The following is a 288358-nucleotide window of genomic DNA, read 5'->3' on the forward strand; positions in this document are numbered from 1 at the left end:
AATACACTTCATAGTCTGGCCTCCAGGGGGAGCTAAGGGTGCTATGTATTAGGCCACTCCTCACAATCTGGTAAAACTGGGGGTTGGATAGAAAGTTAGAGAGAAGCTGACTGGGTTGGAACCAGGCAACATCCTGTGGCAGAGGGTGTTGCAGGGGAAGATTCAGGGGGGTCCCTGTCAGGGGTGGGATCCTGACAGAGGCCTAGCGAAAAGGACAGAACGTTAAGGAACCGCGCCTGCACTACACCGCGGCGGTATCTCAAGAAAGGACAAGAAGCGAGGTTTATTGTGGAGAGTGAGAAACGAGATCAAAGCAAAAAGGAGATAACACCAGTAGGAGTCGTGCTGTAAGACCGAGGCAACATCCTACTGAGGCGTGTAGCCGGTGGCCGGAACGCCGAGGAAGTATTGGGCTCCAAGCATTACTTCAAACCAACGGCAGGACAGTTAATTATAGGTTGGCTGTCTCACCTAAATCACCTAAGCAGACATAGGGGGGCAACTGTGGGAGAGGGGAGTCACTAGGGTCCCGGAAGAACTCCAGGCCTACCCGTCATACGGGTGCGTCCTATCCATATCATCTGGGGGACGGAGAAGAACATCAGAACAGACATAAGTTGTGGGAAAGAACATCAGAAACAGACACAACAGTTGTGAGGACTATCCCGTGGTGCTCAGCAGGGAAGTACTACAACACACAGGCGCTAGAAGGTAGGCACAGATTTCCACCTGCAAAGGCAACTCTGGAGGTGCCATCGGACCGGCCGGTCTCAGCCAGCCCTGTTAACCGTACTCTGGATTGAGGATCTTGAAGCCTTCAGTAAAGAGGTAAAGAAACTGCAACCCTGTGTCCTCGTTATTCACCGCGACCTGCACCACGCACCACCACCTACACCTTTCATTGGACGCCCCTTAGCAGGGTCACGGACCGGGTCTAGCCACCGTGACAACCCCAGAACTGAGACAGAGAGGCCCGGTACCAAGTACCCCTCGGCCCTGCGTCTGGGGGTGCTCCATACCCCCTTGCCCTGATGGGGCGCTCCACAATTGCCCTGCTCTTACCCTCATTTTGCTTCCTTTTGAAGCCCCCTATCCCTTACTATGACCATTTTACAGCCATTTTAACGTATCGAACTATGCATCGCCATTGACTTCTATTGGGTTTGGAGTCAATTCGAGGTCAAGTTTTGATGCCTGAACCGAACTTTGAAATAAAGCTCAAACCCTGACATCCACGAGTCGGCTCACCCCCGCAGAGGAGGACAAAGTTCTGCCCAAATCTAAGAAAGAGACCAAAGTCATTGATTCTGAAACTGTGCAAAGATCCATCAGTTCCGGACTCATACCACCAGATATCAATGCTCTGTACAGATGCAAAGTTGTTTGCCAAGGTTTAGGATAACAGATTGAGAAGTGTCATTCTCGATGTAGTGTTTGCAGATCAAACCTGCTTTAGGCTAAGAAAATATTTGGCAATTAATTAACTAATTTTGTAGGCTGATTCAATATGCAAATAAGTCTGGAGACGAAAGGGGTGTATAACTGTCTTTTCACTCAATGCTGCCAAAGCTTTTTATAGTTACCAGTGGAAATTTGAATTAGGGAAAGCAGCATGATGTAGGGGCAGTGGACCATAATTACAACAATGTATCACTTACTGGGCTACTTGCTGCAGTTTTGAAAAGATCGCTGCTTTATCTTCTGCAGATCTAGAAGTTCTCTGAATGCTGACCTCTGTATAATCCCACCCACACCACTGATTGGCAGCTTTCTGCCTATGCATAAGGTATACAGAAAGCTGTGCCAGGGTTTTACAGAGTTCATTAATATGGAGGTTTACATTACAGAAGGTTTACTAGTTCTCCATTAATAATCTCCTACTGATATAAATGTGATTTTAGCAAATCTACATCAAGCAGCCCAGTAAGTGACACATCACTGGAATCACTGTCTCTTTCTCTACATTATGCTGCTCTCAGATTAGGCGGCAAAAACTTTGAGCCAGAGTGCCTTTAAGTATATACAGGTTTTGGGGTTTGGACCATTAGTAAAGTTTCTATATGACTGACCTAGGTCTGTAATCAAAACTAACAGACTGCTGTCCGAGACGTTAGAACTATGGAGGGGGCCAGACTAGGTAGCCCCTGTCCCCATTCCTTTTTTCCCTAGCTGTACAGCCATTGATTCACATGATCAGCTCCTCAAATGCTATTGATGGCTTCAGTTATGGTAGCCTGGAAGAAAGAAAAAAAATCACACTACAGACAACATGTTATTGTTCATCGGCCTTGTCAATAAAGCCATACATCCAATTATACATTGAATCAGTTAGTTCTGGGAAATATTCTGAATTGTTAATATATTGGGATAAATCAATTCTGTTGGCTCTTGATACGCTCCCTAGACTATAGGTGTTGTTTGGGCAGATATAAATTTTCTCCTCATATAGATATCTAGGTATCCAAGCACATGTAAATGATTGTTTCAGGGTTAACTTGGATCCTCTTATGCCACTGTACGTAGTGCAGGTTGCAACTATCAGATGTAGGATAATCCAACCTGGTAAAGTGGTGTTTCTGTGTCCTCCATAATTTCCCCTATTTGGTTCCCTATGTGGGGATAACAATAGGCTAGAAACATTTAGAAACCTTATAAAAAGCTATGGATAGCAGAGTATGAGCTGTGCCTAATCCATGGCTCTATTTCATGGTTGCACCAATCCAAAAGTTTAAGTGGTGGAGTAGTGGAAGACTGGTATGCATTCCAGTGGGGGACAGATCACATTTGCATATTTTAGAGCCGGATGCCCAGTGCATACCACCTGAATTTTTTCCTTCAATTTCTATATTTATAAAATATGGAAATCAAAAAGCAGTAGCTCTATGCCAGGGGTTAAAGAAATCCCACTACATTAATATGGTTAATTAGACTGAAAAAAGAAGTGCAGAGTACAGAAAATCATAATCTGGGGTGGATGGTGGGTGAGCCTGTACACTCCTTGTGCCCCTCTTAGCATAGTCTGGAATTCTTTACTACCAGGGTATTATTGATTTCATCCACATGGACTTTATTACTAATTTTCTCTCCTTGGTTCATTATCAGTTGAATTGACACTTTCTTACTTATATATTTTGTCTGTTATTCTTTAGTGTTACATAGTTATGCAATACACCTTTATATGTACCTCTTGTCTCACCCACCATCTTATCTCCTATGCCTGTGTATTTCTTGGCATCCTTTATCTATTTACATTTTATTATGATTTTCTGTATTCTGAACTTCCATTTTTCGGTTTTTATAAAATATGGTAAAAAATGAAGGAATGACAGGGACTAACTCTTCTGACAAGTCTCACTTCACTATGGCGCAACTATTGATTGGTGAAAATTGCTAAGTTAAAAGGTTTTCAGTCATGGGAAAGACTAGGCGCTAAATCTGTAGCACATGTTCTCACTAGTGGCCAACTCAAAAGCTTTGAATAATTGCAAGTAGAATTTGGAAAACAAAACAGCAAGTTCTATGAGTATTTACAAAAAGGTCTATGTCTATACAATCTAACTACATTACAGACATTATTTCATCAATGGGGCACTAAAGGAGTCTTATGTCAGATTTATAGATGTCTTTAGATGGAATACCATAGTAAATTTCCCTGGGCAATAAAAAGCATATGGGAAACTGACATGGGCCTGGTGACAGATGAGCAGTGGTTGGATATTATGGCTTATAAACTGACATTCTTTCTTTCTGAATCACACAGATTATCAAACTTACTCCTTCTTCACAGAGAATATAAACCCCCATTGTGTCATAATAAAATAAAATAGATCTCAGGTCTGATTATAGCTATCCTGGATGTAATTTAAAGGCGGCTGGTCTTATTCACATGTTCTGGGAGTGCGCTCACTTACTACTGCAATATGGTTCTAGATCTTATTTGTAAAGTTTGTGGTACAACATTTTCTGTCGCTATAGTGGTGAGCCCGTTAGGGTACTTAGAAGATTCTGTTGTGTAGAGATAAATGGATGATCCCTGGAGGATCAAGTTCATGTTGAATTTCCTGAAATTCGCAGGTTCACATAAATTCAAACATTTTGAGATTCGATTTGCAGTTCACAAAAAAAAGGCCTGGCGCCATTTCCCTCACTGCTGCCTATGCACAGTGCATACAAACAGCTGTCCTTCAGTGGCGGCGGGCGAGTTTATACAGATCTCAAGTATTTGGAGGACTACATGACAGCAGTCTCCTGCTGATAAAACTGTGATTTTATCAAATCTGACAACAACCCAGTAAGAAACACATCTGTCATGTGTTTGGGTTTGAACCCTTGAGCCTATGCTTTGTGGTCGGCTTCTTTATCAGCTGATTCACAGTAGATACACCTGTTCTCTGGGTGTTTATGGTCTGTTATCCTGCTTTAGTTTTTTTAGGTAAACAAGTGTTTTCATTTGTCTCCCCAATCACCTCTCAGGTGCGGCTGTATAGATTTTCCCCCTGCTGGTATTTCCTGCTGGTATTTCCTGCTGGCAGTGGCGTATCTAGGGAGGGCAGCCGGGGCATGTGCCCCGGGCGCAGCCGGCAGGGGGGCGCAGTCAGGTCGCATAATGTGGCGGTCTGCAGTATCTCCCCGGTGGCTGCATTCTGCTGCTCCCCGCACTGAGAAGCTGACAGTCGGCACAGAGAAGCTGCAGCGCGCCGGCTCCCAGGGATCAATTGTACTCGCATCTTTCAGACACGAGTACACTTGAAGCTCTGACTGCCGGGTCAGAGCGATGCCAGCAGCATGATCATGTCATGTGATCACGCTGCTGACATCACTCGTGGTGGTAAGTGCTCCACTGGAGCTGAAGACACCGAAGGTGCAGGGGGGGAAGGAGATTTACTGTGAATCGGGATGGGGGGATTTATTGTGGGGGAGATTTAATGTGAGTGGGGATCAGGGGATTTATTGTGGGGGGAGATTTAATGTGAGTGGGGATCGGGGGATTTATTGTGGGGGGGAGATTTAATGTGAGTGGGGATGGGGGGATTTTTACCACACTCTGGGATCTCTTTCTATATCAGCACTCCATTCCTTCTGCAGGTAAATTTCATTCTGCTCCACCATCTGGCTCATTAGGAGGAATGTCAAAAACTTGATGGCCTTTCAGGCAGCATAGGTCCAAGCTACCAATCTACTAATCTTTTAGGGCTATTCCAGCCCACATAGGAACCACTAGAGATTGCAGGGCTGAAATCTCTAGTCTGTACAGGAATTTAGCTGGGTCAGTTGCAGTTTTTTAGTGTTTTACCTATTTTCCCATGCGGGTTGTTACTCAAGCATAACATTGCTGGAATCGGGGACTCTGTCTCTATGTAAGGAGATAGACATACTGCCCAAATTGCTCCTTGAAGAAGAAGATTATTCTTGTATTGTATATTGTGAACTGAGACATACGATAATAGTATGGTATTGTGTTTTGCCAGATGATAGAGAGAGTAAGGGCTCACACTCACTTGTGTGAAATACGGCCGAGTCTCGCAGGTTAAAACCCAGCTCTGCCGCCGGCACTCCAGAGCAGAGCGTGCGGCGGCACAGGAATACATGGAGCTGCACTATCCGCTAACAAGTGCCGGCGGCAGAGCTGGGTGTTACCATGCGAGACTCAGCCGTATTTCACGCAAGTGAGTATGAGCCCTTAGCGTTAAAGTTTAGGACTAGCCCAGAGTTGGAGGGGCTAAGGTAAAGGGATAAAGACAGTTTCCTGTCAGAGTGTCAGATAGGGCCCAGTGTACATCAGAAGCAGACCTAAGGTCTCGACAGTAAGCAGTGCCGCATGACGTGAGTGTCCCGAAGTGAGAGGAGACAGTGGTTAACGTGAACCAGAGTAAAGAGGGAGGAAATTTAACATAAGGACAGAATGGTTACCTGGAGATGGGTCCATGGAGAGGACGCCTAACAGTACAGCCCCGAGTTTATAACTCAGAAAGGTAACGAGCTAGGATGGGACAGAAAACGTGAGACAAAGATTTCCCCAGGTGGGGCTTCCAATGTGTCAGTAACAGAGAAGCTAAGAACTGGCCATATTGGTAAACTAATTCCCTTGAGGGGAAAGAAGACACGGAACTGCAGGTTGAGGATAGGAGTCTCACTAACTGGACTGTCATACTGAGCTGGGTTGTGGTGAAGGAAAGTGAAAGAGAGAAGACAGAACAAGTAAGCTAAGAGAAAGGAACTGAGACTGTGTCTGAAAATGCTCTGTATTGTGAAGGAAACGTTCATTATCTTGTGTACCCGCTATTTCTTGTACATAATCCCCACCTATTGGTTGTTCAGAAAAAAGCTTATTTCTGACTGGCGGTCTCCCTCATTGAAGTCCTCAACATCTGGTCCTAGCCAACCAAAGCCATTGGTAACATGCGGCCTGGAAGGGCGTAGCACCCCCATAGCCAAGTGTACACATCCATCCAGGACTCTGCCACCTTCATGTAACATGTCAGGGTGTAAGAGATGAGAATATCATCCACGGCTACCACTCAATGCCATGTTACATCTACGTGATGTTGCTCCCAGATTTGGTGACAAAAACTCAGTGACAAATTCCATTTAAGTATACAGGCATGGCACAAAATCCGAACATAGCTCTTAAAAAGATAACAGTTTAATACTGTAGTAACCTAGGAGGAGCAGGATAAGGTGTTGGTGGGGGTAATGGTGGGTTTTCATATAGCTTTTAAAGGAGTTTAAAAAATGGGATATCTGTGCACCAGCACCTGGAGGGGTAAAAGACTGGGATGGGGGAGGGGTTGAAGTGAAGTGTTTCAGGTAATCCAAGAAGATCATAGTTTTATAAAAGGTGGATTTGGAGAATGTTTCTTCTGGTCTGAATAGTTGTTGAGTTTTATTCATCGATTCATTAATGGTGGTGGGGTCTGTTTGTAATCAATGGAGCAAAATCAGTAATTTGGCTGCTATTAACTGATGGGTGAGAAGGTTGTGCTTAGAAGGTTTGTAGATCGCAGTGACTATATGGAGATAAGAAAATGGAGGGGACACCAAGTGCAATAGCGTTATAGCCGAGGAAGGAAAATAATAAGTAAAAAGGGAACTGCTCCCCTATTAGTGTTGTATTAACTAACAACAAAGGCTTCGACATGGATCAGCTGCTGCAGCACTCACAGAATGGGATTCCTGTTGTACTGAACTAGTGGTGGGAGAATGAGGGTGGTAGTCCACGCTGCCGATATGGATGCCAAGAAACAACAATATGGATTAATGCGGTTTATTCTCTATTCTCTTTTGATGTTGGACCAAATTCTTCCTCAGGAGAACCACAGTATTTTTTCTATAATCATAGAATTAGATACATGGCTCAGTGGATCATATCAGACATAATAGGTATTCAACTTCAAAACGCGCAGAGAATAAACCGCATGAACTCATATTGTTGTTTCCTTTTTTTGGGGGGCATTCATGTCGACAGCGGACTACCACCCTCATTTTCCCACCACTAGTTTAGAAAGATTATGATGGTGCAGGAGCTCTGGGTTTGTATACCACCTAGACAGAAGCTTGAAAGTTTTCTTGAACCTTTTTACATCAGGAAAATCTATGTGAGTGGGAGAGAAGAAAGTATGTCTCCTTCTCACTTAGGATTCCCAAGTCTTTTTTCCAGGAGGCTAGGTCATAAGTATGTAATTCTCTAGTCATGCTCGATACCTCTTGACGTGAAATTTAGCAGCAAACATGTTGCAGTACTTCGAAATGTGGTTTAGATGGAAGTGGCTCAATTTTTCTACTTGGAAGCAATGAAGGCAGCATTATTTAGTCTGTGAAAATGGCCATTTGTTACTAATTTGGATATAGATATTTCCGTTCGTTCTTTCCAGATCTCCAGGGGATCTTGAAAGTTAGAATTTTTAAATAATATGGGATTGTAGAGATTGACACTATTGGGAGGCGAGATGGAGAAAGATTTAATTGTACACTAACACCAGGTGATGAGAGTAACTTATGTGAGTGTGAAATATTTAGGTGTCCACAAGAGATAGCCTTTATCTATACATAGCATATATAACTCTATATCTCACCATAAAGAAGGTCTAGAGTTACTGCATAAGGCCAGTGTCCCACTTGCAACTGCAATGCGAGAAACTCGAGCGAGTCTCAATACCTGGCACTGCCGCTTACACTTGGGACCGGAGTGTGCAGCTGCATCTATTTCTATCTGAATGCTCGTGTCCCGAGAGCCGGCGGCAGTGCCAGGTATTGAGGTGAGTTTCTCGCACTGCAGTTGCAAGTGGGACACCCCGACCTAAGTCTAGCCATCTGTTCAATAGAGTGAATTCATGTGCAGTGCTTGTATTGTCATAGCATGTTGTATAACCTGCATTGTATATTCCCTCTGTTGTATTGTTAGGGTAGGGATAGAAAGAGTTAATAAAAGGGGCCAGTCTAGCCAGTGTGTAAGGAGCAGGAAGTTCCTGCTTCTAGTTAGCGCCGGGAAGGCTTGCCTGTGGCAGGTCGCTCCCTACAACCAGGAGCAGAAGGTGCCCCAGTCAAGGGGATGAAGCTGCCGCAGACCAGTCTGCTGGGCAGTGTAGACGAACCCCGGGACCGTCATCAGAAAGACTGTTGTGGCTCCTCAGTTCAGGAGGGAGCCACTGATGCTGACTGGCAACAAGTAGCTGCAGGTACAGAGCAGGAAGCATTATTTCATGTACAGTAAAGTTTTCCCTGTTGGGGCAGAACTGTGCCTGTTGTGTTTTTCCTAGATCCTTACCCTCAGTGGCTGCAGTCAGCATGGAAAGAAGGTATCTCACTGTGTTGTAGGATTGGGACCTTACCTGTCTTTTTCATGTGCGAGGGGCCGGGGTGCTTCTGGACTGTTGCTTTAAGAGCGTCAGTCATGACTACTGTTATGATCCGGTGACTTTGGAGCCGCATGAACTTTCTCTGGAGTAGGTGGAAACTGTACTGACCGCAAAACCTGAACTATCACCGCAACTAGAAGTAGCCGTGGGGTGTGCCTAACAAACCCTAGACACCTCGACACAGCCGGAGGACTAAATACCCCTATAGATGGAAATAGGAATACTACCTTGCCTCAGAGCAGAACCCCAAAGGATAGGCAGCCCCCCACGAATATTGACTGTGAGTAGGAGAGGAAAGACACACGCAGGCAGAAAACAGGATTCAGCAAAAGAGGCCACTCTAGCTAAATAGGGAAAGATAGGACAGCATACTAAGCGATCAGTATTAAAACCCTTCCAAAAATATCCACAGCAGATAATACAAAAAGTTCCACAATCTAACTAAAGACATGGAATGTATATCTGCCACTCCAGAGAATCCAACAAGACTGAGAAAATACTGACACAATCTAAGCTGGACAAAAAAACACTGAATAGCACAGAATTATTAAGCACACAGCATGAGTGCCACAGAAACAAAACCAGACACTTATCTTTGCTGATTTGGCAGAAGGCAGAAGGAACCAAACCAGGACCAAAACCTCCTAACAACCATGGACAACTGGCAAAGACTAATGAATCCTGCACGCCTAAATACCCCAGTCAGAACTGCAATCAGCAGATACACCTGACCAGGACTGCAACTCAGGGACAACTGCATTACCACCTACAACCACCGGAGGGAGCCCAAAAGCAGAATTCACAACAGACTACCACCCCGTGCCACCTTGTTACACTTAAAAGGGTTGTCCACTTTTAGGGACAATTTTTTTCTTACTTAAATACATGTAATTAGGGCTAAAAAATAATTTTTGCAATTGGGTTCCATTAGAAGTTTTGCACTGTTTTCCTCCTACAGACGCTGTATTACAAAGTCTATTCCTGACTGCAAAATGAGTTATTCGAGTCACATTATCTTTATTTTATCGGATGTGTTGGGGATATGATTTTGTGTCACTTACCATTATACAGGTACGATAGGCTTCCCTCCTGTTAATGCAGCTTTCCTCACAGACTGCACAGCTCACCAGTCCATTCAATGGCTGCTGGTGCAAGAGCAGTGACCTTACCTGTACATCAGTCTCCTCCAATAGAAAAGTAGTTTTAGCATGAGGTTTTCAATTGGAGAAGATGGCAAAACTCTGTGACAGGAGGGAGTGTACTGATCCTCTGATATTGAATTTTATAATGTACCTCTGTGAGTATAATTCTTTGGTGAAGCAAAGTTGTAGCATGTCACTATTGGAGGACATGTCCTCATTCTTATTATAAGAGTGATTGATCCAGGAAGTGGCAGCGTGTAAGAGAAAGTTGGTGATCTGTGACCATTAAAGGGTTTGTCTGAAATTATTTTTCCTAGGCATGGAGGCATTCTCTTGAGGTCCGCCCCAGCTACAGAAACATTGTCTGATGTTTCCATGATGATGTCCTCTTCTAGTCACCTGATTACTGCAGACAATCATAGGCTTCAGCAGTCCTGTGACATCTGTGTAGACATTGTTTTTGCAGCTGATGTAGACCTCTGGAACAGATTGTGCTGGGGGTGATGGAGGGGGAGCCAGCCTCCATTTGTTATTTTCAAAAAGTCCATACCTTGGAAAAAAAAATGTTGCACAAACCCTTCTGGATCTAGCAATCTGATGGGAGTGTGAAATTGATCAGAATCAAGCCTTAGATATCTAGCACTGGATATAAAGACAAGTCCAAATTTTGTGCGTTATGGAATAGACTAATGCCTTATAAATACAAGGGTATGGACATTGGGGACCTCTGTCTTCTATTTGCAAGTCATTGTATAGTGGTGTCATTTGTACCCGATTTTTATAAAAACAGATCGAGATGCAGCCGAGTTCAGATCAAGTAACAATAAGATTCTAACTTTAACTGCAATGAAGAAAGGTAAGCATGGTATTACTGTAAAAGTCGCTATTTTTCAACCCACTCCATGAGAAGAACTGGAACTTCTGATTAAAATATAATTTCCTTTATTCAAAAATGTATTAAAACATCAGCGTGACAGGATAGCTACAATTTGCTGATGCGTTTCGACCGTTTGGTCTTAATTGTAATCATGTCACAATTTACGATCAGTTGAAACACATGAACAGAGCTCCAGCTTTTCTGCCCATGACTATGCCTTGCCTGGATTAGCCAATAGGTGAGGTGGAAGTGCTGTGGAATATGCGGTGGTGGAGGAGCTGACCCGGTGAGCTGACATTCCTTGTTTCTTGCTATCGTTCAACCAACCACTTTCTCAGTTCTATGTTAAATTTTGCATTACGGTACTAGAATGTGGATGCAAAAATTATAAAAAGCATTCAAAGACAGATCGACAGCTAATTTTTAAAACGCTACACAAGTGAAGCCAAAAGGAAGAAATAAAATCTCATTAACCACACTGTGAACCCCTTTCTTTCATCACGAGGATCCTTGTATTTATTTAGGGTAGTTCTAGGTATCTGATAAAGCACATTCAAACACCATTTGACATAAATGAATGACTTCATAAAAGCCAGCTGAAAAAAATGCTGCACGTGAACGCCAACAAGATTTATAACCTGAGCCTTTGCTTAAATTAACGAGCATCCTTCTGCTATTTTATTAAATGTGTTGAAGGGAGCTTAATGGGCTCTGGCCTGATGCCAGATCTTAAGAGACTCCAGCCTGTAATTCCTGAAAGCTGGGCCTATCTTTTCATCTGATTTGCTCTGCATAAAACATATAGTAGATGATATAAAGCTATTTTACCAACAAATATGACAACGTCAACCATGCATTGCCCTTAAAAAGCATGCTTTATCCAGATTACACTGGCTGATGAAGTCCCCTTCTTAGCTGTACATCTTTCAACCCCTATCTATCTGTGAACTTTTACACTCATCCATTGCTCTTTTTTGCTCCATGTAACAAGCTACACCCAATGACATCTGGATTTCATTGTGGATAATTTAAGGCATAAAACTGGGCTACAATGAGACAATCGTCTAGATAAGGGGTCTTTTACCCGTGGATCAGGAGCCATATGTAGCTCGCAGGGCAATGATAGGTGGCTCAAAGCCGTCTGACAACTGGGTAGATTAGCACCAGGTCTAGCAAACAGCTTTAAAGAGAAAGACACCAAATGGTGACTTTTCTGTGTAGCCCTGCCCAGTAAAGCAGATCTGAATACGCATATACTGGTGGAGAGCAGCAGGAGTATAATATGGCACGATGAAGATTGATACCGCCAGACAGAGAAGGTGCTCGAAGCTAGATTCAATAGTGTGGTCGGAGTGCTTGGTGTGAGAATACTGGGAACCTGAGAAAACTGGGAACCCTTGGATGTAAGTATCCGTCCTTTATATGGGTAGAACACAAGATCTCAGTGAGTTTTCATTGGGGAAGTTTTGGCTGTCATTATACCAATAATGGGGAGCCCTGGATTTCACTACAGGGGTGAGGGGGGGTTGAATGTGAAGTGTGATCATCTCTTAGAGCTGATTGTGGATCTCACGGTAAATAAGGTTGGGGACCGCTGACCTAGATCATAATATTTGTCATGTAATACACACAAAAAAACTCATATAGCAGAACATATAGGGTTAACAATAACAGGAACTTTTTAGCTAGATATATACAAACTTTTTAGAGGTCCTTCATTATAATGTAATGGTGTCAACTATGCTTTCACGAATGGAAGCAACTTTAATTTGCCTAATTGTGCATTCACTTTATGGCCAATCATCGTTTAGGTCAAGAGCATTGATCTGATTGGCATTGCTATGTGGCCACTACTGCTTAGATACAGCACTCTGTGAGCAGACAGCTTCTTTAGCATTGACCTTTTGTGGCTTACCCTAAATGTGGAGTGTGTCAATGACTGCCTTCTGGACATCTGTCAAGTCAGCAGTCTTCCCCATGATTGTGGAGCCTACTGAAACAGACTAAGGGACCTTTTTTAACGCATAGGAAGCCTTTGCAGGTGTTTTTTGTTAATTATTCTAATTTACTGATATAATGACTTGAGTTTTCATTGGTTGTAAACCATAATCATCAACATTAACAGAAATAAACACTTGAAATAGATCACTCTGCTTGTAATGACTCTATATAATATATGAGATTCACTTTTTCTATTGAAGAACTGAAATAAATTAACTTTTTGATGATATGCTAATTTTGTGAGAAGCACCTGTAGCTCAATGTCTCCTCATAAAGAAGGTCTAGAGTTACTGAATAAGTCTAGCCATCTGTTCAACAGAGTGACTTTATTGTAGGCATGAACATCCAAGGAGGACAATCCTATATTAGATATAGGTTGTGTTTCTAGTTTAACCCCTTCACTCCGCAGCCCTTTTTAGTTTTTGTTTGTTTTTTTGCTCCCCTTCATCCCAGAGCCTTACCTTTTTTATTTTTCCATTAATATGGCCATGTGATGGCTTGTTTATTGCAAGATTAGTTGTCATTTTGAACAACACCATTGGTTTTACCATGTCAAGTACTCGAAAATGGGAAAAAAATTCCAACTGCAGTGAAATTGCAAAAAAAGTGCAATTCTCCAACTGTTTTTGAATTTTTTTTACCATGTTCACCAAATGCTAAAACTGACTTGTCACTCTGATTTTCCAGGTCATTACGAGTTCATAGAAACCAAACATGTACAGGTTGTTGTTTATTTAAATGGTGAAAAAATAATCCAAAGTCATTTATTGATACCTGTAGCGTCTCCATTTTTCATGATCTCAGGTTAGGTGAGGGCTTATTTTTTGCGTGCCAAGCTGATGTTTTTAATGATACTATTTTGGTCTGGATGCGATCTTTTGATTGCCCGTCATTGCATCTTAATGCAATGTTGCGTCGACCAAAAAAAGTAATTCTGGCGTTTTGACTTTTTTTTTCGCTATGCCGTTTACCGATTGGATTACTTGTTTTTATAGCTTGATAGATCGGGTGATTCTGAACGCAGCATGTCCAAATATGTGTATATTTTATTTTTTTAAATTGCTTTATCTTAAATGGGGTGAATGGGGGGGTGACTTGAACTTTTATATTTTTTAAATATTTTTAAACACTTCTTTTTTTTACTTTTTACATGCTTCAATAGTCTCCTTGGGAAACTAAAAGCTGTGATAACCCAATCGCCTCTGCTACACACAGGCAATGATCAGATCGCCTGTATATAGCAGAAATGCTCATTTCATATGAGCGCCGGCCACTTGGCCGCGCTCATAGCAATCCAGCAATGACAACCATAGAGGTCTGCTGGAGACCTCTGATTGTCATGCCGACCCATCGGTGACCCATGATCATGTGACCCGTTGAAGCGTCTGATCGACGCGAAACGGCCGTCGTCCACTGCACCTGCTCCCCTGCATCCATGTACTACTTGCATTGAATAAAGAAAGGATTGTTTTACTGCATCACGGAGTGCCACCTATTTTTTCCTTCTATTCTCCCAGGAGCCAATTGCTTGCAATCAATGGGGCAGAGTAGGGAACTGTAATCACCACTCACTATACTGTACTGTGATTGTGCTGTAATCACTCTCCGGCACATTGATTGACAGCCTTGCAGCGTATGTGTGTGCAGCGAATGTGTACACAGCAGGCTGCGAATCAAAGTAAAAAATGTAAAATAATGATTAGTTAATCAGTGGATATTACAATATGTGCAAAAAAGTCAGAGGTGATGTGAAACTCCAGAAGGTTTTTTTTTTACAAGTGATCATTAGAAGAATGTATAGGCCCAGGTATTTTTGGCTTTGATCTGCCATCAAACAGGCAAAACACTCAGGCAGCTGATCACATGTCTTACGAGGCCTAAAAGATACAGTTTGTTGGCAACAAACCTCCCCATGTCCATCCATATCATCACTCCATACAATGTTGGTGCAAGTTGTGCTATGCTAGAATGAAGGGGGTCACTACTGATGCCCATTGTCCGCCCATTAATTGGTTGCAGGGAGCCGATGGGATGTCATTGCAACTGGTGACATAATACTCAGGGCAGTGGATTGCCTGGCGCATCCTTGAGATGGACGTCATGGGCCAGAGGCACACTCAGCTCATGAAGCTACAGGGAAAGATGGACTCAGACTACATGGGGCAGAAGATATTGCAATCTGAATATACTGCTAGAGGTGAGGAAGATTCCCTAGAACTAGGAAAGCCAAACACAGGGACATGCCACCTATACCGAGAACCAGGGCTGAAGTTGTGTACTGTTCCTGTGGGAGAGATGGCAACCCGCTGTGCCTTATCTCCTTTGCACCTGCCTGTAAATACTGTACATACTGCATATACTGTACATACTGCTATTCACAAAGTAAACGTTTGTTTTTTATAAGCCTTGTGTCCAATGGATTAATTGCTGCCCTGGTTCCAGAAGAAGGATTCCTGAAGCTCATCCATGACTACCTCGCTTGGGCACCTTACACCAAAGAGGGAACAGGGGGAAATATAGCGATTCTGCAGGAGTTGTCTGAGAAATAGACAACCACTTTAATAAGCATATCAGAATTTTATTTTCATTTTAGAATTGTATTGTTGTAGGCAGCTCCTAAATTCTTAGAACACCCTGTAAAAACAAACAACCAACCTGAGGTTAGGGGAAAGCTCCATGATGAGTGGGGCGGCAGCCCGTGACTTCCCCCCTGTAAAGGAAGACATACAGTAAAATAACAGGTCATACACTCAACAAGTATGCTCACTGCTATTAGTCTGGTTCCAATAGACCTGTCTTCTGCACTTTTATAGGTCGCTTATTCTCATGCTGTTTCATGTTGGAATTCTCAGACTAATTCCTGAGGATAGACTCAAGCAAGGGTCATAGTTTTTTTAACTTACGTCACGTGTGAAAATTAAGAATCAAAGAGTCTATCTTCTCCTGCCTAGTGCCAAATCATCATAAAATAGCAGTGTGTCTGAGACATGTCAGGGAAGGTAATGAACCCCTCCTCTCGCCCAGACGTGTGCCCTGTATCTGTCAGGTCACTTTTTCATCAGTAGTCTGTAAGCAGATAATCTATCATACAAACCTACATAAAAATATTTCATCGTTCACTATAGTTAATTTATTAGTTAATATAAAGGAACATTCCCATATCAGACATTCATGGCATTTTTATCTCTGCAACCCACAATTATGTTGCAAGAGGGAGCCCCCAAACCTCATTACATCTGATGACCATCTGATGACCACTTATTTAGCTGTTGTGGTAATTTGTAGAGAACAGAATGAAGAGCATCACGTATATGCACATCCACTTCAAAATTTCTTTATCATAAGGTTGAACCCCTTTAATCCATAAATAACCAGGTTTTTATAACCATGAGTAGAAGAAGAAGCATAACGATATTGGGGAAGCATAAAGATAAGTTCAGACATAACAGATTTATCTCGTGTGATTTTGTTTTTTTTGCAGCTTTGTGATGGAGTTTACAGTCAATTTGCGATGGGTTTAACCCTTAATGGGACCAAGACAAACCGCATCAAAATCAACTGATCCATTCTATATTATAATCTGTTTGTCTGTTCCTCAAAATGGAACAGATTTACGGAGCAGATTAATTTCCACAAGATATTCAAACATATTGGAGACCTGATCTAAAATTGCTTCAGTATTTCAATACGTTTTTCCCAATTGTACTCTTATAAAAACATGACTACAAACACACGTGAATGACCAAAAAACAAAATATCTACAAAATACCCATTTCTTTTTCCAATCCCAGTTGCTTATAGAGGACCAACATATATTGCAGCATTGTCCAGAGACTGAATAGTATTTATGAATGTAAAAATATTAGGGTTGGGGGAGGGTCAACTATAAAGCGCTAATAACAGATGAACTCAGAAACCCTGCTATACACCTAAAATCAGAATAAGTGCAGAATACTAGGTCTACTCACCAGCTGAATATGATTGCCTTATGGTTGCATGTGAGGTCAGTCAGTGGCGCTCAGACATGGTACCTAAGCCAACAACTCAGCTTCAGTAGAACCAATGTGCGCTGGCCCCTTAGGGTAGGTTCACATGACTGATATCTTCACATCCATGATTTTATTCTGATTAGACTTTGATCAGAGATTGATCAGAGTGCCAGTTTTTCTCAGTCGTAGATAAAAAAAAAAAGGTTTCTCCATTCTGTCAGTTGATGTCAGCCACAATTTTTGCACGAACCCATAGACTTGTGTTGCCGATTTTGATCAGACACTCGGATCAAAATCGCCCATGTGCACAGCCCCATAAAATATCATAGGTATGAGTGCTATCCATGAAAACCACAGCCCTGATGGCATTTTCCCCCACCCCGCAATTCATTACGGCTCTATCAGGGACTTAATTTAGTGGGAAATGTGAGGGACAGGGGAAAGGTGGATAGGACACTTTGCAATGAATAGAAAGCTGCGAGAAGATGCTTTCAAGGACTTGTAATGAATAAGGAGGTGGCAGAGGATGCCAAGTACCTTCCGTACCGCCAGTTAATTATAAGACCCCGATACCATCGTCTCCCACCCCCAAATTCATTATGACACTATCAGGAACTTATAATGAATTGTGAGGAGAGGACGCAGGACAGAGACTAAGGCCTCTGTCACACGTCAGAGTGAGAATTTCTCACTGTGATCTGCAGTGAATTACTGTAGCACCTGTAAATTAGACGGGCTCTCATCGCTACAGGAATTCCAAACATGTGGACACGCAATGTGATTTAGACATACTGGTGCTCAGAAGAGAGGAGGCATTTGGATTTGGGAGAGCAGAATTCACTAGATTTCTTTTGGGGGACGAGGAGCCTTTGTACTACCAGTAACATGGAAGCTCCCTATATTTCTATTAACAAATGACGAATTTGAGAGAGGACTTGCTTTTCTTGTGGATTGATTTGAAGCTTTTGTTGGAAACATTTTACATAACATTTGGGATCACATTTATCCAGTGTTCTATGCTGAGCACTTACTTTGGGGTTTCTGTCTAAATCTCCGAGTGACGTGACTCAGATGAAACCCCAGAGGGATCCCATCACTATAATGAGGCATCAGTTACTCTGGACTACGTTTGGCCTTTTTCAGCTGTGTCCTTTTCAGAAGTGCACAAAACTGTGGCAGACCGCGCTTTTATGCTCGCCTGAAAAGATGGACACTTCCTGATCACAGGCCAGACGGCATCCACAGTGCCTCCATCTGCCATCTTCTGGGAGTTCCGTCTGAATTATGTATTTCAGATATTTACACAGAAACCTCGGTGTAAGCGCTCAACGTAGAGTGCAGGATAAATATGCACCGCACCTTACTGTGAACTTTGGAAGGCAGAATGAACAAATCAACAGCAGGTGAAGAATTGGTCTTATTTATTTTTTACGCCATTCCTCGTGCAGTATAAATGATTAGGCAAATTTATTCTTAGGGTCGGTGCAATTCCAGTGATACCAGATTTATATAGTTTTTTTTATGTATGGCTAATATCACACACTAAAAACCGCTTTTTATTGCAAAAACTACCGTAGATTTTGCATTGCCATATTTTGAGAGCTTTAATTTTTCCATATTCCGGCCAATAGTCATGTGATGGCTTCTTTTTTGCAAGACGAGTTGACATTTTTATTGGTATAATTTATGGGCAGATGACATTTTGTGATCACTTTCCAATAGTGATGAGCAAGCGTGCTTGGATATCGTGTTATGCGAGCACCCTTGGGTATTACCTGAGTATCTTGGGCATGCTCGAATAATGAATAATATGTATTTGAGTCCTCATGGCTGCATGTATTGCGGTTGTTAGATAGCCGCAACACATGTGGGGATTGCCTGGCAGAATGGCAATCCCTGCAGCTGTTGTGGATGTCTAACAGCCGCAAATTATGCAGCAGTGGAGACTCGAACATATTATTAAAGCATGCCCAAGATACTCAGATAACTTGATAGTCAAATTTTTGGGAGGCAGAATTAACAAAAAACAATAATTCAGGAATTGTTTTTTGGGGAGTTTTTTATGCAATTCCTCGTGTCGTAAACTTGATAAGGCAACTTTATTCTTCGGGTCAGTACGATTACAATGATATCACATTTATCTTTTTTTATGCTTTGGCGCTCTTGCACAATAAAAACTTTTATAGAAAAAAATAATTATTTTTGCATTGTTTTATTCTGATAGCCATAATTTTTTTATTTTTCCATTGATGGAACTGTATGGTGGTTTGTTTTTTGTGGGACAAAGTGATGTTTTCAGTGATAAAATTTTTTTTTACATTAGTCTATTTGATCTCGTTTTATTCCACTTTTTGTTCGCCGGTATGTTGAAATAGCATAATTTTTAGCCCATTTTTTTTTTTTATGGTGTTCACTGAAGGGTTTAACCAGTGTGAGAGATTTATGGGGCAGGTCATTCAGGACATGGCAATATCAAATGTGTACTTTTTTTTTTCTATGTTTTATTTTAATTTAATTTATTTTTTTTCTTACTTTTCCGTATTTTGTCCCACTATGTGGGACTTTCACTTTTACAGCTCTGATCACTAACTTACCTGCAAGAGACTGGTGACAAAAATGTCATCATGACGACATTGGGTCACCATGGTAACCATTGGGCCCCCTCCCTCAGCCTGCCTTATAAATTCTGCAATTGATATCGATCACTGTATTCAGGGGGTTAAACTGCTGGGAGCGGTGTGGGCATCACTCCTGGCAGTGAGTGCAGAGTGTCAGCTGTGATATCACCCAGTGGTCCAAGGTCGGGAAGCACTTCCCAACCATGATGTACTGGGTATGTCCAAGGTCAAGAACCTTTATGGCTACTGGCCCCTTCCCAGAATATTAACACCAGCCTGCAGTGGTCTGCTTTCCCTCAGCTGGTTAGGAAAATTAAGGGGGGCCCACGCCTTTTATTTAATTTATGTATATAATATGCGCTATTCCAAGATGACAGGTGCTTACTCCAACTCTCATCAGCGTGTTAGATATAAAACAAAATGACTGCTGATGGAATGACTGCTGATGGAGCAGCATCTGACCAGAAGACCAGTCCATCACCCTCCTCTATCAGAAAATATGATTTCGTATGTTCCATCAGCAGTCATTTAATTTTATATCTAACAAGAGAGGACGCTATGAACTAAAGACACGAAGCTATAAATAATCCGATATACAGGTCCTTCTCAAAAAATTAGCATATAGTGTTAAATTTCATTATTTACCATAATGTAATGATTACAATTAAACTTTCATATATTATAGATTCATTATCCACCAACTGAAATTTGTCAGGTCTTTTATTGTTTTAATACTGATGATTTTGGCATACAACTCCTGATAACCCAAAAAACCTGTCTCAATAAATTAGCATATCAAGAAAAGGTTCTCTAAACGACCTATTACCCTAATCTTCTGAATCAACTAATTAACTCTAAACACATGCAAAAGATACCTGAGGCTTTTAAAAACTCCCTGCCTGGTTCGTTACTCAAAACCCCCATCATGGGTAAGACTAGCGACCTGACAGATGTCAAGAAGGCCATCATTGACACCCTCAAGCAAGAGGGTAAGACCCAGAAAGAAATTTCTCAACAAATAGGCTGTTCCCAGAGTGCTGTATCAAGGCACCTCAATGGTAAGTCTGTTGGAATGAAACAATGTGGCAGAAAACGCTGTACAACGAGAAGAGGTGACCGGACCCTGAGGAAGATTGTGGAGAAGGACCGATTCCAGACCTTGGGGAACCTGAGGAAGCAGTGGACTGAGTCTGGTGTGGAAACATCCAGAGCCACCGTGCACAGGCGTGTGCAGGAAATGGGCTACAGGTGCCGCATTCCCCAGGTAAAGCCACTTTTGAACCATAAACAGCGGCAGAAGCGCCTGACCTGGGCTACAGAGAAGCAGCACTGGACTGTTGCTAAGTGGTCCCAAGTACTTTTTTCTGATGAAAGCAAATTTTGCATGTCATTCGGAAATCAAGGTGCCAGAGTCTGGAGGAAGACTGGGGAGAAGGAAATGCCAAAATGCCTGAAGTCCAGTGTCAAGTACCCACAGTCAGTGATGGTGTGGGGTGCCATGTCAGCTGCTGGTGTTGGTCCACTGTGTTTCATCAAGGGCAGGGTCAATGCAGCTAGCTATCAGGAGATTTTGGAGCACTTCATGCTTCCATCGGCTGAAATGCTTTATGGAGATGAAGATTTCATTTTTCAGCACGACCTGGCACCTGCTCACAGTGCCAAAACCACTGGTAAATGGTTTACTGACCATGGTATTACTGTGCTCAATTGGCCTGCCAACTCTCCTGACTTGAACCCCATAGAGAATCTGTGGGATATTGTGAAGAGAAAGTTGAGAGACGCAAGACCCAACACTCTGGATGAGCTTAAGGCCGCTATTGAAGCATCCTGGGCCTCCATAACATCTCAGCAGTGTCACAGGCTGATTGCCTCCATGCCACGCCGCATTGAAGCAGTCATTTCTGCCAAAGGATTCCCGACCAAGTATTGAGTACATAACTGAACATTATTATTTGATGGTTTTTTTGTTTGTTATTAAAAAACACTTTTATTTGATTGGACGGTTGAAATATGCTAATTTATTGAGACAGGTTTTTTGGGTTATCAGGAGTTGTAGGCCAAAATCATCAGTATTAAAACAATAAAAGACCTGACAAATTTCAGTTGGTGGATAATGAATCTATAATATATGAAAGTTTAATTGTAATCATTACATTATGGTAAATAATGAAATTTAACACTATATGCTAATTTTTTGAGAAGGACCTGTATAAGGGACGGTGATGTATATAACAAGAGAGGTCATTGTATAATAAGGGGCAACAATAAACATAATAAGGCTAGTTTCACACTAGCGTTAACTGCAATACGTCGCAAATGCGTCGTTTTGCCGAAAATACGCATCCAGCAAAAGTTCTTGCTGGATACATTTTTTCGTCATAGACTAACATTAGCGACGCATTTGCGACGCATTGCCAAACGTCGCGTCCGTTTTGCGACGCTTGGGCGTGTGGTAGCGGACCGTCGGGAGAAAAAAACGTTTTTTGCTCCCGACGGTCCACTTTTTCCGACCGCGCATGCGCGGCCGGAACTCCGCCCCCACCTCCCCGCACTTCCCCGCACCTCACAATGGGGCAGCGGATGCGTGGGAAAAATGCATCCGCTGCCCCCGTTGTGCGGCGGAGACCACCCTAGCGTCGGGAACGTCGGCCCGACGCACAGCGACGGGTTGTTCCCGACGCTAGTGTGAAACTAGCCTAAGAGGTGACTATGTAATATATATTTTATATAAGGAGGGGAGCCCAGACATCTTTCCCTGCACAGGGGCCCCAAGTACGGAGTTTAGAAACTGTGGAATTGCACTTTAGGAATATTTCAAATAGTAGAATATTGTTATATTATAAAAATAGATGATTTTTTTCTATTTTTCAAAATTAAATGATATCTGTACAATAACTTTTACTTTGTGAATTGAGCAGCAGTCCTCTTTTTTTGGTTTATGCCGATATGTTCACTGCACAATGTACAAATATGGAGCTTCACATCCTACAATATTCTATCAATGTCCTTATATTATGACTCCATATGGATATTGTGAACTAAACGTCAAGCCCTACAATAGCCATACTATCCTGTTGTATTAATACTTGAGTTTGTAAAGAATACCTTGTCCTCTCTCCTGTCCAGGAGTCAGCCAAACAATAATGAACGTTTTCAGATTTCCCTGATCTGGTCGCTCTATCCCCTGGCTCCTGGCCATATTTGGCAATAGTAGTCCTGTGTCCATGTCCGCTGATTGAGATATGAGGAAACAGTGCATAACTGCCTTCTATAATTGGTAAAAACATACCATTTCCAAAGAAATCATTCTGTGCTTCCAAATTCTTAAGCTCTTTTCTCAAATGTTCTTTGGCAGCTTCCAGTTTTCTTAAAAAAATAAATTTCTATATTTAGATATTTAGGATATTTAACCAAACGTCTTTAAAGTTGTAGATTGTTTTAGACTTTCTGATGGAAAAGTGATGAAGAAATAAAAGAGACAATTTTAATTAAGCAATTTTTCATGGAGTGCTGTACATTATTATTATTTGCTTCGGAATATTACAGTATATTTCCAGATACCTAATAACTTCATTGTGGTGCTTCTGTCTATGGGCCTGCTCCATGCTTCTTCTGATCAGAACCTTGTCAAGCATCTTCTGCATCGGCGGAGAGCCCGGTGTTGGGTCTTCAAGAAAAGCAAAGAAGAGGAAACAGCATTTACCAAAAAACAGTTCATTAAAATATTGTATGAGACCATATAACACTTATTAATGCAATGATATAACATCTCTTGATATTTAGAGGGAATTAAAGAGAAGGTCCACTCACCTTTGTAAACAATTTTTATTGATCCAATGCAATTGTGATGATGCAATTTTTCAAGTAGTATTAATAATAAATCTCTTAAGGTTTTTATCTACAGCTCCCATGCAGAACTATTGGTCTCCCAGTTACAGACTGCACACAAACACTATGTTGCCTGATCTTACAATCACAATTCCTTGCATACATTGGTCCACTACTGATAACTTTGTGAGGATGGCTCATCTCCCCTGAGAATAAAAAGATCAATGGAATGGGCCACCATATACATTAAATGTTTGGACAATACTTTTTCCTTATCTCAAAGGGGACCTTCATGTGTCTACTGACTTTATTTCGCACCTTTTGAAATATAGGAGTATTGGCTATGGTTGGTGTTTTCCTCCAACACAGAATGACACAGACAACTAAAAAATGAGGTCACACAGAAAAAAAAATTGTTTTGAAAAATGACGCTATAATGTCTGCAATGTACACCATATAAGTGCATCTTAGAAGTGTGAGCTATGAATTAATCCAGAATTGAACCAGAAGGGAACTGAAGGTAACTGGATAGTCACTGTAAACAATGTTTCTGTTTGTTTTCACTCTCACCCTTAGAATCCTTCACTTTCTTCTAACCGCCCTTATCCCTACCTCTAGTAATTAACTGATTATCTCTCCATCCATCTCCATCCTCCCCATCCATCTCACGTCCTCCTCAGAACTGTTCCTTAACATACAATCCTCTGTCTCCAAACACAGAAGCACAGACAGCCCCCTCATGCTCTTTCCTGCTCCCACCTGCTATCACTTTCTTTGCTCCTCCTCACTGCCAGTGATATTTCTCCAAATCCTAGTCCTCTTCACCACATCCCCACAGTCACTTCTAACTCTCATCCATGATCTGTCACAACTTTCTGTCAGGAGGTGAAGCAAAAGAAGAGTCCGGGGGTGGTTACCTTCTCGGCTCTGTTACTGGAACCATTGAGCTGTGCTACAGGTTCCCCAGGGGGCAGACTTAGAGACTGGGACAGGAAGGAAGCCGGGCAGAGAGCGGGAAAGGCACGTGCGCAAGGGACAGAGCAGCGGTCAGAGCAGGGCGCAGCTGCGCCCCGGGAGACAGAGCTCCCGGTCAGAGGACAAATACAGGGAGATTGCCCAGAAAGACTGCATCTTGTGAGTACATGAAAGCAGACTCTGCTGTGACTGGAGGGGGGCGCTTTGAGACCCGTGTAGAGACATTGGCCCGTGTAGAGACTGCGACCCCCTGGTACCCGCGATATCAGTACAGAGACTGTGACCCCTGGTACCCATGGTATCAGTGCAGAGCCCCTGATTCCTGGTGAGAGACTTAATAATAGACTGACCATCGTTTTCCCGGGATAGGCTGTGCTGTAAAAGCTAAAGAGCCTGTGCATATCACATTAACTCCCGAAACCCCAGGCAGTGGGCTCCTAGAGACTACTCAGCCCACGGACAACAGAGGGACGAAAAGTGCCGCTGTTTCTCGGCGCCTACGTTGGAGAAGACGACCCTTCAAGCAAGTCCTCATCAGACTGATAAGTGTTCTTTTCTCAAGAAATCCTGCTTACTTCTGTTACACTGTTTGACTCCCATATTTTTGCACTGTTTTATTGCTAGTTATATTCCATTGCTTCCTCCCTGCGAGGAGAACCTGATTCCTGTTATTAAACCCCTCAACTGTTGGTCTGTCTGTTCCGTGGTGACATACTCAGTATCTGCATACTATTACATTTCTATAACCTCTCTTACCTTATATATACCATTCACCCAGGCCCCACTTCCCTATCTCTACTAACAGGAACTCTGTGGAACGCTCGCCCTGTCTGCAATAAACTTTCCTACATCCATGATCTTTTTTATACTAACAAACTTTCCTTCCTCGCCACCACTGAAACCTGGCTCAACCCCTCTGAGTCAGCCTCTCCAGCTGCACTTTCGTATGGTGGGTTCCACCTTAGACACACACCCCGTCTCATGAGCAAGCATGATGGAGAAGTTGGTTTTCTCCTGTCAGATAACAGTTCCTTCACTCAAATCCCACTGCCACCCTCTGTTACTCTCCCTTCCTTTGAGGTGCACTCAGTGCGCATCTACTTCTCCAACCTCTAACTGGCTGTTGTTTACCGTCCCCCAGGACTGGCACTCAAGATGGTGCACCACCACATTATGGGTGTCAGGTCCGAGCATTCCTACATGAACAGTTTCCTGGAAAGTGGATTGGTCGTCGTGGGCCAGTTGAATGGCCACCTTAGACTTTTATCTTTGGGGTCATCTGAAGGCAATTGTCTATGCTGTGAAGATACAAGATGTGCAGCATCTGAAACAATAATACTGGAAGCCTGTGCTAGCATTTCTTCTGTGGTGTTGCTATCAGTGTGTCAAGAGTGGGAGAAGAGAGTTGCATTGACAATCCAACACAATGGGCAGCACTTTGAACACATTTTATAAGTGGTCATAAACTTGTAAATAATAGTGATGAGCGAGTGTACTCGTTGCTCGGGTTTTCACCAGCACGCTCGGGTGACCTCCGAGTATTTATGACTGCTCAGAGATTTAGTTTTCATTTTCTGAATGATTTACAGCTATTAGCCAGGCTGAGAACATGTGGTGGTTGCCTGGTTGCTAGAAAATCCCCACATGTAATCAAGCAGGCTGGTAGCTGTAAATCATTCGGCTGCCAGGATGAAAACTAAATCTCCGAGCAGTCATAAATACTCGGAGGTCACCCGAGCAACGAGTACACTTGCTCATCACTAGTAGATAACTCATGAAAGAATGAAGTTATGTTAAAACCAAGCACACCATTGTTTTCTTGTGAAATTCTCAATAAGTTTGATGTGTCACATGACCCTCTTCCCAATGAAAAAAAAAGTTGGATCCAAAATGACCGACTTCAAAATGGCCACCATGGTCACCACCCATCTTGAAAACTTTTCCCACTCCCATATACTAATGTGACACAAACAGGAAGTTGATATACCAACCATTCCCATTTTATTTAGGTGTATCCATATAAATGGCCCACCCTGTACTTATAAAGTATAGAAAGTGCTAAAAGCCCTTCCTCCTCCACATCCAGCAGTCATGTGGTAACTGTGCAATGCGAAGGAGCAGGAACTGCCAGATCCTAGCAGACAGGAATTCACCACTGAAGTGCTGACAGAAGCCTGAATTTACCCTGTAACTGGGGCTAATGTGCAAGCACCAGTTAAAGGAGAACTCAGCAATAATAAAAATGTATACAAATGTTGAAATGACGCCCAAAGTTTTTTTTATGACCTTATGGGGAGCACAATGTAAGAAATAACAAAAAAAAAGAAAAAAGAATGTAAGAGGGTGAACTGTAGTCCCACTGAGAGAGCACTAGGACCCTGTGGTTTTTGCCTGCTGCAGCATGGGACAGACACTGCCAGACTCCCGGAGACAATGTGTGCTGGTGGGTGGGGTCTGGTGTCCTGTGTGTAAAGTGTCAGACAAGGAAGGAGGAAGAAAAAGGCGGGAAGAGGAGAAGAAGCTGCAGTGATATAGCAAGAGACTGTGTGGATTTACTGCGAGTGTGTTGGAGAAAAAGCTTTTGAGAGACTTTTTGTTGCTAACGTTTTTCTGGAGAAGAGCTAACCTTTTATTTAACCCTGTGATAGACTTTTGTTGCTAATGTTTTTCTGGAGAAGAGCTAACCTTTTATTTTGGAAGACTGAGACTTCACTGGAAACTCAGTACGTGTTTGAGAGTCTGTGGAGTCCCTGTGCATTGAGTGGAGAAATAAGTTTGGACAGACTGCTGATATAGAGACGGACGGGTTGTTGTGGGAGCATTTCTAGGAGCTACAGAAGCAGAGACAACATCGTGAGGCCACCAAACTAAGTCCCCGGCGTTTGGGCTCGGCATCGGCCGACAAGACAGAGGAGCCTGCTGTAACTTATTGGCGCTGAAGATATGGACTAGCTGCAGCCTGTGCAGATTCCTGCCTGAGACGAGATCTATCTCAGGATACGGTACCATAGTCATAGATACCCAGGTATCCCTGTTCAGAGTGTTTAATCATTAATATTAAATGTGTATAAGTTATACTCAGTGTGCCATTCCAGGGGCTCCCTTGACTGCACTACAATCAATTTACACTTGTTCTTGCATTGAGTTGTTCTGTTACGTAAATTGATAATTAGTCTGTTGGAGCATACACTTCTCAGGAGACCTTGGAGTGGCACAGTGATTTCAGCTGATGCTGAATTGGTGTATCTTTGGGGTGCATCTGCCTTAGTATTCTCCATACTACCTTAGTTATTTTGCCTTTGAGTAAACAACTGTTGGACATTTCTGCCTTAGTCTTGGTTTGTGACTCACTGGATCTTATTTGGACCTCTGGTCATTACATTTTTGGCGTAATCGGCAGGATCCAGTGTTCGTCATGGACGAGGGCGAGGGTAGAAATGACCCCGCTGCATCCGCATCTCCCTCGGGGGTTGGGGTTCCCCTGGCAGCCGCGGCGACTCCGGGAGGGTATGTGCCTGTAGGAGCTTTACTTCAGCACATGCCGAAATACAACGGGCGCAATATGGCGTTGCAAGATTGGGCCGAGAGGATCCGGAGCATTCTGCGCATGTGTAATTTGACCCCCGCGTTACGCGCTGAGCTGGCATTAAATGCACTGGAGGGCGATATTAGGCGTATGGTGATGGTGCGCCCAGAATCAGAGAGGGATACGTTAGAAAAGATTTTTGAACTGTTAGAGGGGAGTTTGGGGGGGCCGAGCGCGTGTGGCCCAGCTTCGGTCTCTATTCTTTAATCGTCCCCAGAGAGAGTGTGAGTCCCTGATGCAGTACTCTAATATCTTGCAAGAGACATTGAATGAGATGCAGCGACTAGACCCGGGGGCCATGGGAGTGTTCCGGGAGGTAGACCGCTTGCTCCGGGATCAATTCATCACCGGTTTAGCCAATAGACTTCTCCGGGACAAACTGTTGGAAATGGCCCGGGTTACACCAGAATTATCTTTCTGGCAGATTTACCGAGCTGCAGTGGAAAGGGAAGAGAAATCTGCCCATGTGCCCGAGGGGTCAGTGAAGAGTGCCCAGCTGGAGGAAGGTGGGTCATCAGGGTCAGGGGGAGAGGGGCTGGTAAGCGTGGTACAAGCTTTGCGTGCTGAGGTGAAGGAGTTGAAGCTAAAATTGTCTCAACTGACAGTTGATCCCGCCTCTACCCCCTCACAGGGGCCTCCTGCCCCACCCCCTGGAACGATGACCCCACAGATGACCAGGTCGTCCTATCAGAATGAGTCAAGCCCTCGTCCACGCGGAACAATCACCTGCTGGAAGTGTGGGCGCCAGGGACATCTCTCGTTACTGCCGGACGCTTGCGGCCCCAGAAACCCCGTCGCCGGCTTTAAACTTCCGGCCGCTGCCATGAGAGGGCAAGCAGCAGTGGCCCCACCCGAACAAAGCCCTCGACGGAATGAGCAAGATTTGTTTGCATGTAGTCCAGTGATAGAAGCAGAGTTTGAAGGGCGGAAGATGAGGTGCTTGGTTGACACGGGATCCGAATGTACTATAATGCCTCTAGAAGTATATGAGAGATACTTCAGTCGACTAGTGATTCCAAAGGATGGCCGAGTGATACGACTGACCGCCGCAAATAATGGCCAACTGTCAGTCAAGGGGATCGTGTGGATGCAACTAAAAATGTTTGGTCAAGAGCTGGGGCAGAAAGGGGTAGTACTGGTGGATCACCCCCCTAGAAGAGGGATGGAGGTGACGCTCGGAATGAACGTGCTGCGAGACTTGAATCACCAGATGTATGCCAGTGAAGGACCCCGATACTGGGCCCGTGCGACAAGACACCAACCTACACAGAGAATTCTACACCGTCTAGTGCTGAGTTGCGACTTGCTGAAAAGTGCGGTCCCAGGTGGCCGGGTGGGCCGGGTTCGAGTGCCATCGTGGGCCCCGATCCTGCTGGGACCCAGACAAGAGGAACTCTTAATGCTGCCGGCGGGAGCTGCACAGAGATTGAATGGGCTGGAAGTGCTACTTGAGCCCGCCCAAGAGAGTTCCTCATTTGCCAAGGTACATGTGGCCCGGTCTTTGGCGATTGTGAAGAATGGACGAGTGCCGGTCCGATGCATCAATGTTTTAGATGAAGCTGTTGCAATTCCCGCTGGAACCATACTGGCTGAACTGTTTGTGCCGCCAGAGAAGGTGCCGGAAAATGCAGGATTCGAACTGCGACCAGACCAACAGTCATCCTGGACATTTGCGGTCGAGGTAGGCCGGACTGAGCCTCCTACGGAGGAATGGAATGGTCATGTGATCATGGAGCAGATGGGAGTGGATCGGGAGAAGCTGACCCCCGTGCAGTTGGAGCAGTTGGAGAGAGTTTTGTGGGAACATCAAGAGACCTTTTCCCGACATGGAGAGGACTTCGGGTGTACCCAGATGATTGAGCATGAGATTCCAACGGGGGATACTCCACCCATTAGAGAAAGATATCGTCAAATTCCTCCGGCGCTCTATCAAGAGGTGAAAGGCATGGTGGCCAGTATGCTGGACAACCAAGTGATCCGAGAGAGCCGGAGTCCCTGGGCGGCCCCTGTAGTCTTAGTCCGCAAGAAGGATGGGACACTTCGATTTTGTGTGGACTATCGGAAATTGAACGCCCACACCGCATGGGACGCATATCCTTTACCCCGTATTGAAGAATCCCTGTCGGCCCTGGGTCGGGCCAAGTATTTCTCAACGTTGGATTTGGCAAGCGGATACTGGCAGGTCCCAATGGCTGAAAAAGATCGGGCCAAGACGGCATTTGTCTTGCCAATGGGGCTCTTTGAGTTCAACCGGATGCCCTTTGGCCTCGCTACCGCCCCGGGAACCTTCCAACGCCTGATGGAACATTGCTTAGGCGATCTAAATTTTGAATCAGTCCTGATATATCTAGACGACATTGTGGTGTTCGGAACCTCATTTGAAGATCATCTGGAGAAGCTGCGTCAAGTTCTCCGGCGGCTCAAGAGCTACGGTCTGAAAATAAAGCCAAAAAAATGTCAACTGTTACGAGACCAGATTGAATATTTGGGGCATCTGGTGACCCCGGACGGGGTACTACCGATAGCCAGTAAGATTAAGGCGGTACAAGAGTGGCCACCTCCTTGTGACCTGCGGGAAGTGCGGGCCTTCCTAGGCCTAGCAAGATACTATTGGCGGTTTGTGCCTAAATTCTCACAAGTGGTGAGTCCCTTGAACGAACTTTTGAGAGGGACAGCGCTGGGTCCTCGAAATCGGCCCATTCCATGGGACCCCTACAGAAAAAGGCATTTGATGAAGTGAAAACCGCCCTAACGAGTGCCCCATTGCTGGCATACGCCCGGTTTGACACCCCTTTTTTGTTGTATACCGATGGTAGTCTCCATGGGTTGGAGGCAGTACTAGCACAGGTGCAGGACGGCCGAGAGCGAGTGATTTCTTATGGCAGCAGGTCTTTAAGAGACTCCGAGCAAAATCCGGCTAACTACAGCTCATTCCGGCTGGAATTGCTGGCCCTGGTGTGGGCAATGACAGAACGCTTCGCCGAGTATCTTACAGGAGCTGAGGTGCTAGTCATGACAGATAACAACCCGCTAGCCCACTTAGAGAATGCAAAACTGGGAGCGTTGGAGCAGCGGTGGGTCGCCAGACTAGCCAAGTTCAATTACCGCATTAAATTTCGCTCGGGTCGAGAAAACGGCAATGCAGATGCATTGTCAAGAGTGCCCCTTGGGTCATCAGGGGAAGATGTTGACGAACAACTTGAGGACACTGAAACTCCAGCTTTGGGGCAGATACCTATCTTCCAAAGTGTGGTACACTCAAGTGGGGTGGCCACCGGGATGCCCTGTGTCCTGGGTAAAACACCCTCAGATTGGACAAAAGTCCAGGACGAGTGTCCGGACGTTGCACTTGTGCGCCGTTGGGTACAAAACAAGGTCTGGCCCCGTGCAGAGGACAAGGCTCAGTTGTCCATGGAAGGAATGAAACTCCTTCGACAATGGGATAAATTGTGTGTGGAACAAGGTCTTTTGTATCGTAAGGTGTACCTGCCATCGGAGCTGCAGCATCGGTACCAACTGATAATTCCTGTGGGAATGGGTCCAGTGGTCGCTCGTGAGGCGCATGAGAAGGGGGCCCATTTCGGAAGTGAAAAGACACTTCAGTGGTTGCAGCGAGTCCTCTACTGCCCTGAGTTGGGAGGGATGGTGGCAGACGCGTGTCAGCAGTGCCGAATTTGTGGGCTCAATAAAAGCCCTGAGCAGCGGGCTCCCACACAGTCTATTAAGACTTCAGCTCCGCTGGAGCTACTCATGATTGACTACGTGTTGATAGGGTACTCTAAGTCGGGGTACTCCTATTGCCTGGTGATGACAGATCACTTTACCAAGTATGCTGTAGCGGTGCCGACAAGAGATCAGACGGCCAAGTCGGCGGCTGAGGCCGTGTGCCGACATTTCTTCCAAGTGTTCGGGTGTCCGCGGAGAGTACATTCAGATCAAGGGGCCTGCTTTCAGGGGACGTTGATGAAGGAGTTGCACCAGCTCTATGGTATCGAGCAGTCGAGAACAACGCCTTACCACCCTCAGGGTAACAGGGCGTGTGAGCGTTTTAATCGGACCTTGTTGCAAATGTTGAGGTCCTTAGAGAGTCAGCAACAGACACGCTGGCCTGAGTATCTTCCCGAATTGATGTGGGCTTACAATAACAGGGTGCACAGTACTACTGGTTACTCGCCGCACATGTTGATGTTTGGTAGACCTGGCCGAGACATTGAGGATTTGAACATGCCAGATCCCTCCTCCGTTCCCCTTCGGACTGCATCCGAGTGGGTACGAGAGCATCGGCGGCGGTTGAGGGTGGTGCATCAGGTGGTGGGCGACCGCCTTCGCCAGGTGGTTCATAGGAACACGCGACCCGTACAAACAGAATTGTTCTCTCCGGGAGACAGAGTGTTGGTGAGGACAAAACGACGGTCAGGGAAGCTGAGTGACCGATGGGAGGCGATACCGTATCTGATAAAAAAACAGGTGAATCCTGAGATTCCAGTGTACGAGGTCGAACCGGTGGGGACAGGGGGGCCAACCAGTAATTTGCACCGTAACATGCTACAACGGTGCTGGTTTGAAGATTCGGCGCCTATCCCCCTAGAGCCAGAGGCCATGTCCCAAGGGGCGGGAAATCTGAATGATCTTGAATTTGATGGTGTGCTTACTCCTGCGCCTGTTTATTTGCCCCCTGTGGCCAATCTGGCCTTGTGTGATGAGAATGTTGGGAATGTGGAGGATGCTGTTGAGGAGAGCGCGTCAGGTCAACTGCTTGGTCCTGACGAGCCGCAGGAGGAGACAACTCCACTTGCGTCCACTAACACGACCACGGAAGAGACTTTAGCTCCCCCTAGGGTTGCACCTGTTGATGTAGGACTCAGGAGAACTACACGATCTACGGCAGGAATACCGCCTCAGCGATATGCTCAGGATGAATTTGAGTGGGAAGGTGTGTCGAGGACGCCAACCTCTAGTGAGGTGGCATGTAAGAGGGTGAACTGTAGTCCCACTGAGAGAGCACTAGGACCCTGTGGTTTTTGCCTGCTGCAGCATGGGACAGACACTGCCAGACTCCCGGAGACAATGTGTGCTGGTGGGTGGGGTCTGGTGTCCTGTGTGTAAAGTGTCAGACAAGGAAGGTGGAAGAAAAAGGCGGGAAGAGGAGAAGAAGCTGCAGTGATATAGCAAGAGACTGTGTGGATTTACTGCGAGTGTGTTGGAGAAAAAGCTTTTGAGAGACTTTTTGTTGCTAACGTTTTTCTGGAGAAGAGCTAACCTTTTATTTAACCCTGTGAGAGACTTTTGTTGCTAACGTTTTTCTGGCGAAGAGCTAACCTTTTATTTTGGAAGACTGAGACTTCACTGGAAACTCAGTACGTGTTTGAGAGTCTGTGGAGTCCCTGTGCATTGAGTGGAGAAATAAATTTGGACAGACTGCTGATATAGAGACGGACGGGTTGTTGTGGGAGCATTTCTAGGAGCTACAGAAGCAGAGACAACATCGTGAGGCCACCAAACTAAGTCCCCGGCGTTTGGGCTCGGCATCGGCCGACAAGACAGAGGAGCCTGCTGTAACTTATTGGCGCTGAAGATATGGACTGGCTGCAGCCTGTGCAGATTCCTGCCTGAGACGAGATCTATCTCAGGATACGGTACCATAGTCATAGATACCCGGGTATCCCTGTTCAGAGTGTTTAATCGTTAATATTAAATGTGTATAAGTTATACTCAGTGTGCCATTCCAGGGGCTCCCTTGACTGCACTACAATCAATTTACACTTGTTCTTGTATTGAGTTGTTCTGTTAGGTAAATTGATAATTAGTCTGTTGGAGCATACACTTCTCAGGAGACCTTGGAGTGGCACAGTGATTTCAGCTGATGCTGAATTGGTGTATCTTTGGGGTGCATCTGCCTTAGTATTCTCCATACTACCTTAGTTATTTTGCCTTTGAGTAAACAACTGTTGGACATTTCTGCCTTAGTCTTGGTTTGTGACTCACTGGATCTTATTCGGACCTCTGGTCATTACAAGAAAAGAAAGCTTCCTTCAGTCTGAATTACCATTTCTAGATCCACACCTATAGAATTTAAAAAAAATAAAAATGTCCACTACATAAAAATAACTGCTGAGGAAAGTGGAACACAACTTTAAATTGTAGTAAAAAACATAAAAGAAAAAAGTGTAAAATAGTCATGCATTTACTTTTTTTCTATATATTTTCCCATAATATCTGGAAAAAAATATGAACGTTTCATAAAAATTAGGCCTTACATATAGTGAAAAAAAGATGTAAATTACATGAATATCCAAACAAGAAAATATATTTGAGCTCTTAAAATTGCATGTACAGAAGAAAAAATAAATCCAATTGTGCCTGATCTTAACAGAGGAAAATAGCCTGGTCTTGTAATAGTTAAGTTTGTTCAACTTCTTATTTTTAACTCTTCACTTTGTGATGCCACAATACGTTCCCACCTTTAGAGTAACTTTCCATCATTGCGTCAAATGCAGATGGTCCACAATGTTTTAGGACCTCTCTCTGGAGCTCACTTCCCTTCATGTGCTGCTGGCCAGACTGAAATATCTTTCTGGGGGTGTCATCTGGTTTTGGAGAGCCGGACTTGTGAAATGTTGGCTGTGGAGAAAGCAGGAAATGTCAGTCATGAACAGTGTCTGCAGTCTGAGCATTTCAAGCTTTATAATTTCCTGGGCTCAGTGTGCTTTGTCTAATAACAAATGTAGTGTTATCTGCTCTAATTACACAGCATTCCTGTCCTTAATCAGGCCCAGGTCGCTGGCTCTCTCTTCCGGAGTTTAGATCACTTGCTAGTAATGTAAAGAATCCCTGCAATGGGCAAGATTGTAGACTTGGCGGCGCACAATGAAACTGCAAATCACAGGCACTATTTGTCCTGGTCCTATAATGTTTATGTAACATCTCTCACTGCTGAAATTAACATTAAACATGTTCCTCTATCGCTCTCTGACTCACTGTTAGGGCTAGCGGAACGCACAGAGTATAGATAGGTAGCTACAAGGTGCGTTCGCAGCCTGGGGTCCACCGTGCAGAGATATCTGCAACGGATAACATCTGAGCTCACACGTGGGTTAGGCTTCACCCCGTGTGAACTGGAAGCGATCTGTGGTGACTCACAGAGTCACGCTGTACACAAAACTATTACCCTAACTAAGGGTTGTGCTTGCTCTGGAACTCTTCTGTGCTAACTACACACATGAAGGAACCAGATGCTAAGCCAAGGCTAATTGCCCCCACTGACACTAGCTGCCTGCCTGAGTGTACAGTCCCAAAGCTACAGCCTCACACCACATATGTATAGAGTGGTATAGTATCCACTGGCATAAGCCAAACACATTTGATACTAGCGCATGGCCGTGCGGCCATGCGAACCTTTTATAGTTGCAGCTCTACAGGACCTTCCTGGTGGACCAATAGGAGCTGCAACAGGGCCTGAGCGTGTGACCCCCGACCTTCAATGAGAGGTCCTCCCGTGGGCATGCTCAGTGCATGAAAAGCAGGACTTAGTCCTGCTGACCAGTGCTGGCTACAAGGGAAGAGCGTGGAAAGGCAACAGTAACCATTTGCACAGTATCAGGCTGAGCCAGACACTGGGACCGATGTCTCTGCTGAGCAGGTTCCACTGCGGCTGGAGGAGAATGGGAGACTGCAGCAGACATGGTTTGAGATTCCCCCTGTGCAGCGGTGGAAACTTGACACCTAACACTCACATATGTGTTTTGCTAGATACAATAGAGTTGTTACTGCTAAGAACACTTTTATCAGAAGATCTACAACTGTGTGGGTACCTGCTTATGTCCATCCATTCTCATTTTGTGTTCCAGGAAATTATAAAAATAACTCAATTTACATTGCTAGCGTTAGCATTATCTGTCAAGTACTAAATCACCAAGAAGATAAAATTTTCTGTATATTTCAAGTGAATTCAGCAAAAAGCCCACCTCTCAACTGTCCTTACACTGTAGCTCACCCTCACTCTTCCATTAGCTTCAGAATGGTCTTTGGTCTGAATCTTCTTCCACTGACTAGACCTCAGTCAGTCATGTTGGGTGCAGCTCACATAGCCTCGTTATAAGGCTGGGGTCACACTTGTGAGTAACTCAAGCGAGTCTCTTGCATCAATTTCCGGCACTGCCGCCGGCACTCTGGACTGGAGCATACGGCTGCATGTATTTCATTGCACTAGCAAGTGTGACCCTGGCCTAAGTAGGCAGCTCAGATTTCTGGACCAAAGACCAAGCTGCAGTTTCAAGAGTATAATCTTACTATTTTTTTTACTTTTTTTCTGGGCCTCCATTTATCAGGCTCTGAGATCTGAAGAATACTCTGTTAAGTGTCAAGTTCCCACCTCTGCACAGGGGGAATCTTGAACCGTCTCTGCTGCAGTCTCCCATTCTTCTCCAGCTGCAGTGGAGTCTGCTCAGCAGAGACGTCAGTCCAGGCATCTTGCTCAGTCTCACTCTGTGCATAGAGTTACTGCTGCTTTTCCAGCTTCTGCCATTAAAGCCAATGCTGGGCAGCGGCGAGCAGACGCTTTTGGGACTAAGTCCTGCTTTTCCCCTTCTGAGCATGCCAAGGTCAAGATCTCCCATTGGAGATCGAAGGTCAAATGCTCAGATACTGCAGCTGATCCAATTGGTCCTCCAGGAAGGTCCTGAAGGTGCTGAACTTCTGTGGCAGCTTTCCATTGGTCCTTTTTGGAAGGTCCTGTACATGCTGCAGCTATATAAGCTTCGCATGACCGCATGGCCATGCGCTAGTGTACATTTGTATACGTGTGTGTGTTGATGACTGCAAGTCGTTCTTTAATATCCCCTCCCTTGTGTATGACTGCTCACGAAAGGTGGATGCTTGCTGTCTAGCGCCTGACTAGCTGTCAACATAAAGACACACGATACAGCGCCTACTGCTGTAGCCGCCAGTGCGGCGCCGTGCGCTTATAGAGCGCTTTCCTATCCCAAGTCTGGGTGGTTAGTGGCGTCCGCCAAAGTGGCACTGCACGCACTCTTGTGCTTTAAGTTTTTCTGTTACTTTGACACCCCAGTTGCGGTGTCGAGCGCAAGTGGTCTGTAAGTACTCTAATCCAGTGTCTTGGGATAGAGTCCTGAGACTCCTTGCTTGCGCTCTTGGTGCGGTACCGCGGCCCTGTGACGCAACAGGGTTTGCTTCCTTCACACAGGGTGAAGTTAACCTGTGTGTGTATCCACATTGTACCGCCATATAGTCCGTCATTACTCAGCAGCAGGTTCTATCTCTGCACAGTGGACCCCGGGCTGCGAACGCACCTTATACCATCTCTCTTATAATTTGGTGTGTTCCGCTAGCCCTAACATTACACTAGCGCCAGGGTCTGGCTAGTAATGACGGACAAACAGCAATCCTTGCTGTACATCCAGCAGCTGGAGGGTAGGTTGGCGGCTCTCGAGCGCACAACCTCAGCTGTGGATGTAACCGCAGTTGCTGTTCAGGCTGTTGCGTGGCTGCAGCAACCTTGTCCACTGCCACCCCTGTTCCGACTCTATCTCGCCTCCCGCTGCCAGAAAAATTTTCTGGTGATAGTAAGTCTTGTAGGGGATTCGTGAGTCAGTGCTCTATACATCTCGAGCTTCTGGCCGCACGTTTCCCCACAGAGCGGGCTAAGGTGGGATTTATTGTGTCTCTCCTGTCGGACAGGGCGTTGGAGTGGGCTACGCCGCTGTGGGAGCGTGGCGATCATGTGGTGCAGAGTGCCTCGTTGTTCCTGAGCACTCTGAAACAGGTCTTTTTAGGACCTCGTGTCACCCATGATACGGCGCTCCAACTGTTGGCATTGACTCAGGGCTCGTCCTTGGTCAGCCATTTTGCCGTCCACTTTCGCACCCTAGCGTCTGAGCTGGAGTGGTCAGATAAAGCCCTTATTCCAATATTTTGGAGGGGGCTGACTGACCATGTGAAGGACGCTCTGGCCACTAGGGAGATTCCCGCTACACTAGAGGAGTTAATAGCAGTGTCCACTCGTATTGACCTCCGTTTTCATGAGCGGAGGTTAGAGCGAGCCCAGTGTAGGCAGAGGTTTCGGCTGGCTCCCACCTTCGCCAAACCTTTGGAATCTCCAGTCCAGGCCTCTGAGTCACATGAAGCCATGGAAGTGTCACGAGCAGGATCTAAGTCCCGGACCGCTCGTGCACTCCAGGTTAGTCATGTTTGCCAGCAGTCAGGACATCTTGCCACCAGATGTTCCCAGCGGTCGAGGAAACGTCAGCGTCTAGTGGTAGTAGGTGGAGGTACACTAGACATGGTGACGTTTGCCTCCAAATTGTCCTTTAAGGGGACAATTACTATAGGTCCATTTTCCCACTCGGTAGAGCTCTGCGTGGATTCTGGGGCGGAGGGCAATTTTATGTCATCTGCCTTCGCCCAACGTCACGCAATTCCCCTGGTAATGTTAACTCAACCACTGACCGTACGAGTGGTAAATGGGTCGACACTGCCCTCACAGATAACACACCAGACCATCCCTTTCACTCTGTCCATGTCGCCATCTCATCAGGAGATTATATCTCTGCTCGTCATTCCTGAGGGAATCGATGAGATCCTGTTAGGGATGCCTTAGCTACGGTACCATTCTCATATTGAGTGGTCCACAGGCAGAATTTTGGGATGGGGTGAATCTTGTGGGGGTAGATGTCAGAGGGAATGTGTTCAGGTTGCTACTACTGTGGTACCCGAAGATCTATCCTCTCTCCCCAAGCAATATTGGCCCTATGCGGACGTGTTCTCCAAAAGAGCTGCAGAGACCCTTCCCCCTCACCGCCCCTATGACTGTCCTATTGACCTCTTGCCTGGTGCTGAGCCTCCCCGGGATCGAGTCTATCCATTATCTCTCCCGGAGACGGAGGCAATGTCACAGTACATCCAGGAAAATCTGGCAAGAGGATTCATTAGGAAGTCAGTGTCACCTGCAGGGGCTGGGTTCTTCTTCATGCAGAAGAAGAATGGAGAACTACGTCCATGCATAGATTACAGGGGTCTTAACGCCATCACCGTTAAGAATAAGTATCCTCTGCCCATGATATCTGAGCTCTTTGATAGGCTTCGGGGAGCAAGGGTATTTACAAAATTAGATCTGCGGGGTGCTTACAACCTGATTCGCATCCGTGAGGGGGACGAATGGAAGACGGCTTTTAATACCAGGGATGGGCACTATGAATATCTGGTGATGCCCTTCGGGCTCTGTAATGCCCCAGCCGTTTTCCAAGACTTTGTGAACGACATCTTCTAGGATATGCTCTCCACCTCAGTCGTAGTCTATCTGGATGATATTCTCATCTACTCTCCAGATATTGACTCCCACCGGAGAGATGTTTGCAGAGTCTTCGACCTCTTGCGGGCAAATTCCCTCTACGCAAAGTTGGAGAAATGTGTGTTTGAGCAGGAATCCTTACCTTTCCTGGGCTACATCATCTCTGCCCAGGGAGTGGCTATGGATCCTGCCAAACTACAGGCTGTGATGGACTGGCAGGAACCCCATTCTCTTAAAGCGGTGCAGCGCTTTATGGGGTTCATTAATTACTATCGCCAGTTCATTCCACACTTCTCAACTATGGTAGCTCCCTTGGTTGCCCTCACCAAGAAGGGAGCAAATCCCAAATTGTGGTCTGAGGAGGTCTCCAAGGCCTTTAACTCCATTAAGTTACACTTCGCTAGCGCTCCCATCCTACATCGCCCCGATGTAGATAAGTCATTTATAATGGAGGTGGATGCCTCATCTGTTGCTGCTGGAGCAGTCCTTTTCCAAAAGGATGCTCAAGGTCGGAAGCATCCTTGCTTCTTCTTTTCTAAGACCTTCTCACCAGCAGAGAGGAATTATTCCATCGGGGACAGGGAGTTGCTAGCCATGAAGTTGGCCTTCTCGGAATGGAGACATCTCTTGGAGGGAGCTCGTTTTCCCTTCCAAGTCTTCACAGATCACAAGAATTTGGTGTACCTGCAGACAGCCCAGCGGTTAAATTCTCGTCAGGCAAGGTGGTCCTTGTTCTTCTCCCGGTTCCATTTCACCCTCCATTTTCTTTCCGGGGAGAAGAACATTCATGCCGACGCTCTCTCTCGCTCCGTTGTATCATCTGAGGAGGAGGAAGAGGAGCCTCGGCTTATTGTCCCCACCGAGAGTCTGAGAACTGTGGCCCCAGTTTCGCTCGAGTCTGTGCCTCCGGGCAAGACTTTTGTACCATCCAATCTGCTTTCGGAGGTTCTCTCTTGGGCTCACTCGTCCAGGGTGGGTGGACATTTTGGGTCCAAAATGACATCTGAGCTACTGGTGAGGACATATTGGTGGCCGCATATGGCTCGCGACGTTGCAGACTATGTTCGGGCGTGTGTCTCTTGCGCCAAAACAAGTCTCCTCGGCAATGGCCAGCTGGGTTGCTTTACCCCCTGCCGGTGGCGGACAGGCCCTGGGAGATGGTCGGGAAGGACTTTGTGGTGGGCTTACCCAAGTCTCGTAACTGCACTATTATATGGGTGATCACCGACCATTTTTCCAAGATGGTGCACTTGGTGCCCCTTCCACGGCTACCTTCGGCACGGGCTCTGGCAGTGTTGTTTATCAAACATATTTTTCGCCTACACGGTATGCCAGACAAAATTGTCAGTGACCGGGGTCCCCAGTTTGCGTCTCGATTCTGGAGAGAGCTTTGTCATCTTCTCAGTATTGAGTTGAATCTTTCCTCGGCTTATCATCCCGAGACGAATGGGTTGGTTGAGAGGGCCAACCAGACCCTGGTCACATATTTATGACATTTTGTTTCTGCCAGGCAGGATGACTGGGCATCCTTGCTACCGTGGGCAGAGTTTGCGCTTAACAACGCTGTAGCCGACTCCACCAGTCAGACTCCATTCCTCCTAAATTACGGCCAGCATCCACGTGTCCCTGTGCCCATGCCTGTGTCTTCCACTGACTCCAGGGTGGCAGACTGGGCTGTGGAGGCACGGGATATTTGGGACCGCACTCAGGATGCCATTCGGGCCTCCAAGGAGAGAATGAGGTCCTCCGCCGATGCTCATCGGCGCCCCGCTCCGACCTTTGCTCCTGGCGACTTGGTGTGGCTCTCCGCCCGTAACATCAGGCTGCGAGTTGAGTCCACTAAGTTTGCACCTCGCTACTTGGGTCCCTTCAAGGTCCTCGAACAGGTTAACCCTGTGGTCTACCATCTGGCCCTTCTTCCACGCCTGGGTATCACCGACACCTTTTATGTGTCCCTCTTGAAACCCGTATACATGTCCCAGTTTTCCGAGTCATCTGCCGGGACATCGGGTTCGTCTACGGACGATTACGAGGTGAACGCTATTTTGGGGTGCAAGGTGGTATGTGGCAAAAAATTCTATTTGGTGGATTGGAAGGGTTATGGCCCAGAGGACAGGTCCTGGGAGCCTGCTGAACACATTCAAGCTCCAGAGCTCATTGCTGCCTTCGAGCGTAGCGAGGTCCAAGGAGGAGGGGGCCCTAGGAGGGGGGATAATGTTAGGTGTCGAGTTCCCACCTCTGCACAGGGGGAATCTCGAACCATCTCTGCTGCGGTCTCCCATTCTTCCAGCCGCAGTGGAGTCTGCTCAGCAGAGACGTCAGTCCAGGCGTCTTGCTCAGTCTCACTCTGTGCATAGAGTTACTGCTGCTTTTCCAGCTTCTGCCATTAAAGCCAATGCTGGGCAGCAGCAAGCAGACGCTTTTGGGACTAAGTCCTGCTTTTCCCCTTCTGAGCATGCCCAGGGCAAGATCTCCCATTGGAGATCGATGGTCACATGCTCAGATACTGCAGCTGATCCAATTGGTCCTCCAGGAAGGTCCTAAAGGTGCTGAACTTCTGTGGCAGCTTTCCATTGGTCCTTTTTGGAAGGTCCTGTACGTGCTTAAGCTATATAAGCTTCGCATGACCGCACGGCCATGCGCTAGTGTACATTTGTATACGTGTGTGTGTTGATGAGTGCAAGTCGTTCTTTAATATCCCCTCCCTTGTGTATGACTGCTCGCGAAAGGTGGATGCTTGCTGTCTAGCGCCCGACTAGCTGTCAACATAAAGACACACGATACAGCGTCTACTGCTGTAGCCGCCAGTGCGGCACCGTGCGCTTATAGAGCGCTTTCCTATCCCAAGTCTGGGTGGTTAGTGGCGTCCGCCAAAGCGGCACAGCACACACTTTTGTGCTTTAAGTTTTTCTGTTACTTTGACACCCCAGTTGCGGTGTCGAGCGCAAGTGGTCTGTAAGTACTCTAATCCAGTGTCTTGGGATAGAGTCCTGAGACTCCTTGCTTGCGCTCTTGGTGCGGTACCTGTTGTGAACTCTGTTTTCAGGCTCCCTCTTGTGGTCACTGGTGACTTTTGCTTTGGGCTCCCCCTGGTGGCTTTGTTTGTTATCCTGCTGGTCTCTGGCTATCAGCTGGTTCATTATCCTCTGGGAGGTTCCTATATAGCTCTGTTTCACTTACACTTGTTGCCGGCTGTCGATGTAATCAGTGCTACTCAGATTCCTTCTGACTACCTTGCTCCCAGTCCATCCAGGACAAGCTAAGTTTTGTTTGCTCATTTTTTGATCAGCAGTGTTTATCATGTTGTCTTGTCCAGCTTGCTAAAATGTGATTCCCTCGCTTGCTGGATGCTCTAGTGGACTGAGTTTCTCCCCACACACCATTAGTTGGTGCATGGGTTCTTGAAATCTCAGGATGGATATTTTGTAAGGGTTTTTTATTGATCGCATAGACCCCTGCTCTATTTTCTGCTTTCTAGTACTAGTGGGCCTCTTTTGCTGAATCTGATTTCATCCCTACGTATGTGCCTTCTTCTTACTTCACCATTAATATTTGTTGGGGGCTTCTATATCTTTGGGGATTATTTCTCTGGAGGCAAGCGAGGTCTCTCTTTCTCTTTAGGGGTAGCTAGTTCCTCAGGCTGGCTCGAGACGTCTAGGAAATTTTTTAGGCACGTTCACCGGCTACCTCTAGTTGTGTTACATAGGTTCAGATTTGCGATCAGTCCAGTTACCATCTCCCTAGAGCTTGTCCTTAGTTTATTCACTTGCTGGTCTATTCGTGATCCTCAGCCACTAAGGATCATAACAGTACAGCCGGCCAGTAAAGTGTTAATTGCATGGCAGAAGCAGGAGAAAAGAAGCCTTGAGAAGTTTTTTGTTTTTTTTTTTGTTGCCGTGTGTCTAGCTGCTGTGGCTAGCTTCTCTCCTCCTCTTAATCTTGGTGTGGCTCTGAGTTCAGCTGCTGACATGGATGTCCAGAGCTTGGCTTCCAGTCTGGATCATCTTGCTGCTAGGGTTCAAAGTATTCAGGATTTTGTTGTTCACAGTCCTATGTCAGAGCCTAGAATACCTATTCCGGAGTTGTTTTCTGGAGATAGATCTAGGTTCCTGAATTTTAAGAACAATTGTAAATTGTTTCTTTCTTTGAAACCTCGTTCCTCTGGTGATTCCGTTCAGCAAGTTAAGATTATTATTTCTTTCTTGCGCGGCGACCCTCAAGATTGGGCCTTCGCATTGGCGCCAGGGGATCCTGCATTGCTTAGTGTAGATGCGTTTTTTCTAGCCCCTGGATTGCTCTATGAGGAACCTAACTTTGAGAACCAGGCTGAAAAAACGTTATTGGCCCTCTCGCAGGGGCAAGATGAAGCAGAGGTGTACTGCCAGAAGTTTCGGAAATGGTCGGTGCTTACTCAGTGGAATGAGTGTGCCCTGGCTGCAAATTTCAGAGAAGGTCTTTCTGAAGCCATTAAGAATGTCATGGTGGGGTTCCCTACGCCTGCAGGTCTGAATGAGTCAATGACTCTGGCCATTCAGATTGATCGGCGTTTGCGGGAGCGCAAACCTGTGCACCATTTGGCGGTGTCTTCTGAACAGACACCTGAATCTATGCAATGTGACAGAATTCTGACCAGAAGTGAACGGCAAAATTATAGACGGCAAAATGGGTTGTGCTTTTACTGTGGTGACTCAGCTCATGTTATCTCAGCATGCTCTAAGCGCAAAAAAAAGGTTGATAAATCTGTCACTATTGGTACTTTACAGCCTAGGTTCATTTTGTCTGTTACCCTGATTTGTTCCCTGTCATCTTACCCGGTTAATGCTTTTGTAGATTCAGGTGCCGCCCTGAGTCTGATGGATTGGTCATTTGCCAGGCGCTGTGGTTTTGATTTGGAGCCTTTAAAATTCCCTATTCCACTAAGGGGAATTGATTCTACACCATTGGCTACGAATAGACCTCAGTACTGGACACAAGTGACCATGTGCATGACTCCTGTTCATCAGGAGGTGATTCGCTTTCTTGTACTGCATAATTTGCATGATGTCGTCGTGTTGGGTCTACCATGGTTGCAGACTCATAATCCAGTTCTGGATTGGAAAGCTATGTCGGTGTCAAGTTGGGGTTGTCAGGGAATTCATGGTGACGCTCCTGTGGTGTCAATTGCTTCGTCCACTCCTTCTGAAGTCCCTACGTTTTTGTCAGACTACCAGGATGTATTTGAGGAGCCCAAACTCAATTCTTTACCTCCTCATAGGGACTGTGATTGTGCTATAAATTTGATTCCTGGTAGTAAGTTTCCTAAGGGACGACTTTTCAATTTATCTGTGCCGGAGCATGCTGCCATGCGGAGTTATATAAAGGAGTCTTTAGAGAAGGGACATATTCGCCCGTCCTCATCCCCTCTTGGTGCAGGATTCTTTTTTGTGGCTAAAAAGGATGGTTCCCTGAGACCCTGTATTGATTATCGCCTTTTGAATAAAATCACGGTCAAATTTCAGTATCCTTTGCCATTGTTAACTGATTTGTTTGCTCGCATTAGGGGTCTAGTTGGTTCACCAAGATAGATCTTCGTGGTGCGTATAACCTTGTGCGTATAAAACAGGGTGATGAATGGAAAACTGCATTTAATACGCCTGAAGGCCATTTTGAGTACTTGGTGATGCCTTTTGGACTTTCTAATGCTCCTTCAGTCTTTCAGTCCTTTATGCATGACATCTTCCGTGAATATCTGGATAAGTTTATGATTGTGTATCTGGATGATATTCTGTTTTTTTCGGATGATTGGGAGTCTCATGTTAAGCAGGTCAGGATGGTCTTTCAGGTCCTGCGTGACAATGCTTTATTTGTGAAGGGCTCAAAATGTCTTTTTGGAGTCCAGAAGATTTCTTTTTTTGGGTTTCATTTTTTCTCCTTCTACTATTGAGATGGACCCAGTCAAGGTTCAGGCTATTCATGACTGGACGCAGCCTACATCTGTTAAGAGTCTTCAGAAGTTCTTGGGTTTTGCTAATTTTTACCGTCGCTTCATAGCTAATTTTTCTGGCGTTGTTAAGCCTTTGACGGATTTGACCAAGAAGGGTTCTGATGTGACTAATTGGTCTTCTGCGGCTGTGGAGGCTTTTCGGGAGCTGAAGCGTCGGTTTTCTTCGGCTCCGGTCTTATGTCAGCCAGATGTCTCACTTCCCTTCCAAGTGGAGGTTGATGCTTCCGAGATTGGAGCAGGGGCTGTTTTGTCGCAGAGAAGCCCCGATGGCTCTGTGATGAAGCCATGTGCTTTCTTTTCAAGAAAGTTTTCGCCTGCCGAGCGGAATTATGATGTCGGTAATCGGGAGCTGTTGGCTATGAAGTGGGCATTTGAGGAGTGGCGACATTGGCTCGAGGGAGCTAAACATCGTGTGGTGGTCTTGACTGATCACAAGAATTTGATTTATCTCGAGTCGGCCAAGCGGCTGAATCCCAGACAGGCTTGTTGGTCATTGTTTTTCTCTCGTTTTGATTTCATGGTCTCGTATCTGCCGGGTTCGAAGAATGTGAAGGCTGATGCTCTTTCTAGGAGTTTTGTGCCTGACTCTCCTGGAGATTCAGAGCCGGCTGGTATCCTTAGAGAAGGGGTGATTTTGTCTGCCATCTCCCCAGATTTGCGACGTGTGCTGCAAGAGTTTCAGGCGGATAGACCTGACCGCTGTCCACCGGAGAGACTGTTTGTCCCGGATAGATGGACCAACAGAGTCATGTCCGAGGTTCATTCTTCGGTGTTGGCGGGCCATCCTGGAATATTTGGTACCAGAGACTTGGTGGCCAGGTCTTTTTGGTGGCCTTCCTTGTCGCGGGATGTGCGTTCCTTTGTGCAGTCTTGTGGAATTTGTGCTCGGGCGAAGCCTTGCTGTTCTCGTGCCAGTGGGTTGCTGTTACCTTTGCCTGTCCCGAAGAGGCCTTGGACGCACATTTCCATGGATTTTATTTCAGATCTCCCTGTCTCTCAGAGAATGTCTGTCATCTGGGTGGTGTGTGATCGTTTTTCTAAGATGGTCCATTTGGTGCCCTTGCCTAAGTTGCCTTCCTCCTCCGAGTTGGTTCCACTGTTTTTTCAAAATGTGGTTCGTTTGCACGGGATTCCTGAGAACATTGTTTCTGACAGAGGATCCCAGTTTGTGTCTAGATTTTGGCGGACCTTTTGTGCTAAGTTGGGCATTGAATTGTCTTTTTCGTCAGCCTTCCATCCTCAGATGAATGGCCAAACCGAGCAAACTAATCAGACCTTGGAGACTTATTTAAGATGTTTTGTTTCTGCTGACCAGGACGACTGGGTTACTTTTTTGCCGTTGGCCGAGTTTGCCCTTAATAATCGGGCTAGTTCTGCTACTTTGGTTTCTCCTTTTTTTTGTAATTCGGGGTTTCATCCTCGTTTTTCCTCGGGTCAGGTGGAGCCTTCTGACTGTCCTGGAGTGGATGTTGTGGTGGATAGGTTGCATCAGATTTGGAATCATGTGGTGGACAATTTAAAGTTGTCACAAGAGAAGGCTCAGCTCTTTGCCAACCGCCGTCGCTGTGTGGGTCCCCGACTTCGCGTTGGGGACTTGGTGTGGTTGTCTTCTCGCTTCGCTCCTATGAAGGTCTCCTCTCCTAAGTTCAAGCCTCGGTTTATCGGTCCTTATAAGATTCTGGAAGTCCTTGGCCCTGTGTCATTCCGTCTGGACCTCCCGGCATCATTTGCTATTCATAATGTGTTCCATCGCTCGTTGTTGCGGAGGTATGTGGTACCTATGGTTCCTCCGGTTGAGCCTCCTGCCCCGGTGCTGATTGAGGGAGAATTGGAATACGTGGTGGAGAAGATCTTGGATTCTCGTGTTTCTAGACGGAGGCTCCAGTATTTGGTCAAGTGGAAGGGCTATGGTCAGGAGGATAATTCTTGGGTTGTCGCCTCTGATGTTCATGCGGCCGATTTGGTTCGTGCCTTCCATGTGGCTCATCCTGATCGCCCTGGGGGTTTTCATGAGGGTTCGGTGACCCCTCCTTAAGGGGGGGTACTGTTGTGAACTCTGTTTTCAGGCTCCCTCTTGTGGTCACTGGTGGTATGGTGTGACTTTTGCTTTGGGCTCCCCCTGGTGGCTTTGTTTGTTATCCTGCTGGTCTCTGGCTATCAGCTGGTTCATTATCCTCTGGGAGGTTCCTATATAGCTCTGTTTCACTTACACTTGTTGCCGGCTGTCGATGTAATCAGTGCTACTCAGATTCCTTCTGACTACCTTGCTCCCAGTCCATCCAGGACAAGCTAAGTTTTGTTTGCTCATTTTTTGATTAGCAGTGTTTATCATGTTGTCTTGTCCAGCTTGCTAAAATGTGATTCCCTCGCTTGCTGGATGTTCTAGTGGACTGAGTTTCTCCCCACACACCATTAGTTGGTGCGTGGGTTCTTGAAATCTCAGGATGGATATTTTGTAAGGGTTTTTTATTGATCGCATAGACCCCTGCTCTATTTTCTGCTTTCTAGTACTAGTGGGCCTCTTTTGCTGAATCTGATTTCATCCCTACGTATGTGCCTTCTTCTTACTTCACCACATATTTGTTGGGGGCTTCTATATCTTTGGGGATTATTTCTCTGGAGGCAAGCGAGGTCTCTCTTTCTCTTTAGGGGTAGCTAGTTCCTCAGGCTGGCTCGAGACGTCTAGGAAATTTTTTAGGCACGTTCACCGGCTACCTCTAGTTGTGTTACATAGGTTCAGATTTGCGACCAGTCCAGTTACCATCTCCCTAGAGCTTGTCCTTAGTTTATTCACTTGCTGGTCTATTCGTGATCCTCAGCCACTAAGGATCATAACAGGTACCGCGGCCCTGTGACGCAACAGGGTTTGCTTCCTTCACACAGGGTGAAGTTAACCCGTGTGTGTATCCACATTGTACCGCCATATAGTCCGTCATTACTCAGCAGCAGGTTCCATCTCTGCACAGTGGACCCCGGGCTCCGAACGCACCTTATACCATCTCTCTTATAATTTGGTGCATTCCGCTAGCCCTAACATACTCGTAGTATAATAAGCGTCTTTTATGTGCAGATTCCATCTATACCAAATTTAATTCTTATCAAGCCAAATCTGATGGCGGATTCGAGTAAATCTACCCAAAATCAATTTCCTGAGATTTGCTAATCATTATTGAGGAGTAGTCAATCAAGCTGGATGGGAAGAGATTGCGTCCAAAGCTTCAAAAAGGTTATGCAGCCATTGTGACGTGCATTTTCAAGGTAAGGATACCAATCTTATTAGGTGTAAAAGATTTATATATTAATATAGACAGTTTATCTTGTGAAGTATACTGCCTCAAATTTAATTTTTCTACATGAGTATACCAGAGGGTGCATCTGTTCCCACTCAAAGAGGAAAGGTCACTATTTTTACCTACTAAATCCACATCATGACAAAGTAGCTGAAGTTCTGAATAAAACATTTTTTATTTTTCATCTTGTTGCAGAGATATTATGTGCTAATTTCCCATTATAATGATGGAGGCATTAGCAGAGATTCCTTTCAGGGGGCATTTACTTATGCTGACCAATCATAAGAATGTAGCATCATGCATGAAAAAAAAAAAAAAAGAAACCAACCCCTGAGAAACTTAGGACTGGCTTTCTCTGTGTCATATGGTAAGACTGATGTATATAGCCAGGTCACACTGATCTCACTGCTGACACCTACATGGATTAAATGTGCAAGGAGGAGAGCAAGTCTGTGTGTCAATATATGCATTGTTCTGCATTTATCCCAAGCATTAACTTCTGATAACTTCCCCTTTCCTATAAAACATGCCACAATTACACCTATCCTGAAGAAGCCATCCCTCGACCTGACCTCTTCATCCAGCTATCGTCCCTTATCACTGCTTCCATTAACCTCCAAACTCCTTGAAAATCACATCCACACTGTACTTTCCTCCTACCTCTCATCTAACTTACTCTTTGTCAACCTTCAATCTGGTTTCCACTCCCACCATTCCTCCGAAACTGCCCTAACCAAAATCATCAATGACTTACTCACTGCTTAAGCTAACAGACGTTTCTCTATATTCCGCCATCTAGATCTGTCCTCTACCTTTGACACAGTTGACCACTCCCTCCTACTACAGATCCTATCTTTCTTTGGAATCACAGACCTTTCCCTCTACTATATCTCCCATTACCTCTCTAACCACACATTTAGAGTCTCCCTCATTACCTCTTCATCACATCCTCTCTCTGCCGAAGTCCCTCTCAGCTCTGTCTTAAGCTCCCCTACTCTTCTCCGTCTACATCTTTGTCCTGGGACTACTCAAAGTCCCATGACTTCAATTACCATCTATATGCTGATGACACTCAGATTTACCTCTCTGACCCAGACATCACCTCTCTGATGGCCAGAATCCCGGAGTGTCTATCAGCCATATCCTTTTTCTCATCTCGCTTCCTAAAGAAAAATGTCGACAAAAGTGAACTCAACATCTTTCCTCCATTTCACCAACCTGATCTATATATCATAGTAAATTATATCACACTTTCCCCTGTACTTGAAGTCGCTGCCTCAGAGTAACCATTGACTCTGCCCTGTCATTCAAACTACACATCCAAGCTCTTACCTCCTCTAGCTCAAAAATGTATTGAGAATCTGTCCTTTCCTCAGCCCTCAATCTACTAAAATAGTAGTGCATGTCCTCATCATCTCCCACCTGGACTACTGCAATATTCTCCTCTGTGGCTTTCCTGCTAACACTCTCACACCTCTCCAGTCTGTCTTTAACTCTGCTGCACAACTAATCCACCTTTTTCCTCATTATTCCTCTGCTTTTCCCATCTGCAAATCCCTTCACTGGCTCCCAATTGCCCAATGTATCCATTTCAAACTTCTAACGCTGACCTACAAAGCCATCCATAATCCGTCTCCCCCATATATCTCTGAACTAATCTGTCGATATCTTCCCACACATAATCTCCTGTCCTCCCAAGACCTACTCCTTTCCTCCACAATCATACGTTCCTCACCCAATCAACTGCAAGACCTCTCCCAAGTATCCCCCATCCTCTGGAACTCTGTGCTCTAACACGTACGATTATCCTCTACATTCGGAACTTTCAAGAGGAACTTGAAAACCCATGTCTTCAGAACAGCTTACAGCCTGCAATGACCCCTCTCCCACCTCACCACTACGAGAGCCTCCACTTCACCAACATTAGAACTGTTGAAACCTGTGATCTTGCTGTAAATTGAAAGTAGGATCCAGCACTAATTAAAAACAGCTGTAGGCTGATTGGAGTTGCTCAGCTACATATGGAGGCAGTGACCACCTACAATACTATAGCATGTGTAATGCCATTCAACTCATATCACCTCCCAATGTGACACAGATCTTACTGTGAAGGAAAAAATGGTGTGCACTCAGGTCATGAAAGAGAGGTGTTGGTGGAAAGGACTATTAAAGTCCCAGAAACAAGAACTATAATTCACCGCATACTCTACTAGATAGTTTGCAAAATTATATAGTAAGTTTATTCAACAAACATATATTCAAAAATAGATGCCACAAAAAATTGGGTTCATGATAAGACAATATGACTGAAATACCCAACGTTTCGACCCTCCCGAGTCTTCGTCATGGGGTTACTTGGTTTCAGACATAAATGTAATGTGAGTCAGAAAGAGGGGATGAGAAACCCCTTTATGAATTCCCCAGATGCTTGGGCATATAGTGGATCCCTATTGTAGGTGGCCGTCTGATTAGTGAAGGACCTGTGATAAGCGGTGAAATGTCCATAATAGACTGGCGCTCCCGCGCCTTGCTGCACGTGCTGTCACAGATCTTACTGTTGACACCTATTGTGATTACAAGTGCAGGTGGAGTAGAGCAGAGTTGTGTATCATTTGTGATGCAGCGGTAGCAACATACACAGTGAAACGTCAGTGACCCAGGCAAGTTCAAACAAAACGTTCCTTTAATGTGTTACTTCGCCCAGCGCATTAGAAATACACAATACACAGCTTTAGTTTGAAGTCCATAAACAGGCCGGACTTCCCTTTGTCCAGTTTCCCTGGGCGACCGCACGCCTGTACCAAGTCTCTGTACTCACGCAGTGCACAGCACGCTTTATCCTCCGGATTGCAGCCGGGTAAAGATAAGACAGCCCAAGACGTAGGGTGTCAGTCTCTCTGGTTCCTCTTGCCCCTGTGTTGCTTCATACAGGGAGTGCTCTACAGACAACTGCTCTGTCTGCTTCCAACAACAACACTGACACACCTCCCCCTCTAGTACAGGGCTTTTAATCAGTCACTGCTTCACTATTCTAATTACAGCTACACCTGTGTCTGCAGTACGCCCTCATGGCCTCACTATGCCTCCATGCGCATTCTGGAGAGCACAAACAGCGCACCCTAGCTGTAATAGGGGTCACTGCCTCACACATTACATTCATGGATCTGTGTTGCCTGGTTAGACAAATCAGTTTTAGCATATTAAACAGTGAAAGCCAGTTGTAAGCCTCCTAGGATGCTTTTCTTTGTTCTCCTGCATGACGCTGCCTGCTTATGGTTGATCAACATCATTGAGGTCAAAAGGTATATACCCCAAGAGATGGGCAGTTAACATATGAAATCTACAAGCTGATATCTCCAGAATGGAGATGAGAAATAAAAAAAAATATCTTTTATTCAGATCTTCAGCCACTTTATCGTGTGGCCAGTTTTGCATTTTTAAAAAAGCCTGAAAGGTCTGATCAAATATTCCAAAATTATCAGCTGGTATGATAGCGTCAAAACTAAATAACAGTATGGTAAAAGAAGGGTTAGGTAAAGAGAGGGAAAAGATGCAAGAAGGCTTAACTTTCTAAGCTACTTTCTAATAAAATATCATAATCTTACTTTTACTAAACTCACTAACTGCCGGCGAAGGGTGTAGCCATGTGGGCTCCTTTCCAAAATGTCATCCCATAATCCCTGCAATTTCAATAATGTAATTTATATAAGAGAGAATTCACCACACAGAAACAATTATAATTACCTTTGACATTTGCAATGATGGAAGTCCAATTGACTGCTGGAGGGCTTGTATCCTATTATTATACCTCGACCAACTCTGAATTAACTTAATTTCATCCATCTATAAAAAATATATTAAACTTAGTACACTTTGTCATACCATGTGAGATAGAATTCAACATTTTCATTTTCTTAATTCTCTTACTTATAAAAAGTATCACTCACCAATTTGTAGGGTTATTATGCAGTATATTCACATGTAATAGAGTAAATGCATCATTCCCTTAAATCCCATATTTTTAATCCCTGTTCATACTCAAGAGTCTCCTGGAAATGTAGTATAAGTACTGATGGCACACTAGGTGCTAAAACATAGAAGAATAGATGATTACACTTGGCTACAAAAAAATAAAAAAAATTTCTGGCATGGACTTTAAGAACAGTTTCAGACTAATTTGAGGGTGCTGAATTCAGATCTGATCTTATAATTTCTCTATCACATCACGTTTTTGTGCTACAGGTATATAGCCAATTTTCAAGAATTCCATGATAAATATAAGTAGTGTATGAAAAGTGCTGGTTTATACGGTTCACTAAGGTAAATTTAGTTTTCATTTAGTCTCCCAATAAATGTGAGAATATCTTTGTTTTCTTTGAACATGCATAATTCCCATTTGTTATGATAACACCCTTTTTTTCTGTGCTACTGGGACAGTAGAGCTACAGCAGAGCATTGGGTGAAAACTGAATGGCCTCAGCGACAGAGTTTGGCATCTGGCAATAAGAATGTCATTCATGATCCTCTAGTGGATAGGAAGGACATTGTCTTTCCTCCCTTACACATAAAACTTGTATTGATGAAGCAGTTCGTCAAAGCTCTCAATCACAGTGGAGAATGCTTTAACTATACATGTTCAACTTTTCCTGGTCTTAGTGAAGAGAAGAAAAAGGCTGGAATATTTGATGGACCTCAAATAAAAACACTTATGAGAGACCCAAATTTTATCACATCAATGAATGAGACAGAAGAAAGAGCTTGGAATGCATTTTGTAATGTGGTGCAGAATTTTCTAGGGAATAAGAAAGCAGAAAACTATGAAGAGATTGTGGAAGAGCTACTAATGAGTCTGCAAAATCTTGGATGTAGAATGAGTATCAAGATTCACTATTTACACAGCCATTTGTACTTTTTTCCAGAGAACCTTGGGGATGTGAGCGAGGAACAAAGGGAGCGTTTTCATCAGGACATTAAAACAATGGAAGAAGGGTATCAAGGCCGGTGGGACTCACATATGATGGCTGACTATTGCTGGAGCTTGATGAGAGACAACTCAGAAGCTGTACATCACAGATCAGCCAAGAAAAGAAAGTTCAAATAATAACTGCCATTTGTCATTCATCTGAGTGCCATATATATGTGTTTTTATATTTTGTAGTTTAATTCTGTAAGTATATTTGATTTGCTGTACATAGACTTTGTAATCTTTGTTATTCCTTGATTAAAAATATACAATGTAGTATCGAAAATCATGTGCTTTTATCATAAAACATTAGATAGGAGTAATTTTCATCAAAAATTGAAAATATCTCGAAATCCTGATGTGATAGCCAAAAACAGAGTTCATATTCGTAATCAGCAGTCAAAATTGACTTAAAATATGTTTTAAAACCTTTTGCCAGAAAAATTGCGTTGACCAGTGTTATAGAACATGTAATGTAAGCGCAGATGTCGAGCTTTTTTCTGCACAGATCTGTCACAAAACCTGAAGGATTTCCTAGTGCTCGCAAAGTGAATGAGAGTCTTGAAGTCTCGCGCAAATGTTGCTTATTTTTTTTCTGTGCAGATTTAAATCTACAGGATGTCAATTCTTTCAGGGTTTTTGCTGCAGATTTCAGAAAATATACAACAAGAATCGCATGTAAAAAACGCAGCAAAAGCTAGCCTTTTGTTTGCACTGCATTTTTCCTGCCAAGAGATGTTCTTGGAAATCTCTGCTGCAAAAACTTAATTAAAAGCGCCCCTTTTTGAATAAGCATAGGCAAAACGGCGGCGCCGGGGTGGTAGTGCTCTGCACACATCTGCAAGGCACCAGTTACTTTGTAAGTACTATCTATATGTGTCTCGTGTTCCAGGAGCCTACTGGCTCTTCATGCTATTTTTCCACTTATTGGATGGTGATTTTACAGAACATGATCTACCATAGAGTTTATTTCGACTGTCTTATCCAGACCCCAACATTTTTTCTCCTGTGGTTCAGGTTTCCACATTTCAACTTTTGCACTTGCACTTTATAAAGTAATTTTGTGGATTCCTCTACTTCTATGTGAATTTTTGTACTTTATTTGTTACATTTGATTACACTGAATATGTTCTGGATAACCTAGTCTCTATAATTTGCTGTGCTTTTTCCATATAATACATGACACTGATTTTAATTATGTGATTGGTGCTAGTTGCTATATAACATTTATTTACTTGGTATGTGTTAAATCATGATTTATAATGGCAGGGCACTTCATTCAATTTTTTAAATATTCGTGAGATCAAACCTCCTCTTTTCCCCAATTTATATACTTGGGGTTGTGACTATATCTATTATTGTGGTAGTGTATTGCCCCAATTCCTTATAGACTGTGTTAATAGGTCCAAAACCGTAATGTATGCACATAAATATAAATATAATATAATATAAAACCACATGTTGAATATTTGTAGAGGTTTTTTACCTCAGTATTTGTAAAGCCAAAACCAGGAGTGGTTGATAAATGCAGAAGTGGTGACGTGTTTCTATTATACTTTTCCTCTAATTGTTCCACTCCTGGTTTTGGCTTACAAATACTGAGGTAAAATACTGACCAAATACTGAACGTGTGAATGTGGCCTAAGGCTAAGTTCCCACGATGAGCTTTTGGTGTGTTTTTGACGCTGCATAGTTTTGCTGCTGCACAAACGCAGTGTCTAACAGTCCCAGCAAAGTGGATGGTATTTATACAAATCTCATGGCCACCGTGCTTCTTTTTAGCGCAGCGTAAACTCACATTCGGTGCGTGTTTCTAGTCTGCAGCCTGTCAATTTCTCTTGTGGGTACGCTGAGTTTTCTGTGCAGAATTTCCCCAATTAAAAACTTACACTTGTTTTAAGGGTGTTTGTTAGGTGGAAAAGCATCAAAAACGTATACAATCTGCACATAAGTATGTCAATAAAATTGCCAAAGCCAAATACCAGGAAGTTTAAAAAATAAAGCAGCTTTATTCAAAATATGACACACCAACAAGAGACTAAAACTGCAGCGTCAAAACAAGATAAAACCACATGTTAAAAAAACGCAATTAACCACAAGTAACCTAATTTAAATAATATGTGCTGAAATTCTTCAACATCAAAAGCTCAACATAGGGAAGAAGCCAAAGACTAAGGGTACTGTCACACAGTGGCACTTTTGTCGCTACGACGGTACGATTCGTGACGTTCCAGCGATGTCCATACGATATCGCTGTGTCTGACACGCAGCAGCGATCAGGGATCCTGCTGAGAATCGTACGTCGTAGCAGATCGTTTGGAACTTTCTTTCGTCGCTGGATCTCCCGCTGTCATCGCTGGATCGTTGTGTGTGACAGCGATCCAGCGATGCGTTCGCTTGTAACCAGGGTAAACATCGGGTTACTAAGCGCAGGGCCGCGCTTAGTAACCCGATGTTTACCGTGGTTACAAGCGTAAAAGTAAAAAAAAAAAAACAGTACATACTCACATTCCGGTGTCTGTCCCCCGGCGTTCTGCTTCTCTGCATTGTGAGCGCCGGCCAGCCGGAAAGCGAGCACAGCGGTAACGCGGTGACGTCACCGCTGTGCTTTCCGGCTGGCGCAGACACAGTGGAGAGAAGCAGAACGCCGGGGGTGCGGCCCTGCGCTTAGTAACCCGATGTTTACCCTGGTTACCCGGGGACCTCGGCATAGTTGGTCGCTGGAGAGCTGACTGTGTGACAGCTCTCCAGCGACCACACAACGACTTACCAACGATCACGGCCAGGTCGTATCGCAGGTCGTGATCGTTGGTAAATCGTATAGTGTGACAGTACCCTTACAGTATGTCAAATACATGGCATTAGTAAATCAGATAATTTCCCTCAGTATGCCACAGACACAGTTATTACTTTTATTTAATCAGATTGAGAGAGCAAAATCTGTTAACATTCTCTTTTCATGTGAAAGTGAGAGGTGAACCAGTTTTATATAGCATCTGAATGGCAATGGGACCCTCATGCGCAAATCTGGCAGGATTTGGCCTGTTACAACAACTCACTAGTGCATAGAATATAATGGAAGCATAGATTTATAGATTTTACCCAATAATCCATTTAGATTATGTCTTAAATAACTACAGCCAACATGAACAAAGCAGCACAGATATTCCGTTTGTTCCCATACTGCACATGCCCAGTCTCTCCCACACAGTGGTATCTCCCAACTCATGAGCAGGAAGTCTCACACAGCAGTCAAATATTAAGGCAGTGGAGAGCCCTGCTTCAGACAACTTGAGGCCATGTTCACACAGCCTTATTTCACCATCTGTGCACAGACCACTTTGCCTGGACTGACAGCATGTTTATTGACCTGGACTTACTGCTTCATATATACATATGAGCACAAACCTATCTGAAACTCGCCTTAGTCTCCTTTTCATATTTTTAGTTTTCCTAATTACTGTATATCTGAGGTTTTGTATTTTGGTCTCCTTTTACCTGGTTAAAGGTACCGTCACATTAAGCGACGCTGCAGCGATATCGACAACGATGCCAATCGCTGCAGCGTCGCTGTGTGGTCTGTTGTGAATTCCGTTCTCGGGCTCCCTCCTGTGGTCGTGAATGGTACTTTGGTGAGTTCTGTCCTTGGACACCCTCTGGTGGCTTTGAGTGGAACTGCTGATCTTTGAGGTTGGCTTTCTCAGCTGTCCTCGTTTATTGCTGCTGCTGGCTTCCCTATTTAACTCTGCCCAGGTCGTTAGTCCATGCCAGCTGTCAATGTCTCAGTACTGGTTCAGATCTCTCTTGGAATTCTCAGATGACCTGACTACTCCAGCAGAAGCTAAGTCCTTGCTAGTCATTTGCTGTTCATTGGTTTTTGAAAATATTTTTCAGTACATGCTATGTTTCAGTCCAGCCTGCTATTATGATATTTTCTTGCTAGCTGGAAGCTCTGGGGGTGCAGAGCTGCACCTCCACACCGTGAGTCGGTGTGGAGGTCTTTTTGCACACTCTGCGTGGTTTTTGTAGTTTTTTATACTGACCGCATAGTTCCCTTTCCTATCCTCTGTCTTTCTAGAGAAGATTCGGCCTCCTTTGCTAAAATCTGTTTCATTCCTGTGTTTGTCACTTCCCTCTTAACTCACAATTAATATTTGTGGGGGCTACCTTTACTTTGGGGAATTTCTCTGAGGCAAGGTAGGCTGCTATTTCTATCTTTAGGGGTAGTTAGCTCTTAGGCTGTGAAGAGGCGTCTAGGGAGAGTTAGGTACGCTCCACGGCTATTTCTAGTGTGTGTGATAGGATTAGGGATTGCGGTCAGTAGAGTTACCACTTCCTCAGAGCTTGTCCCAGGTTTTCTGTTTTAACCATCAGGTCACTTCGGGTGCTCCTAACCACCAGGTCATAACAGTGGTTGCTGGAGAGCTGTCACCCAGACAGCTCTCCAGCGACCAACGATGCCGAAGTCCCCGGGTAACCAGGGTAAACATCGGGTTACTAAGCGCAGGGCCGCGCTTAGTAACCCGATGTTTACCCTGGTTACCATTGTAAATGTAAAAAAAAAACAGTACATACTCACCTTCTGATGTCCGTCAGGTCCCTGGCCGTCTGCTTCCCACACTGACTGTGAGCTCCGGCTGGCCGTAAAGTAAAAGCAGAGCACAGCGGTGACATCACCGCTGTGCTGTGCTTTACGGCAGTCAGTGCGGGAAGCAGACGGCCAGGGACCTGACGGACGTCAGAAGGTGAGTATGTACTGGTTTTTTTTACATTTACAATGGTAACCAGGGTAAATATCTATATATATTTACCCTGGTTACCATTGTAAAACATTGCTGGCATCGTTGCTTTTGCTGTCAAACACGACGATACATGCCGATCTGACGACCAAATAAAGTTCTGGACTTTCAGCAACGACCAGCGATATCACAGCAGGATGCAGATCGCTGCTGCGTGTCAAACACAACGAGATCGCTATCCAGGATGCTGCAACGTCACGGATCGCTATCGTTATCGTTGCAAAGTCGTTTAGTGTGAAGGTACCTTAAGTTTTGTACTAGATGTAGGCCCTTTATACAGTTTCCAAAATGCAACCGTATTTCATTAACCCAGCCTAGCCTAACATATCAAATAAACTTTAACCCCTTCACTCCAAATTGATAAACTTCGTCCACATGCGGAAGAAGTCAGCTATTTACATAGCTTAGACACTGAGGTTAACCATGTAAATACTGTTCTCAATCTTTAACAATGGCGTTTAAATGGATTGTGCATCAGTGCTTGTGTATACTACCCCCACCCTCATAATCTGATCATGGGTTTTCATGGCAGCCTACTGCCATCTTGATACTCCTGTAAAGCTTATCAACAGGGTCAGCTTCATAGGAAACAGAGATGTTTCCAATATACTGAAATACAGGTAGGTTTGCAGTAAATAATATAAGCAATTGTATGATTGCAGGTTCAATATAAACATTCAAATTAACTCTCTTTTCCTGCATTATTGATAAAGTAATTTTTAAGAAAAAACAAAATAAACATATTTGGTATTGCTGCATACGGTCTATTAAAATATAAATTGAATAAAGGAAAAAAACAAACACACTGGCGCTCACCACACTTGAGGGCGAAAGGATGGTGACAGGGAGAATGGGTGGTAGGTTGGACACCCCTAGCTGCTGGGATCACTAAACAGGATCTGTGCCTATCCTGGGAAAAAATAGAAAATTGTCACAAAAGCAGGAGGAGGTGTAGCAGCTGGCGCGATTTGGGTCCTGCAGTGGGACTACAAGCGCATCTACACATAGGGTAAGCACCTTCCTGCAACGCAGTGTTCATGCATATGTACATATATAACACATGTTTTAGACATTCTTCCTAGCATCTATCTACACCTTGTGTTAGGTATATATCTACAGCTACATCCCGGGTAGTAATCAGGACCTGGATACCGGCTACCTGACGTCTATTGTCATGGTTCCCAATGGCAAGGGAACGTCAGAGAACATAAATAACAGAACAGCTCTTGGGTGATGGAATCTCGAGCTGACCGTGAGCTAAACCTACCACACAACTAACAGTGGCCGGGTGGCGTACCTACGTTTTATCCCTAGACGCCTAGCGCCAGCCGGAGGACTAACTAACCCTAATAGAGGAAAAGACAGACCTGGCTTACCTCTAGGGAAATTCCCCCAAAAAGGAGACAGAAGCCCCCCACATATATTGACGGTGAGTTCAGAGGAAAAGACATACGCAGTATGAAGGTAGGTTCAGCAAAGCGAGGTCCGCTTACTAGATAGCAAGAAGATACAATAGGGAACTTCACGGTCAGCTGAAAACCCTATTAAAATACCATCCCGAAATTACTTTAAGACTCATGTGTCAACTCATGACACCGGAGTGGCAATTTCGGCCCACAAGAGCTTCCAGCTACAGAAAAATAACATAACTGTGAACTGGAACAAAAATGCAAAACAAACTTAGGACTAAGAGTCCAACTTAGCTGATAGTAGTCTAGAAGCAGGAACATGCAACAGAAAGGCTCTGGTTACATTGATGGCCGGCACTAGAATAACTGAGCAGCAAGGCTAAATAGGATACTCCCATATCCTGATGGAAACAGGTGAACAGAGAAAGTGAAGCACACAAGTCCAGTACCACCAGTGACCACCGGGGGAGCCCAAAAACCAAATTCACAACAGTACCCCCCCTCAAGGAGGGGGCACCGAACCCTCACAAGAACCACCAGGGCGATCAGGACGAGCCCTATGAAAGGCACGGACCAAATCAGAGGCATGAACATCAGAGGCTGTCACCCAAGAATTATCCTCTTGACCGTAGCCCTTCCACTTGACCAGATACTGAAGTTTCCGTCTGGAAACACGGGAGTCCAAGATCTTCTCCACAACGTACTCCAATTCACCCTCAACCAACACCGGAGCGGGAGGCTCAACGGAAGGCACAACCGGTACCTCATACCTGCGCAATAATGACCGATGGAAGACATTATGGATAGAAAAAGAGGCTGGGAGGTCCAATCGAAAGGACACGGGGTTAAGAATCTCCAAAATCTTATACGGGCCGATGAACCGAGGCTTAAACTTAGGAGAAGAAACCCTCATAGGGACAAAACGAGAAGACAACCACACCAAGTCCCCAACACGAAGACGAGGACCAACACGACGACGGCGGTTAGCAAAATGCCGAGTCTTCTCCTGGGACAACTCCAAATTGTCCACCACCTGTCCCCAAATCCGATGCAACCTATCCACCACAGTATCCACTCCAGGACAATCCGAAGACTCCACCTGACCGGAAGAAAAACGAGGATGAAACCCCGAATTGCAAAAGAAAGGAGAAACCAAAGTGGCAGAACTAGCCCGATTATTGAGGGCAAACTCCGCCAACGGCAAAAAGGCAACCCAGTCGTCCTGATCCGCAGACACAAAACACCTCAAATAAGTCTCCAAGGTCTGATTAGTTCGCTCAGTCTGGCCATTAGTCTGAGGATGGAACGCAGACGAAAAAGACAAATCAATGCCCATCCTAGCACAGAACGCCCGCCAAAATCTAGACACGAACTGGGTCCCCCTGTCAGAAACGATATTCTCCGGAATACCATGCAAGCGAACCACATTTTGAAAAAACAGAGGAACCAACTCGGATGAGGAAGGCAACTTAGGCAAGGGCACCAAATGAACCATCTTTGAAAAACGGTCACACACCACCCAGATGACAGACATTTTCTGAGAAACAGGGAGATCAGAAATAAAATCCATAGAGATGTGAGTCCAAGGCCTCTTCGGAATAGGCAAAGATAACAACAATCCGCTAGCCCGAGAACAACAAGGTTTGGCCCGAGCACAAACATCACAAGACTGCACAAAAACTCGTACATCTCGAGACAGGGAAGGCCACCAGAAGGACCTAGCCACCAAATCCCTGGTACCAAAGATCCCGGGATGACCTGCCAACACAGAAGAATGAACCTCCGAGATGACTCTACTGGTCCAATCATCAGGAACAAACAGTCTACCAGGCGGGCAACGATCAGGTCTATCCGCCTGAAACTCCTGCAAAGCCCGTCGCAGGTCTGGGGAAACAGCAGATAATATCACCCCATCCTTAAGGATACCTGTAGGTTCAGAATCACCAGGGGAATCAGGCTCAAAACTCCTAGAAAGGGCATCCGCCTTCACATTTTTAGAACCTGGTAAGTATGAGACCACAAAATTAAACCGAGAGAAAAACAACGACCAGCGCGCCTGTCTAGGATTCAGGCGCCTGGCAGACTCAAGATAAATCAAATTCTTGTGATCGGTCAATACCACCACCTGATGTCTAGCCCCCTCAAGCCAATGACGCCATTCCTCAAAAGCCCACTTCATAGCCAAAAGCTCCCGATTACCAATATCATAATTTCGCTCGGCGGGCGAAAATTTTCGAGAAAAGAACGCACAAGGTCTCATCACGGAGCAGTCGGAACTTTTCTGCGACAAGACCGCCCCAGCTCCGATCTCGGAAGCATCGACCTCAACCTGAAAAGGAAGAGCAACATCAGGCTGACGCAACACAGGGGCGGAAGAAAAGCGGCGCTTAAGCTCCCGAAAGGCCTCCACAGCAGCAGGGGACCAATCAGCAACATCAGCACCCTTTTTGGTCAAATCAGTCAAAGGTTTAGCAACATCAGAAAAACCAGTTATAAATCGACGATAAAAATTAGCAAAGCCCAAAAATTTCTGAAGGCTCTTAAGAGAAGAAGATTGCGTCCAATCACAAATAGCCCGAACCTTGACAGGATCCATCTCAATGGAAGAGGGGGAAAAAATGTACCCCAAAAAAGAAATCTTTTGAACCCCAAAAATACACTTAGAACCCTTCACACACAAGGAATTAGCCCGCAAAACCTGAAAAACCCTCCTGACCTGTTGGACATGAGAATCCCAGTCATCCGAAAAAATCAAAATATCATCCAGATACACGATCATAAATTTATCCAAATATTCACGGGAAATGTCATGCATAAAGGACTGAAAGACTGAAGGGGCATTTGAAAGACCAAAAGGCATTACTAAATACTCAAAATGGCCCTCAGGCGTATTAAATGCGGTTTTCCACTCATCCCCCTGCTTAATTCGCACCAAATTATACGCCCCACGGAGATCAATCTTAGAGAACCACTTAGCCCCTTTTATTCGAGCAAACAAATCAGTCAGCAGTGGCAGAGGATACTGATATTTGACTGTAATTTTATTCAAGAGTCGATAATCAATACACGGCCTCAAAGAGCCATCTTTTTTAGATACAAAGAAAAAACCGGCTCCTAAGGGAGATGAAGAAGGACGAATATGTCCCTTTTCCAGGGACTCCTTAATATATTCTCGCATAGCAGCAAGGTTCAGGTACAGATAGATTAAATAAACGACCCTTTGGAAACTTACTGCCCGGAATCAGATCTATGGTACAATCGCAATCTCTGTGAGGAGGTAGTGAACCAAGCTTAGGCTCCTCAAAAACATCACGATAATCAGATAAAAATTCCGGAATCTCAGAGGGAATAGATGACGAAATGGAAACCAAAGGTACGTCCCCATGAGTCCCCTGACATCCCCAGCTTAACACAGACATTGCTTTCCAGTCAAGGACTGGGTTATGAGATTGTAACCATGGTAATCCGAGCACCAAAACGTCATGTAGATTGTACAACACAAGGAAGCGAATCATCTCCTGATGGTCTGGATTCATACGCATAGTCACTTGTGTCCAGTATTGTGGTTTATTACTAGCCAATGGTGTAGAGTCAATACCCTTCAGAGGTATAGGAACTTCCAGAGGCTCTAGATCAAACCCACAGCGCCTGGCAAAGGACCAATCCATTAGACTCAAAGCGGCGCCAGAGTCGACATAGGCATCCGCGGTAATTGACGATAATGAACAAATCAAGGTCACAGACAGAATAAACTTAGACTGTAAAGTGCCAATTGAAATAGACTTATCAACCTTTTTTGTACGTTTAGAGCATGCTGATATAACATGAGTTGAATCACCACAATAGAAGCACAACCCATTTTTTCGCCTAAAATTCTGCCGTTCGCTTCTGGACAGAATTCTATCACATTGCATATTTTCTGGAGCCTTCTCAGAAGACACCGCCAAATGGTGCACAGGTTTGCACTCCCGCAAACGCCGATCAATCTGAATAGCCATTGTCATGGACTCATTCAGACCTGTAGGTGCAGGGAACCTGTTATGGTTTCCAATGGCAAGGAAACATCAGAAGCATAGAATAAACGGACAAGCTCTCGGGTGATGGAAACTAGAGCTGACCGCGATGCTAAACCTACACACCACACTAGAAGTAGCCAGGGGGCATTCCTGCGTTGTCTCTAGATGCCGTGCGCCAGCCGGAGAACTAACTACCCCTGGTAGAAGAAAACACAGTCCTGGCTTGCCTCCAGAGAATGTCCCCACAGGAGATAGCAGCCCCCCACATATAATAACGGTGAGAGCAGATGAAAAGACACACGTAGTATGAAAGCAGATTTAGCACAGAGAGGCCCGCTAACTAAATAGCAGAAAGATACAACAGAGGACTTCGCGGTCAGCTGCAAAACCCTTCAAAACACCATCCTGAAATTACCTTAACTCATGTGACAACTCATGACACCGGAGTGGTAATTTCAGCCCAACAAGAGCTTCCAGCTGCAGAGATTCACATAAGTGCAAACTGGACAAAACATACAAAAATAGACTTAAGGACTAAAGTGTCCAACTTAGCTGAGCAGAAAACTGGGAGCAGGAACATGCAACAGAATCACTCTGGATACATTGATGGCCAGCATTAGAATGACTGAGGAGCAAGGTTAAATAGGATACTCCCACATCCTGATAGGAACAGGTGAACTGAGAAGGCAAAGCTTGCAGGACACCAGTACCACAAGAGACCACCGGGGGAGCCCACGAACCGAATCACAACAGGAACCCCACCATAACATCTTTAATGGCATCAGAGAGACCCTCTCTGAAATTCGCCGCCAGGGCGCACTCATTCCACTGAGTAAGCACAGACCATTTACGAAATTTTTGGCAGTATATTTCAGCTTCATCTTGCCCTTGAGATAGGGCCATCAAGGCTTTTTCAGCCTGAATCTCTAAATTAGGTTCCTCATAAAGCAACCCCAAAGCCAGAAAAAACGCATCCACATTGAGCAACGCAGGATCCCCGGGTGCCAATGCAAATGCCCAGTCTTGAGGGTCACCCCGCAGCAAGGAAATTACTATCCTAACCTGCTGTGCGGGATCTCCAGCGGAGCGAGATCTCAGGGAAAGAAATAATTTACAATTATTTTTGAAATTCAGGAAACGAGATCTATCCCCGGAGAAAAATTCTGGTATAGGAATTCTAGGTTCAGATATAGGAGCATGAATAACAAAATCCTGTAAATTTTGAACCTTCGTAGCAAGATTATTTAAACTCTGAGGATCCATTTTAATCAGGTGAGATCAGAGCCATTCAAGGATTAGAAGGAGAGAGAGAGACAAAGGCTGCAATTAGAGCAGAAATGCAACTAAGTCAACTATAGAGCAAGCTCAGAGGAAAAAAAAAAATAAAAAAAATCTGCAGACTTCTTTTTCTCTCCTTTCTTCTGCCAACGGTTTTAACACTGGTCCGGCCATACTGTCATGGTTCCCAATGGCAAGGGAACGTCAGAGAACATAAATAACAGAACAGCTCTTGGGTGATGGAATCTCGAGCTGACCGTGAGCTAAACCTACCACACAACTAACAGTGGCCGGGTGGCGTACCTACGTTTTATCCCTAGACGCCTAGCGCCAGCCGGAGGACTAACTAACCCTAATAGAGGAAAAGACAGACCTGGCTTACCTCTAGGGAAATTCCCCCAAAAAGGAGACAGAAGCCCCCCACATATATTGACGGTGAGTTCAGAGGAAAAGACATACGCAGTATGAAGGTAGGTTCAGCAAAGCGAGGTCCGCTTACTAGATAGCAAGAAGATACAATAGGGTACTTCACGGTCAGCTGAAAACCCTATTAAAATACCATCCCGAAATTACTTTAAGACTCATGTGTCAACTCATGACACCGGAGTGGCAATTTCGGCCCACGAGAGCTTCCAGCTACAGAAAAATAACATAACTGTGAACTGGAACAAAAATGCAAAACAAACTTAGGACTAAGAGTCCAACTTAGCTGATAGTAGTCTAGAAGCAGGAACATGCAACAGAAAGGCTCTGGTTACATTGATGGCCGGCACTAGAATAACTGAGCAGCAAGGCTAAATAGGATACTCCCATATCCTGATGGAAACAGGTGAACAGAGAAAGTGAAGCACACAAGTCCAGTACCACCAGTGACCACCGGGGGAGCCCAAAAACCAAATTCACAACAGTCTATCATTACACAGCATTCAACCCCTGAGCGCGGCATCACCCTGTCTTTTTGTGAAAATATAAATTGAATTAACGAGAAAAAATATCAAAATTACAAATTTGTGTTTTTTCAGTCACCATTCCTCGTCACCCCGATAAATGCAATAAAAACCTTTCAAAACATCATGTCTACCCTAAATTTCTACAATAAAACTGTCAAATGACCTGAAGAATTATGTTTCTCAGTAATTCTGACCATACAATGAGCGCTATAAAAAACAAGACCCAAAAATCCATAATGCAATTGCATTTTTTTTTCACAATTTCACCGCACATGGATTTTTTTCCCGTCTTCCAGTACATTTAAGACTACGTTCCCATGATGAGCTTTTTGGTAGTTTTTTGATGTTACAGATTTTCTGCACCCATTAAGTAAAATAGGTTATTCATTTTTTTAAAAAACTCACCGAAAACTCATCATGGGAAATTAGCCTAATGCCATGTGCACACGTTGAGTATTTGATGAGTTTTTTACCTCAGTGTTTGTAAGCCAAACCAAGAAGTGGGTAAAAAATACAGAAGTGATGACGTGTTTCTATCATACTTTTCTTCTAACTGTTCTACTAAGGTAAAAAAAAACTCACTAAATTGTCGTGGCTTTTAGTGTTAAAATGAATGGTGTTATTCAAAACTGTAACTCAGCCTGCAAAAAAGCAAGCACTTGAATGGCTATGTTGAAAGAAAAATAAAAAAGTTATGGCTTTTGGAAAAAGGGGATGGAAAAAAGCAAATGTAAAAACAAAACATTTCAAAATAATTTGTACACAATATCCATTTTAGGCCAGGGTCGCACTTGCAAGAAACTCGCACGTGTCTCACGTCTCAATACCCGGCACTCGGGACTGGAGTGTGCGGCTGCATGTATTTCTATGCAGCTGAGCGCTTCGGTCTGAGTGCCGGGTATTGAGATGCGAGACTCGTGCTAGTTTCTCGCAAATGTGACCCCGGCCTTATATGATGGATTAGAGTAAGGGAAGAGTCAGATGGCTGTTTTACTAGAACGAGGATCGCAACGCAATGTTTGGACGGGCTCTCTGGACCTGAGAGTGACAGCACGTGTTAAAAATAAGATCGACCAAACAAGGTAAGTCTTCATTGTTCAACCACCACAACCCCTTTGTATGCCAGGCCAATGCCCAAACCCCATAACCTCCCTCTCCAAGATCACTGAAGGGGGGCTTAATTGTCTCCTCTCCAAATCGCACCTCACCACCTGTGCGCTTGACCCCATCCCATCCCACCTCCTCCCCAACCTCACCACCACACTTATTCCATCCCTAACCCACCTCTTCAACCTATCACTAACTTCTGGCACCTTCCCTTCTGCTTTCAAACATGCCACAATCACGCCTATCCTTAAAAAGCCAACCCTCGACCCAACAGCTATGTCCAGCTATCGCTCAATATCGCTGCTCCCATTCACTTCCAAACTCCTGGAGCAGCACGTCCACGCTGAACTTTCCTCCCACCTCTCATTTAACTTGCTCTTTGACAATCTACAATCTGGTTTCCGCCCTATCACTCAACTGAGACAACCCTGACCAAAATCAGTAATGACCTACTTACAGCCAAAGCTAACGGACAATACTCTGTACTCCTCCTTCTAGACCTGTCCTCTGCTTTTGACACAGTTGACCACTGCCTCCTACTACAGATCCTCTCTTCCTTTGGCATCAAAGACCTCGCCCTATCCTGGATCTCCTCATACCTTTCCAACCGCACATTCAGCATCTCCACACTACCTCCTCATCCCACCCTCTCTCTGTTGGAGTCCCCCAAGGCTCTGTTCTAGGACCCCTACTCTTCTCAATCTACACACTTGGCCTGGGACAACTCATAAAGTCCCATGGATTCCAGTACCACCTTTATGCTGATGACACTCAGATCTACATTTCTGGCCCAGACGTCACCTCTCTGCTGTCCAGAATCCCGGAGTGTCTATCAGCCATATCCTCCTTCTTCTCCTCTCGCTTCTTCAAACTCAATGTGGACAAATCGGTACTCATCATCTTTCCTCCATCCCATAGATCTTCCATACCTGACCTATCTATCGCATTTAACGACATCACGCTTTCCCCCATACCGGAAGTCCGCTGCCTCAGAGTAACCCTTGACTCTGCACTGTCCTTCAAACCGTTCATCCAAGCTCTTTCCATCTCCTGTCGCCTCCAGCTCAAAAGTATCTCCAGAATCCATCCTTTCCTCGACCGTCAATCTACTAAAATGCTTGTGCATGCCCTCATCATCTCCCGTCTTGACTACTGCAACATCCTTTTCTGTGGCTTCCCTGCTAACACCCTTGCACCTCTCCAGTCCATCCTTAACTCTGCTGCCCGACTAATTCATCTCTTTCCTCGCTACTCCTCGACTTCCCCTCTCTGCAAATCTCTTCACTGGCTCCCATTCCCTCAGCGTATCCAGTTCAAATTACTTATACTGACCTACAAAGCCATCCATAACCTGTCTCCTCCATATATCTCTGAACTAATCTCCCGATATCTTCCCTCACGTAATCTCTGGTCCTCCCAAGACCTCCTTCTCTCCTCCACACTTATCCACTCCTCACCCAACTGCCTCCAAGACTTCTCCAGAATATCCCCCATCCTCTGCAATTCTTTGCTCCAACACATCCGACTATCAACCACATTCGGATCCTTCAGACGGAACCTGAAAACCCACCTCTTCAGGAAAGCCTACAGCCTGTGCTGACCCCGCTGCCTCCTCACCACTACTGAAGCTACCACCTCAACAACACCGGAGCTCCTACAACCCTCAACCTATTGTCTCCATCCCCACTATCCTGTAGAATGTAAGCCTGCAAAGGCAGGGTCCTCGTCCCTCTGTATCAGTCTGTAATTGTTAGTTTGCTTACTGTAAGTGATATCTGAAATTTGAATGTAACCCCTTCTCATGTACAGCACCATGGAATCTATGGTGCTATATAAATAAATAATAATAATAATAATAATATGCTGCTGTCCTGTTCAAGCATTGCGCTGCGATCCCCGTCCAAGTTATGACCGTCTGACTCTTCTCTTATTAAGAGTTACCATGGGATTGTCATGATCCAGACCAGGTTTTGAGTCTTGTCTCTCCTTTCCTGGTCTGGTCATGTCAGGGGTTAACTTTCTCTGCCTCGTTCCGGTATCGGGTCTGCTATTTCTCTGCACCGCATCCTGAGAGCAGTGCCAGTTATTTCCTGCATACGCCGTGTGTAGCTGGCTCTAGTGAAACCCTGATTTGTCCTGCAGTGTTTAGCTGTCTTTGCCTGTGTCTGCTCATTTCTCTCTTCCCGCCCCGACTCTGTGTGGCCCTGTGTTTTTGGATTACCCAGTACTCGACTCTGCTTTGGCTCTGACCTGATTTTGTCTCGTCCTTCTAGTACTTCTGCTACAGACCAGTACTGACCTTTTAGCCCTCCTCTGACTCTGTGTTTGGGATTCCCCTTGGTACCACTCTTCTCTCTGATATTGACTCGCCTTGTCTGACTATTCTGCTGCCACCTGGTGGTAGCCTCGCTGCAGTTCTGCTGGTCTGCTCTGTGCAGGATTTCAGCCCTCTCTCTACTTTGCTGCCATCTGGTGGAGTTTGCATTTACCTGCCGTGTTGAGGCATGACAAGGATCACTGCTAGTCTCTCACTTTTTTGGCTGCTGTTCATGATGCATTTTTGCAGTGATTTTTGATTTGCATTGTTTTTTGTCTGCAGGAAAGAAGCTGCGTTTATAGTACCATCAAAAGCTATGAGATTTCAGAAATCTCATGTACACGCCTATTTTTTTTCTGACTGAATTTGAGAACTGCTGCGTTTTTAAAATCTGCAGTGTATCAATTGTTCCAGCACACAGGTTTTTACAGCATTTTCTTTTTTTGGTGCATTTTTTGGCAAATAAAACAAACTTTATTTAACATGTACTGTGGACAAATCACACGTAATCCGCATCCAAAAACAACGCAATAAAAGCAAACAAAAAATGAGAGAAAAACACAACAATACCTGTGTTATGAATGTAACATTTCTACTAAGAAGAAATCTTCTAAGAAGAGAGCAAGTTTTGGCTGCAGAAAAAAATTGTATCAGAAACGCTATGTGTGAACATAACCTACATGATGCTTTGTCAGACTTTTTTGCAGTTTTTAATATGTTCTGTGTATAATATGTAGAATTTGGATGGTAGTAATACAGTTTTAAAACTATAGCATAAATGGATATGAGATATACCAAAGTAAAGCATACTAATTAATAAAGTCTACATGACAGCACTGCAAAATTAAAACCGCTATACAGTATCCATAAAGTGTTCTACTTCTCTAAAGACCTATAATGACCACTATTATTGGCTCAGCTGAGGCTTTAATTAAAGATGTGTCTGCTATTTTCACCACTTCCTGAATTCCATTCACGTATGACATGCTAACCTGGGTTCAGACTCTGAAGAATGTTTATAGGGTGTGTTTTAACAAATGACATTATTATTGACAGGGCTATCCACAAAATGGCCCATTAACAGCCCTTTTGGGCTAATTGCAGAATTGGATGGATTTACTTGTACATATATCATTGTGTCCCTATAGTAAAAATGTGCTTTTATTATTATTATAATACTTATAAATGACTGTAATGTGTACTTCTATTGTTTGGTTTAGTAATCTTAAAGGGAATATATTGCCTTTTTCACTTATTAAAATTTATACTGTAAAGTGTAATTTTACTAGCCTTACGTTATTTTTTTTTCTTTGTAGAATAAAAATACAATTCAACAATAAGTAAAAGAGACAAAGTCCCATAGAGATGTCCATCATTTGAACATATATGAAGAACAAGAAATAAATTCTACATGTACTGTTAACAATAAGTAAATGCCAATAGAAGAAAGATAATATTAAGGCAGTGTTCCCACAATAAGCTTTTGGTGAGTTTTTGATGTTGCAAATTTTCTGCACCATTTCAGCACTATTAAAGTAGGTTAATTGTGTTATTTCAATGCATTTGTTAGTGCTTTTTTAAAAAAATGCATTTATATCATGATTTTTATGCTGCACTTTTTTGCGTGTCATGTCTTAACCCTCTCCCCCCCAAGCCTGGTTTCTCCTTCCTGATCATGCCAATTTTTCCATGTCTGACCACTGTCACTTTATGAGTTCATAACTCTGGAACGCTTCAATGGATCCCACTGATTCTGAGAATGTTTTTTTTCCGTGACATATTGAACTTCATGATAGTGGTAACATTCCTTTGATGTGACTTACGTTTATTTAAACGTATAAAAATTTGGCGAAAATTTGGCAATTTTCAAACTTTTAATTTGTATGCCCATAAATCAAAGAGTTATGTCACACAAAATAGTTAATAAATAAAAATTCCCACATGTCTCCTTAACATCAGCACAAATTTTTAAACAAAATATTTGTTGTGTTAGTAAGTTATAAGGGTTAAAAGTTAACCAGCGATTTCTCTTTTTACAACAAAATTTACAAAACCATTTTCTTTAGGGACCACCTTACATTTGAAGTGACCTTGAGGGGCCTATATGACAGAAAATACCTCAAAATGACACCATTCTAAAAACTGCACCCTCATAGTGCTGAAAACCACATTCAACAAGTTTATTAACCCTTCCAGGGCCTCCCATGAAGTAATTGAATTTGAAAGGAAAAATAAACATTTAACTTTTTTTAAAAAATTTCCTTTAGACCCATTTGTTTTACTTTCACAAGGGTAACAGGAGAAAATGGACCATACAATTTGTGTAATTTCTCCTGAGTACGCCAACACCCAAAATGTGGAGTAAAACTACTGTTTGGGTTTACGGCAGGGCTTGGAAGGGAAGGAGAGCCATTTGACTTTAGAATGCAAAATTTGCTGGAATAATTAGTGGTTGCCATGTTGCGTTTGGAGAGCCCCTGATGTGCCTAAACAGTGGAAACCCCTCACTAGTGACACCATTTTGGAAATTAGACCCCTCAGGGAACTTATCTAGATGTGTATGAGGCACCTGGACCCCACATGTGCTTCACAGAAGTTTATAACGTTGAGCCGTGAAAATAAAAAAAAAATCACATTTTTTTTAATAATATTTTTTAATTTTTTTATGTTCTTTATTTATTTTTTTTGCAGTTTTTAATAATTTTTTTTTGTTACTTTTTTACATTGTCCCAATATGGGACATCAACCTTATACTGACAGATCGCTAATCTGATACTCAGCAATGCTTCTGCACTGCAGGGCATCAGAGCAGCATCTGACAGGCAGGGGTGGAGATGTATCAGCTCCTGCTCTTAGCAGGCACTCACAAGCCACCATCCCTGAAGGACCTCAGCCAGGAATCACCATGGAGACCATCAGCACAATGCGATCACATTGCATTGTGCTGATGGAAGCAGACAGGGAGCTCACTCCCTGTGCGATACTCCTTGATGTCATTGTCACTATTGACAGCGTCATCAGAGAGTTTAATGTCCACAATCAGCTGACATTAGAGCTGACACCTGCATCAGATCGCCGCAGTGCTCAGTATGAGGATGCCGTCATACTAGCAGTATTTGGTCAGTATTTTACATCAGTATTTGTAAGCCAAAACTAGGAGTGGGTGATAAATGCAGAAGTGGTACATATGTTTCTATTATACTTTTCCTCTATTTGTTCCACTTCTGGTTTTGGCTTACAAATACTGATGTAAAATACTGACCAAATACTGTTAGTGTGACGGCAGCCTGAGACTGCGCAATCGCGGTGCTGTATATATACTGCGATTTGCGGGAACTAAGCTCCCAAAGCACCGTATATGTACGAAGCATGTCAGGTAGGGGTTAAACAAAGCTTCTTTGTTTTTGTTCCTTCCTGGTATTTGGCTTTGACTAAGCTTTATTGACATACTTAGTTGCAGATTACATGCATTTTTTGTGTGTTTCGGCCTGGGCTGTGGAGTTTGAGTCAGAGTTGTGGAATCGGTGCCTGTTGTGTTGCTGATGATGTCTGTGTAAAGCAAACCAAGACTGACTCCTAAAATACGGCAGATGGCAGAGGAAGTATGATGCTCTGGGCGTTTTTCTAATCTAAAATCGTCTATTCTGCCATTTATGTTAATGTCACTTTGATCTACAATAATGAATCCATTCATGGCGATAGCATCCTGATGTGAGTGGATTCGTCACTATTATGCATCCTGCTACACTACAAAAACATTCTTTGCAAACAGGAAATCTCATTCTATTATCACAATGGTCAGAGAAAATGGTAAAATTTTGATATTTGTCAATATAGATAATTAGGGATGGCCGAACCCAAACTGTAATAAGCTTTTGGGCTGTGGGCACTTTCGTAGCCATCACAGCCATGCCAAGTATTGCGATGACTGCGATTGGCCGGTGCACCATGTGACCCGACCTGTATAAATGCCGGATCACGGATGTCACTGCTATTTTACCCTGATTAGCATAGGGACAGGATGCAGCTGGAGTGAGGGACAGTGTTAGGTTCTGTAGGTGCACACTCTGCAAAAAAGCCTCTGTGTGTGTACTCTGCACCTCTGCTTGTCGGAGTACTGTGCCAAAAAGCATCTGTGTGTGTACTCTGCACTAGAGATGGGCACACTCTCGATGTTATTATTTAAATAATTTAAAAAAAAATCGTGGGGACCCCTCTATTCTTGATAACCAGCCTTGCTGAAGCTGAAAACTGATGGTTGCAGCCCGCAGCTGGCAGTTTTGTCTGGCTAGTTATCAAAAATACATGAGAACCCACTCCTTTTTTTTATTATTTATTTAGAGTGCAGACGCCGGCTGATGAATATTCTTATGAGCTGGCACAATCTCCCGCTGTTATTAGCGGCAGCAGCAGTAGGCTAATGGGAGCAGTAGTCCCATCAGCTGATTCCAGTGACCGGAGGTAAATCTTTTACCTCTGATCACAGCTGTGGATTTACGCTGTCATTTGACAGTGGGAATAGTGGCTGTCTGACCAGCAGTAATGAATTTACTGCTGATAAGAATCAGTGTTTGCAGCTCTGTCATGCACATGACAACGTGACAAACACCCGGTGTGCGGAGGCCGAACCTGAACAGTAACACAGACTTCCTGGTGAAGTCCGCGATCAGTGTCTGGCACGGACAGTAGGTGTTCGGTATGGACGCTGAACTTTACTGTTTGGGTTTGCCCATCTCTATTCTGTATGCATCTCAGTGGGAGTACTGTGCCAAAAAGCCTCTGTGTGTACTCTGCACGCGTCTCAGTGAGAGTATTGTGCCACAAAGCCTATGGGTGTACTCTGCAACCCTACCTGTGGAAGCAATGTGACAAAAATATTCTGTGTGTGTACTCTGAATGCATCTCAGTAAGAGTACTGTGCCAAAAAGCTTCTGTGTACTCTTCACCCGTGTCTGTGGGAGTACTGTGTCAAAAAGCCATGATTGTATGAGTAGCATGCCTAAAAATACCCTACATGAATGGTGAGGTCAGAACATGTTGAGGCGGTGTTAGATTAGATGTCTGAGAGTGTCTCCAGTTCCTTTGCACAATCTTTCACCCAGTCCCCTACAGAAAGCGCAGAGTTGGCATCTGAGGACCTTGTTCATCTGGTTTCCACTTCACCCACTTGAAAATCAGCCAAGTAGTCTATGCTCCAAGTTATGCAGCAGTCACTTCTGCTTTTTGATGACTCCGCTGGCTGTGGTTCTGTAGGCCATCCACCTGGCCTTGTCCCACAAGTGGAAAATATTGAGTGCACTGATGCCCAAGCACTGATTCATTCAGTTGGAAGATGAGTACGTGGGAGGGTTAGTGCACACGGTCAGCGAACCACTGCAGCACATATCTGATGATGAAGAAACACAGGTACCAACTGCTGCATTTTTCTGCAGTGTGCAGATGATGCGGGGGATGATGAGGTCCTAGACCTCATATAAGGCGAAGGCCCTCCTAGAGACGTGCGCAGTTCGGAGGAACAAGCAGGACAGCAAAAGAAGAAGCAGGGTGAAAAAACACAGCGGGTGGCCGCTAGCCAGTACATTGGCTGCTATTGGCCACCACGCCAAGGAAATGAGAACAGCAAAGCCAGCTGAAACAAGCTCCCTAGTGTGGTATTTCATCAGCCAATGTGCTGATGACAAGACATGAGTGATATGCATGCTGTGACGTCAGAGCCTGAAGCGAGGCAAGTGAGTTTTTCTCACGGTGCTAGCAGGGATCTCACCAAAGTCATATCAGTTTAGCCCAGCTGGGAACGCAGCCTCAGTGACGTCACCACTCAGTAACACAGCAGTTCAGTCACCAGTGGCTCTCAGCCTGGACGGTCACATCTTGGCACCGTCCAGGTTAAAAACTGTTTTTCTCCCAGACATGGATTACAGCGTGGAACAGAACGATGGACAGGTGTGGTATATTGTTGTTTTATTATTTTTGGTTTACTACAGGAGAACGAGGGTTTCGGTGGAATTAGGCAAGGTTGTAAGTATGGTTTAATTGAGATTACTAAAGGAGTCTGTGTCATTTTTTCAATTAAATGACTTTATTCTTGGTGTCTGTGTTTTCATACAATGTGACTATGGGGTTAGTAATGGGGGCATCTTATACACGCCTCTCTGTTACTAACCTTGGGGCATGATGTCATCGGACAATACATAGGAGATATCAACCCCCCAACTATCACCCCACTTGCCACTGCTACAGGGCAAGTGGAAAGAGCTGGGCAAAGTGCCAGAATTGGCGCATCTAACAGATGTGCCTTTTCTGGGCAGCTGCAGGCTGCTATTTTTAGGCTGGAGGGGCAATAGCCATGGCCCCTTACCAGCCTGAGAATACCAGCCCCCAGCTGTCTGCTGTAGCAAGGTTGGTTGTCAAAAATGGGGGGCACCCCATGCCATTTTTTAAAATTATTTATTTAAAATAATAAAAAAATACGGCTTGTGGACCCATCTATTCTTGATAACTAACCTTGCTGAAGCTGACAGCTGAGGGTTGCCGCCCCCAGCTGTGAGTTTTGCCTGGCTGGTTAACAAAAATACAGGGCAACCCACACCGGGTTTTTTAAAATTATTTATTTACAGCCCAGAAGCAGCTGATGAATACTCCCATCCACCGCTCCTGCTCTCGCTGTTATTAGCGGCAACAGGTGTCGGATGATGGGAGCAGTTGTACCATCAGCTGACACCAGTGACCGGAGGTGAACTGTATACCTCCGATCACAGCTAAGCGCTCATGATTTCACCGCCTATCAGAAGCAGTGATTGCAGCGTTGTCATGCACATTACAGTGCAGCAAACACTGGATGTCAAGTGATTGGGATCTGAGTTCGGGTCCGGGTACTGTTCTTGTTCCCCGAACCTGAACTTTTTGTAACGGCTTGGCCGAACCCGCCGGACCCGAACATCCAGGTGCCTGCCCATCTCTAGTCATGAGTGGCTTGACACAAGGAATGCGACACTTGTAGCCCATGTCTTGGATACGTCTGTGTGTGGTGGCTCTTGAAGCAATGACTCCAGCAGCAGTTCACTCCTTGTGAATCTCCCTCAAATTTTTGAATGGCCTTTTCTTAACAATCTTTTCAAGGATGCGGTTATCCAGGTTGCTTGTGCACCTTTTTCTACCACACTTTTTCCTTCCACTTAACTTTCCATTAATATGCTTGGATGCAGCACTCTGTGAACAGCCAGCTTCTTTAGCAATGACCTTTTGTGGCTTACTCTCCTTGTGGAGTTTGTCAATGACTGCCTTGTGGACATCTGTCAAGCCAGCAGTCTTCTCCATGATTGTGGAGCCTACTGAAACAGACTAAAGGACCCTTTTAAACACTTAGGAAGCATTTGCATGTATTTTTTGTTAATTATTCTAATTTACTGATATAATGACTTTTGGATTTTCATTGGCTGTAAGCCATAATCATCAACATTAATAGAAATAAACACTTGAAATAGATCACTCTGTTAGTAATTACTCTATAACATGAGTTGAAATAAATTAACTTTTTGATGATAATCTAATTTTGTGATAAGCACCTGTATGTCATACAGATGTCATATGAATGCTAGTTGAGAAAAATAGCATTGTACTTGCTTGACGCTCGTCCTACTTTTCAGGAACAACAACGGACAGATTTTATTTATGCTGATGAGTGTGAGCCCAAACTCACCATGAGGCCCTCTTCACATGTACATGTTTCTGGTACGTCTGGCATCCGTTTTTACACGTACCAGAGACACATAAATAATAATAATAATTACCAGAGACACATATCCACACATATCATTTTTTACCAGCAGCAAGAATGACAAGCGCCAATGCAAGTCTATGGATATGTGTAAAACACATACAGTATAAGGATTGCACCCTGTGCCATCCATGTGTTTAACATTGCAAAGTATAGGAGGAGCTTTGGAATTGATTTTTTTTAAGCTATACCAGAAAAAATGGATGGCACCTTGTTGACACTCTCATGGCACCTTGATTCAAAACACTGATGACACTGGTACCAGTTTTTCCGCGGACATGTGAATGGGGCCCTAGCTAAATTAGAGTTAACAAAGCAAATACTTTGGACTAGTTGGGCAGGGAGTCTCTTCACCCTGATCAGTCTGTCCTCACATGTCGTAATTTCTCTAGCCTTGGCAGGATTGAAGTCCTCCTCGCTGGCCATGTCATCTCTGCAGCCCAAAGAGGAGGAGTTCAAAAATCTTCTCTAAGGCTGGACTCCTCGGCGAAAAGCCTTGCTCAGTCAGATTAGTTTGTTGTAATTAGAATTTGCAAAGGCCGGCAAATAAAAGTTGTTTTAGTGCTCAAGAGAACTACTGTCTGTAAGGCTCTAAATGCCTATTGGGGGCTTTTAAAAAAAAAAGATTTAGGGAACTTGAAATGTTCTCTTAGGATGAGCTTGTTATAACCAGTTCTAAAAGCTTTGATTTATAAATCTGGCTTTGTTAATATTACACCATTAGTCTTAAGAACAAAGTGAGGACAGTTTAGGAATGTAGTGTAGGTGCTTGGCTATTAGTATTATGTGACTTATGAGCCGGTAGCGTGGCCTCCTTCTCTGAGCGTATGGATGGCTCTGCATTACATCCTTTCTGACTGCCGCACTTATTTATCTATTCATCTCTCACACGTGATACTATATTTATCTTTTCTTAAACATTTAAGGTGAAAGAAGTAAATAATCCTACCAACACTTAGCTCAGATCAGGCCAAGATTAACATTTCATAGCTCCAGGGAACATCCTGTGTCTATAAATTACGACTGTCACAAATTCTTAGGATTGAAGTAAGCAAGGCTTATAGCTATGGTAACAAAGTACTGCAGAAGCAAAATGTAAACCCTTTACTAAAGGACCATTCCCTGCCCAAACTGGCTTCCCATCAATCCATCCAGATTGCATTTGCCATGTTGATCTTTCAGTCTATTAGTTGTACTAAAACATCTGCCATTTGCACCGTTCCCCACAATTCTGTAGAGTAAGGGTATGTGCACACTACACACTAGACCCTATGTTTCCTAAAGCATCTTTCTTGTCGTATCTATCACCTGCTTTTTTTGTCATTTTAATTTAGTTATTAAAATAGTGGCGTCTTCCAAGCAGAAATTTCCTGAAGAAGGGTCATGCAAGGGCGGGCTGGGCCAGGGGGCATATGCCCCCCGGGCCACTCACCCAGCAGTTGTACAGGGCCGGCTGCCTGATGGCCGCTCACAACAAACTGCGCGCGGCCATGTCATCGTACTATATATATGGGGGAACTGGGGCCATCCTACTATATATATGGTGCAATGCGAACCATCATACTATATATGTAGGGATCTTCACACTATATACTGTGTATATATATATATATATATATATATATATATATATATATATATGGGGCAGTGGGGACCTTCATGCTATATATACTGGGCAGTAGGGCCATCACATTAAATAAATATATATATATATATATATATATATATATGGCAGTGAGGATCTTTATACTGTACATAGGGGCAGTGGGGACCATCATACTATATACAGGGGGCAGTGATGGCGTTCATATTATATATAGGGGGCAGTGGGGCCATCATACTATATATAGGGAGCAGTGGGGACATCATATTATATATAGGGGCTATGTAACATTTTACTATACATAGGGAGCTCTGGGGTCCTCAATGTATAATAAAGGGCTTTGGGGACCATCATATTGTGTATTGCGGGCTGTAGGACCATCATTCTGTATATGCATAGCTGTGTGGGCATTCAGAGGACATTATTTGTTAGAAATGGGGACAATATTAGTTTTCATAGGGGCACTCAGGTTCCATTATTTATTTATTTTTGTTGGGGGGCCATTATTAACTTTAAGAGGACACTCAAGGGTATTTGTTGCTGGAAGGGGGCACTTGGGATATTATATAGAATACAGGCCTTTGCACAGTAGGGGTATTAATACTTTCTATGGGACACTTTCATTTTTTGGGGAGGGAGTAATCTTAATAATGGCACAATTTTTTAAATACTGAGGTCAATGTTCCACATCGCAAGTGCGCGCAGAGTGAGGAGTTTTTGTAGGTTGGAAATAGATGGCGACGTTGCTGGAAATGTGTTTTTGTTGTAATCTGTGCAGACAACCTGGTAATGGAGGTCTGGGCCAGATGGAAAAGACTGGAAAAGTGAACGACCTGAATCAGAAAGAAGGTCATGTGTAAGTTACTATATATAACTGTACTGTAATCACGTGTATCTCTCTAGTAAGCTCCGTTCTGCTCCCATATCTCTCTAGTAAGCTTGGTTTTGCTCCCTTATTTCTGTAGTAATCTCGGTTCTGATCTGATATCTCTGTGGTAAGCTCGGTTCTGGTCTTAAGTCTCTTTAGTAAGCTTGGTTCTGCACCCCTATCCATGTAGTAAGTTTGGTCCTGGTCTGATATCTCTTTAGTAAGCTCTGTTCTGCTCCCATATCTCTCTAGTAAACTCGGTTCAGCTCCCTTATCTCTGTAGTCAGCTCTGTTCTACTCTCATATCTCTGTAGTAAGCTCTTTTCAGTTCCTATATTTCTGTACTAAGCTTGTTTCTTCTCCCATATCTCTGTAGTAAGCTCTGTTCTGCCCCCATATCTGTAGTAAGCTTGGTTCTGCTCCCATATCTCTGTAGTAAACTCGGTTCTGCTCCCATAGCTCTGACGTAAGCTCCTTTCAGTTAATATATCTCTGTAATAATCTCAGTTCTGCTCCCATATCTCTGTAGTAAACTCAGTTCTGCTCCCATATCTCTCTAGTAAGCTCGGTTCTGCTCCCATAGCTCTATAGTGAGCTCAGTTCTGCTCCTTTATCTCTGTAGTGCGCTCGGTTCTTCTCTTTTATTTCTGTAGTAAGCTCTGCCCTGCTCCCTTATCTCTGTAGTAAGCTTGGTTCTGCTCCCATATCTCTGTAGTAAGTTCGGTTCTTCTCTTTTATTTCTGTAGTAAGCTCTGTCCTGCTCTCTTATCTCTGTAGTAAGTTTGGTTCTGCTCCCTTATCTCTGTAATAAGCTCTGCTCCCTTAGGGTACCGTCACACATTGAAATTTTCATCGCTGCGACGGCACGATTCGTGACGTCGCAGCGTCGTATAATCATCGCTCCAGCGTCGTAGACTGCGGTCACACGTTGCAATCACGGCGCTGGAGCGATGCCGAAGTCCCCGGGTAACCAGGGTAAACATCGGGTAACTAAGCGCAGGGCTGCGCTTAGTAACCCGATGTTTACCCTGGTTACCAGCGTAAACGTAAAAAAACAAACAGTACATACTCACCCGTCGGTGTCCTTCAGGTCCCTTGCCGTCTGCTTCCTGCTCTGAGTGCAGCCGTACAGTGAGAGCAGATCGCAGCACCGCTGCGCTCTGCTCTCACTTTCCGGCCGGCACTCAGAGCAGGAAGCAGACGGCAAGGGACCTGAAGGACACCGACGGGTGAGTATGCACGGTTTGTTTTTTTACGTTTACGCTTGTAACCAGGGTAAACATCGGGTTACTAAGCGCGGCCCTGCGCTTAGTTACCCGATGTTTACCCTGGTTACAAGCGAAGACATCGCTGGATCGCTGTCACACACAACGATCCAGCGATGTCAGCGGGTGATCAAGCGACGAAAGAAAGTTCCAAACGATCTGCTACGACGTACGATTCTCAGCAGGGTGTCTGATCGCAGTAGCGTGTCAGACACAGCGATATCGTAACGATATCGCTAGAACGTCACGAATCGTAACGTCGTAGCGATGGAAATTTCAATGTGTGACGGTACCCTTATCACTGTAGTAAGCTCAGTTCTGCTCCCACATCTCTGTAGTAAGCTCCTTTCAGTTCCCTTATCTACGTAGTAATGTTGGTTCCATTCTCGGGTCTATGTAGTCCGCTTGCTTCTGTTACATATCTATGTAGGCCGTAAGTTTGGTTCTGCTCCCATATCTATGCGGCAAGCTCTGTTCTGTTCCCATACCTATGTACTAGCCTGTCTTTAAAGATTGTTATCTCTGCTGCTTTAAGGGTATGTGCACACGTCAGGATTTCTTGCAGAAATTTCCTGAAGAAAACCGGAAATTTTCTGCAAGAAATCCGCATTTTTTTTTTGCGTTTTTTTCCCGTTTTTTTTCGCGTTTTTTTTAGCATTTTGCAAGCGAAATTAGCTTGCAGAATGCTAAAGTTTTCCAAGCGATCTGTAGCATGGTTGGTCACACTTGTCAAACATAGTGTTTGACAAGTGTGACCAACTTTTTACTATAGATGCTGCCTATGCAGCATCAATAGTAAAAGATAGAATGTTTAAAAATAATTAAAAAAAATAAAAAAAATGCGTATACTCACCTGCAGACAGCCGATCTCCTCAGCGGCGTCCGTTCCTATAGATGGTGTGTGTGTGCAGGACCTTCCATGATGTCGCGGTCACGTGAGCGGTCACATGACCGGTCTCGCGACCAATCACAAGACCGCAACGTCAGCGCAGGTACTTCACTGCACACCAGCTATAGGAACCGAAGCGGCAGCATGCACCGGAGAGGCGGGAAGACTCCGGAGGCCATCGAAGGTGAGTATATCACTATTTTGTATTTTAATTATTTTTTTGACCAATTATATGGTGCCCAGTCCGTGGAGGAGAGTCCCCTCTCCTCCACCCTGGGTACCAACCGCACATAATCTGCTTACTTCCCGCATGGTGTGCACAGCCCCGTGCGGGAAGTAAGCAGATCAATGCACTCCTAGGTGTGCGGAATCCCCTGCAATTCCGCAAATTTAATGAACATGTTGCTTTTTTTTCCGCGATGCGATTTTTTCGCGGAAAAAAATGCAACATTTGCACAAAAAATACCCTGAAAATAATGGGAGGCATATGTTAGCGTTTTTTTTGCGTTTTTATCACGTTTTCATAGCGAAAAAAACGCGAAAAATACTGAACGTGTGCACATGGCCTAATGCTGCAGCCAGAGATAAGCAGGGCAGAGGTGGGCCACCACAATTCGAGGGCCACTGCCTTGTAATTGCCTACCAGGCTGAAAAGTGCCAGCCAGCCCCTGGGGTCATGTCACTTCCTTTAGCAGCTTTGAAGACTTTCGAAGCTTGAATCGGTTAAATGAAGTTACAACGGAAAGAACATATGTACAACAAGTCGTTCTGACATTGTTGTGCATATGTTCAATATTTTTATCATTTATTGAGTGTTTTTTTAGGCGGGTTCCAGGTGGAATGTACCTGAAAAAGACATTGTTTGCAGTTATCCATTTGATACAAAAAAGTGTCAAAACACTAAGATCTGAGATACCTATTTCCTGTGCCCTTTTATTTGAACAGCTAAATGCCAAGATTTTCTATTTTCAGAGAAAAATGAACAAAGAGGAAAACGTAATTAACCCCTTTAAAATGGAATTAAGGAAAAAAAAATCCATGAGCAGTGAAATGGCAAAAAAAAAATACCCACAATTCCAACATTGCATTTTGTTTATGTGACGTTCATTGTGCAGTAAAAATAACCTGCCACGATGATTCTTTAGGTCAGTAGGATTACAGTAGTACTAAACTATTATAGTATTTTTTATTTTAGTGCTAAAAAAATTAATAAAATTGGTTTGCGTTGTTATTTTCTGAGACCCATACGTTTTTTATTTTTCCACTGACAAAGCTGTATGAGGGATTGTTTTCAATGTGGTGAGATGATTTTTTTATTTATTAGAATTGAGACTCCTCAGTGGTTGATACCTTTTAATGGCTAACTGAAAAGATGGAAACAAATTGCAAGCTTTCGAGACTACATACGTCTCTTCATCAGGCAAAGACTAAAACAAATTCTGAAGAATCACATACCGTATTTATGCACAACATAGTATGGAAAAAAAAAAGGGAGAGGGGAAAAAAACCAACCACTGAGGACTCTCAATTCTAAATATTTTTCTATCTACTGGCTAACACGGTACCAAGATATATTTTTTATTAATACAATTTTGGGGTTTAAACAATGTTTTAATTGCTTGTTTGCTCAATATTTTTGTGGGAAATGTGGCAAAAAAATATGGCAATTTTTTTTATGGCGTTTATGGGCTTAATATATATTAAATGTTTTGATTGGACTTTAATGGATGTAACAATACCGAATTTGTTTATTTTCCTTTGTTTATATAGTGGTATGATTAAAATTTTAACTTTTTTTTATTCCTTTAATATTTTCAAACTTTTTTGTTTTCCTTCTTTTCAATTCTTTTAGGTACATAGGTAAAATCACGGTCTCCTATGAAGTCTAGTCTGTGGCTGGGCTTCATAGATGCACCAACATAGCAGCCACAGGGGCCTTCAGCAGATCCCCTGCTGCCATGCCAAGCCATCGGCACCCCACAATTAAGTTGCAGGGGAACCAATGGCTGACCCCTGGGATTGTGCACTTTAAATGATGAGATTTACAGCAGCATTTCAGGGTTTAACAGGAGCAACCAGAGCCCAGCTCCGATCTCTACAGCTACCGTAAGATCCAACATCTGCCAGATGTGGTACAGGCTGAATTCCTATCGGACTATGTAAGGATGGACTACAGATGGACACAGGACAGACTACGTAAGGTTCACATATAGCAGATTTTCTGCATATTAGACTTTGAATGTAATATTTATCTAAATGGAGCAAGCAGAATTCCATGCACGTGCTGCAGAAACATCTCCAATCACATGTAACAGATTTTTAGTTGCAGTACTTTCATTTATATTTTTCCTTCACTTTTGATCTACTGTACTCCTGCTTTTGTTTTTTTTTCAACACACCATTAACTGACCTGCGGTGTGTTTTTCAAATCTGCAATATATCAACTACTTGTGATAAATATGTGTTTTATTTGTGGATTTTCCACATAGACTTGAATGAGATCAGGAAAATCTGCAGGTAAAACTTCAGATTTTAGTGTATTTATCAATAAAGTTTTATCAAAGCAAAGTAACAAAGTTTCCAAAACAAATATTAAATATGACATATCAAAAAGAGACAAAAATCGCAGCGTGTAAAAAAAAAAGCGCTAAAAAACTATTTTAGCTAATTGGTGCAGAAATGTTGGAAAAAATCTGCAAGATCAAAAACACAGCAAACATTCATATTGGCAACCTAGCCTAAGGATACGTTCCCACAATTCGTTTTTGGTGAGTTTTTTAAGCGTATTTTCGGAAAAATGCAAGTAACCTTTTTTACTTAAAGGGAACCTGTCACCCCCAAAATGGAAGGTGAGCTAAGCCCACGGGCATCAGGGGCTTATCTACAGCATTCTGGAATGCATTCTGTAATGCTGTAGATAAGCCCCCGATGTATCCTGAAAGATGAGAAAAAGAGGTTAGATTATACTCACCCAGGGGCGGTCCCGCTGCGGTGGGCGTCGCGGTCCGGGTCCTCCCATCTTCATAGGATGACGTCCTCTTCTTGTCTTCAGTTCCGGCGCAGGCGCACTTTGTCTGCCCTGTTGAGTACTGCAGTACTCCGGGCCTCTCTGACCTTTCCCGGCGCCTGCGCATTGCAGTACTTTGCTCTGCGCTCAACAGGACAGGCAAAGTACGCCTGCGCCAGAGCTGCGTCGTCAAGACGAGAAGAGGACGTGATTGTAAGATGATGGGATGCCCCGGACTGGACCACGACACCAACCACAGCGGGACCTCCCCTGGGTGAGTATAATCTAACCTCTTTTTTTCATCTTTCAGGATACATCGGGGGCTAATCTACAGCATTACAGAATGCTGTAGATAAGCCCCTGATGCCGGTGGGCTTAGCTCAACTTCCATTTTGGGGGTGACAGGTTCCCTTTAAAGGGGTTGTGCCATAAACAAAAGTATATTTTAATCAACAGATCTTGGAATAATAATCAATTCCACAATTGAATGTGTTTTAAAAAAAGTTCATGTGCTGAGATAATCTTATAAATGTGCCCCTGCTGTGTACTGTGTAATGGCTGTGGGCACAATCCCTTTAACCCCCGGAGGTATTTTCGTTTTTGTTTTGTTTCTTCCCAGAGCCATAACTTTTTTATTTTTCCATCAATATGGCCATGTGAGGGCTTATTTTGTGCAGGACAAGTTGTACTTTTGAATGACACCATTGGTTTTACCATGTCTTGTACTAGAAAACTGGAAACAAAATTCCAAGTGCGGTGAAATTGCAAAAAAAAATGCAATCCCACATTTGGTTTTTGTTTGGCTTTCTTTTAAATGCGCTCACTAAATGCTAAAACTGACCTGCCACTATGATTGTCAGGGTCATTACGAGTTCATAGACACCAAACATGTCTAGGTTCTTTTTTATCTAAGTGGTGAAAATTAATTCCAAACTTTGGTTACCTATAACTCTGCCCTTCACCTCGCCAAACAGACCTACTTCACCACTCTGATCTCCTCACTATCCAACAACCCCAAGAAACTTTTTGACACCTTTCACTCCCTCCTCAGGCCAAAAGCACAAGCCCCTATCACAGACATTTGTGCTGATGACCTGGTCTCTCACGTTATAGAGAAAATAGATAATATCCATCAGGAAATCCACTCCCAGACACCAAGTGCAGTGACTCCCATCCCTCCCTGCATCTCACGTGGCTCACTCTCCACATTTGATCCCATCACAGAAGAAGAAGTCTCCAAGCTCCTCTCTTCTTCTCGTCCTACTACATGCACCACCGACCCCATTCCCTCACATCTCCTCCAGTCTCTCTCTCTCCAGTCATCACAACTCACCTATCTACAATCTTTAATCTCTCCCTCTCCTTTGGCATTTTCCCCTCCTCCTTCAAACACTCTATCATTACTCCATTAGTAAAGAAACCCATCCTCGATCCATCCTGCACAAATAACTTCAGACCGGTCTCCAATCTCCTTTTCATCTCTAAACTCTTGGAGCGCCAGGTCAACTTCCGCCTTACCCATTACCTCTCCACTCATTCCCTCCTAGACCCTTCACAGTCCGGTTTCCACCCCCTACATTCGACAGAAACTGCACTCATCAAGGTGACCAATGACCTTCTGACAGCAAAATGTAACGGTGACCACACTCTGCTCATTCTTCTCAACCTTTCTGCAGCTTTCAACACTGTTGACCACCCTCTCCTACTCTCTAGGCTCCAGTCACTAGGCATTAAGGACACTGCTCTCTCCTGGTTCTCCTCCTATCTTTCTGACCGCTCCTTCAGTGTTCTGTTCTCTGGCTCCACTTCATCTCCTCTTCCTCCCACTGTCGGGGTACCTCAGGGCTCAGTCCTTGCCCGCTTCTCTTCTCCCTCTACACAGCCCCAATTGGACAGACCATCAGCAGATTTGACTTTCAGTACCATCTTTATGCTGATGACACAACTATACACGTCATCCCCTGACCTTACCCCGGCTGTACTACAGAACGCCAGTGACTGACTGTCCGCAGTCTGCAACATCATGTCCGCTCTCTATCTGAAACTCAACCTCTCCAAAACTGAACTTCTTCTGCTTCCGCCATCTACTAACCTCCCTAAATCTGACATTTCCCTCTCCGTGGGTGGCACCATAATAACACCCCGGCAGCAGGCACGCTGTCTGGGTGTTATGTTTGACTCCGATCTCTCCTTCACCTCCCATATACAATCTCTTGCCCCCTCTTGCCTCTTACACCTAAAGAATATCTCTAGAATCCGCACTTTTCTCACCATGGAAACAACAAAAACCCTCACTGTCGCCTTGTTCCACTCCCGCCTGGACTACTGCAATGCTCTATTAATTGGCCTCCTCTTTACTCGACTTTCCCCTCTCCAGTCTATCCTTAATGCAGTAGCCAGGGTTGTCCATCTAGCTAATCGTTACTCGGATGCGTCCACTCTTCACCAGTCATTACACTGGCTGCCCATTCATTACAGGATACAATTCAAAGTACTTGTTCTCACCCACAAAGCTCTCCACAGTGCGGCACTCCCTTACATCTCTTACTATAGGCCTAACCGACCGCTGCGCTCTGCAAATGTCTTTCGACTAACCTCTGCACTAATCCCTACCTCCCACTCCCGACTTCAAAACTTCTCCCGTGCTGCGCCAATCCTCTGGAATGCTCTACCCCAAGATATTAGGACCATCCACAATTTGCATAGTTTTACGCGCTCCCTCAAAACACATTTGTTCAGAGCGGCCTACCATGTTCACTAATCAAAGTCATTTTATGTTTGTGTGTGTGTGGCCCATTCACTATCTCCATCTATCCCCCACCCCTTGAAGATGGCTGGACCATCATTGTAAATACATCATTGTAAATAAGCTCCTGTATTTTACATCTCCCCCACCTCATTGTAGATTGTAAGCTCTCACGAGCAGGGTCGTCTTATTTTGCTTTTATTGTTGTATCGTTAACGTTGTTACTTATGACTGTTGTGTTTGAAACTGCTAAACTGTAAAGCGCTGCGGAATATGTTGGTGCTATATAAATAAAGATGATTATTACTATTATTATGTTAAAAAAAAATTGCATAATTTTCCGATAACCGTAGCATCTCCATTTTTAGTGATCTAGGGTTGGGTGAGGGCTTATTTTTTGCGTGCCAAGCTGACGTTTTTTAATGATACCATTTTGGTGCAGATACGATTTTTTGATCGCCCATTATTGCATTTTAATGCAATGTTGTGGCCACCAAAAAAACGTAATTCTGGTGTTTTTACTTTTATTCTCACTACGCCGTTTAGCGATCAGGTTAAATCCTTTTTTTTTATGATAAATCGGGCGATTCTAAACGCAGCGATACCAAAAATGTGTATGTTTGATTTTTTTTACTTGTTTTATTTTGAATGGGGCGAAAGGGGTGTGATTTGAACTTTTATATTTTTTTATATTTTTAAAAACATTTTTTTTTACTTTTGGGAGACTAGAAGCTGCCACAACCCGATCGGCTCTGCTACATAGAGGCGATGATCAGATTGCCTTTATGTAGATTGTGAGCCCTCGTGGGCAGGGTCCTCTCTCCTCCTGTACCAGTCGTGACTTGTATTGTTTGAGATTATTGTACTTGTTTTTACTATGTATACCCCTTCTTACAAGTAAAGCGCCATGAAATAAATGGTGCTATAAAAATAAATAATAATAATATTAATAATGTAGAATTACTCACTTGCTATGAGCGCCGACCACCGGGCGGCACTCACAGCCTATAACAGCCTTACTCGACTTTCCCCTCTCCAGTCTATCCTTAATGCGGCAGCCAGGGTTGCCCATCTGGCTAAGGCTACGCTCACATTTGCGTCGGCGACGCAACGCACAACGCTTGCAAAACGCATGCACAACGCAGCGTTTTGTGACGCATGCGTCCATTTTTGGCATGATTTTTGGCGCAAAAAAACTGCATCATGCAGCATCCTCTGCGCCCTGACGCTTGCGCCAAAAATGACGCATGTGTCACAAAACGCTAGACAACGCATGTCCATGCGCCCCCATGTTAAATATAGGGGCACATGACGCATGCGTCGCTATGCGTCGCCGAACCTGCGCCCGACGCAACGCAAATGTGAACGTAGCCTAATCGCGGCTGTTCCAGGCACATGTCAGCTGTTCAAAACAGCTGACATGTACCGGGAAAGATGTGAGCTCACCGCCAGAGCCCACATCAAAGGGAGGGAGTCCGACATCAGCGTAAATGTACGCCCGATGTCGGAAGGGGTTAATAGATGCAGAAATGGTGCAGAAATTCTGCAAAATTATAAACACACCAGAAGCTCAACGTGGGAATGTAGCATAACTTTCCATTTACTGTTTCAACTTTTCGCTCTTTTGGATCAGTTCTAAGTATATAGTTGGTATACAGTTGTATATTTGCAGCTTATGCCTAATCATTCATTATTACTCTTAGTCAGTATTATTATAATGGACAACTTGTGTCTTTCATGCGGACAATCCAGCATGTCTTGGCATGCTGGAACCTTTAGTTCCACAACAGATAGACAGTCACAGCATACAGATCATATGTTACCATATAATATAAATATTAGTCCGCTCTCTTTATTTCCTTAGTTACCGGTTGTCTGTAAGTGCTCAATATAGAAAGTCCTTTCTGGAGAAGGAAGATGTCAGTTGAGTCTGGAATTTCCTGATGTACAGAAATAAATCCTGACATTTCAGCACAGTTTCCATGTTATTAAAGCTTCCGCGGCTGAGCGTCACATGTCATCCTGACCATAGGCTGCTCTGAGCACTGAATGATCTGTGTAGTGTTATACAGACATTAATCATAATAATTACATACATACAGAAATGGAGGTAATATTTCCTTTCCACTCCATAAATGCTTAAAAAGAACGGATATTGGGATCCGTGCAGTAAGAATCCATACCTGGCCGCTGATAGTGTCCGCTGCAGAATGACTGGTTGCTATGTAGCCAGTAAATCATGTGCAATGCTGGACAAGCCCATTGTCCCCGGCTTCCTCCTTACCGAGGAATGAAACTAGTCACGCTTAAGCAATATGCCTTCTGTACTCATAGCTCTTAGTGCACAAATGTTGGCTTTCCACCACTTGCCCCAGGGCAGGATCATATGGTTCAGCTAATGTTCTGTCCTGCATTACATAGTGAGCAGTCAGTGACAGCATAAAGGAAACAAACAAGTTCTGCAGAATGTCAATTTCTATTGATTTATCTCCTTCATTGGCTGTAAGCCATAATCATCAACATTAACAGAAATAAACACTTGAAATAGATCACTCTGTAATGACTCTATATAATAGATGAGTTTCACTTTTTGTATTGAAGAACTGAAATAAATTAACTATTTGATGATATTCTAATTTTGTGAGAAGCATATTAGAGTTTAATATATATATTTTTTCATTAGAATATTAATATTTTACACTGTGCTAAAGTCCATGGTGAATCCACATCAAATCATTATTTATTTATTATGCTTTTCCTATATAGTGCCATTAATTCCATAGCACTTTACAGACATCATCTTCACGGTCCCCACTGGGGCTCACAATCGAAATTCCCAATCAGTATGGGAAGAAATCCATGAAAACACAGGGAGAACATACACTGTTCAAAAAAATAAAGGGAACAGTGAAATACCACGTCCTAGATATCATTAAATGAAATATTTCAGTTGCAAATATTTATTCATTACATAGTGGAATGCCTTGAGAACAATAAAACATAAAAATGATCAATGTAAATCAAAATTATCCCATGGAGGTCTGGATTTGGAATGATACTCAAAAGCAAAGTGGAAAATCAAATTACAGGCTGATTCAATTTCAGTGGAAATGCCTCAAGACAAGGAAAATATGCTCAGTAGTGTGTGTAGCCACGTGCTTGTATGACTTCCCTACAATACCTGGGCATGGTCCCGTTGAGGAGGTGGATGATTTCCTGGGAGATCTCCTCCCAGACCTGGATTAAAGCATCAGCCAACTCCTGGACAATCTTTGTTGCAATGTGGCGTTGATGAATGGAATGAGACATGATGTCCCAGATTGGATTCAAGTCTGGGGAAAGGGCAGGCCAGTTCATAGGATGAATGCCTTCATAATGCAGGAATCTCTGACAAATTTCAGCCACATGGGGCCTAGTTTTGTCATGCATCAGAAGGAACCCAGGGCCCACTGCACCTGCATATGGTCTCACAGTGGGTCTGACGATCTCATCCTGGTACCTAATGGCAGTCAGGGAACCTTTGGCTAGAAAATGGAGGGCTGTGCGGCCCTCCAAAGAAATGCAGCCCCACATCATTACTGAACCACTGCCAAACCAGTCATGCTAGAGGATGTTGCAGGCAGCAGAACGCTCTCTGCAGCGTCTCCAGACTCTGTCATGTCTTTCACATGGGCTCATTGTGAACCTGCTCTCATCCGTGAAGAGCACAGGGTGCCAATGTCGAATATGTCAATCTTGGTGTTCTCTGGAAAATGCCAATCACCCTGTCCGGTGTTGGGCTGTAAGCATAACACCCACTTGTGGACATCAGGCCCTCACACCACCCTCATGGAGTCTGATTCTGACAGTTTGAGCAGACACATTGATGTTAGTGGCCTGCTGGAGGTCATTTAGTAGGACTCTATCACTGCTCCTCCTGTTCCTCCTTGCACAAAGGAGGAGGCCGCTGTCCTGCTGCTGGTTTGTTGCCTTCCTACAGCCCCCTCCACATCTCCTGGTGTACTGGCCTGTCTCCTGGCATCTACTCCATGCTCTGCACATTACTGACAGACACAGCTACCCTTCTTGCCACAGCTTGCATTGATGTGACATTCTGGATGAGCTCTACTACCTGTGAGTTGTACGGTAGACACCGCCTCATGCTACTGAACCTCTAAGGGGGAGAGCAATGACAAAATGCAAAAATGACCAAAACAATAGCCAAAAAGGATGAGAACAGAGAAATGGTCTGTTGTCACCACCTGTAGAACCACTACTTTATATGGATTGTCTTGCAAATTGCCTATCATTTCTACCTGTTGTCTGTTCCATTTGCACAACAGAAGGTGAAATTGATCCACAATCAGTGTTGCTTCATACCTGGACAGGTTAATTTCGAGTTACATTGTGTTAAACAAGTGTTCCTTTTATTTTTTGAGTAGTGTATAAACTTCTTGCATGTTGTCTTTGGTGGAACTTGAACCCAGAATCCTAGTGCTGTAAAGTAACAGTGCTAAAACCACTGAGGCACACTTCAACCATCAAATTCTACATTTAACTTATGTGGGCACTTTTTTCTGTGACAAAAAACAAGGACACAGATTGAGGCATGCATAGCATGCGGTTGCAATTTGTTATTTTACCCTAAGCCATTTCTTCCACCCCCGGCAGGAGGAGAAGTCATAGGGCCGCTGGCAGAGGAATTCAGCAGATGCCAAAGACTGCAGGGCACAGACCAAAATCCAAGACTGTCTGCTTTTTCCAGGACGATTGGGATTAGAGATAAGTGGATCGATTTATGGGGTTCTTTACCAACGTGCAGGTCAGTGGCGGCTGGACAGGAGGCCGGTGAATCTCTTCCAGCATCCCTGTCGCGGCTTTTGATTAACCAGGGCTGATGCAAAGTCATCTGTTCGTCCTGCTCATCTCTATTTTGGACCTGTGGATTTATTTTTTGTTCGTTCATTCACAGTCGGAGCCGCCAGAACTTTGTCATCTTTATTTAGCTGCAATATATGACATCTGTTTTTTTGGTGTCTGTAAGGCCATGTTCACACATAGCATAAATACTGTGTCTTGTGTTCTGCAGGTGCACCAAACTATGCAATTACAATCTTCTCGGATCATTGCATCTTTGCTGCATTTATTTTATACCTTTTCTCCTTTGTTTGATGCGTTTTTGTTGCAGATGAGAAGCCACGTTTTTAATGTGTTTTTTTATAATACAGAAAAGTTTTGATTCTGCACTTTTTACATGCGTTTTTTTTGGCTCTATATCTAGTAGTGTTTTTATACTCACAGTGGGCACAGTTTTAATGAAATCACATCCAGTTTGCTAGGACAGTTAAACGCAGAATTTCTGTGCAAAAAGCAGCAGAAAATAAATAGCATTTACACTAAATGTGAACAAGACCTACATTTCCAAGTAAAGTGAATCTGATTTCATGAATTCTCCGCCCTCTGTGCATCTAAAGATGCTGCTGAACTGTGCAGTTTCTTTTTTCCTCTGTAGGTTTCTATGTGGAGCTTTAAAAAAAAAAAAAATGCTACATTATTAAAAAAGCGTTAAAAACAGAGGTTCACATCTGCACCAAAACCGAATCAAATAAGGGGGAAAACACATAAAAGAAACAGCAAACACAATAATCAGAGAAGATTGTTATTACTCTGTGTGGTGAAGACACAAAAGTGCAGAAGAAAAAGCAGTAAAAAATTAAGCATGTACGTCATGTGTGAACACGACCGCAAAAAAAAAATGTTATGGGTTTAATAGAGAAATATCAATTACATAATTTTTTATCCCGTTTACCAATCCCCGTAAAAAATCTGATCGTTGTGAGTATGATTATGATTACAAGGACACAAAATATGTCCATGTTAGTTGGTGATGTTTGTTGTTGTTTTTTTATGCATTAACCCCTTAACGACCGCCGATACGCCTTTTAGCGGCGGCAGTTAAGGGTACTTAAAACAATTAAATAACGGCGCTGTAGAAAAAGTGAATAGCGCCCCCCAGAGTCGGATTTTCTCTGGGGTCTCGGTTGCCGGGGGTAGCCGAGACCCCAGAGAACATGATTCGGGGTTTTTTTTACCGACCCCCGAGTTGCGATCGCCGAGTTGCGATTTCCCTTTTAATTTCTCTGTCCTCCGATGTGATCGCACATCAGAGGACAGAGAAATGGGGTCCCCGATAGCCCCCCGATACTCACCTGTCTCCCCCGGTGCTCCTCGTGGCTCCCGATGGGCGCCGCCATCTTTTTCCGGCAAAAATGGCAGGCGCTGCCGGGGGTAGCCGAAACCCCAAAGAACATGATCGGGGTCGGTTTTTACCGACCCATGTTTTGCGATCGCCGGTAATTAACTGTTTACCGGCGGTCGCAAAAAAAAAAGCGATCTGTCATTCTCTGTCCTCTGATGTGATCGCACATCAGAGGACAGAGAAATAGGGGTATTCGGGGACCCTATCATACTTCCCTGGGTCCTCCTGCATCCCCCGGCTTCTTCATCGGGAAAGAAAATGGCGGGCGCATGCGCAGTGCGCCCGCCATCTGCCGCCATCTGCCGGCCGGCAGGAGAGAGGAGTTGGGGCTAAAATTAGGGTTAGGGTTAGGGTTGGGGCTAAATTTAGGGTTAGGGTTGGGGCTAAATTTAGGGTTAGGGCTAAGGTTAGGGCTAGGGTTAGGCTTCTTTCACACTTGTGTCGGTACGGGGCCGTCGCAATGCGTCGGCCCGACGTACCGACGCACGTTGTGAAAATTGTGCACAACGTGGGCAGCAGATGCAGTTTTTCAATGCATCCGCTGCCCAGTCTATGTCCTGGGGAGGAGGGGGCAGAGTTACGGCCACGCATGCGCGGAAATGGCGGACGCGATGTACAAAAAAAAGGTTACATTGAACGTTTTTTGTGACGACGGTCCGCCAAAACACAACGGATCCAGTGCACGACAGACGCGACGTGTGGCCATCCAACGGCAATACAAGTCTATGGGCAAAAAATGCATCCTGCGGGCACATTTGCAGGATCCGTTTTTTGTCCACACGACACAAGTGTGAAAGTAGCCTTAGGGCTAGGGTTAGGGTTGGGGCTAAAGTTAGGGCTAGGGTTAGGGTTAAATTTAGGGTTAGGGTTGGGGCTAAATTTAGGGTTAGGGTTAGGGCTAAAGTTAGGGTTAGGGCTAGGGTTGGGGCTAAAATTAGGGTTAGGGCTAGGGTTAAGGTTGGGGCTAAAGTTAGGGTTAGGGCAAGGGTTGGGGCTAAAGTTTGGGTTAGGGCTAGGGTTAGGGTTGGGGCTAAAGTTAGGGCAAGGGTTGGGGCTAAAGTTAGGGTTAGAGTTGGGATTAGGGTTTGGATTAGGGTTGGTATTAGTGTTAGGGTTGGCATTAGGGTTACGTTTGGGATTAGGGTTAGGTTTGGGATTAGGGTTAAGGTTAGGGTTGGGATTAGGGTTGGGATTAGGGTTAGGGGTGTATTGGGATTAGGGTTAGGTTTGAGGTTAGGGATGAGATTAGGATTAGGGGTGTGTTGGATTCAGGGTTTTGATTAGGGTTATGGTTAGGGTTGAGATTAGGGTTGTTTTGGGGTTAGGGTTGTGATTATCGTTAGGGTTGTGATTAGGATTATGGATCGGGTTGGGATTAGGGTTAGGGGTGTGTTGGGGTTAGGGTTGGATTTAGAATTGGGGGGTTTCCACTGTTCAGGTACATCAGGGGGTCTCCAAACATGACAGCCAATTTTGCGCTCAAAAAGTCAAATGGTGCTCCCTCCCTTCTGAGCTCTGCCATGCGCCCAAACAGTGGTTTACCCCCACATATGGGGCATCAGCGTACTCGGGATAAATTGGACAACAACTTTTGCCATCCAATTTCTCCTGTTACCCTTGTGCAAATAAAAACTTGGGGGCTAAAAAATCTTTTTTGTGGAAAAAAAATATTTTTTATTTTCACGACTCTGCATTATAAACTTCTGTGAAGCACTTGGGCATTCAAAGTTCTCACCACACATCTAGATAAGTTCCATTGGGGGTCTAGTTTCCAAAATGGGGTCACTTGTGGGGGGTTTCTACTGTTTAGGTACATCAGAGGCTCTGCAAACGCAACATAACGCCCGCAGACCATTCTATCAAAGTCTGCATTCCAAAACGGCGCTTCTTCCCTTCCGAGCTCTGCCGTGCGCCCAAACAGTGGTTTACCCCTACATATGGGGTACCAGCATACTCAGGACAAATTGGACAACAACTTTTGGGGTATAATTTCTCTTGTTACCCTTGTGAAAATAAAAACTTGGGGGCTAAAAAATCTTTTTTGTGGAAAAAAAAATACTTTTTATTTTCACGACTCTGCATTATAAATTTCTGTGAAGCACTTGGGCAATCAAAGTTCTCACCACATATCTAGATAAGTTCCTTTTGGGGTCTAGTTTCCAAAATGGGGTCACTTATGGGGGGTTTCTACTGTTTAGGTACATCAGGGGCTCTGCAAACGCAACATAACGCCCGCAGACCATTCTATCAAAGTCTGCATTCCAAAACGGTGCTCCTTCACTTCCGAGCTCTGCCGTGCGCCCAAACAGTGGTTTACCCCCACATATGGGGTACCAGCATACTCAGGACAAATTGGACAACAACTTTTGGGGTCCAATTTCTCTTGTTACCCTTGTGAAAATAAAAACTTGGGGGCTAAAAAATCCATGGGGGGTCTAGTTTCCAAAATGGGGTCACTTGTGGGGGGTTTCTACTATTTAGGCACCTCAGGGGCTCTGCAAATGCAACATGGCGTCCGATCTCAATTCCAACCAATTCTACATTGAAAAAGTAAAACGGCACTCCTTCTCTTCCAAGCTCTGCGGTGCGCCCAAACAGTGGTTTACCCCCACATATGGGGTATTGACGTACTCAGGAGAAATTGCACAACAACTTTTGTGGTCTAATTTCTCCTGTTACCCTTGTGAAAATAAAAATTTGGGGGCAAAAAGATCATTTTTGTAGAAAAAATGCGATTTTTTATTTTCACGGCTCTAGGTTATAAACTTTTGTGAAGCACTTGGGGATTCAAAGTGCTCACCACACATCTAGATAAGTTCCTTAAGGGGTCTAGTTTCCAAAATGGTGTCACTTGTTGGGGGTTTTGTTATGATCCTTAGTGGCTGAGGATCACAGAATGAACTAGCTAAGTAACTGAACATAGAACGAGCTCTAGGGAGGTGGTAACTGGACTGACCGCAAAACCTGATCCTAACCAAACACACTAAAGGTAGCCGGTGAACGTACCTAAATTCCTGGACGTCTCGACGCAGCCTGAGAAACTTGCTACCCCTATAGAGAAAGTAAGACCTCACTTGCCTCAGAGAAATGACCCCAAAGATATAGGAAGCCCCCAACAAATAATAACGGTGAGGTAAGGGGAAAATACAAAACGTAGAAATGAAAACAGATTCAGCAAATGAGGCCCACTAATACTAGATAGCAGAAGACAGGCAGGGAACTGTGCGGTCAGTAAAAAACCCTATACAAAATATCCACGCTGAGAATACAAGAACCCCCACACCAACTAACGGTGTGAGGGGAGAAACTCAGCCCCCTAGAGCTACCAGCAAGCAAGGAAATCACATATTAGCAAGGTGGACAAGGACAAATAAATAACCAAGAAACATATTGAACACTGATGAGCAAAAAATAACCAAACAGAAACTTAGCTTCTCTTGGCGAGACTGATAACGAAGGGATTCAGGAGAGATCAAAATAGCACTGAATACATCGACAGCAGGCAACCACTGAAAGTCCAGGTGAGCTAAATAAGAAACCAGCTAACAGATATCGAGACAGCTGAACCAGCCTCAGACCTGCAGAATGACACAAAGAGCCACCAGAGGGAGCCCAAAGACAGCACTCACACAGTACCACTTGTGACCACAAGAGGGAGCCCAAAAACAGAGTTCACAACAGTACCCCCCCTTGAGGAGGGGTCACCGAACCCTCATCAAAACCCCCAGGGCGATCAGGATGAGCCACATGGAAGGCACGAATCAAATCGGCCGCATGAACATCAGAGGCGACAACCCAGGAATTATCCTCCTGACCATAGCCCTTCCACTTAACCAAATACTGAAGCCTCCGTCTAGAAACACGAGAATCCAAGATCTTCTCCACCACGTACTCCAATTCACCCTCAACCAGCACCGGGGCAGGGGGCTCAACAGAAGGAACCACAGGCACCACATACCTCCGCAACAAAGACCTATGGAACACGTTATGAATGGCAAATGACGCTGGGAGGTCCAAACGAAATGACACCGGGTTAAGGATTTCCAAAATCTTATAAGGACCGATGAAGCGAGGCTTGAATTTAGGAGAGGAGACCTTCATAGGAACATACCGAGAAGACAGCCATACCAAATCCCCAACACGAAGTCGGGGACCCACACCGCGACGGCGGTTGGCAAAGCGCTGAGCCTTCTCCTGTGACAACTTCAAATTGTCCACCACATGGTTCCAAATCTGCTGCAACCTATCCACCACAGAATCCACCCCAGGACAGTCAGAAGGCTCGACCTGACCCGAGGAGAAACGAGGATGAAAACCAGAATTGCAGAAAAAAGGCGAAACCAAAGTAGCAGAACTAGCCCGATTATTAAGGGCAAACTCGGCCAATGGCAAAAAAGTCACCCAATCATCCTGATCAGCAGAAACAAAACATCTTAAATAAGTTTCCAAGGTCTGATTAGTTCGCTCGGTTTGGCCATTCGTCTGAGGATGGAAGGCCGACGAAAAAGACAAATCAATGCCCATCTTAGCACAAAAAATCCGCCAAAATCTGGACACAAACTGGGATCCTCTGTCAGACACAATATTTTCAGGGATGCCATGCAAGCGAACCACATTCTGAAAAAATAGAGGAACCAAATCGGAGGAGGAAGGCAACTTAGGCAAGGGCACCAAATGGACCATTTTGGAAAAATGATCACACACCACCCAAATGACAGACAACATTCTCTGAGAGACTGGAAGATCCGAAATAAAATCCATGGAAATGTGCGTCCAAGGCCTCTTCGGGACAGGCAAAGGCAAAAGCAAACCGCTGGCACGAGAACAGCAAGGCTTAGCCCGAGCACAAATCCCACAGGACTGCACAAAGGAACGCACATCCCGCGACAAGGAAGGCCACCAGAAGGACCTAGCCACCAAATCTCTGGTACCAAAAATCCCAGGATGGCCTGCCAACACCGAAGAATGAACCTCGGAAATAACTCTGCTGGTCCATCTATCTGGGACAAACAGTCTCTCTGGTGGGCAACGGTCAGGTCTATCCGCCTGAAATTTCTGCAGCACTCATCGCAAATCTGGGGAAATGGCAGACAAAATCACTCCCTCTCTGAGGATACCAGCCGGCTCTGAAACTCCCGGAGAGTCAGGCACAAAACTCCTAGAAAGAGCATCAGCCTTCACGTTCTTCGAACCAGGCAGGTACGAGACCACGAAATCGAAATGGGAGAAAAACAACGACCAACGAGTCTGTCTAGGATTCAGCCGCTTGGCAGACTCGAGTTAAATCAGATTTTTGTGATCAGTCAAGACCACCACACGATGCTTAGCTCCCTCGAGCCAATGTCGCCACTCCTCAAATGCCCACTTCATAGCCAACAACTTCCGATTACCAACATCACAATTCCGCTCGGCAGGCGAAAACTTTCTTGAAAAGAAAGCACAAGGTTTCATCACAGAGCAATCAGAGCTTCTCTGCGACAAAACAGCCCCTGCTACAATCTCAGAAGCATCAACCTCGACCTGAAAAGGAAGAGAGACATCAGGCTGACACAAAACTGGAGCCAAAGAAAACCGGCGCTTCAGCTCCCGAAAGGCTTCCACGGCCGCAGGAGACCAATTAGTCACATCAGAACCCTTCTTGGTCAAATCCGTCAAGGGTTTAACCACGCCAGAAAAATTAGCAATGAAGCGACGGTAAAAATTAGCAAAACCCAAGAACTTCTGAAGACTCTTAACAGATGTAGGCCGAGTCCAGTCATGAATAGCCTGGACCTTGACTGGGTCCATCTCAATAGTAGAAGGAGAAAAAATAAAACCCAAAAAGGAAACCTTCTGTGCTCCGAAGAGACATTTTGAGCCCTTCACAAATAAGGCATTAGCACGCAGGACCTGAAATACCATCCTGACCTGCTTCACATGGGACTCCCAGTCCTCAGAAGAGACCAAAATGTCATCCAGATACACAATCATAAATTTATCCAGATATTCTCGGAAGATGTCATGCATGAAGGACTGGAACACAGAAGGAGCATTAGAGAGTCCAAAAGGCATCACCAAGTACTCAAAATGGCCTTCGGGCGTATTAAATGCTGTTTTCCATTCATCCCCCTGCTTAATGCGCACAAGATTATACGCACCACGGAGATCTATCTTGGTGAACCAACTGGACCCCTTAATCCGAGCAAACAGATCAGATAATAATGGCAAAGGATACTGAAATTTGACCGTGATTTTATTTAGAAGACGATAATCTATACAAGGTCTCAGAGAACCATCCTTCTTGGCCACAAAAAAGAATCCTGCACCAAGAGGGGAGGAGGACGGGCGAATATGTCCCTTCTCTAAAGACTCCTTTATATAACTCCACATCGCGGCATGTTCTGGTACAGACAAATTAAAAAGTCGTCCCTTAGGGAACTTACTACCAGGAATCAAATTTATAGCACAATCACAATCCCTGTGAGGAGGCAGGGCACCGGATCTGGGCTCATCAAATACATCCTGGTAGTCCGACAAAAACTCAGGGACCTCAGAAGGAGTGGAAGAAGCAATTGACACCAAAGGAGCATCGCCATGAATCCCCTGGCAACCCCAACTTGAAACAGACATAGCTTTCCAATCCAAAACTGGATTATGAGCCTGCAGCCATGGCAGACCCAAAACGACAACATCATGCAAATTATGCAGCACAAGAAAGCGAATCACCTCCTGATGTACAGGAGTCATGCACATGGTCACTTGAGTCCAATACTGAGGCTTATTCTCAGCCAATGGTGTAGCATCAATTCCCCTCAGAGGAATAGGGAATTCCAAAGGCTCCAGGACCAAACCACAGCGCCTGGCAAACGACAAATCCATCAGGTTCAGGGCAGCACCTGAATCCACAAAAGCCATAACCGAATAGGAAGACAAAGAACAAATTAAAGTAACAGACAAAATGAATTTAGGCTGTATAGTACCAACGGTGACAGATTTAGCAATTTTTTTTACGCGCTTAGAGCATGCTGAGATAACATGAGTTGAATCACCACAGTAAAAGCACAACTCATTTTGACGTCTATGATCTTGCCGCTCAATTCTGGTCAGAATTCGGTCACATTGCATAGGCTCAGGTCTCTGTTCAGAAAACACCGCCAGATGGTGCGCAGATTTGCGCTCCCGCAAACGCCGATCAATCTGAATGGCCAAAGCCATTGAGTCATTCAGACTTGCAGGCCACCATAACATTCTTAATGGCTTCAGAAAGACCTTCTCTGAAATTTGCAGCCAGGGCACACTTATTCCACTGAGTAAGCACCGACCATTTCCGAAATTTTTGACAATACACCTCAGCTTCATCCTGGCCCTGAGAGAGAGCCAGCAAGGCCTTTTCTGCCTGGTTCTCAAGATTAGGTTCCTCATAAAGCAATCCAAGCGCCACAAAAAACGCATCCACAGTCAGCAATGCAGGATCTCCTGGCGCCAGGGAGAAAGCCCAATCTTGAGGGTCGCCACGTAACAGGGAGATAACAATTCTAACTTGCTGAGCGGAATCACCAGAGGAACGAGGTCTCAAAGAAAGAAATAATTTACAATTATTCTTAAAATTCAGAAACCTAGATCTATCTCCAGAAAACAACTCAGGAATAGGTACTTTTGGCTCAGACATAGGACTGTGAACAACAAAATCCTGAATGCTTTGCACCCTTGCAGCAAGATGATCCACACTAGAAGTCAGACTCTGAATATCCATGTCTGCAGCTGAACTCAAAGCCACCCAGAGATTAAGGGGATGAGAGAAGCTGGACAGACTGCAGCAAAGGGAGAGGAAAAAAAAAAAAATTGTACTCAGGACTTCTCTTATCCCACTTCTGCGATGCATTAAACACTTTTTTGGCATGCTGTACTGTTATGATCCTTAGTGGCTGAGGATCACAGAATGAACTACCTAAGTAACTGAACATAGAACGAGCTCTAGGGAGGTGGTAACTGGACTGACCGCAAAACCTGATCCTAACCAAACACACTAAAGGTAGCCGGTGAACGTCTCGACGCAGCCTGAGAAACTTGCTACCCCTATAGAGAAAGTAAGACCTCACTTGCCTCAGAGAAATGACTCCAAAGATATAGGAAGCCCCCAACAAATAATAACGGTGAGGTAAGGGGAAAATACAAAACGTAGAAATGAAAACAGATTCAGCAAATGAGGCCCACTAATACTAGATAGCAGAAGACAGGCAGGGAACCGTGCGGTCAGTAAAAAACCCTATACAAAATATCCACGCTGAGAATACAAGAACCCCCACACCAACTAACGGTGTGAGGGGAGAAACTCAGCCCCCTAGAGCTACCAGCAAGCAAGGAAATCACATATTAGCAAGCTGGACAAGGACAAATAAATAACCAAGAAACATATTGAACACTGATGAGCAAAAAATAACCAAACAGAAACTTAGCTTCTCTTGGCGAGACTGATAACGAAGGGATTCAGGAGAGATCAAAATAGCACTGAATACATCGACAGCAGGCAACCACTGAAAGTCCAGGTGAGCTAAATAAGAAACCAGCTAACAGATAACGAGACAGCTGAACCAGCCTCAGACATGCAGAATGACACAAAGAGCCACCAGAGGGAGCCCAAAGACAGCACTCACACAGTACCACTTGTGACCACAAGAGGGAGCCCAAAAACAGAGTTCACAACAGGGTTTCCACTGTTTAGGCACATCAGCGGCTCTCCAAACGCGACATGACGTCCGATCTCAATTCCAGCCAATTCTACATTGAATAAGTAAAACGGCACTCCTTCTCTTCCAAGCTCTGCGGTCCGCCTAAACAGTGGTTTACCCCCACATATGGGGTATTGATGTACTCAGAAGAAATTGCACAACAACTTTTGTGGTCTAATTTCTCCTGTTACCCTTGTGAAAATAAGAATTTGTGAGCGAAAAGATCATTTTTGTGTAAACAAATGCGATTTTTTATTTTCACGGCTCTATGTTACAAACTTCTGTGAAGCACTTGTGGGTTCAAACTGCTCACCACACATCTAGATAAGTTCCTTAAGGGGTCTAGTTTCCAAAATGGTGTCACTTATGGGGGGTTTCCACTGTTTAGGCACATCAGGGGCTCTCTAAATGTGACATGGCATCCAATCTCAATTCCAGCCAATTCTGCATTGAAAAAAGTCAAACGGCGCTCCTTCACTTCCAAGCTCTGCTGTGCGCCCAAACAGTGGTTTACCCCCACATATGGGGTATCAGCGTATTCAGGAGAAATTGCACAACAAAATTTATGGTAAAATTTCTGTTTTTACACTTGTGAAAATACAAAAAATGGTTCTGAATTAAAATGTTTGCAAAAAAAAGTTAAATGTTCATTTTTTCCTTCCACATTGTTTCAGTTCCTGTGAAGCACGTAAAGGGTTAATAAACTTCTTGAAGGTGGTTTTGAGCACCTTGAGGGGTGCAGTTTTTAGAATGGTGTCACACTTGGTTATTTTCTATCATATAGACCCCTCAAAATGACTTCAAAAGTGATGTGGTCCCTAAAAAAAAATGGTGTTGTAAAAATGAGAAATTGCTGGTCAACTTTTAACCCTTATAACTCCCTAACAAAAAAAAATGTTGTTTCCAAAATTGTGCTGATGTAAAGTAGACATGTGGAAAATGTTATTTATTAACTATTTTTGTGACATATCTCTCTGATTTAAGGGCATAAAAATACAAATACAAATTTTGAAAATTGCAAAATTTTAAAAATTTTCGCCATATTTCCATTTTTTTCATAAATAATCGCAAGTAATATCGAAGAAATGTTACCACTACCATGAAGTACAATATGTCACGAAAAAACAATCTCAGAATCAGCAGGATCCGTTAAAGTATTCCAGAGTTACAGGTCCTTCTCAAAAAATTAGCATATAGTGTTAAATTTCATTATTTACCATAATGTAATGATTACAATTAAACTTTCATATATTATAGATTCATTATCCACCAACTGAAATTTGTCAGGTCTTTTATTGTTTTAATACTGATGATTTTGGCATACAACTCCTGATAACCCAAAAAACCTGTCTCAATAAATTAGCATATCAAGAAAAGGTTCTCTAAACGACCTATTACCCTAATCTTCTGAATCAACTAATTAACTCTAAACACATGCAAAAGATACCTGAGGCTTTTAAAAACTCCCTGCCTGGTTCATTACTCAAAATCCCCATCATGGGTAAGACTAGCGACCTGACAGATGTCAAGAAGGCCATCATTGACACCCTCAAGCAAGAGGGTAAGACCCAGAAAGAAATTTCTCAACAAATAGGCTGTTCCCAGAGTGCTGTATCAAGGCACCTCAATGGTAAGTCTGTTGGAAGGAAACAATGTGGCAGAAAACGCTGTACAACGAGAAGAGGTGACCGGACCCTGAGGAAGATTGTGGAGAAGGACCGATTCCAGACCTTGGGGAACCTGAGGAAGCAGTGGACTGAGTCTGGTGTGGAAACATCCAGAGCCACCGTGCACAGGCGTGTGCAGGAAATGGGCTACAGGTGCCGCATTCCCCAGGTAAAGCCACTTTTGAACCATAAACAGCGGCAGAAGCGCCTGACCTGGGCTACAGAGAAGCAGCACTGGACTGTTGCTAAGTGGTCCCAAGTACTTTTTTCTGATGAAAGCAAATTTTGCATGTCATTCGGAAATCAAGGTGCCAGAGTCTGGAGGAAGACTGGGGAGAAGGAAATGCCAAAATGCCTGAAGTCCAGTGTCAAGTACCCACAGTCAGTGATGGTGTGGGGTGCCATGTCAGCGGTTGGTGTTGGTCCACTGTGTTTCATCAAGGGCACGATAGCAGCTAGCTATCAGGAGATTTTGGAGCACTTCATGCTTCCATCGGCTGAAATGCTTTGCCAAAACCACTGGTAAATGGTTTACTGACCATGGTATTACTGTGCTCAATTGGCCTGCCAACTCTCCTGACCTGAACCCCATAGAGAATCTGTGGGATATTGTGAAGAGAAAGTTGAGAGACGCAAGACCCAACACTCTGGATGAGCTTAAGGCCGCTATTGAAGCATCCTGGGCCTCCATAACATCTCAGCAGTGTCACAGGCTGATTGCCTCCATGCCACGCCGCATTGAAGCAGTCATTTCTGCCAAAGGATTCCCGACCAAGTATTGAGTGCATAACTGAACATTATTATTTGATGGTTTTTTTGTTTGTTATTAAAAAACACTTTTATTTGATTGGACGGGTGAAATATGCTAATTTATTGAGACAGGTTTTTTGGGTTATCAGGAGTTGTATGCCAAAATCATCAGTATTAAAACAATAAAAGACCTGACAAATTTCAGTTGGTGGATAATGAATCTATAATATATGAAAGTTTAATTGTAATCATTACATTATGGTAAATAATGAAATTTAACACTATATGCTAATTTTTTGAGAAGGACCTGTATAACCTCATAAAGTGACAGTGGTCAGAATTGTAAAAATTGGCTCGGTCATAAAGTACCAAATTGGCTCTGTCACTAAGGGGTTAAAATGAAATTATTGTAAGTGTTTTTCATTATTTTTTAGTAATTTTATAGGAGCAAAAAAAATCTTTTTATTTTCCCTCTATAATATCGATAACTAGAAATACACTGGTATATACAATGTATCAGCATAATCTGCCTGTGGAGTCAGAGCCTGCAATACAGATCAAGTATACAACATTCCTCCAGTGGCATCACAAGAGTCTGTGGCTCAATAGATTTAGCACCTGCCTGCAATATTAAATGTTGTGGGTTTGAAGACTGGGGAGACTAAAAAAAAAACATTTTTTTAATTGTTTTTTGTTATTTTTAGTCATTTTATAGGTACAAAAAAATCTTTTTTTTTTCCATCTTTAGAATACAAAGAACATAGAAATACACTGTTATGTACAATGTATCTCTATGTAGATGTATAATCTGCTTATGGGTTCACTGACTTGCAATACAGGTGAAGATTACCAAATTATTCCAAATACATCATAATGGGCTTTGGCTCAAAGACAGAGCTTCTGCCAGCGAACATAGAAATGTGAGTGTGCATTCTGGAAAGGCCTGATCACAGGAGAAGTTAACATAAATTAAATTATTAATGTCCGTGCAGAGATATTTGGCTCCACCCCAGGAGGAGCTACGGAGGAGGAGGAGCTACGGAGCAATAAGAACATGGTAGAGAGGTGAGTATGAGAAGTAAGGACAAAGCCCTGACATGGCAGGACTGAACCCTCAAATCATGACAAGACAATCCCGCTAAATCTGGGATGGTTGAGAGTTATGTGCACAGTATGATGTTCCAAAAGCACAAACAGCTCAGCTACAAAGACAACTCTGCTACATAAACACTGTAGCAATGCCAGGTAACCCATAGCTCCCAACCATCCCTCATTGTGCGGGACTGTCCCGGTTTTGTTGCTTCGCCCCACTGTCCAGCACGGGATGCTCTGATCCCGCAGACAGCAGGAGAAGCAATCGACACGCCCCCTTGAGTTAAGCCACGCCCCCCTGCAGTCTGTTTATCTCCCCCCCCCCGGCCGCCCGCCCTCCTTGAAGACGATACTCACCTTGCTCCAGCGATGCCTGGTCTCGGCGTACACAGCTCGTCCTGAATGAGCGGTCACGTGGTACCGCTCATTAAGGTCAAGAATATGCGCATATTCATGACCTTAATGAGCGGTATCACGTGACTGCTCACGCAGGAAGAAGGTGCTGCGCCGGGAGTCGGGACAGAGCGAGAGGGATATCGTGCGGCCGCGCGATGTGAGACAATTGAGTATGAGGGACAGGTAAGTATGAGGGATGGGGGGATGAAGGAGGTCATAAGCCGGCGCGCCATGCAAGATGGGAGCAGGAGCGGGAGCCGGGGGGTGGAGAGACAAGCCATGCATTCAGGGGGGAATATGAGCCATGCATTCGGAGGGAATATGAGCCATGCATACAGGAGGGGGAATATGAGCCATGCAAACAGGAGGGGGAATATGACCCATGCATACAGGAGGGGGAATATGAACCATGCATACAGGAGGGGGAATGTGAGCCATGCATACAGGAGGGGGAATATGGGCCATGCATACAGGGGGGAAATATGAAATATGCATACAGGAGGGGGAATATGAGCCATGCATACAGGAGGGGGAATATGAGCCATGCATATAGGAGGGGGGGATATGAGCCATGTATATGGGATGGGAGGGAGATGAGCCATGCATACAGGGGGGGGGGAATATGAGCCATGCATACAGGAGTGAGGGGGGTCATTATACAGTATTGAGCATAATGTGAGATCATTATACAGTATGGAGAACTGTGTGTGGCCATTATACAGTATTGAGCATCATGTGTGGTCGTTATACAGTATGGAGCATCATGTGTGGCCGTTATACAGTATGGAGCATCATGTGTGGCCAATGGCCATTATACAGTATGGAGCATCATGTGTGGTCATTATACAGTATGGAGCATCATGTGTGGCTATTATACAGTATTAAGCATCATGTGGGATCATTATACAGTATGGAGAACTGTGTGTGGCCATTATACAGTATGGAGCACTGTGTGGCCATTATACAGTATGGAGCATCATGTGTGGTCATTATACAGTATGGAGCATCATGTGTGGCTATTATACAGTATTAAGCATCATGTGGGATCATTATACAGTATGGAGCACTATGTGTGACCATTATACAGTATGGAGCACTGTGTGGCCATTATACAGTATGGAGCACTGTGTGACCATTATACATTATGGAGCATCATGTGTGGCCATTATACACTATGGAGCATCATGTGTGGCCATTATACAGTATTGAGCATCATGTGTGGCCATTATACAGTATAGAGCATCATGTGTGGCCATTATACACTATGGAGCATCATGTGTGGCCATTATACAGTATTGAGCATCATGTGCAGCCATTATACACTATGGAGCATCATGTGTGGCCATTATACAGTATTGAGCATCATGTGTGGCCATTATACAGTATGGAGCACTGTGTGGCCATTATACAGTATGGAGCACTGTGTGTGGCCATTTTACAGTATGGAGCATCATGTGGGGTCATTACACTATGTTCCAAATTATTATGCAAATTATATTTTTCTCTGATTTTCCTAAATGGTCGGTGCAAATGACAGTCAGTCTAATAAAAGTCATCACCCGTTAGATTATACATTGAATTTTATTGAAGAAACCTCCCAATGATAACAGTATAACCTCCAAAATGAATAAAAACTTAAAACGCACTGTTCCAAATTATTACGCACAGTAGAATTTCTAAACATTTGATATGTTTTAAAGAACTGCAAATGCTCATTTGTGGAATTTGCAGCATTAGGAGGTCACATTCACTGAACAAAAAAGCTATTTAACTCCAAAACCTCCTAACAGGCCAAGTTACATGTTACCATAGGAACCTTCTTTGAGATCACCTTCACAATTCCTGCATCCATTGAGTTTCTGCTTGTATTTTTTGCATGAAGTCAGAATAGCCTCCCAGAGCTGCTGTTTGGATGTGAACTGCCTCCCGCCCTCATAGATCTTTTGCTTGATGATTCTCCAAAGGTTCTCTATAGGGTTGAGGTCAGGGGAAGATGGTGGCCGCACCATGAGTTTATCTCCTTTTATGCCCATAGCAGCCAATGACTCAGAGGTCTTCTTTGCAGCATGAGATGGTGCATTGTCAGCATGAAGATGATTTTGCTCCTGAAGGCACATTTCTGCTTTTTATACCATGGAGGAAAGTTGTCAGTCAGAAACTCTATATACTTTGCAGAGGTCATTTTCACATGTTCAGGAACCTTAAAGGGCCCTACCAGCTGTTTCCCCATGATTCCGGCCCAAAACATGACTCCTCCACCCCCTTGCTGACGTTGCAGCCTTGTTGGGACATGGTGGCCATCCACCAATCATCCACTACTCCATCCATCTGGACCATCCAGGGTTGCTCGACACTCATCAGTAAACAAGAATGTTTGGAAATTAGTCTTCATGTATGTGTGGGCCCAATGCAACCATTTCTGCTTGTGAACACTGTTTAAGGGTGGCCAAATAGTAGGTTTATGCACCACAGCAAGCCTTTGAAGGATCCTACACCTTGAGGTTTGAGGGACTCCAGATGCACCAGCAGCTTCAAATAACTGTTTGCTGGTTTGTAATGGCTTTTTAGCAGCTGCTCTCTTAATTTGATGAACTTGCCTGGCAGAAATCTTCCTCATTATGCCTTTATCAGCACAAACACATTTGTGCTCAGGTACAGCCACAAATCTCTTAACAGTACGATGATCACGCTTAAGTTTTCGGGAAATTTCTAATGTTTTCATCCCTTCACCAAGGCATTGCACTATTTGATGCTTTTCAGCAGCAGAGAGATCCCTTTTCTTTCCCATGTTACTTGAAAACTGTGACCTGCTTAATAATGTGGAACATCATTTTTAAGTAGTTTTCCTTTAATTAGAATCACCTGGAAAACTAATTATCCCATGTGTTTAAGATTGATTTCAGTGATCCATTGAGCCCTGAGACACAATACCATCCACGAGTTTATTTGAAAAACAAAACAATTAAATGTTTACCACACTTAAATCCAATTTGCATAATAATTTGGAACACAGTGTATACAGTATGGAGCACTGTGTGGCCATATTTTTTTTTTGTTTATAATTATTGTATATAAAACAGTGTGATCAGCAGTGCTAAATGGGTGTGGTTGGGACGTGGATATGGGTGTGACTAATTATGAATGGGTGTGGTCAGAGGCGTGACCTAAAACTTTGTCCCTCTTTCCCATCTTCAAAAGTTGGGAGGTATGGGTAACCTAGGGTTAAAGCCTATCTCTGCAGGCTGTAATTGGTACCCCTGGCTAGTTCTGCATATAAGCAGGTTGTAGATGTTCATCTCAGTCAGTCTGGTGGGGTGGCTGAGCAGACTGAATATGAGGGTATGTGCTCACGTTGCAGATTTCGGTGCAGAATTTTCTGCACAAAATCTGCATCTCCTGGTAGAAAATGCAGCTGCGGATTTACAAATCTTTCCTGCGGTTTTTATGCGTTTTTAGGGCAGTTTTTCATTGCGGTTTTTGCTGCGGTTTTCTTTGCGGATTTGATGCATTTTTATACATTTTTCATGCGGATTTGTCAGCGTTTTTGTAAAGTTAAATAAAGAGACAAACTTCAAAAAAAAAAGGTGATGTCATTTCCTAGTCCAACCTCTTCTCAATATCCATTTTGGAAAGCCTCATTGCACACTTTGTAAAGCCTTCATCACCATGAGTGGTAACCGTGTTAATGTACAGCGGAGCGAACAACGGAGCCCACAGCATGGAGAAGACCTTGTGGAAACAAATTTACGTATACACAGGCCACAAAGCCTCCAGATATGGGAGTATTGGTCGATTATATGAATCAGCAAAGATTGCAGGTAAACTACATTATGTGTAAAAAAATAATTACATGTCTTTGTTTTTTTAATGTGTTGTGCACTAACCCATATTTTGATCTTAGTTGCAGACCAGAAGGAGAACCTGAAAAATGTGGGTCCACCCCATTGTAGTTGAATGTATGCAGCGCCCCAGAGTCCTGGTCATGCAGTATTGTCGCTCCGCCACTAAGGGGAGTGATGTTACGTCTGAGTGTACTAAAAGAGTTCACCTGACCAGGTATCACAGTCATACATTACACTTCACACTCCGGCCACCAGGGGGAGCAAAGGGTTCTATGTATTAGGCCACTCCTCACACTCTGGTAAAACTGGGGGTTGGATAGGAAGTTGGGGAGAAGCTGACTGGGTTTTGCCCAGGTAGCATCTAGTGAGAGGAGAGTGCTACTTGGGAAGATTCAGGGGGGTCCCTGTCAGGGGTGGGATCCTGTCAGTGGCCTAGCAAGAGACAGATCGTTACGGAGCCGCGCCTGCACTTTATTGCGGCGGCATCTTAAGAAAGGACACGAAGCAAAGTATATTGTGGAGAAGTGAGAAACGAGATCACAGCACAAAGGAGATAATACCGGGAGGAGTCGTGCCCTAAGATCGAGGCAACATCCTTCTGAGGCGTGTAGCCGGTGGCCGGAACACCGAGGGAGTACTGGCTCTACGCACTACTCCGAATCACGGCAGGGCAGTTGACTTTAGGTTGGCTGTCTCACCTTTTCACCTAAGCAGACAACGGAGGCAATTGTGGGAGAGGGGCGTCTCTAGGGTCCCTATAAAATAACTCCAGGCCTACCCCGTCATACGGGTGCATCCTAGCCATACCATCTGGGGGACGGAGAGAGAACATCAGAAACAGATACAAGAGTTGTGAGTAGTGTTGAGCGATACTTTCCGATATCGGAAAGTATCGGAATCGGAAAGTATCGGCCGATACCGTCACAGTATCGGAATCCAATCCGATACCGATACCCGATCCCAATGCAAGTCAATGGGACGAAAATATCGGAATTAAAATAAACCCTTTATACACTTGTAGGTTCATTCTACATGAAGGAAAACAACTAAGAATAATGTAGGATGTATTGGGGGACGTGGCGGAGACATTAAAGGCACAGAGGTTTAGCCCAATCTAATAGAATAGCAGGATTTTTTTTTTTTTTTTATGACGTTCGGCGTTAGAAAGAATTTGACTATGTTATTTTTTTTTTTTATGTCAGATATTGATGTTTCACTACTTCCACGCCCTTCACCTTCTTTTTTACTTCTCCCACGCTTTCTTCTTCATTATCCTCATCATCAGCTTCTTTGACATCAACTTCTTCACCTTCTTCATCTTCTTCTTCATCTTCTACCTATTATTTTTTGGGTTACATTGTTCATATTCTTTTTATTTTACTATTATCTTCATCATATTCTACTTCTTCATCATATTCTTATTTGTGACAGGCATTCCCGTAGTTGTTATCTATAAAAGTTTGAAGATTACACCTTCCGTTCTGCCTGTCACAAAACAGTTACATTTGTCCGCGTTCAGTTTGGCCTGCAGCATCAGGCTTTATCCAGGGGCACCACGAGGAGGAACGGACTCACCCCCATACACTGCTTAGTCTTCTTCTGCTTATAATTTACATAATATTTTTTGCTCTGATATTTTGTGTTATGCTTAATGTCCTTCTGCTCTTTGTTCTGCAGCCTCTTGTTCTTCTGCTTCTCGGTCTTCCAGGTCGTCGTCGTCTCCAGGGTCGTCGTCTCCGGGGTCGTCGTCATCGGGGTCGTCTCCGGGGTCGTCGTCATCGGGGTGGTCTTCAGGGTCATCGTCTCCAGGGTCGTCGTCATCACGGTGGTTGTCGTCTCTGGTGTCGTCGTCATCTTAGGGGTGGTCTTCCGGGTCATCGTGTTTAGTCTCTTGAACTTGGAAATGCAGCAGAAGGTACAAGAAGGCTGAGAGAATGCCGAGAACCAGCTGATGGAACTGGAGCTCAGATGGCTACCCGAAGGTCCAAGAGCCAATGGAACGACCGAGGACCAGCTGACGTTACTGGAACCCGGTTACTAAGCAGGAGGTACCCGTGCTGAAAGCACTACCAAGGACCACCTGACGTTGGTGGAACTCAGATACCCAGAGGGAGGCACCTAAGCCAAAGGCTCTGCCCGGAACCAGCTGACGGTACTGGAACCAGGATGGGGAGCAGAAGGTACAAGAGCAAAAGACACTGCCGAGAACCAGCTGACGGTGCTGGAACCCGGATGGGTAGCCGAAGGTCCAAGAGCCAATGGAACTACCGAGGACCAGCTGACGTTACTGGAACCCGGTTACTAAGCAGGAGGTACCCGTGCCTGAAAGCACTACCAAGGACCACCTGACGTTGGTGGAACTCGGATACCAAAGGGAGGCACCTAAGCCAAAGGCTCTGCCCGGAACCAGCTGACGGTACTGGAACCAGGATGGGGAGCAGAAGGTACAAGAGCAAGTGTCTGCGTGGCTTTTGCAGGACACGATGCCGGCTGCACAGCAGGGGAACAGCTGGCGGTGCTGAACCCCACTGACACATTGGCTGGTGTTTTTCTCTGTGCAGCTAGCACATCTGGGCCCCAACTGGCGGTGTGTTAGAGCCCAGGGACAGCAGGAGAAGGAGGAGGAGCAGGAGCAGGGGGAGGGGAGTGTAGGCCGAAGCCTGCACTGGCGGCAGCTTTGGGTGTGTTGTGTCTGCGTGGCGGTCGCAGGACACGTTGCCGGCTACACAGCAGGGGAACAGCTGGCGGTGCTGGACCCCACTGACACATTGGCGAGGTGTTTGGCTCTGTGCAGCCAGCACTTCCGGACAGCAACGAGCGGTGTTGTAGCCCGGGCTCTGCAGGGGGAGCAGAGTGTAGGCCGAAGCCTACTTGAACCAATTTCAAAGGTAACCTTTAACCCCCCCTCAGGGGTTAGAAAGTAGAAGAGCCACAGCTTATGCAGCAGTAGTGCTGCGCAAGTCAAAGGTTGCTCTTGTAATTTTTCTCCTTGCACACGCTGAATGGAACACGTATAACATTTAGCCCTTTATACAGTCAAACTGTGTAATGGAGGCGAGAGTTCCCTTTGTAATGAGACGCAGCACAGATGTCAAGAATCCCACCTTGGTGCTGGGTGCAGCCTCCTGAGCGTTGTTATTTGCTGTACAGGAGTCTGCGCTGTCGTGTTATCCCCTGGCCTAGCGCCGTTAGCGCTGCCCATCTTCTGACATCATTTAATGTCGGCCGTTGCGGTTCGCGATGACCATGAATCCCAGCCCCGCAGTGTCTTAACATTGTTAAAACACTGCGGGGCTGGGATTCAGGGCCTGGCGCAGCACATATGTTCGCCTCTCACACGCGGGTCCTTACACCCGCTTCAGACTGTGCGGCGTCATCTGATCCCTTATCGCATGCCACGGCCATGAAGCCGCACAGTCCGAAGAAGGCGGAAGGAGAGGAGGGACAGGCGAACTGATGCACTGATCCTGCCCATCAATCACACCCTCGCAGTCCCAATAAATAAGACACCGAGGGGCGTTGTGTGGGTCAGGGCGGCCGCAGAGGCGCAGCCAGCCAAACAATGATGCCAGAAGACGGGCAGCGCTACCAAGGGGGTTGCAGCGTGTCATTACAAAGGAAAGTCACACCCCCGGGACGGTTAAATGGTCACACAGAGGACACATTTCAGACGTGTTTTCAGTTCCACATGTGCGAGGAGAATACGTTTCTGAGCCACCTTGCACACATGCAGCATTACCGCTGTACAAGGTGGCTGGATAACGTAAAAACGCCTGGGGGAGGGGGGACAGGTTCCCTTCAATTTCAGTTCTTGTGTCTGCGTGGCTTTTGCAGGACACGTTGCCGGCTGCACAGCAGGGGAACAGCTGGCGGTGCTGGACCCCACTGACACATTGGCTGGTGTTTTTCTCTGTGCAGCTAGCACATCTGGGCAAAAACTGGCGGTGTGTTAGAGCCCAGGGACAGCAGGAGGAGGAGCAGGAGGAGGAGGAGCAGGGGGAGGGGAGTGTAGGCCGAAGCCTGCACAGGCGGCAGCTTTGGGTGTGTTGTGTCTGCGTGGCTTTTGCAGGACACGTTGCCGGCTACACAGCAGGGGAACAGCTGGCGGTGCTGGACCCCACTGACACATTGGCGAGGTGTTTGGCTCTGTGCAGCCAGCACTTCCGGACAGCAACTAGCGTTGTTGTAGCCCGGGCTCTGCAGGTGGAGCAGAGTGTAGGCCGAAGCCTAATTGAACCGATTTCAAAAGTCACCTTTAACCCCCCCTCAGGGGTTAGAAAGTAGAAGAGCCACAGCTTATGCAGCAGTAGTGCTGCGCAAGTCAAAGGTTGCTCTTGTAATTTTTCTCCTTGCACACGCTGAATGGAACACGTATAACATTTAGCCCTTTATACAGTCAAACTGTGTAATGGAGGCGAGAGTTCCCTTTGTAATGAGACGCAGCACAGATGTCAAGAATCCCACCTTGGTGCTGGGTGCAGCCTCCTGAGCGTTGTTATTTGCTGTACAGGAGTCTGCGCTGTCGTGTTATCCCCTGGCCTAGCGCCGTTAGCGCTGCCCATCTTCTGACATCATTTAATGTCGGCCGTTGCGGTTCGCGATGACCATGAATCCCAGCCCCGCAGTGTCTTAACATTGTTAAAACACTGCGGGGCTGGGATTCAGGGCCTGGCGCAGCACATATGTTCGCCTCTCACACGCGGGTCCTTACACCCGCTTCAGACTGTGCGGCGTCATCTGATCCCTTATCGCATGCCACGGCCATGAAGCCGCACAGTCCGAAGAAGGCGGAAGGAGAGGAGGGACAGGCGAACTGATGCACTGATCCTGCCCATCAATCACACCCTCGCAGTCCCAATAAATAAGACACCGAGGGGCGTTGTGTGGGTCAGGGCGGCCGCAGAGGCGCAGCCAGCCAAACAATGATGCCAGAAGACGGGCAGCGCTACCAAGGGGGTTGCAGCGTGTCATTACAAAGGAAAGTCACACCCCCGGGACGGTTAAATGGTCACACAGAGGACACATTTCAGACGTGTTTTCAGTTCCACATGTGCGAGGAGAATACGTTTCTGAGCCACCTTGCACACATGCAGCATTACCGCTGTACAAGGTGGCTGGATAACGTAAAAACGCCTGGGGGAGGGGGGACAGGTTCCCTTCAATTTCAGTTCTTGTGTCTGCGTGGCTTTTGCAGGACACGTTGCCGGCTGCACAGCAGGGGAACAGCTGGCGGTGCTGGACCCCACTGACACATTGGCTGGTGTTTTTCTCTGTGCAGCTAGCACATCTGGGCAAAAACTGGCGGTGTGTTAGAGCCCAGGGACAGCAGGAGGAGGAGCAGGAGGAGGAGGAGCAGGGGGAGGGGAGTGTAGGCCGAAGCCTGCACAGGCGGCAGCTTTGGGTGTGTTGTGTCTGCGTGGCTTTTGCAGGACACGTTGCCGGCTACACAGCAGGGGAACAGCTGGCGGTGCTGGACCCCACTGACACATTGGCGAGGTGTTTGGCTCTGTGCAGCCAGCACTTCCGGACAGCAACTAGCGTTGTTGTAGCCCGGGCTCTGCAGGTGGAGCAGAGTGTAGGCCGAAGCCTAATTGAACCGATTTCAAAAGTCACCTTTAACCCCCCCTCAGGGGTTAGAAAGTAGAAGAGCCACAGCTTATGCAGCAGTAGTGCTGCGCAAGTCAAAGGTTGCTCTTGTAATTTTTCTCCTTGCACACGCTGAATGGAACACGTATAACATTTAGCCCTTTATACAGTCAAACTGTGTAATGGAGGCGAGAGTTCCCTTTGTAATGAGACGCAGCACAGATGTCAAGAATCCCACCTTGGTGCTGGGTGCAGCCTCCTGAGCGTTGTTATTTGCTGTACAGGAGTCTGCGCTGTCGTGTTATCCCCTGGCCTAGCGCCGTTAGCGCTGCCCATCTTCTGACATCATTTAATGTCGGCCGTTGCGGTTCGCGATGACCATGAATCCCAGCCCCGCAGTGTCTTAACATTGTTAAAACACTGCGGGGCTGGGATTCAGGGCCTGGCGCAGCACATATGTTCGCCTCTCACACGCGGGTCCTTACACCCGCTTCAGACTGTGCGGCGTCATCTGATCCCTTATCGCATGCCACGGCCATGAAGCCGCACAGTCCGAAGAAGGCGGAAGGAGAGGAGGGACAGGCGAACTGATGCACTGATCCTGCCCATCAATCACACCCTCGCAGTCCCAATAAATAAGACACCGAGGGGCGTTGTGTGGGTCAGGGCGGCCGCAGAGGCGCAGCCAGCCAAACAATGATGCCAGAAGACGGGCAGCGCTACCAAGGGGGTTGCAGCGTGTCATTACAAAGGAAAGTCACACCCCCGGGACGGTTAAATGGTCACACAGAGGACACATTTCAGACGTGTTTTCAGTTCCACATGTGCGAGGAGAATACGTTTCTGAGCCACCTTGCACACATGCAGCATTACCGCTGTACAAGGTGGCTGGATAACGTAAAAACGCCTGGGGGAGGGGGGACAGGTTCCCTTCAATTTCAGTTCTTGTGTCTGCGTGGCTTTTGCAGGACACGTTGCCGGCTGCACAGCAGGGGAACAGCTGGCGGTGCTGGACCCCACTGACACATTGGCTGGTGTTTTTCTCTGTGCAGCTAGCACATCTGGGCAAAAACTGGCGGTGTGTTAGAGCCCAGGGACAGCAGGAGGAGGAGCAGGAGGAGGAGGAGCAGGGGGAGGGGAGTGTAGGCCGAAGCCTGCACAGGCGGCAGCTTTGGGTGTGTTGTGTCTGCGTGGCTTTTGCAGGACACGTTGCCGGCTACACAGCAGGGGAACAGCTGGCGGTGCTGGACCCCACTGACACATTGGCGAGGTGTTTGGCTCTGTGCAGCCAGCACTTCCGGACAGCAACTAGCGTTGTTGTAGCCCGGGCTCTGCAGGTGGAGCAGAGTGTAGGCCGAAGCCTAATTGAACCGATTTCAAAAGTCACCTTTAACCCCCCCTCAGGGGTTAGAAAGTAGAAGAGCCACAGCTTATGCAGCAGTAGTGCTGCGCAAGTCAAAGGTTGCTCTTGTAATTTTTCTCCTTGCACACGCTGAATGGAACACGTATAACATTTAGCCCTTTATACAGTCAAACTGTGTAATGGAGGCGAGAGTTCCCTTTGTAATGAGACGCAGCACAGATGTCAAGAATCCCACCTTGGTGCTGGGTGCAGCCTCCTGAGCGTTGTTATTTGCTGTACAGGAGTCTGCGCTGTCGTGTTATCCCCTGGCCTAGCGCCGTTAGCGCTGCCCATCTTCTGACATCATTTAATGTCGGCCGTTGCGGTTCGCGATGACCATGAATCCCAGCCCCGCAGTGTCTTAACATTGTTAAAACACTGCGGGGCTGGGATTCAGGGCCTGGCGCAGCACATATGTTCGCCTCTCACACGCGGGTCCTTACACCCGCTTCAGACTGTGCGGCGTCATCTGATCCCTTATCGCATGCCACGGCCATGAAGCCGCACAGTCCGAAGAAGGCGGAAGGAGAGGAGGGACAGGCGAACTGATGCACTGATCCTGCCCATCAATCACACCCTCGCAGTCCCAATAAATAAGACACCGAGGGGCGTTGTGTGGGTCAGGGCGGCCGCAGAGGCGCAGCCAGCCAAACAATGATGCCAGAAGACGGGCAGCGCTACCAAGGGGGTTGCAGCGTGTCATTACAAAGGAAAGTCACACCCCCGGGACGGTTAAATGGTCACACAGAGGACACATTTCAGACGTGTTTTCAGTTCCACATGTGCGAGGAGAATACGTTTCTGAGCCACCTTGCACACATGCAGCATTACCGCTGTACAAGGTGGCTGGATAACGTAAAAACGCCTGGGGGAGGGGGGACAGGTTCCCTTCAATTTCAGTTCTTGTGTCTGCGTGGCTTTTGCAGGACACGTTGCCGGCTGCACAGCAGGGGAACAGCTGGCGGTGCTGGACCCCACTGACACATTGGCTGGTGTTTTTCTCTGTGCAGCTAGCACATCTGGGCAAAAACTGGCGGTGTGTTAGAGCCCAGGGACAGCAGGAGGAGGAGCAGGAGGAGGAGGAGCAGGGGGAGGGGAGTGTAGGCCGAAGCCTGCACAGGCGGCAGCTTTGGGTGTGTTGTGTCTGCGTGGCTTTTGCAGGACACGTTGCCGGCTACACAGCAGGGGAACAGCTGGCGGTGCTGGACCCCACTGACACATTGGCGAGGTGTTTGGCTCTGTGCAGCCAGCACTTCCGGACAGCAACTAGCGTTGTTGTAGCCCGGGCTCTGCAGGTGGAGCAGAGTGTAGGCCGAAGCCTAATTGAACCGATTTCAAAAGTCACCTTTAACCCCCCCTCAGGGGTTACAAAGTAGAAGAGCCACAGCTTATGCAGCAGTAGTGCTGCGCAAGTCAAAGGTTGCTCTTGTAATTTTTCTCCTTGCACACGCTGAATGGAACACGTATAACATTTAGCCCTTTATACAGTCAAACTGTGTAATGGAGGCGAGAGTTCCCTTTGTAATGAGACGCAGCACAGATGTCAAGAATCCCACCTTGGTGCTGGGTGCAGCCTCCTGAGCGTTGTTATTTGCTGTACAGGAGTCTGCGCTGTCGTGTTATCCCCTGGCCTAGCGCCGTTAGCGCTGCCCATCTTCTGACATCATTTAATGTCGGCCGTTGCGGTTCGCGATGACCATGAATCCCAGCCCCGCAGTGTCTTAACATTGTTAAAACACTGCGGGGCTGGGATTCAGGGCCTGGCGCAGCACATATGTTCGCCTCTCACACGCGGGTCCTTACACCCGCTTCAGACTGTGCGGCGTCATCTGATCCCTTATCGCATGCCACGGCCATGAAGCCGCACAGTCCGAAGAAGGCGGAAGGAGAGGAGGGACAGGCGAACTGATGCACTGATCCTGCCCATCAATCACACCCTCGCAGTCCCAATAAATAAGACACCGAGGGGCGTTGTGTGGGTCAGGGCGGCCGCAGAGGCGCAGCCAGCCAAACAATGATGCCAGAAGACGGGCAGCGCTACCAAGGGGGTTGCAGCGTGTCATTACAAAGGAAAGTCACACCCCCGGGACGGTTAAATGGTCACACAGAGGACACATTTCAGACGTGTTTTCAGTTCCACATGTGCGAGGAGAATACGTTTCTGAGCCACCTTGCACACATGCAGCATTACCGCTGTACAAGGTGGCTGGATAACGTAAAAACGCCTGGGGGAGGGGGGACAGGTTCCCTTCAATTTCAGTTCTTGTGTCTGCGTGGCTTTTGCAGGACACGTTGCCGGCTGCACAGCAGGGGAACAGCTGGCGGTGCTGGACCCCACTGACACATTGGCTGGTGTTTTTCTCTGTGCAGCTAGCACATCTGGGCAAAAACTGGCGGTGTGTTAGAGCCCAGGGACAGCAGGAGGAGGAGCAGGAGGAGGAGGAGCAGGGGGAGGGGAGTGTAGGCCGAAGCCTGCACAGGCGGCAGCTTTGGGTGTGTTGTGTCTGCGTGGCTTTTGCAGGACACGTTGCCGGCTACACAGCAGGGGAACAGCTGGCGGTGCTGGACCCCACTGACACATTGGCGAGGTGTTTGGCTCTGTGCAGCCAGCACTTCCGGACAGCAACTAGCGTTGTTGGAGCCCGGGCTCTGCAGGTGGAGCAGAGTGTAGGCCGAAGCCTAATTGAACCGATTTCAAAAGTCACCTTTAACCCCCCCTCAGGGGTTACAAAGTAGAAGAGCCACAGCTTATGCAGCAGTAGTGCTGCGCAAGTCAAAGGTTGCTCTTGTAATTTTTCTCCTTGCACACGCTGAATGGAACACGTATAACATTTAGCCCTTTATACAGTCAAACTGTGTAATGGAGGCGAGAGTTCCCTTTGTAATGAGACGCAGCACAGATGTCAAGAATCCCACCTTGGTGCTGGGTGCAGCCTCCTGAGCGTTGTTATTTGCTGTACAGGAGTCTGCGCTGTCGTGTTATCCCCTGGCCTAGCGCCGTTAGCGCTGCCCATCTTCTGACATCATTTAATGTCGGCCGTTGCGGTTCGCGATGACCATGAATCCCAGCCCCGCAGTGTCTTAACATTGTTAAAACACTGCGGGGCTGGGATTCAGGGCCTGGCGCAGCACATATGTTCGCCTCTCACACGCGGGTCCTTACACCCGCTTCAGACTGTGCGGCGTCATCTGATCCCTTATCGCATGCCACGGCCATGAAGCCGCACAGTCCGAAGAAGGCGGAAGGAGAGGAGGGACAGGCGAACTGATGCACTGATCCTGCCCATCAATCACACCCTCGCAGTCCCAATAAATAAGACACCGAGGGGCGTTGTGTGGGTCAGGGCGGCCGCAGAGGCGCAGCCAGCCAAACAATGATGCCAGAAGACGGGCAGCGCTACCAAGGGGGTTGCAGCGTGTCATTACAAAGGAAAGTCACACCCCCGGGACGGTTAAATGGTCACACAGAGGACACATTTCAGACGTGTTTTCAGTTCCACATGTGCGAGGAGAATACGTTTCTGAGCCACCTTGCACACATGCAGCATTACCGCTGTACAAGGTGGCTGGATAACGTAAAAACGCCTGGGGGAGGGGGGACAGGTTCCCTTCAATTTCAGTTCTTGTGTCTGCGTGGCTTTTGCAGGACACGTTGCCGGCTGCACAGCAGGGGAACAGCTGGCGGTGCTGGACCCCACTGACACATTGGCTGGTGTTTTTCTCTGTGCAGCTAGCACATCTGGGCAAAAACTGGCGGTGTGTTAGAGCCCAGGGACAGCAGGAGGAGGAGCAGGAGGAGGAGGAGCAGGGGGAGGGGAGTGTAGGCCGAAGCCTGCACAGGCGGCAGCTTTGGGTGTGTTGTGTCTGCGTGGCTTTTGCAGGACACGTTGCCGGCTACACAGCAGGGGAACAGCTGGCGGTGCTGGACCCCACTGACACATTGGCGAGGTGTTTGGCTCTGTGCAGCCAGCACTTCCGGACAGCAACTAGCGTTGTTGGAGCCCGGGCTCTGCAGGTGGAGCAGAGTGTAGGCCGAAGCCTAATTGAACCGATTTCAAAAGTCACCTTTAACCCCCCCTCAGGGGTTACAAAGTAGAAGAGCCACAGCTTATGCAGCAGTAGTGCTGCGCAAGTCAAAGGTTGCTCTTGTAATTTTTCTCCTTGCACACGCTGAATGGAACACGTATAACATTTAGCCCTTTATACAGTCAAACTGTGTAATGGAGGCGAGAGTTCCCTTTGTAATGAGACGCAGCACAGATGTCAAGAATCCCACCTTGGTGCTGGGTGCAGCCTCCTGAGCGTTGTTATTTGCTGTACAGGAGTCTGCGCTGTCGTGTTATCCCCTGGCCTAGCGCCGTTAGCGCTGCCCATCTTCTGACATCATTTAATGTCGGCCGTTGCGGTTCGCGATGACCATGAATCCCAGCCCCGCAGTGTCTTAACATTGTTAAAACACTGCGGGGCTGGGATTCAGGGCCTGGCGCAGCACATATGTTCGCCTCTCACACGCGGGTCCTTACACCCGCTTCAGACTGTGCGGCGTCATCTGATCCCTTATCGCATGCCACGGCCATGAAGCCGCACAGTCCGAAGAAGGCGGAAGGAGAGGAGGGACAGGCGAACTGATGCACTGATCCTGCCCATCAATCACACCCTCGCAGTCCCAATAAATAAGACACCGAGGGGCGTTGTGTGGGTCAGGGCGGCCGCAGAGGCGCAGCCAGCCAAACAATGATGCCAGAAGACGGGCAGCGCTACCAAGGGGGTTGCAGCGTGTCATTACAAAGGAAAGTCACACCCCCGGGACGGTTAAATGGTCACACAGAGGACACATTTCAGACGTGTTTTCAGTTCCACATGTGCGAGGAGAATACGTTTCTGAGCCACCTTGCACACATGCAGCATTACCGCTGTACAAGGTGGCTGGATAACGTAAAAACGCCTGGGGGAGGGGGGACAGGTTCCCTTCAATTTCAGTTCTTGTGTCTGCGTGGCTTTTGCAGGACACGTTGCCGGCTGCACAGCAGGGGAACAGCTGGCGGTGCTGGACCCCACTGACACATTGGCTGGTGTTTTTCTCTGTGCAGCTAGCACATCTGGGCAAAAACTGGCGGTGTGTTAGAGCCCAGGGACAGCAGGAGGAGGAGCAGGAGGAGGAGGAGCAGGGGGAGGGGAGTGTAGGCCGAAGCCTGCACAGGCGGCAGCTTTGGGTGTGTTGTGTCTGCGTGGCTTTTGCAGGACACGTTGCCGGCTACACAGCAGGGGAACAGCTGGCGGTGCTGGACCCCACTGACACATTGGCGAGGTGTTTGGCTCTGTGCAGCCAGCACTTCCGGACAGCAACTAGCGTTGTTGGAGCCCGGGCTCTGCAGGTGGAGCAGAGTGTAGGCCGAAGCCTAATTGAACCGATTTCAAAAGTCACCTTTAACCCCCCCTCAGGGGTTACAAAGTAGAAGAGCCACAGCTTATGCAGCAGTAGTGCTGCGCAAGTCAAAGGTTGCTCTTGTAATTTTTCTCCTTGCACACGCTGAATGGAACACGTATAACATTTAGCCCTTTATACAGTCAAACTGTGTAATGGAGGCGAGAGTTCCCTTTGTAATGAGACGCAGCACAGATGTCAAGAATCCCACCTTGGTGCTGGGTGCAGCCTCCTGAGCGTTGTTATTTGCTGTACAGGAGTCTGCGCTGTCGTGTTATCCCCTGGCCTAGCGCCGTTAGCGCTGCCCATCTTCTGACATCATTTAATGTCGGCCGTTGCGGTTCGCGATGACCATGAATCCCAGCCCCGCAGTGTCTTAACATTGTTAAAACACTGCGGGGCTGGGATTCAGGGCCTGGCGCAGCACATATGTTCGCCTCTCACACGCGGGTCCTTACACCCGCTTCAGACTGTGCGGCGTCATCTGATCCCTTATCGCATGCCACGGCCATGAAGCCGCACAGTCCGAAGAAGGCGGAAGGAGAGGAGGGACAGGCGAACTGATGCACTGATCCTGCCCATCAATCACACCCTCGCAGTCCCAATAAATAAGACACCGAGGGGCGTTGTGTGGGTCAGGGCGGCCGCAGAGGCGCAGCCAGCCAAACAATGATGCCAGAAGACGGGCAGCGCTACCAAGGGGGTTGCAGCGTGTCATTACAAAGGAAAGTCACACCCCCGGGACGGTTAAATGGTCACACAGAGGACACATTTCAGACGTGTTTTCAGTTCCACATGTGCGAGGAGAATACGTTTCTGAGCCACCTTGCACACATGCAGCATTACCGCTGTACAAGGTGGCTGGATAACGTAAAAACGCCTGGGGGAGGGGGGACAGGTTCCCTTCAATTTCAGTTCTTGTGTCTGCGTGGCGGTCGCAGGACACGTTGCCGGCTACACAGCAGGGGAACAGCTGGCGGTGCTGAACCCCACTGACACATTGGCTGGTGTTTTTCTCTGTGCAGCTAGCACATCTGGGCAAAAACTGGCGGTGTTAGAGCCCAGGGTCAGCAGGAGGAGCAGGGGGAGCGGAGTGTAGGCCGAAGCCTGCACTCGAGCAAGTTGAAAGGAAACCTTTAACACCCCCCCCCCCAGGCGTTTGTAGCTGAAAGAGCCATTGTGTACAGCACTAATGCTGGAAAAGGTAAACTTAGCTCTTTTAATTATGGTCCTTGTACATGCGGAACCAAACATTTATGAAATGTGTCTCCTCACAGCGTTAAACCGTCCGGTAGGTGGAACTTTCCTTTGTCGTGTGACGCAGCACAGCCATCATTTTTACCCCCTTGGCGCCGTGCGCCCACTCCTCAGCGTTGTTTGAATCTGTCCCGGAGCCTGCGCTGTTAGGTTAGCCCTTGGCCATGCACACATGTTGCGCTGCCCGTCTTCTGACCTCATTTGGTGTCAGGCTGGCTGCGCCTGTGCGGGTGCGCTGGCCGAGATCCCGCCTCGCAGTGTCGTCTAATGTAATCCCACCGCGGGCCTGTGATCCGTGCCCGTGCGCAGTGCATATCCTGTCCTCTCACTCCCCTCCCTACGGCTTTTTCAGACTGTGCGTTGTCACGGCCGTGGCATGCTATTAGGGACCAGCTGACATCGCACAGTCTGAAGAAGCCGTAGGGAGGGGAGTGAGAGGAGAGGATATGCACTGCGCACGGGCACGGATCACAGGCCCGCGGTGGGATTACATTAGACGACACTGCGAGGCGGGATCTCGACCAGCGCACCCGCACAGGCGCAGCCAGCCTGACACCAAATGAGGTCAGAAGACGGGCAGCGCAACATGTGTGCATGGCCAAGGGCTAACCTAACAGCGCAGGCTCCGGGACAGATTCAAACAACGCTGAGGAGTGGGCGCACGGCGCCAAGGGGGTAAAAATGATGGCTGTGCTGCGTCACACGACAAAGGAAAGTTCCACCTACCGGACGGTTTAACGCTGTGTGGGGACACATTTCATAAGTGTTAGGTTCAGCATGTGCAAGGAGCATCACGAAAAGAGGCACTTTTTCCCTTTGCATTATTACTGCTGCACAAGGTGGCTCCTTCAGTAACAAACGCCTGGGGGGGGGGGGGGTCAGGTTCCCTTACATTTAACTTGTTGTGTCTGCGTGGCGGTCGCAGTACACGTTGCCGTATACACAGCAGGGGAACAGCTGGCGGTGCTGAACCCCACTAACACATTGGCGAGGTGTTTGGCTCTGTGCGTACAGCACTTCTGGACGGCAACTAGCGGTGTTGGAGCCCAGGGACAGGTGGAGGAGGAGGAGTTTGGATGAGGTTGGAGGAGGTTGGAGGGATTGCCACACACACAGCAGGGGAACAGCTGACGTTACTGAACCCCAATAACAGAGGAGGGACTGTTGACTGTGCGTACAGCACTTCTGGACGGCAACTGGCGGTGTTGGAGCCCAGGGACAGGTGGAGGAGGTAGGAGGAGGTAGGAGGGATTGCCACACACACAGCAGGGGAACAGCTGACGTTACTGAACCCCAATAACAGAGGAGCGACTGTTGACTGTGCGTACAGCACTTCTGGACGGCAACTAGCGGTGTTGGAGCCCAGGGACAGGTGGAGGAGGAGGAGTTTGGATGAGGTTGGAGGAGGTTGGAGGGATTGCCACACACACAGCAGGGGAACAGCTGACGTTACTGAACCCCAATAACAGAGGAGGGACTGTTGACTGTGCGTACAGCACTTCTGGACGGCAACTGGCGGTGTTGGAGCCCAGGGACAGGTGGAGGAGGAAGGAGGAGGTAGGAGGGATTGCCACACACACAGCAGGGGAACAGCTGACGTTACTGAACCCCAATAACAGAGGAGGGACTGTTGACTGTGCGTACAGCACTTCTGGACGGCAACTGGCGGTGTTGGAGCCCAGGGACAGGTGGAGGAGGAGGAGGTAGGAGGAGGTTGGAGGAGGTAGGAGGGATTGCCACACACACAGCAGGGGAACAGCTGACGTTACTGAACCCCAATAACAGAGGAGCGACTGTTGACTGTGCGTACAGCACTTCTGGACGGCAACTAGCGGTGTTGGAGCCCAGGGACAGGTGGAGGAGGAGGAGTTTGGATGAGGTTGGAGGAGGTTGGAGGGATTGCCACACACACAGCAGGGGAACAGCTGACGTTACTGAACCCCAATAACAGAGGAGGGACTGTTGACTGTGCGTACAGCACTTCTGGACGGCAACTGGCGGTGTTGGAGCCCAGGGACAGGTGGAGGAGGAAGGAGGAGGTAGGAGGGATTGCCACACACACAGCAGGGGAACAGCTGACGTTACTGAACCCCAATAACAGAGGAGCGACTGTTGACTGTGCGTACAGCACTTCTGGACGGCAACTAGCGGTGTTGGAGCCCAGGGACAGGTGGAGGAGGAGGAGTTTGGATGAGGTTGGAGGAGGTTGGAGGGATTGCCACACACACAGCAGGGGAACAGCTGACGTTACTGAACCCCAATAACAGAGGAGGGACTGTTGACTGTGCGTACAGCACTTCTGGACGGCAACTGGCGGTGTTGGAGCCCAGGGACAGGTGGAGGAGGAAGGAGGAGGTAGGAGGGATTGCCACACACACAGCAGGGGAACAGCTGACGTTACTGAACCCCAATAACAGAGGAGCGACTGTTGACTGTGCGTACAGCACTTCTGGACGGCAACTAGCGGTGTTGGAGCCCAGGGACAGGTGGAGGAGGAGGAGTTTGGATGAGGTTGGAGGAGGTTGGAGGGATTGCCACACACACAGCAGGGGAACAGCTGACGTTACTGAACCCCAATAACAGAGGAGGGACTGTTGACTGTGCGTACAGCACTTCTGGACGGCAACTGGCGGTGTTGGAGCCCAGGGACAGGTGGAGGAGGTAGGAGGAGGTAGGAGGGATTGCCACACACACAGCAGGGGAACAGCTGACGTTACTGAACCCCAATAACAGAGGAGGGACTGTTGACTGTGCGTACAGCACTTCTGGACGGCAACTGGCGGTGTTGGAGCCCAGGGACAGGTGGAGGAGGAGGAGGTAGGAGGAGGTTGGAGGAGGTTGGAGGGATTGCCACACACACAGCAGGGGAACAGCTGACGTTACTGAACCCCAATAACAGAGGAGGGACTGTTGACTGTGCGTACAGCACTTCTGGACGGCAACTGGCGGTGTTGGAGCCCAGGGACAGGTGGAGGAGGAGGAGGTAGGAGGAGGTTGGAGGAGGTAGGAGGGATTGCCACACACACAGCAGGGGAACAGCTGACGTTACTGAACCCCAATAACAGAGGAGCGACTGTTGACTGTGCGTACAGCACTTCTGGACGGCAACTAGCGGTGTTGGAGCCCAGGGACAGGTGGAGGAGGAGGAGTTTGGATGAGGTTGGAGGAGGTTGGAGGGATTGCCACACACACAGCAGGGGAACAGCTGACGTTACTGAACCCCAATAACAGAGGAGGGACTGTTGACTGTGCGTACAGCACTTCTGGACGGCAACTGGCGGTGTTGGAGCCCAGGGACAGGTGGAGGAGGAGGAGGTAGGAGGAGGTTGGAGGAGGTTGGAGGGATTGCCACACACACAGCAGGGGAACAGCTGACGTTACTGAACCCCAATAACAGAGGAGGGACTGTTGACTGTGCGTACAGCACTTCTGGACGGCAACTGGCGGTGTTGGAGCCCAGGGACAGGTGGAGGAGGAAGGAGGAGGTAGGAGGGATTGCCACACACACAGCAGGGGAACAGCTGACGTTACTGAACCCCAATAACAGAGGAGGGACTGTTGACTGTGCGTACAGCACTTCTGGACGGCAACTGGCGGTGTTGGAGCCCAGGGACAGGTGGAGGAGGAGGAGGTAGGAGGAGGTTGGAGGAGGTAGGAGGGATTGCCACACACACAGCAGGGGAACAGCTGACGTTACTGAACCCCAATAACAGAGGAGCGACTGTTGACTGTGCGTACAGCACTTCTGGACGGCAACTAGCGGTGTTGGAGCCCAGGGACAGGTGGAGGAGGAGGAGTTTGGATGAGGTTGGAGGAGGTTGGAGGGATTGCCACACACACAGCAGGGGAACAGCTGACGTTACTGAACCCCAATAACAGAGGAGGGACTGTTGACTGTGCGTACAGCACTTCTGGACGGCAACTGGCGGTGTTGGAGCCCAGGGACAGGTGGAGGAGGAAGGAGGAGGTAGGAGGGATTGCCACACACACAGCAGGGGAACAGCTGACGTTACTGAACCCCAATAACAGAGGAGCGACTGTTGACTGTGCGTACAGCACTTCTGGACGGCAACTAGCGGTGTTGGAGCCCAGGGACAGGTGGAGGAGGAGGAGTTTGGATGAGGTTGGAGGAGGTTGGAGGGATTGCCACACACACAGCAGGGGAACAGCTGACGTTACTGAACCCCAATAACAGAGGAGGGACTGTTGACTGTGCGTACAGCACTTCTGGACGGCAACTGGCGGTGTTGGAGCCCAGGGACAGGTGGAGGAGGAAGGAGGAGGTAGGAGGGATTGCCACACACACAGCAGGGGAACAGCTGACGTTACTGAACCCCAATAACAGAGGAGCGACTGTTGACTGTGCGTACAGCACTTCTGGACGGCAACTAGCGGTGTTGGAGCCCAGGGACAGGTGGAGGAGGAGGAGTTTGGATGAGGTTGGAGGAGGTTGGAGGGATTGCCACACACACAGCAGGGGAACAGCTGACGTTACTGAACCCCAATAACAGAGGAGGGACTGTTGACTGTGCGTACAGCACTTCTGGACGGCAACTGGCGGTGTTGGAGCCCAGGGACAGGTGGAGGAGGAGGAGGTAGGAGGAGGTTGGAGGAGGTAGGAGGGATTGCCACACACACAGCAGGGGAACAGCTGACGTTACTGAACCCCAATAACAGAGGAGCGACTGTTGACTGTGCGTACAGCACTTCTGGACGGCAACTAGCGGTGTTGGAGCCCAGGGACAGGTGGAGGAGGAGGAGTTTGGATGAGGTTGGAGGAGGTTGGAGGGATTGCCACACACACAGCAGGGGAACAGCTGACGTTACTGAACCCCAATAACAGAGGAGGGACTGTTGACTGTGCGTACAGCACTTCTGGACGGCAACTGGCGGTGTTGGAGCCCAGGGACAGGTGGAGGAGGAGGAGGTAGGAGGAGGTTGGAGGAGGTAGGAGGGATTGCCACACACACAGCAGGGGAACAGCTGACGTTACTGAACCCCAATAACAGAGGAGCGACTGTTGACTGTGCGTACAGCACTACCAGGCAACAACTAGCGGTGTTGGAGCCCAGGGACAGGTGGAGAAGCAGAGGAACACAATGTAGGCCGAAGCCTGATTGGAGAAAGGGAACCTTTAACCCCCCCCCCCAAGGCATTTGTAGCTGAAAGAGCCAGCTTGTGCAGCTCAAAAGATGCAAAAGGAAAAGGTGGCTCTTTTAATTATGCTCCTTGCAAGCACAGAACTAAACACTTATAAAATGTGTCCCCTGAAACCGTGAAACTGTCCCGGAGGTGGGACTTTCCTTCGTAATATGACGCAGCACAGCTGTCATTCCTACCCCCTCGGCGCCGTGCCCCGGCTCCTCATCGTTGTTTGATTCCGTCCCGGAGCCTGCGCTGTTAGGTTATCCCTTGGCCAGGCACACTTAGCGCTGCCCATCTTCTGACATCATTTGGTGTCAGGCTGGCTGCGCTTGTGCGGCCGCGCTGTCCGAGAGCCCGCCTCGCAGTGTGGTCTAATGTAATCCCACCGCGGGCCTGGGATCAGTGGCCATGCGCAGTGCATATCCTCGCCTCTCGCTCCCCTCCCTACGGCTTTTTCAGACTGTGCGCTGCCACGGCCGTGGCATGCTATTACGGATCAGCTGGCACCGCACAGTCTGAAGAAGCCGTAGGGAGTGGAGCGAGAGGCGAGGATATGCACTGCGCATGGCCACTGATCCCAGGCCCGCGGTGGGATTACATTAGACCACACTGCGAGGCGGGCTCTCGGACAGCGCGGCCGCACAGGCGCAGCCAGCCTGACACCAAATGATGTCAGAAGATGGGCAGCGCTAAGTGTGCCTGGCCAAGGGATAACATAACAGCGCAGGCTCCGGGACGGAATCAAACAACGATGAGGAGCCGGGGCACGGCGCCGAGGGGGTAGGAATGACAGCTGTGCTGCGTCATATTACGAAGGAAAGTCCCACCTCCGGGACGGTTTTACGGTATCAGTGGACACATTTTATAAGTGTTAAGTTCTGCGTGTGCAAGGAGCATAATGAAAATAGCTACCTTTTCCTTGTGCAGCATTACTGCTGCACAAGGTGGCTCTTTCAGTAACAAACGCCTTGGGGGGGGGGGGGGACAGGTTCCCTTACATTTCAGTTGTGTCAGCGTGGCGGTCGCAGGACACATTGCCGGCTACACAGCTGGGGATCAGCTGACGTTACTGAAACCCAATAACACTGGGTCGTATGTTTTGACTGTGCAGATGGCACTTCTGAGCCTCAACTGGCGTTGTTGGAGCCCAGGAATGTAAGTTCAGGTGGTTGAAAGATGAACACAACAGGAGACCTGGATAACGTATACAGTGACCTAATTATTTAATCAGGAGGAGGAGTGGCAAATTCCTGCGAGATCCAGGCCTTGTTCATTTTCAGGAAAGTAAGCCGGTCAACGTTATCGGAGGATAGTCGCATGCGACGGTCAGTTAGTACACCACCTGCAGCACTAAAGACACGTTCCGATAATACACTGGCCGCAGGGCAAGACAGCACCTCCAATGCATACTGGCTTAGCTCTGGCCATGTATCCAGCTTTGAGACCCAAAACTTGAAAGGGGAAGAGCCGTCTGGGAGTACAGCAAGAGGGCAAGACATGTAGTCTGTCACCATCTGACGGAACCGTTGCCTCCTGCTGACTGGAGCCGTCTGTGATGGTGTAGACTTTTGTGGGGGGCACAGAAAACTGTGCCACAGTTGGGCCATACTGGTCTTGCCTTGGGCAGAGGCACTGCTTCTGCTCCCTCTTTGTGCAGAGCCTCCACCACTGCCTGGACGCACTGAGCTGCTTTGGAATGCACTAGCAGCACTTCTCTCAGTTGGAATGGAGAAGATGATGGAACTGACCAGTGTGTCTTGGTACTCCCGCATTTTTCGCTCCCGGTTCAACGGTGTGATGAGGCTTTCTACGTTGTCCCGGTAGCGAGGATCGAGGAGGGTGAACACCCAGTAATCAGACATGTTGAGAATGTGGTCGATGCGGCGGTCGTTTCTCAGGCACTGCAGCATGTAATCCACCATGTGCTGCAGACTGCCAACTGCCCAAGAAACGCTGTCCCCAGCTGGAGGCGTGATCTCTGCCCGCTCGTCATCACCCCACCCTCGCTGTACACACTGAGTACTGGACAATTGTGTAACTCCCTCCTCTGGACGGATGTCTTCCTCCTCCATTGACTCCTCCTCATCCTCCTCACAAACTGTCCCCTGCCTACGCGTTTGTGAGGAACCACGTGGCGCTGACTGTCCAGAAGATGATGGAAGTGGTGAATCCTCATCCTCCACCTCTTCCACAACATCATCCCTTAGCGCTTGCAGTGATTTTTCAAGCAGGCAGATAAGGGGGACAGTCATGCTGACTAGTGCATCATCTGCACTCGCCATCCGCGTGGAATAATCGAAGGGACGCAAAACCTGGCAGACATCCTTCATAGTGGCCCACTCTGTGGTTGTGAAGTCTGTACGGCGCTGACTGCGACTTTTGTGCGCCTGATACAGCTGGTACTCCATTACAGCTTGCTGCTGCTCACACAACCGCTCCAACATATGTAACGTGGAATTCCACCTGGTAGGTAGGTCACATATGATGCGATGTTCCGGCAGGCGGTGTCGGCGCTGCAGAGCCGCAATGCGCGCTTTTGCCGTGCTGGAACGCCGCAAGTGAGCACACTCTAGGCGGACCTTGTGCAGCAGTGCATCAAGATCCGGATAGTCCCTCAAAAAACTCTGCACGACCAAATTGAGCACATGTGCCAGACATGGGATGTGAGTGAGGTTGCCGAGGCCCAGGGCTGCCACCAGATTTCGGCCATTATCACACACTACCATGCCTGGCTGGAGATTCGCTGGCTCAAACCACACATCGCTCTCCTGCTTGATGGCATTCCAGAGCTCCTGCGCTGTGTGGCTACGATTCCCCAAAAAAATTAATTTCAAGACGGCCTGTTGACGTTTGGCCACGGCTGTGCTCATGTCGGTCGTAACAGGTACACGTTCATCACGGGTCCATGTGGAGGTGGACTGTGACGGCTCCTGCAGCGATGATTCTGAGGAACTGGTGTAAGAGGAGGAGTCAATGCGTACAGAATGGATTCCTGCAATCCTTGGAGTGGGCAGGACACGTCCTGCGCCACTCGCACGGTCTGTACCCGGCTCAACTACATTAACCCAATGGGCAGTGAGGGAAAGGTATCGCCCCTGTCCATGTTGACTGGTCCACGCATCGGTGGTGAGGTGGACCTTGCTACTGACGGCGTTCAGTAGCGCATGTTTTATGTGTCCCTCCACATGCTTGTGCAGGGCAGGGACGGCTTGCCTGCTGAAGTAAAAGCGGCTGGGCACACTGTACTGTGGGACTGCCAATGACATCAAGTCACGGAAGCTGTCAGTCTCCACCAGCCTGAATGACAGCATTTCCAGTGACAGAAGTTTGGCAATGCCTGCAGTCAGAGCCTGTGCTCGTGGGTGGTTTGACGAGAAAGGCCGCCTTTTCTCCCATGCCTGTACTACCGATGGCTGTAGACTGGGCTGGGAGTGTGGGGTTGACTGGGAAAGTGGTGCTGCGGGTGGAATTACAGCGGGTCTCTGGACAACAGGGCCAGAGGTTCTTCCACGGCGATCCTGGGAGGAAGCCGAACCAGCTGCGTGTGAGCTAGAGGAAGAGGCAACACGAGCTGAAGAGGTGGTAGCTGCCGCTGTTGGTTGGCCTAGCTCTTCAGTGTGTTTGTCTAACTCCGCCGGGTGCCTGTTGCGCACATGTTTCCACATGTTGGAGGTATTGAGGTTGGCGACTTTTTGACCTCTTTTGATTTTTTGATGACACACCTTGCATCTGACATAGCAAATGTCATCTGCAACTGTGTCAAAAAAGGACCAGGCACTGCAAGTCTTGGGAGCCCCCCTTTTGACTTTTGGAAGAGACATGCTCCTTACGGGTGCCAAAGCGGAGGCTGCAGGATCCGCAGTCTTCCCCCTCCCTCTCCCTCTTTGGACCGTACGGGGAATCTCTTCCTCAGAGCTGCTCCCACCACCTTCCTGTCCCTGACGCCAAGATGGGTCAAGGACCTCGTCATCCACACTACCCTCTGCCCCCAACTGCTCCTCCCGGGTAGTCTCAGCAGCAGAGCACGCACCAGTAAGTGGCACCTGAGTGTCATCATCAGCTGATGCGGCCTGCGATGTGGTGAACGGAGCCACTGGCCCACCCGCCTCTTCAGACTCAGAGAGAAAAAGCTGTTGGGCATCACTGCACCCTGCCTCTTCTTCCATTTCTCCAATGCTGCTTGGCTGGCCCCCTGTTTCCAAGCCAAGAGATTCAGAGAACAGAAGTAGAGACGGCTCCTGTCCTGGGCTCTCTGTCTGCCTGGGCAATTTGGCAGGTGGTGAAGAGACAGATGGCTGCTCTCCAGTGCTCTGTGTCTGAGAGGATGTGGCACTAATGGAAGTTGATGCATTAGCTGCCATCCATCCCACAACGGCTTCAATTTGGTCTTCACGCAGCAGCGGTGTACGGCGCTCGGCGACAAAGCTGCGCATGAACGACTGTTCCCTCGTGAAAGTGGGTGCTGATGAGTCACCGGTGCCCGCAGCGGGCACAGAATCCCCACGTCCCCTCCCTGCTCCGCGCCCACGCCCACGTGCCTTACTCACTGCCTTCTTCATCGTGGTTGACTGATAAAGAAAAGCAGAAAAGTACTAACGGCTTTGTGTGCTTATTCCTGAAAAACTCCTCCTAACAGGTATAAGAAACACTAATTAGCTAAAGTGTGGACTAGACTTTAATATGAGTTAATGTGGCCTACACAAATGTAAAGTGGTGTAACTGGTGTGTTTGGTGAACTTTATTATTTATTTCTTTTTTGGGGGCTGAACTGACAACGGATAGAGCTGCAGTCACACGGAGACCGTGCAGACAGACGTTAACGGCGCTGTAAGGCCCAAAAACCCTCCTCTACTTTATCCTATGTAGTGTTTTTCCACAAATTAGCTGGAGACGGGTGGAAAGACACTAATAGGATTTTTTTAAATTAATTAGCAGCAGACTACAGTACTTGAAAAAAAATTAAAATTGATTTGGCGGTATGACGCAGTTAACAACCCTGAGCTGGAGACAACCAAGCTACGGCTGCTCACAGACTACAGGGCGAGCTGCAGTCACACGGAGACCGTGCAGACAGCCGTAAACGGCGCTGCAAGGCCCAAAAACCCTCCTCTACTTTATCCTATGTAGTGTTTTTCCACAAATTAGCTGGAGACGGGTGGAAAGACACTAATAGGATTTTTTTAAATTAATTAGCAGCAGACTACAGTACTTGAAAAAAAATTAAAATTGATTTGGCGGTATGACGCAGTGAACAACCCTGAGCTGGAGACAACCAGGCTATAGCTGCTCACAGACTACAGGGCGAGCTGCAGTCACACGGAGACCGTGCAGACAGCCGTAAACGGCGCTGCAAGGCCCAAAAACCCTCCTCTACTTTATCCTATGTAGTGTTTTTCCACAAATTAGCTGGAGACGGGTGGAAAGACACTAATAGGATTTTTTTAAATTAATTAACAGCAGACTACAGTACTTGAAAAAAAATTAAAATTGATTTGGCGGTATGACGCAGTGAACAACCCTGAGCTGGAGACAACCAAGCTACGGCTGCTCACAGACTACAGGGCGAGCTGCAGTCACACGGAGACCGTGCAGACAGCCGTAAACGGCGCTGCAAGGCCCAAAAACCCTCCTCTACTTTATCCTATGTAGTGTTTTTCCACAAATTAGATGGAGACGGGTGGAAAGACACTAATAGGAATTATTTGAAAAAATGTGCAGCAGCCTGCACTACTTCAAAAAAAAAAAAAAAAAAGGACAGTATGAGGCAATGAACCACCCTCCCTGAACTGAATACAACCAGCTATGGATGGCCTATGTGGCTGCACTCAGACTAGAGAGTGGGCTGCACTCACACACACACACACAGAGAGACCTTGCAGATCGCTGTGAAAACAGCGCTACAAGGCAAAAGCAAGGTGAATAGTAGGTGAACACAGCGGTTGCTAAATTAGCCTTTGGAAAGCACAAAGAAGCAAATCGCTATCTCTAAACTGTCCCTCAGTCAGCAAACAGCGTCCTGTCACTAACTGAATTCACAGCAGAGTGATCGCAAAATGGCGCCAGCGACTTTTAAACTGCATCATGACATCATTTCAGCAGCCAATCACAGCCTTGCCAGTACTTTCATGCCCTCCATGCTAAACAGGATGTGCCCACACTTGGAATCTTTCTCATTGGCTGAATTTCTGAATTTTGAATCATGGAACTTCCGATTCCGGTATCCGATACGCGCCAAGTATCGGAATCCCGGTATCGGAATTCCGATACCGCTAGTATCGGCCGATACCCGATACTTGCGGTATCGGAATGCTCAACACTAGTTGTGAGGACTATCCCGTGGTGCTCAGCAGGGAGGTACTACAACACACAGGCGCAAGTAGGAAGGCTACTGATTTCCACCTGCAAAGGGAACTCTGAATGTGCCTTCGGACCGGCCGGTCTCAGCCAGCCCAGTTAGCAGTGCTCTGAATTGTGGATGCTGAAGTCTACAGTAAAAGGTAAAGAGACTGCGACCCTGTGTCTTCGTTATTCATCGCGCCTTGCACCACTCACCATCACCTTTAATTGGACGCCCCTTAGCAGGGCCACGGACCGGGTCTAGCCACCGTGACATCCCCAGGACCGAGACAGAGAGACCCGGTACCAGGTACCCCATTGCCCTGCGTCTGGGGGCGCTCCACGTACTGGCAAGGGTCATTTTTGCGTTCTATACCAAGATTTGAGGAGGTAAGTTTAAGAATTTCTTATGTAAAATGTGTTCCAGTAAAATTAGCCATATATGACCAAGCCTTACTCCTTTTTTTTCAAATATCCGGAGAAATTTGTGTCATTTTGCCGGCTCACCATTCCAGCTTTTGATCCTCTTCTGACCATACAGCAAGCAGAGCTGACGTATACGGTATAGTGATGAGGAAGTCCATCTCTGCTGAGGAAAGGCTGCTCATCACCTTGTGGTATTTTTAGATTTTTTGTTTTGTATGTCATAAGGCCTCTTTTATGTACATCTGTTTTCACTTACAGTGATTATATCTACATTTATTTTTGGTTGCATTTGTAGGGGTCATATGTATATAGGATATTGCTATCTTTGCACACCATGAATATGCTGTCCATATTGAAGCCTGAAATATTTAATTGCCATCCCCAAGAGTCTAGCACAGGTGATAGCCTCATTATGGGCTTTGTGTATTTAATGTTTATAGGGTACCAGTGGGTCCCCTTTTTAAATGTTTTTAAATGTTAGTGTCTTGTGTTAAATTGTAATTAAGCTGTGTTTACTTTCTGGTAAAATCCCTGCGTTTTGTTGATCCCCATTTGTATGGCCTATTCTGTTTCTTGTTTCTACATGTTTATGCGTTTCATAGGTCAGGGTTAGGATCCCAGTGTATACTTTATTGTGGTGCCCCCTCAAGTTATTTGTTTAACCCCTTCACCCCCAAGGGTGGTTTGCACGTTAATGACCGGGCCAATTTTTACAATTCTGACCACTGTCCCTTTATGAGGCTATAACTCTGGAACGCTTTGACGGATCTTGGCGATTCTGACATTGTTTTCTCGTGACATATTGTACTTCATGTTAGTGGTAAAATTTATTCGATATAACTTGCGTTTATTTGTGAAAAAAATGGAAATTTGGCGAAAATTTTGAAAATTTTGCAATTTTCCAACTTTGAATTTTTATGCCCTTAAATCACAGACATATGTCACGCAAAATACTTAATAAGTAACATTTCCCACATGTCTACTTTACATCAGTACAATTTTGGAACCAAAATTTTTTTTTGTGACGGAGTTATAAGGGTTAAAAGTTGACCAGCAATTTCTCATTTTTACAACACCATTTTTTTTTAGGGACCACATCTCATTTGAAGTCATTTTGAGGGGTCTATATGATAGAAAATACCCAAGTGTGACACCATTCTAAAAACTGCACCCCTCAAGGTGCTCAAAACCACATTCAAGAAGTTTATTAACCCTTCAGGTGTTTCACAGGAATTTTTGGAATGTTTAAATAAAAATGAACATTTAACTTTTTTTCACACAAAATTTATTTCAGCTCCAATTTGTTTTATTTTACCAAGGGTAACAGGAGAAAATGGACCCCCAAAGTTGTTGTACAATTTGTCCTGAGTACGCTGATACCCCATATGTGGGGGTAAACCACTGTTTGGGCGTATGGCAGAGCTCGGAAGGAAAGGAGCGCCATTTGACTTTTCAATGCAAAATTGACTGGAATTGAGATGGGACGCCATGTTGCGTTTGGAGAGCCCCTGATGTGCCTAAACACTGAAACCCCCTACAAGTGACACCATTTTGGAAAGTAGACCCCCTAAGGAACTTATCTTGATGTGTGGTGAGCACTTTGACCCACCAAGTGCTTCACAGAAGTTTATAATGCAGAGCCGTAAAAATAAAAAATCATATTGTTTCACAAAAATGATCTTTTCGCCCCCAATTTTTTATTTTCCCAAGGGTAAGAGAAGAAATTGGACCCCAAAAAATGTTGGCCAATTTGTCCTGAGTACGATGATACCCCATATGTGGGTGTAAACCATTGTTTGGGCGCATGGCAGAGCTTGGAAGGGAAGGAGCGCCATTTGACTTTTCAATGCAAAATTGACTGGAATTGAGATGGGACGCCATGTTGCGTTTGGAGAGCCCCTGATGTGCCTAAACATTGAAACTCCCTACAAGTGACACCATTTTGGAAAGTAGACCCCCTAAGGAACTTATCTAGATGTGTGGTGAGCACTTTGACCCACCAAGTGCTTCACAGAAGTTTATAATGCAGAGCCGTAAAAATAAAAAATCATATTTTTTCACAAAAATGATCTTTTCGCCCCCAATTTTTTATTTTCCCAAGGGTAAGAGAAGAAATTGGACCCCAAAAAATGTTGGCCAATTTGTCCTGAGTACGATGATACCCCATATGTGGGTGTAAACCATTGTTTGGGCGCATGGCAGAGCTTGGAAGGGAAGGAGCGCCATTTGACTTTTCAATGCAAAATTGACTGGAATTGAGATGGGACGCCATGTTGCGTTTGGAGAGCCCCTGATGTGCCTAAACATTGAAACTCCCTACAAGTGACACCATTTTGGAAAGTAGACCCCCTAAGGATCTTATCTAGATGTGTTTTGAGAGCTTTGAACCCCCAAGTGTTTCACTACAGATTATAACGCAGAGCCGTGAAAATAATTTTTATTTTTTTTCTCAAAAATGATTTTTTAGCACCCAGCTTTGTATTTTTACAAGGGTAACAGAATAAATTGGACCCCAAAATTTGTTTTCCAATTTGTCCTGAGTACGCTGATACCCCATATGTGGGGGGGAACCACTGTTTGGGCGCATGACAGAGCTCGGAAGGGAAGGAGCGCCATTTGGAATGCAGACTTAAATGGATTGGTCAGCAGCCGTCACGTTGCATTTGCAGAGCCCCTGATGTACCCAAACAGTACAAACCCCCCACAAGTGACCCCATATTGGAAACTAGACCTCCCAAGGAACTTATCTAGATGTGTTTTGAGAACTTTGAACCCCCAAGTGTTTCACTAAAGTTTATAGCGCAAAGCCGTGAAAATAAAAATTCTTTTTTTTTTTTCACAAAAATGATTTTTTAGCCCCCAGTTTTGTATTTTTACAAGGGTAACAGGATAAATTAGACCCCAAAAGTTGTTGTCCAATTTGTCCTGAGTACGCTGATACCCCATATGTGGGGGGGAACCACTGTTTGGGTGCATGACAGAGCTCGGAAGGGAAGGAGCGCCATTTGGAATGCAGCCTTAAATGGATTGGTCTGCAGGCGTCACGTTGCATTTGCAGAGCCCCTGATGTACCCAAACAGTACAAACCCCCCACAAGTGACCCCATATTGGAAACTAGACCTCCCAAGGAACTTATCTAGATGTGTTGTGAGAACTTTGAACCCCCAAGTGTTTCACTACAGTTTATAACGCAGAGCCGTGAAAATAAAACATCTTTTTTTTCCCACAAAAATGATTTTTAGCCCCCCAAATTTTTATTTTCCTAAGGATAACAAGAGAACTTGGACCCCAGAAGTTGTTGTTCAATTTGTCCCGAGTACGCTGATAACACATATGTTGGGGTAAACCCCTTTTTGGGCGCACGGGAGAGCTCGGAAGGGAAGGAGCACTGTTTTACTTTTTCAACGCAGAATTGGCTGGAATTGAGATTGGACGCCATGTCGCGCTTGGAGAGCCCCTGATGTGCCTGGACAGTGGAAACTCCCCAATTCTACCTGAAACCCTAACCCAAACACACCCCTAACCCTAATCCCAACGGTAACCCTAACCACACCCCTAGCCCTGACACACCCATAATTCTAATCCCAACCCTAATCCAAACGTAAATGTAATCCAAACCCTAACCCTAACTTTACCTCCAACCCTAGCCCTAACCCTAACCCTACCCCTCACCCTAACCCTAAACGTGACTGAAATACGTGTCACTAAAATACGTGTCACTAAAATACGTGGCACTGAAATACGTGGCACTGAAATACGTGGCACTGAAATACGTGGCACTGAAATACGTGATACGTGGCACTTAAATACGTGGCACTGAAATACGTGGTACTAAAATATGTGGCACTGAAATACGTGATACGTGGCACTGAAATACGTGGCACTGAAACACGTGGCACTGAAATACGTGATACGTGGCACAGAAATACGTGGCACTGAAATACGTGGCACTGAAATACGTGGCACTGAAATACGTGGCACTGAAATACGTGGCACTGAAATACGTGGCACTGAAATACGTGGCACTATGACTGTCAGAAAATGTTCATTAAACGGTTAGGGGTGAGGTTAGGGGTAGAGTTAGGGTTAGGGTTTGGATCCCTTTATCACCTTGATGGTGGTGGGTGGCTTTTCAGTGTGTTTTCTGTTTTTTTTCGATAAAAATGCATGCGTTTTTAACGCAAACAAACGCATGTGCTTAAAAACGCAAGAAAATACTGCAGGTTGTATTTCTGAAAATGAACGCATGCAGAAAAAAAACCGCATGCGTTTGAAAACGCGACCAAACGCGTACAAAAAAACCGCATGCGTTTTCAATGTCAAATATAGGGAAAAAACGCATGCGTTTTTTTGTGCAAAAAACGCTGCAGACAAAAACGCAAGTGTGAAACCAGCGACGCTTTTTATAGCAAAAAAGTTTTTGCGTCTCCACATTTTGAGACCTATAATTTTTCCACATTTTGCTCCACAGAGTCATGTGAGGTCTTGTTTTTTGCGGGACGAGTTGACGTTTTTATTGGTAACATTTTCGGACACGTGACCATTTTTGATCGCTTTTTATTCCGATTTTTGTGAGGCAGAATGACCAAAAACCTGCTATTCATGAATTTCTTTTGGGAGAGGCGTTTATACCGTTCCGCGTTTGGTAAAATTGATAAAGCAGTTTTATTCGTCGGGTCAGTACGATTACAGCGATATCTCATTTATATCATTTTTTTATGTTTTGGCGCTTTTATACGATAAAAACTAAAATATAGAAAAAATAATTATTTTGGTATCGCTTTATTCTCAGGACTATAACTTTTTTATTTTTTTGCTGACGATGCTGTATGGCGGCTTTTTTTTTGCGGGACAAGATGACGTTTTCAGCGGTACCATGGATATTTATATCAGTCTTTTTGATCGTGTGTTATTCCACTTTTTGTTCGGCGGTATGGTAATAAAGCGTTGTTTTTTGCCTCGTTTTTTTTTTTTTTTTCTTACGGTGTTTACTGAAGGGGTTAACTAGTGGGGCAGTTTTATAGGTTGGGTCGTTACGGACGCGGCGATACTAAATATGTGTACTTTTATTGTTTTGTTTTTTTTATTTAGATAAAGAAATGTATTTATGGGAATAATATATTTTTTTTATTATTATTTATTTAGGAATTTTTTTTTTATTTTTTTTTACACATGTGGAAAAATTTTTTTTTTACTTTTTTACTTTGTCCCAGGGGGGGACATCACAGATCATTGATCTGGCAGTGTGCACAGCACTCTGCCAGATCGACGATCTGCTGTGCAGGGCTGCAGGCTTACCAAGTGTCTGCTCTGAGCAGACACTCGGTAAGCCACCTCCCTCCCTGCAGGACCCGGATGCCGCGGCCATCTTGGATCCGGGACCTGCGGCGAGGAGGGAGGTAGGAGACCCTCAGAGCAACGCGATCACATCGCGTTGCTCCGGGGGTCTCAGGGAAGCCCGCAGGGAGCCCCCTCCCTGCGCGATGCTTCCCTATACCGCCGGCACATCGCGATCATGTTTGATCGCGGTGTGCCGGGGGTTAATGTGCCGGGGGCGGTCCGTGACCGCTCCTGGCACATAGTGCCGGATGTCAGCTGCGATATGCAGCTGACACCCGGCCGCGATCGGCCGCGCTCCCCCCGTGAGCGCCGCTGATCGATGATGACGTACTATCCCGTCGGCGGTCATACGGGCCCACCCCACCTCGACGGGATAGTACGTCAAATGTCGGGAAGGGGTTAAGGCCTCTTTGACACACAAATGTCTCTGGTACGTGTGGTGACAGTTTTCCCATGTCCTGGAGACTCTGACACACGTAGACCCATTCAAATGATTGGGTCTATGCACATGTCAGCGTGGTTTCATGGACAGTGTGTACGTGTGCCAATTTTTTTATTTTTTTTTTCTGGTCGCATGGTCCACAAACCATCACACACACACGTACAAACATGGATGTCCTCCGTGTGACACATTGGCGCCGTTCAAAAAGCTCCACAGTAAGCGCTGTTCCCCGGCGGAAGGCGATCAAGAGGATCTCATCATACTCCCCGGCTCAGACAACGATTGACACAAACAGGTTATAATGAGAGACGTCTTTAGCACCTGCTGCCAGTGAACAGCGCTTATATAGTGCTTCTTCCATGGTGGCCATCCATGTGTTAATAATGAGTCACACAGTTGCTAACTGTCTGGCGCATGTATTACACACCCGTACACACATATCTCTGGTAAGGATTTTTCCTTACTGTTAATATTGTGATGTGCGAAACTAACCTGTCAGCATTTTTGGCCGCTATAACATGTGGACACCGGGCGTATCTACTGCATTGTTTAAATAGATTCTTAGCCACCCAGTTCAAACAACCAAGCTAAGATTAATTACTTTTATCATATTTACCTGTGGGGCCGTATGCTCGGATGAGTGTCGCAGGTCTGGCTCCCGCGCCTCCTAAGTTTTTGCGATGCCACCCTCCTGCTTGCTTCACTGTTCTAATGCACATGCGTACTTTTCTGCCCTGCTGAGGAAAGAGCAAAGTACTGAGGGGGCGCATGTGCTGGGACTCTGACGTTTCGAGAATGCTGCCGAAAAACCATTGAAAGGCAGTGGACAAATCTTAAAGCGGCCCTAACTGCTGACTGGTTCCCTTTAATTTTAGGGTAACATTTCTAATCATCTTTTGTTTTCCTTGCTGATTTCTGGCCACAGGAGAGAGCTATACATCCCTACACCTCCAATTTAGAGTTGGTAACACTACCATCTCTCAAATTGTGAGGTGCACATGTAACGTGACCTGGCAGAAGTTGCAGCCCATCGTAATGCCTTCCCCAACCGAACATCACAGATTGGGCTGCAAATTCTTCAAGATTGAGGAACGCTCCCAGCCCCAGGACCTTTGCCAGTTTCCACACATCCAGTGCCCTTTGTGATGGTATCGGATGAGGCCTTTGCTTTAACAACCAACTTGCTGCGCCCATACCCACGAAGGGGACTGGATGCCTGACGGAGGATTTTTAATTATCGGCTGAGTCGTGCACGAAGTTATGTGGAATGCACCTTTGGGATCATGAGTAGTCAGTGGAGGATCTTTCATACACCCATCCAGTTGGATACTGATACCGTTGACGCTGTGATTATGGCATGCTGTGTACTCCACAACTATGCTCATGACTACCGCACTGAGGTTGATGTGGAGCACCAGCAGCCAGTATTTAATCCAGTGACCAACATGTGTCAGGGAAGACCATCTAGCTCCGGTGCGTCTGTGAGAGAAACCTTTGCTGACTACTTTATGAGTCCAGAAGGTGCCGTGCACTGGCAATACTCCTGTGTTGGTGATGTGCAGCCGGACCAGCAGAGGAGGGAAGGAAACTGAACCGAAAACAACGAAAAATCATTACTTTTTTTGGGCCAAACATTGCATTATATTTTAATTTATTAAAAAACATTACTCATCTTACTTTGTTGTTTTTTTAATTATACTGTTATTGTTATATTATAATTATGAGTGATGGGGGAGAGAGCGTCACATTACAGTCTCCTCTCCATCACTGGTTGGTTTATCATCTTATATGATGCTGAGGGCCACAACGATCTACCATGGAGAACAGTCACATCAGGAGATGTGACTGCTCTCCACAGCTTCCAAAACATACTGACAGGAGCAAAAGCTCCTGCAGTGTGACTGCACATGCTCGAGAGTTTACCGGAGTTCAATGAACTCCGGGACTCTCACTTTACGACACTGCTGCGTGAGAAAATTTCTCACGCAGGTCAAGTGCCGTTACGTGAGATCCCGAAGATCATTGAACTCCAGTAAATGGCCGGGCAGCTCCGATACACTGCAGGAGCGATTAACTCTTGCAGTGTATCACCGGAGGATGTCGTGGGCCACCTATTAATGGATTACGGCAGACAAGTATTTTTTTTTTTAATGGATGATCGAGAGAGGCCTTCGGGGACAAGGCGTATGTCGTGAGTATGTACTACATGTACTGTTTGTTAATGTGTGTAATGTGTTTTGGTTTTTAACCCATTGTAGTCAGTCGCCTGACGATGGGACAACTCTCCCATCATATTTGGATGGGAGCAGTAGTCCCATCTGACGAATGACTACAATGAGTCACTACACACAGACTGACACACATACACTATATTTACCATTTCCACCAGATGCCTCACATCTATCCCCATGCGACAGTACGACTCCATTTTCTCTACACTCCGCCCACACACTTCCTCCTGACTCATGACATCACTTCCCTCTGCAGCGTTTTTGACACCCAAAACTGCACAAAATCAGCAGATGGTTTTTACATCTGCAGTTTTACTGCGGATTTGACTCACACAATGGAAGTCAATGGGTGCAGAAGCGCTGCAGAACCGCACAAAAGAAGTGACATGCTGCGGAAAATAAAATGCTGCGTTTCTGTGCAGATTTTTCCGCAGCATGTGCACATCAAGTGTGCGGTTCCCATAGACTAACATTAGTTTTGCACTACATTGTGGATTTAATGCAATTCCGTGCAGAATAAAACGCTGCGGATCCGCAATTAAATCCGCAACGTGTGCACACAGCCTAAAAGTTGAAGTGAGAAACTAGCATAGTCTGCACACTCTGTGTGCACCAATCTGCAAGTATCAGTGGTTGTTATGGACAATAGCTGTTTTGTTTTACCAAGCTGAAGCTGGCTCAGCCGTGTATATGTAGCCAGGGTCTGTTCTGTATAATTAGCTCCTGGACAAGTCTAGGGATTTGTGTTTGAGTTTGTTTTGGTGTTGTGCAACCTGTGGAAATCATAAAAAAACTGCACGTGTTTGGACCAAAACTGCATTACCTGTGTGAATGCTACCTAAGGACTAATGCCTACCAGAGCGATGGAATTGGTGGATGTAATGTGGGTGTGACACCCCAGAGAGCACAGGTGATTGCAGTGTACAGATTGAATGTCCTGGCCTGGGTAAAGGCAACTACAGCGTCAAACTACAGCGTGCAAACACAGTCAGAAAACATGGAGGAGCTTGTTAAGCAACTGGTCCAGAAGCAACAGATACAACAGCAGACCCAACAGGAGACTAACATCCTCCTGATCCAGCAGTTTCAACAGCAGCAGTTAAAGTAGCTTTTGCAGAAGCAGCATCAGCAACGTTACAAGTTCAACAGCAGCAGCAGATGGCTCTCCTGGCAGAAACTTTCTGAATCGGGTAAACTGCACCGCCCACCAGCCAAAGTGAAGGTAGTCATGTGAGGCAAACAGTACAGGAGGCCTTGCAGAAAATAACTCTGGAGTATGACATCAAGGCTTTTCTGATTGTCTTTGAAAGAGTGGCAGACAGGGAGAAACTGCCCCAGAGAAATGGGTGGAGGTACTGGTGCCTTATCTTACTGGGGAACCACAGAAGGCATATTATGACCTTGCCCTGTAGGAGGCCAAGGAGTAGGATAAGCTGAAGGCAGAGATTATGTTATAATTGGACATAACCCTAGCAGTCTGGGAGCAACGGGTACACCTCTGGGGCACCAAAAGGACAAGGTCCCAGATGTTCGACCTGTTACACCTGGTGCAGAAAATGGCTCCAGCCTGAGACCTGCTCTCCAGCACAAATGAAGGAAAGAGTGGTAGTGGACCAATTTATCCACTCACAACCTAAATCCATGCAAAGCTGGGTAGCCCAGGGAGATTTCCAGAACGCAGATGACCTAGTGAACTTGGTGGAAAGATACTTGGCTGTGGAGAACTCCCTTAACAGACAAGGGAACCTGAGTTCATCTGTCAAGGATACCCAGAAAAAGGGTTCCAAGATCACATCTGGGGGGCGCTCAAAATCCCAGCAGGGGTCGGAGCCAGGTTAAAGCGGTACACCTCATCACATTTTTTGTTGGAGGTGTTGTTCCCCAGGTCATATATCAGCAAACTGTCCTTTGACCTCAAAGCTGATGGACTGCAGCATGGCAGAGAAAAAAGTAGGAGAGCACAACTATATAGTACACCGACCAAGGAAAAGCAAAGGCCTTTCCTATATATTATGGCAACCTGCTAAAAATCTAGAAAGGTAGGGACCAGCTCGAAACCCCTTGCTGGTTGGCCCGGTCAAAAGCCAACCTTGCTGCTGTCTAAAAATCAGCACAGCCGAAAATCATTACCCAAAAATAGGGGCAGGTTCTTGGAATTACTAGGTCACCCTTGTGTCATGAAGCATGAACCTCATGTTCGGGTCAGTTTAAAGCTCTGTAGGCTCTGTGTGTTAACAGATGATGCCTAGCCCCCGGCTTTGGGCAGAGGGGGGGGGGTATGTAGCAATGCTAGGTAGGCTAGGGTTAAATCCTAAAGGTACCTTCACACTTAGCGACGCTGCAGCGATACAGACAACGATGCCGATCGCTGCAGCGTCGCTGTTTGGTCGCTGGAGAGCTGTCACACAGACAGCTCTCCAGCGACCAACGATGCCGAGGTCCCGGGTAACCAGGGTAAACATCGGGTTGCTAAGCGCAGGGCCGCGCTTAGTAACCCGATGTTTACCCTGGTTACCAGTGTAAAATGTAAAAAAACAAACAGTACATACTCACCTTCGCGTCCCCCGGTGTCCGCTTCCTGCACTGACTGTGAGTGCCAGCCCTAACAGCAGAGCGGTGACGTCACCGCTGTGCTGTGTCACCGCTGTGCTGTGCTTTTACTTTACGGCCGGCGCTCAGTCAGTGCAGGAGGCGGACGCCGGGGGACGCGAAGGTGAGTATGTACTGTTTGTTTTTTTACAATTTACACTGGTAACCAGGGTAAACATCGGGTTACTAAGCGCGGCCCTGCGCTTAGTAACCCAATATTTACCCTGGTTACCATTGTAAAACATCGCTGGTATCGTTGCTTTTGCTGTCAAACACAACGATACACGGCGATCTGATGACCAAATAAAGTTCTGAACTTTAACCAACGACCAGCGATATCACAGCAGGATCCTGATCGCTGCTGCCTGTCAAACTCAACGATATCGCTAGCCAGGACGCTGCAACGTCACGGATCGCTAGCGATATCGTTTAGTGTGAAGGTACCTTAACTCTGCAGGCTGTGATTAGTACACCTGGCTAGCTCTGCATATTAACAGGTTAGGTGTTCATGTCAGTCAGTCTGCTGTGGAGGCTGAGCAGACTGGATGTGTCTTGAAGTTGAAGAGAGAAATACATAACTTTCTTCATGTGAGAAGAGTCTGAACAGGCTGCATTCACCAAACTGCAAGTATCAGTGTTTGCTATGAACAATAGCTGTGATTTTTTTGACCAAGCCGGGATTAGCTCAGTCGTGTATGAGTTGCCAGGGTCTGTTCTGTGTAGTTAGCGTCTGGACAAGTTTAGGTGTTTATGTTTATGGGTTTGTTTTGGTGCTGTGCAACCTGTGGAAAGCAATAAATATTGCACATGTTTTAATCAAAACTGCATTGTCTGAGTGAACGCTACCTAATGGCGGGTCAATCCCCACAACACCCAATCTACATCACCACACAAACACGGCTCTGCAGCATCAACATATACCTAACTCAGCTAAACTAAAACAAGTACACTCCCTGCCTTTGTCCTGCACCTCATCCCACATCTCTGCTGCCTAATCAAGTGACCTGAGAATGTCACATCACCAAAAGTTCCTGGCAGGACCTTCAGTCTTTAGACTGAACAGTGTAGGAAGGACCTATCAGCTGTGAGTTATTTTAATCTTTTAATTATGGTCAAGACAACTTTGTCACTATATATATTATGATGCCACTTATCCCAGCAAAACATTTTGCTCAGGTTCAGGGTGTTTTTCTCACGCTGGTTTTGTGTAACATAATTTTCTGCAGCGATTTGCACAAATTGTACAATAAAAGCCTCCACAAACCTGTGAGGTGACAATCACACATCAGTTCCCATTTTTCTTGTGCCCAAAAAAGGACCGTTTTTCCACATATGTCATCCATTTTACATCTGTTTTTCCTATAATATAGATGCATACGCCATTCAGGTTGACGAGAGTCAACAGAGGCAAAACTATAGTAGGTGCAATGTTGCAGTCGTAACCCGGGCCCTGGAGCCTAGGTGGGCACAAAAGGTCACTTTGGCCCAAATGAAAAGTCCAAGCTTATTAAAGGCCTGTGATAGTTGGGGGCACTGTTGGAGATTTTGTTTGATTGAGTTTCAAGCTTTGCCACTGGTTTCCAACTAGCAAATTTACATTTAATTGGCTAGTGTCACAATGCCATGAAACTACTGGTTTATTTTCATGAACTGTACTGTATATCTTAGAAAGTACAGAAACCTCTGCTTTGATTGGGTTACGGCTAATCTCCTATTTACCATGCAGTGTTAGGGTACCGTCTTACAAAACGATCTACCAACGATCACGACCAGCGATACGACCTGGCCGTGATCGTTGGTAAGTCGTTGTGTGGTCGCTGGGGAGCTGTCACACAGACCGCTCTCCAGCGACCAACGATGCCGAGGTCCCGGGTAACCAGGGTAAACATCGGGTTACTAAGCGCAGGGCCGCGCTTAGTAAGCCGATGTTTACCCTGGTTACCAGCGTAAATGTAAAAAAAAACAAACAGTACATACTCACATTCCGGTGTCCGTCAGGTCCCTTGCCGTCTGCTTCCCGCACTGACTGACTGCCGGCCGTAAAGTGAAAGCACAGCACAGCGGTGACGTCACCGCTGTGATCTGCTTTCACTTTCCGACCGGCAGTCAGTCAGTGCGGGAAGCAGACGGCAAGGGACCTGACGGACACCGGAATGTAAGTATGTACTGTTTGGTTTTTTTTACATTTACGACGGTAACCAGGGTAAACATTGGGTTACTAAGCGCGGCCCTGCGCTTAGTAACCCGATGTTTACCCTGGTTACAAGCGAACGCATCGTTGGATCGGTGTCACACACACCGATCCAACGATGACAGCGGGAGATCCAGCGACGAAAGAAAGTTCCAAACGAGCTGCTACGACGTACGATTCTCAGCAGGGTCCCTGATCGCTGCTGCGTGTCAGACACAGCGATATCGTATGGATATCGCTGGAACGTCACGGATCGTGCCGTCGTAGCGACAAAAGTGCCACTGTGAGACGGTACCCTTAGCCGTTCCGTAGCCCCTTCCATTAGACACTAAGATATGGGAGCCCTATTCTCAGTGGTGGAACCCCCAGCAATCAGACATCTGTAATTTGCCTTCACATTACAGAGGCCTAGCATGTGAATGAAAACAGAAGGGCATTTTCTGCTATGAAAAATAAATGTGGCCATGGTGATCTGCTTTAAATCCACATTTTTTACATTACTGTTGACTATTTTATCATTGCTCCTCTGTTAAATATACCGCAAGTATATAGTTGACTGCATGGATTAAATTAAAGCTTATGTTGAGCAGCCTGTTAAAACTAACACTGATTAGATATAACAAGGCATAAGCATATTGAATGCTAGGGTAAAATGATAATGACGTCTGCCTCTAATAGAGGATCGTGGTAGATTGTGCAGGAATACATTTTGTCAGAGGTTACATAGCTTAAAATAATACCAATTCAAGGGCACACATTGAATTTATAAACGAGAATATTATTAGTTCGCTCCAACAATTTTATTTTAAAAAGACTCTGCACTTACTTTCTAATGGTTATGTTTGGCATCTGTGTTAGGCCTCTTTCAGATGTCAGTGTGTCTGGTACATGTGGCGACAGTTTTCACATGTACCAGAGACACTTACATATGTAGACCCATTCAAGTGAATGGGTCTGTGAACATGCCAGTGTTTTTCTATGGACCGTAAATAAAAACAAAATCACAATATCCCTCACCTGTCTGACATTCTTCCCCACACTGTACTCCATGACGGGGGATAAATAGTTTTCAACCTGGACGGTGCCAAGGTGCTACTGTCCAGGCTGAGAACCACTTGGGAATGAGCTGCTGCGAGCACAGCATCAGTGAGCATCAGTCTATGACATCTTCGAGGTTACCACTGGTCACTGAGGTTGCGTTCCCAGCTGAACTGCGATGACCTCAGCAACCTGAGAAAAAGTCACTGAGTTCACCGCAGTTCAGCTCAGTGAGTTCACAGCAGATATTTAATCTGATGTGAACTCACTGAGCTAAACTGCAGTGAACTTTCTCAGCTGATGAACTCTGGTGAACTTTCTTAACACATATCAGCGCTGCACACTGCAGGAGAGATTACACGCTCCTGTCAGTGTGTAGAAGGTTATCCTTTAGAGCAGTCACTGATCTGCTTTCAAAGTTCACAGGATCGTGATGATCGTCATCGGACATTATGGATTCTTATCTTCTCGTGGACAGGTGAGAAATTGTTGTTTATTATTTTAATTCAGTTACAGGAGACGTTGGTTTCAATGGATCAGGCGTTCGGTGGGTGTGATTTAATTTAGAATCAATAAAGAAGACTGTGTCATTATTTCAAATAAAGGACTTTATTTTGGGTGTCTGTTTTTTTACAATATGACTATGGGGTTAGTAATGGGGGCGTCTTATAAACACCTCTCTATTACTAACCTCTGGGCTTGATGTCACCTGACAATACAAAAGTGACCACCCCCCAACCATTACCCCACTTGTCACTGCACCAGGGCAAGTGGGAAGAGTGAGGCTATGTGCCAGATTAAGTGCACCATTTTTGGGCTGAGAGCTGATGTTTTTAGTCTGGGACGGGGCCTAGGGTCCTTCCTAAGCTATTAATATCTGTTTGCCTAGCCTTTGCTGGTTAAATTTTATAGGGGGACCTTAACGTAAATTTTTTTCTGGGGTCCCCCTGTAAACTAGTCAGTAAAGAATTAGCAAACACCTGTGAGCTGATATTAATAGCCTGGGAACCTTTATGGCTATGGGCTCCTTCCCAGAATATTAACATCAACCCTCAGCTGTAGGCTTTCCCTCTGTGGTTATGAAAATCGTGCGATGCCCACAAAATTTTTTTCTTTAATTTTTTTGCAAAAAATAACAGTTGCTGTTTGGTTACAGCCAGTAGTGTAGCCACTGGGGGGGGCAGAGGGGGCTGTTGCCCCAGGCCCCGTCACATGAAGGAGCCCACCAGGAGTCACTGCCACTTCTTTGATGAGGCAGAACACAGCACAGGAAGAGAGCAGCAAAATGCATGCTCCCCTGCCTGACAGAGATTCTGCATGCTGGCTAGCACAGTGGCTAGTTGCAGAGTCTCTCTCCAGCACTGTACACTTAGGCTGCTTTCACACATCAGGTTTTTTGTTTCAGGCTAATTCCGGCTCTTCCGCCAAAAACCGGAATCGGGAAATAGAGAAACCGGATCCGGCTTTTCCCCCATTAAATTGTATTGGCGCCGGATGGCCCAGCGTTCCTTCCGGTGTGATGCCGGATCCGGTGTGATGCCGGATCTGGCGTGCAATCGATTCCGGCGTCTGGAAAAAAGTCTACTGTAACGTTTTTTGTCTGCAGTGAAAAAGCCGGAAAGGCCAGATCCGGCCTTTCCGGCTTTTCGCGACAATGCATGTCTATAGACGCCGGATTGCGCCGGATGCTCAGAAACTATGGGCCAGCCCCCAGGACTATATATAAAGCAGTGCCATTGAGGCCTTCACTCATTTCCAGCCATACTGCAAGAGAGCCAACACCCTGCCACACCCTGCCAAGACGGAAGGAGCCAGAGAGCCAGCACCTACCACAGAGCCAGCCAGCTCTCCTGCCTACCACAGAGCCAGCTATTGCCAGCCACAGAGCCAGCTCTCCTGCCTACCTCAGAGCCAGCTATTGCCTGCCACAGAGCCAGCTCTCCTGCCTGCCACAGAGCCAGCTCTCCTGCCTGCCACAGAGCCAGCTCTCCTGCCTGCCACAGAGCCAGCTGTACCACAGAGCCCAGCTAGCCAAGCCGTACTAGAGCAGCAGCCATGTCTTCTTCTGGGAGCCCTCCTCCTCGTCGGCAATGCACAGAGGTAAATATGAACATAATTAGCTCTCGCTCCATAACTGTCTTGTGTGTCTGTGTGTATGTGTGTGTGAGTGTATGTGTATGTTTGTGTGAATGTGTGTGTATGTGTGTGTGTATGTTTGTGTGTATGTGTGTGTGAGTGTATGTTTGTGTGAATGTGTATGTGTATGTTTGTGTGTATGTGTATGTGTGTGTGTGTGTGTATGTCTGTGTATATATATAAATGTATTTTGTAATTTTTCATCTTTGTAGGAAGCTGCTGAAGCTGCTGACACAGTCGACGAGGTGCTCCCCGAAGAAGAGGGAAAGGGTGGAGAAACACATGGAGAGGGATCACAATTGGTATGTATCTGTCATGTATTGCGGAACCACAACCTACACTACACACAACACATAACACAAGATACTTAGAACACAAGACATAGAAACTGATACATTCAAACATCACACAACACATACAAAACTTATTATAGATATCACATGACATAGAAAGGCTACCAACAAGCACATCATTTTTGTTATTTTTCTTCTAGAGTTCGGATTCTGGTGCTCAAGCAAGAGGTCCTTCCAGTGGCTCCCAGGGTCGTCGGCGTGTGACTCGTGGCGGCCGTCGTAGTGTAGGTTTTTGTTTTTTTTTCTTGGAGGTTAGCAATGTTTCCAAATTTGTGTTAATTTATTTTTCCCTTTTCTAAAACAGGTTTCACAGCGTGCTCCTGATTCTGACGGTGAGGAGGTCGGCCTTGATATTGACCTCCTCATCGATCTTGTCCGAGACAGGGAGCCGCTGTGGGATATGGGTGACCGCCGCCATGCTGATATCACAGTGACCCGTCGACTCTGGGAGCAAATCTGCCAAGAACTGATAGCGAGGTGGGAGGACCTTGATGTTCAGGCCCAGAATCAAGAACGTAAGTATCCACAGTTCAGTTTTGGTGATGCATTCAAAGTGTTGTTTCTAACCAAGTTGTATCTCTCCTTTTTTAACAGGTGAGAAGATTGTGAAAAGGTGGCGGTCGATCAGGGATCGCTTTAAGAAGGAGTTCAACTAAGAGATGCGGGCCCCGAATGGATCTGGAGGATGCAGGTGCAAGTATAAATATGCAAGGGCCCTGTCGTTCCTCAGGTCAACGATGGTGACACAAAGGTAAATATTACCCACCACATGCACTAACAAATGTTTCACATGTCTAAACCTCTTTTGCTCTTTCAGCCAGGGCCATGCAATGACAGTGTATTAATTTTTTGTTTTTTCTCTTTTGATCCACAGCACCGTCAGAAGCACTCGGGAGCCTGCAGCACAGTTGAACCCTTCTGGGGCGATCCCACAGGAGGCCGCCACCGAGGGACACTTTGACAGTGAGAACCCCTCTGCACCTTCCCCCTCTGTACCTTCCCACTCTGCACCTTCCCACTCTGCAACTTCCCACAGATTGGATCCCTCTATCCCATCCACGAGTGCTGGAGCTTCCTGGCCGGTTCCATTGCATGTATCTGCTGGTGAGGATATAGCATTTCCTGTACCCCACCCCTCTGCTGCAGCCACCTCTAGTACACCTGTAGCATCGGGGCGCCTTCGGCAGAGGGGTCAGGTACAGAGTTATGCGCCCGAGTTCTTACACCTGAACGCATCATTCCAGAACTGTCTGAAAGTTTTGTCCGAGCAAATGGCTGCAGGTTTTAATTTTATAAATAAAAGTATACTCGAGATGCATACACTTCTGGTAACGATGCCTTTAGAGGCAAGACAGTCACCGAACAACACTTTTTTCCAGTCGGTACTTGAGCAAATGGAGACGCTATCTACTTCTCAGCAGATGCAAGTAATGGAATCCTGCCAGTCCACTCTAGCGCTCATTGCCTCAAGAGCAGATACTCTTGCCATCCATGCTACAACTGCCCCCCCTTCCTCCACTGTCCATCACTACAGCCACTACCATCCTCCTGACCCGTACCGCCAAACAGACCGTGACCCATCCCGCCCACCTCACCATCATCCACATCGTGCCCCATCCCAACAGCCACAACACTTCCAGCGTTCCCGTGCCCCTTCCCACCAGTCACACTACCAGCCTCCCGCCCGTGCCCCTTCCCACCAGTCACACTACCAGTCTCCAGCCCGTGACCCTTCCCAACAGTCGCTCTGTCTCTCTGTCACCAATCTACAAAAATATGGGGAAAAAAATCCCCAAAAATGCTTTTCTATGTAAAAATCTAAAAAAAATTAAATATTATACACAGAACAAGTTACACATATTTAAAGACATGCACCCGTAAAGGGAATTTCTCAGTAGTTTTTTTTGTAATTTGAGAGCAGCATAATAAAGAGCTAGAAACCCTGATTCCAGGGATGTGCAACATCAAAAAGTTAATTTATTTCAGTTCTTCAATACAAAAAGTTAAACTCATATATTATGTAGAGTCATTACAAACAGAGTGATGTATTTCATGTGTTTATTTCTGTTAATGTTGATGATTATGGCTTACAGCCAATGAAAACCCAAAAGTCATTATCTTAGTAAATTAGAATAATTAACAAAAAAAACCACCTGCAAAGGCATTTAAAAAGGTCCCTTAGTCTGTTTCAGTAGCTCCACAATCATGGGAAAGACTGCTGACTTGAAAGATGTCCAGAAGGCAGTCATTGACACTCCACAAGGAGGGTAAGCCAATAAAGGTCGTTGCCATGGAAGCTAATGTTCACAGAGTGCTGTATCCAAGCATAATAATGGAAAGTTGAGTGGAAGGAAAAAGTGTGGTAGAAAAAGGTGCACAGCCTTGAAAGGATTGTTCAGAAAAGGCCATTTAAAAATGTGTGGGAGATTCACAAGGAGTGGACTGCTGCTAGAGTCATTGCTTCAAGAGCCGCCACACACAGACGTATCCAGGACATGGGCTACAAGTGTCACATTCCTTGTGTCAAGCCACTCATGACCAATAGACAATGCCAGAAGCCTCTTACCTGGGCCAAGGAGAAGAAGAACTGGACTGTTGTCAGTGGTCCAAGGTGTTGTTTTCAGATTAAAGTAAATTTTGCATTTCATTTGGAAATCAAGGTCCAAGAATCTGGAGGAAGAGTGGAGAGGCCACAATCCAAGCTGCTGGAGGTTTAGTGTGAAGTTTCCACAATCAGTGATGGTTTGGGGAGCCATGTCATCTGCTGGTGTAGGTCCACTGTGTTTTATCAAGACCAAAGTCAGCGCATCCATCTACGAGGACATTTTAGTGCACTTTGGAGATGGAAATGTCATTCTCCAGCAGGACTTGGCACCTGTCCACACTGCCAAAAATACCAATATACCTGGTTTATAAACAACAGTATCACTGTGCTTGATTGGTCAGCAAACTCGCCTGACCTTAACCCCATAGAGAATCTATGGAGTATTGTAAAGAGGAAGATGAGACACCAGACCCAACAATGCAGATGAGCTGAAGGCTGCTATCAAAGCAACCTGGGCCTCCATAACACCTCAGCAGTGACACAGGCTGATCGCCTCCATGCCACGCCGCATTGATGCAGTAATTGATGCAAAAGGAGCCCCGACAAAGTATTGAGTGCATTTACTGATGACATATTTCAGTAGTTAAACAAGAAGTTTCCCAAGATAAGTGATAACGTATTGATTGGTGGGGGTCTGACTGCTTGGACCCACTCCGCAAAATGTGGAACTTTTTATCCCCATTAGACTGGAGTGGCATGTCCGATTAGATCACTGATCCATTCATTCACTCAGTGGCTGCACTTGTTTTTTTCTGGAAGCCCCAAAGAGAATGAATGGAGCTGCGGTCAGAAATCCCACCTGCCGCTGCATTTTAAAATAGTGATAAAAGTGTCCTGTCAGGGATAAAACTTCCCCATTCTTCCGATCGGTGCAATTTCTAATGGTCGGATCTAAGCGATCACCTATCCCATGGAGCCCATGGATCAGTGATAACTTGTTTTAACCAAGAACCCCATTAATGTAAACTACCGTAATTATACATCCCAGTTATTGGGGCACACGGTAGATGTGCAGCAGCCGCCGGTGTTTTACAGCCGATGCTCCACTATAATGACAGATATTTGCATATAGCTGTAGGGTGGGCCCCTAGAGTCCATTCCTCTGGTGGGCCCCAGACACCCCAGTCCGACGCTGGTTGGGGCCGTGAGGACTGGAGTTTGGGGATCAATGTCATACATGAGATAAAGCTGGATGAGCCCCGATATCGTTATATCCAATGGGGATAAATCAGGTAATTGCTCTGATTCCTGGGAGTGTCAGGTCCAGAGCAGGAGACTCTGGGGCCTTTCTCCATTTCCACTAATAAATGAGAACACTGAGCCGCTCCATCCTCTATTACCTCAGAACTTCCTAACAGGACAGAAAAGAATGGGTTTCCTATACCAGACCCCCATATCACAGACAGACAGTCTGATTAGATCCTCCAGAAAAGATTAATGAAGAAGGAGAATCCCCTGCAGAGAGGCGTCCACAGCATAAGCTGTGATAGTAACAGCTTTTGTGTCATTTCCTAGTGATCTGTATCTGGAAATAAAGGATGACAATCAAAATGGCCGCCATTATCGTTCCTACAGGGGACATCACTAAGCTTTCATACACCCTGAACAGTACATGGTGTAGTGACACATCCCCTCACATTACCACTGATACAGAGGTGCCATAAAGCTCTCATAGATCCATGGTCAGCATTAGGGGTAGGCAGACTTGGCATCTGCCTAGTACCCTCACTCCTCAAGGTACCCCCAGCCAGTGGTATACCGTTAATAGCGGCATACCACGCAGCCGCTAATACCGGCACACCATGACGCCACTATGGAATCCGTGGGTCAGGGGATGCCGATACAGTTGAAAGCAATGATAGAGGAGAGAGCGTCATCTGAAGCTCCCTCTCCCATCATTCCCCTCTATTTCTGACGCAGTGGGTACGCGATGACGTCAATTAATCGCGCACCATGCTATGCCGGGCAGTGGAGCTGCTGAGACGCTTTGCAGCAGCGGGGCAACTAGGAGGAGAGGTGAGTATTGTATTTTTTTTCATATATTAGTGAGTACGTGCAGCCATAATACTGCAGGACAGTTGGGCTACATGATACTCTATGGGGTGGATGCATTATACGCTATGGCAGTGTTCCCCAACTCCGGTCCTCAAGAGCCACCAACAGGTCATGTTTTCAGGTTTTCCTTAGTATTGCACAAGTGATGGAATTATTGCCTGTGCAGGTGATGCAATTATTATCTCTTCAATATTAAGGAAATCCTGAAAACATGACCTGTTGGTGGCTCTTGAGGACCAGAGTTGGGGAACACTGCTCTATGGGGTGCCTACATTATACTCTATGTAGTGGCTGCATTATACTCTGAGGGGGGGATGCATTATACTCTGAGGGGGCTCCATCATACTCGATCAATGACTATGACTATGGAGTGCATTATCCTTTATGGGGGCTGCATTATACTCTGTCGTACTATGGGGAGTGCATTATACTATATGCACTATATGGAACCTGCATTATACTGTATGGAAGGCTATATGGAATGCATTATACTATATGAAGAACTATGGGGTGGATTGCATTACATGAAGGACTATGGGGGGTGCATTATACAATATTGAGGACTAAAATGAGTGTACTATACTATTTGGAGGACTGAGGAGTATATTTGTCATAACTCTGTTGTCGGGTGTCCTGGGACCAGGGGCTCATTCCCTGTCCCTAACACTAGGGGCCCCTAGCTTGCCCTGTTCCCCAGGTTACTTCTGATGATGAAGATGCTGTGGCCACAAACCTTGCCTTAGCTCCATCCTCAGTCTGCACCCTTACCGCACGCAGGAAGGAGGTGATTAATAGTGTACCGTAATATACCAACCAGACTAACAAGATAATACGAACAGGGATAACGAAAAATACCAAACATACAACCCCCCCATAGAATATAATACAGCCCACCTCCCCATAGAATATAATGTAGCCCCATCAAAGAGTATGATGCAATCCTCCCTCATAAAATCTAATACAGCCCCCCATAGAATATAATGTAGCCCCCCATGGAATATAATACAGTCCACCTCCCCATAGAATATAATGTAGCCCCCATAGAATATAATGCAGCCCCCCATAGTATGTAACACAGCCTTCCCCATAGAATATAATGCACCCCCATAGTATATAACACAGCCTCCCCCATAGAAGATAACGTATAATGTACCCACCTTAGTATACAACACAGCCCACATAGTATACAGCACAGCCCGCATAGTATACAGCATTGCCCGCATAGTATACAGCGCAGCCTCATAGTATACAGCGCAGCCTCATAGTATACAGCGCAGCCTCATAGTAGACAGAACAGCCTCATAGTATACAGCGCAGCCTCGTAGTATACAGCGCAGCCTCATAGTATACAGCGCAGCCTCATAGTATACAGCGCAGCCTCATAGTATACAGTGCAGCCTCATAGTATACAGCGCAGCCTCATAGTATACAGCACACAGCCTCATGGTATACAGCACTGCCTCATAGTATACAGCGCAGCCTCATGGTATACAGCACACAGCCTCATGGTATACAGCACACAGCCTCATGGTATACAGTGCAGCCTCATAGTATACAGCACACTGCCTCATAGTATACAGCGCAGCTCTCCCCCCCAGAATGGCCCCACAGTCCAGTACTCACTGTTATAGAGTAAAAAAAAACAACAACACAGCACACTCCTCACCTCTCCTAGTGCCCGCGCTGCTTCCAGTTCCTGCTCCTGCCGGCACACAGTGAGTGCGCGGCAGTGTCTGTCAGAGGCAGAGGGGAGGATTATGGGAGAGGGAGTGTCAGCTGACGCTCTCTCCTCCATCATTGCTTTGAACTGTACCGGCAGACGCCGGTATAGTTAAATGCGGCGGGGGAGTCGGCGCTGGTGGCAGGCGGGCCCCCTGCCTCACAGGGGCCCCATAGCAGCTGTGTGATGTGCCGCTAGCTGGGGACCCCTGGGGGAGCAAGAACCTAGGCAGTTGCCTGCCCCTAACGCTGGCCCTGCCTGCAGGGGCCCCCTGGAGCCTCCGGGCCCCTGTGCAGCTGCACAGGTTGAACAGGCGGTATGTCCGCCCATGAGTCACACTACCAGCCTCCCGCCCGTGCCCCTTCCCACCAGCCACACTACCAGCCTCCCACCCGTGCCCCTTCCCACCAATATGATGATCAAGACCCATACAACTTCCCATCTACTTCATCCTCACCTCCTCTCCCTGCCCACTTCCAACAGCCTCTATCACCCTCTTCCCAACCCTCTTCTCCACCCATCACTCCTTCTGCCTCCCAATCCTCCCAAAACATAACCTACACCCCTCCATCCTACCAAATTCCTAACCCCAATCCCACTTTCTTGTCCACCCACTCAATAGCTTTCTCCACTCCTTCACCACTACCTATTGATCCTTCCCCACCACCAACACGTTCCTCTCTCCACACTCCCACTGTCGAAGTGTCCCTATCCGACAGCCCCTCCAACAGTATCTCCACCCCGACTTACGAGAATCTGTAGTGTAATGTATGCTGGAAAAGTTATTTATTGTGTTTCAAAATTAAAGTTTGGTATTTAAAAAAAAAAATGTAATAAAACTTTTTTGTTTACAACTATCTTGTATTTATTCTTTATAAGGTACAAATACCACAATTTGGTTAAACAAGGTTTATTGGTAAGAGGTAAAATACTTTGGGTACAACCCAAACAGATGCACATCTTGGTTTAAAGGTAAAACCAAACAGGTACACGCAGGGCCGGACTGGCCATCGGGCACTTCTGGCAAATGCCAGAAGGGCCGGTGCCAGTAGTGGGCCGCTGCACTGTTCCTCACTGTTTTTAACTGGACTGTGGGGCCATTATGGGGGGGGGGGGTGACGAGATGTGGGCTGTGCTCTATATACCCCTGTGTGGGCTCTGCTATATACACCCCTGTGTGGGCTCTGCTGTATACACCCCTGTGTGGGCTCTGCTGTATACACCCCTGTGTGGGCTCTGCTGTATACACCCCTGTGTGGGCTCTGCTGTATACTGTGTGGGCTCTGCTGTATATACCCCTGTGTGGGCTCTGCTGTATACTGTGTGGGCTCTGCTGTATATACCCCTGTGTGGGCTCTGCTGTATATGTAGCGCCCCCACCGCCGCAGGGCCGAGGGGTGACCCGGTACCGGGCCTCTGAGTCTCTGCTCTGGGGTTGTCACGGTGGCTAGGCCCCGGTCCGTGACCCTGCCGAGGGGCGCACAGTGAACGATGTGACGGATGTAGATGACAGTGGTGGTGGTGCGGTGCAGTAAATAACGAGGACACCAGGTTGCAGTCTCTTTACCTCTTTACTGAAGATCTCTGGGTCCTCAGTCCGGAATACGGTTCACCAGGCTGCGCAAGTCCGGCCGGTCCGATGGCACCTCCAGAGCTCTCTTCACAGGTGGAAATCGGTGCCTTCCTTCTAGCGCTATGTGTTGCGGTCCTCCCCTGCTGTGCTTACGGAAAGTCCCCACAACCGTTGTGTCTGTTTCTTAAGTTCCCTCACAACTCGATTAAATGATGTTCTTCTAATCCTCCGTCCCTCCCTGTTGTTCTGGTTGGGACGGCACCCGTTTGACGGGTAGGCTCGGAGCTCTTCCGGGACCCTAGAGTCGCCCCTCTCCACAAGGTGCCCCCCAAGACTTCATAGGTGATTTGTGTGAGACAGCCCGCCTTAGACTGACTGTCCTGCCGCTGTTTAGAGTATTGCTTGAAGCTGAATGTTATGATACTCCCTCGGCGTTCCGGCCACCGGTAGTGCGCCTCAGTAGGGTGTTGCTCCGGTCTTACAGCACGACCCCTACTGGTATTCTCCTATTGCTTGATCTCGTTTCTCACTCAGCACAATCTATCTCGCTTCTAGTCCTTTCTTGGGCCCCGCCGCTTCCCGGAGCTGGCGCGGACCCGTTACGTTCTTTCCAATGCCAAGCCTCTGTCAGGATCCCACCCCTGACAGAGACCCTACTGTCTCTTCCTCCACAACACCCTCTGCCACCAGGTGTTGCTTCGTCCAATCCAGTCAGCTTTCTGATCTAACTTCCTGCCTGACCCCCAGTTTACCCACTATGGTGGGGAGTGGCCTAATGAATAGCACCCTTAGCTCCCCCCAGAGGCCCAGCTGTGAAATGTATTGGTGTCTGTGATACCTGATCAGATGAACTCCTTCAGTGCCATCGGACGCACCGTAGCTCCCCATAGTGGCGGAGCCACAGTACTGCAACGACCAGGACTCTGGGGCGCTGCACTCCCCCCTGGTTAAACACAGTACTCCGGGACTGGGAAGAAAACAACAATACAAGTTAGCAAAAAGACATACAATTTTGTTGAGTGCAATAACAATAAGTATACTTGAACAGAGCTTCCCTTTATGGGAGGTGAGGACACTTAAACGTTACAAACATGGTTAACATTATAAATTACAGGTTATAAATAACTCCTGTTACCCAACCGGGTATTCTACTAAATGCAAAATTGTTGAACAATAATTTAACTTTGCCTTTAAGGACATACACTCTTTATCCACTAAAGACCTTCCTATAATCACATTATAAGGCAATTTAACTTTTTCATTCTCCTACTTTGGATCTGCAGGACCGCCTGTCCTATCGGCACCAGACCTACTGCCTCTCCTTTCTGTTACAGGACCGCCCCGTTCAGCCAGGGCCTTCTGCCTTTTCAACTACTATACACAGTATAGAACATAACATTACTTTCAGTTCAAGAGCACTGAGCCATCTCTACATGACTCCTATGAGGACTCAGGGTTTACCTTCTATCCTAGCTATCTATCAACATTATCAAGCATTTTCTTCTGAACATTAAGCCTTCTCATTATCTTTCTTTCTTGCATGCTGGACACCATATCTATCCCTACGGGTCCACTGCATCCTTCTTCTATCTTTCACCTTTTCCTTCTCAGATAACATCATTAACATTTCTTCACAATTAACCAGCTGAACACATATAACTTTCTCGTACAAACATTATCATCACTTTTCTCTCATCAACATTATTGCTACTTGTCTTAAGCAATATTACTATCGAAGTGCGGCAAATGAACATCCCCTTTAAGAGGGGACCAAGTCTCTGTGAGGTAGCATATCTTCTCAAGCTACCAGTCCATACTCAGCAAAGGTTCCAGTGCGGTATCTTCGCAAAGAGTCCTTCTTTAAGTAAAACCAGTAGGGAGCGCCTTTAATAAGGTGCAAACTATATACAAGAAGTTCGGATCATGCACTGTTCATGATTTCACAGTTTTTGAAGAACATAGAAAAAAAAATAGAAAATAACCAAAAACAATAGGGATCCCGGGTCAACAAAGGGATCCCTTTTAGAGTTTACCCTGAACGGGTTTAGCAGCAACATAAAAGCAGTAAAACAGTAACTATTTACAAGTAAGAAAGAACAGTAAAATCTTACTGTGGTGGTCTCCGATCTGGCCTCACCAGGCCAACGGATCGCACTGGTGAGCCAGGAAGCGGTTCCGGTCCCAGCAGCGATAAAATCCCTCGCCGGGAGGCCCTTCTCGCTGGCAGGTGCACACGTTCCTCCGGGGCACGGCGAGGCCGGGCTTCTCGAGGTTCTGCGGGGCCGGGCTCGGCTGCTTTCCCCACGGGATCATCTTCTTCCGGTGTTCCGGCAGCAGCCTGGAGGGCAATGCATCGCTGCACGCCTCGCGCCATCCAGCCAGCCTCTCCCGTAGCCCTCCTCCATCTGGTGTAAGTCACCGCATCACCTGGCTCCAGGTCGCGGGGAAATCTTCCGCTGCAGGGCTCCACCTCCTCCCGATCCACGTGAATTTGTAGCGGCTCCCCGATTTCCTGGATAACCCCGCGCCCATATCGGGGGTTGAAGGAGACCACTACACCCCAGTGGGACAGCGGGATCTCCGGAGCTCTGACCAAGTCAATCGATGCTGCAGGCTGGGGCCGGCTCCGCCATGCTGCCATCAGACGCCGTAGATGTTCGGCGTCCGGCAAGATCTTCAGGTCCGGCGTCTGTAGCGTACCTCCAGCCGCGGCCAGGCGGGAAGGAACAGGGGACACTGGGGACAAACGGATCTCCGTGGGCTGGCCCAGCCGAGTAAGCACGCGGGCATCAGCCTCCAGCCGGCGGGCTAGCTGTCGGGCCTCGGCTGCAGCCACACACTCCTCAGACAGCGGCAAAGGGGGTCGGCCCATCGGTGGTTCCGTAAGGGTCAGACCCCGCAGCGTCGGCGCTTCTGGGGCTGTGTCGGGTTGCGCAGCCTCAGGCCAGATCGGGTCAGTCCCACGCGGGGTTCCTGGTGTCGCCATCTTTGCCTTCTCTCCAATGTCCTCTTCCCGCGGTCTCTTTCATGGGCGGCCCCGTCCCCATGGTCTCCACCCTCCAACCAGGATCAGGAGGCGGACCTCGGCGGTTGACGGGCACGTCCTCAGGACACAGAAATACTTAGACTGGGCGGCCATTGCTGTTCGCGCTCTCCAGCTTGTCTACGCCTACTTCACGCCCCTCCTCTCTTCAGTGCTGCAATGGCGGCGGATTTTGGCGGTAAATGGCGCAGCACAGTCTTTGCAATAAAGTACAGTCCAAGCACAACAAATCACAGTTCCAAGGCACACATGACCTGATCCTTCAGGCTTAAGTAGATCCTGTTCGTGACGCCAAGTTGTAGCGCCCCCACCGCCGCAGGGCCGAGGGGTGACCCGGTACCGGGCCTCTGAGTCTCTGCTCTGGGGTTGTCACGGTGGCTAGGCCCCGGTCCGTGACCCTGCCGAGGGGCGCACAGTGAACGATGTGACGGATGTAGATGACAGTGGTGGTGGTGCGGTACTGCAACGACCAGGACTCTGGGGCGCTGCATATACTGTGTGGGCTCTGCTGTATACTGTGTGGGCTCTGCTGTATATACCCCTGTGTGGGCTCTGCTGTATACTGTGTGGGCTCTGCTGTATATACCCCTGTGTGGGCTCTGCTGTATATACCCCTGTGTGGGCTCTGCTGTATACTGTGTGGGCTCTGCTGTATATACCCCTGTGTGGGCTCTGCTGTATATGCCCCTGTGTGGGCTCTGCTGTATATACCCCTGTGTGGGCTCTGCTGTATATACCCCTGTGTGGGCTCTGCTGTATATACCCCTGTGTGGGCTCTGCTGTATATACCCCTGTGTGGGCTGGGCTGTATATACCCCTGTGCTGGGCTGTATATACGCCTGTGTGGGCTGGGCTGTATATACCCCTGTGTGGGCTGGGCTGTATATACCCCTATGTGGGCTGGGCGGTAAATACCCCTGTGTGGGCTGGGCTGTATATACCCCTATGTGGGCTGTGCTGTATATACCCCTATGTGGGCTGGGCTGTAAATACCCCTGTGTGGGCTGGGCTGTATATACCCCTGTGTGGGCTGGGCTGTATATACCCCTATGTGGGCTGGGCTGTAAATACCCCTGTGTGGGCTGGGCTGTATATACCCCTGTGCGGGCTGTGCTGTATATACCCCTGTGCGGGCTGTGCTCTATATACCCCTGTGCGGGCTGTGCTCTATATACCCCTGTGCGGGCTGTGCTCTATATACCCCTGTGCGGGCTGTGCTCTATATACCCCTGTGCGGGCTGTGCTCTATATACCCCTGTGCGGGCTGTGCTCTATATACCCTGTGCGGGCTGTGCTCTATATACCCCTGTGCGGGCTGTGCTCTATATACCCCTGTGCGGGCTGTGCTCTATATACCCCTGTGCGGGCTGTGCTCTATATACCCCTGTGCGGGCTGTGCTCTATATACCCCTGTGCGGGCTGTGCTCTATATACCCCTGTGCGGGCTGTGCTCTATATACCCCTGTGCGGGCTGTGCTCTATATACCCCTGTGCGGGCTGTGCTCTATATACCCCTGTGCGGGCTGTGCTCTATATACCCCTGTGCGGGCTGTGCTCTATATACCCCTGTGCGGGCTGTGCTCTATATACCCCTGTGTGGGCTGTGCTGGATATACCACTGTGCGGGCTGTGCTCTATATACCCCTGTGTGGGCTGTGCTATATTATGCAGGCTGTGCTATATACTATGCAAGTTGTGCTATATACTATGCGGGCTTTGCTATATACTATAGGGGGTATATTATATTCTATGGGGGAGGCCATGTTATATACTATGTGGCTGTGTTATATACTATTGCGGGGGTATATTATATTCTGTAGGGGAGGCTGTGTTATACTATGGGGGTATATTATATTCTATGGGGGAGGCTGTCTTATACTATGGGGGGCTGCATTATATATTATGGGGAGGTGGGCTGTATTATATTCTATGGGGGGCTGTATTAGATTTTATGAGGGATGATTGCATCATACTCTGATGGGGCTGCATTATATTCTATGGGAAGGTGGGCTGTATTCTATTCTATTTGGGGCTACATTAAATTCTATGGGGGGGCTGTATTATATATATATTCTATGAGGGGTGATTTCATCATACTCTATTGGGGGGGCTGCATTATATTCTATGGGGGGTTACATTATATTCTGTAGGGTGGTGGCTGCATTATACTGTATGTGGGCTGCATTATACAGTATCGAGGACTATGGGGAATACGTTATACTATATGAAGAACTATGGGGTGCATTATACTATGGGAAGTGAATTGTACTACATGGATGACTATGGCGGTGCATTATACTATATGGAGCACTATGAGGAGTGTATTATGCTCTGTGGAGGACTGAGCAGTGTATTTTAATATATGGAGGACTATGGTGCACATTATAATATATGGAGAACTATGGGGTATATTTTACTAAACAAGTAAAATGCTGCGTATTCAGATTGTTTTTGCCGGAACAAAAATCATTGTTCTCAGCAGCACATCGCCAGCGTAAACTGTAGATGTGCTGCTGATAACATGATACTGTATGGTGATCTGTTAGTGATCGTTCTGTCCCATCATTCTGTCTCAGACGGTGGAAAGAGGCCGGGAAACAAGCGTTGAACAACTTCAGTATGGTCGATCAAACTCATTTAGCGGCCTGAGATCAGCGCATGTAAGTAAATACAACCGAAATGCTTTTGTGTGATGTGCAATATGTTAGCATTTGGGGCCCCATTTTAAACTTTGCCTAGGGCCCCACTTTGCCTAAAACCGGCCCTGCCTACAAGTGTACAAAGGTATTATACAGTCACCGTGTGACAAGTGGGCCTGTGTAACTTCAAATGCCAGGGCTGAATTTTAGTCCCAGTCCGGCCCTGGGTACACGACATGGGTAAAAAGTAAAACCAAACAGGTACACAACATGGGTAAAAGGTAAAAGTTATTACTAGGTTCCAGACAAATTGTTTAAACTCTCTCATCCTGCCAGTGTATTCTTCCTTCGGGTGAAATAAACTATTCTGCAAAGTGATCCCGTATTCTGGAAACAGTGGCAGAACTTCTGTACGTCTGGTTGCTATAATCCGTTAAGGTGGTTTCTGCAGAGTGGTCCTCAATGGAAAGCTGTTCCTTGGATATAACATAATTGTGTAGGACAACACACGCTTTCACTACCTCATCCACAGTGTCTGTCTTCAAGTTAATGGATGTCAGGAGAACTCTCCATTTGGCGGTTAGGATCCCAAACGCACACTCGACCATTCTCCATGCACGTGTGAGTCGGTAGTTGAAAATTCTTTTAGTATTGTTTAAAGCACGGCTGGAGTAGGGTTTCAAAAGATGTTCGGAAAGCTGAAAAGCTTCATCCCCAACACAAACAAATGGCATTGGTGGCTCAGAGGTTTGAGGCAGTGGTCTTGGGGGGGAAATTGAAAGGTTTGTCCATACAAATGCCTTCCCATAGAAGACAGTTTGAAAACATGCAAATCATTAGAGCGGCCATACGCCCCAATATCCACCGCTACAAATTTGTAATCCGCATCAGCGATGGCCATCAGCACGATGGAAAAGTACTTCTTTATAGTTGAAAAACTGAGATCCAGAACCAGCCGGTTTCACGATACGGATGTGTTTCCCGTCCACCGCACCCAAGCAATTGGGAAACTGACACACTTCCTGGAATCTGTCAGCTACTTCCAACAATGTCTGCATTGTGGGATGTGGTATGTATTCTTCGTGCAGAGTCCCACAGTGCACGGCAAGTGTGCCTCACTATTCCAGATATGGTTGAAATGCCCAGTCTGAACTGAAAATGTAGTGAAGACAGGGATTCACCAGTTGCTAGGAATCTGTGAACAAAAGCAAGGCAGAAATTACTGCAAAGAGTAGATCCAAAAAGAATGCTTACCGAAGAGTGACCATCAGACGCTCAGCCAGTGTAATGGAGAATCTGCAATAGGTATCACTCCTTCTTATTAGGCCGGCGTCACACTGGCGAGTTTTACGGACGTAAGAGCGCAGAAACTACGTCCGTAAAACTCGCATAACATACGGCACAATTATTCTCAATGGGGCTGCTCCTATCAGCCGTATATTACGGTTCAGTATTATACGGCTTTCTACGGCCGTACAAAATCGCAGCATGCTGCGTTTGTCAGCGTATTGCGCAAAAAAATCGCCAATGAAAGTCTATGGGGGCGAGAAAAATACGGATTCCACACGGACCAGCAGTGTGACTTGCGAGAAATACGCAGCGGTGTTAGTGAAAAGTCGGTAATTCAATTCCCGGCTTTTCATTTCTCCTTCCCAAACCCGACATGATATGAGACATGGTTTACATACAGTAAACCATCTCATATCCCCATTTTTTTTGCATATTCCACACTACTAATGTTAGTAGTGTGTATGTGCAAAATTTCAGCGCTGTAGCTGCTAAAATAAAGGGTTAAATGGAGGAAAAAATTGGCGTGGGCTCCCGCGCAATTTTCTCCGCCAGAGTGGTAAAGCCAGTGACTGAGGGCAGATATTAATAGCCAAGGAGAGGGTCCATGGTTATTGGCCCCCCCCCGTGGCTACAAACATCTGCCCCCAGCCACCCCAGAAAAGGCACATCTGGAAGATACGCCTATTCTGGCACTTGGCCACTCTCTTCCCACTCCCTGTAGCGGTGGGATATGGGGTAATGAAGGGTTAATGCCACCTTGCTATTGTAAGGTGACATTAAGCCAGATTAATAATGGAGAGGCGTCAATTATGACACCTATCCATTATTAACCCCTTAACGACCGCCGATACGCCTTTTAACGGCGGCCGCTAAGGGTACTTAAACCACAGCGCCGTTAATTAACGGCGCTGTGGAAAAAGTGAATAGCGCCCCCCAGAGTCGGATTTTCTCTGGGGTCTCGGTTGCCGAGGGTAGCCGAGACCCCAGAGAACATGATTCGGGGGGGTTTTACCGACCCCCGAGTTGCGATCGCCGGTAATTAACCGTTTACCGGCGGTCGCAACAAAAAAAAACAAAACGCGATTTGCCGTTTAATTTCTCTGTCCTCCGATGTGATCGCACATCGGAGGACAGAGAAATGTGGTCCCCGATGGCCCCCAATAGCCCCCCAATACTTACCTACCTCCCCTGGTGCTCCTCGTGTCTCCCCATGGGCGCCGCCATCTTTTTTCCGGGAAAAAATGGCGGGCGCACGCGCAGTGCGCCCGCCGCCCGGCACCCGGATGTTCTTTGGGGTCTCGGCTGCCGGGGGTAGCCGAGACCCCAAAGAACATGATCGGGGTCGATTTGCACCGACCCCTGCTTTGCGATCGCCGGTAATTAACAGTTTACCGGCGACCGCAAAAAAAAAAAAAAAAAAAAAGCGATCAGTTATTTCTCTGTCCTCTGATGTGATCGCACATCAGAGGACAGAGAAATAGGGGGATTCGGGGACCCTATCATACTCACCCGGGGTCCCTGGGTCCTCTTCTGTCTTCTCCTGCCAGCCGGCTTTTTCATCATGGCGGGCGCATGCGCAGTGCGCCCGCCATCTGCTGCCATCTGCCGGCCGGCAGGAGAAGACAAGTTGGGGCTAAAATTAGGGTTAGGGTTAGGGTTAGGGTTAGGGTTAGAGTTAGGGTTAGGGTTAGAGTTAGGGTTAGGGTTGGGGCTAAATTTAGGGTTAGGGTTAGGGCTAGGGTTAGGGTTAGGCTACTTTCACACTAGCGTTTTTTGGCTTCCGTCGCAATGCGTCGTTGGAGAAAAAACGCATCCTGCAAAAGTGCTTGCAGGATGCGTTTTTTCTCCATTGGCTTGCATTAGCGACGCATTGCGACGGATTGCCACATGTCGCATCCGTCGTGCGACGGATGCGTCGTGCTTCGGCGGACCGTCGACACAAAAAAAACTACATGTAACTTTTTTGTGCGACGTGTCCCACATATTTCAGTGCCACGTGCCACGTATTTAAGTGACACGTGCCACGTATCAAAGTGCCACGTGCGACATATTTCAGTGCCACGTATCAAAGTGCCACGTGCCACGTATCAAAGTGCCACGTGCCACGTATCAAAGTGCCACGTGCCACGTATCAAAGTGCCACGTGCCACATATTTCAGTGCCACGTGCCACGTATCAAAGTGCCACGTGCCACATCTTTCAGTGCCACGTGCCACGTATTTAAGAGACACGTGCCACGTATCAAAGTGCCACGTGCCACATCTTTCAGTGCCACGTGCCACGTATTTAAGAGACACGTGCCACGTATCAAAGTGCCACGTGCCACATATTTCAGTGCCACGTGCCACGTATTTAAGTGACACGTGCCACGTATCAAAGTGCCACGTGCCACATATTTCAGTGCCACGTATCAAAGTGCCACGTGCCACGTATCAAAGTGCCACGTGCCACGTATCAAAGTGCCACGTGCCACGTATCAAAGTGCCACGTGCCACATATTTCAGTGCCACGTGCCACGTATCAAAGTGCCACGTGCCACGTATCAAAGTGCCACGTGCCACATCTTTCAGTGCCACGTGCCACGTATTTAAGAGACACGTGCCACGTATCAAAGTGCCACGTGCCACATATTTCAGTGCCACGTGCCACGTATTTAAGTGACACGTGCCACGTATCAAAGTGCCACGTATCACGTATTTCAGTGCCACGTATTTAAGTGACACGTATCACGTATAAGTGCCACGTGTCACGTATTTAATTGCCACATATTTAAGTGCCACGTATCAAGATTTTCCATGGAGAACAGACACATCCAGAGATATGTCTGCTCTCCACGGCTGCAGCAACACACTGACAGGAGCCATAGTTCCTGTCGGTGTGTCACTGCGCATGCGCGAGCGAGTTTACCGGCGGTCATTGACCCCGGCACTCTCGCTTAACGGCAGTGCTGCGTGGGAAAGTTCAACGCAGCTGTACTGCTGTTAACCGAGACGCCGGAGTCATTGAACTCCGGAACAGTACGCGATACACTGCTAGGAGCTTCGCTCCTGGCAGTGTATCGCCGGAGAGCAGCCGATCGGCGTGTGACACTCGTTTTATGGATTCTGCGGACAGGCAGTATGAATTTGGTTTATTATTTTTGGATTTTTTCCTGGAGGATCGAGGGCTTCGCCTACAAGTGTGCTGTTGGTGAGTATATACTCTGTGTTATATGTTGTATGTACTGTGTGTCATGTATGTGTATTGTGTGTAGGTGTTTTGTGTAACTTTACAATTGTGCTAAGTCGCCGGACACAGGGACAACTCTCCCATCCTAATACCGGATGGGAGTAGTAGTCCCATACGGCGACTTAGCACAATGGTGGCACTAGCGTCGCATGGGGACACACACACGCACACACACGCACACACACGCACACACACACACACAGAAGGACTCCATGCTGCTTCACTGGGGGGCGGGGGCTTCCCTCTTCCTGTCCGACGTCACGTCCGGTCCTGGGTGTCAACCCCTCCGTACAAAGACGCCGACACCCAGGACAAAGGCGCTGTGTGTGGAAGGTAATATGGGGCCCTAGGGGGATACGCAGACACGCCGCTGCGTAAAGAATTGACATGTCAATTCTTTTTACGCCGGCGTGTTTGCAGACAAAAGCGCCGCGTTTTTTTGCGGTGTGTCTGAACGGCAAAGTGAATTTCTCATTCACTTTGCCGGCAGACGAAAATGACATTGCGCATTTTTGAAAAGCGCCCGCAAAATAGCGCTCAAAAATGCGCTATGTCTGAAAGTAGCCTAAGGCTTCTTTCACACTTGCGTCGGTACGGGGCGGTCGCAATGCGTCGGCCCGATGTACCGACGCACGTTGTGAAAATTGTGCACAACGTGGGCAGCGGATGCAGTTTTTCAACGCATCCGCTGCCCAGTCTATGTCCTGGGGAGGAGGGGGCAGAGTTACGGCCACGCATCCGCGGAAATGGCGGACGCGACGTACAAAAAAAAGGTTACATTGAACTTTTTTTGTGACGACGGGGGCTAAAGTTATGGTTAGGGTTGGGGCTAAAGTTAGGGTTGGGGCTAAAGTTAGGGTTAGAGTTGGGATTAGGGTTAGGGTTAGGGTTGGGATTAGTGTTACGTTTGGGATTAGGGTTGGGATTAGGGTTAGGGTTGGGATTAGGGTTAGGGGTGTGTTGGATTTAGGGTTTTGATTAGGGTTATGGTTAGGGTTGAGATTAGGGCTGTTTTGGGGTTAGGGTTGTGATTATCGTTAGGGTTGTGATTAGGATTATGGATCGGGTTGAGATTAGGGTTAGGGCTGTGTTGGGGTTAGGGTTGGAGTTAGAATTGGGGGGTTTCCACTGTTTAGGTACATCAGGGGGTCTCCAAACACGACAGCCAATTTTGCGCTAAAAAAGTCAAATGGTACTCCCTCCCTTCTGAGCTCTGCCGTGCGCCCAAACAGTGGTTTACCCCCACATATGGGGCATCAGCGTACTCGGGATAAATTGGACAACAACTTTTGGGGTCCAATTTCTCCTGTTACCCTTGTGAAAATAAAAACTTGGGGGCTAAAAATCTTTTTTGTTGGAAAAAAATATATTTTTTTATTTTCACTACTCTGCATTATAAATTTCTGTGAAGCACTTGAGCTTTCAAAGTTCTCACCACATATCTAGATAAGTTCCTTAAGGGGTCTAGTTTCCAAAATTTGGTCACTTGTGGGGGTTTCTACTGTTTAGGTACATTAGGGGTCTGCAAACGCAACATAATGCCCGCAGACAATTCTATCAAAGTCTGCATTGCAAAATGGCGCTCCTTCCCTTCCGAGCTCTGCCGTGCGCCCAAACAGTGGTTTACCCCCACATATGGGGTACCAGCATACTCAGGACAAATTGGACAACAACTTTTGGGGTCCAATTTCTCTTGTTACCCTTGTGAAAATAAAAATTTGGGGGCTAAAAAAATCTTTTTTGTGGGAAAAAAAATATTTTTTATTTTCACTACTCTGCATTATAAACTTCTGTGAAGCACTTGGGCATTCAAAGTTCTCACCACATATCTAGATAAGTTCCTTGGGGGGTCTATTTTCCAAAATGGGGTCACTTGTTGGGGGTTTCTACTGTTTAGGTACATTAGGGGTCTGCAAAGGCAACATAACGCCCGCAGACAATTCTATCAAAGTCTGCATTCCAAAATGGCACTCCTTCCCTTCCGAGCTCTGCCATGCGCCCAAACAGTGGTTTACCCCCACATATGGGGTACCAGCATACTCAGGACAAATTGGACAACAACTTTTGGGGTCCAATTTCTCTTGTTACCCTTGTGAAAATAAAAACTTGGGGGCTAAAAAATCTTTATTGTTAAAAAATATATATTTTTTATTTTCACGACTCTGCATTATAAACTTCTGTGATGCACTTGGGCATTCAAAGTTCTCACTACACATCTAGATAAGTTCCATGGGGGGTCTAGTTTCCAAAATGGGGTCACTTTTGGGGGGTTTCTGCTGTTTAGGCACATCAGGGGCTCTCCAAACGCGACATGGCGTCCGATCTCAATTCCAGTCAATTTTGCATTGAAAAGTCAAATGGCGCTCCTTTGCTTCCGAGCTCAGCCATGCGCCCAAACAGTGGTTTACCCCCACATATGGGGTGTCGGCGTACTCAAGACAAATTGTACAACAGCTTCTGGGGTCCATTTTCTCCTGTTACCCTTGGTAAAATAAAAATTTGGAGGCAAAAAGATCATTTTTGTAGAAAAAATGCGATTTTTTTATTTTCACGGCTCTACGTTATAAACTTCTGTGAAGCACCTGGGGGTTTAAAGTGCTCACCACACATCTAGATAAGTTCCTTAAGGGGTCTAGTTTCCAAAATGGTGTCATATGTGGGGGGTCTCTACTGTTTAGGCACATCAGCAGCTCTCCAAACGTGACATGGCGTCCGATCTCAATTCCAGCCAATTCTACATTGAAAAAGTAAAACGACACTCCTTCTCTTCCAAGCTCTTCGGTGCGCCCAAACAGTGGTTTACCCCCATATATGGGGTATCGACGTACTCAGGAGAAATTGCACAACAACTTTTGTGGTCTAATTTCTCCTGTTACCCTTGTGAAAATAAGAATTTGTGGGCGAAAAAATCATTTTTGTGAAAACAAATGCGATTTTTTATTTTCACGGCTCTACGTTATAAACTTCTGTGAAGCACTTGGGGGTTCAAAGTGCTCACCACACATCTAGATAAGTTCCTTGGGGGGTCTAGTTTCCAAAATGGTGTCACTTGTGGGGGGTTTCCACTGTTTAGGCACATTAGGGGCTCTCCAAACGCGACATGGCGTCCGATCTCAATTCCAGCCAATTCTGCATTGAAACAGTCAAACGGTGCTCCTTCACTTCCAAGCTCTGCGGTGCGCCCAAACAGTGGTTTACCTCCACATATGGGGTATCGACGTACTCAGGAGAAATTGCACAACAACTTTTGTGGTCTAATTTCTCCTGTTACCCTTGTGAAAATAAGAATTTGTGGGCGAAAAAATCATTTTTGTGAAAACAAATGCGATTTTTTATTTTCACGGCTCTACGTTATAAACTTCTGTGAAGCACTTGGGGGTTCAAAGTGCTCACCACACATCTAGATAAGTTCCTTGGGGGGTCTAGTTTCCAAAATGGTGTCACTTGTGGGGGGTTTCCACTGTTTAGGCACATTAGGGGCTCTCCAAACGCGACATGGCGTCCGATCTCAATTCCAGCCAATTCTGCATTGAAACAGTCAAACGGTGCTCCTTCACTTCCAAGCTCTGCGGTGCGCCCAAACAGTGGTTTACCTCCACATATGGGGTATCGACGTACTCAGGAGAAATTGCACAACAACTTTTGTGGTCTAATTTCTCCTGTTACCCTTGTGAAAATAAGAATTTGTGGGCGAAAAAATCATTTTTGTGAAAACAAATGCGATTTTTTATTTTCACGGCTCTACGTTATAAACTTCTGTGAAGCACTTGGGGGTTCAAAGTGCTCACCACACATCTAGATAAGTTCCTTGGGGGGTCTAGTTTCCAAAATGGTGTCACTTGTGGGGGGTTTCCACTGTTTAGGCACATTAGGGGCTCTCCAAACGCGACATGGCGTCCGATCTCAATTCCAGCCAATTCTGCATTGAAACAGTCAAACGGTGCTCCTTCACTTCCAAGCTCTGCGGTGCGCCCAAACAGTGGTTTACCTCCACATATGGGGTATCGGCGTACTCAGGAAAAATTGCACAACAAAATTTGTGGTTAAATTTCTGTTTTTACACTTGTGAAAATTAAAAAAATGGTTCTGAAGTAAAATGTTTGCAAAAAAAAGTAAAATGTTAATTTTTTTCTTCCACATTGTTTTAGTTCCTGTGAAGTACGTAAAGGGTTAATAAACTTCTTGAATGTGGTTTTGAGCAGCTTGAGGGGTGCAGTTTTTAGAATGGTGTCACACTTGGTTATTTTCTATCATATAGACCCCTCAAAATCACTTCAAAGGTGATGTGGTCCCTAAAAAAAACATGGTGTTGTAAAAATGAGAAATTGCTGGTCAACTTTTAACCCTTATAACTCCCTAACAAAAAAAAAAATTGTTTCCAAAATTGTGCTGATGTAAAGTAGACATGTGAGAAATGTTATTTATTAACTATTTTTTGTGACATATCTCTCTGATTTAAGGGCATAAAAATACAAAGTTTGAAAATTGCAAAATTTTAAAAATTTTCGCCATATTTCCATTTTTTTCATAAATAATCGCAAGTAATATCGAAGAAATGTTACCACTAACTTGAAGTACAACATGTCACGAAAAAACAGTCTCAGAATCAGCGGGATCCGATAAAGCGTTCCAGAGTTATAACCTCATAAAGTGACACTGGTCAGAATTGTAAAAATTGGCTCGGTCATTAAGTACCAAATTGGCTCTGTCACTAAGGGGTTAATCCAATAGTACGAAAGGGTTAAAAAACACACACACACACACATGATTTAAAAGTATTTTAATGAAATAAACACAGCGGTTGTATTAATAATGTATTGCTCTCTCAATCCATTTGCTGACCCTCGCTTGGCAAAATAATAAACGCACAAGATACATACCCTCAGCTGAACCGTCACGTCCCACGAAGTAATCCATCTGAAGGGGTTAATTATTTTACAGGCAGGAGCCCTGCTAATGCAGCGGTGTGCTCGTGCTTGTAATTCCCCGGCGAATTAATGAAATGTAGGTCATTGACCTACATTTCCTTCAGTCGCGGTGATGCGCCCCCTGGTGGATGTCCTCATATGACCTGGAGCGTGGGAAAAAGTTCCCAGGCTGCAGTTCATGAGAACATCCAGCAGGGGCGCATCACCGCGACTCAATGTAAGTACAGATCCAGCTTTCCTTTCAGCACCCGGGGATTACAGGCACGAGCGAGTGGTTTATCGCAGCTCGTGCCTGTAATATTAGTTAACCCCTTCAGATGGATTACCTCGTTGGACGTGATAGGACATCAGAAGGTATGTATCTTGTGCGTTTATTATTTTGCCAAGCGAGGGCCTGGAAATGGATTGAGAGAGCAATAAATTATTAAAACAACTGCTGTGTTTCTTTCATTAAAATAATTTTTAATAATGTGTGTGTGTTTTTTAACCCTTTCATACAATTGGATTAATAATGGATAGGTGTCATAATTGACGCCTCTCCATTATTAATCTGGCTTAATGTCACCTTACAATAGCAAGGTGGCATTAACCCTTCATTACCCAATATCCCACCGCTACAGGGAGTGGGAAGAGAGTGGCCAAGTGCCAGAATAGGCGCATCTTCCAGATGTGCCTTTTCTGGGGTGGCTGGGGGCAGATGTTTTTAGCCACGGGGGGGCCAATAACCATGGACCCTCTCCTGGCTATTAATATCTGCCCTCAGTCACTGGCTTTACCATTCTGGCGGAGAAAATTGCGCGGGAGCCCACGCCAATTTTTTCCGCCATTTAACCCTTTATTTTAGCAGCTACAGCGCTGAAATTTTGCACATACACACTACTAACATTAGTAGTGTGGAATATGCAAAAAAATGGGGATATGAGATGGTTTACTTTATGTAAAACAGGTCTCATATCCTGTCGGGTTTGTGCAGGAGAAATGAAAAGCCGGCAATTGAATTACCGGCTGTTCACAGATATCGCGCTGAATGAAATCTAAATATAGAATATATATATATGTGTCTCAATGACATATATATATATATATATATATATATACTGTATATATGTTTTCCCGAACATTTGAGCACATAAATCCATTAGATGTCGGTTTTGCAAGCCTGCGCGAAAATCTCGCAGTACGGATGCCATACGGATTACATACGGAGGATGCCATGCGCAAAATACGCTGACACACCCTGACTACGGATCAATATTTTGGGAACATTTCTCCGTATTACGGCCGTAGTACGGACGTATAATACGTGGCGTATTGTCTTACGCCAAGTGTGACGCCGGCCTCAGATGTTCAACCCGCTCCACCAATACATCAAAGTTCTCAGCTTTCATCCGCACATAGCTGATAAACTTGTCAGGGTCTCCTCGTAGCTCCATATACAAAGTGGAAAAGACTCCCCGGGTCATTCTCTGTGCCGTGATGGAGTGGATCCACAAACGGCGTCGGCGCAGACGCATGATGCGCTGTCTCTCTCGCTCCTTCTCAATAACAATTGCTTTCAATCGATTCGCCTCCACGATGAAATCCACGTTGTTCTGCAGAATCTTTGCAATAATGCCGTCCATCTTGCTCTGTGCTCCTCTCAAACCTGTCACAGATGGGCTGTAGGAACACTGTATATATAGTTTTCAGCGGGCCCATCGCATTTTTAGCCTTTCAGGGGGCGTTTTTAAAAACCGGATCCATGAAAAACCGGACGAAACGGATGGCAACCGGATGGGACGGATCCGGTTTCTCGGCGGATCCGGACACCTGATCCGGCTGAAAAACGGATCCGTCTCATCCGGTTTTCACAAAAAAAACGGATCCAGCGCTGCAGCGTGACACCGGAACCGGCATGTGGCGAAAAACCTGATGTGTGAAAGCAGCCTTACTGACCTGAGGAGCTTCTGCCAGGTTGCAGTTTGCTTCACTGCATGCTTGGATTGGTTCAGGTATGCTGGGTCCTATTGCCCACCTTGCATTTTACTCAGACACTTCCTGGTCCTGCCTCACTGCCTGGAAACGTCATCAGTAAGTGGGGATGGAATTTATTATATTGATTAAATGAAGGCATGTCATGTTCACTGGGGGTGAATGTGAGAGGAGGGGGATATTGTGGGGGCTGACGTGGGGGAGAAGGGATAGGGCACTGGGGGTGAATGCAGGGCCGTATTTGCCACTAGGCACTTGAGGGCACATGCCTAGGGCGGGACGATACGGGGGCGGCACATGAGCAAGTTTTTTTTCAGTTTTTTTTATTAAAGTCCGGGGTCACCTCCCTACTGACACCCCCCCGGCCGCCTGCCTGCTTCCTTGAAGACGTCATACTCGCCCTACTCCAGCGATGCCTGGTCTCAGGCAGCTCATCCTGTGTGAGCGGTCACGAGGTACCGCTCATTAAGGTGATGAATATGGATGCATATTCATGACCGTAATGAGCGGTACCACGTGACCGCTCACCCAGGAAGAAGGTGCTGCGCCGGGACAGAGATGAAGGGATGTTCGGCGCGGTGTGGGAAAGGTGAGTATGACAGCCAGGGAGGACGGGGGGAGGATGAAGGGGGACAGGGAGATGAGCCATGCAAGATGGGAGCGGGGAGCAGAGCCATGAATACAGGAGGGGAGGGGAGATGAGCCATGCATACAGGATGGAAGGGGGGTGAGATGAGCCATGCATACAGGATGGGAGGAGGGGGGGTGAGATGAGCCATGCATACAGGATGGGAGGAGGGGGGGGTGAGATGAGCCATGCACACAGGATGGGAGGGGGGGTGAGATGAGCCATGCATACAGGATGGGAGGGGGGAGATGAGCCATGCATACAGGATGGAAGGGGGGGAGATGAGCCATGCATACAAGATGGGAGGGGGGGGAGATGAGCCATGCATACAAGATGGGAGGGGGGCATTATACAGTATGGAGCATCATGTGTGGCCATTATACAGTATGGAGCATCATGTGGGGGTCATTATACAGTATTGAGCATCATGTGGGGTCATTATACAGTATGGAGCATCATGTGTGGCCATTACACAGTAAAGAGCACTGTGTGGCCATTATACAGTATGGAGCATCATGTGTGGCCATTATACAGTATAGAGCACTGTGTGGCCATTATACAGTATTGAGCATCATGTGGGGCCATTATACAGTATGGAGCACTGTGTGGCCATTATACAGTATTGAGCACTGTGTGGCCATTATACAGTATGGAGCATCATGTGTGGCCATTATACAGTATAGAGCACTGTGTGGCCATTACAGTATTGAGCATTATGTGGGGCCATTATACAGTATGGAGCACTGTGTGGCCATTATACTGTACGCAGCATCATGTGGGGCCATTATACAGTATTGAGCATCATGTGGGGTCGTTATACAGTATGGAGCACTGTGGGGCCATATTTTTTGTAATTATTGTTTATGAAACAGTGTGATCAGCAGTACTAAATGGGTGTGGTTGGGGCGTGGATATGGGTGTGTCTAGTTGTGAAATGGGTGTGGTCAGAGGCATGGCCTAAAATTTGCCGCTGGAGGTATGATACCGCATTTGCCAGATCGCGGCAAGTGCCGCAAATGTCCGCAAATCCCATAGGGAATGAATGAGGCCGAACGCAGTGTTGCCGTAACTGATCTGTTACGCGGCAGATGCGGAAAAACTACCGGATCTGCTGCAAAAGGCTACTTTCACATCAGGGATTTTTGACAGTCACTGCGGATAGTGTCATACGCACCAAAGGGGGAGGCAGCACTAAAAGTGCCTAGGGCAGCATAAACTGTAAATATGGCCCTGGGTGAATGTGAGAGGATGGGGGTATTGTGGGGGAGGGGGGACAGCGACTGGGGGTAAATGTAAGAATTTGAGGGTATTGTGTGTGCTGAGGTGAGTGAGGGGCGACGGGGAACTGGGGGTATGATTATTATAATGTTTTGTTAGGAGATGATATGCACCCTATTACATGTTTTTGATCAGGTGCGCACCAAAGGAAATGAACATATGACACACACAGTCAGATGTAAACTCTCCTTGATCAATCTGTGGCTCCGCTCCAAGAAGGGATTTTATTAGTCAGACACAAGTTTATATAGTTCCTGTAAGGGGGCTCGGTTAGCTCTAAAATGGGAGTGATTGGATGTATTCCATTGGTTAGTGGGTTGGGCAATGAGCAAGTCCATGGGCGGATCCATGAGGTCATCAGGGTGGGTTGGTCCATGAGGTCATCAGGGTGGGCGTCACTGTGGGTGGATCCATGAGGTCATCAGGGTGGGCGTCATCTTGGATACCAGCACATGGTGTGCTGATACAGGAAATGGCAGCCATCTTTAGGGTCTCACTTTGATCTGGGAAAACTTATGTAAGGTTAAACAGTACATGTTATGGGTTGCTTCTCTCAATTACCTTATGTCTTATGTCTTGAGGTTAATTAAGTATTTGATCTTATGGCTCTCCTCAACACATGTAATAGTTGCTATCTGGGGAGGGCTGGAGATAGGGGGTTTCTGATACTTACCAATTGGGTCTTTTACAAGTATTACTATAACAAGCCCCCCATATAGTAACCATGAGCTGCATCACATTTAAAGGGAATCTGTCACCCCCCCCCCCCCCGGGACGTATATGACCTATTAATATGGGCAGACAGGTAATAGAAATGTCACATTAGTCCTACCTGTATGCCTCATATTAACGGTCTTGTTGCTGATAAATGTTATATTCTTTCTTTCCGTTAATGATTTCTTACAGCTTTCAGGCTATGGGGCGTGCGGTGCCTGGAAGAAATCCCTGCCTCCTGTCCTCATTGTAATGTTACCCCCCTCCCATCAGCTTCCGTTACAGCCCCAGAATCCTGCGCCTGTGCCCAGCACTACCTCAGAAATACGTACCTCATCCTCCCCTCTATGGGCACTGTATTCAGGGTTCTTCTGCACAGGTGTCAGTGACTTCCACTCCAGTGACCTCTGGTTTGCATGGCGGTAAGGTGCTCGTCCCTGCATAGTCATCGCCATGTACACATGGTTCCTAGTGAAGACTATGCAAGGAGTAACTGGTGAGAACACTTTATTGGCATACACACCGGAGGTCACAGTGAATCGCCTGTGCAGAAGATCCCTGAATGCAATGTCCATACAAGGGACATCAGCTGTATCATCAGGTATCTACCTCTATATGGTCACCATATGACAGTGTTCATTTTTGTATATACTGCAAAATAAGTACGTGTGCACTACCAAGAGAGGGTGCAATGGTAGGCTCCCACACCATACAATATAAAAATGAAAAACCTTGCACTCAACTTATAACTGCTCAAGTGAAATATTTTAATGTAGTACTCCACAAAACGTTTCGGTCCAAACATACAGGACCTTCATCAGTTACTACAACCAAAGGTGAGACACCACAAATAAATACATAAAAATGCAAACCATATAGAAAAAAAAAAACAAGAAAATAAATAAAGTATATACAAATAGCTCGATAATGGATATGATGTCTCTGAGCAAAGAACATGTCATGATATGGACAATAAAGGTATATTTTGGACTCAACGTCCTGCTTGAAGAGAGATACCAATAATATCTGGTGCCGATATAAGTGAAGAGTGAATATGGATAAGCAAAAGAGGGAAGCTTAAGATCATACCGTACTGATATAGAGATAGTGGGTGCACGCTATCAGCGTGTTTCTGGGCACTGGTGCACACAGCGTCTATGGCGGACAGAAAATGGGGTGATGACCACAAATACCTGTGTGGAGATGTGCGCATGCTGACAAAAAAGTCAGAGGGGAGGCATACCTGAGGTAGAATATAGGAAGAGACCAGACCTTCTAGAGAGGGGGTAAATGAGAGTCATTATGATTAGTGTTGTAACAATCTACCGCGGCGTACCGCCGCCAGTGAAGTGCGTCTCATCAGAGGATAATTACCTGGTGTTCGTTAGTATGCAGAGATGTGCCCAGTTAGACGCGGTATCCACCGCTCGTCTGTGTGTGCCGTGGGCGTGCGCACTATACTAAGAGAGAGGGCGTTCCTAGTGCTGCCTCTCGGCGAATAGGGGAATGTGTTGAGATGCCGGAAGTGACGTTATGAGAAACGTCCGAGCATGTCAATCAAGGCGCTGTGTAACACATAGGTGTCGCCCTTCCCGTGGAAGAAGTGGGTCCGGACGGAATGACGTCCGTGTGCTGCCTCAATGCGGATATACTAGTTCCGCCCCACCGAGGTTACGTTCATAAAGGGGGCTTTTAAGGGAGAAAAAGCTTAAAAAAGAGACGACACAGAAAAAAGCAGTATGTAGATAATGCTAATACGTGAGGCACAGTAGGTGTGGGTGGACCGTGCCAGTGGACCCATATTCATGCGGAGAGGTGACAGCGAAAGTGGTGCACACAGAAGGCTTCAGTAGAGGCGGCTCTAAAATGAGGAGAACCATATGTTAGAGGAAGGAACACGTAGATAAACCATGTCTACACATATCATCCTAGAGCAAATATATATACCCATTTTTTACAAAAGTCCCTCAGGTCCTATATAAAGATCCCCATACGAGAATTAGCTACAACATTAGCAATGGATTTATGTACCATAGTAATATATAACAATATATATCTCTATTCGTATTGAAAGGTCAATGTTAGAGAATAAGATAAACCAAAAGGTGGTACAGATGTCTTGGATAAATGGTCAAAGACGAACTTATAATGGGATCTTAAATATCCTGCGTATTTGTCATGTTAATAGTAGAGGCATACAATGTGCAGCTGTAGGGATGTAGTACCTGGATGTACAACGTGAGGTATGAGGGTACTGGAATCCAATCCTGCATCTGGAGCCTTAAGTGTAACATAATCAGAATATACATACTGTTATGGAAGGTATGGATATTATTACAAAAAAGCTGCCAAGTCATAATCCCTATTGAGGCCCTTAGGGGATAGTGTTTCCAAGGTATGAATCCAAAAAGCCTCCCTGCGCTTGAGTCGGTTGACCCTATTGCCTCCCCTTCTTGGTGGAGGTATGTGCTCCAAGACCTGAAATTTGAGTTGAGAAATGCTGTGGCCTAGAGTGATGAAATGTGAGGGGATGGGAAGGAGCAGTTGCTTGCAGCGAATAGTAGATTTATGTTTGGAAATTCGGTCGCGGATAGCCTGCATTGTCTCACCCACATAGAGCAAGCCGCATGGGCATTTGATTAAATAAACAACCCAAGATGAATCACAGGTGAAAAAGTCTGGGACAGGGAACGTTTTGCCAGAGTGTGGATGGTGGAAAGTAGAGCCTTTAAGAACATTGTGACACTGAGAACAGTGAAGACAGGGAAAAGTACCCTTACGAGGACTCTGTAGGAATCGTTGGCGAGGTACGGACTTGTTGGAACCTACGTCTGCTCTTACTAATGTGTCCTTGAGGTTAGGGGCTCGTCTGAAGCAAGGGAGAAAAGGCTCCCGGAATTCCGGGACCTCAGGATGGCCTTTAGAAAGTAAGTGCCAATGTTGGCGTATGGATTTGTGCAGTACGTAGGCAAAAGGGTGGAAGGAATGGACAAAAGGGACCCGTTGGGAGCCTCTCTTGGGTCTAGGTGGAGAGGGTGCTAGCGCATGTTGCAGTATTGCGGTGGGGTAGCCTCGTTGGGAGAATTTTGAAGCCATCTCCTGTAGTCTGTTTGGACGGAGATCCGGATCAGACACTATCCTATTGACTCTATGAAATTGTGATTTAGGAATGGATCTTTTTGTGGAAGGAGGATGAAAGCTAGAAAAATGTAATAAGCTATTCCGATCTGTGCTTTTTGTGTACAGATCCGTAGCGATAGAACCGTCCGGTTTCAGTATCACCATTGTATCCAGGAAGTTTACCTGGTGTGGGTCATGTGACATAGTAAATGAAATACCAGGCCAGGCCGTATTCAGCCACTCAAAAAAGGAAGCGAGGGCTTCCAATGAGCCCCCCCATATGCAGCAGATGTCATCTATATATCGTCTCCAAAGGAGAACGTTGGAGATGTAGAGAGGACTCTTATAGATGGAACTCTCCTCAAAGTCTGCCATGTAGCAATTTGCATAGGGGGGCGCTACATTGGAGCCCATCGCGGTCCCGCGGATCTGGAGGTAAAAGTCATCCTGAAACATAAAGTGGTTGTATGTGAGAATGATGGTTAAGAGCTCAACACATAGGTTGACTTGGTCCTCTAGTAGGCCTGAATGGGTAAGAAGCTTGTGCACGGAATTGATACCCTCTATGTGTGGGATCGACGTATATAGATCCTTAACGTCCATCGTGACGAGGAGCGCATGAGGTGGAATGGTGGGCAGGTCCCTCAATACACCAAGGAATGCCCCTGTGTCAAGGATAAAGGATTTGGATCCCTGTATGATAGGTGTGAGGATTTTTTCCAGATACACGGACAACGGAGAGAGTATGGAATCAGTAGAGGCCACTATGGGCCTCCCTGGTGGTTTTTCCAGGTTCTTGTGTATCTTGGGGATGGTATAAAACACCGGAATGACTGGATTGGAGTTAGTAAGAAAATCACATGTCTTAGTATCAAGGATACCAAGAGACGTATATCTCAGAAGAACGTCCGAGATTTTAAGGCGTATAGAGGCCGTGGGGTCTCTTGTGAGTTTTTGGTAAATGGACGTATCATTCAACTGTCGGGAGATCTCACTAAAGTAGTCAGTTCTGTTCATAACCACGAGGCACCCCCTTTGTCAGCTGGTTTAATTATTATACTGCTGTCCTCCTGAAGGCCCCGTAGTACCTGTCGTTCGGTGGTTGTCAAATTCTGGGGGTAAAAAAGCCTACCTCTATCTATATTCTCCCTTAGTTGAAGGAAGGAACCCTGGACAAAACTAATGAAGGCCTCCATGGCGTGTGAGCCCTGTGGGGGCCTAAAATGGCTTTTCTTATATAACCCCAGGCTCTGTGAGGACAGTATGTTGGAGGAGGTAGATGTAAGAGAGGAGGACGGGATGGTGTCTGGTGTGGTAGAAAAGTATGCTTTTAATCTAAGTGAACGAAAAAAGCGTTGGAGGTCCATCTCCAAATCAAAGGTGTGACAACGGTATGTAGGACAGAAGGATAGACCCTTCTGTAACACCTTATACTCAGCTACCCCCAAAGTTCTGTCCGAAATGTTGATTACCAATAAGTTGGTACCTGAGATCTCGTGATCCTCATTGGATCTGGGGTTCGACCTGCGTCCATGGCCCCGCCTCGTTGTCTTCTTCGTGGTGGACGTTGCCGTAGACCTAAAAAATGCGGAGGGCCTGTTGAGATTGCGCTCTGCTCCTGTTCCGAACCGGAGGTGGAGTAGTCGAAGGAAGAACGAGGAATAGGGCGAGATGGCTGTCATCGAGTAGAAGAATTGTCTTGCCATCTGTAGACTTGTTTGGATTCGTAGTCCTCAGTGTCTCTATTAAATTTGACCCGTTTTCTCTCCTCTGTCTCCCGACGATGTTTATCGATGTTCCTAGAAATCTGTTCTTTCAGGGAGCGAAGTTCTTCTGGAGAGCCGGTCAATGTTAGCTGTGCCTCGATGGTTTTGATCTGCTCCGTACTTGTCGTGATTGCTTTCTGTAAATGCTCAATCGTCAAAGTAATAATATCGAAAGAACATTTATTAAGTATTTGTTCATACTTAGTACAGTAGTCAAGGTTGTCCCGAAAGAGTGTGGGACGATGTGGTACCCGAAGACCCCTAGGGATACGTTGGACCCGAAGATATTCCGTGAGAGTGGCACAGTGAAGCTCAATGTTTGTAAAATGACGGAGCTCTCGCTCAAGGTCCCGACCCCGTGTTTCTCTGGGTGGGGCTTTCAGGAAGTCACAATTTAGAGTGGATCGTGCCAGAATATTAGAGGTCTCTTCAGCATTGTAAGAAAACGTGGACATGACAAGCTGGTGTGCTACACGTAAAGGGATACGACTGCAAAATAAGTACGTGTGCACTACCAAGAGAGGGTGCAATGGTAGGCTCCCACACCATACAATATAAAAATGAAAAACCTTGCACTCAACTTATAACTGCTCAAGTGAAATATTTTAATGTAGTACTCCACAAAACGTTTCGGTCCAAACATACAGGACCTTCATCAGTTACTACAACCAAAGGTGAGACACCACAAATAAATACATAAAAATGCAAACCATATAGAAAAAAAAAACAAGAAAATAAATAAAGTATATACAAATAGCTCGATAATGGATATGATGTCTCTGAGCAAAGAACATGTCATGATATGGACAATAAAGGTATATTTTGGACTCAACGTCCTGCTTGAAGAGAGATACCAATAATATCTGGTGCCGATATAAGTGAAGAGTGAATATGGATAAGCAAAAGAGGGAAGCTTAAGATCATACCGTACTGATATAGAGATAGTGGGTGCACGCTATCAGCGTGTTTCTGGGCACTGGTGCACACAGCGTCTATGGCGGACAGAAAATGGGGTGATGACCACAAATACCTGTGTGGAGATGTGCGCATGCTGACAAAAAATTCAGAGGGGAGGCATACCTGAGGTAGAATATAGGAAGAGACCAGACCTTCTAGAGAGGGGGTAAATGAGAGTCATTATGATTAGTGTTGTAACAATCTACCGCGGCGTACCGCCGCCAGTGAAGTGCGTCTCATCAGAGGATAATTACCTGGTGTTCGTTAGTATGCAGAGATGTGCCCAGTTAGACGCGGTATCCACCGCTCGTCTGTGTGTGCCGTGGGCGTGCGCACTATACTAAGAGAGAGGGCGTTCCTAGTGCTGCCTCTCGGCGAATAGGGGAATGTGTTGAGATGCCGGAAGTGACGTTATGAGAAACGTCCGAGCATGTCAATCAAGGCGCTGTGTAACACATAGGTGTCGCCCTTCCCGTGGAAGAAGTGGGTCCGGACGGAATGACGTCCGTGTGCTGCCTCAATGCGGATATACTAGTTCCGCCCCACCGAGGTTACGTTCATAAAGGGGGCTTTTAAGGGAGAAAAAGCTTAAAAAAGAGACGACACAGAAAAAAGCAGTATGTAGATAATGCTAATACGTGAGGCACAGTAGGTGTGGGTGGACCGTGCCAGTGGACCCATATTCATGCGGAGAGGTGACAGCGAAAGTGGTGCACACAGAAGGCTTCAGTAGAGGCGGCTCTAAAATGAGGAGAACCATATGTTAGAGGAAGGAACACGTAGATAAACCATGTCTACACATATCATCCTAGAGCAAATATATATACCCATTTTTTACAAAAGTCCCTCAGGTCCTATATAAAGATCCCCATACGAGAATTAGCTACAACATTAGCAATGGATTTATGTACCATAGTAATATATAACAATATATATCTCTATTCGTATTGAAAGGTCAATGTTAGAGAATAAGATAATCCAAAAGGTGGTACAGATGTCTTGGATAAATGGTCAAAGACGAACTTATAATGGGATCTTAAATATCCTGCGTATTTGTCATGTTAATAGTAGAGGCATACAATGTGCAGCTGTAGGGATGTAGTACCTGGATGTACAACGTGAGGTATGAGGGTACTGGAATCCAATCCTGCATCTGGAGCCTTAAGTGTAACATAATCAGAATATACATACTGTTATGGAAGGTATGGATATTATTACAAAAAAGCTGCCAAGTCATAATCCCTATTGAGGCCCTTCGGGGATAGTGTTTCCAAGGTATGAATCCAAAAAGCCTCCCTGCGCTTGAGTCGGTTGACCCTATTGCCTCCCCTTCTTGGTGGAGGTATGTGCTCCAAGACCTGAAATTTGAGTTGAGAAATGCTGTGGCCTAGAGTGATGAAATGTGAGGGGATGGGAAGGAGCAGTTGCTTGCAGCGAATAGTAGATTTATGTTTGGAAATTCGGTCGCGAATAGCCTGCGTTGTCTCACCCACATAGAGCAAGCCGCATGGGCATTTGATTAAATAAACAACCCAAGATGAATCACAGGTGAAAAAGTCTGGGACAGGGAACGTTTTGCCAGAGTGTGGATGGTGGAAAGTAGGGCCTTTAAGAACATTGTGACACTGAGAACAGTGAAGACAGGGAAAAGTACCCTTACGAGGACTCTGTAGGAATCGTTGGCGAGGTACGGACTTGTTGGCACCTACGTCTGCTCTTACTAATGTGTCCTTGAGGTTAGGGGCTCGTCTGAAGCAAGGGAGAAAAGGCTCCCGGAATTCCGGGACCTCAGGATGGCCTTTAGAAAGTAAGTGCCAATGTTGGCGTATGGATTTGTGCAGTACGTAGGCAAAAGGGTGGAAGGAATGGACAAAAGGGACCCGTTGGGAGCCTCTCTTGGGTCTAGGTGGAGAGGGTGCTAGCGCATGTTGCAGTATTGCGGTGGGGTAGCCTCGTTGGGAGAATTTTGAAGCCATCTCCTGTAGTCTGTTTGGACGGAGATCCGGATCAGACACTATCCTATTGACTCTATGAAATTGTGATTTAGGAATGGATCTTTTTGTGGAAGGAGGATGAAAGCTAGAAAAATGTAATAAGCTATTCCGATCTGTGCTTTTTGTGTACAGATCCGTAGCGATAGAACCGTCCGGTTTCAGTATCACCATTGTATCCAGGAAGTTTACCTGGTGTGGGTCATGTGACATAGTAAATGAAATACCAGGCCAGGCCGTATTCAGCCACTCAAAAAAGGAAGCGAGGGCTTCCAATGAGCCCCCCCATATGCAGAAGATGTCATCTATATATCGTCTCCAAAGGAGAACGTTGGAGATGTAGAGAGGACTCTTATAGATGGAACTCTCCTCAAAGTCTGCCATGTAGCAATTTGCATAGGGGGGCGCTACATTGGAGCCCATCGCGGTCCCACGGATCTGGAGGTAAAAGTCATCCTGAAACATAAAGTGGTTGTATGTGAGAATGATGGTTAAGAGCTCAACACATAGGTTGACTTGGTCCTCTAGTAGGCCTGAATGGGTAAGAAGCTTGTGCACGGAATTGATACCCTCTATGTGTGGGATCGACGTATATAGATCCTTAACGTCCATCGTGACGAGGAGCGCATGAGGTGGAATGGTGGGCAGGTCCCTCAATACACCAAGGAATGCCCCTGTGTCAAGGATAAAGGATTTGGATCCCTGTATGATAGGTGTGAGGATTTTTTCCAGATACACGGACAACGGAGAGAGTATGGAATCAGTAGAGGCCACTATGGGCCTCCCTGGTGGTTTTTCCAGGTTCTTGTGTATCTTGGGGATGGTATAAAACACCGGAATGACTGGATTGGAGTTAGTAAGAAAATCACATGTCTTAGTATCAAGGATACCAAGAGACGTATATCTCAGAAGAACGTCCGAGATTTTAAGGCGTATAGAGGCCGTGGGGTCTCTTGTGAGTTTTTGGTAAATGGACGTATCATTCAACTGTCGGGAGATCTCACTAAAGTAGTCAGTTCTGTTCATAACCACGAGGGCACCCCCTTTGTCAGCTGGTTTAATTATTATACTGCTGTCCTCCTGAAGGCCCCGTAGTGCCTGTCGTTCGGTGGTTGTCAAATTCTGGGGGTAAAAAAGCCTACCTCTATCTATATTCTCCCTTAGTTGAAGGAAGGAACCCTGGACAAAACTAATGAAGGCCTCCATGGCGTGTGAGCCCTGTGGGGGCCTAAAATGGCTTTTCTTATATAACCCCAGGCTCTGTGAGGACAGTATGTTGGAGGAGGTAGATGTAAGAGAGGAGGACGGGATGGTGTCTGGTGTGGTAGAAAAGTATGCTTTTAATCTAAGTGAACGAAAAAAGCGTTGGAGGTCCATCTCCAAATCAAAGGTGTGACAACGGTATGTAGGACAGAAGGATAGACCCTTCTGTAACACCTTATACTCAGCTACCCCCAAAGTTCTGTCCGAAATGTTGATTACCAATAAGTTGGTACCTGAGATCTCGTGATCCTCATTGGATCTGGGGTTCGACCTGCGTCCATGGCCCCGCCTCGTTGTCTTCTTCGTGGTGGACGTTGCCATAGACCTAAAAAATGCGGAGGGCCTGTTGAGATTGCGCTCTGCTCCTGTTCCGAACCGGAGGTGGAGTAGTCAAAGGAAGAACGAGGAATAGGGCGAGATGGCTGTCGTCGAGTAGAAGAATTGTCTTGCCATCTGTAGACTTGTTTGGATTCGTAGTCCTCAGTGTCTCTATTAAATTTGACCCGTTTTCTCTCCTCTGTCTCCCGACGATGTTTATCGATGTTCCTAGAAATCTGTTCTTTCAGGGAGCGAAGTTCTTCTGGAGAGCCGGTCGATGTTAGCTGTGCCTCGATGGTTTTGATCTGCTCCGTACTTGTCGTGATTGCTTTCTGTAAATGCTCAATCGTCAAAGTAATAATATCGAAAGAACATTTATTAAGTATTTGTTCATACTTAGTACAGTAGTCAAGGTTGTCCCGAAAGAGTGTGGGACGAAGTGGTACCCGAAGACCCCTAGGGATACGTTGGACCCGAAGATATTCCGTGAGAGTGGCACAGTGAAGCTCAATGTTTGTAAAATGACGGAGCTCTCGCTCAAGGTCCCGACCCCGTGTTTCTCTGGGTGGGGCTTTCAGGAAGTCACAATTTAGAGTGGATCGTGCCAGAATATTAGAGGTCTCTTCAGCATTGTAAGAAAACGTGGACATGACAAGCTGGTGTGCTACACGTAAAGGGATACGACTGCAAAATAAGTACGTGTGCACTACCAAGAGAGGGTGCAATGGTAGGCTCCCACACCATACAATATAAAAATGAAAAACCTGTATATATATAGATGACATCTTCTGCATATGGGGGGGCTCATTGGAAGCCCTCGCTTCCTTTTTTGAGTGGCTGAATACGGCCTGGCCTGGTATTTCATTTACTATGTCACATGACCCACACCAGGTAAACTTCCTGGATACAATGGTGATACTGAAACCGGACGGTTCTATCGCTACGGATCTGTACACAAAAAGCACAGATCGGAATAGCTTATTACATTTTTCTAGCTTTCATCCTCCTTCCACAAAAAGATCCATTCCTAAATCACAATTTCATAGAGTCAATAGGATAGTGTCTGATCCGGATCTCCGTCCAAACAGACTACAGGAGATGGCTTCAAAATTCTCCCAACGAGGCTACCCCACCGCAATACTGCAACATGCGCTAGCACCCTCTCCACCTAGACCCAAGAGAGGCTCCCAACGGGTCCCTTTTGTCCATTCCTTCCACCCTTTTGCCTACGTACTGCACAAATCCATACGCCAACATTGGCACTTACTTTCTAAAGGCCATCCTGAGGTCCCGGAATTCCGGGAGCCTTTTCTCCCTTGCTTCAGACGAGCCCCTAACCTCAAGGACACATTAGTAAGAGCAGACGTAGGTGCCAACAAGTCCGTACCTCGCCAACGATTCCTACAGAGTCCTCGTAAGGGTACTTTTCCCTGTCTTCACTGTTCTCAGTGTCACAATGTTCTTAAAGGCCCTACTTTCCACCATCCACACTCTGGCAAAACGTTCCCTGTCCCAGACTTTTTCACCTGTGATTCATCTTGGGTTGTTTATTTAATCAAATGCCCATGCGGCTTGCTCTATGTGGGTGAGACAACGCAGGCTATCCGCGACCGAATTTCCAAACATAAATCTACTATTCGCTGCAAGCAACTGCTCCTTCCCATCCCCTCACATTTCATCACTCTAGGCCACAGCATTTCTCAACTCAAATTTCAGGTCTTGGAGCACATACCTCCACCAAGAAGGGGAGGCAATAGGGTCAACCGACTCAAGCGCAGGGAGGCTTTTTGGATTCATACCTTGGAAACACTAACCCCGAAGGGCCTCAATAGGGATTATGACTTGGCAGCTTTTTTGTAATAATATCCATACCTTCCATAACAGTATGTATATTCTGATTATGTTACACTTAAGGCTCCAGATGCAGGATTGGATTCCAGTACCCTCATACCTCACGTTGTACATCCAGGTACTACATCCCTACAGCTGCACATTGTATGCCTCTACTATTAACATGACAAATACGCAGGATATTTAAGATCCCATTATAAGTTCGTCTTTGACCATTTATCCAAGACATCTGTACCACCTTTTGGTTTATCTTATTCTCTAACATTGACCTTTCAATACGAATAGAGATATATATTGTTATATATTACTATGGTACATAAATCCATTGCTAATGTTGTAGCTAATTCTCGTATGGGGATCTTTATATAGGACCTGAGGGACTTTTGTAAAAAATGGGTATATATATTTGCTCTAGGATGATATGTGTAGACATGGTTTATCTACGTGTTCCTTCCTCTAACATATGGTTCTCCTCATTTTAGAGCCGCCTCTACTGAAGCCTTCTGTGTGCACCACTTTCGCTGTCACCTCTCCGCATGAATATGGGTCCACTGGCACGGTCCACCCACACCTACTGTGCCTCACGTATTAGCATTATCTACATACTGCTTTTTTCTGTGTCGTCTCTTTTTTAAGCTTTTTCTCCCTTAAAAGCCCCCTTTATGAACGTAACCTCGGTGGGGCGGAACTAGTATATCCGCATTGAGGCAGCACACGGACGTCATTCCGTCCGGACCCACTTCTTCCACGGGAAGGGCGACACCTATGTGTTACACAGCGCCTTGATTGACATGCTCGGACGTTTCTCATAACGTCACTTCCGGCATCTCAACACATTCCCCTATTCGCCGAGAGGCAGCACTAGGAACGCCCTCTCTCTTAGTATAGTGCGCACGCCCACGGCACACACAGACGAGCGGTGGATACCGCGTCTAACTGGGCACATCTCTGCATACTAACGAACACCAGGTAATTATCCTCTGATGAGACGCACTTCACTGGCGGCGGTACGCTGCGGTAGATTGTTACAACACTAATCATAATGACTCTCATTTACCCCCTCTCTAGAAGGTCTGGTCTCTTCCTATATTCTACCTCAGGTATGCCTCCCCTCTGACTTTTTTGTCAGCATGCGCACATCTCCACACAGGTATTTGTGGTCATCACCCCATTTTCTGTCCGCCATAGACGCTGTGTGCACCAGTGCCCAGAAACACGCTGATAGCGTGCACCCACTATCTCTATATCAGTACGGTATGATCTTAAGCTTCCCTCTTTTGCTTATCCATATTCACTCTTCACTTATATCGGCACCAGATATTATTGGTATCTCTCTTCAAGCAGGACGTTGAGTCCAAAATATACCTTTATTGTCCATATCATGACATGTTCTTTGCTCAGAGACATCATATCCATTATCGAGCTATTTGTATATACTTTATTTATTTTCTTGTTTTTTTTTCTATATGGTTTGCATTTTTATGTATTTATTTGTGGTGTCTCACCTTTGGTTGTAGTAACTGATGAAGGTCCTGTATGTTTGGACCGAAACGTTTTGTGGAGTACTACATTAAAATATTTCACTTGAGCAGTTATAAGTTGAGTGCAAGGTTTTTCATTTCATTTTTGTATATAGAGATTTATTTTCAATCAGAGTGCGGTAATCTGGTGATGTTCCCCTATACTCACAATTAGTGTGCACGACGTAGTCAGGATTACCTGGTTAGGGGCCCCTCAGATATTTCACCCCCCCCAAGCTGAAATCCTAGCTACGCCTCTGGTTACATCCTATGTAGGCTCATTCTGTTAACGCTCCTACATAGGCTGGTGGCAATATGTGTATGTGTTTAATTAAAGGGAACGTGTTAGCAGGATTGTGCACAGTAACCTACAAACAGTGTCAGGTTGGCGCCATTATGCTGATTAAAATGATACCTGGGGTGATGAAATCCATCTTGTGGCTGTTGTTTAATCTTTATTTTCAGTTTTCAGTTAATGAGATTCTGGTTCTTCGGGGCGGCCTGTGGGGGGGTCTTTATGTGGTGCTCTAATCAGGTATTCACCAGTATGGCTTCTGACAGGTCACTGATCATACTAAATATAATATGTTTTGAAAAAATAAAAAATAAATTGACAATCAGCAGGCAGGTGCCGCCGAAGGCGCCTGCACTGTATCATGATGGCAACTATAATGTCCATTTAATTATTTTATTTGGTGACATAAATGTATTCATAAAAAAAATTATCTCTCAAAATGGCGCCAGCCACGCCTGCGCAGTAGCATCTATCGGTGATCCGTTAGATGCTACTGCGCAGGCGGCGCCGGCGCCATCTTGGTGGAGACAAATATTTTTTTGCTCTTGCAAAATGGCGCTGGGATCGCCAATAGATGCAAGGCGCCATTTTGAGAGAGAATTTTTTTTTCTGAATTTATATCACCAAATAAAATAATTACATGGATATTATAGATGCAATTATACTACAGTGCATGCGCCGCCGCATCTATCAATTTTTTTTCTTTAGGAAAATAGCACCACCGGTGCCTGTGCAGTGGCATCTATACGATCCCCGATAGATGCTACTGCACAGGCACCGCCAGCACCATCTTGGTGAAGACAATTTTTTCTTCCCTGGTGAAATGGCGCTGGTGGCGCCTGCGCAGTAGCATCTATCAGAGCGTTGATAGATGCTACTGCCCAGGTTCAGCCGGTGCCATTTTGAGAGAGAATTTTTTTTTTCTAAATAAATTTATATCACCAAATAAAATAATTAAATGGATATTTTAGATGCGATCATCCTACAGAGCAGAGTTTTTTCAAAACATATTATATTCAGTATGTAAAATAGGGGGCAGGTCAGTGAGGGATCAATGACCTGTCCGAAGCCATACTGATGAATACCTAATCAGAGCACCACATGAAGACCCCCCACAGGCCGCCCCAGAGCACTGAAAACTGAAAATAAAGATTAAACAACAACCACAAGACGGATTTCATCTACCAAAGTATAATTTTCAGAATTGCAATGGCGCTGTCCTGACACTGTAGGTTACTGAGCACAATCCTGCTGACAGATTCTCTTTAACTACTTACCGGTTTAGAAATTAGGGTGTCTGGCATTACTAAACCTAGGGCTTGGTGTCAGAGACAGCTGTCGACCCTGATGCTACTGCATCGGAATGAAAAAGAACCAAAAAATTACATCACAAAACATTTTTTTTAAATATCTTTATTTAGCTCCAAAAAGCATTCATTGCTGTACAAAAACGCATTAAAAAAATGCATATAAAACCGCACATTTTTGACGCAGGGGTTTTGCTGCAAAGAGATGCAGTTTGGTTTCTTGGTGGACAATCCTTTAAAATTTGAAGTGCGATGACATATCTACTTGCCATAAAATTTGATGCTTTAAGGTTCCTTTACACAAGCAGTTTTAAAATAGATGCAATTTTTGTTTTTACATTTTGTGCAGGTATTTTTCTTGGCCTACTGGAAGTCCTTTAAAGAAGCCTATGGAGAAAAATTGCAGAAACAAATGCAGTGCAGTGATGGATAAGGCTGTCAGTGTGATGTACGGTATCTCTGTTCATAGCATGCACTGTGCATGTGTGTACAAGATACTAAATATGACACATATATGCAGGTGGGAGACGCTGTTGCTGGTGCTGTCACAAACACACCCTCCCTCACTGTATCACCATTGTTGACATGTTCACCCACTGTAGAACACATAATACACATTGGCATTCGAATGCTGTCCGATTTTTTTTTTTTTTTCACCGACCCACTGACACAGTGATCAAATCAGGCATGTCTCCAGATAGAAAACCTGTGCTGCAAAAAATGAAGTAAAAAGTGGCTGCTCCCTTGAAGAAGCTATTGTGAAACGCACGTTGGAGTGGGACTAGTTGATGTGCTGATGACCCTCATATTATGTGATATCCTTTGTTGAATTGCTGCTGTCGTAATTTTTTACTCCTTCTTATAGCAGCACAGGTTTTCAATATAGAGTCAATTGAAGTTACTTGAATTAGATGGGTGACACAATTCTAATTTTATCAATACTATCTATAGACTATTGCTCTATGTATTGTCTTTACATTTGGTGGGTTATTTTTATTAATTTTCACCAGGTTGTATATGCACTAACACATTAGCAGCATTAGATTTCCAGATTTTGCAGCGTGTTACCTTTTTTTCCATAGACACAAATTCCCTTTTTTTAAATGCCTTTTTATTGTTTTTCAATATTAATCATAATATAATAAAGATTGCTGATTAATTATGTATTGTTGCATAGTCTCCTCTGTTTTGTAAGTTGTTGTTACATTTACTAGGTTGACTTTTTATTTTTTTCTGGCCTGATTTGGTTTATTTTATTATAAGACCATCAATTCTTTCTAACACATTGCAAGATACATCATTGTCCTTCACGTTGCCTAGAAATATAATATTCACTAAATGATCCCGTTGTGTATGTATTCAGGCTCAATTCACTAGGAAATTTCCTCCACCAAATTAGGCGTAGCAAAGAGAAATTGTTATTTTTAGTGATTTTTCCAGTGAATCTGCTGATGCCAGAGAGGTTATTTATCAATAAATATTTATTTTATTGTTCATTTTATTATGTAACTGTGATATGAATCGGCGTCTGTCTGGCATCCATTCCAAGAATGTTTATCTGTCTAGTAAGAGATCTGACTAAACTAATGTGCCATGGAAACCAAACTCTTCATTCCAAAGTCTTTTAAAATTCTTCAACCAATTTCTCATAATCAAAAATACACATGTAGGTTCACTTTGGTACAACTGCAGAAAATATATATATTTTTTCTAGAAAGTGTCTTTCTACTTTTTTTGGAAATCAATTCGTACAGCTCTGGAAAAAAAAAAGCTAAATTTTCTGTTGTACTTCTATAATAATGGAAATGGCATTTAACGGGGTTTACCGCGACAGAGAGGAGCCAGAGGACTGCAGTGTCCGATTTCTGCTGCTCCTGCACTGATTTAAAAGTACCATATTTTCCGGTGTATAAGACGACTTTTTAACCCCTGAAAATCATCTTAAAAGTCGGGGGTCGTCTTATACGCCAGGGAGCGGTCCTGTATGGTTCCCAGGGTCTGGAGGAGAGGAGACTCTCCTTCAGGCCCTGGGACGTCATGGTCGAATGACCGTGACGTCATCTAAGGTCCTTCGCTCAATGCATCCTTAGGAACGGAGGCCGCCGCTTGCACCGCTGAGAGCCGCGGGCCGTCGGAGGGTAAGTATATCCGATATTTGTTATTTTTATTCTTTTTACATGAATATGGATCCCAGGGCCTGAAGGAGAGTCTCCTCCAGACCCTGGGAACCATCTGCACAGCACACGCCGTATAAGATGACTGGGCATATAAGATGACTCCCGTCTTATACGGCGAGTATATCCCAAACTCCATATTTTTTTATGGAAAAATTGGGGGTCGTCTTATTCGCCCAGTCATCTTATACACCAGAAAATACGGTACTTCACTTTCTTATTAAACAGTGTAAACTTCTTTTGGCAGTGCAGGAGTCTATTAGCTCTCAGCTGTGCACTGTTAGCCACTCCCATCTCCTATATAAAACAGACCTTAGCACTCATTGTCAGAGTTAGCTTCTGCTACATGGCTGGAGGATGTTTTTGGTTATTATTGAAGAAGGTAATTGGTGGATTTATATGTGACTGTTGCTAGGTTTTGAGTGTGTGATAATTCCCTTTCTTCTCCTACTTTGGTTTAACCTCATTCTCCACTCCCGGGTGCATGCCTCTGTTATGTGTGAGTCATGAAGGTATAATCCAGCCCAGGAAGGTCTGTTAAAAAAAAAAAAACGTAATTCTTTATTGGAAAAATATCATAAAAATGGTTACATATCATAAAAAAACACAACCCCCATGTGGGAATATATTGTGGGCAGACAGGTTTCAAACAACAGTTCTTAAGGTACCTTCACACTGAGCGACTTAACAATGATATCGCTAGCGATCCGTGACGTTGCAGCGTCCTGGATAGCGATATCGTTGTGTTTGACACGCAGCAGCGATCAGGATCCTGCTGTGATATCGTTGGTCGGAGCTAGAAGGCCAGAACTTTATTTCGTCGCTGGATCACCCGCTGACATCGCTGGATCGGTGTGTGTGACACCGATCCAGCGATGTCTTCACTGGTAACCAGGGTAAACATCGGGTTACTAAGCGCAGGGCCGCGCTTAGTAACCCTATGTTTACCCTGGTTACCATTGTAAATGTAAAAAAAAACAAACAGTACATACTCACATTCCGGTGTCTGTCCCCTCGCCGTCAGCTTCCCGCACTGACTGTGAGTGCCGGCCGGCCGTAAAGCACAGCGGTGACGTCACCACTGTGCTTTCCGGCCGGCGCTCACAGTCAGTGCAGGAAAGCACAGCGCCGGGGGACAGACACCGGTATGTAAGTATGTAGTGTTTTTTTTTTTTTACATTTACACTGGTAACCAGGGTAAACATCGGGTTACTAAGCGCGGCCCTGCGCTTAGTAACCCGATGTTTACCCTGGTTACCCGGGGACTTCGGCATCGTTAGTCGCTGGAGAGCTGTCTGTGTGACAGCTCTCCAGCGACCACACAGTGACGAAACAGCGACGCTGCAGCGATCGGCATCGTTGTCTATATCGCTGCAGCGTCGCTTAATGTGACGGTACCTTTAGTCCTCGCAAGTTTTTTTTTGTTTGTTTTTTTTAACAGACCTTCCTGAGCTGGATTAGGCTACTTTCGCACATCAGGTTTTTGCTGTCAGGCACAATCCGTCGAATGTTGGAAAAAACAGATCCGTCGCAGATTGTGAAAAACTGATGCGACAGATCTGTTTTTTTTGGCGGATCCGACTAGCTTATCCAGATAATTGGATAACAAAAAAATTGGAGCATGCTCAGTTTAAAAAAACGGAATCAGGTGCCGGAATCCATCATTTTCCGGATCCGGCACCTTCCGGCTCCCATAGGCTTCCATTCTAGCAAACAGCCGGAAACGCTGGATCCGGCGCTTCCGGCTTTTTCGCCGGAGACAAAAACGTGACTATGGACGTTTTTTCCAGAAACCGGTAACGGCAGATTTGCCGGATTCGGCAAAAACCAGACGAAACGCAAGGTCATCCAGTGCTATGGGAAAAAAAACAGATCTGGCGGCAACATTGCCGCCGGATCCGGTTTTTTGAATATTAGCCAGATTGAGATTGACGGCGAAAACCTGATGTATGAAAGTAGCCTTATACCTTCATGACTTGCTTTTTCCCTGCTACACTGCAGTTTCCGTGCTTGGATACCGGAACCGATTGATGGGTGAGCTGACTTTTTTATATATTTTCTGTTATATGTGAGTGTACAGTATATTTGCATGTTTGGTATTTTTATTTACCCCAGTTCGTATTACCCTGTTAGTCTGGTTGGTGTATTACGGTACACTACTACTTCCTGGGTGGGGGATGGATACAGACTGAGGACAAATCCAGGAGCTAAGGCAAGACATGTGGCCCCGGCATCTTCACCATCAGAAGTAATCTGTGGGAACAGAGTGAGCTAAGGCGCCTGTAGTGTTAGGGATAAGGAAGGAGGCCTTCGTCCTGGAACACCCAGCAACAGAGTCATTACATAGCAAGTGAAAATGTTATATGAAGACAAGAAATATTGGCATTATATTTACATAAACTGTGCCACTCCTGGCTATATGTAGTGTCTGGTATTGCAGGTCCGTTCCATTGAGGCTGAGTGGCAATACCAGACATGGGCTATGGCAATGGTCAGGTACATGTCTGTAGAAGGTTAGACGGTCTCACTGCCACCCTCATACTGCAGTAACATCCTACTGACTAAATTAATGCATTTCATGGCGCTCAATTAGCACAGAAAGTGGAAAACCCTTTTAGCAAATGTTGCCTTCTGATGACATCCCAGGACTCCTAATGTTCTTAGTTAATGACAAAAGTTGAAATTAGGTACATTATGCCACAATTATAAATACACAGACTATTTTTAGATTCTAAGTAAAAAGGAGCCCAACATTCAGACACATGACATATGTATGGCAGACCTATTTCATATTTATGGCAGAAAAACAGGATTTGGACATTTGCGTAGATGGGGCCATTGACTTTAATGATGAAAACAAAGTCAAATTATACTGTCAGACATCATTTGGTCGTGGTCGACTGCGTTTAGGTAAATCCTCAAATAAGAGGGTACTGATGAAAATGCCAAATCCTGTTTTTCAAACCTTCAGACATAAGCCCTAACGGCACCACTGAGGAGTGGATATGTGATGTGAACCCAGCCTTAGTAATTCAGCTCAGTCTGACGCCAGGTTCAGATGAGCAACTGCAAAATCGTGCATTTTTCATCAGGAAAAAAGCAGGCCATTTTTCATCTGTGTCAATATCCATTTTGTACATCCGTCAAATACAGGATCCATAAAAAAAGTGACCTATGGATGGTAAGTGGTATGTGATCCGTTTTTTGTGTACCAATTGACTAATAATAGGCAAATCTGATGCAGAATATGGATGAAAGTACTGCATGCTACAACTTTTTAAATGCAAACCATCGGTCCGTGTGTAAAAATGTTCATGTGAACAATCGCATTGACTTGCATTGGTCCTTGCACTGTCGGTGTGCTATCTGTTTTGCATACAGACAGCACATGGAGATGTACTACAGTCGTCTCACTGAGCCTTAAAGCGAACCTGTCAGCAGTTTTGGCAGATATAAGATACGGACACCGCCATGACGCAAGCAGGAGAATGACATCGCAAGAAGATGGGAGGCACCGGACCCGGAACACCCATTGGACCGGACTGCATCTAGTATGTATGTATGTGTGTGTGTGTATATATATATATATATATATATATATATATATATATTTCTATTCCAACCTGTCAGTGTGATTTTACTGTTCACCGCACATGAATTGCCAGCTTTCCAAAGGACACTGGAGTGTAAAAATCGGTCAGCACTTGCATGGTTCGAGTGCGGTGCGATTATTTTCTCGCACCCATAGGCGTGCATTGGCGAGTCTCGGCTGGGTCTTGGTGACAATTGCAGCATGCTGCGATTTCACTCGCATGTAGAATATGCGTGAGAAAATACACAGTGATGTGAGCTGCCCCATAGATTAACACTGGTCCGAGTGCTGTGCGATGTTTTCACGCATAGCACTAACCAATATCCTACGCTAGTGTGATGCCGGCCTTATTCTGGGACTAGTAGGTCATTATGGCGTTTCCTGTACGGCCATGTGCACACTATCAGTGGGTGGGTGATAATACACAGGTGGGGACGTGTGTCTATTATGCCGGTGTCACACTTGTAACTGCAATGCGAGTAACTTGCGCAAGTCTCTCCCCTCAATACCCGGCACTGCCGCCGGTACGGAACACTCCGGTCCAAGCTCCGGTGGCAGTGAGTTATTGAGGTGAGAGCCTCACGTGAGTCTCTTGCATTGCACGTGTGACCTCGGCTTTTTTCCTCCAATTGTTCCACTCCTGATTTTGGCTTACACATACTGAGGTAAAATACTGACCAAATACTGACCGTGTGGACGCGGCCTTAGAACGTGTTCATTTCGTGGCACAGGAGTTGTTGCCAGGTTTGGACAATCACCCTCACTATTCACTAAGCAGAAAAGGAAAATTCCTGCGGACTACAACGGCTATCCTTCACATCAGTAGTCCGTGAACAGCAAGGCATGCAGGGAGTTGTAGTTCCGCTGCACACATTAGCTTGCAGCAGGAGCGAGAATCAGTCACGTGGCGTCTGGCACCGCGCGCCCCCGCTGACTCTCGCGAGAGCTGCTCTCCTTTATTAGCTGGCGGCCGGGCCCTCCTCTTCCTCTCTGGGCTCGGTTGCTGGTAAGTAGCAGTGCGAAGCTCGGGCTGTGTGCGGGGACGTGCTGCACGGGGCGGCGGATTCAGCTGCTGCCCAGGGTTACGGTGCAGCCGAGACGTCGGTAAAAGCCGCGGTGCTCGCTCGTCGTCGTATCCCGCGGAGCCTGGCAGCCGGCCACTATTCTTCTCAGCGCAGGCCGAGGTCTGGTCATGTGCCGCCGCGTGTCCGCCCCCTCATTGTCCACTCAGAGCTGCCGTGCCTGCAGTGGCATCACCGGGGGCAGAGCGAACCCTCTCTAAAACACAGCGCGGAGCCGCCATCTCCCCTCTGTATCCTGTCGTGAGGGACAGTAATACCCGGCCGGGAGGGGTTAACCTCCCCGCGCTGTGAGCGCTGCACCACGTGATGCGGGTCTGCAGCTGGGAGCACATAGCACGGGGGAGCGTATAGGCCGGGGGAGCGCTGCCGTCTCTGGGGGCTTTGTTTCTGCACTGATGCATCTAAATAGTTAGAACAAAGCTAGAGTGACTGTTTCCCCATCTGGTGAGTACAGGAAAAGGGTTTTTGCTGCACATTAACCCTTGATGTGATCATAGATCAGCGGCGGAGGCCAGGTAGACTGATGGATCACGTTGTCGTGGGGGGGGGGTATCCTTCTGCGGTCAGTAATGCAGCATTGTGCAGGAGACTGCAGTGTTAGAAGAATCTGCAAATGACCAAGCTTTCAAAATGACAATCCAGTGCATAAACCTCCCCTCTGGCTCCATCTTCTGCTTTCATCCATTGTGTTAAGGGCTCTGTTTTGTCCTTATGCAGTGTCTGGTAGGCCAGTGGGGAGACTTAATGTCTTGCTAGCAAATTTGGGAAACTAAATATGCAAATTTTCTCTTCAGAGAAGAGAACTAACTAGCGCCACCTATGGGAAGTAGTGATCCTACATGTCACTTGCCGACTCTTTAATCAGTCTTGCAATATAATATGACTTGGGATAAAAGCTAAATCAGAATCTCCACTTGCAGGCAGTGTTTTGGGGTACTGACAAGGGGCAATGCCCTGCAACACCGTGTCGGCAAATTGCTGCTATCAATATGTGCTGGTAGAGTTCAAGTCCTTTTCCCCCTCTGAACAGTTTGTATATACACTTTTTTTTTTTTCTTTTTTTAAAGAAACCCACAAGTAATAGTGCACTTAAATATATTCAGCAATCCTTTTGGCTCCTTAAAATGTTTGAAGGATACATGCTATATAAAATGCATAGTTTTTTTTGTGCTGTTTTTCCATTTCATTGGGGAGGGAAATGGTGACGAAATTGACATGCAATGGAAAAGGTAGCATGAGCTTTCAGAAAAATCTCATCTAATCAGACATAAAAAATACGGGGAAAACACACTGTAGGAACAAGTCCTAAGGGTCTGTGGACATGTTGGGTTTTTTTATGATCTGCAATTTTGTCACAACCTGAAGGATTTTGACTAGTCCCAGCAAACAATGAGACTTGTGATGTCTCGTCCACATGTTGAGCTTTTTTCTTGCAGATTTTAATCTACAGCATGCCAGTTCTTTCAGTGTTTGCTGTAGATTCATGCGTACAGTGTGGAAAATCTGCAACAAACTTGTATATTTTACACTGTTTTTACTGCCATGAGATGCAGAAATTTCCCTAGCAAATACTTAGTGTGCACATACCCAAGAGGTCTGGGTCAGTTATTCAAAGGGAAGCATAGTGGCCCTGTTTAATATGGGGTCTGTGTAGTGTATTGATGGTTATAGAAATGTTTTTTAGATAATAGAGCCCATAACAACATGGGACTCCTGCTTCTGATACCATGCCACTTTGTCTGTTACTACAGAAGCAATGTCTGAGTCACTTGGCCCTGGCTGCAAGCTGGCTCTAGTCATGTCTTTCTAATGGTTTGACTGGATTAACCAGTTTGGGTTTATTCATTTGCCCTATGTAATGCTCCATAAATGCTGATTATGGCCTCATAAGATGTTCCATACAGTCATTTGCCCCATGTAATGCTCCATAAATGCTGATTATGGCCCCATAAGATGCTCCATACAGTCATTTGCCCCTTACAATGCTGTTGCTGCAATAAAAAAAAAAAAAAACATACTCGCCGCTCAGCACCCTGGCACTTGCTATACTCACCTTTCCCGTTCCACTGCTGCTATGTTCCCCGTCCACTGCACTGACTGCTCAGGCAGAGGGCGGCGCGCGCATTAATCGCGCCATCACGCCCTCTGACCTGAGCGTCGGTGCAGAAGATGCAGCGGCGGCTGGTGACGGTGGAACGGGGAGCAGGTGAATATCACGCACTGCTTATACTCACCGGCTCCTGGCGCAGTCCCTGCTTACCCGGCGCCGGCAGCTTCCTGTAGTGAGCGGTCACATGGTACCGCTCATTACAGTAATGAATATGCAGCTCCACCACTATGGGAGTCAGGTCCATATTCATTACTGTAATGAGCAGTACCATGTGACCGCTCACTACAGGAAGAAGCTGCCAGGGACCGCACCAGGAGCAGGTGAGTATGCTTAGACAGCTGCCACTCCACATCCCCTGCCGATTCCTGGGTATGACTAGAGTATAAGCCGAGGGGCAATTTCAGCCTTAAAAAATGGGCTGAAATTCTCGGCTTACACTTGAGTATATACGATATATTGTGTTCATAATGGGACATAAGAATAAACCTTATGGATTCAAAACATGACCCTTAATTGTGTAAGCTTTTACTAGAAAATTGTTCCTCTTCATTAAAAGACCAATGAAAGGGGTTTTACACTCTGTTATGGCACATGGCTGTAATAATCGTTCAGAAATTATAGTGATGCCCTCAATCTGTACAAAGGGCAAACAGTTCCCTCAATGTCTGCCTAAAGAGGCTACCCCATTTGGAGAGTTTGGGATAAGAGCAAGCTTGGTAACACGACATCGCATTGTGCAGCCATTATTAATTAGGACTGTGTACATACCTCAGTTGTCATTTGCTAGGATAGTAGTAATCTCACAATAAATGTTTATGTTCATCCAAGGCTTCTTTTGTTCTCTATATATTCCGGCTTGTTCGGGGTCTGTGCAGACTACATATGTATCTTCATTCTACATTTACAATTGTTTGCTTTTCTTTTCTAGGAATCTCTTGGAAATCTGTGCTATTTGACCGACTGGAGTGAAATCTCTGCCAGTGGAACTTTATTTTTAAGACTCTCGTGTGTGCACCAATTAGTCAGTGCTCCAAAATGGGGAAAATGAAAGAGCTGAACGAATTTGAACGTGGCATGATAATTGGCACAATCCTTTCAGGCAAGAGTGTTGCAGAGGCTGCAAAACTGCTTGGCTTTTCACGTGCAACAGTATCTCGTGTGTACAGAGAGTGGTCCAATTCCCAAACAGATGAAGACAAACAGCAGGCTAGTGCCCCGAAACAGGCTGCTTAGTAAATGCTCCAGCGTACCCTAATCTCCACATCATCATGCTGAACGACACGGGTGTGTTTACATTGATTTGTTCCAAGTGTAAAAGCTTGACCTGTTAATGCAGTCTGCTTTATGCAATTAGTTTTACAGCCCAGTCTTAAACCTCTGTTGCTTTGCTTAGTCTACATGTAAGGCTATGTGCACACGCTGCGGATCTGCAGCGTTTCTGCAGCTGCGGATCCGCAGCAGTTTCCCATGTGTTTACAGTACAATGTAAACCTATGGGAAACGAAATCCGCAGTGCACATTCTGCGAAAAAAACTGTGCTAAAATGCAGCGGCTTACATTCCGCAGCATGCCAGTTCTTTGTGCGGAATCCGCAGCGGTTTTACACCTGCTCCATAATAGAAAACCGCAGGTATAAAACCGCAGTGGAATCTGCACGTAAATCCGCAGGAAAAAAACGGTGCTTTTGCCTTGTGGATTTATCAAATCCGCTGTGATAAAATCCGCAGCCCTCACAGATACGTGTGCACATACCCTAAGTGTATACACTGCTGAATTACTAACTACATATTGTATCTGTTTTTATGGGATTTTATAAAGTTGTCCACATGCTGGAGACCTTGACCTGCAGTGCATACTAGAATGTGATAAATCTACATGTAACAAATATTTTGTAGATGGTTCCCTGTAATCTATAATGGATTGCAATTGCTTTAACTATAGTTACGCAAGCTTTTGGTGGATTGTAATGTGCACCTATTATACAGCCTCCCATGATAGAGATGGGGTGCTATATACTGCCTCACTACTCTAGTAGTCTATTGTAACGTTTATCCTACATAGGTGCATGTCCCTGGTCTATCTCTATAATGTAGGGTCCTTTTGACCGCTGTCTTGCACGCTTTGGCAGCTCAATCCAGACAGGGTGAACTGAGGTGGCCACACATGACATGAACACGGCTTTCTGTTGTGTGGGGCCTGTGGCCACTTCACTGCAAGACTGGGAGTGTAAATATTGTGGATATGCACTTATGGCATAACGACAAGTTATGGCCAGGTCAAAGGTGGGGATATTCCTTTAAGTATTCAAACTAGTTCTAAATGTGTCCCCTTTCCAGCTTTGCCCACTTTAAGACTTTATTCTTTCAGTGGCCATCACAGGGGGGTATATAAAAGCTCTCTTTAAACTCAAGGTAAAAATGTTTTTACTTTGTATCCTGTCGGGAGCAACAGTGCATTGTTTGACTTGCAGTTATTTTCATCACTGTTTTACTGTGTATACTAAAACTTGGTCTTATTATTACAGGAACTTGAGAATCATCTAAAGTCCACTTCCTTTATCTATGGCTTACAATCTGCAATCTGTCTACCCTGATGGCCAACTATACAAGATCCATTTAACTCTTACACCACCTGACTTGGCGGACTCCTGTCTGATGCCTTTCTTGACTCTCGCATTGGCCTAGTGGAGAGCTTGGTAAAATGTGTGCTTGCATAATTATACTATTCAGCTTGTGCACAACATTTAGTAAAGTCTTATTTCCATTCCCACGCCATATCAATCTAACCTGTGGAGTTGGGTCTAAAGTCTCAAGAGTGGGTTTGGCTCTGTTATTCCTTATGTTCAGATGTGTAATTATTAGGTATTGTGGCTTTTTTTTTTTCTCCCCCTTCCAGCAGACAGTGGGCCAAAACGTTCACTAGAAATTACTTCTGGCTGCAGCATTATTTCCAAATGCCAGTGATCTGTCTCAATGGTTATGGTGCTGAGATGTATTGGTAAGAATAGGGGGCATGCACTTAAGATATCGGAGGCTCACTGATGTGAAGTCTCATGCATAGTGGTAAATCTGTTACAAATTAAAATGCTCCCTATGGGAAAGCCTCCTGATTTTGCAGCCTTTTCAAGAATTTACTAGAACACAATAACTACTAGTTGGTATCTGAGGATTCTCACTACAAATAATGGCTGTAATTTCTCCTAATATAGGCTAAATGTCATGTAGTTCTGGTATTTCCTAACAGGACCAGCCTAACTGGCTGCCAGATCCAGTGCTCAGTACATTACATTGTAATCTCCAGTAGCCTGGTGGCCGATTGTCAGGAAAGTAGGATGACTTGCTATGAAGGCACAGGCTTGGGGGTACATTCAGACAGTGCCACCAAGTCATACTTTACAACGGACTTAAACTGCACTCTCTAGCTATTTCTGACAGCCTCTTACAGGTAAACTTACTAGGTGCATGGATGTAGTGAAAACTGCAAATGGCCATACTTTCCAGCAGTGACACCCCCCCCCACCACTCATCAGCACAGGCAACGCAAGAAGCAATGACCCATTTGTGTCACACCCACTGAGGCATTGGCTTTCTCTGATGCACATGTGTCACCTGATCGCTGCTGCCACAGGCTTTGGTGCTCCTGTGACAGCAGTGATATCACTTTGGTGCACTACGGGAGTAGCCTGTGCTGGGGTGACTGCAAGGGGAGTCCTGGGATAAATGACCCAAGTTGTAATGAACTGCTTCACAGTAACCAACTACATGTTCAAGAATCAGTGTGTCATCATGTGTTAACACTTGGTGTGCAGACTTGTAACAGAACAACTTTTATTTCAAGTTTTTTATTTAGGTTTTTCCCTCTAAATGGTGAAATTACTGGTTAGTCCCATCTTCTGCCCACTGAAATACTGGTAAACTCCTATAGCACTTGTGTGCTTGGATGGTATATCTATGCACCTCTGGGACAGCAAGAAACGGAACAGTCTTATTGCCTAAATGCTAGATCAATCGTTTTATGTGAAGTGTATTGAAGAATTGTTTTTTGTGGACCAAATGCTCTTATTATTCTGTGTGCCATTGTAGTGCTGAATTATTTTGCTTTGAAAAGCTGTTTTGTTTTTTGTATCCTTGACTGACATGAATAATAAAAAACTTAATGAAAATGACTCTGGCTGTGAATATTAAAGTAAAAATGATGCTCAGGAGTATCATCCTGGGGTGCTCTGTAAGGAAGTAACTGGCTTGTTTCCCTTAAAACTGTATTTTGTTGATCAATAAACATAAAACCTGGTGTAGTTTTTCTAAATCTTGACAACACATGAAAAGAACCAATATGGGTGTGAACTTGGAGCCATTCAAGTCTTGCCCAAACTAGAAGTTTCTGCACAATGCCATTAAAGTAGTTTAAGTACAGCCATTGATAGACCATTATTTTTAATCTTTAAAGGGAACCTTTCACCCCCCCAAAATCATAGGTGAGCTAATCCCACCGGCATCAGGCTTATCTACAGCAAGTGCCCCCCCCCCCCCCCCCCCCCCCCCGATGTAACCTGAAAGGTTAGATTATACTCACCTGGGTGACCAATGGGTGTCACGGTCCAGGGCCTGCCATCTTCTTGCGATGTCGTCTTGCATTCACGCTGTGGCTCCTGCACAGGCATACTTTGTCTAGCCTGTTGAGGGCAGAGCAAAGTACTGCAGGTGCCGGGCCTGACCTTTTTCCTTGCTCGCTGCAGTATTTGCGCTGCCCTCAACAGGGCAGACAAAGTGCGTTGGTGCCTCAGCGTGAAGACGAGACGTCCTCATAAGATGGGAGGTGCTGGACAGGACCAACACCCATCGGACCGGACCACAGCTTGAACGCCCCTGGGTGAGTATAATCGTAACTTCTTTTTCAGGATACATTGGGGGCTTATCTACAGCATTATAGAATGATGTAGATAAGCCCCTGATGCTGGTGGGCTTGGCTCACCTTCGATTTTGAGGGTGACAGGTTCCCTTTAAAGACTCCATAATAACAGGGTCTGTACCACAGGACTGGCGTATAATGTAGTGCCAATATTCAAAAAGGGGGACAAACTGAACTCGGAAATTATAGGCCAGTAAGCTTAACCTCCTACTGTGGGTAAAATCCTGGAGGACATGCTAAGGGATACCATACTGGAGTATCTGAAGAGGAATAACCTCATGACCCAATATCAACATGGGTCTACTAGGGACCGTTCCTGTCAGACTAATCTGATCCATTTCTATGCAGAGGCAAGTTTCAGACTGGACCAAGGGAACCCAGTGGACATAGTGTACAGGTCCTTCTCAAAAAATTAGCATATAGTGTTAAATTTCATTATTTACCATAATGTAATGATTACAATTAAACTTTCATATATTATAGATTCATTATCCACCAACTGAAATTTGTCAGGTCTTTTTTTGTTTTAATACTGATGATTTTAGCATACAACTCCTGATAACCCAAAAAACCTGTCTCAATAAATTAGCATATTTCACCCGTCCAATCAAATTAAAGTGTTTTTTTAATAACAAAAAACCATCAAATAATAATGTTCAGTTATGCACTCAATACTTGGTCGGGAATCCTTTGGCAGAAATGACTGCTTCAATGCGGCGTGGCATGGAGGCAATCAGCCTGTGACACTGCTGAGATGTTATGGAGGCCCAGGATGCTTCAATAGCGGCCTTAAGCTCATCCAGAGTGTTGGGTCTTGCGTCTCTCAACTTTCTCTTCACAATATCCCACAGATTCTCTATGGGGTTCAGGTCAGGAGAGTTGGCTGGCCAATTGAGCACAGTAATACCATGGTCAGTAAACCATTTACCAGTGGTTTTGGCACTGTGAGCAGGTGCCAGGTCGTGCTGAAAAATGAAATCTTCATCTCCATAAAGCATTTCAGCCGATGGAAGCATGAAGTGCTCCAAAATCTCCTGATAGCTAGCTGCATTGACCCTGCTCTTGATGAAACACAGTGGACCAACACCAGCAGCTGACATGGCACCCCACACCATCACTGACTGGGTACTTGACACTGGACTTCAGGCATTTTGGCATTTCCTTCTCCCCAGTCTTCCTCCAGACTCTGGCACCTTGATTTCCGAATGACATTCAAAATTTAGCAACAGTCCAGTGCTGCTTCTCTGTAGCCCAGGTCAGGCGCTTCTGCCGCTGTTTATGGTTCAAAAGTGGCTTTACCTGGGGAATGCGGCACCTGTAGCCCATTTCCTGCACACGCCTGTGCACGGTGGCTCTGGATGTTTCCACACCAGACTCAGTCCACTGCTTCCTCAGGTTCCCCAAGGTCTGGAATCGGTCCTTCTCCACAATCTTCCTCAGGGTCCGGTCACCTCTTCTCGTTGTACAGCGTTTTCTGCCACATTGTTTCCTTCCAACAGACTTACCATTGAGGTGCCTTGATACAGCACTCTGGGAACAGCCTATTTGTTGAGAAATTTCTTTTTGGGTCTTACCCTCTTGCTTGAGGGTGTCAATGATGGCCTTCTTGACATCTGTCAGGTCGCTAGTCTTACCCATGATGGGGGTTTTGAGTAATGAACCAGGCAGGGAGTTTTTAAAAGCCTCAGGTATCTTTTGCATGTGTTTAGAGTTAATTAGTTGATTCAGAAGATTAGGGTAATAGGTCGTTTTTTGGGTTATCAGGAGTTGTATGCCAAAATCATCAGTATTAAAACAATAAAAGACCTGACAAATTTCAGTTGGTGGATAATGAATCTATAATATATGAAAGTTTAATTGAAATCATTACATTATGGTAAATAATGAAATTTAACACTATATGCTAATTTTTTGAGAAGGACCTGTAGATGGACTTTTCAAAAGCTTTTGATTCCCTGTGACACAAAAGGTTGATACATACAATGAGAATAATGGGGAAATGTGTAAAGGTACCTTCACACTAAACGACTTTGTAGCGATCCGTGACGTTGCAGCGTCCTGGATAGCGATATCGTGTTTGACACGCAGCAGCGATCTGGATCCTGCTGTGATATTGCTGAAAGTTCAGAACTTTATTTGGTCGTCAGATCGGCGTGTATCGTTGTGTTTGACAGCAAAAGCAACGATGCCAGCGATGTGTTACAATGGTAACCAGGGTAAATATCGGGTTACTAAGCGCAGGGCCGCGCTTAGTAACCCGATATTTACCCTGGTTACCATTGTAAAAAAAAAAAAAAACAGTACATAATCACCCTCTGATGTCTGTCACGTCCCCTGGTGTCCGCGCTGCTGCTCAGAGCTTCCTGCACTGAATGTGTCAAGTGCCGGCCGGAAAGCAAAGCACAGCGGTGACGTCACCGCTGTGCCCTGCTACTGCCGGCGCTTACACAGTGCAGGGAAGGGGACGCGAATGTAAGTATGTAGTGTGTTTTTTTTTTTTTTTACATTTACACTGGTAACCAGGGTAAACATCGGTTTACTAAGCGCGGCCCTGCGCTTAGCAACCTGATGTTTACCCGGGGACCTCGGCATCGTTGGTCGCTGGAGAGCTGTCTGTGTGACAGCTCTCCAGCGACCACACAGTGACGCTGCAGCGGTCGGCATCGTTGTCGATATCGCTGCAGCGTCGCTCAGTGTGAAGGTACCTTAAGTGGGTTAAGAGCTGGCTCAGGGATAGGAAACAAAGAGTGGTTGTTAATAGAGCACACAGACTGGGTTGTGGTTAGCAGTGTGGTACCACAGGGGTCAGTATTGGGCCCTCTTTTTAACATTAATGACCTTGTAGGGGGCATACAGAGCAGAATTTCAATATTTGCAGATGACCCTAAACTGCAGGTTAATCAATACAGAGGACAATTTTATATTACAGGATGATTTATGTAAACTAGAAGCTTGGGCTGATAAATGGCAAATGAGCTTTAATGGAGATAAATGTAAGGTCATGCACGTGGGTAGAATAATATGTATGCTTAATTCTAAAACTGGGCAACAGTCTATGAAAAAGACCCGGGGGTATGGGTGGATGACACTCGCATTTAGCGGCCAGTGTCAGGCAGCTGCTACAAAGCCAAATAAAATAATGGGATGCATGCGTTTGACAGGATCAGTTGGCAATATATGGTCTGCGCATTACAAAAATTTGCCTTCCCGCCCCCTTTCATAGACGCCATTATGTCCCTTTATGTGGACCCATCTGCTAGTCGGGGTGAACGGGATCTTCTCGGAGCCCTTTAAAATACGTAATGGCACCAGACAGGGCTGTCCTCTTTCCCCTACCCTTTTTATAGTGGTAATGGAAACCCTGATGGAAAGGATAAGGCAAGACACCGATATTAAAGGCCTTAAGGTGGGTGAGACAGAGGTCAAAGTGGCTGCTTTTGCTGATGATCTCCTGCTTCTAACCACTAACCCAAGTTCATCTTTCCCCAGACTTATGTCACTATTTGCAGAATTTGGTGAGATTTCTAACTTTAAAATAAATATGAGTAAGTCAGAAGCTTTAAATATCTTGGCAAGCACCACAGATGTCTCAATATTAAAAAAGGACACCCCCTTTAACTGGCCTGTAGACAAATTAAAATACCTTGGAATCTACTTAATGGCTGACCCTCCCTTTATAAGTATAACTACATTCCCCTCTTAGCCAACTTACAACTAGACTTAAAAAAGTATGACCTTCCATATCTATCTTGGATAGGTAGGATAAATTATAAAATCCTACATCTTTCCTAAAATGTTCTACATCATGAATATGGTCCCTATAACTCTTCCTAATTCTTTATTTCAGTTACCCAATTGGTCTCTCAGTTTGTGTGGAAATATAAAAAAGCTAGACATCCTCTCTTTACCCAAAGGCGAGGGTGGAGTCGGCTTGCCTGATTTTCGCACCTATCACAAAGCAATCCACCTCGCTAGATGGATAAACTTAGTTAAACCTAACCCAGATAACCTAAACATGCAACTCGAATTGGCCCTTTTGGGTAAAGGAAAGACCCAGACCACCCTATCAAGGATTACCAAAAAATATCAGAACAAAGATCTTTATTTTGAATATATAATTAATTTAACATATACAGGAGTAACGACACATAATAAAATATCATAAAAACTACATCATATTAAAACCAAACACAGGACCAAAAAATAATTGCATAAAATATGCAGGCCACGGTATACTAGTATATATTATATTATTTGCAGTCCCTCACCCACACTGCTCTAAAAATATCAAGACTCAATTACAAAGAGATAAAGTGCAAAAAGAATTGTGCTATACTTATGTATGTATTGCATAAGTACTGTGCAAAAAAACCGCAAAAAATCTCTCTAAAAGTGCAAAGTAGTGCTTCTATAGCCACCATATAGTGTGCTAGTCTGCACAAGACAACTACTTAAAAGTGCAAAAGTGCCCCAAAAAATATATTTATTTGTATATGTATATATATATATATAGTGCCAAAAGACAGCAAAAAAGTGCACAGTGCCACAACTGAATCACACAAATGTGTGCAGGCTGGAGGGGACAAACAATGGTTGTCAATATATTACCTCTAAGATGGCCGGGTCCTGTGTTGGCGCACCCCAACGCGCGTTTCGGACACTTTTCCTTCGTCAGGGGGTCCGAAGGAAAAGTGTCCGAAACGCGCGTTGGGGTGCGCCAACACAGGACCCGGCCATCTTAGAGGTAATATATTGACAACCATTGTTTGTCCCCTCCAGCCTGCACACATTTGTGTGATTCAGTTGTGGCACTGTGCACTTTTTTGCTGTCTTTTGGCACTATATATATATATATACATATACAAATAAATATATTTTTTGGGGCACTTTTGCACTTTTAAGTAGTTGTCTTGTGCAGACTAGCACACTATATGGTGGCTATAGAAGCACTACTTTGCACTTTTAGAGAGATTTTTTGCGGTTTTTTTGCACAGTACTTATGCAATACATACATAAGTATAGCACAATTCTTTTTGCACTTTATCTCTTTGTAATTGAGTCTTGATATTTTTAGAGCAGTGTGGGTGAGGGACTGCAAATAATATAATATATACTAGTATACCGTGGCCTGCATATTTTATGCAATTATTTTTTGGTCCTGTGTTTGGTTTTAATATGATGTAGTTTTTATGATATTTTATTATGTGTCGTTACTCCTGTATATGTTAAATTAATTATATATTCAAAATAAAGATCTTTGTTCTGATATTTTTTGGTAATCCTTGATAGGGTGGTCTGGGTCTTTTCTTCCACTAGGTGGCGGTGGTCACCAATCTACACAGCATACCAATAATCTTTCATCTCTGTATTGAGAATAATATATATGAGATATATTCTCTATATCTGTGGTCTTTGCTGTGTTTTAATCTTTTGGGTAAAGGGGCTTATCGGTATATCTGGACATCTACCCTACCCCCGCAACAAAAATTTGACGACATACTTTTTAACACCTTATCTATTAGACGTACCCTTATCCCAAACCGTCCTCCATTGTGCCATTTTCTCGACAATATTCTGCTCAAAGTTACTCCCTGGCTAACAGATCCTAACTACGTAGATGCCTTCGGACTTTGGGATTCCCTGTCTAATGTCACAATCTCTCAATTTCTGTCCAAACAGATTCATTGCACCGACAATTGGCCGTCTAATGCGACTAAATAACCCTCCAACCTTCTTCAGAAAAACCATATTCGACATATCATGTCGAAACTCAAATCAATCGAGAAACAACCCCCGGACTGGTTATGGCTAGAATTTCTGATTAGGCTGAAATCGCCAATTACTACGTTAGTCTCTAAGGGTACTGTCTCACAGTTGCACTTTTGTCGCTACGACGGTACGATCTGTGACGTTCCAGCGATATTTATGTATGGAGGTAGCTGCTCCTGGTATGCACCTATTCACACTAGTTAGGATGTGCGAGTCTTTTTTCTGTCATTTCAATGCTAGCTTATTGACTGAGCACTCCTCCCATCACCATGTGGTTTTTAATTGCATCTCATTACACTTGGTCCCGGCCAACTCATATGTAGGCTGTGCTGAACAGAGGTTTTCACATTCACCCAGGCATACAGACATTGGCCTTTGGTAAGTGTTCACATTTGGACAGGGAGGTCAGGGACCCATCAGTTTATGAGACCACCTTGACGTCGGTTGATGGGCACACACTATTTGATTATATCAAATTCTGTGCTAAGCGTCTCTTAAATAATTTTCTAATGTTCAAAAGCCATTTTGCTATTCAAATTTCAAGTATTCCATATTAGACATGCTTTGGCACGATAGAGTGCAACCTTTTTGTATATTTATGTATGGAGGTAGCTGCTCCTGGTATGCACCTATTCACACTAGTTAGGATGTGCGAGTCTTTTTTTCTGTCGTTCCAGCGATATCCATACGATATCGCTGTGTCTGACACGCAGCAGCGATCAGGGACCCTGCTGAGAATCGTACGTCGTAGCAGATCGTTTGGAACTTTATTTCGTCGCTGGATCTCCCGCTGTCATCGCTGGATCGTTGTGTGTGACAGCGATGCGTTCGCTTGTAACCAGGGTAAACATCGGGTTACTAAGCGCAGGGCCGCGCTTAGTAACCCGATGTTTACCGTGGTTACCAGCGTAAAAGTAAAAAAAAAAACCGTACATACTCACATTCTGGTGTCCTTAAGGTCCCTTGCCGTCTGCTTCCCGCTCTGACTGACTCCCGGCCGTAAGGCAGTACAGAGCACAGTGGTGACGTCACCGCTGTGATCTGCTTTCACTTTACGGCGGCAGTCAGTGCGGGAAGCAGACGGCAAGGGACCTGAAGGACATCGGAATGTGAGTATGTACTGTTTTTTTTTTTTTTTTTACTTTTACGCTGGTAACCATGGTAAACATTGGGTTACTAAGCGCGGCCCTGCGCTTAGTAACCCGATGTTTACCCTGGGTACCCGGGGCCTTCGGCATCGTTGGTCGCTGGAGAGCGGTCTGTGTGACAGCTCCCCAGCGACCACACAACGACTTTCCAACGATCACGGCCAGGTCGTATCGCTGGTCGTGATCGTTGGAAAGTTGCAGAGTGTGACAGTACCCTTAGTTATACGCTAATCTCTTAAAATCCCCAAACCAATTTAAGCCACTTTATCTCTCTTCCTGGGAGACAGAATTAAAAATTACACTATCCCCCCGAGAAACTAAACAGGTGCTTGCCAACTCCCACGGGTTTTCTAGATGTATTTTATTACAAGAGAACTCGTTTAAAATTCTTTCTAGGTGGTACAGAACCCCAGAGCGGCTTTTCCACTTTGGGCTAACGGACTCCCCATTATGCTGGAGATGCTCCCAATCTACAGGGACTCTTCTGCATATCTTTTGGTTCTGCCCGGGATTATCACAATTCTGGACTGACATCAATACATCTCTACACAACATGGGTCTAATGTCGCAAGACCTGACTCCCCAGGATGTATTGCTTTCCCTCCCTTCCACAACTTTTAATCCAGGGAAACACGAGTTGCTTCCCATACTAGTTGCAGCTGCCAAACATTTGATCTCTACACATTGGAGGCAATCAGCTTCCCCAACGTTGAAAGAATGGACCTCAAAGGTCCAAGACTTATTTCGCTTGGAAGAACTTTCTAGCTGGGAAACTCGTTCACACGAGAAGTTTCATAACTCTTGGCTTCCCTGGATTGAATTTTCATCCCATTCGGGCGGACTTGGCCGCCCCTCCCCATGACCCCCCCATGAACCCATCTTTACCTGAATAGACATTCATTGCTATGAATGACTTCTCCCCCCCCCCCCTCTCTCCCCCCAGGGTTCTATGATGCAACGCCGTGGCCTTGCCCACCACCTTGGCTGTCCTGCCATTTTGACTGACTTACCTTCTATACGAGCCTCATGTCCTTCCTCACTTCCAGAAATGAATAAGATGCTTGCGAAAACTTCCTACCGTCACACCCTGTGGCCTTTATTTACTCTATATGTTTAATAATTCAATTTTAGGCTATCTTTTTCAGGCCTGAACCAGTTTGATTTATGTTTTTTATGCTCACTTGTCTACTTCAAGCTATATCTGCATTGAACTCCTGTTGCTTTCAGTGTTCCATGTCTCTCTTGTATCTACATATAATAGAGATGTGTTTGTGAGCATATATGTTTTGATATTTTGTTTGTTACTTGAAAACTTAAAGAATTTAAAAAAAAATAATGGGATGCATTAAAAGATGCTCATGAGGAGAACCGATGTGAATACTTTTCTGCCCAATGATGACAGATGTATTCTAGGAGTGATACCTTTATTGGCTAACCAGAAAATGTTTGCAAGCTTTCAGAGCACAGTGGCTCCTTCAGGCAAGATTACAAATAGATTAATAAGAAACAAGCACAACATTTAGGGTATGTGCACACGTTCAGGATTTCTTGCAGAAATTTCCTGAAGAAAACCGGAAATTTTCTGCAAGAAATCCGCATTTTTTTTTTTGCGTTTTTTTTCCGTTTTTTTCGCGTTTTTTTAGCATTCTGCAAGCGTAATTAGCTTGCAGAATGCTAAAGTTTTCCAAGCGATCTGTAGCATCGCTTGGAAAACTGACTGACAGGTTGGTCACACTTGTCAAACAGCATTTGACAAGTGTGACCAACTTTTTACTATAGATGCAGCTTATGCAGCATCTATAGTAAAAGATAGAATGTTTAAAAATAATAAAAATAATAAAAAAATGCTTATACTCACCCAGACATCTCCTCACCGGCGTCCGGCTCCTCTTCCTATAGCTGGTCTGTGCGCACAGGACCTAGCGTGACGTCACGGTCACGTGAGCGGTCACATGACCGCTCACGGCCAATCACAGGACAGTGACGTCATCGGCAGGTCTTTCGCCGCACACCAGCTACAGGAACCGAACGGCAGCGTGCAGTGGAGGCGGGAAGACTGCGCGGGACATCGAGGGTGAGTATAGGACTGTTTTTTATTTTAATTCTTATTTTTTGACCACTTATATGGTGCCCAGTGCGTGGAGGAGAGTCTCCTCTCCTCCACCCTGGGTACCAACCGCACATAATCTGCTTACTTCCCGCATCGTGGGCACAGCCCCGTGCGGGAAGTAAGCAGATCAATGGACCCCTAGGTGTGCGGAATCCCCTGCAATTCCGCATTTTAATGAACATGTTGCTTTTTTTTCCGCGATGCGATTTTTTCGCGGAAAAAAAGGCTACATTTGCACAAAAAATGCGGAATACACTTAAAATAATAGGAGGCATATGTAAGCGTTTTTTTCGCGTTTTTATCACGTTTTTATAGCGAAAAAACGCGAAAAAAACGCGAAAAATACTGAACGTGTGCACATGGCCTTAAAGAATACTACAGGAGGACATTTGTTAGGGGGTGGGAAGTGTGATGAGTCCATAGATAAGCCAAGGTAATCCAATTAGGCATTTTCTTACAAATGGAGAGGCAGTGGGAAAAATGTTCATAGTTATCTGGAGTCCGTCTGGTGGAGGTGTGAATTGTGTCCATGTAGTGACTCATAAATCCAGGTGTAAAATTGTTTACTTCGTTGACACTAGGACTCATTCATTAGTTTGTATTCCCAAATTTTTCTTTCCCTGTGGTCCTTAAAATTACCTTTTAGTATTAAGACTTTTAAGTCTGTCATACTGTGTCCAGGTCCAGAGAAATGTTTTCCCACAGGTGTGTCCATTTCATTCCTGATTGTGTGCCTGTGTAAATTCATCCTAGTTTGTAGTCTTTGCATAGTTTCCCCAATATAGATACTTCCAGGGCATCTCGTACATTGTATCATGTACACCACGTTGGAGGATGTACAAGAAAAGGAACCGTGACCTTCTAGGCCTGATTTGTGTTTGGTACACGGACTATATCTGTTGGTAATATGTGGGTACATGTTTTCCCCTGTAACAATAAAAAATGCAAAATGTGTACCACATATTACCAACAGATATAGTCCGTGTACCAAACACAAATCAGGACTAGAAGGTCATGGGTTCCTTTTCTTGTACATCCTCCAATAGTCAAGTCAAAATACGGTTTGACCCGGTGTAACAGGCCAGATTAACCTCCCCCCCCCCGCCCACAATATACCCAGGGTTAAAGTGGCCTAGGCCAGATTATACCCCTAGGCCACTTTAACCCCGGGTATGTTCTGGGTGGGGGGTTAATCTGGCCTGTTACACCGGCACTCAGATTGGAGCGTGCGGCCGCATAGGAATACATGCAGCCGCACACTCCGCTCCTCTGTGCCGGCAGCAGCATCGGGGTATTGCACAAGTCTCACAAGACCTAAGGGCTCCTTCTCACTTGCGAGAAATACGTCCGAGTCTCCCAGGTTAAAACCTTTATGCTTCTGTACACACTGCTCCTGTAAAAAGGAACACATACGTAAACAAGGGGCCAATACAAATAACCCACTAAAGCAACTTTGTGTGCTAAATACTATAAAATACCAATTATTTCCACAAATGCAACCCTACAGTAAACCACTAAAGCAAACAGCCTGTAGTAGACATGAGTAAGAGGGTGAGCATGAGCAGTTACTAAAACCAAAGTTCATATTGTAAATGTATAATCCCTCTTCCTATACATGCCAGTTTGGTGGATTAGGACAGAACCACTGATCTGAACCTCAGTGGTTCTGTCCTGGTGAACCTCTGATCTGAAAAGGGCTTCATTGAGCCTCTTAGCCTGTCCTTATTGTACAGTTGTCTGCACAATAGAATTGGTCAGGCTATCGGCATCAATACAATGGCCCTTTATGCCCTTTATGTGTTGCATTAGCTAGTTATAGCAGAGCTAGATTCTCCTACACTCCTCTACAATGGCACTACAGAATTGATTATTGCCTGCTGCTGTCATCGGTTTTATGAAACTGCAAATGCTGCGCTAAGGAGAAGCTGTGAGAATGGTTCAAAGCCAACTGGAGGGGTATGTGATAAACTGCCATGCTTACAATGGGTTATATTATTAAAAATTAGTCCATTGTAATTTTGGTAATTACTGCGGTTTTACACCTGCGGACTCCTATTGAGGAGCAGGTGGAATCCGCACAAAGAATTGACATGCTGATAGAACCTATCACAGCGATCAAAATAAAAAAATGGTAAATAACCCCCCCCCCCTTATCACCCCCATAGGTAGGGAACATAAAAAAAATAAAGAAAATATTTTTATTTTTCCACTAGGGCTAGGGTTGCACTTAGGGTTAGGGTTGCGCTTAGGGTTGCACTTAGGGTTAGGGTTGCACTTAGGCTTAGGGTTGCACTTAGGGTTGCACTTAGGGTTAGGGTTGCACTTAGGGTTAGGGTTAGAATTAGGGTTGCTATTAGGGTTAGAATTAGGGTTAGGGTTGCACTTAGGGTTAGAATTAGGGTTAGGGTTGCAATTAGGGTTAGAATTAGGGTTACGGTTAGGGTTAGAATTAGGCTATGTTCACACGGTGTGGATTTGGCTGGGGATCTGCAGCGGATTGGTCGCTGCGGATTCATAGCAGTTTTCCATCATGTTTACAGTACCACGTAAACCTATGGAAAACTAAAAACGCAATGCCCATGGTGCGGAAAATACCGCGCAGAAACGCTGCGTTGTATTTTCCGCAGTATGTCAATTCTTTGTGCGGATTCCGCATCGTTTTACACCTGCTCCATAATAGGAATCCGCAGGTGAAATCCGCACAAAAAACACTGGAAATCCGCGGTAAATCCACAGATTAAGCGCAGTGCGTTTTACCTGCTGATTTTTCAAAACCGTGCCAAAAAATCTGCACACAAATCCGCAACGTGGGCACATAGCCTTAGGGTTAGGGTTGGAATTAGGGTTAAGATTAGGGTTAGGGGTGTGTTGGGGTTAGGGTTAGGCTTGTGGTTAGGGTTATGGTTAGGGTTGGGATTAGGGTTAAGGGTGGTTGTGGTTAGGGTTGGGATTAGTGTTAGGGGTGTGTTGGGGTTAGGGTTGGAATTAGGGTTAAGATTAGGGTTAGGCTTGTGGTTAGGGTTATGGTTAGGGTTGGGATTAGGGGTGTGTTGGGGTTAGGGTTGGGATTAGGGTCATGGTTAGAGTTTGGATTAGGGTTAGGGTGTGTTGGGGTTAGTGTTGGAGTTAGAATTGAGGGTTTTCCACTGTTTAGGCACATCAGGGGGTCTCCAAACGCGACATGGCGCCACCATTGATTCCAGCCAATCTTGCGTTGAAAAAGTCAAATGGTGCTCTCTCCCTTCCGAGCCCCGACGTGTGCCTAACCAGTAGTTTACCCCCACATATGGGGTACCAGCATACTCAGGACAAACTGGACAACAACTTTTGGGGTCCAATTTCTCCTGTAACCCTTGGGAAAATAAAAAATTGCGGGCTAAAAAATTATTTTTGAGGAAAGAAATTATTTTTTATTTTCACGGCTCTGCGTTATAAACTTCTGTGAAGCACTTGGGGGTTCAAAGTGCTTGCCACACATCTAGATAAGTTCCTTTGGGGGTCTAGTTTCCAAAATGGGGTCACTTGTGGGGGGTTTCTACTGTTTAAGCACATCAGGGGCTCTGCAAATGCAGCGTGACGCCCGCAGAGCATTCCATCAAAGTCTGCATTTCAAAAGATCACTACTTCCCTTCCGAGCCCCGACGTGTGCCCAAACAGTGGTTTACCCCCACATATGGGGTATCAGCATACGCCGGAGAAACTGGACAACAACTTTTGGGGTCAAATTTCTCCTGTTACGCTTGGGAAAATACAAAATTCGGGGCTAAAATATTATTTTTGAGGAAAGAAAAATGTTTTTTTTCTTTTCACAGCTCTGCGTTACAAACTTGTGTGAAGCACTTGGGGGTTCAAAGTGCTCACCACACATCTAGATAAGTTCCTTTGGAGGTCTAGTTTCCAAAATGGGGTCACTTGTGGGGGGTTTCTACTGTTTAGGCACATCAGGGGCTCTGCAAACGCAACGTGACGCCCGCAGGTCATTCCATCAAAGTCTGCATTTCAAAACGTCACTACTTCTCTTCCGAGCCCCGACGTGTGCGCAAACAGTGGTTTACCCCCACATATGGTGTATCAGCGTACTCAGGACAAACTGGACAACAACTTTTGGGGTCCAATTTCTCCTGTAACCCTTGTGAAAATAAAAAAAATTGCGGGCTAAAAATCATTTTGGAGAAAAGAAAAAATATTTTTTATTTTCACGGCTCTGCGTTATAAACTTCTGTGAAGCACTTGGGGGTTCAAAAGGCTCATCACACATCTAGATTAGTTCCTTGGGAGGTCTAGTTTCCAAAATGGTGCCACTTGTGGGGGAGCTCCAATGTTTAGGCACACAGGGGCTCTCCAAACGCGACATGGTGTCCGCTAATGATTGGAGCTAATTTTCCATTCAAAAAGCCAAATGGCGTGCCTTCCCTTCCGAGCCCTGCCATGCGCCAAAACAGTGGTTTACCCCCACATATATGGTATCAGCGTGCTCAGGACAAACTGGACAACAACATTTGGGGTCCAATTTCTCCTGTTACCCTTGGGAAAATAAAAAATTCTGGGCTAAAATATCATTTTTGAGGAAAGAAAAATTACTTTTTATTTTCACGGCTCTGCGTTATAAACTTCTGTGAAGCACTTGGGGGTTCAAAGTGCTCACCACACATCTAGATTAGTTCCTTGGGGGGTCTAGTATCCAAAATAGGATCACTTTTGGGGGAGCTCCAATGTTTAGGCATACAGGGGCTCTCCAAACGCGACATGGTGTCCGCTAACGATTGGAGCTAATTTTTCATTCAAAAAGTCAAATGGCGCTCCTTCCCTTCCGAGCCTTACCGTGTGCCCAAACAGTGGTTTACCCCCACATGTGAGGTATCAGTGTACTCAGGAGAAATTGCCCAACAAATTTTACGATCCATTTTATCCTGTTGCCCATGTGAAAATGAAAAAATTGAGGCTGAAATAAATTTTTTGTGAAAAAAAAAGTACTTTTTCATTTTTACGGATCAATTTGTGAAGCACCTGAGGGTTAAAGTGCTCACTATGCATCTAGATAAGTTCCTTGGGGGTCTAGTTTCCAAAATGGGGTCACTTGTGGGGGAGTTCCAATGTTTAGGCACACAGGGGCTCTCCAAACGCGACATGGTGTCCGCTAAAGATTGGAGCCAATTTTTTATTCAAAAAGTCAAATGGCGCTCCTTTCCTTCCGAGCCCTGTCGTGCTCCTAAACAGTGGTTTCCCCCCACATATGGGGTATCAGCGTACTCAGGACAAATTGGACAACTACTTTCGGGGTCCAGTTTCTCCTTTTACCCTTGGGAAAATAAAAAAATTGTTGCTAAAAGATCATTTTTGTGACTAAAAATTAAAATGTTCATTTTTTCCTTCCATGTTGCTTCTGCTGCTGTGAAACACCTGAAGGGTTAATAAACTTGAATGTGGCTTTGAGCACCTTGAGGGGTTCAGTTTTTAGAATGGTGTCACTTTGGGGTATTTTCAGCCATATAGACCCCTCAAACTGACTTCAAATGTGAGGTGGTCCCTAAAAAAAATGGTTTTGTAAATTTTGTTGTAAAAATGAGAAATCACTGGTCAAATTTTAACCCTTATAACTTCCTGGCAAAAAAAAAATTTTTTTCCAAAATTGTGCTGATGTAAAGTAGACATGTGGGAAATGTTATTTATTAACTGTTTTGTGTCACATAACTCTCTGGTTTAACAGAATAAAAATTCAAAATTTGAAAATTGCTAAATTTTCAAAATTTTCGCCAAATTTCCGTTTTTTTCACAAATGCAAAAATTATCGACCTAAATTTACAACCATCATGAAGCCCAATATGTCGCGAAAAAACAATCTCAGAATCGCTAGGATCCGTTGAAGCGTTCGTGAGTTATTACCTCATAAAGGGACACTGGTCAGAATTGCAAAAAATGGCCAGGTCATTAAGGTCAAAATAGGCTGGGTCATGAAGGGGTTAAAAGAAATAATTGATAGTCCTCTCTTGCAGTGCTGGTGTTCTAGCAATGTGTCAGTGCTATTCCTGGCAGGCGGTCTAAGGCCGGTTTCACACGTCAGTGGCTCCGGTACGTGAGGTGACAGTTTCCTCACGTACCGGAGACACTGACACACGTAGACCCATAAAAATCAATGCATCTGTTCAGATGTCATTGATTTTTTGCGGACCGTGTCTCCGTGTGCCAAACACGGAGACATGTCAGTGTTCGTGGGAGCGCACGTATTACACGGACCCATTAAAGTCAATGGGTCCGTGTAAAACACGGACCTCACACGGACGTTCTCCGTCTGGGGTCCGTGTGCGTGCAGGAGACAGCGCTACAGTAAGCGCTGTCCCCCCCACATGGTGCTGAAGCCGCCATTCATATGTTCCCTGCAGCAGCGTTTGCTGCAGAGAAAATATGAATAATAGTGTTTAAAATAAAGATCTATGTGTCCGCCGCCCCCCCACCCCCTGTGCGCCCCCCCGCTGTTCAGAAAATACTCACCCACTCCCACGTAGGCTGTCACTCCTTCCTCTCTGCCCCGCGCCTTCTACTGTATGCGGTCACGTGGGGCCGCTCATTTACAATCATGAATAGTCAGCTCCGCCCCTATGGGAGGTGGAGCCACATATTCATGACTGTAAATGATCGGCCCCACGTGACCGCATACAGGAGAAGATGGGGCCAGACCAGGAAGGAGCGACAGCCAACGAGGGAGCGGGTGAGTATTTTCTGAACAGCGGGGGGGGGCGCACAGGGGGTGGGGGGGCGGCGGACACATAGATCTTTATTTTAAACACTATTATTCATATTTTCTCTGCAGCAAACGCTGCTGCAGGGAACATATGAATCGCGGCTTCAGCACGATGCAGGGTACCACACGCTCCGTGTGGTACCCACTCGCCATACGGGCGGCACACGTGTGCCGCACGTATGGCCTACGTGAGTTCCCAGGCACACGGACACGGATAACTCCGGTACCGATTTATTCCGGTACCGGAATTATCTGGACGTGTGGGACAGCCCTAATACTGTCCATAAAACTGCTGCATCGGATCTTTGTGTTGCTGACCTGATTTACTACAGTATAGCTGAAGATATATGCCCATCCTCTAATGATGAGATAACTATGCACATTGTACCAGTCTGTACAGCAAAGCTGACCTGCGAAGTGCAGAAACCAAGAAATATCAGTATGAGCCCACATAAAACACTTGAATTTTTTTTTTCTTAGCACACTAATAGTTTTGCCCCTACAGATGTCACTTTGCTTAGTGACTGTCAATGGTCCGCAGGTACACATGTGGGTACTGAAAAGCTGCACCATGTAACTTTAATGACACTTCCTCTGCTCTTAATTGGTGCAAGCTACAATCAGCTATGCTTCTCACCCACATGTGTAACGGTTTCAAGTACCAATTTCCAGATGACGCTTGCCGTGTGATGACTGCTATTGTAAGTGCTTCACCTGTGATGTGACTCCATAGAGGTGACTCATCCATCTATAAAGTCTAAATCCACCAAAAGGAAACACAAAATCAGCCTATGAATTAGAGGTTCATCTTCCAATATGTTACACTAATCTGCTGTTTGGCACACACGGATCATACTTCTATGTGTATTTAAAATTAAAAGAAAAAAAATTAGGAAACTTTTGGGAACACATTATATTTGTGTGTAATCTTGATGAAAGCTTTACAAATGAAAAGGATTGTACCAAGATTAGAAGTTAGAAAAGAAAAACTCTCCACATGCTATAACCTCCCATTGATCCTGACAATGCAACTCTACAGAGCCCCATTGGAATAGAATAATCTTTATTTTTATATAGCGCGCGCTAACAAAATACTCAGCGCTTTACAGTTTTGCACACATTATCACATGCACACCTCTGCTCCATTCACTGTCTATAGGACCGCTATCTCTGACAGTCACATGGGGAGGAGATAAGCATGCTACTGTGGATGGGGGATAACTTCTAAACCTGGTACCACCCCTTTTAATTTGTTGATTTTAAACCCAGGCAAAAGCTATTCAAGGTAAGTCGTATTCAGACATGCATGTGTCAGAGTCCAAGAACTTGACAGCAGAGGCATATTTGAAGCTGTCAAGTTCGGGTCAGGTCACCTGAGGCTGGTCTGTACTTGGACCGTGACTCACGGATATGTGGATGTTGGATCAAATACAATGCTCATGTAAAATCCAATAAAAACAAGTACTGATCTTAAGGCTACTTTCACACTTGCGTTTTTTTTAATCCGTCGCAATCCGTCGTTTTGGGCAAAAAACGGATCCTGCAAATGTGCTTGCAGGATGCGTTTTTTGCCCATAGACTTGTATTAGCAACGGATCGCCACACGTCGCGTCCGTCGTGCGACGGTTGCGTCGTGTTTTGGCAGACCGTCGTCACAAAAAAAGTTCAATGTAAAGTTTTTTTGTCCGTCGCTTCCGCCATTTTCTACCGCGCATGCTCAGCCGAAACTCCGCCCCATCCTCCCCGCTGCCCACGTCGTGCACAAATTTCACAACGTGCGTCGGTACGTCGGCCCGACGCATAGCGATGGACCCGTACCGACGCAAGTGTGAAAGTAGCCCAAGTGTTCAGGAGTACAACTCTCCTCTGCCTCCTCTCGTCCTGCTTATTGTAGGGGAGTATGGAGGGGGATGCTGCGCGCCTGGAGATTGACCTTTTTGACCAGCATTGGTTATCCGCTGGTCTGAACTGTGCTTTCTCCCATGCTGCAAGCAGAGGCAGCTTTGCTTGATAGGAGCACAGAGGCACTGAAGCTGGCTTGGATTGCTGGAAGACTAGGAAGCTGGCCACCACTGAAAGACTGCAGACGTGACTAATCACTAAGGCAATCTGCAGGAAAGAATAGAGTTAAAAATCCCTTTGTTCTTGAGAGCAGAGAAGATTTCTAATAAGAGGTAAATTGCAAAGTTGCTTGATCTTGCATACCATTTTATCTACTTAATATCTACTTAATACTAGATGACCTCTTTTACAGAAGGTCTCGTTTTTGATAAAGTTGTATGAGTAATAAAACTATTCACAAGCTATGCACAGTATCTACAAGAAATGATGCTGTTTTGAAGGCATAGGTGATCACACCAAATATTGATTTGTTTTAGATTTTTTTCTTTTGCTCATTCACTTTCTATTTTGTTATTTGATGTAAATTAACTAGTAACACTTCTCTTTGTGAAAGCATTCTTACTTTGCACGTGACTAAAAATTTTACACAGTATTGTATGTCCAAAAAAATTATCTCAACAGGAATTCATAGTTGTGTCTTGTGGACTCTGATAACACTTTTCAAGAAATTTTCATTAATTCTTTGTAAATGCATTCAAATGAGGTTATTCACATTTCTATGACCATAAGAGAACAGAATATTACCATATCGCTAAATCATTAGCTCTAGTTTTTAAAATAAGAGATGTGGGGGTCAATGAAATACACAATTCATAGTTACAATGTGACATTTGCAAAAACTTTCCACAAATTTATTTGGAATTTGTATGACAAACTATACATGGGACAAAGTACATAACAAATAACTACATTTATTGCAATTTCAAGCTGGGTGCTTTCTCTTGGCCTGCCGTTTGTAATGTAGCTCTGGATCGTCTCTTGATTGTCCAGCAGTAGCCAACTGCTGATGCTCTGCTATGTGTATCGGGCGACCGCAGCTTTAAGTCTCTTATTGGGACTATTGAAGCCACTAAAAAAAAAAGTTAAATGTCACGATTCTGTTGTCGGCTATCCTGGGGACAGGGGGGTCCTTCCCTAGCGCTAGGGGCGCCCTAGCTATCCCTACTGACCGAATTACTTCTAATGGTGAAGACGCGGTGCCACTTACCTTGCTGGGCTCCTGAATCTGCCCTTAATCTGTTCCCTCCCTCACCCAGGGAAACAGGGAGTTGTAGTGTATGAAAATACACAAACCAGACTAAGGGTATGTGCACACGTTGCGGATTTTGCTGCGGATTGGCCGCTGCGGATTCGCAGCGGTTTTCCATGCGTTTACAGTACCATGTAAACCTATGGAAAACAAAATCCGCAGTGCACATGCTGCGGAAAAAAAGTGCGGAAACGTAGCGTTGTTTATTCCGCAGCATGTCAATTCTTTGTGCGGATTCCGCAGTGGTTTACACCTGCTCCATAATAGGAATCCGCAGGTGTAAAACCGCAGGTGGAATTCGCACAAAATCCGCAAAAAAAAAAAGCGGAAAATCCGCAGTAATTCCGCAGGTAATCCGCAGTGCGGTTATGTGAAATGTCAAAGCACACACTTCCGTCGGCACGTCGCGCCGACGCCTTGTGATTGGCGACTACCGACGGAAATGTGAAAGTAGCCTTAGCACATCCACAGTCTGAGCATGAAGTCACATTGGACATGATCATAGCTCAGCACAGCCTGACGGCTCAGTGATTAATCAATACAATTAATCATACAATTCAATTACATTGAAAATTAAAGCACAGCTTTTAAAAATACAACGCGGCCCATAAAATACAAGCCTTCTCATAACCGAAAAATATAAATTATGACAAATGAAAGGCATAAGTTAAAAGGGATAAGTAAAAAGTGGCTTGTTTTTGTTTTTATTGGACATCCCCTTTAAGTAAGTTATAACACAGATTTCTATCAGTTGTATGTAACTGCCTGCAAAGTGGAATAAAGTGTCTGTAAATTTCCAGCATATCGCAGGAGAATATAGTGCTGTATAGTTAGGTCCATATATATTTGGACAGAGACAACATTTTTCTCATTTTGGTTATAGACATTACCACAATGAATTTTAAACAAAACAATTCAGATGCAGTTGAAGTTCAGACTTTCAGCTTTCATTTGAGGGTATCCACATTAAAATTGGATGAAGGGTTTAGGAGTTTCAGCTCCTTAACATGTGCCACCCTGTTTTTAAAGGGACCAAAAGTAATTGGACAGATTCAATAATTTTAAATAAAATGTTCATTTCTAGTACTTGGTTGAAAACCCTTTGTTGGCAATGACTGCCTGAAGTCTTGAACTCATGGACATCACCAGACGCTGTGTTTCCTCCTTTTTGATGCTCTGCCAGGCCTTCACTGCGGTGGTTTTCAGTTGCTGTTTGTTTTTGGGCCTTTCTGTCTGAAGTTTAGTCTTTAACAAGTGAAATGCATGCTCAATTGGGTTGAGATCAGGTGGCTGACTTGGCCATTCAAGAATATTCCACTTCTTTGCTTTAATAACCTCCTGGGTTGCTTTGGCTTTATGTTTTGGGTCATTGTCCATCTGTAGTATGAAACGACGACCAATCAGTTTGGCTGCATTTGGCTGGATCTGAGCACACAGTATTGCTCTGAATACCTCAGAATTCATTTGGCTGCTTCTGTCCTGTGTCACATCATCAATAAACACTAGTGACCCAGTGCCACTGGCAGCCATGCATGCCCAAGCCATCACACTGCCTCCGCCGTGTTTTACAGATGATGTGGTATGCTTTGGGTCATGAGCTGTACCACGCCTTCGCCATACATTTCTCTTGCCATCATTCTGGTAGAGGTTGATCTTGGTTTCATCTGTCCAAAGAATGTTCTTCCAGAACTGTGCTGGCTTTTTTAGATGTTTTTTAGCAAAGTCCAGTCTAGCCTTTTTATTCTTGATGCTTATGAGTGGCTTGCACCGTGCAGTGAACCCTCTGTATTTACTTTCATGCAGTCTTCTCTTTATGATAGATTTGGATATTGATACGCCGACCTCCTGGAGAGTGTTGTTCACTTGGTTGGCTGTTGTGAAGGGGTTTCTCTTCAAAAAAAACACCAGAACACAGGCATGCTTACCTGTTCAAGGCCTCCAACAATTGCACTACCCAGGGTGCACCAGGCCCAAGTAAAGATAGCAAACAACACAGGTGCAAATAATACCGATGCAGCCAACCTACAATCAGGAATTGGCTGCTTGGAGCACCCATGCAAAAAAATGGTGTTTTTTTAGATTAGGACTGCCAAGATACAAGGACCCTTGACGTGGGTTGGCAGCTTCAATATTGTGGCCATAATATCAACCAATACCTTGCATACATTGTTATGTTTTTGGTGCACTGTACATTTTTCCAGGGTGCGCCTGGGCCCTAGATGGCTCTGTACACTGTGGCCTCTGTTCACACAGGATGCATCATGGTTAGCCCGCTATATTTATGGCGTCATTAATAGGCTTTTCACCATATACTTTGCAGTCCTGTGTGAACATGCCACATACAGACTATTTTTTTGCATGGGTGCTCCAAGCAGCCAATTCCTGATTGTAGGTTGGCTGCATCGGTATTATTTGCACCTGTGTTGTTTGCTATCTTTACTTGGGCCTGGTGCACCCTGGGTAGTGCAATTGTTGGAGGCCTTGAACAGGTAAGCATGCCTGTGTTCTGGTGTTTTTTTTTAGTTTAGTGGAGGTTTTCCTCCAATGGTGTTTTTTTGGGGTTTCTCTTCACCATGGAGATTATTCTGCGATCACCCACCACTGTTGTCTTCCGTGGGCGCCCAGGTCTTTTTGCATTGATGAGTTCACCAGTGCTTTCTTTCCTTCTCAGGATGTACCAAACTGTAGATTTTGCCACTCCTAATATTGTAGCAATTTCTCGGATGGGTTTTTTCTCTGTTTTCACAGCTTAAGAATGGCTTGTTTCACCTTCATGGAGAGCACTTTTGACCGCATGTTTATTTCACAGCAAAACCTTCCAAATGCAAGCACCACACCTCAAATCAACTCCAGGCCTTTTATCTGCTTAGTTGAGAATGACATAATGAAGGGATTGCCCACACCTGTCCATGAAATAGCCTTGGAGTCAATTGTCCAATTACTTTTGGTCCCTTTAAAAAACAGAGTGGCACAGGTTAAGGAGCTGAAACTCCTAAACTCTTCATCCAATTTTAATATGGATACCCTCCAGGGCCGTATTTAGGGTTTCTGCTGCCCTAGGCACTTTTAGTGCTGCCTCCCCCTTTGGTGATTATGACACTATCGGCAGTGACTTTAGCAAGAATCGCTGATGTGAAAGTCGCCTTTTGCAGCAGATCCGGCAGTTTTTCTGCATGTGCTGCACAACGGATCACTTACAGCAACACTGCGTTCGGCCTCATTCATTCCCTATGGGATTTGCGGCACTTGCCATGATCTGGCAAATGCAGCAAATTTTAGGCCACGCCTCTGACCACACCCATTTCACAACTAGTCACACCCATATCCACGTCCCAACCACAGCCATTTAGCACTGCTGATCACACTGTTTTATATACAATAATTATAAACGAAACAATATGGCCACAGTGCTCCATACTGTATAATGGCCACACATGATGCTCCATACTGTATAATGGCCACACATGATGCTCCATACTGTATAATGGCCACAAATGATGCTCAATACTGTATAATGGCCACACGTGATGCTCCATACTGTATAATGGCCATTGGCCACACATGATGCTCCATACTGTATAATGGCCACACATGATGCTCCATACTGTATAATGACCACACATGATGCTCCATACTGTATAACGGCCACACATGATGTTCAATACTGTATGCATGGCTCATATTCCCCCCCTGTATGCATGGCCCATATTCCCCCCCCTGTATGCATGGCTCATACTCCCCCCCTGTATGCATGGCTCATATTCACCCCCCCGTATGCATGGCTCATATTCCACCTCCCCCCCTGTATGCATGGCTCATCTCTCCACCCCCCCCGTATGCATGGCTCGTAATTCCCCCCCTGTATGTATGGCTGATGGCTCATATTCCCCCGTATGCATGGCTCATAATTCCCCCCCCCCCCTGTATGTATGGCTGATGGCTCATATTTCCCTGTATGCATGGCTCATAATTCCCCCCCCTGTATGCATGGCTGATAGGTCCTTGCTTGTCCTTTTGCAGTCCACTTGTTGTGGACTTTATTGTTCAGCACATTCTATGTTTTGCTCTTTTGTCCAGCTTATCAGTATGGATCTATTCAGCTAAGCTGGAAGCTCTGGGCTGCAGATTTTGCCCTCCACACCTTCAGTCAGGTGTGGAGATTTTTGCATATCTCTGCGGTGGACTTTTTCTAGTTTTTATTACTGACCGCACAGTGTTCTTTCCTGTACTATCTATCTAGCTAGAAGTGGCCTCCTTTGCTAAATCTTGTTTCATACTACGTATGTCATTTCCTTCTCCTCTCACAGTCATTATTTGTGGGGGGCTGTCCTATCCTTTGGGGATTTTCTCTGAGGCAAGATAGCTTTCCTATTTCTACCTTTAGGGGTAGCTAGTTCTCCGGCTGTGACGAGGTGTCCAGGGAGTGACAGGAACATCCCACGGCTACTGCTAATGTTGTGTTAAGATCAGGAACTGCGGTCTGTATAGTTACCACCTGCTCAGAGATAGTCGCATGTCGCTCCTAAATTACCAGTCCATAACAGTACAACTGGCCAAAAATGAGTTGAATGCATTTCAAAAGAAGGAAAAGAAAAAGAGTTCTGAGCCATTTTTTTTTTCTTTAGTCTGTTTTGTCTTTTTCCTTCCTCTTAATCTCTGGATGGATTTGGGCGCGGACATGGATGTCCAGGGTTTGTTTTCTCGTGTGGATCAGCTTGCTGCAAGAGTTCAGAGTATCCAAGATTATGTTGTTCAGACTCCAGTCTTGGAGCCTAGAATTCCTACTCCAGATTTGTTTTACGGGGATAGATCTAAGTTTTTGAACTTTAAAAATAACTGCAAATTGTTTTTTGCTCTGAAACCCCGTTCCTCTGGTGACCCCACTCAGCAAGTTAAAATAGTTATTTCTCTGCTGCGTGGTGACCCTCAGGACTGGGCATTCTCCCTTGAGTCAGGGGATCCATCATTGCTTAATGTAGATGCATCTTTTCAGTCGCTTGGATTATTGTATGATGAACCTAACTCTGTGGATCATGCGGAAAAAACCTTGTTGGCCCTGTGTCAGGGTCAGGAAGCGGCAGAATTGTACTGCCAGAAATTTAGAAAATGGTGTGTGCTGACTAAATGGAATGAGGATGCTCTGGCAGCAATTTTCAGAAAGGGTCTTTCAGAAGCCCTTAAAGGGAACCTGTCACCTGAATTTGGCGGGACCAGTTTTGGGTCATATGGGCGGGGTTTTCGGGTGTTTGATTCACCCTTTCCGTACCCGCTGGCTGCATGCTGGCCGCAATATTGGATTGAAGTTCATTTTCTGTCCTCCGGAGTACATGCCTGCACAAAGCAATCTTGCCTTACGCAGGCGTGTACTCCGGAGGACAGAGAATGAACTTCAATCCAATATTGCGGCCAGCATGCAGCCAGCGGGTAAGGAAAGGGTGAATCAAACACCCGAAAACCCCGCCCATATGACCCAAAACTGGTCCCGCCAAATTCAGGTGACAGGTTCCCTTTAAAGATGTTATGGTGGGGTTCCCCACGCCTGTTGGTTTGAGCGAATCTATGTCCCTAGCCATTCAGATTGATCGGCACCTGCGCGAGCGCAAAGTGGTGCACCATATGGCAGCGTCCTCTGAACAGAGTCCTGAGCCTATGCAATGTGATAGGATTCTGACTAGAGCGGAACAGAGGGGATACAGACGTCAGAATGGGCTGTGTTTTTACTGTGGTGATTCTGCTCATACTATTTCTGATTGCCCCAGGCATATTAAGAGGGTCGCTAGATCTGTTACCATTAGTACTGTACAGCCTAAGTTTCTCCTGTCTGTGACCCTGATTTGCTCATTGTCATCCTTTTCTGTCATGGCATTTGTGGATTCAGGCGCTGTCCTGAACTTAATGGACTTAGACTTCGCCAGGCGCTGTGGTTTTTCTTTGCAGCCTTTGCAGAGCCCTATTCCTTTGAGGGATATTGATGCTACACCGTTGGCCAAGAATAAACCTCAGTATTGGACTCAGCTGACTATGTGCATGGCTCCAGCACATCAGGAAGATTGTCATTTTCTGGTGTTGCATAATTTACATGATGTTGTTGTACTGGGTTTTCCATGGTTACAAGTACACAATCCAGTGTTGGATTGGAAATCGATGTCTGTGACTAGTTGGGGTTGTCAAGGGGTACATAGTGATGTTCCTTTAATGTCAATTTCCTCTTCCCCCTCTTCTGATGTTCCTGAATTTTTGTCAGATTTCCAGGATGTATTCGATGAGCCCAAGTCCAGTTCCCTTCCTCCTCATAGGGACTGTGATTGTGCTATCGACTTGGTTCCTGGCTGTAAGTTCCCTAAGGGCCGACTCTTCAATCTGTCTGTGCCAGAGCATGCCGCTATGCGGAGCTATGTTAAGGAGTCTTTAGAGAAGGGGCATATTCGGCCGTCTTCGTCACCATTGGGAGCGGGATTCTTTTTTGTTGCCAAGAAGGATGGCTCCTTGAGACCCTGTATTGATTATCGCCTTCTTAATAAGATCACGGTCAAATTCCAATACCCTTTACCTTTGCGCTCTGATTTGTTTGCTCGGATTAAGGGGGCTAGTTGGTTTACCAAGATTGACCTTCGAGGGGCATATAATCTTGTTCGTATTAAACAGGGTGACGAATGGAAAACTGCATTTAATACGCCCGAAGGCCACTTTGAATACCTGGTGATGCCTTTCGGGCTTTCTAATGCTCCTTCTGTATTTCAGTCCTTCATGCATGATATTTTCCCCAATTATCTTGATAAATTCTTGATTGTGTATTTGGATGATATTTTGATTTTTTCCAATGATTGGGAGTCTCACGTGAAGCAGGTCAGGATGGTATTCCAGATCCTTCGTGATAATGCTCTATTTGTGAAGGGGTCTAAGTGCCTATTTGGGGTCCAGAAGGTCTCTTTTTTGGGGTTTATTTTTTCTCCTTCGTCTATAGAAATGGATCCTGTTAAGGTCCAAGCCATTCATGACTGGGTTCAACCCACATCTGTGAAGAGCCTTCAGAAATTTTGGGGCTTTGCTAATTTTTATCGCCGTTTCATTGCCAACTTCTCTAGTGTGGTTAAGCCCCTGACTGATTTGACGAAGAAAGGCGCTGATGTGGCAAATTGGTCCTCTGAGGCTGTGGAGGCCTTTCAGGAGCTTAAGCGCCGATTTATTTCTGCCCCTGTCTTGCGTCAGCCTGATGTGTCTCTTCCTTTTCAGGTTGAGGTTGACGCTTCTGAGATTGGGGAAGGGGCCGTTTTGTCACAGAGGAATTCTGATGGTTCTTTGATGAAACCATGTGCCTTCTTTTCCCGAAAGTTTTCGCCTGCGGAACGCAATTATGATGTCGGCAATCGGGAGTTGTTGGCTATGAAGTGGGCATTTGAGGAGTGGCGACATTGGCTTGAGGGAGCCAAGCACCGCGTTGTGGTCTTGACCGATCATAAGAATCTGATTTACCTCGAGTCGGCCAAGCGGCTGAACCCTAGACAGGCTCGATGGTCCCTGTTTTTCTCCCGTTTCGATTTTGTGGTCTCATATCTTCCGGGATCTAAGAATGTTAAGGCGGATGCCCTCTCTAGGAGTTTTTTTGCCTGATTCTCCTGGAGTTCTTGAGCCGGTTGGCATTCTTAGGGAAGGGGTGATTCTTTCTGCCATCTCCCCTGATTTACGGCGGGTGCTTCAGGAATTTCAGGCTGATAAACCAGACCGCTGTCCTGTGGGGAAGCTGTTTGTTCCTGATAGATGGACAAGTAAGGTAATTTCTGAGGTCCATTGTTCAGTGTTGGCCGGTCATCCTGGGATTTTTGGTACCAGAGATTTGGTTGCTAGGTCCTTTTGGTGCCCTTCCTTGTCACGGGATGTGCGTTCTTTTGTGCAGTCCTGTGGGACCTGTGCCCGGGCTAAGCCTTGCGCTAGTGGGTTGCTTTTGCCTTTGCCTGTCCCTGAGAGGCCCTGGACGCATATTTCCATGGATTTTATTTCGGATCTTCCTGTGTCTCAGAGGATGTCTGTTATCTGGGTGGTTTGTGACCGGTTCTCTAAAATGGTCCATTTGGTACCTTTGCCTAAATTGCCTTCCTCCTCTGATTTGGTTCCATTGTTTTTTCAGCATGTGGTTCGTTTGCATGGCATTCCGGAGAATATTGTGTCTGACAGAGTTTCCCAGTTTGTTTCCAGGTTTTGGCGGTCCTTTTGTGCTAGGATGGGCATTAATTTGTCTTTTTCTTCGGCGTTCCATCCTCAGACAAATGGCCAAACTGAGCGAACTAATCAAACCTTGGAAACCTATTTGAGATGCTTTGTGTCTGCTGATCAGGATGATTGGGTGGCTTTCTTGCCGTTTGCCCTTAATAATCGGGCCAGTTCGGCTACTTTGGTTTCGCCTTTTTTTTGTAATTTTGGTTTCCATCCTCGTTTTTCTTCAGGGTAGGTTGAGCCTTGTGATTGTCCTGGTGTTGATTCCGTGATGGACAGGTTACAGCAGATTTGGACTCCTGTGGTAGACAATTTGACGTTGTCTCAGGAAAAGGCTCAGCGTTTTGCTAACCGCCGTCGGTGTGTTGGTCCTCGGCTTCGTGTGGGGGATTTAGTCTGGTTATCTTCTCGTCATGTTCCTATGAAGGTTTCTCCCCCTAAGTTCAAGCCTCGGTTTATTGGTCCTTATAAGATTTCTGAGATTATCAATCCAGTGTCTTTTCGTTTGGCCCTTCCAGCCTCTTTTGCCATCCACAATGTTTTCCATAGATCTTTGTTGCGGAGATATGTGGTGCCCAAGGTTCCCTCTGTTGATCCTCCTGCCCCGGTGTTGGTTGAGGGGGAGTTGGAATATGTGGTTGAAAAAATTTTGGATTCTCGTTTTTCGAGGCGGAGGCTTCAGTATCTTGTCAAGTGGAAGGGTTATGGCCAGGAGGATAATTCTTGGGTGGTTGCCTCTGATGTCCATGCCGCCGATTTGGTTTGTGCTTTTCACTTGGCTCGTCCTGATCGGCCTGGGGGCTCTGGTGAGGGTTCGGTGACCCCTCCTCAAGGGGGGGTACTGTTGTGAATTCCGCTCTTGGGCTCCCTCCGGTGGTTGTAAGTAGCACTTTTGTGAGTTCTGCTCTTGGGCTCCCTCCTGTGGTTTTGAGTGGTATAGCTGCTTCTTGGATTTAGCATCAGCAGCTGCTTCCACTGATCGTCTTTCTGGCTCGGCTATTTTAGTCTGGCCTTTTCCCTCAATCAATGCCAGTTGTCAATTGTTCCTGCTTGGAGTCACGGCTCTTTTGGATTTCCCTGACACTCTGACCAAGTTCAGCAAAGATAAGTCATTGCTTGTCCTTTTGCAGTCCACTTGTTGTGGACCTTATTGTTCAGCACATTCTATGTTTTGCTCTTTTGTCCAGCTTATCAGTATGGATCTATTCAGCTAAGCTGGAACTCTTGGCTGCAGATTTTGCCCTCCACACCTTTAGTCAGATGTGGAGAGTTTTGCATATCTCTGCGGTGGACTTTTTCTAGTTTTAATTACTGACCGCACAGTGTTCTTTCCTGTACTATCTATCTAGCTAGAAGTGGCCTCCTTTGCTAAATCTTGTTTCATACTACGTATGTCATTTCCTTCTCCTCTCACAGTCATTATTTGTGGGGGGCTGTCCTATCCTTTGGGGATTTTCTCTGAGGCAAGATAGCTTTCCTATTTCTACCTTTAGGGGTAGCTAGTTCTCCGGCTGTGACGAGGTGTCCAGGGAGTGACAGGAACATCCCACGGCTACTGCTAGTGTTGTGTTAAGATCAGGAACTGCGGTCTGTATAGTTACCACCTGCTCAGAGCTAGTCACATGTCGCTCCTAAATTACCAGTCCATAACACCCCCCATCCCCCATACTCGCCTGTCAGCTGTCCCACACACCGCGCGGCTGTGCCGACATCCTCCCTCTGGCTCTGTCCCGCCGCAGCGCCTTCTTCCTGAGTGAGCGGTCACGTGGTACCGCTCATTAAAGGTCATGAATATGCACATATTCATGACCTTAATGAGCGGTACCACATGACCGCTCACTCAGGACGCGCTACAAACGCTGAGACCAGGCATCGCTGGAGCAGGGTGAGTATCTTCTTCAAGGAGGGTGGGTGGTACTCGGAGGCGGGGGGGCGGGGACGGGAGGCGGGGGGGCGGGGCGGTCGGTCGCGTTTGTGACCCGGGACTAAAAAAAACAAAAAAAACCTTGCTCAGGTGCTGCCCCCCGCAATGTCGCCGCCCTAGGCACGTGCCCTCGAGTGCCTAGTGGCAAATATGGCCCTGATACCCTCAAATGAAAGCTAAAAGTCTGAACTTCAACTGCATCTGAATTGTTTTGTTTAAAATTAAATTGTGGTAATGTCTATAACCAAAATGAGAAAAATGTTGTCTCTGTCCAAATATATATGGACCTAACTGTATATAATTATCAGATTCTACTCCATGATTATTGTGATACATACGTTTCTTTATAAGATAATTATATTACTAATAGTATCATCACTCAGTATTTCTATACAATGGATAATGGTCTTATACTGCCCTCTGGTGGGATTATTACTATCTTACAGGTACAGTTGTAGCAAAAAGTTTTTAGACTGACACAAATGTTGCTTTCACAGTTTGCTGCTTCAGTGTCTTTAGATATTCAGAGGTTTCTATGGTTACTGAAGTTCAATTATCAACATTTTAAGTTTTTTAAAACTTTTATTGACTACTGCAGTACATCAAATTTATACAAAGACCCAAAATTTACATTGTTGTCCCTTATTTTTCAAGACTTTGGAAATTTGAGATGGCTGCTGAATATCGGCTTCTGGGCCAAATCCTGACTGATGACCGCCCATTCTTGTCGCATCAGTGCTTGGAGTTTATCACAGTCTCTGTCCACCCACTTTTTGAGGGTTGAACACAAGTTCCCATCATGCTGGAAAAAGCATTGTTCATCACCAAATTTCTCGAAGGTTCTGAGAAGTTGTTCCTGAATTATGTTTAGATCTCATTCTTTATTCATGGCAGAGTTCTTAGACGTGATTCCCGCTCTCCAAGAATGAAAAACACCATACATGAATAGTCAATGCATTATTGTTGGCATGACACAGGACTCATGGCAGCGCTCACCTTTTCTTCTTTGAACAATTATTCTGCCAAAGTCCCAAATAGTCTGAAGGGGGCTTGATCAGAGATAATCCTCAAAAAGCAGGTCAACAAGCAAAAACACAGAAATTATGATCAGTCATTATTTGGCCCAGAAGGTTATATCCAGCTGCCAGGGCAAATTGCAGAAGTCAGCACTAAATCTTGAGTCTTAGTACAAACTTAATGTGTGAGCACTGTGAATAAAGAGGTCTTCACAATGAACTTGAATAATACCACCATATAATGAAAAAAAGCTAGGTTTAAACCACTTTTAGAAGATCTGATCTGCAGAACATTTCTTTTTATCAAAGACAAGCAAATAGGATAACAATAAAGACATATTCACACTTCAAAACATTTTTTTTTACCAAACTCACAAAACCTATCATGTCATTATGAAAATTAAAAGTTATCTCCTAATCTCTTATCCATAGGATAGGGCATAATTTACTGATTGCTGGAGACCGTCCACTTGGATCCCCAAGGATTCATAGAATTGGGTCCGGATCTATCTTTAGTGGAGCAACAGTGTTTATGCTCAACCTCCACTTCATGCATTCTCTATGGGACTGCAGGAGATAGCTGAGTACTGTGCCTGCCTATTTCCAGTAGTGCCATAGACAATGAGTGGATTGAAGGTCGTCCATGAGCACCTCTGCTTCATTCATTCCATGGCTCTGCATAGTTCAACTCTCTGGAGACAGAGCCCTATTCTCTGGATCCTTGGGGTGCCAGCAGTCAGAAACACAGCATTCGGTTAGTTATCCTGTATACCATTGCTTCCCAAACTCCAGTCCTCGCGACACCCAACAAATCATATTTTCAGGATTTCTTTAGTGTTGCACAGGTGAGAGATGTGGCAATTTCTTATACCTTGATAGTAATACCATTACGTATGCAATAATAAAGAAGTCCTGACGACCTGATCTATGGAGGGTCATGAGGATTGGAATTTGGGAAACACAATTCTATACTACGGGTTTGATCCCTTTAATACAATCCTAAAGATAGGTACGCAGGACACATGCCGATGTAGGCGGAGCTGAAATAAGAGGCGTGGCAGTGGGCGGAGCTTAACAGAGCAACTACGCAGCCCTCCGCAAAGCCCTCGTCCGCAAATGTGAAACTAGCCTTAGCAGGTGCTAAAAAACAGGGGTACTTGAAGGATGGACTAGAATACCCAAAGTTCTTTTTTAGAAAGTAAATGTGCTAGGAGTGTACGTTTAAAAAAGCTATGGTCCCCCATTATAAATATCATGTATTTAGCTCTCTAAAACTCAGGGGCTCAGCCTCCGGGGGTACTTGGATCAAAGATTTTTTATGAACAATATAGTTTGGCTAATTGATGTTTATTACGTATTGTTATAGTTTGGCTAATTAATGTTTATTACGTATTGTTATTTCTCTACTATACATTTAAGATAGTTAAGTGAATAAAAAAGGTAAACTGTGTGTATCAAAGATAAATTCTTGTAATTTACACAAAAACTATACAAAATTTCCAAAAATAAAGATGCTCAGCAGATATTTATCTAGTCTCCTTTTGTACATAAATGGATATAGTTGTACTTTTGCTTTTCTACTCTTACTTTGTATTTCACCCTAGATAGAAGCAAAGCAAAACGCGCGTCGGGGTGAAGGGGCGCAGCACAATTTCTCCTGTGGATGCCATCAGCAGTTTATTTTCTATACCCATATCTTTAGATGTAAATGGATCCATTGTAGGCATCTACATGTATAAACTTTGCACCTATATCTTCATTGTTTATATATTTGAATACGGTATACTGGTACCAAAAGTATTGAATACAGTATTGTGTTTAGATTATTATTATTCCTGCCTACTTTAATCATGTGCTGTGTCTCTCTTTCACATGAGGCATCTTATTTTACTTCAGTTTGTCTGTTTTAATATGATAAATTAATAAAAATATTAAAAATATTTTTACTGTCAATTTTTCTGTATAGTTCTTGACCTGAGATTCATCTCCCCAGCGGTCATTATATTCTATCTAGTCTGCTTTTTACATAAAGTGATATGTTTGTACATCTGCTTTTCTACTCTTACTTGTATTAGTTTAGTCACTACTTTTGTATATCCAGGCGTGAAACATAAAAATGAATTATTATATTATGATATCATCCTTAGAACATGAAAAGGAATCAAACAGAGCAGAACAGAACAGGATCCTTCAATAGTTACCACTGGTCTCTGTAAACGACACATTTCTGCTCTTTTCTGTCTTGTGTTATCCCACTGTCTATACAGTCTTCATTTATAAGCAATGAATCTATAGCAGAACATTATCACTTTATGGCTCACAGGAGACCAGCTATACGTTGTGCTTGCCAAGCAGATGTAGCGGTTTTATTAGCTTCTGTGGTATCACCACCAATGTGTGATACTGTAAGTTCTGCTGATAGACTGGAAATAGGATCCTTTGTGCTGGGGATGCAAAATGACTTGTATGACATAACAGTTCTAGATCCCAGAAAAATGATCTTGTGTTTTCTACATCTACAGCATTTAAAAAACAGACATACATCGCAGTGTCGTAAGGTTCCATAGTATTAATGGTATTATTATACATGCTGACTAATCATTTGATGATCATTCAATCAGTGAGTGCAGAGAGGTTTTGCAGACACCAATTGGATTAAATGCTTTCTTTTTGTTACTTTATCTAGAATCCCTGATGTTTTCCAAAGTCTCTTTCATAGAAATAAATACTTTTGGATGTACTTTCCTACATTCACTTGCTTTGAAACTACAAGCAGAAATACATAAACCATTATACTCAGTAGCGTAGCTACTGTGGGAGCAAGGGGTGCTGTCGCCCCGGGCCCCGCTCTCTGAGCGGCCCACACAGAGCTATGGCACTTTTAACTGTACGAGCGTGCGCAACTCACCAATACGGTAAAACTCTGCGGCAGAGCAGTGAGACACGATCTCCCTGCACTTCTGCGCTATTGGTGGCCATAAAACTGTATTGAGGACTGAATGTGCGTCCTCGGATACACATTCAGCTGAGTTGTATGGCAGTGTATGAACTTCCTGGGCCCCTGCACCATAATACATGCTGCAGCTGGCGTGCACGTAACTGGGTGCACCAGCCTCAGAAGCGGATGCAGCGTGGCGTGGGAGTGCTGAGAGGGTGAGTAGGAGTATGTTTTTGGTTTTTTTTGCTTTTTTTTTCATTCCTGTGTATTGAACAACAGTGGGGCCATATACCAGGATGAGGGCCATATACCAGGATGGGGGGCATACAGTATATTGGATGGGGCCCAGGATGGGGTGACATATACCAGGATGGGGAACATATACAAGGAAGATGACTTATAGCAGGATGGGACCATATGCCAGGATGGGAGTCGTATACCAGGGTGGAGCCCAGGATGATAGCTACAGTTGTGGCCAAAAGTATTGACACCCCTGCAATTCTGTCAGATAATACTCAGTTTCTTCCTGAAAATGATTGCAAACACAATTTATTTGTTATTATTATCTTCATTTCATTTGTCTTAAATGAAAAAACACAAATAGAATTGTTCTAAAGCCAAATTGGATATAATTCCACACCAAAAATAAAAAAGGGGGTGGACAAAAGTATTGGCACTGTTCAAAAATCAACTGATGCTTCTCTAATTTGTGTAAATAACAGCACCTGTAACTTAAGGCCCCGTCTCACTAAGCGATTTACCAACGATCACGACCAGCGATACGACCTGGCCGTGATCGTTGGTAAGTCGCTGTGTGGTCGCTGGGGAGCTGTCACACAGACCGCTCTCCCCAGCGACCAACGATCAGGGGAACGACTTCGGCATCGTTGAAACTGTCTTCAACGATGCCGAAGTCCCCCTGCAGCACCCGGGTAACCAGGGTAAACATCGGGTTACTAAGCGCAGGGCCGCGCTTAGTAACCCGATGTTTACCCTGGTTACCAAAAAAAGCAAACACTACATACTCGCCTTTCGGTGTCCAGGTCCCTTGCCGTCTGCTTCCTGCTCTGACTGAGCCGCCGTACACTGAGAGCAGAGCGCAGCGGTGACGTCACTGCTGTGCTCTCACTTCTCACTGTACGGCCGGCAGTCAGTGAGAGCAGGAAGCAGACGGCAAGGGACCTGACGGACATCAGAAGGCGAGTATGTACTGTTTGGTTTTTTTTACATTTACGCTGGTAACCAGGGTAAACATCGGGTTACTAAGCGCGGCCCTGCGCTTAGTAACCCGATGTTTACCCTGGTTACCAGTGAAGACATCGCTGGATCGGTGTCACACACACCGATTCAGCGATGTCAGCGGGGCCTCAACGACCAAAAAAAGGTCCAGGCCATTCCGACACGACCAGCGATCTCGCAGCAGGGGCCTGATCGCTGGTATGTGTCACACATAGCGAGATCGCTATGGAGGTCGCTGTTGCGTCACAAAACTTGTGACTCAGCAGCGATCTCGCTAGCGATCTCGCTATGTGAGACGGGGCCTTTACCTGTGGCACCTAACAGGTGTCGGCAATAACGAAATCACACTTGCAGCCAGTTGACATGGATTAAAGCTGACTCAACCTCTGTCCTGTGTCCTTGTGTGTACCACATTGAGCATGGAGAAAAGAAAGAAGACCAAAGAACTGTCTGAGGACTTGAGAAACCAAATTGTGAGGAAGCCTGAGCAATCTCAAGGCTACAAGTCCATCTCCAAAGACCTGAATGTTCCTGTGTCTACCGTGCACAGTATCATCAAGAAGTTTAAAGCCCATGGCACTGTGGCTAACCTCCCTAGATGTGGACGGAAAAGAAAAATTGACAAGAGATTTCAACGTAAGATTGTGCGGGTGTTGGATAAAGAACCTCGACTAACATCCAAACAAGTTCAAGCTGCCCTGCAGTCCGAGGGTACAACAGTGTCAACCCATACTATCCGTCGGCGTCTGAATGAAAAGGGACTGTATGGTAGGAGACCAAGGAAGACCCCACTTCTTACCCCGAGACATAAAAAAGCCAGGCTGGAGTTTGCCAAAACTTACCTGAAAAAGCCTAAAATGTTATGGAAGAATGTTCTCTGGTCAGATGAGACAAAAGTAGAGCTTTTTGGGCAAAGGCATCAACATAGAGTTTACAGGAGAAAAAAAGAGGCATTCAAAGAAAAGAACACGGTCCCTACAGTCAAACATAGTGGAGGTTCCCTGATGTTTTGGGGTTGCTTTTGCTGCCTCTGGCACTGGACTGCTTGACCGTGTGCATGTCATTATGAAGTCTGAAGACTACCAACAAATTTTGCAGCATAATGTAGGGCCCAGTGTGAGAAAGCTGGGTCTCCCTCAGAGGTCATGGGTCTTCCAGCAGGACAATGACCCAAAACACACTTCAAAAAGCACTAGAAAATGGTTTGAGAGAAAGCACTGGAGAATTCTAAGGTGGCCAGCAATGAGTCCAGACCTGAATCCCATAGAACACCTGTGGAGAGATCTAAAAACGGCAGTTTGGAGAAGGCACCCTTCAAATATCAGGGACGTGGAGCAGTTTGCCAAAGAAGAATGGTCTAAAATTCCAGCAGAGCATTGTAAGACTCATTGATGGTTACCGGAAGCGGTTGGTCACAGTTATTTTGGCTAAAGGTTGTGCAACCAAGTATTAGGCTGAGGGTGCCAATACTTTTGTCTGGCCCATTTTTGGAGTTTTGTGTGAAATGATCAATGTTTTGCTTTTTGCTTCATTCTTTGTTGTGTTTTTTTCATTTAAGACAAATTAAATGAAGATAATAATACCAAAGAATTTGTGATTGCAATCATTTTCAGGAAGAAACTGAGTATTATCTGACATAATTGCAGGGGTGTCAATACTTTTGGCCACAACTGTATATACCAGGATGGGGGACATATACCAGGATGGGCTGTGCATTATAATATACAGAGGTCTATGAGCTGTGCATTATACTACATATAGGACTATGGGCTGTGCAATATACAACATGGATGACTATGGGCTGTATATTATACTGTATGGAGGACTATAGGGAGCACATTATAATCTATGGAGGATTATGAGGGCTGCATTATATTATTTGGAGTGCTATGGGGTGCATTATACCATATGGAACAGTATGGGGAATTTATTGTACTATATGGAGGACTATGGGGTGAATTATACTATAGGGATGACTATGGGCTGAGCATTATACTGTATGGAAGATTATGGGGTTCATTATACTGTATGGAGGAGTATGGTAAGTGTATCTTACTATATGGAGGTCTATGGGGGTGCATTATACTGTAGGGGGACTATGGGCTTTGCATTATACTATATAGAGGTCTATGGGGAGTGCTTTATGCTTCTATGTTCACCCTTGGTGAGTATAGTGGTTTACTACTTTTCTCTTTTCTATACGTTAAAGAACATAGGCAGAATGGGGGATATATACACCAGGATTGGGCCTAAGATTAGGGTGCCTATTTTTGTTATATGTAATAAAAATGTTAAAAAAAATATACTCAAATGGGTTTCTATTTTTTCTAATTTTTTGTTTTTAGTTCTCTGGGGTTGGATGACAAATGGGGTATTGTACGCAGGAGATACTGCTCAACAAATTGTGTGTTCCAATTACTCTTGTGAAAATGGAAAAATTGGGATTAAAGCAACATTTTTGCGTAAAAAATCTAATTTTTCCTTTTCACATTCCAATGTTATAGAATTCTGCGAACCACCTGTGGGACCTAGATGCTCACTGAATCCCTAGATTAATGCTTTGAAGTTTCCAAAATTGTGTCACTTGTTGTAGTTTCTGCTGTAGGCATGTCAGGGGCTTTTTAAATTCAACGGGGCGTCCACAATCTATTCCAGCCAAAACTGTGTTCCAGAATTCAAATGGCACTCCTTCCCTTCCAAGCCCTGCCATGTGCCCAAACAGTAGCTTCTGATCACATTTGATTTATGACGATACAATTGCAAAACAAATTTTGCAGTCCGTTTTCTCCTGCTACCCTTGTGAGAATGAAAAATTTGGAGCTACAGTAACATTTTTGGCGGATAAAATAACATTTTTCGTTTTCACGTTCCAATATTATAAAATTCTGTTATCTACCTGTGGGTGTAGTTTCCAAAATAGAGTCACTTGTGTGAGTTTCTACTGTTTAGGCACATTTAGGGCTTAGTAAATGCAACATGGCGTCCGCTGTCTATTCCTGCCAAAATTGTGCTCCAAAATTCAAATAGTGCTCCTTCCCTTTTGAGCCCTGCTATGCGTCCAAACAGTAGTTTTTGACCACATAAGGGGTTCCGTCCTGCTCAGGAGAAATTGCTCAACAAATTATGTGGACCTTTTTCTCCTGTTACCCTTGTGAAAATGAAAAATTTGGGGCTAAAGCAACATTTTTCTGGAAAATATCAATTTTTTCCTTTGTTTCCTGCGAAACAATTAATTAATTAATTAATAATTCCTGTGAAGCAACTGAAGAGTTAACAAACTATCTAAATGTGGTTTTGAATACCTTGAAGGGTAAAAATGGGGTCAGTTTTGAGGGTTTTTTTTATTTTTTTTGTTTTTTTTACACACAGGCCCCTAAAAGTCACTTCAAATGTGAAGTGATTCCTAATCAAATACGTTTTGGTAAATTTTGTTGGAAAAATGAAGAATTGTTGCAAAACTTTTAACCCTTCTATACTCCCCAAAAAAATAATGTATGTTTCAAAAAACTGATGCTGAGCTGATGTAAAGTTGACACGTGAGAAATTTAACAAGTGAGAAAAAAAAATAGTCCGGCTCTCCTGGATGACAATGGGACCGATATTTTTACTTGTCTGACCTCAGCCTTAGTTCCTAAAGATATAATGCTCATACTCCTTTACTAGTAACATGTTAAAAGGAATTTTTCATTAGTTGTTTATGTAATCTGAGAGCATCATGATGTAAGGGTAGTGGCCCTGACTCCACCGCACAACAGTATATGTTATATACATAACATAAGCCACTCAGTGTGCGTATATGTTATGTGATTTATGCATTGCTTATATATAATACTACTCAGTATTGATAAAAGGCAGGGTACTACAGTGCAGAGGAAGAGTCAATTATCGGTTTACCGATGGTCGTTATTTCATGGCACAATAAAAGCTAAATCTGCAAATATTAATCCTTAATTATATGAAGTGAACATATTCTCCAAAATGCACCATTCAAAGAAAGAAGAAATAAGAGTATTAGGGTTTTAATGTTTATGTAAACTATATATATATATATCCTTATGTGTCAGAAGGGTGAAGGGGCTCCACAAATATGCATTCGGACCAACCAACATATTTTTCTATGGATTTCCAACAGAAAACTGTAGAATTTTCCCAATCCCATTCTCCTATAGTTTTGTGTTTTGTTTTTTTTTCATTGCAGCCATGAATCTAATTTTTCACATGATTTTCATGATTAGATAAACATAGAATAACCCCATAGAATGGGACAGGGTCCTCTCCCCTCTGCACCAGTTTGTCATTGTAAATTTGTTTACTGTAAACGTTATCTATAACCCTGTACGTTACCCCTTTTCTCATGTACAGCACCATGGAATTAATGGCGCTATATAAATAAATAATAATAATAATAACATAGCTACATTACACTATGTCCAGTGTTATTCAATGAAACAGAACAGCATGCTGCCATTGGCAGCGTATCTTGCATGACACGCACCTATTTAAGTCAATTGATGAGCGCAAAACATTGGACTGCACTTGGATGTCATCCGAGTGCAGTCCGATATAAGCCGAGACAGGCAACAGAGAAGATGGAGAGATTAATCTCTCCTTCTCCTCACCTGTGATCCGATTCTCTCATGTGAGAGGATAGGAGCACGGAGCACTGACATTCGGCTCACGCTCGCAGCAGAGTTTGAGCCAGTGTCAGTAGCATTTTGCATAAAATGCATTTGCTTTGGATTCTATGCACTAATGTTACCTCGGCCTAAAAGTTTATCTAGTATTGCAGCTCTATCGATTTAATGGATGCAATCTGAAATAGTAGGTTATAGGCCAATCTTTGAGAACAAGAAGTGCGCATAAACTGCAAGTGTGACCTGTGTTCAGACTGGTTTTTGTGCTTTTTTAATAGGCTACTTGTCTGTGTCTCAGTTTCCAAGCATTGAATGAAATGTAACGTGTTTATACTGTACAAGTGTTAACAGGAATTTTCTATGAAATGACGTTACCAAGTTTCCAGTGAACAATTGCTTTAACCAAGTGAGCGGGTGCCTGTTCCCATTTCTCCGAAATGATGAACTCACCAGATTGTGGATGTAGTAGATGGGTGAACATTTTTTGCACAATGAAGTAACCCCTTAATGGGAACCGGTCAGGTAATTCATGCTGCCCAAACCATAGCTGAAGGCATGCTCCCCCGGCTCCGTACCTGGCCGCTTCTTCCCAGTGCTGTCAGAGGCAATTCACTGGTCTCTCCCCATGTATAAGCAAGGGAAAGGCTTGTCAATCACCTACAGGTGCACTGGGGTGGAGCCGGACCGTCTCATCTCCAGTTATGGTCCTCGGCCGAATCTTCAAAGTATACTTACTCTGATACACTGGAGCATTTCAGAAAAACTTTACCTGGCTACAATTGTGTAACCAAGCTCGGATTCGTGCTGACGCCATAGATCGTCTGACAGGTTCCCATTAAGACAGTGCAGACTTATAATGATGTTAAGGAAACCAGAACCCCAGAAGACACAGTCAGGCAGACATAATGCTGGTAGAGGAATTAGGCTGAAACATTAGTCTGGCAGAAGCTCTCAAGATAGACTGAAGTAATGCCAGTTGGATGAATCAGGAGCATAATTCCCACTAACTTAATGCCAGGAATGTTAGCCGACTGCTGGCATGGAGAGGAAGGGCACCATCATATGAAACATTACAATTCTTTCCTGCTAATAATTAAAAATTAAGAACAGGAAATTGTTTTCAGTACAGTATTTGGAGAGTTGTACATCAAAAGGTAAAATAGTTTGCGTATAGCTTGCCACAAAATTAGTGGGAGCTATTGCTGGGGTCATTGTACAGCACGGGAGCTAATATTGGGTCCATTATACAGTGAGGGAGCTAATATGGGGGTCATTATACAATGCGGGAGCTAATGTCGGGCCATTAAACAGCAAATAAACTAATGTGGGAAAAATATACAGCGTGGGAATTAACATGGGGTCCATTATACAGCGTAGGTGTTAATGTGGGGAAATTATAGTTTGTGAGCTAATACTGGGACCAATATGCAGCGTTGGAGCTAATGTGGGGCCATTATACAGCATGGGAGCTAATGTGGGGGCAGTATATAATGTAGGAGCTAATGTGGGGCCACTATACAGTGTGGGAGCTAATGTGGGGCCAATATACAGCGCGGGAGCTACTGTGGGGCTATTCTATCATTTGGGGGCTAATGTGGGGCAATTATGTGATTTGGGGGCTAATGTAGGACCATTATACAGCGTGGGAGTTAATGTGGGGCCATTATACAGTTTGGAAGTCATAATACAGTTTGTGGATTACTGTGTGGGGGGCCTCATAAAGTGTGGGGAGTACTGTAGGGGCCATTATATAGTGTAGGGGCTACTGTGTGAGCCATTATACAGTGTGGGGGCTACCAAGTGCAGCATTATACTGTGTTTTCATAGAGCAGTGGGGACATCAACTGTGTATATGGGAGCTTTGTACAGGGAAATTGTACATATTGAGGAATCGGACATTATTAAATGTTAAGGGAGCACTTAAGTGGTATTATTGTTATAGGGGCAAACAGGGAATTGTGACCGGCCTATGTGCGCATTGGCATGATCAATTTCTAGGGAAAAAATGTGGACAATGTTTTTTCTAGGACACTTGTACAGGGCATTAATATTTTCTAGGAGGCAATTTTACCATCTGGAGGGCACAAAGGAGGCATCTTACTTTATAAAGGGTACAGCAGTGGGCATTATTATGTGGGGGCATAGTGTTGGGCATTGTTATTGTGCCAAATATGCAGGTGCAGTGACAGGGACACATATGGCAAGTGAGGCTCAGTATTGGGGTATCTGTAGCATGAGGCGTTTGTGCAGGTTGGAAATAGATGGGGAAGGTGCTGGAAATATGAGAAGTGAAATGTGTCATTATTGTAATCTCTACAGCCAAGTCCTGGCTGGAAGAAGTTGTTATTTCGGTCTGGGCCAGATGGAAAAGACGGGAAAAGTGAACAACTCTGAAAAAATGGGAAAAGTAAACAACCGAAAGAACATTCTCTGTAAGTCACTATCTATAACTGTACTCTGTTCTCTTACGTGTTCTACCACAATATGGGCACCATATGACAGTAATAACAGCACTGGTCTTTGTACAGGGAGTTATTTTCAGTAACAGCGCAGTCATCTGCCAGCCCCCCCATGAGCTGAACCCCTAGCTATGCCTTTGTCCCAATCCTACTGTTCCCAAAACACCTCTCTTATATGATAGGAGGAGCAAACATCTCCCATTCACTCATTAAAGGGAACCTGTCAGACGGATATATTGATTAGGCCGGGGTCACACTAGCATTGAATACGGACGAGTGCTATGCGAGAAAACATCACATAACACTCGGACCACTGTTAATCTATCTGGCAGCTCCCATCACCGTTTTTTTCTTGGGCATATTCAGCGTGCGAGTGAAATCGCAGCATGTTGTGATTGTACGCGTATATCAGCCGAGTCTCACCAATGCAAGTCTATAGACACCACACGGACAATCAGTGTGACTTGCAACAAATACGCACACATTTTCCTCATTTCAGCCCATTGAGCCAACTTCGACAGTATAGACAGCACAAGACGCTGAGCTCACTGATTGGCTGCAGCGCTGTTGACATGTACTGACAGCGGATAGTCACTTAACTAATAAAATAGAAAACACATTGATTTTCCTATGCAGACGGCCCCTGTATGGGGTGTGGTGCGGTGACCCACGTTACAGCCAGGGGGCGCTGTGTGTGTGCTTCAAGATGCGCTTGGAGGCATAAATGTGATGAGACTAAGTCCGGCAGGAGTGTTAATGGCCGGTGTGTGTGTTGCAGAGGAAGACACTCTGTGCTGTCAATCTGAAGTTTGGTTGGTGTGCTGGGACTTGTAGTCCCACAAGTAGTTGTGTAATGCTAATGGTAGATTGGCAGGGCTAGTTATGAGAGATGGGAGGGTCAGACTAGCCACACACACCCACACTCCCACCCAGGGGAGTGGTTACAGGTATATAATGTGACCAGGGTGTGGGTCACATGTGCCTGTGTGGTTCCTGTGTATGGATCCGTTTGTGTGTCCCCCAACACACTCAGGTAGCGTTTCACCACATTTGGTGTAGATGCAGCCTTTCCATGCACTTCCAGGAAGACCAATCACAGGCACTTCCAACACACAGGCCATCAGTCCATGATCTACCCAAGTGCTTACAGGACTCCAGTCCATCCGCGGACAATCCAACACTCTGACCATTCCAGGACTCACACTCTTACCAGGTGCTTGCAGGACTCCAGCCCATACCAGGACAATCCAACACCTCAAGCATTCAGTCCATAGCCTCAGCAGTGCCTCCAGGACTCCAGTCCATCCCAGGACAATCCAACACACAGGCTATTGCAGGACTCACTCTTCCCAGGTGCTTGCAGGACTCCAGCCCACTTCAGGACAATCCAACACCCAGGCTATTGAAGGACTCACGGTCTCAGTGCCTCCAGGACTCCAGCCCATACCAGGACAATCCAACACTGACCGTACATCAGGTCCACGGTCTCAGGTGCTTGCAGGACTTCTCCAATACCAGGAGTCTCCAACACCGACCGTCCAGGACCTTGCACATGGACCAAACGGATCCATACACAGGAACCACACAGGCACATGTGACCCACACCCTGGTCACATTACATACCTGTAACCACTCCCCTGGGTGGGAGTGTGGGTGTGTGTGGCTAGTCTGACCCTCCCATCTCTCATAACTAGCCCTGCCAATCTACCATTAGCATTACACAACTACTTGTGGGACTACAAGTCCCAGCACACCAACCAAACTTCAGATTGACAGCACAGAGTGTCTTCCTCTGCAACACACACATCGGCCATTAACACTTCTGCCGGACTTAGTCTCATCACATTTATGCCTCCAAGCGCATCTTGAAGCACACACACAGCGCCCCCTGGCTGTAACGTGGGTCACCGCACCACAGGTGGGACGTGAAGTCGCTACAGTTCATATAACAGAATTGTCGACATTTTAGAGAGTAAAGAGCTCATCACAACTCCATTCTAGCAAAACTATAACCAACAAGAACTTTCAATCCATAGCAACACAGGTGTAGCTAGGGGTTTTGGTTCAGGGAGGGGCCAAGCTTCTGAGTGGGCCCCTAACTATGTAAACCTATTTACAAATTTGGTGGTGTACCCTAATAGTGGATGTAGGAGAACCTCAGCAGATGAAAGAGCTGTTACTAACAAAAATCTCTATACAAAGACCAACACTGATATTACTGCCATATAGTGTCCACATAGTGGTAAATACCAGCCCTGCAGTTCATATAAGACATCAGAGCACAGTTACAGATAATGTCTTACCGCTGACGTCCTTTCTGATGGAGTTGTTCACTTTTCCCATCTTTTCCATCTGGCCCAGACCGACATGACAACTTCTTCCAGCAACGACTCACCTGCAGAGAATACAACAAAGACACATTTCACTTCTCACATTTCAGGCACCGTCCCCATCTATTCACAACCTGCACAAACTCCTTATCCTGCTGATACCCCAATACTGAGCCGCTGCTGCCTTTACATGTTCCTATTACTTCACCTACTGTGTGGTACTGTGTGCCCTCTAATTTTCTTCTTACTGTAGCCCTAAATTCCTCTTTCATTGCACTCGTAAAGTAAGTGCCCCACAAACACTAAGATACCCCTACAGTGAATTCCATCACACACAGAGTATGATGCTCTATTGTACCCCACCTCTCAACTGCCCCAGAAAAGTATTGTGACCCCAACACAGTTTGATCCTACAACTGTGACCCCCACACAGCCCTCCATGCAGTATAATGGGCCTACATACAATATAATGACCCCCACACAGCCCTCCACACAATATGATGGATCCCACACAAACTTTCACACTGTATAAATGCTTGCATACAGTTTAAAGACTCCCACATACCACTTCAAATATTATAATAGCCCCCCAATATTCACGGCCCTTCCCAGTCTATTAATATCAGTCCACAGTCTCCCCATTTTTAATAACCAGCAAAGGCAAAACAGACAGCTATGGGCTGATATTAATAGGCTAGGAACGTCCATGGATATTGGCAATTTCCCAGCATAATAAGACCAGCTCACAGCTTTTTACTTTCCCTTAGCTGGTTATTAAAAATAAGGGGTCCCCATTTTTTTTTTCACTTATTTATTTCTTTGTTAACAAGTACAGTAAAATACACACGCATGACACTGCTGCTCCACTCCTTCACTTGAACCTCCGCCTCCTGGTTCAAGATTATTATTTTTTATTTTGAGTAATTTCCCTATCCTCCATTTTGCTTCCATTTTCAACGCCTGAGCCCTTATTATGACCATTTTACAGCACCAAAGTTCAGGTCCCCATTGACCTATATGGGGTTCGGGTCCGGGGTCAAGTCCAGGTCCAGTTCTGGTACCCGAACCGGACTTTTGACTAAAGTTCGGCTGAATGAAAATTGCATGGGAGCCCAAGCCATTTTCTTAATTTAATTCTTTATTTTACACAAGAGGGACCCATCGGGTACTGAATACATCTCCCATCATTGTTTCCTGGTTGCTCTGATCTCATGGAGACCAAGCAACAATAATGAGAGTTACTTTCAGCAGCTGGTGCCTGGGAACAGCGTGAACTGTAACGCTTCTTCCCAGGAGCCGGTACATACGTGTCATGCTGATGTTATCCATGTGTCAACAGTGTGCATGTGTGCGGCGCGCATTTTGTCCATGCTGCTGATAAAAAATTTACATGTCTGCAGGTTTTTCACATGGATACATGGTCTGTGTGAAAAACGGACCTCATACAGAAAGAGAAAAACGGATGTGTGATTGGGCCTAAGAGAGATTTTATTAATACTGGCATACTGGTATGTGAGAGTAAAAAAAATGTGTATTTTTTTAGGATGAATGAACTTTCTTGCATAAGACACATCCTGCTTATGTAACAGATGTGATGCAAATTGCATTGTGATCCAAAGGACGACACAGCAGTGGTACTCTCATGTTGGCAGCATATCATTGTCTTGAAGGCTTTAACTCCTACACAAATTATGAAGGCAGAAATATAAGCTCAAAGCCATACGCTACTGACTACTTAAGAGAATAACTAATAGGTTTAAAAAGCATAATATTGTATAAGCAACATTACCACTGAAAAACTCAGAATTTAAAATATAACACAGTCATTGGATTCTAACATACGAAATACCCTGCAATTTTTAATAAAGTGCACTTCTTCTATACTGTTATACAGTGCTGTGGAAAAGTTTTGCGCAGGTCTGGAAAAAATGCTGCAAAGTAAGAAAGTTAATCAAAAATATTTGTGTTAATAGTTTATTTTTATCAATTAACATAATGCAAATCAAATCAAGAATGGCTGTAACCACCCTTTTGCCTTCTAAACAGCATCAATTCTTGCGCAGTTTTTGAAGTAAGAGGTTGCCCCAAAACATCTTGGAGAACTAGTAACCATAGATCTTTTGGGGATGTTGGCTTGTGCAAATCTTTTTGGCTTTTCATGTAATCTCACAAAGACTTGGTGTTGTTGAGGTCAGAGCTCTGTTGGGGGGCCATCTCACCACTTCCAGGACTCGTTCTTCTTTACACTGAAGATAATTGTTAATTACATCAGCTGTATGTTTAGGGTTGTTTTCTGCTGCAGAATAGTATTTGAAGCCATTCAGATGCCACCCTGATGGTATTGCATGATGGATAAGTTTCTGACTGCATTTCTTAGCTTTGAGAACACCAGGAAACGTGCAACGTTGAGGACTGCAGTGGTTGGCAAAAGATACTTAGTGCAGCAGATGAATGACACATTATGATCTCTCCCCTTTGATATTTGTAGATGTCTAGCAGTGCCATCAGGTCAGAACTGGCAGCAACCAGTGGGACCCAGCTACACCCATCTATTGTTCAGAGATGTTTTGCCAGAAGTGGTCCTCGTAGAAGAATTGTGGCCAAAAACCATACCTTTGACATGAAAACAAGGACAAGTGATTTAACTGCGCATTAACATATGGGGACAGGGATGCAGAAAAATGGCAGCAAGTGCTGTGGAACGATGATTATTCAAAATGTGAAATATTTGGCTGTAACATCAGACTGAATGTTGGCAAGACAGAAGCATGCTTGAGGTTCCTTGGAAGTTTTGTTCTGCAATTCAGAAATTAGAGTTGGGAATTTGGGCAGGACTAATGGTGTCCTCACTGCTGATAAATACAGACAGATATTTATCCATCTGCTATACCAGATACATACAGCCAATGTCATCAAGAACTATATTCAGTGTAAAGAAGAAGAGTCCTGGAAGTGATTATACTGCGCCTATAGAGCCCCTATCTCAACATTGCATCTGTATGGGATTGCATGAAGAAACAGAAGGGTTTGCACAAGACTACATCCACAGATCTGTGGTTAGTTCTCCAAGATATTCAGAACAACCTCACTGCCAAGTTCTTCATATACTGTGTGCAAGTGTACATAGAAAAATTGATGCTGTTTTGAAGGCAAAGGGCAATCACACCAAATACTGATTTGTTTAAGATTTTCTCTTTTGTTCATTCACTTTTCATTTTGTTAATTGATAAAAAAAATTACCACTTCTCATTTTTCAAAGCAATCTTACGTTGCAGCATTTTTTCACACCTGTCTAAAACTTTTGCACAGTTTCAAACACTATCACTATGCATGCTTATATATAAAGATAGAACTTACAGCTTATATGCCTTGAAGCAGTATCTGAAACAGCGCCCCCCTCACAACTGGTGAATTCTAGTAGTAGTTGCCTCATGGGAGTGCCTGACATTCTGTGTACACTGCTGTCATAATCCTCACTGATACATATGCTGTCCAGCAAGTCCTGCCCGCAGTAGCGTAACTACAAAGTTATGGGCCCCCGGTGCGAACTTTCAAATGGCCCCCCCCCCCCACCATGCCAAAATATTTTCTTCCCAAATTCACATTTTCCCTATTCATTTCGCATGCTATAGCTTTATTGCAAAGTTGTATAGTGTGACCTCAGTTGCATAACTATCCGGTGCCCCATCCTGGGATATATTTGTCCCCTGTACTACCATTGTTATGTAATGTATAAAAGAAAATAAACCATTATACTCATCCGGGGCTAACATAGAAGTCATGGGGATCCATATAACCATATAAGAAGTATAATGCACCACCTCCTTATAGTATAATACACTCCCCATAGTCCTCCTTATAGTATAATACACTCCCCATAGTCCTCCATATAGTATTGTACACTCCTCAGTCCTCCATATAGTATAATACACTCCTAATAGTCCTCCATATATTAAAATACACTCCTCATAGTGCTCCAAATAGCATAATACACTCCTCATAGTGCTCCATATAATACACTGCTCAGTCCTCCATATAGTATAATACACTGCTCAGTCCTCCATATAGTATAATACACTCCTCAGTCCTCCATATAGTATAATACACTGCTCATAGTGCTCCATATAGTATAATGCACCCCTCATAGTCCTCCATATAGTATAATACACTCCTCAGTCCTCCATTTAGTATTATACACTCCACATAGTCCTCCATACATTAAAATACACTGCTCAGTCCTCCATATAGTATAATACACTCCTCATAGTGCTCCATATAGTATAATGCACCGCCATCATCATCCATGTCGCACAATTCACTTCCCACAGTATAATGCACCCCATAGTTCTTCATATAGTATAACATATTCCCCATAGTCCTCGATTCAGTATAATGCAGCCCACATATAGTATAATGCAGCCACCCCAGAGTATAATGCAGCCACCCACACAGAGTATACTGCAGCCTTGCCATACAATTCAATGTAACCCCCATAGAATATAATGCAGCCCCCTCATAGTATAATGCAGCCCCTCCATACAGGGGCAGTGAGAAAGACACGAGCAAATGGTGACGAGGGGGCAGGGGAGAGGGCACAAGAGGGCTAGGGGAGACAGGCACAAGGGTAACATAGGGGGGCTAGGGAGCCAAGGAAGGTGGCCTCTGACCTGTCGGGCCTCTGACCTGCCAGAGCCGGTTGCAGCGGCGACTGCTGCGACCCTGGTAGTTACGCCCCTGCCTCTTAAACACACTACAGATATCACACACATACACATACTACAGATATCACACACACACGTACTACAGATATCACACACACACACACACACACTACAGATATCACACACACACAACAGATATCACACACACACTACAGATATCACACACACACTACAGATATCACACAAACACTACAGATATCACACACACTACAGATATCACACACACTACAGACATCACACACACTACAGATACACACACACACACTACAGATACCACACACACACACATACTACAGATATCACACACACACTACAGATATCACACACACACACTACAGATATCACACACACACACTACAGATATCACACACACATACTAGAGATATCACACACACTACAGATATCACACACATACACTACAGATATCACTCACACACACACACTCCAGATATCACATACACACATACTACAGATATCACACACACATACTACAGATATCACACACACACACTACAGATATCACACACTACAGATATCACACACACTACAGATATCACACACACACACACACACACTCACACACACACTACAGATATCACACACACTACAGATATCACACACACACTACAGATATCACACACACACACTACAGATATCACACACTACAGATATCACACACACACTACAGATATCACACACACACTACAGATATCACACACACACACACACACACTACAGATATCACATACACACACTACAGATATCACACACTACAGATATCACACACACACACTACAGATATCACACACACACACACACTACAGATATCACACACACACATACTACAGATATCACACACACATACTACAGATATCACACACACACACTACAGATATCACACACACACTACAGATATAACACACACACACACACACTACAGATATCGCACACACACACACACCAGATACCAGCTCATATACACATCTCACACTCTCCTCTCTGGTACAGGGGAGGGCGGCTGATATAAACGTGCAGCTCCTCAGCTTTTCCTGCTTACAGCAGCTCTGTCCCGCACCTCCCCCGTTCTCACCTTCTGTCCTGGGGCTGCACAGCAGGAGAAGCTGTCTCACCGTGCTGACTGGAGCTCTGCTTCCTATCTCTCACGTACCCCGGCTGCCCCCTCCCCCTAGATACGCCTCGGACTGTTGCCGTGCGGGAGGAATCTCCTGCGCTGCAACATGGTGTTGGGTGCCTCTGACCTGCCGGGCCCCTGACCCTCCGGGCCCGGTCGCAGTGGCGACCGCTGCGACCGCGGTAGTTACGCCACTGCCTGCCCGCTGTAATATCACCTTGGATCCTCATTGTTCACCCTCACCTACACTCCCCATAGTCCTCCTTATAGTATAATACACTCCCCATAGTCCTCCATATAGTATTGTACACTCCTCAGTCCTCCATATAGTATAATACACTCCTCATAGTCCTCCATATATTAAAATACACTCCTCATAGTGCTCCAAATAGCATAATACACTCCTCATAGTGCTCCATATAATACACTGCTCAGTCCTCCATATAGTATAATACACTGCTCAGTCCTCCATATAGTATAATACACTCCTCAGTCCTCCATATAGTATAATACACTGCTCATAGTGCTCCATATAGTATAATGCACCCCTCATAGTCCTCCATATAGTATAATACACTCCTCAGTCCTCCATTTAGTATTATACACTCCACATAGTCCTCCATATATTAAAATACACTGCTCAGTCCTCCATATAGTATAATACACTCCTCATAGTGCTCCATATAGTATAATGCACCGCCATCATCATCCATGTCGCACAATTCACTTCCCACAGTATAATGCACCCCATAGTTCTTCATATAGTATAACATATTCCCCATAGTCCTCGATTCAGTATAATGCAGCCCACATATAGTATAATGCAGCCACCCCAGAGTATAATGCAGCCACCCACACAGAGTATACTGCAGCCTTGCCATACAATTCAATGTAACCCCCATAGAATATAATGCAGCCCCCTCATAGTATAATGCAGCCCCTCCATACAGGGGCAGTGAGAAAGACACGAGCAAATGGTGACGAGGGGGCAGGGGAGAGGGCACAAGAGGGCTAGGGGAGACAGGCACAAGGGTAACATAGGGGGGCTAGGGAGCCAAGGAAGGTGGCCTCTGACCTGTCGGGCCTCTGACCTGCCAGAGCCGGTTGCAGCGGCGACTGCTGCGACCCTGGTAGTTACGCCCCTGCCTCTTAAACACACTACAGATATCACACACATACACATACTACAGATATCACACACACACGTACTACAGATATCACACACACACACACACACTACAGATATCACACACACACAACAGATATCACACACACACTACAGATATCACACACACACTACAGATATCACACAAACACTACAAATATCACACACACTACAGATATCACACACACTACAGACATCACACACACTACAGATATCACACACACACACACTACAGATACCACACACACACACATACTACAGATATCACACACACACTACAGATATCACACACACACACTACAGATATCACACACACACACTACATATATCACACACACATACTAGAGATATCACACACACTACAGATATCACACACATACACTACAGATATCACTCACACACACACACACACACACTCCAGATATCACATACACACATACTACAGATATCACACACACATACTACAGATATCACACACACACTACAGATATCACACACTACAGATATCACACACACTACAGATATCACACACACACACACACACATACTACAGATATCACACACACACTACAGATATCACACACACACTACAGATATCACACACACACACACTACAGATATCACACACTACAGATATCACACACACACTACAGATATCACACACACACTACAGATATCACACACACACACACACACACACTACAGATATCACATACACACACTACAGATATCACACACACTACAGATATCACACACACACACTACAGATATCACACACACACACTACAGATATCACACACACACACACACTACAGATATCACACACACACATACTACAGATATCACACACACACACTACAGATATCACACACACACTACAGATATAACACACACACACACACTACAGATATCGCACACACACACACCAGATACCAGCTCATATACACATCTCACACTCTCCTCTCTGGTACAGGGGAGGGCGGCTGATATAAACGTGCAGCTCCTCAGCTTTTCCTGCTTACAGCAGCTCTGTCCCGCACCTCCCCCGTTCTCACCTTCTGTCCTGGGGCTGCACAGCAGGAGAAGCTGTCTCACCGTGCTGACTGGAGCTCTGCTTCCTATCTCTCACGTACCCCGGCTGCCCCCTCCCCCTAGATACGCCTCGGACTGTTGCCGTGCGGGAGGAATCTCCTGCGCTGCAACATGGTGTTGGGTGCCTCTGACCTGCCGGGCCCCTGACCCTCCGGGCCCGGTCGCAGTGGCGACCGCTGCGACCGCGGTAGTTACGCCACTGCCTGCCCGCTGTAATATCACCTTGGATCCTCATTGTTCACCCTCACCTACAGTTTACAGAATAAGTCTCCCAACTTGAGCCCATTGCAAATGGTCTCACAAAGATTCCTTTATTTTTATACTATTAGACCTCCTTCACATGTCCGTGTTCAGTAGGTGTAGCATCCGTTTTTTTTCATGAATACAACACATGCCCATTATAACCTATGGTACTATGCTCCAGGTTTTCATAGGCCCCAGGCGAAAGAGCCTCAGTGGGCCCCTTTAACACGTACCACAATTCACGATGCACAGATAAGAAATATAGGTATAGTTCAATCCAAATATTTCCCTTATTTCTCATGAGTGATATCTATTGTAAATTCTATAATAGCTGAGAAACTGGTGAATCCTTGCAGCTCACAGTGCATGTTAGACCAAATGAGAATCATGAGGTCAAAAGAACTGGCCAAGGACCTCAGAGGCAGAATTTTGGCAAGGCACAGATATGTCCAAGGTTGCAAAAGAATTTATGTAGTACTCAAGGTTACTAAGAGCACAGTGGCCTCCATAATCCTTAAATGGAAGAACTTTGGGACCAACAGAAGTCTTCTTAGACCTGGGCGTCCAGCCAAACTGAGCAATCATGTGAGAAGAGCATTGGTGAGAGGTAAAGAATAACCCCAAGATCACTGTATCTGAGCTCTAGAGATGCAGTAGGGAGATGGGAGAAAGTTCCACAAAGTCAACTATCGCTGCAGCCCTCCACCAGTCGGGCCTTTATGACAGAGTGGCCCGACGGAAGCCTCTCCTCAGTGCAAGACATATGAAAGCCTGCACAGTGGCCCGACGGAAGCCTCTCCTCAGTGCAAGACATATGAAAGCCTGCACAGAGTTTGCTAAAAAACACATGAAGGACTCCCAGACTATGAGAAATAAGATTTTCTGGTCTGATGAGACGAAGATAGACCTTTTTGGTGATAATTCTATGCGGTATGTGTGGAGAAAACCAGGCACTGCTCATCACCTGCCCAATACAATCCCAACAGTGAAACATAGTGGTGGCAGCATCATGCTATGGGGGTGTTTTTCAGCTGCCGGGACAGGACGACTGGTTGCCATTGAAGGAAACATGAATGTGGCCAAGTACAGAGATATCCTGGATGAAAACCTCTTCCAGAGTGCTCTGGACCTCTGACTTGGCTGAAGGTTCACCTTCCAACAAAGACAATGACCCTAAGTACACAGCTAAAATAACAAAGGAGTGGCTTCAGAACAACTCTGTGACCATTCTTGACTGGCCCAGCCAGAGCCCTGACCTAAACCCAATTGAGCATCTCTGGAGAGACCTGAAAATGGCTGTCCACCAACGTTCACCATCCAACCTGACGAAACTGGAGAGGATCTGCAAGGAAGAATGGCAGAGGATCCCCAAATCAAGGTGTGAAAAACTTGTTGCATCATTCCCAAGAAGATTCATGGCTGTACTAGCTCAAAAGGTGCTTCTACTCAATACTGAGCAAAGGGTCTGAATACTTATGACCATGTGATATTTCAGTTTCTCTTTTTTAATTTGCAAATTTCTACATTTTTGTTTTTTTTCAGTCAAGATGGGGTGCAGAGTGTACATTTATGAAAAAAATGAACTTTTTTGAATTTACCAAATGGCTGCAATGAAACAAAGTGACAAATTTAAAGGGGTCTGAATACTTTCCGTACCCACTGTATTGCTCCATACAATATAGTGGCCCCACGCGCACAGTGACGGGACATAAAAGCAACATGAAGGAACGCCAGAAAGGAGAAGGAAGAGGTATTCACAACAAACTGCATGCAACAATCTCAAGATAAGAGCAACTGTCTAGAAACACCTTCTCCAATGCAGCCAAGAACAGAATGAAGATTCTATTGCTGGCATGGAGGGAAGCCAGACAAAGATTTATATAATTCAAGGGTGTGGTTCCAATAAGCAGCACAGCAAATATATCACATGGAACTCTAAATCCTTTCCATGCCACAAGAAACCTTTTAACTCATGAATGACCATGAGGATTTAAAGAGGACCTGTGTTCAGTTAATCACGGTGATCTTCTAATCTCAGATGTACCATAGATGCCAGCAGAATGTGGCATATTCATGACAGGTCCCCATTGAGGTGGACTAAAGTTTGGTTGGACACTATACTCCGAACTTCACATTGCTTGTTGAAAATCATGTAAGATGTAAAAAAAAGAGAGTAAAGCAGTTATAAACAATTATTTAAAAACCAATACCTTCTGTCATTCACGACTTACGGTGTTTAACAGGATAATAAAAAATTGTGAAAAAGTTTAGAAATTACAATATATTTCTTTAAAAATTGTATGTATCAGTAAAAATACAATCTCATTTGTAAAGAGTACATTACCAAGAGTAGGTATGTGAAAACCGAATAATAGCTTACAATGCGTTCATTCATCCCTCCTTTAAAATCTCATTAAATGTCCAGGTGCATATCCAGCTTATATCATTATTGCTGTTCAATAAACGCAAGATTACAACCAAGAGGAGCACCACGTCTGATATAATAGCTTAGTTCATAGCAAAAGAACATTGGGATTGCATGCATTGCTGATTTTCACTCTCCAGCCTGGAATGAATGGAGGGCATACAAACTGTTTAAATGTATCCCCTGCCAAAATCGCAGAAACCGTGAACGTATTTCAGGTGGCATGCAGTGCACCTTCTGGACCGACAAATCTACAACTGCATGCTACATTCTCATTATTTGGATGTGATGATTTTTCGGAGCACGAAACCACCAATTTCTCCAGCAGCAAAAGAATTTCATCAATTAAGAGATTGTTAAAAATTGGAAAGTCCAGGCCAGACCCTGCTTGTTACAAGACTAGCTGCTGATGGAAAAAAATGAAATAATATTCAGACAAAGCTGCCAAATTCTTCCTCTGGGTGTAAGATAAGGATTCAAGCCTTGTCCAGTTGTTATTACAAAATGCACAGGAGACAAGATAAAAGATGGAGCTGATTTGGCAAAAGAGCTCTCTATTCTTATAGGAATACAAAACATTTATTCTATTTCCTGGTGTGGAATTACACGAGTATTACAAAGATATATTGTGTAGATTGCTTCTGTGTATTCTAGATTCATATTCTGCATTACACTTGTCGTCAGTCATAGACAGATGTAAGGGTATGGTTACTATAATGGCATTTAACAACCACTGTGGTAAGAACGCTATTAGGTCCTGATCACATTATGTGGCATCTGCTGGCTGTTGTAATATGATAGTCAGACGTTCTGAGTATTTGTAGAAAGGCCACACAGTTTCTGGCCAATGATATAGAATAGTAATTGTGGGATTCGTTCACTATAGTATATCTAATTACCTTTTCCAGATGTTAGACAATCCTTAGCTGTATTGAAGCAGGGACGGCATAGCAGCCAAAAAGTAAAGCAGAGGAGGGACAGCAAGAAAGAGATTGGGTAGGCAAGAAAAGTTATGTAAAATGACTGAAGACTATGAACACTTTGACATGAAAAAAAACAGAATTAGACTTACCGGTAATTCGGTTTCTAGGAACCTTCCACGACAGTCACCTTGGAGGATGTCTCCCCGCCCTAATGGGGGACAGGAACACAAAGAGGTTAAATAACCCTCCCCTTCCTGCTAACACCAGTGTTTTTTCTGGACATAGTAGCGTGAATAGTTACCACTAAAGTGCAGGAATCATCCAGTGAATATCAGATAGGGAGGGAAATTAGTGCTGTCGTGGAAGGTTCCTAGAAACCGAATTACCGGTAACTCTAATTCTATTTTCTCTAGTCACCTTCCACGACAGTCACCTTGGAGTTATACCAACGTTAATTTCTTTAGGGAGGGGCTACGGCCTGTAGAACACATCTGCCGAAAGTCAGATCCCTGTCGAAATTTAGCCTGTAGTGTCTGATGAAAGTATGAACAGAAGACCACGTGGCGACTCAGCATATCTGCTCTGAAGAGGTGTTCCCTCTTGCTGCCCATGATGTGGAGACCGACCGGGTAGAATGGGCCTTCAGCGAGATCGGCGGAGGGAGATCTTTTGCCGAATATGCAAAGCAGATGGCTTGTTTTATCCAACTTGCAATCGTGCTCTTAGCCGCTTTCTTCCCTTTATTCTGTCCTGAGAACTGGATAAATAGATTCTGGTCGACCCTCCAAGCCTTGGACTGCTCTAGGTAATGGAGGACTACCCTGCGGACATCCAGGGTATGGAAGTTTTCCTCCTTCTTGTTGGAAGGGTTTGGACAAAATGAGGGCAAAACCATATCCTGACCCCTATGAAAATCCGAAATGACTTTGGGCATAAAGGCGGTGTCTAGTCATAGGACTATGCTATCAGAGTTTTTGGATAGGAAGGGCTCTTGTACTGACAAGGCTTGCAGCTCTCCTACGAGTCTAGCTGTGGTAATTGCGACCAGGAACACTGTTTTAAGTGTTAGGATTTTAAGGGACAGAGAAGACAAGGGCGCAAAGGGTGGATGAGTTAAACTATTGAGTACTAAATTTAGGTCCCAGGGGGGGGACCCGACTAGGGAGACTAGGACGTAGTCTACTTGCTGAAGTTATGAATCTTTTGATCCAGCGATGGCCAGCTAGATCCTGGTCAAAAATGCAGCTAAGGGCCGATACCTGAACTTTTAGAGTACTCGGGGAGAGCCCAAGATCTAGACCCTTCTGGAGGAAGTCTAAAATTTGAGAAATGTTGGGGTGGAAAGGATCAGGGACACTGGGAAGACACCAGGAAGAGAACTTCTTCCATACTTTGTTATATATGGCATTGGTCACCAATTTCCTACTCTTTTGGAGAGTTTGGATAACCCTGTCTGAGAGACCTCTGGCTTTTAGTATGTTGGTTTCAGTAGCCAGGCAGCTAGGTTCAATTTTTTTGAGATCCGGATAAAGGAGGGGACCTTGAACAAGGAGGTCAGTTCTTTGAGGAAGAGGAATGGGACCTTCTTCGGTCATTCCCCTCAAAGTGCTGTACCAGCTCCAACCTGGCCACAATGGGGCAATCAGGATTGTTGTGTCTTTGTCTGACCGGATTTTCTGCAGCGTTTTTGACAGCATCGGAATAGATGGGAAGGCGTAAGCCAAGTTGAAGGTCCATGGATGAATGAAAGCATCTATTCCCAGAGCCCCATGCATGGGGCTGAGGGAGAAATATGTTTTTGACTTTGCGTTTTAGGCATTCGCAAATAAGTCGACCTCCGGGGTCCCCCATCTCTAGGTCAAGGATAGGAAAACCTCCTGGTTCAGGCACCATTCTCCAGGATGTACGTCCTTCCTGCTGAGGAAGTGCGCTTTTGTGTTGTCCGACCTCTTCAAATGTACTGTAGAGATTGAAAGCAGGTGTTTCTCCGCCCAGAGAAATATCCGAGCTGCCACTAGCTTCAGACTGGCATACTTCGTGCCCCCTTGATGACGAAGATAAGCCACTGTCATCACGTTGTCAGAGTAGACACGTTTATGATGGCCTTGGACTAGTGATGAGGCAGCTACCAGTGCTTCCTCTACTGCCTTTAATTCCCTCAGGTTGGAAGATCTGGAACTTATGTCTTGGGACCATAGACCCTGAAAATATGTTTGTTCCACCACGGCACCCCAACCTCTTTGCCTGGCATCTGTGTGAAGCACTTTCAGAGGGAGCTGGTCCCAGCTTACCCCTCGCCGAAGGTTCCGGTCTTTTAGCCACCACAAGAGGGCTGACTTCACATGTCCAGGAAGTGGAATCCTCCTGGATAGAGTGTTCCGATACATTCGAGAATATAGGAGAATGTGAGTCTGGAGGGTCCGTGTGTGTGCCTGGGCCCAGGATACCGCCTGAATGCACGAAGTTAGGGATCCTAGAATGGACATGGACTCCTTCAGGGTTGGGGATCTTCGTTATTTGAATCTGGAGATTCTTTGGCAAAGGTTGCGCTGATGATCTTGGGGAAGAAAGGACATCCTTTCCTCTGTGTCTAAGAGAATCCCCAGGAATTTCTTCCTTGTGGATGGCTGTAGGTCCGACTTTTGGAGATTCGGGATCCAGCCCAGGGACTCGAGAATACCTAGAGTTTTTGATACATCTTGGTTCAGCTGAGATGTTGAAGGAGCCATGATGAGGAGATCGTCTAGGTAAGGGACAAGGCAGATTCCTAGAAGACGAAGGAAGATAACAGCTTCTCTCATGATTTTCGAGAATACCCTCGGGGCAGAGGATACGCCGAAGGGAAGCACATTGAACTGGTAGTGAGTGATTCTGCAGTTGTGGGAGATCGCAAACCTTAGGAGCCTCCTGTGATCCAGATGGATTGGAACGTGATAATAGGCGTCCCTTAGGTCTATCGTTGCCATCACCCAGTCTTGCCCAATAAGTGGAATTGCGGTCTTGACTGACTCCATTTTGAACCTTCGATACTTGATGACCTGGTTCAAGGGTTTTAAATTTATGATCTGGTCTGCATTTCCCAGAGGGTTTCCTTATGAGGAATAGGCGAGAGTAATGACCTCTGCCTAAATCCTGCTGAGGTACATGGGAGATCACTTTTTCTCGCAAGAGTTCCTGAATTTGAAGGAGAAATGAGTCGCGGAGGTTTGGGGGTTGTTCCGGGGTAATTCTCAGGCAATGGGGGGCTCTTGAATTCCAATTTCAGCCCGAATTGTAATGTGTGGAGGATCCACTGGTTCGTGGATATGGACTGCCATCGGGTGAGGAACCGTGAGAGCCGGCCCCCTACCGGAGAGTCATTGTTTGTCCTGAGACTGTTGCTGTTGAGGCACAAGGATATTCCTGCCTCTGCCCCCTTTCGGGTAGCTCCAATGACCCGTTTTACCTTTTCCCCTAAAGTCCTTCAGGGAGGACTGGTCACGAGGGGGGACGAAAAAAAACCCGCTTCCTAGCACCCTTTTGTTCAGGAAGCGATTTCTTCCTATCAGAGGCCTTATCCAGGATATCATCCAGTACTGGCCCGAACACATGGTGACCCTGAAAGGGGATGGCGCAGAGTTTAGTCTTAGAGGTAATGTCGCCTCCCCAAGATTTCAGCCAAAGAGCTCTCCTGGCTAAGTTCGAGAGGACTAGGGATCGGGCGGCCACACGAACTGACTCTCCTGAAGCATCGGCTAAGAACCCCGAAGCCTTTTGAAGAAGGGGAAGGGAGTCCAGGATTTCCTCTCTGGAAGTACCCTGGGAGAGATGTTCCTCTAATTTGCAAACCAGAGGACCAGGGCCCTAGCGACGCAAGTGGAAGCAATATTTGCTTTAAGAAGGTTAGTAGAGGACTCCCAGGACTTTTTTAGGTGGCTCTCTATTTTTCAATCCATTGGATCTTTCAATTGAGAAGAGTCCTCAAATGGGAGAGACGTCTTTTTGGTGACTTTAGAGACCTGAACGTCCACTCTGGGAACCTCCCAAGTAGAACAATCACCTTCTAGGGGAAACCAGTTTTTAAAGTCTGAAGGGACACTAAGGCCCTTCTCTGGGGAAGCCCACTCTTGGAAAATAAGATTCTGAACATTTTCATGGATGGGAAACCCTTTTTTAGCCTTGGGTTTCAGGTCCCCAAACATTTCATCCTGCACGGAATGTTTTTCCTCCACTTCCTCAACCCCCATGGTGCTTCTTACTGTGGAGACCAGCTCATCCATATCCTCAGAGGAAAAATAATATTTCTTTCCATCAGCTTTAGGGGTGGATGTGGAGCCTTCATTCTCCCAATTATCGTCTGACTCAGAGGAATGGACCTCACCTGAGTCAGAATCAGTATCAACTGGGGCCATTTTCCTCTTTTTAGGAGGAGGAGGATGGGACACTTGGGGTTGGGAGAAGACTGCCATGGAGGATTGTACCTCCTGTTTAATCAAGGTTTTTATGCTGTCCAGGAGGGAGGGCTGTTCAGCACGTAATATGTCATCCGTGCAGGGTTGACACAGGGTCTTCTTATAGGCGTAAGGTAGCCGGGAGCCACAAACACCACACTTGCGCCTAGGTTTACTCTATGGGGCAGAGACCTTTTCTCTCTAGAAGAGAGAGGTGTATACTAAGTGACCCATTTAAACATGGATGAACAGTAAAGGGACCAGCCCACGGCAGGAGGATGAATGCTGGGATCTGCAGATAAAGCAGAGGGTTTGTCGCTGTCCATGGTCAAGCTGCATACAGTCACACAGAGTCAGGGAGACAGCATCTTACCTGGAGGCCCAGACCAGGATATGAAGGTATCGAGGTCCCCAGCGTTAATTTTGTGCTCCTCCCCCTTTGGTCCCATAGGGAGGCCTGAGACGACCCTATTCTGCCGGCGATTTCTCCCGGTGGCCACCGACCTCATGGAGCGCAAGAGATGGCATGCGTTCCAGCATGGAGCCCCAGGCTGCGAACTGGAAGTGCGATGACGTCATATCCGGCGCGCGAACCCGGAACTCCATACGAGCGCCGGAGGAGGAGGACCCCGGCAGCACGTCACCGCCCCGCCTTGCCCCTGACAGGTGCGGTAGGGGCGGGAAGGAGGGCCCTAGTCCACCGTTAGAGATGGAGATGGAGCACCGCACGTGGAGGAGGAGAGGATGACCGCTCAACCTCGGCTGCCCGGCGGTAAGAGAATTCAGGTGCTCCGTTCACTGGCCATGATTGCACCTGCAGGACCTCTTCATGCCCCACTGGGGGACAGGAAAAACACTGGAGTTAGCAGGAAGGGGAGGGTTATTTAACTTCTTTGTGTTCCTGTCCCTCATTAGGGCAGGGAGACATCCTCCAAGGTGACTTTCGTGGAAGGTGACTAGAGAAAAAGTATTTTATACTGGTTAGTGATTACATTTAGGTAATAAAATTGCACTAAGTTTCAGTCTGCAACGTTCATTGCTTCATTCAATTTCAGACCCCCTGAAATGCAGTTAACTGCCTGCTCCCAAGTTCACATTTTTCTCTTGTGGGAGTGTTTCTCCCTGTAATATAGACTGGATGTGAGCTTTGTGTGATGTCTTCACTAGCTTAGATGTATAAGCAACAGCTCCAGTACTGTACTTTTCCCTCCATTTGATTTCCTCCTAATCTATAGACTGTTTTCTCCCCTCTACACTCCAGATCTATGTGCAACCCACTCCGCTACCCTGCTGCTATCTCTACCACTGAGAGAAGGTACGCAAGAGCAGAGAGCTGACAGAACTAGGAGCACTCCTGCATTTTAGGTGCTCAAGTAGGGTTTCACCCCAATATGAAGCAAAGAGAAAACTTGGCACACTTTATGTTAAGGAGATAACTGGAATTTTTCTCTTGTGGGAGTGTCTTTCCCTGTAACATAGGCTGGATGTGAGCTTTGTGTTTACCCAGGGTGTTGTCTTCACTAACTTACATGTATAAGCAGCTCCAATACTGTATTTTTCCCTACATATGATTTCCTACTAATCTATAGACTGTTTCCTCTGCTCTCCAAGATATATTCTCCCCTCTCCACTCCAGATCTATGTGCAACCCACTCCGCTACCCTGCTGCTATCTCTACCACTGAGAGAAGGTAGGCGAGAGTGCAGCGCCCCAGAGTCCTGGTCATTGCAGTACTGACGCTCCGCCGCTAAGGGGAGTGATGGTACTTCTGATGGCACTTAAGGAGTTCACCTGACCAGGTATCACAGACACCAATACACTTCACAGTCTGGCCTCCAGGGGGAGCAAAGGGTACTATGTATTAGGCCACTCCTCACAATCTGGTAAAACTGGGGGTTGGATAGGAAGTTAGTTAGAAGCTGACTGGGTTGGAACCAGGCAACATCCTGTGGCAGGGGGTGTTGCAGGGGAAAGAATCAGGGGGGTCCCTGTCAGGGGTGGGATCCTGACAGAGGCCTAGCGAACAAGACAGAGCGTTAAGGAACCGCACCTGCACTACATTGCGGCGATATCTCAAGAAAGGACAAGGAGCGAGGTTTATTGTGGAGAGTGAGAAACGAGATCACAGCAAAAAGGAGATAACACCAGTAGGAGTCGTGCCGTAAGATCGAGGCAACATCCTACTGAGGCGCGTAGCCGGTGGCCGGAACGCCGAGGAAGTATTGGGCTCCAAGCATTACTTCAAACCAACGGCAGGACAGTTAATTATAGGTTGACTGTCTCACCTAAATCACCTAAGCAGACATAGGGGGCAACTGTGGGACAGGGGCGACACTAGGGTCCCGGAAGAACTCCAGGCCTACCCGTCATACGGGTGCGTCCTAGCCATATCATCTGGGGGACGGAGAAGAACATCAGAACAGATATAAGTTGTGAGAAAGAACATCAGAAACAGACACAACAGTTGTGAGGACTATCCCGTGGTGCTCAGCAGGGAAGTACTACAACACATAGGCGCTAGAAGGTAGGCACAGATTTCCACCTGCAAAGGGAACTCTGGAGGTGCCTTCGGACCGGCCGGTCTCAGCCAGCCCTGTTAGCAGTACTCTGGATTGAGGATCCTGAAGCCTTCAGTAAAGAGGTAAAGAGACTGCAACCCTGTGTCCTCGTTATTCACCGCGACCTACACCACGCACCATTATCTCATCTTTCATTGGACGCCCCTTAGCAGGGTCACGGACCGGGTCTAGCCACCGTGACGACCCCAGAACTGAGACAGAGAGGCCCGGTACCGAGTGCCCCGCGGCCCTGCGTCTGGGGGCGCTCCAAGAGCAGAGAGCTGACATAACTAGGAGCACTCCTGCATTTTAGGTGCTCAAGTAGGGTTTCACCCCAATATGAAGCAAAGAGAAAACTTGGCACACTTTATGTTAAGGAGATAACTGGAATTTTTCTCTTGTGGGAGTGTCTTTCCCTGTAACATAGGCTGGATGTGAGCTTTGTGTTTACCCAGGGTGTTGTCTTCACTAACTTACATGTATAAGCAGCTCCAATACTGTATTTTTCCCTACATATGATTTCCTGCTAATCTATAGACTGTTTCCTCTGCTCTCCAAGATATATTCTCCCTTCTCCACTCCAGGTCTATGTTCAACCCACTCCGCTAGCCTGCTGCTATCTCTACCACTGAGGGAAGGGAGAGCAGAGAGCTGTCAGAACCAGGAGTACTCTTCCGTTTTAGGTGCTCAACTAGGGTTTCACCCCAATATGAAGCAAAGAGAATACAAGGCACACTTTAATGCTAAGGAGATAACTGGAGTCTTCAGAAGACTAGAAAATATCAGAAGTAAAATATCAGAAAAATTGTAAAAGTACAGAATCAAAAACATAGAAAGCGCTGGCAATCTAAAGTATCCATGTTAATATGGGACACTAGATAAGCGAAATAATACAGTCTATTTATGTAACTTTAAAATGCCTTGAAAAAGTATACATACCCCATGAATCTTTCTACATTTTTTCACATTACACCCACAAACTTAAATGTATTTTATAGGGATTTTATGTGGTATATCAACACAAAATAGCAAGTATTTGTGAAGTGTAAAGGAAATTATACATGGTTTTCTAATTATTTAAAAAATATAAATTTGAAAATTGTGATGTGCATTTGTTTCTAGCCCCCTGAAGTCTGATGCACCTAAATAAAATCGTTAGTGACCAATTGTCTCCAGAAGTCATGTAAAAAAGTCCACCTCAACTTAGTATCACTACAGCTGTTCTGTGAAGGACTCAGCGGTTTATTTGAGAACATTAAAGGGAACCTGTCACCCCCAAAATCGAAGGTGAGCTAAGCCCACCAGCATCAGGGGCTTATCTACAGCATTCTGGAATTTTGGAGGGGTGGTCCTGGTCCCGGTCTGGTCCGATGGGTGTCGCGGTCCAGTCCGGCGCCTCCCATCTTCTTACGATGACATCCTCTTCTTGTCTTTACGCTGCGGCTCCGGTGCAGGTGTACTTTGTCTGCCCTGTTCAGGGCAGAGCAAAATACTGCAGTGCGCAGGCGTCGAGCTTCTCTGACCTTTCCCGGCGCCTGCGCACTGCAGTACTTTGCTCTGCCCTCAACAGGGCAGACAAAGTACACCTGCGCCGGAGCTGAAGACAAGAAGAGGACGTCATCATAAGAATATGGGATATAGAAATATATTCAGCACACTCCGAAAGATGTCTTATGCAAAAGAGGGTGTTTTAATACATACAGTATTCACAGTTACAAACGTTTCGGTCAACAAAAGACCTTCATCAGTGTGCTCTATTGTTCACAAGGCGTAAAATTGTACACTCGTAAAAATTATAGTATAGAGTTTTGCATCAAAATGTTAATTGTAGTGGCGCCGTGGACCTGCGGTGGATGCCGCATCCACTACCCCTGGATTCTGAGTGTTTATGACCGGCTATTTTTAGCCCTCTCTTCAGGAGCCTGAGATATCTCCTGTGTTGGACCGGCTAGTGTCAGCCCTCCATGTATAAAATGCATTCCTTGCTACAATTAACATTTTGATGCAAAACTCTATAATTTTTACGGGTGTACAATTTTGCGCCTTGTGAACAATAGAGCACACTGATGAAGGTCTTTTGTTGACCGAAACTTTTGTAACTGTGAATACTGTATGTATTAAAACACCCTCTTTTGCATCAGACATCTTTCGGAGTGTGCTGAATATATTTCTATATTACGTCTTAAGGTCTGGGCACCTATTTTATGCACCTCCACCTTGGGCTGTGCTGATCATCTACGCTACCGCATAAGAAGATGAGAGGCCCTGGACCGGACCGCGACACCCATTGTACCGGGACTGCCCCTGGGTGAGTATAATCTAACCTCTTTTTCCTCATCTTTCAGGTAACATCGGGGGCTTATCTACAGCATTCCAGAATGCTGTAGATAAGCCCCTGATGCCGGTGGGCTTAGCTCACCTTCGATTTTGGGGGTGACAGGTTCCCTTTAAAGGGAACCTGTCAGCAGGATTGTGCACAGTAACCTACACACAGTGTCAGGTCAGCGCCGTTATACTGAATAAAATGATACCTTGATGAAATCCGTCTTGTGGTTGTTGTTTAATCTTCATATTCAGCTTTGTGTTAATGAGATTCTCATGCCCTAAGGCGGTGCTGGGGTATGTGGTTCTCTGATTAGATATTCATCATGCAGACTGCTGACAGGTCACTGATCCCTCACTGACCTGTGCCCTAGTTTGCATAATGAATACCTGTACATACTGAAGAAAGAGACAAAAAAGCTTCTGCATGTAGGTGGCAGCCGTGGCACCTGCTCTGCAGCATAATTGCCTGTTTAATGTGGCAATAATACATTTTATTGATGTTATCCAGCTAGGGAAAAAACAATTTCAAAATGTTGCCCATCGCGCCTGCGCAGTAGCAGCTATAGGAGTCTAGCTGTGATCCGATAGCTGCTACTGCGCATGCGCTGGAGGCGCCGTCTTACTGGAGACGGAAAAAAAAATTCCTCCTCCAAGATGGCACCGCCCGCGCCTGTGCAGTAGCAGCTCTCGGTGTCTATAGCTGTAATACGAGAGCTGCTACTTCGCAGGTGCGAGCGGCAACGTCTTGGTACAGAGAAGCTGGACAGAGTTAATGAGAAGATTGATGGAGTTAAATACATGGCAATCATGGAGGAAAACCTGTTAGAGGCTGAAAAAGACTTGAGACTGTGGCGTAGGTTCACCTTCAGGCAGGACAATGACTCTAAATCTACTGTACTGTCAAAGCTACAATGGATGGTTTAGATCAAGACATATTTATGTGTGTCAATGGGAGTAGAGAGCAGTGAATATTCATTCTCCTTAGTAGCAGGCACACCTGATCGCCCGGCCACTGCAAGAAGCCAGTGGCTGCTGCTATTGTGCCTGCTATTAAAGAGAAATTAATATTCAGTGCTCCCCATGCCCATAGGAGTGGAGAGCAGTGAATATTCATTCCCTTTAGTAGTGGCACATGTGATCACATGGCCGCTGCAGGAAGCTGGTGGCTGCAGCTACTGTGCCCGCTATTAAAGAGAAATGAATATTCACTGCTCTATTCCCCATAGTCCCAGACGTTGGGAGCAATGAGTACTTCAGCACCTCTACTCTGCTTGTAGGCAGCGCATACCAGGATAGGGATGATGGGGCCATGCATACCAGAATAGGGATGAGGTGGCCATGTGTACCAGGATAAGGATGAGGGGGCCATGCATACCAGGATGGGGTTGAGGCAGACATGCATACCAGAATAGGGATGAGGCGGCCATGAATACCGGGATAGTGATATGGGGGCCATGCATACCAGAATAGGGATGAGGCGGCCATGCATACCAGGATAGGGATGAGGGGGCCATGCATACCAGGATAGGGATGGGGGCCATGCACACCAGGATAGGGATGAGGGGGTCATGCATACCAGGATGGGGATGAGGGGGCCATGCATACCAGGATGGGGATGAGGCGGACATGCATACCAGAATAGGGATGAGGCGGCCATGCATACCAGGATAGGGATGGGGACCATGCACACCAGGATAGGGATGAGGGGGCCATGCATACCAGAATAGAGATGGAGGCGGACATGCATACCAGAATAGGGATGAGGCGGCCATGCATACCAGAATAGGGATATGGGGCCATGCATACCAGGATAGGGATGGGGGCCATGCACAGCAGGATAGGGATGGGGGCCATGCACAGCAGGATAGGGATGATGGGGCAATGCATACCAGGATGGGGGTGTGGCCATTCATGCCAGGATTGGGATGAGGCAGACATGCATACCAGAATAGGGATGAGGGAGCCATGCATACCAGGATGGGGATGGGGACCATGCACACCAGGATAGGGATGAGGGGGCCATGCATACCAGAATAGGGATGAAGGCAGACATGCATACCAGAATAGGGACAGGGATATGGGGCCATGCATACCGGGACAGGGATATGGGGCCATGCATACCAGGATAGGGATGATGAGGCAATGCATACCAGGATGGGGGTGTGGCCATTCATGCCAGGATAGGGATGAGAGGGCCATGCATACCAGGGTAGGGATGGGGGGACGTGCATAGTAGGATAGAGATGAGGGTGTCATGCATACCAGGATAGGGATGAGGGGATCATGCATACCAGGATAGGGATGAGGGGGCATGCATACCAGGATGGGCATGGTGGCCATGCATACCAGGATAGGGATGAGGGGGCATTGCATACCGGAATGGGGGGCAATGAATACCTGGATGGGGATAGGGGCCATTCATACCAGGATATGGATGAGGGGACCATGCATTTCAGAATTGGGTTGAGGGGACCATATATACCAGGATGGGGATGAGGGGGAAACCATTTATGCCTGGACTGTGGACATATATATACCAGGGTGGGGGATATTAATACAGAATTGACCACATTTTTTGCTTAAATTTTTTTCCATTTTTCTCCTCTAAAGCCTAGGTGCGTCTTATGGTCCAATGCATCTTATAGTCTGAAAAATTTGGTACCCCAAAAGACTTGCAGTAGTAATTGCAGCTAAAGGTGGTCCTATAATGTATTGACTCAGGGGGGCTGAATACTAATCGATTTTCAGATTTATATTTTTAAAATATTTAGTAAACTGCGTATCATTTCCTTAACACTTCACATATACTTGTTACTTTGTGTCGATATATCGCATAAAATTAAAATAAAATACATTTAAGTTTGTGGGTGTAATGTGAAAAAATGTAGAAAAGTTTACGCAGTATGAATATTTTTTTAATGCACTGTATATGATGGATTTGCACCGAGATCCATCTGGTGTATGAGTGATCGTCATAAATACTAGGCAATGAAGAAAAGCTAAAGTGTCACCTGTGTAGGAGATGTTTTTGGGGTGAGATAGCACTCCTTCAAGGTAATTGGCAGTGTGGGCAGCATTTAATAATAGTGGTATGTCATACTGTGTGGGAGAGTTTTTGGGATTGTTGATCCTCATCAATATGTTGTTTCAATTGTCTCCTTTCCAGAGGAGAGGGTATGTTCACATCATGTTTCTGCCATACATTTTTGGTTCCGTTGGAGGTCCTTCCAAATCTCCATTTTTCGTGAGTGCAGAAGAGAACCACAACCATGGCAGAAACATGATGTGACACTACTGTAAATGAGAATGTAGCATGAAATACAGTCTGCAGTAGGGCAGTACATTACAGTTAAAATCTGCTAACAGGACTCTAAAAATGTTACGTGTTAAAGTAAAAAAAAAAATGAAAAAAACTATTCATCAAACACAAATCATTTATAATTAGCACACATTTGTTTTTCGTTATCAGGACAGGAGTCATGAATTAGTATTGTCAGGGACACGGATAAAAGCATGCTCTGTATAGTAATAGATTATACACAGCTTTTTAGTATATGTGATTGCTCAATTACCATTTAGCAAATGCGTTTTTAACGCCATGTTCACACGTAGTGCGTTTTTCTGTCCAGAAAATCTGTCTTGTTTTAACAGTTCATGCAAAGTGGATGTACTTAAGGAAAATTTATGCCTACTGTGAGCTTAAAGATGCTGCGGAACTGGGTTTAGTGCATTTTTTCTCTATAGGTATCTATGGAAGTTGGAAAAAACAATGCAATTGCATTTTTAAATGCACAATCCCAGTGTATTGCATTTAAAGCACCACCCCAGAATTTGTTTTTTTATTGTACGGCTTGAGTAGTGCTTTAAAGGGAACCTGTCACCTGAATTTGGCGGGACCAGTTTTGGGTCATATGGGCGGGGTTTTCGGGTGTTTGATTCACCCTTTCCTTACCCGCTGGCTGCATGCTGGCCGCAATATTGTTTTGAAGTTCATTCTCTGTCCCCTGGAGTACACGCCAGCGCAAGGCAATATTGCCTTGCGCTGGCATGTACTCCGGAGGACAGAGAATGAACTTCAATCCAATATTGCGGCCAGCATGCAGCCAGCGTGTAAGGAAAGGGTGAATCAAACACCCGAAAACCCCGCCCATATGATCCAAAACTGGTCCCGCCAAATTCAGGTGACAGGTTCCCTTTAAATGTAATTCCCCTGCCTCATACTCACCTGCCGCCACCTTCATCCTTTTCCAGCTTCACTCCCGTTGGTCTCCTGTGAAGTGACTTGACGGCAGCTCCAGTGTTTCAGGGAGCGGCACAGAGGTCACTTTTCTTCAAAATTCTTTTTATTAGTGGATTTTTACAGTATAGGGGATAATGGATCAGGAAAGCAAAGAAGGGAAAGGAAGGTATCCAAACAAAGGAAAAGAGAGGTCACTTTTCAATACAAATCTTTGAGAGCCTTGTTCTGGCCTCGCTCTTGTATTGCATTGCATTTTGAAGTAACTTCTGACTTCCGTCCTGCCTTCCACAAGTGGGGACATGGCATGGTTTTGATAAAGCAAGAAGGAGATGTCCGAAATAGAGACTTTACGTCGTGACAGATTCCCTTTCACCAGACCACATAACATTTTTATGGATATAATATTCATTTCTAACGTGTAATGCTTGAAACACGACACCCGTATTATTACACTTTAGTCAGAGATGCGGGAAAACTTTATTTAATTAATGGAAGGAAAGATTCCAGAGAATCATTCTAACACCGGCAGACAGTCACAGCAGGTCCAGAAGCTGAGAATGGTTGTGGTTTCCCTTCTCATTATCCTGGGCTATTATTTTAGGAATAAAGCCATCATGCTCTTATGTCCTTGCTTACACAAGGAAATCATACATTGAGTATCTGGAACATTAATAAGGATAGTTTTATACGCTGTTATTAGAATATTAGAATATATTGTTATGCTAAATATTTAAACTTTGCTTTGATTATTGTTATTTAGACAATTAAATCTACCTATATATCTTTGATAATTCTGTATTTTAGAATTAGCTTAATAAGTGTTATTCATAAAAGCAATAACACAGGGCATTGTCTCTGATATAGAGGTGTCTGTGTGTTGAACAATCATTTGTCTCTGAAAGTATAATAAGGTGGGTAGAACCATTGTAAAAGGAGTTTTAGCAGAATCCATAATTTGTTACCTTGTTTGTCCCAACAAAATACTTTTCTTACTTAGGTAATGGCTTAACATGTCACTCTCCGCAAGGAGAAACAACACTTCTTGGATATCAGTCAGATGCCACTCACTCAGCCAAACCAGATCTCCACTTTGCACTGACGAGGGGCAGTACCCCGAAACGCAGTGTCTGCAAATTGAGATTCTGGCTTGGCTCTTATCCTAAGGGTACTGTCTCACAGCGGCACTTTTGTCGCTACGACGGTACGATCCGTGACGTTCCAGCGATATCCATACGATATCGCTGTGTCTGACACGCAGCAGCGATCAGGGACCCTGCTGAGAATCGTACATCGTAGCAGATCGTTTGGAACTTTCTTTCGTCGCTGGATCTCCCACTGTCATCGTTGGATCGGTGTGTGTGACACCGATCCAACGATGCGTTCGCTTGTAACCAGGGTAAACATCGGGTTACTAAGCGCAGGGCCGCGCTTAGTAACCCGATGTTTACCCTGGTTACCAGCGTAAAAGTAAAAAAAAACAAACAGTACATACTCACATTTCGGTGTCCGTCAGGTCCCTTGCCGTCTGCTTCCCGCACTGACTGTGAGTGCCGGCTGGAAAGTAAGAGCAGAGCACAGCGGTGACGTCACCGCTGTGCTCTGCTTTCACTTTACGGTGGCACTCAGTCAGAGCGGGAAGCAGACTGCAAGGGACCTGACGGACACCGAAATGTGAGTATGTACTGTTTTTTTTTTTTACGTTTACGCTGGTAACCAGGGTAAACATCGGGTTACTAAGCGCGGCCCTGCGCTTAGTAACCCGATGTTTACCCTGGTTACCCGGGGCCTTCGGCATCGTTGGTCGCTGGAGAGCTGTCTGTGTGACAGCTCTCCAGCGACCACACAACGACTTTCCAACGATCACGGCCAGGTCGTATCGCTGGTTGTGATCGTTGGAAAGTTGCAGAGTGTGACAGTACCCTAAGTCATGTGACAAGGCTCGTTAAAGGCTCAACATTGACTGTTAGGATTGCTATTTCCAATAGGTGGCACTAGAGTTCTAGTCCTCTTCCTCTCTGAAGCAACAATTTGCATATTTCCCAGAGGAGCATTGCGGCTTTAAGTCTCCTCATCTCGACATGCTTAACATGTCACTCTCCGCAAGGAGAAACGATACTTACTTGGGTAATGTAATGTAAGAAGCCATTCCCACTTTCCTTCTCTCTGTGGTTGCAATAAAGACTTGTGACTGGGCATCCGAGAATCAGATAAGAATTGTACACTGACAGACACTGGCTGTGTGTATTTTCTTGGCTCTGATGCATCATATTTATTTTATTTCATTTTAATTTGAACCAATAATTGCAGATCTGGAGATTGTATCTCAACCAAAATGAGCTCTCCTTAGAAGGGGCTCCATCAACAATATGTACAATATGAAAGAATCCATAACTGTCTAACATTTCAACCATTTGACTTGATTTCCTATTTGTCTCATTTTCATATGATAGGAGTAAGGCTCTGTGCACACTTGTGTTTCATTATTCTGTATTTCTTTGTAGAAGATCATTAATGGCCGGATGTGTGACATGACAGACACCAATAGACCATATGGATTCCACTGACTATAATGGTGTCAGTTTATGTTCCATCATTGTGTTTAGTTTGTGTTTCTATCTCCTATTTTTGGACGATCTATGACAGATACAACACAAATATGAACAGAAGCTAAAAATAAAAAAGTTATGTTCAATCATTTGGGAACATACACCATAAATTTATAGCTGATGTGCTCCCTTAATGTAAGGAGCGGGCTCATGTGCATAATGGCTTTTAGATCACTATCAATCGTGACGGCCTCATTGAGAACGGAGGGTGGTTGTTTCCAATGCATATCGTAGTGTTCCAGTATATTGTATAAGCAAGCATCAGAGTTCAATGGGACTAATACAAAATATAACAAAAAATTAAAAAATGTTTGTAAAAAAACTAAAGATAAAAGTATAAATTATCCCCCTTTTCCTGCAAATATTTTTTTTTCTTTAAATATTGGTATCACGACATACTGTACATAATTGTTCAAACTGACATAAAATAAAAATATTTATAACATACAGTGAATGACAAAGCAGAAAAGAAAATGAAAATGGCAAAAATGCTGTTTTTGGTCATATCTCCTTCCCAAAAATTGAAAAAACGTAAGCAATTGAATGGATCCAAACAAACTGATAATAAAAACTAGAAATACAAATTATAACTCACTTCACAAATATACATGTGATGGAAAGATAACAAAAAGTTATAACTAAGAATATGGCAGAAAAATTGCTGTTTTGATCTTTTTCTTTTCCATTCCACAACTACAAATCTCACGAGACTTCGGCGCTATCTTCAATGGAGCATGGTGAACCGCTCCACTTTGCAGGTGCCAGATTCCCAGCCCCGCAGTGTGAATACATCATAACACACTACGGGGCGGGATCTGGGGCCTCCGCAACACGCAGGCGCGATAGCCTGATGTCAGTTCCCGGGCAGCGCGCACTGCGCATACCCGAGAACTGTCGGCACAGCGCAGGCGCCAGGCATGTAACAGCAACACAGGAGGCGGCGCACAGACGCAAGAGCGGGATGATGGACAGCTGGGAGGTGGCTAAAACAGGGAGAGACACCATACCTCTGGAACTCAATACAGATATGGGGCGCAATTATAAAAGTCAACATTTCAGGGTTACTAGGGATCAGAAACGTAAGAGCCACCTTCACAGAATGCAGCCTTAGTGCTGCTGAAGGTGGCTCTTTTACTTAAAAATGACCTGGGGGGGTGGCAAGTTCCCTTTAAATACTCTTGACACGCCATTTGTTTTTGTTTCTTTGTTACTTTTTATATTATAGGTACGTCATAGGTTGTGTATCACCTTTTGGCCGGCGTCACACACAACGTATAAAAAAAAAAAAAAAAAAATCGGTCCATTTTTCACGAACGAGAATCGCACAAATGTTTCATGAACAGTGATCCGTATGTCATCCGTGTGCAGTGCGAGGATCCAATTTTCGCGCATGTAAGCATCCGTGTGACATCCGTATGCCGAGATTTTCTCACCGGCTTGTAAAATGGACATATAATGGATCCATGGCCTCAAATATTCATGAAAACATGTATACAGTCTATATATACACACTACCGTTCAAAAATTTAGGGTCAACCAGACAATTTAGTTTTTTACATGAAAACACATACTTTTATTAATCAAATGAGTTGCCAAATGAATTGAAAATCTAGTCCAGACATTGACAAGATTCGAAAAAAAGTTTAATAATTTTCTCCTTCAAACTTTGCTTTCGTCAAAGAATACTCCCTTTGCAGCAATTGCATCATTGCAGACCTTTGGCATTCTAGCAGTTAATTTGCTGAGGTAATCTGGAGAAATTTCACCCCATGCTTCCAGAAGCCCCTCCGACAAGTTGGTTTGGCTTGATGGGCACTTTTTGCGTACCATACGGTCAAGCTGCTTCCACAACAGATCAATGGGGTTGAGATCTGGAGATCCCTAAATAGTTCTTGCATAATTTAGAGGTGTGCTATGGGTCATTGTCCTGTTGTAGGATGAAATTGGCTCCAATCAAGCGCTGTCCACAGAGTATGGCATGGCATTGCAAAATGGAGTGATAGCCTTCCTTATTCAAAATCCCTTTTACCTTGTACAAACTTTACCAGCACCAAAGCAACATTAGACCATCACATTACCTCTATCATGCTTGACAGATGGCGTTAGGCATTCTTCCAGCATCTTTTCAGTTGTTCTGCGTCTCACAAAGACTCTTCTGTGTGATCCAAACACCTCAAACTTGGATTTGTCTGTCCATAACACTTTTTTCCAATCTTCCTCTGTCAAATGTCTGTGTTCTTTACCCATATTAATCTTTTCCTTTTATTAGCCAGTCTCAGATATGGCTTTTTCTTTGTCACTCTGCCCTGAAGGCCAGCATCCCAGAGTCGCCTCTTCACTGTAGACGTTGACACTGGCGTTTTGCGTGTACTATTTAATGAAGCTGCCAGTTGAGGACCTGTAAGGCATTGATTTCTCAAACTTCAAACTACAATGTACAAACTAATGTACTTGTCTTGTTGCTCAGTTGTACAGCGGGGCCTCCCACTTCTCTTTCTACTCTGGTTAGAGCCTGTTTGTGTTCTCCTCTGAAGGGAGTAATACACACCATTGTAGGAAATCTTCAGTTTCTTGGCAATTTCTCGCATGGAATAGCCTTCATTTCTAAGAACAAGATTAGACTGTTGAGTTTCACATGAAAGTTCTTTTTTTTCTGGCCATTTTGAGAGTTTAATGGAACCAACAAATGTAATGCTCCAGATTCTCAACTAGCTCAAAGGAAGGTCAGGTTTATAGGTTCTCTAATTAGCCAAACTGTTTTCAGCTGTGCTAACTTACTTGCACAAGGGTTTTCAAGGGTATTCCGTGGCAGAAAGTGAGAGAAAAACATAAACATACTGCAGCTTGGAGAACCACCGGTCTCAGACTCACCCTTGCACGGGACGGGCTTAACTATGCGGCTGCCAGGTCAGCGGCTTCCGCCAGGTGCCATTCCCAGGTTTGCTACTAGTCTTGTCGCCAACAGTTGCAGCATATGCAACTGACAAAACCAGTTCAGGCTCATTCCAGCCTAGCTCCTCACACAGAACATGTGCCAAACAGAAGAAACTTCATTACATAGCCTGTAGCCACACCCACAGGTGAGGTTCAGTACCTACCACATGGGCTGATCACGTGATCGTGACATCACTGTAGGTCCTCAACCTTTAGGAAAAAAACAAGCCAAATCTTATCCTCCTGGGAGAAATATATCTTCCGTCCAGCACTACACCTTTTACTGCACCACAATACACATATATATATTTCATACAGAGCTAGATATCAGAATAGCTGATAATTCAATTGTCGAGTTCTGTAAAATCATTGCAGAACCCAACAGGATATGAGACATGGTTTACATACAGTAAACCATTGCAGAACAGTTAGATTTTTATATGTCCCTCACTAATAATGTTAGTACTATGTGTGTGTAAAATTTGGGAGCTGTAGGTGTTAAATTAAAGAATTCACGGAAAAAACTGGCGTGGGCTCCTGCGCAATTTTCTCCGCCAGTGAGGGAAAGCCAGAGACTGAAGGCAGATATTAATAGACTAGAGAGGGACCATGGTTATTGCCCCCCCCTTCCCCCCGGCTAAAACATCTGCCCCCAGCCACCCCAGAAAAGGCACATCTGTAACATGCGCCTATTCCGGCACTTAGCCTCTCTTTTCCCACTGCCCTGTAGCATTGGCATATGGGGTAATAAGGGGTTAATGTCACCTTGCTATTGTAAGGTGACATTAGGCCTGATTAATAATGGAGAGGTATCAATAAGACACCTATCCATTATTAATCCAATAGTATGAAAGGGTTAAAAATACACACACACATTGGGAGAATAAAGTATTTTAATGAAATAATTAAACACACAGGTTTAACATCTTTATTGAATTCTCAATCCAAGCGAAGCCCTCGTTCTCCTGTAAAAAATTCCAAAATGAAAAAGCAACAATTTCCCATACCTGTCCGCCGTACAGTCAAGTCCCACGCTGTAATCCATCTCAGGGGTTTAAGTCGTTTACAACCCAGAGCAGTGCTGGTGCTACCGGCCGGGCTGTAAACCAGGTAGGATCCCACGCTACAGAATTCATGTCTGACAGCGTGTGATCCGAGTGACATTAGCATAATCTGCCCGATTCTCTCGCAACGCAAGGCCTATAAGGAAGATTGCACTAATAAGTGAAGAGGAGAAATTGTAACGCCATGTTCACACGTTCAGTTTTTAATCAGTTTTTTACATCAGTATTTGTAAGCCAAAACCAGGAGTGGTGACAAATTTCTATTATACTTCTGTTTCTTCCACTCCTGGTTTTGGCTTACCAGTTACCAATACTGATGTAAAAAACTGATCAAATACTGAACGTGTGAACATGGCCTTTACTGATTGTAACGAATGGAAATGGAGGCACAGATGTAGAAGTTCATATTCGTATTTATTGAGGTTAGATGTGGAACCACTAGACCACGGTACGGGGGGGGGGGAGCCGCTAAGCGAGAATCCTTACTTGCTGTGCAGTTAGATACCTGAACACTGGTTATTGACCTTGAGGAAGACGCCGCAGGCGTCGATACGCGTGGGTCTCAGCAAACAGAACAGCCTGATTGAAATCCACTAAACCCACCACCCCGGGAACCTTGTACAGCCTGCCTGCTAGGTAGGGTAAGACTTAAGGTACCGTCACACTAAACGATATCGCTAGCGATCCGTGACGTTGCAGCGTCCTCGCTAGCGATATCGTTTAGTTTGACACGCAGCAGCGATCAGGATCCTGCTGTGATGTCGCTGGTCGCTGAATAAAGTCCAGAACTTTATTTGGTCGTCCGATCGCCGTGTATCGTTGTGTTTGACACCAAAAGCAACGATACCAGCGATGTTTTACACTGGTAACCAGGGTAAACATCGGGTTACTAAGCGCAGGGCCGCGCTTAGTAACCCGATGTTTACCCTGGTTACCAGCGTAAAAGTAAAAAAAACAAACAGTACATGCTCACCTGCACGTCCCCCAGCGTCTGCTTCCTGCTCTGACTGAGATCCGGCCCTAAAGTGAAAGTGAAAGCACAGCGGTGACGTCACCGCTGTGCTGTTAGGGCCGGAGCTCAGTCAGTGTCAGGAAGCAGACGCTGGGAGACGCGCAGGTGAGCATGTACTGTTTGTTTTTTTTACTTTTACGTTGGTAACCAGGGTAAACATCGGGTTACTAAGCGCGGCCCTGCGCTTAGCAACCCGATGTTTACCCTGGTTACCCGGGGACCTCGGCATCGTTGGTCGCTGGAGAGCGGTCTGTGTGACAGCTCCCCAGCGATCAAACAGCGACGCTGCAGCGATCGGCATCGTTGTCGCTATCGCTGCAGCGTCGCTTAATGTGACGGTACCTTTAGGTCAGTGCACAGCAGGGTCTAGGGATCTGCTTGGTGTCTAGTATATTTTGTATTTCATTCACCATTTTCCTTGTTAGTTCCTCATACATGGGGTATGGTATGGAGTGTTAACCTCTATTTAAGAGTGTATAACTTGATGTGTAATATCATACTCAGTGGCGTAACTACAAAGTTATGGGCCCCGGTGCGAACTTCCAAATGGGGCCCCCCCCCCTACCTCCGTGACGCCCCCCCACCCCCTTCCCCTAGATACGCCTCGGACTGTTGCAGGAATCTCCTGCACTGCAACATGGTGTTGGGTGCCAGCACAGCCCGCACAGTGGTATATCCAGCACAGCCCGCACAGTGGTATATCCAGCACAGCCCGCACAGGGGTATATCCAGCACAGCCCGCACAGTGGTATATCCAGCACAGCCCGCACAGTGGTATATCCAGCACAGCCCGCACAGTGGTATATACAGCACAGCCCGCACAGTGGTATGTACAGCACAGCCCGCACAGTGGTATATACAGCACAGCCCGCACAGGGGTAAATACAGCACAGCCCGCACAGGGGTAAATACAGCACAGCCCGCACAGGGGTATATACAGCACAGCCCACACAGGGGTATATACAGCACAGCCCGCACAGGGGTATATACAGCACAGCCCGCACAGGGGTATATACAGCACAGCCCGCACAGGGATATATACAGCAGAGCCCGCACAGGGGTATATACAGCAGAGCCCGCACAGTGGTATATACAGCACAGCCCGCACAGTGGTATATCCAGCACAGCCCGCACAGGGGTATATAGAGCACAGCCCGCACAGGGGTATATACAGCACAGCCCGCACAGGGGTATATACAGCAGAGCCCGCACAGGGGTATATACAGCAGAGCCCGCACAGGGGTATATAGAGCAGAGCCCGCACAGGGGTATATACAGCACAGCCCGCACAGGGGTATATACAGCACAGCCCGCACAGGGGTATATAGAGCACAGCCCGCACAGGGGTATATAGAGCACAGCCCGCACAGGGGTATATACAGCAGAGCCCGCACAGGGGTATATACAGCAAAGCCCGCACAGGGGTATATACAGCACAGCCAGCACAGGGGTATATACAGCACAGCCGGCACAGGGGTATATAGAGCACAGCCAGCACAGGGGTATATAGAGCACAGCCCGCACAGGGGTATATAGAGCACAGCCCGCACAGGGGTATATACAGCACAGCCCGCACAGGGGTATATACAGCAGAGCCCGCACAGGGGTATATACAGCAGAGCCCGCACAGGGGTATATACAGCAGAGCCCGCACAGGGGTATATAGAGCACAGCCCGCACAGGGGTATATAGAGCACAGCCCGCACAGGGGTATATACAGCAGAGCCCGCACAGGGGTATATACAGCACAGCCAGCACAGGGGTATATAGAGCACAGCCCGCACAGGGATATATACAGCAGAGCCCACACAGGGGTATATACAGCAGAGCCCGCACAGTGGTATATCCAGCACAGCCCGCACAGGGGTATATGCAGCACAGCCAGCACAGGGGTATATAGAGCACAGCCAGCACAGGGGTATATAGAGCACAGCCAGCACAGGGGTATATAGAGCACAGCCAGCACAGGGATATATACAGCACAGCCCGCACAGGGATATATACAGCACAGCCCGCACAGGGATATATACAGCAGAGCCCGCACAGGGGTATATGCAGCACAGCCAGCACAGGGGTATATAGAGCACAGCCAGCACAGGGGTATATAGAGCACAGCCAGCACAGGGGTATATAGAGCACAGCCAGCACAGGGGTATATAGAGCACAGCCAGCACAGGGATATATACAGCACAGCCCGCACAGGGATATATACAGCACAGCCCGCACAGGGATATATACAGCAGAGCCCGCACAGGGGTATATGCAGCACAGCCAGCACAGGGGTATATAGAGCACAGCCAGCACAGGGGTATATAGAGCACAGCCAGCACAGGGGTATATAGAGCACAGCCAGCACAGGGGTATATAGAGCACAGCCAGCACAGGGATATATACAGCACAGCCCGCACAGGGATATATACAGCACAGCCCGCACAGGGATATATACAGCAGAGCCCGCACAGGGGTATATGCAGCACAGCCAGCACAGGGGTATATAGAGCACAGCCAGCACAGGGGTATATAGAGCACAGCCCGCATCTCATCTCCCCCCCCCCCCCCCGATAATGGCCCCACAGTCCGGTGAAAAAGAAAAAAAAAACCTCTCCTCACCTTTCCTTTTGCCCGCGCTGCTCCTGGTGGCTGCAGTCTGCCCAGGACACTGCAGGTGCGCGATGATATGACGTCATCGCGCACCCGCAGTGTACTGTCAGAGGCAGAGCGGGGAATGATGGGAGAGGGAGCGTCAGGTGACGCTCTCCTCCATCATTGCATTGAACTATACCGGTGTCATAGACGCCGGTATAGTTAAATGCGGCGGCGGCGGCGGCGGCGGCGGGGGGGGGAGGAACAGTGCAGCGGCCCACTACTGGCATCGGCTCTTCTGGCATTTGCCAGAAGTGCCCGATGTCCAGCCCGGCCCTGCCCTGACCTGCCGGCCCGGGGCCCCTGACCTGCGGGGCCCGGTCGCAATGGCGACCGCTGCGACCGCGGTCGTTACGCCCCTGATCATACTGTATTATATAACGCCCATATGCTGGGAATAGTGGTTTGGTTATCTTTACATTAATGTGCATAGGCTGTTTAATGTTGTGTGCAATATTATAGCATTTATCTGGTATCTATATGGACCCTTTACCCCAGGTCATATTTTGGGGTTTTTAAATGTTTTTATGTTGTTGTGTTTGTTTCCTAAAATAAAGATGTTTTTTGTATAAATTTTAAACTGTTGTGGTGATCCCATTTCTCATGCATACACTTTGCTCTATTTTGTTCCACTGAACACTGGTGGCAGGAGCAGATGCAGTCAGAGAAGCCAGACTATCCAGGCGAGCAGAAACGTTGTGCAGGAAAGGCATGATTTTGTCCTGTTGCTCCCTCAGCTGGGAGACCTCCTGACATAACTCCATGGCTGGAGATTTCTGTGATCCAGCGGGTTCCATGGCCAAAGCAATCTGTAATGAATGGAAACAGAGGCACAGATGTAGAAGTTCACATTCGTATTTATTGAGGTTAGATGTGGAACCACTAGACCATGGTACGGGGGGTTCCGAAGGGGGCATTACTGCATGAACCCCAAACACCTGTAGTAAGTCCCCTCAAACAGGGACAGAGTGGAATGTGGTACCTCCAGTTAGACCCCGTACTCGTGGCGGCTGTCCAATGGAACAGACAGAACAGTAGGGTTAGTGGATACTGCAGAGCTGGCCGGAAGGTACCGGGTGCTTGAATAGTGGCTGGTCCCGGGAGTACTGGTGAAGTCCGGAAGAGTAGCTGGCAGACTGTCGGGACCAGACGGGTCCAGTGTAGACAGTGCGGATGCAGTCCAGATTAACCGGGTAACAGGTTGCAGAGGCTCTGTGG

General features: G+C 45.7%; 1 protein-coding gene, 1 long non-coding RNA gene and 2 other non-coding genes across 9 annotated transcripts; 3 read left to right on the forward strand and 1 right to left on the reverse strand.

The window, feature by feature from the left end:
* Positions 1-10983: 10983 nt before the first annotated feature.
* On the reverse strand, positions 10984-200677 carry LOC143793116 (uncharacterized). 4 transcript variants are annotated; one of them, XM_077279776.1, is made up of 7 exons: positions 89627-89775; positions 52194-52292; positions 34333-34492; positions 23044-23149; positions 22772-22848; positions 15531-15585; positions 10984-11239 (listed from the first exon to the last, which is right to left on the reverse strand). In XM_077279776.1, exons 2-7 carry the CDS (start codon positions 52290-52292, stop codon positions 11215-11217), a joined length of 522 nt encoding a protein of 173 aa, XP_077135891.1. In that variant the 5' UTR covers positions 89627-89775; the 3' UTR covers positions 10984-11214. The 4 variants fall into 4 exon arrangements, with proteins under 4 accessions (XP_077135891.1, XP_077135890.1, XP_077135889.1 ...); XM_077279775.1 differs by lacking the exon at positions 10984-11239 and having other exon boundaries at positions 15333-15585; XM_077279774.1 differs by lacking the exons at positions 10984-11239; positions 15531-15585; positions 89627-89775 and adding an exon at positions 200549-200677 and having other exon boundaries at positions 22223-22848.
* LOC143793117 (uncharacterized) lies at positions 200670-207216 on the forward strand. Of its 3 annotated transcripts, none has more exons than XR_013220053.1 (3): positions 200670-200865; positions 203980-204335; positions 205576-207216. It is a non-coding gene; the product is annotated as an uncharacterized LOC143793117 (long non-coding RNA). The 3 variants fall into 3 exon arrangements; XR_013220054.1 differs by lacking the exon at positions 200670-200865 and adding an exon at positions 200880-201385; XR_013220055.1 differs by lacking the exon at positions 200670-200865 and adding an exon at positions 200941-200963.
* Positions 201079-201194, forward strand: LOC143797492 (small nucleolar RNA SNORA26). Its single transcript, XR_013220510.1, has one exon. It is a non-coding gene; the product is annotated as a small nucleolar RNA SNORA26 (small nucleolar RNA).
* LOC143797491 (small nucleolar RNA SNORA26) lies at positions 205390-205504 on the forward strand. Its single transcript, XR_013220509.1, has one exon. It is a non-coding gene; the product is annotated as a small nucleolar RNA SNORA26 (small nucleolar RNA).
* Positions 207217-288358: the final 81142 nt, after the last annotated feature.

This window comes from Ranitomeya variabilis, chromosome 1, assembly GCF_051348905.1.
Source record: "Ranitomeya variabilis isolate aRanVar5 chromosome 1, aRanVar5.hap1, whole genome shotgun sequence".
Classification (NCBI taxonomy): domain Eukaryota; kingdom Metazoa; phylum Chordata; class Amphibia; order Anura; family Dendrobatidae; genus Ranitomeya; species Ranitomeya variabilis.

Coding starts and splice junctions, on each gene's coding strand:
- LOC143793116 (XM_077279774.1), bottom strand. CDS start 52,292: ATGGATGAAATTAAGTTAATTCAGAGTTGGTCGAGGTATAATAATAGG. Junction 23,150..34,332: donor GATGGAAAGTTACTCTAAAG/GTGGGAACGTAT, acceptor CTTTTCTTGAAG/ACCCAACACCGGGCTCTCCG. Junction 22,849..23,043: donor CACCACAATGAAGTTATTAG/GTATCTGGAAAT, acceptor TATTTTTTTAAG/AAAACTGGAAGCTGCCAAAG.